The following is a 267,879-nucleotide window of genomic DNA, read 5'->3' as shown; positions in this document are numbered from 1 at the left end:
TCCTATGTGCTGGATTACAGTAGGAGTGCTTTCATGTGAAAGGGGGTGGATTTGTCTTATTATGAACATTTTTTTTCTGTTTCAAAACATTGCTGTGTATTTTAAACTTTTTAATTCTTAGCCTAAAATGACATTAAAACAATGCTTAAATGTGGGATACAGACATACCAGTCAGAAAAGTATTGTCATGTTTTTTGTAATGCCAGAGATTATTTACGCACGCTAGAGAAAATCAAAAATTGCTCTTCGTCGCAATTTTGATGGGTTGTTGTCAGTTACAATCGTTTCCGTTTTCAACTTTAGTACAGGTGTACAAAGTATCTCCCATAAACGTGATCTATGCAAATCGTTCAATTTTGGGATTTAGATACCTGAAATACACTCTGTTTTTCATTCTTCACATTTCACAACAATGTTTAAGGAAATCCTATAATCTGAGGGTGTAATCACAGATGTTATGACCCAATCCTGTTTTATTTCCTTCAGACTCGCACGACAGCGAAATCACAGCTAGTGTGTAGTTTCTTTTCTCAATAGTGTTTCTAAATAATGGAAATTTCCACTGATGGCGTAATGACCCGGTCACATAAATATTAAATAAGACTTATTAAATAAATTATATCCGGTCCCCACTTTTTGGCGTGTAACGTACGAAAAACGCTTTCATGTCGCTGTTTAACAGGTGATTTAGGATCGCAGCTTGCTTTCCCAGCACTGTGGAGTTACAGCTGTAAGTGTACTCTTTCCTAATGATTTTTGTTTTAGGGTAACATTTTACGAACTTTGTGAATGTGAAGCAAAATGTTATGTTTTTTCTAAGCGAAAAGCGTGCACACAAGATGTTGTTACCCAGTACTGTAGACATGCAGATACGATATTTCTTTAATTGAATCTGAACATTTTACATAGATAATGTGTGTGTGTGTGTGTGTGTGTGAGTGTGTGTGTGTTTCTGTGTGTGTGTGTGTTTTATTTCTGACTGTGTAACCATCATTCTTATACTTTGGAAAACTGACTGACCATCTTGGTTGCCCATTTTCTGTTACTGCCTTCTTTTACTATTTTCATCGTAATGAAGAGCAGCCAAGTAATAATTGGAAAAAGGAAAAATATTTTCTGTTGCATTTAAACAATACTCAACAGGGGTATAAGTGTAAAACCCACAATGAAAGAGTTCATAATTACAAAATATCTCCTTACCGCGTAAGTTTTCCGAGCCAACGTAAGTGGTTTATGTTTTAAGGCAAAGCGAAAAGAAGATCGTCGTGTACGGCCGTGATATTCGTGAAATATACAGAGCAGGCCCGTAGCCAGGGGGGTTCGGGGGGTTCGAAAGAACCGCCCTTTTTGCTAGAGAAAGGTCCACTTTGGATAAAATTTGATTTAGGTACATGAAGGTTCTATGGTAAAAGGTCCACTTTTTCAGAAAACGAACCCCCCACTTGAAATTGCTGGCTACGGGCCTGCAGAGTAACATTCTACTTTTTATGAAAGTAAAATTCCACGCAGGTTAGAAACCATGCTTTATTGAACCAACTAAAACTAAGATTTCTACCTGGAACGCATAAGGGTGCTACAAAAAATAAGGAACACGACAAAAATTATAATAAGGACACGAAGGAAACAGGGTGAACGTATACCTGGAGTTTTCTCGGAGAGGGGAATATTTCTTAGGTTAAACTCACTGACCTGTAAATCCATATTTTTTGTGGCCTGAGATGCCATATAAGTCATTTTGTGACCTGACCTGACATCTTTCCAAAACTGGGCCTGCGGTCTCTCCTCATCTTTCGGATCTCGGTAGGGTGGTAGAATAAAGGGAATAAATAATTATAAGCGATATTCTTGGAACACAGGGTTATTCTGCAATTTATATTTTCCAATTCACGCTGTAAAATATCACCTAGTTAGCCTGCTGATCTTGCGGATCAACCAAATGACCGTTAATTTGGTTGCTAAACTACACGTATCTTGCCTACATGTAACCCCCTTCCCTTGGACGTCATACTAGCAGGTTTCCAAATAAAGACAGCTGAAAAATTTGGGAACACGTACGATCAAGGTATGATGGACATTCACAGGTGCAGGAACAGAACAGAACCTCTCAGAAACAATTTAAAGCTAAAGGACCGAATTTGATCTAAGGACCAGAGTGGAGACGTACGTTTGCATAGATGCTGTATTGATAACAAATAAACCTAAAGCCAGTATTAAGGTATTGAAAGGAAATTATCATTACAGATTAAACTATGTCTGTACATTTATTCTGGCCTTGGACCTAAATAGAGAGTTAGGTCCAAGTTCTGGCTAAATGCGTCTTCTTTTTAAGCTCCTACTCACTGAATATGATTTGTCGCACATATCTTCTTGTGACAGGCCCACTTAGGGCAATCTAAAATTGATAAATGTTGGTAAAGTATGACATTAAGATGCACTTAACAAAAACTGCACTAAATTAACTTGACAGATACCCAGAGGATTGGTTCCAGGGCAATTTTTCAAACTTTTGGGGATACTTAGCCTAAAGGTTTAACACCTTTAAATTTACACAACAGTAATGGCTAAGTATTGTGGGCTGATCATAGGTACACGTTATTATGAGGTATGAAACTGTAATCTTTCCTGACATGCTTATCTCTTTTTTTTTTTTTTTTTTTTGAAAAACAATAATGTGTTGTGACTGCCATATATTTTAGCTATCAATTCTGGTCTGTTATGTCGAGATATTTTAATGTGAATGGTGAATATATGTTGTCCATAGTTATTTGAAATAAAGTGAAAGTTTAAATTTGAAGGCTCTCTTTCGTTTATTTCAAAATCTTAATTAAGCCGAATAAAGTGAAAACTGGGCTATGCGAGTAATTATAAAGAGCGTTATCTCACGTTAAATCGCGTTAACAGAATCCTAAACTATTTCTCCTACAAAACAACTATTACTATAGTCTAGTTGCGAAAATATCTCCAACTAAGACATCGAACTCTTTCTGCAGAACTTTTAGTTCCAGGAGCTTGTGTCAGAGGACATGCTTTCCTAAGAACGGGGGACCTAAGACACGCATTCAATAAAGGACACAGAATTCTGACCTCTGATCCCTTCACACTGTGAAGGAGGCGGGTTTCTCTTCCTACATGTGTACATTGTATTTTTGTCAGTGTTTGTTTCCTATAAAATTTTATTCTGTCCTATTTTTAATTTGTCGTTTGCAAAAAAGGGACGTGGTTTATTTCTGATTATTGTATAAACTAAAATCTGAAAAAAGCTTGGCATATATACTAAGAACGAAAAATTATTTTTGACCAAGTTCTATATGCGGTTCGAAACCTAAACCGTATCTGTCTGGACTAGATCTACGTATGCACAGATGCTGAATTAATATAACTTATAAGAAAAATATCATTGCAAGCTCATTTTTTACATTTTAGCAACATACGTCTTCTTTTAAAGCCCCCATTCAGTGAATGTGATTCCTCGGACACACCTTGTGGCAGGTCCACCTGAGGCAATAGAAATAGATAAATATTAGTAAAGCATGACACTTACATACACTTAACACAAAACTGTACTAAAATAAACTTTAAAATGCCCATAAGAGTCGTTCCGAGGGCAAACTTTCAAAATATTTTACGTAATATAATGGTTTAGTATTGTGAGCTGATGATAGGTTACCGTATTGTCTGAAAGATGTGAAAGGATCTGAACATAAAATAATGTTGATAAATGAATGAATCTGAACATAAAAATTGATAATTATCACACCATCCCTTTTTACATCTTCATCAGTGTCCACGGTTGAGTTGCAATTAAAAAAAAACAAGATGCGCTAATGTTCCATTTCCTGCTGTTTTGCTCAATGTATAGATGCAGTCACATTTTTACAAATAATTTAAGGACTGAAAACATTCATTTTGTAGAAAATAGTGAATTGTATTGATATGTTATTTTTTGTCAACGATAATTTAATTAACCGCGTTTTATTAGTACCAACAGCGCGTATTCTGGCGGTACTAATGTTTTTAGTTCCGACCCGTCTCGTACTGTTCCGCTGTTACCGCTTCTCCTCCTAACCCTCAAGGACCTGTGTCCCCATCTCTTGGATTTAGGTCACATATAATCCCATTTTGAACCCTTTGAATACTTATGAATTTGCGTATTTTTTTCAGAGCAGTTGCACCCTGATTAACTGATGAGATGTGGGGAAGAAAAATTGAATGAAGTCAAAGAAAGACATTTGCTGAGTGCTGCTTTGCTGATAGATTCGGAACGTATAATTTTGATCAACAAGCCAACCTGACAAACTGAATAGACGTAGAGATTTTCATTTAATTTAGTATATAGGCCTCACCCCTTTGATTGAACTTCCTGTTTCAGTGTATTCCAAACTCTCTAATGTTTACTTATTCCAAGGATCTGTCTAAATTAAACATTGATTGCACTTTATATATAGATAGATAAATACAATTAATAAATAATTATAAAGGAGTATAGGTGTACTAATATTTACGAAGGGCTATTTCGACAACGGATTAAACATTTATGGATGTTGGTTGTGTATCGAACAGTGAGCTATAATTGAAAAAATACTAATAAGTGATCTGTTATTTTGAGTTACATGTAATATCCATCTTCGTAGCTTTTTCTGTGTTTATTACCTTTGTGAAACGCAATGCTGCAGAGAGTTTTGATTTGCCTTTTTTTTTTTTTTTTTTTTTTTTTTTTTTTTGATATTACACTAATAGTTCACTAGGAAAAGGATCTAATAAACTCAGAATGGAACTTTTTGTAGTCAAGCATTTAAAAAGCTTTATTTAAACACACAGTGGACTTATAAATGTTCTTGAATTAATAAAGGGTAATTTTGCTAAAAATAAAGTTGCATATTTTTTAAACCCATAGCTTGGATTCTTTGCTCTATACATTCAAGATTTCAATTAATAATTACATTCAACTGTAATTGGAATTGGATTATATTTAGAAATAGATTTTGAAAATAAGGCTGAACCTTTTTTTATTCATTGCCTCCTATAACAACCGTGTCCAACATTCACATGACCGAATCTGCAATCTGACGTGTGTGTTTTGCGCAAGGGGGCTATCTTTATAGCCCTATTCCACACCGACTACCCATACACGAATCGCCAGGAACTGATAAAGTTTATAAATCAGCAGGAATCGTGGTATTTTGCTCTTTTTGTGGAAATATGGTCCCTGCTTGGGCTTCATTTCTGGAACGGATGTTTAACATAGAGCAGCTATAGTAAGCTATACTGGCCCTAGAATTGGGGTATGAACATAAAATGGTAATAAATAGAAGACTGGTTAACGAACTCTCAAAAATTGTAAAAACTGACTAAGAATAAATAAGAAACATTGTTAAGAGATTTAAAATGTGTCAATATTAAACTTAGAACCCTTGGATTTACCAGTTCTTGGCGGTTCATGGAATTCGTAGGCGGCGTTGAATAGAGGCATTACACAACTGAGGATTCGTAAAATGTTGAAGGAGGAGAGGGCGATACCCACCAAGGTAAGGGGCGAGGGGTGCATGTGATCACTGTACCCCCCTCGGCACCTCCATTGCCTTGTAACATGTATATCAAGATCATTAGCCTAACGGCGATTGACTTTCCGTATTAAGGATGCAGTGTGCTGAAAAACAAATGGGTAAGACATACCGCCTGTGCTGAGAGTTAACTGGCCGTACATACATGTACCAGGTGGCGAAAGTAGAGAAAACTCGCGTCAACGTGACATGGCACACGACTTAGCCTACACTTAATAACGATATTCACTAAAATGTTTACCAGTACTATGATTATAGTGTTTTTCACCTTATTCGTAGAAATAAACCTATTTCAGCTATCCATCACAACATTTGATTTCCATTTTATATGTACTTCAATAGACCCTTACGACACGTGCCATCCCTTCTTATTCTTCTAAATAAATAAATACTAACTTCTGCATATCCACAGATATGTCCCTGCCATGATCCTGACACAATCACGGTACAGAAAAGTGCACATAATTAGCTAGAGACATACCGGTAAATGTCCTGTGTACAATAAATCTGTCGTCTTAATAGAAGATATACAAAAACCATCGGTTCACCGCATAGTCATCATATATCATCCATGTACTTAACAAATTATCCAATGAAGAAAATTGACTCTTTTAATTCATCCATAGAAACCTGCGACCAGAGTACTCGAAAATAATTTCATCCATAAAAAAGGCGTCAGTAACAACGAAAACAACGAAAACGGAAGCATTCAGTGTTTTGGATGCAAGAATAAAACGCAAATAACTAGGTGATGCCACAACTACTAGTACATAATTTCCTATTCATAGTGCACTCTTCTATCGATGTGCTGATTAATTTAGCCTATTATGACGTCAGCAACGAAAGAGGGAAATCCCGAGGATGAAAATATCCTGGTATTTCCACGACAAATAACGCCAGACGCCATTAGCTTCTGCGGTAAGTTAGGTTAATTATTATCCAAGATAGTTGAATTTAAAACGTTTCTTTCAGTTGAATATTCATGTTTTTTCTAACGCACGAATGCTGTCGTTAGCGTGGAGTTACCGGGGTACATTTAAACGACCATAAAAGGCATAGGTACAGGTACAGATAGTTTCACTTTGGACCTACATTTTATGTATAGGATCGAGGGGTATTTGCCCATTATTTCCCTCTCTGTTATTTCTCTTCTAATGTGTAATACTTTCTCGCACTTCTTTACCTACTTAAATGATTCCGTCCAAGACACGTACCGACTAAAGAAGCCGTTTAGATCGTAGACTAATTGTATTGTTTCCTAGTTTTTTTGTTTTTGTTTTAAATTTATTATTACTTTTTTAGACTACACAAAATGTACGCAGGAGGGGACTCCCCGTAAAATCTTCCCATGGGCATAAGTTATGATCTGCACAATACAAACATAATTAAACACTTCTATATAAGTTCAGTTTTTTACATCGTCAACTGTAGAGCATATCACAAGGTTAACAAGCACTGCAACTCGTCCAAGTCAAGCGAAAACATCCAGTATTTTGAATGCAAGAAAAAAGTAAATAACTGTGTAACGTCACATATCTAAATTAATTTATTGAGATGCAATTAATTTTCTTTAAAAGAAAGTATTTTACCATAACATGCCTTTAGAACTAAAACATTGTATATTTATATCAATTCTCAGTGGCATCGGGGGGTCAAGGGGGCCCTGATTCGTTAAGCACGTACATTACACCCGTGCGGCTTTTTTTCCTTATACCCAGTGATTCGCAATTTTCAGGATTTTTTCTCGCATTATCAGGTAGATATGAAAAAGTTCCCATTAGTGTGAATTAAGATTGGTGATTTTGTTTTGAATTATAAATAGTGATCAATCCCCCCCCCCCCCACCCCACACACACACACACCTACAGACACAAAGGGACTCTTACCGGTAATATCTGATCCTATTTACCTTATGACATGCACCACTACACAGACTAGGTGATCTAACAAACTTTTGGATTTTCATTATCTATAGCTTACTATACAGTGCGTTTGCATATTAATACGAAGTTACACTCGACGGACACAGATTACTGCCATAACGGTTTAACTTCATAAACACGAGTGTGATAGCGCACCCTTCCGTGAATGTGCTAGTTGTGACTATTATAACGTCATCAACGAAACAGGGGAATAACAGGGACTAAAATATCCTGGGATTTCCACAACAAAGAGCGCCAGACGCCATTTGTATCTGCGGTAAGTTAGGTTAATTATTCTCCAGGATTGTTGGGTTGGATGTAAAACATTTCTTTTATTTTAGTATTCATGACTTTTCTTACACACAAATACCGTCGTTAATGTGAGGTTACATTTAAACGACCAAAAAAAGACTAAGATACCTGTACAACAGGTACTTTCACTTTGCACCTACATTGTACGCCTTAGATTGAGGGCTATTTGCCCATCATTATCTCTCTGCCGTTCTTTTCTCATATTTAATACTTTCTATCACTACTGTGCCTCTTTAGATTCTACCATCCAAGAAACTTGCCGACTAAAGAAGCCGTTTCGGTCATATGATAATTGTCTCGTTTTCTAGCTATTTTTGAACTACACAAAATCTGTGCAGGAGGGAGGGGGATTCCCCTTAAAATCTCCCCCTGGAACTACTATGATCAGTAAAATGCAAATATAATTAGGCACATATAAGTACAATATTTACATTTTTACATCACTGTACAACATATCACAAGGTCCAAGAGCTGAAAAGTACTGACACCCTTTCAAGTCAGATAAGTGTTTTGATGTAGTTCTTGATGCGCAGAGAACGAATAACGAGAGTTTGAACTGTACTAATTATTGATCTTTTAAGAGTTGAAACTAAGACTGCGTTCTCAAAAATCCGATCGTACTAGCTGGATCGATGTAACTCTGGTGTGCTTCTTGCTAAATTGCTTTCAGTGCAATCGGGCCAGCTTAATTGTATTATGAGAGACTTTTTTTTAGGTCATCTCGCTTTAAGTGTGTACGCAGAAAAACGGGGGGCATTGTCGTGTAATACTCTATATGTGTTCTTCAGTGAATTAAGTCAACCGCCAGGATGTCTGTAGTGGATCTCTTCGAAGCTGTTCTGGTCAAAGACTTGCAGAGGTTAACGAAGCTACTGAGAGACGGGACCTTGGATATGAACACAATTGACCTGGTGATGAATTCATCTTTCAGTGTCTAATCAAAATGTGAAACTATTTGACGTCCTCTAGCTTAAACATTGTTCAGCCTAAAATATATATTTTCAGGACAAAAATTGTAGGAACGTAGTGTTTATAATCATGCATTAATTTAATTTATCTCTATTTATAAAAATGGTGTACTTATAAATGTTTTTGTATTAAGTAAGAATAATTTTGCTAAGTAAAAGCTGCATATTTTTCAAACCTACAGTTAAGAAGTACACCACTTCACTTTGCTGCAGAGCAAGGTGCCACACAGTGTGTCCAGCTTCTCCTCCAGCACGGGGCGGATCCGAATATACATGATAATTGGGTAAGTAAGTGAGTATGCTTAGGTGTGTGGTCTGTTTAAACATTACTATTAAAACATTATATCAAACTTTTAAAATATTCTCTGTGACATTTACTTTTCTGTCAAATCTTACAATTCCCCATAACAAAAGCAACATGCATTCAACGTCCTTCCTACAATAGATTAATAAGGACTTTAAACATTATATCAAACGTACGAAAATATTCACTGTGACATTTATTTTGCTGCCAAATCTTACAATTTCCTATGACAAAAGCAAATACGAGGGTTGATTGATAAGTAGTAATCCTCGTGTGGAAGGGGTTAAGCAGGGATATCCCTTTTCAGCCCTTCTATTCCCTGACTATTTAATGGGGTGTAGCCGAAGTTTGGTGTCATTTGGTTAGTTTATGTCGACGAGGTAGCACTCTCAAATAAGCAAGGCAAGTGACTTTTGCAAAATGCCCCTGCTCACAAGTCTGTCATTGCCATTGCTGCAATCAACGAGTGTGGCTTTGAACTGATAGAACATCCACCTTATTCGCCTGATCTTGCTCCCTCTGACTATTATCTATTTCCCAAATTGAAAAAGGCCATTTCAGGTACTCACTTTGCGTCAGATGATGACATCATACGTGAAGTGGAGGGGTTTCTGAACGGCCCAGAGAAGGCTTTCTATAAAAGTGGCATAGAGGCTCTCAAAACTCGCTGGCAAAAGTGTATAGATACTCAAGGAGACTATGTTGAAAAATTAAGAAAAATACTTGTAAAATGTGTACGCCTTCTATATGAGACTCACTACTTATCAATCAACCCTCGTATATTCGACGTCCTTTCTACAATTGATATTTACGGACTTAGAATAGCTATTATTATAAGGCTTTATGACCAGTCATAAACATTATTTACAAACAGTGGACTGTGTGAAAATGAAAACGGACAAATTGAAAATAACTTATAATGCACCCAGATTATCACGTTTTTTAAACCCACAGTGGGGACGTAGGACACCACTACACTTGGCTTCAGAGCAAGGTGCCACAGAGTGTGTTCAGCTTCTCCTCCAGCACGGGGCAGATCCCAATATACGTTGCAAAGGGATATCATGGGTGTGTACTTTGTTATAACATTACTATCAATACATTGTATTTTACTTTAAACCACATTCATTGACACATCGCCAAATATTCCGGACTTAAATCAATTAGTAAGGACTAATGATCATACATAAACCCTGTTTACATACAGTAGATTATTTAATTATATAAGAATATAGACTAATTATCATAAAATAAAGACAGATGTTGCATCAAAATTATCATAATTTTTGAATCCACAGGATGCAGATGGACGTACACCACTACACTTGGCTGCAAAGCGAGGTGCCACAGAGTGTGTCCAGCTTCTCCTCCAGCAGGGGGTAGATACCAATATACAGGATGAGGTAAGTGTGCGAGTGGAAATGTGCTTGGGGTGTGTGGTTTGTTTAAACTTTATTATTAAATCATTATATCAAACTTTAAAAAAACACATTCACTGTAACACATACTGTAGTTTGCTTCTGTATCCTATCATATCCCATGACAAAAGCAAAAGACATTCAAAGTCGTTCCTACAATCGATAATAAAGGACTTTGAATAGCTACTATTATAAGGCCTGATGACCACCCATAAATGCTACTTACAAAAAGTGGACTGTGTTAAAATAAAATATGACTAATGAACAAAGTAATTATGCATCAACACAATCACGTTTTTAAAATCCACAGTTAGGACGTACACCACTTCTCTTGGCTGCAGAGCGAGGTGCCACACAGTGTGTCCAGCTTCTCCTACAGCACGGGGCTGATCCCAATATACAGTGCGAAGGGAAGAGTTTTTTCCTTCTGGTATGTACGCTGTTTTAACATTACTGTGAATACATTGTATGTAACTTTAAATCACATTTATTTACACAATTTTGTTGCCAAATCTTTAAATTTCATATCGCAAAATGATCCGGACTAAAATCAATAAGTAAGGTCTAAATGTCATACATTAACCCTATTGATATACAGTAAATTGTTAAATAATATGAGAATATAGACGAATGATCATAAAATAAAGACATATTTTGCATTAAAATTATCATAATTTTTGAATCCACAGAGTGCACGTGGACGTACACCACTACACTTGGCTGCACAGCGAGGTGCCACACAATGTGTCCAGCTTCTCCTCCAACATAAGGCTAATCCCAATAAACAGGATGCGGTAAGTGAGTCCACGTATGCTTGGGTGTGTGCCTTTTTTGAACTTAAGTATTAAAACATTATATCAATTCACTGTGACATTTATTTTGCAGCCAAATCTTACAGTTTCTCATCACAACAGCAACATATACATATACATTCAACGTCCTTCATACAATTGATAATTAGGCCTACTGACTTAATAGAATAGATATTATTATAAGGCCTAATGACCAATCATAATGACCAAACACTATTTACAAACAGTGAACTATGTGAAAATAAAATAATGAAATATGACTAATTAAAATCAACTAATTATACATCAAAATTGTCACGTTTTTAAAACCCACAGATAGGACGTACACCACTACACTTGGCTGCAGAACATGGTGCTACACAGTGTATCCAGCTTCTCCTCCAGCACGGGGCGGATCCCAACGTATCAGATAGGGTTAGTGTGTTAAAAGACGTATGCTTAGGTGTGTGTCGACTGTCATTTATCACACAACTTGGCAATAGATCATTTCTCCATTCTTTAATACTCTTTGTTTGATATCTTTTGCCGTAAGTAAACAAATGTAAAGCGATATAAATGATACTAGCTAAAATACGTGTACTAATGGAAATGCACTGCAGTCCAGACTCATTGTCAGGAAAAGACAAAAGTTGTTTTGTAAACATCACGGAATCAGTTATAGGCCTACCCTTTTCATAATGTTTAAAAGATTGCTCTGTTTAGTTTTTTATCTTGACCTTTACTTAGTTATTTTGATAATAACTTTAAAGTGGTTAACAGTATCTGGGATAGATAGATAGATAGATAGATGAGGGATGGATGAATAGACACTCTAGGGTGAGATCAACTGTTGTATTCTAATTTATAGAAGAAAGCAACCCCGTTCACGCTTGCAAAAGAGAAGGGCCTAACAGCGATTGCAGAATACCTGTGTCGATTTAACAACCCAGGTGTTCAGGTATATCAGAGTTTTCAGCAAACATTTCTACAGCAACCTTAAGTACCCAATATATTAATTCTTCTGTGACTGTATTCATTCTTTTCTGTTATTATTGTTTTTTTTTTCGTTTTACAAGGTCTCGGTATGTCCTTTATACAGTATTTACACAGTAACATGAAGTATCAGTGAAGAATAACACGGTATATCTCTCAAATCCAGATTTTCTGTTTTATAAAAAAATACTATTCACGCTTTCCCATTAAAGATGCGGCGACTTAAGTATAATTTAAATGATCGCATAATGTATTTATTACCCAGGTTATTGTGTAGGTTTGTTATAATATCTTTCCTACTCTTTACTTTCTCTTCATCAGGACCACCTCCTCAAAGTAGCCTTCCTCAGGTTATGTGATCACATCAAATTGGACGATTGCCGCATGTTGGCAAGAGATCACCTTGGTATTGGAGACGTAGAAATAGATGACATTGACATGAACCACCAACGAAACGCTTGGGAGCAACGCTTCCAGATGCTTTCCTTGTGGAGAAGTAAGACATCAGAAGCGTCAGTGAAAATATTGATTGGCTTCTTGAGAGCTGCACAGCTGGTTAAGACGGCAGGTGAGTCAAGCATCAGCAAAACTCACGTGCACATGATTCTTCATGCCAAAATTATTAAAACGGTTACTCAGGGTGTTTCTCTCCCGTCGCCGAAGGGAATAAAACTTGACCCGTCATTTGTTTTGTTTTGTATATTTGGGTCCAGAACATACTTGTCGACTTAAAATAATGATACCCTGTGTTTCTCATGATTAAAAAATCACTAGAAAAGCTCCACCAGTTCTATATTGTCTGAAGTTAGTTTTTTTTTCTCCCTGCAGAGATCATTGAGCAGCACTATGTAGAGGAGCTGTGCAAAGTGTATGGAATGTCAGCGGAAGAATACCAGCGTCTTACTGCCGTAGATCTGCCAGACATCTGCTCATTTGCCCTGGGTGATATGCGTCCGGTGAAGTTGGAGGGTTACGTCTCTGACAACCTGAAGATCTTGTACGTGAAAGCCAGTGGATTTGGAATCCAAAATGGTAAAGAAGACGGGCATGGTGGCAACGGGAAGCTTGAAGCGGTGATGAAATATCGTCACTTTGGAGACGGCATTTTCAAACTCGTCTAATGCACCAAGAATCATGTGATAATGTATAAGTTGTGCTTAATGGCACTGTAAGAACAAAATTGCACTATATAAGCACTAAGCACTATAAGAACTAAGTTTTAATAACAATTGTATTTGGTTAAAGAATTCCCATGATAATAAGTTAATAACGTAAATAAATAATGTATATCAGAGATAATATTCATAACCCTCTACTTCTTGTTTCATATACATTGTGCCTTGGACATAATAAGGTAAATAACGTCCAATATTGTACGTAAAATAATTTGCAACGCTGATCTTACAGGGCCGTAGCCTGAGCAAAATGCCAGGGGGGGCAGTAAGCGGACACGAGGGGGCGAAGCTACCGAGGGGGGAGGGTGTGGTGTGTAAAATTCCAAATTCCAGGGGGGGCAGCTGCCCCCCCTGCCCCCCGGAGGCTACGGCCCTGTCTTAGATATACATATGCAAAATTTTCTGGGAAAACGGTTTCATGACATTAAAATGGATGTTGCACCTTCTTTTAATAAATCACCATCTTGACTTAAGTGATTGTCCTTCAGGAACATCTGTAAAATTCCATTACTTTTTTGCATCTCTCTTTTTTTCCGACTCTCGGCAATGTTTACAATGTTATTTGGGTGTGGGCCTACACTTTAACTGCTATTTCAGACACTATGTTAGTCATATGTGCGATAAATCTACTACTACTACTACTACTACTATTATTATTATTATTATTATTATTATTATTATGCATCCCTGCTTTTATATGTGTGTGTTCAAGTGTATTTAACAATGACTCTGAGCTTGAGATATATTATTTAACTAGGGTACTAAAACTAGTGTAGCTCAGTGACATTGATTTTTCTTTGTGTATGGCGCTTTTCAGTATAAAATGTGCTTCATTTTCAAATTCCTTGAAACATAATCCACAAAGCTTCTTATTCAATATATGACAGAGTATAAGAACTGTATTCTAAATATTTGTATCTAGTTTATACAAAGTGTAGTTTTTTTTTTTTTTTTTTTTTTTTTTTTTTTTTTGAGAGAGAGAGAGAGAGAGAGAGAGAGAGAGAGAGAGAGAGAGAGAGAGAGAGGAAAAGTTACTTATTACTCACAAATAAAGCTGCGAGCCATTTTCATAAAAACTTAAGTTCTACCGAAGAAATTTTGCTGTCCCCTTAATGCCATTAACTTTGACAAACACCCTTTTTTAAAGTATGTTAGACAACGGGTTCTTCAACAAAAAAGCGGTTTTGCTCTACGTGTAATACTTTTTAGTTTGAAAACTTTGGCAAGCATTTAGAAAGGTTCCATTCTTGTACTGTAATTGAGAAAAAAGTTCTCTGTGAAATGGTATATGGTATGCGTTTGTTGTAGCCAAATGATATACTAATGTACTAAGCGCTTCTCCCTTTTGTTTTCATCAATTTTCAGGCACAGATAATGATGTGATTGTCAACATTCCTATTTGTTGTAAACTATAATTTAAGTAATACACATTACATTATTAAAAAATAAATATTGTTAATTGTTTTAATCCTTACCTGTATGATTTTGTCTTAATCAGTACTATTCAACTGTAATAGGGATGGGGTGATGTTAATACGAATAATTTTTTGAAAATTCCACCAGGCGTTTTCGAAGTTATTTTTTGTGCTGTGCTTATCATGAACACGACCAGACCCAATTTTATTTTATTTTATTTATTTATTTGTTTATTTATTTATTGTCAAGGACAATGCTGACACATATGAGGGTTTGGGAAGCTCACCGTTAGGTTCATGATCTACATATAACCAGGCAATGGAGGAACAGGTTTGGGTGGGGGACACCACTCTTTTGTTTCGGAGGTTCATATTGTTATGATATCCACATCAAATGTTAACCAGTAGTATAACCGTGATAATCGTAATATTTCCATTTTATTAAGAAGACTTCAACAGACCCACAATACGAGCCGCCCTTGTTATTTTGCCATAAAATAATGTATTGGTTTATTAATTTGACATAACACGTCAATTGTGACTCCCCAGGGTGGTGAGAGCGACTACCTGTGTAGTGTGCAACAGGGCCAAAAATGACCAGGCTTCTCTGACTTAATGGTAAATAAATAAATGAATAAATAAATAAAGTATATTTATATGTATAACTTCAACCTTCGGGTTGCATTATTCCAATAAAGATTATTATTATTATTATTATTATTATTATTATTATTATTATTATTATTATTATTATTATTATTATTGAACATTTTTATGAATAAAGTCTAAAATAAAGAAAACATTTGAGCAGAACTGGCAAGAGTATCTAAATCTGGTAATCGTGACTCAATTATAACATATATGTAACTAGTAAAATATTAAATAAAGAATATTTACATGTGCACCATATCTTTTACATCAATATAGGCCTACATGGCGATCGCTTCAGCACTTAATTTCTTATCATTTAAAAAAATGATTACACTTTAATTTCATCTTTCAAACCTTTTATTTAAAAAATACCCAAGTTTATGAAAATTATTGGACCTATTTAAAACAAATATGTCAGCGAAAATAAACAACGAAAATAGAAAAATTAAGTGTTTTTGATGCGAAAGAAACGGAAATTTCTTGATGACGTAGTGCACGTATGGGTTAGTTTTTTTTTCACAAAGAAAAGGGGAATTCCCCAAGCTTTCAGATAGCAACATAACCAGGTTTACCTGGTGTAAATCGACACGAACTTCCCATGCTCAGCCCATCGTCTTCAAACTGATCTCTGTGTCTTTTGAAAATTGTCTTATGGGTGCAACTCTTGTTTAGAAACAGGAGTTGTTTCTATTTTGTTTTACGCGTACACTGTATGTTTTGATTGACTGTGCCTGAACGGTCGAAGAGAAAAATGAAGTGTCTTGGTCAAATTCCACCTTTTCAATATTTGTATGTATGTGTTAAGTATGTATGTGTGTGTTTGTGTATGAAGACAGCGACACATCACTGCTCTGTGACAGTCAAGTGCCACAATAATTTAGCATACAGTATGACTCACATCCACATAGGTTCTTCATGGTGCAATTAAATGAAATTCGTAAAAATATTCATAAATCTACACCACATACTACGGTAGGAGAACGGCATCAAAGCGGTTGCCGCGTATTTGATATAAAAATTGGACAATAATTTGGCTTGTAGGCCATATATATTTTTACCAGATAGTCAAGATCACTGCCACATACAGGAATATTTTATAATCTCTCAATCCACTGCACTGCAGGATAAAATGCAGTGTTTATGATATATAAAAATTTTCTTAAGCCGTAATAAATCTGATTCGGAAAAGCTAATACAAGATGAAACATGTTCACCGAACTGTCACCTCTCTTTCTCGGGAAATAGTCCTCTTTGCATAAATTAATAGGACACGATTCCTTAATATTAATTATTGTTATTGTATTTCATTCTTAATCTGTTGACCCATTAATTTATTTATCCCTTTATTGATTCAATAGCTATTCATTTTATTGATCAGTTTGATAATTCAATAATACATATTATTAATTACTTTATTAAATGACCAATTAGCAAGTAACTTAGTGTGTTTCAAAGATAAATTAACTATTCAAAGATTATATTGAACTAGTTTTTATTCTATATACTGAAGATACTAAATTGCTTAATTAATATATCCATTGTTTTCTTTTTATTCAAGTTGATCTTATTTTTATCTGGCTTTTCATTTGAAATATTTTTAGTTCTTTGTTCGGTTCATTTTTTAATTATTAAATAGTTAATTTTAAAGAAATGCTTTTAGGTGGGAAACAAAGATGAAAGAATATAATAGAAATGCCCATTCACGTTTCTGTGGCATTCTTTTAGAAAACCAGTCATTTCTAAGTCTAAAATAAAATAATTTCGGTTTCAATATGAAAAAGAAAGCACATTTTACTTTAAAATATAATAACATGAAATAAACAATATTCCATTTTACTAAAGTTTAATATATATGATAAATATAAAAAACCTGAGTCTACATGTAGCCCTACACTTGGAATTTTAGTACTTAACGAAAGAAACTAATTACATAGAATAAAAAGTAAAAAATCAACAACGGAAATTCATTAATTTTTTCAGAAAAAAAGAGGAACTTCTAAATAATTACAAAGTTGAATGAGATAAAAATCCCAAAGAGGAGAGTCAAAAATTTAGTTCTATTTTAAATTTGTCTTTGTGTTAATGTTCATCTAGAAGGATCTAGATAGTACCGGTTTACAGTACTCATGACCTATATATATTTAAGGGGATTCCCCTAATGTTACATATAAATAGGGTTCGAGGTTAACATCGCAAATTCGCAATCAAACATAGCAACGCGACAAAGAAGGTGAGTACCGTGTTTCTAAGACATTCTGCGCACTTTATTAACTCTAAAGTATTATACATTTAACTGTTTTACGTGAATATAATAAGATTTATCGTAATGTTGTGAACTTCGTAACAAATTGAATCTACTGGTGTGAAATACTCAGTTTGACGTGGTCACCAGAGGATAGGATTAAAAAAGATTTCTTATGAGCAATTGTTCAAATGGTTTGATGGGCTGATTCATTAAATTCACTTTAATGTTGCATCACTGTCCGACATTGATTTTAGACAACCTTGGTCGCCCATTTCTGTCAATATCAGCAGAAAATTTATGTTGTTGCGCAGTATGGGTTTTTTTGTTAAACAGAAATACCCAAGGAAGCCTTGCATAACATTGGTATAATTTACGCAGTGTATGTCTATATATACCAGTACACACAGACTAACCCACAATTTGACTTATTATACAGGTAAACTTCTGAAACTCAAAAATCACACCAAGTCAAGTCAATACACATGTTTATGGAACATCGCGAAACTCGTATCGAAAAGAGTTCTCAGTCGGTCGCCACGCAAGGGTCCAAGGGGCGGGGGAGAAATCATGAGACCCCGACGCCTCCGCCAACGCCCACGGAGCACGTGGAGCCAAGTCCCCTGTCAGCTGGTCTACCGGTGTTTAACAGCGAGGACACGTTAAGTTTACCAAGCTGTTTTAATGTCCCTGTGAGTTCCAACAAAAACTTGGACACAGGGGGTGACATGGAAGTCAGGGACTTCGGGAAACATCGGGAACATTCGATGAGCTTGCCGACAGAGTTGAGTGCTTCTAGTGTCCCGACTGATAACTATGAGGATATCATACAGACTCCAAGTTTCTCAGAACTGCAGGTAAGTAAAATAATGTGGCTGTAGTTAGAAGTTTACTGTCAACAATATCGATCTCCTTTTAAGGAGATTATTTAAAAATACTTTGTTTAGTCCCCTGTAGTACAGGGAATCAAAGGACATGGTAGCCACCCTCTAATATCTGGATCTCTAAATAAAAATAGTGTACAAGTTCAAAGATATGATAATTTTTCAACAGATTCAGACAACAAGCGGACCAGAGTTACAAAATTACTTTATAACATATACTTTAACTTTATATACTATTTTCAAAGCCCCAGATATTAGAGGGGATCTGCTATTAGCCAGGTGTACATTCAGTTGAGCACGTCATCTGAAGTATAGGGTCTGATACGAGATACAGACAACAGGATTTATTTTGACTTTGTAACTGGGAAATGACCTCAGGGTAGGCCCTGTTAAACCTAAACTCCTGTTAAACTCACACCTAAAAAAACTGGAAACATGATCAGAAAGCTGTTCAAATTTAAAGCCCTTAGTATCATGATAAATTTTATTTTTTTAATTTGTTAAAAGTTCACATGGACGGCAAAGTAACACATTGTCGATTCTGCTTCATCGATCCTAGCAATACTTAATGGCAATAACTCTCTTGACAAAGAATTCGGATCAAAATCCTTCAATTGCTCTGGAAAAAATATGTGCAGTTTATCACCTTCAAATGCTGAAATGGGAAATGTGGTGAATGTATGACAATGTTAAGATCAGGATTAAAACGATAAAATATTGATATGATGGATGCCACACATTTATTATATATACCAAATAAACTGACATATATATGACTGTGTTAGTGAAAAGAAGGCAAGCTTAGACCCGCAAATTCATTCATCCCCTAGATACGAGGACACACGCCTAAATTTTGACCCCGTGATTCACTTAATCTCATTGTCACGGAGAGGTATTGCTCCACCATAAGAACTTATATTTAATTTTCCTACTTAGATATGATATTAATGTTTGAATATGTGTCGCAATCACTTAGTAATCCCCCCCCCCCCCCCCCCCCCCCCCGTGCTTTGTTACCCATCAAACAAAAAGCACGTTTTTTGTGCTGAGTCATGCGTCTATTGTTGGCTTTTTTATTTGTAGAGTATACATATTGTATAATAGTGGGGTCAACATATACAGGTCTGTTAATACAATTGAGGCACGTTTGATTCCTGGCTGACTTTTGTGCTTGCGAAATGTACCCCCCTGTGTTTCTTTCCCCTGGGGTGTGTGACACTGAGTCAGACCACTTTCTTATCGTTCACGTGCGACGTGGCTCCTCCCACGGGTTTGAATGTAACCTTTTTTAAACAAAATCAAGGCATCGTGTGATGATTCGTCAAGCCTAATGTGAAATGGTCCATGAGGACTCAGAGCCACGTGTATCGATGAGCAATGTAATTGGGATTGAGATATTATATATAGACAGAGAATGTGAGACGTCACATGATTCGTGAACAGCAAGCAAGTGTGGTCGAACTATCCAATAAAGAATGGTGTGTGTAGAGAGATTAATAATCAGTGCAAATGAACTTATCTGAAGTGATTTTATTTTGATGTGTGAGTGTTGTACAGTACAGTACAGAAGAGTACAGGAAAGTATAAAGTAGTGCTCGGGAGGGAGGGACTGAGGGAAGAGGAAAGGGACATACATAAGTTAACACTGTAAATTGGTGAGGGACGTGGTTTTCAGTTTGTTTTTTTTTTTTTTTTTGGTTGGGGGGGGAGAATTGCATAATATCGTAAATTTTCAGGTACCCCCCCCCCCCCAACACAAATACAAAAAATCACTTATTGCTTTTCTTACCTTAGGTTGTGGTATTTTCAGGTAAAGAACGAAACTCTGATGGAAGAAATCAGACAATTGAAACATCTCCTTGCCGCATCACCAGACGAGAAATTACAAGAAATCCACCGACTTCGCGAAGAATTAAAAAACCTGAAACATAGCTGCCACCATTGCGAACAGGAAAACCATTCTTTAAGTCTAGAAACAGAGACGCTGAGGCAACAGTTGAGGGCGACCGCAGAGCAATGTAAGGCGTTGGTTATTCAGCTAGAGAGAAAGGGAGCAACCGGGGACTCAAAGAAACAAAAGGAAGACGTTGTTGAAAAGGTAAATTGAAGAATAATAATTTGCCTTTTTATTAACTATGGGTTTCCTTCGAGTCAATACACATTCAAAATTAAATTCGTTTACCCTTATGTTACTAGTTTTTTATTTTGAAAATATATATACTTTAGAATATATGTATAGTGTTGCCTTTAATTTAGTTTTCATGGGCACGATCAAGTTTTTAACATTTTCAATTTCCCTTCAGGAAAGACAGCGCTATGAAAGTGAAATTGCCAAACTGCGAAATCAGTTAACTGAGGTAAGTAAAGTTACCAATTGCTTCCCTTTAGATAAGACTCACTTTTATATTTATATCAATACAGCCTATTGGATAAGAGGAAGTTGAAAAATTATTTCTTCCTGACATTTTCCCCGAGAGAAAACGTACTTGGAATATCGACATATTTTGGCTGGAAATTTACAACATAGTCATGATAGCAATTGTTGATGAGGGCAAAGGGGTCGAGTCCATAAGGTTATCTGTTTACCTTATTACATGTACAAAGACCATGCGTACTCACGCAAGGTCGGCGTGAACGGTTTTATCTATTTGGGTCAAAATCTGAATGCTATGATCGAAAGTTCAAGGTCCAGAGTTTGATTAGGCCGAGGACACGCAACCATCATTCACCTGCACGCGTGACTCAAATAGGAGGTGATTTTTCAGTATTTATAGCAAACCATCATAGAGATTTAGCAACAACTTTGTCTGTCCAAAGTTCGTGTTATTTATTTATTTATTTATTTATTTATTTATTTATCACCACGCTATCGTTTTCCAGCTTACTCCTCTCCGTAACATTCCACAATGTAAAACATAGTTGTTGTTCATTTTTTTCTTCTGTCAGGTTGTACAGGCAAATATGAAGTGGCAAGTATATAACTCCCAGAGGGATGCGTTTGTCGTCACACTTCAGAGACAAATATCCAGCTTGAAATGTCAAGTTGACCGATCCAAACAGTCGCCAGTAGGTGAACTTAACGAGGACACGCAAAAAGAAATTGATAAAATACTCATCTCTACGAAAGAGAAAGTGAATGCGATTCAGGAGGAAAAAGAAGCGGTAAGTCGATTAGATATTTTGAGTCATGCTGAAATAAAACAATTTCACCCGCAAATTGTGATTTCCAGATCAACTAGGAAGTTAAAATGAAAGTCCTGATAATTTTGATGATTGGACCTTTTCAAACCTAATACTAATATAAAGCGGAAAAGGGAAATATGTTGACTTAGTTAGGAAGCACAAGAGACAACTAAATTAGACTTCCATATACGTTTTTCAATGTCTGGGGAATATAAGCCAATATGGTGTCACCCATTTCACAGTGCGAGGTTTTTAAACTGACTATAATTCTTGTTTTTTGGTTTAACAGATTTAAACTTCTACATGAACATTCTAAAGACTTCTCTTAGCAGTCCGAACAAACTTTGCTGTAAGAACTTAAAATTTTTCGAAGTAAATTATAAAGCAGCCCTGTTCAAAAGAGCCGATGATGTTGTTCAGATTTGCTGGCGATCGTTTCTTCGTAGAAAGATGCATTATTATCATTATTGTTTATTTATTGATTTATTTGCGTTTATTGCAGCTTGAAGACGAACTACGAAAGTTCAAGCTATTATGTAACCAAAAAGAACAAAGAATCGGAGAACTGGAGGAACAGGTGCGCCACCTATCGAGCAACGCTTCCAGAGCTGAAGATGACATCACAGAGATGCTGAAACAGCAGATCCGGCTTTGTACCGAAGATTTTGAGGCGGAGAGACGAGATCGTGAACTCGCACAGTCAAAGATTTCAGATTTGGAGACGCAGTTGGAATTACTTAAACGCCAGGTAAGGCATAACATTTTACATCGACATTATTGTTTTGTCATTTAGATATTTGTTTTTATTGTCCTTTTGTGATTATGTAAATGGGATGAAGGTAATTCGATGATCGAAAGACGAAAGAAAACGAAAAATTGTAATTTTCCCGTAATAGAAAAGTTTACACTGATGAAAAGACCGCTTATACATGTAATATAAGTAGCATGCCAATCTTTCACACGTGCCTTTTTGACGTCTCCTTGAAGACACTTTTCCCCTTTACAGCTTGACATGTATGAAAATTCAGCAGCAACAGCTATGGCCAACCAACGAGAGGCTGCGCTGATTAACTACAAACAGAAATATTACGGAAACCAGGTTTGTGGTTTTTAAAGTTGTATAACATAATTATTGGGAGGGTTTTCTTACGTAACTTTTAATTAGCAGTAGTAGTACAATGTAGTAGTAGTAGAAGAAGAAATAGTAGTCGAATTGGTAGTAGTTGAAGAAGTAGGCCTAGTAGTAGTATCTGTACATGTAGTAGTAGTCTAAATCCTATTCTGTTTCATTATGAAGGGAAACCATGTCCGTTCTTCCGTTAAATATTTTCATTTGTCAGACGCCTACTAAAGGTGTACAGAGGGCGTTTATACTTAGTGTTAACATTCGTCTCGCTTTGTACATTAAGCAATAAAATCACAAACTAAAGCAGTTTCACTTCCTATTTGCAGACACCGTATGGACTACGTAGCCGAGGGCCAAGTGGGGAAACCTGCTGGGGCCGCACTGTCCCAGACACCGGGGATTTAGAAGAAGATTGTGACGTCATTGATGGTCCAGCGGCCACAGGCAGTGTCTCCCAAAAACTGGACGAAAATCTCAAGCAGCACAAGTTGAACCAATCAGAAGGTCCCGGTATATCACATGGCTGTGACGTCGGCGGTGTTGCTGACGAGAGACTTGATTCTGAAGCAGAGCTCCAACTTGTGATTGAGAGAAGTAAACAAGACGTTGGTGGTTTTGGTTTGAGGACTGAAATGAGTGAAGGGCTTCGATGCCCAACGTGCCACAAGTATTTCGATGCCGCAAGTCATCTAGACCTGCTAGAACACATGGATGAGTGCTCGTCCTGAGAATCCACAACCTCCAAACATTGAACTTAGTTTTCACACACACACACACACGCACACACACACACACACACACACTTATATATATATATATATATATATATATATATAGAGAGAGAGAGAGAGAGAGAGAGAGAGAGAGAGAGAGTTAAGTCTAATATTGAGAATGAACGAGAAAATAGAAAACGAATCATGTTTTTGGAGGTTGCACTGTCATAATTGATAACTGTGTGGCTATTTCCGTCAATGTGAAGTGAAAACATAATCCTTGCGCCAGTCGCGTGCCAAATTAAGTCTGTGATAAAAAAAATTTAATTACAAAGCGCAAATCAAATGCACATTTACACCTGTATATCAAGTCAAAGACAGCAGGATATGTCATTTTAATCACTATTGTATTGTTTTCTGTCCTTTAGTTCCTAACTGTAATGTATTCTAGTCCAGTACATCACTTCAGTGGTGAGTGAGTGAGTGGGAAAACAATGTCAACGACAATGTAACAATGGATTCTCACCACAACAACTGTACAAATTCCATAAGATAATTATTCAATTTATATTCATCTATCGTTCCTATTGACGTGCTATTTCAATGTACTTCTAGTGCAGCTTTTTTATAATCCATATCTTAGAGTAAGTAAGATTTATTTGTTAATTTTATTGTATATATAATTATATTTTTCTACTGGTTTATATTATATTTATGTGTGCTGTGCATATACATGTATGACTTAGTTTTCCATATCTTTACAACTTACATACTGACATTTAAAATGGGATTTTTTTCCAAATCGTTTCTCTTTGATTTTTTCCCACTTTTCCTGCATAGTCATACCTGGACCAGCCCAGTTAGTACTACTAAATTTATCGCCAAACATTAATGTTATTAAGATGTATTTTATGATCTTATTACATGCAACATTTTATAAAATTTTGTCTTCGTTCCAAGAACTTCTGCTGGTCAGGGGATTTCGTACAAGACTTCTGCCTAAAAAAAGACAAATAAAAATGTGCTATTTTTATGATGTTCCTGATAAACCAGTGAATTGTTTTGCTTTCATTTTACCCGCACGAAAATGCAGTAGTATCGAAGTAGCAAAGAAGCATTAACGCAGTGGAGGTGTGGAGCATATTTGCAGTAGAAATGCAGTATACCCTACTGCAATTCTACTTCAAAAATTGCATAGGTTTGTACAGAGGAGGAGCATAAATGCAGTAGATTAGCAGCATGATAGAAGCATGTTTCAAATATGCTAATTAGCTCCCACATCGAAGCAGATTTGAAGCATGTTTGCAGTATGATTGCAGTAGTCTACTGCGCTGGAGTATCTACTTCGTTTTGTGCGGGTAATGCCTACATTCTAAGGGAGCATTAACAACCAATTTGGTCCGCGGACTAACTAGTATGGCGTGCTTTTGAAAGCAAGCCGCATAAGTCTGTAGATCAATTTGTTGTGAATGCTCCTTAAGAAAGCTCCCTGTGCTATCTGTTGGCACAAGTGCCAATCATTGTGTGTGCCTTTCTACGCAGTTCGGTATCTTTCTATAGTTATTACTTCGAGTTTCTTTTGGTTTGCGGTAATATGATGAGCCGCTGAGATAAAACAGTCCCAAAGTATAAAAAAGATATCGAGAGTCAAAGTTTTGTTACTATTTTTAAGGTCTTGTGGAAGTAACTGGCAGGAATTCTATTATACCGGTACGTTTTTCTGCCCAGATCTCTACACTGTATTTAAGGGGATTCCCCTAATATAATGCGGCAAACTATAAATAGGCCGTGTCTAAAATCGCGATTATAACGTGGTAAACAAGGTGTGACGGGGTGCAACGTGATAAACAAGGTGCTTGACCTGTTTCTAAGACATTCTGCGCACTTTATGTCAAACCTTGATCAACAAGGGACCAAACAAGGTCAATCATCATTACAGCACCCTCTGCGCAGATTGTGACTGCTATAGCTAAGTTTTTAATACGTATATCTTAAAACGCAAATGATGGCGTCAAATACAGCTGTATATACCTGAATTGCCTTATAATGTATGTTATATAGCATTATTATTATTATTATTATTATTATTATTATTATTATTATTATTATTATTATTATATTTACTTGAGGTTGTTGGAGAGCCTTTAATGTAAAACATATCTGTGCTCAATAAAATTATTATTATGATCATATAATTAAACAGGTGCTTCTTTACCTTACATAATGTTGCAAACTCAAAGTTACATATGATTCTCTGTATCGTTCGGTACAGGTGTAACATGAAAATCTGACTCCCATGAAAATCTGACTTCCCCCATGAAATTTTGACTCCCCCTCAAAAAACTTTATAAATCATATTTTATTTGAGTATTTATAACTTATATCTTGTAGTATGCATAATGGAGGATACATTTGCACTTTTTGAAAATATTCATAAAAAATGAGAAAATTAAAAATGTGTATTTTTCCACCCAATGACCCTTTGAAAAGGCTATGTGAGTCCAAATCGTACAGGAAGTAAGATTAATACTTGTTAAAAAAGTTATCAATTTTCACCAAAATTTCACCACCAAACTTTCAAATACTAACAAAATATGTCACAATGCAAACCATGTGGAAACAATGGTATGGTGACTCAATATAAAATAGGGCCTTTTCTTCATGGTAGTCCAAATCCCATGGGTATGAATATGAAGATTTTTCATGAATTTTCATTTTTGCACCCAATATTTTACCACCAACTTTCAAATACTTCCAATATATCCTTCATAATGATATTTACGGGAAAGATGTTGAAATGATCACCAAACATCAAATATTAAATAGCCTTTTCAAGGGGGAGTCATTGGGTGGTAAAATATACATTTTTTTAATTTTCTTATTTTATCATTAAATTTTCACCTGCAAACTAACAAAAATTGCCAATGTATCCTCCATTATGCATACTGCAACATAAAAGTCATATACTCAAATAAAATAACATTTATTTTAATAAACTTAGAAGTTTTGTGGGGGGGGGGGAGTCAAAATTTCATAAGGGGATACACATTTTCATTATGAAAATCTGACTGGGGAGTTGCATTTTCATGGTACACAGGGGGATATACCGGTAAACTAATCTTACTTTCTTTTTCTGATACGACTCAAATGATGCCGCCTTTCGAAGACATAAACAAAACTAATCACTTGGTCAACAATAACTGCGTCTTCTTTAAAGAAGATGTCGTTAATTGACCTACTTATCCTTCGTTAATTAACCTATTTATCCCTGCCCCCAGTTAATTCGTACACATCCATCAGACTGACGTATAAGTATACATGTAGTATGTCCTAATGCGAGGCACATAACTGAAGCGCACAGTTATATAAATGAGGTACCGAAAACGCCAGAGGTTTATATACAGAAAGAAAGCAGAAAATATGCGTTCAAATATCATTTGGTATTTCTTTACGTTATGCTATTCGAAACGGTAATTTGACCTCAACTGGATCTGGTGGAATTAATTCAACTCCTCAAAGATCTTGACAAAAAGTGAGAGATTGATTTCATGGTAGTCAATTACACTTTATTACAAAACTATATGTGTGACACAATTACTACAGTGGACAAATGTTTCTTTTAAGATTTTAATATTTAAAGATATCTTGACTTCCAGTTAATAGGTATATCCTTGATAATGACTACGTTAATACTGTATACGAATCTCCAATACGATATTGAAGAATAGAATACTGGTAAACTGGTATCCATTGTTGTCACATGTAAAATTATGACACGTTTATCACAAACGCTTGTACGGAATATACAGTATATAATGTACAATACCTGTTTCAATATGTATATTTATGCAGTGTGGTTTGACGAAAATGTTTTTTTCTTTCGAATATTTTTTTCAGATATTACCTGTTGTCATATATTTATTTCATGGTTTGATAAAAAAAAAGATCACTTATTTTAGTAAGTCTGGCTTATGTATTAAGCTGGGTAAAATGCCTTTAACAGGAATACCAGCACGATGCACTTACGCGTATTTCACGTATTTTACGTACACATTCTCTTTGTTTTTACGGCTTATAAAATCGTTCACTGCGTGAAAGACGACATACATTATATTATCTACACATTTTGAGAGGCCAACGTTGGCAGCATCGCCCGGGCACGAAGCATACACATTACACACACTTCAAGTCTTGCGAAGAATTATAATTATCAAAATAATTTCACAGTGACGTTTAATTTGATTATATATTTGCAACACGATTGACAAACGTTTGCACTCCTTTGATAACTAATTTTCCTCTTCGTTTTATATATTGTAAATATCCCGCTTATGTTTTAAAACAGACCTACAAAATCTTGTTTATAAGATACTCATATTCCTTTACATATATATATATAAAAACATATAATACTGGGTTAAGAGTCACGAATTTTATGACGAATGGTCAGCAAGCTTAAAAAAGTCATAATTCTTAGACAAAAAAAATGCAACCAAACCTCGTCAATAAACAAATATAGTATCTGGTTATAACATTCATGTATCTATTGGGTACTACATGTATGGCTAGGGTGGTAATACTCAAAAGGCACGGAAAACATAGCTAATCAATACCCTCTACCAGGGCCACAGCAGAGAAAATTGTCATGAATTCACCAGGCACATATCGGTTAATATGTAGTGAAAATCAATCTGTGGTCCTGGTAGAGGGTAATCACTCCTTGCTTCCCTGCTATACTAAGACTGGGTTCCCATGCCTAGATCGATCCATCTGGATCGGTCTAAGTCCCTGGGGAGTCTCACTAAATTGCTGTCAACTAACCTGTTTAATTGTCTGTCACGCCTACCGAATTAGCTAGGGGTTAAAGATAATTACCCCCTAACAGCTTAACTAGGCGTGACAGACATTTAAGCCGGTTAAGTTGATAGCAATTTAGTGAGACTCCCCAGGGAGATAGATCGGTCCAAATATCTGTGAGAACGGTCCCTAACTCTTGCTAACTAAGCAGTAATGGTGCTGCACCGCAAACTTTTACATAACTTTTAGGCTGCAATCGCAACATCGGACAAACTAGTCCACGGATCACATACGGTCGGCCCACTTAAATACTAAAATACTTTAATGGCCGCGGGGAATCTATTCAGTGTCTATTAGGAGATAAAACGGCAAGCTTAAAAGTGGGTTGCCATAACTGATTGGCAGACGAGTTAGTCTTCTGATAAGAATGCGGCCATTTGATCACAATTTGGCATAACACTGGACGTTTTGGACATGTTTTATCACACATTTGCTCTTTTGATAGATTAATATACACATGGCCTTCGTGTAGTTAACTTTTACTGTATATAGTAATAATATACACATGTCCTTCGTGTAGTTAACTTTTACTGTATATAGTAATAATATACACAACGCCTTCGTGTAGTTAACTTTTACTGTATATAGTAATAATATACACATGGCCTTCGTGTAGTTAACTTTTACTGTATATAGTAATAATATACACATGGCCTTCGTGTAGTTAACTTTTACTGTATATAGGGCCTACAAATCAGAGGGGCTTGGGGCAGAATGTCATCAACTGCAGCTTTATAATAGGGACATAGTTACAGCAAATTTTAACACGTACTTTGTACATGAACCCTTCCACCAAAATTGATATAATAAATAAAAACGAGCCATTACATTTGGTTTGTCTTGTACTTAAGGCAAATATTGTCCTTTTGGAGGCAATTCTTCACTTTAGTGACTGTCATGTATACTGTGGCTCATAAAGATAAGATGGAGATCTTTAGAATCGACCGCGTCTCAGGACCTTCTCCTGGAAAACATTTGGCACAGAAGGAACTCCCCGGTGAATGGGACTCGGGCATTCAGATAAGGCACATCATACGCTCGAGCCATTTTCAGTCCTACGGCAATTTTGTGTTGCACACATGCACATTACCTGCACATTTTAATTTGCAGAAAATATTTACACGTGTGGGTCTAACTGTACACGTCTCTTGTGTCGAATTCTGGGACCTCCCCGACGCAACATCACCCTACGAAAACCCAGGTTTGTATGCAGAGTCTGTTTGATTGAGCGTTGAGCAGTACGAAGGCGGTGGCGGAGGCGGGGCGTATAGGCCATCACCTCCAGTAGCATCCGTGTAAGAAGGTGGAGGGGCGGAGAAATGCTGTGAAGGCGGAGGGTAGGCGGGGTCTAGCGATGTGACTGGTCCATAAGCTTGTGACGGCGGGGGGTAGGCGGAGTCCATGGATGTGGTTGGTCCATAAGCTTGTGACGGCGGGGGGTAGGCGGGGCCCTGAGAGGCAAATCCGCCATACGGTTGGGTTTGCATTCCCATCTGTCCTGAGGTGGTGGTGTAGTTGACCGTCGAGGCAGTGGTGGTGAGATTGCGTGTGTTATCTACGAAAGACATACGATCACATTTTGAAAAAATTATACAAACGATCAATGGCGTTCTAGTGTATCGTATAATTTACCTGGGCGTTTTTAAATCTAAGAAATACCTGCAGGTGAAGAAATATTTACACAAACAAAAAAAAAAAAAAACAGCAAAATTGGCTCACTGAAATTATTTATGGTGAAAACAACTTGTAAGTAGGGTGGAGGGGCGGATACTCTGGAAGACAGACCCAAAATGGGTTTCTTAATGCCAACAATATTCCCAGAGTACTTTTTATTATACATATTCGATAAGCATCAGTCCCAAACATCCTATTACTCAAAGCCCTCTTTCACATCCCCCGTCTAATCGAACTTTCCCTCTTTCTCTCTCTCTCTTTCTCTTTCTCTCTCTCTCTCTCTCAACAAAACAAACCGTATATGAAAAGAAACTCACGCGGTCTGATCTGGGTTCTTGGGGATGACTTTTTGGATGATGAGCAAACCTTAATCACGATCACTAACAGAACCACGGCACCCAGTGAACCAATAACGATGCCCGCTATGGCACCGTCTGACAAACCCGATGGAACTGAAATAAATGACAATTTTTATTATTTAAAATATAGTGCAAAAGAATAAGATATCTAATTCCTGGAAGTAACATCGTCAAACTTGAGCGTATTTTAAAAGAACACTTCTCTAGAAACATCACAGATTTTCTGCATAAACATGAATGATGCATCTATTGATGAGTTTTAAAAGCTAAGCTTTGTCAGAGGGGGAAAAACTGTCTGGTGAAAAAATACTACAGGAAAAATACACAAATTATTTGCATACTTCAATGACCAGCCACCATGATTTTCTCACAAGACGACAGCATCATGTTTATGTCAAAAGATAACTCCACTGTTTTGAATTCATTCACACAAAGATAAGATATTTTCAATAATTTTACATTTGCCATTGCTTTGATTTACACCAGGCCCGTAGCCAGGGGGTTCGGGGGATTCGAAAGAACTGCCCTTTTGCTGAGAAAAGGTCCACTTTGGGTAAAATTTGATCTAGGTACATGAAGTTTTTATGGGAAAAGGTTCACTTTTTCAGAAAAAGAACCCCCCTTTTGAAATTGCTAGCTACGAGCCTGTACACTGTCGATATCAAACTGCCTTGTCGACCATAAGCCAGTCATTAAGGCCCGATTTTTGTTCTAGAAACCAAGAGACATTTTAAGGCAATCAACAGTAAGGAATTTGAGACTGGCAGATGGTCTGAGAGAACATTCCCAGACCCTATCGTACCAACTTTGGATCGAAGGGGATTCTCGCTTAATTGCAATTAACTTGGGCGGCTCCGATGTCTGTCACGCCTGCTGAAGCTGAGAGTTGTAATTAACTATCCCTTAGCAGCTTCAGTCCCAGACATATAAGCCGTTTGGTCTGAAAGCAATTTAGCGAGAGACCCCGTGGAGATGGACCGATCCTGTTAGATCGAACTAGGGATGGGAACCCAGTCTGAGAGGACAGGAAGCGGAAGTAGGTACACTTACCAACTGACACCTTGAAAGTGAAGCGATGGCTGGAGGAGGAGCTACGGTAAAGCCTCACGGAAAGATACTGCCCCGATGTGTAGAAATACTCAGGGGTCGATCCAACATAATCTGTGTAACTGTACTCCTTCAGCTGAAAACATACAGTGTAGATTAATATAAAATCGACATTGGAATCGGTATGAATATGGCCGTATTCACAACTAAAGTTGATATAATAAGAATTTATTCAGTTTTTCAAGGCCTCCGGCCCATAGTACATAAGTACTAAAGTTGATCTGCAGACTAACAGATCCCTGGATCAAATATGGCCGACCCACTTGAAAGCCTGCGGCGTGATCCCCGCGGGGAATTTATTGGGGATTATGCGGCAAGCTTTCAAGTGGGCCAGCCATATTTGACCCGCGGATCTACTTTTTCTGAATGCGCCCTAAGTATCCCATGAACGTAAATAAATATTTTATAGTATTATACCGCATATCAAAATACGGGTATTGTCAAGAATAAAAACTGCATCTACATGTATTTATCAACGGAATAACATATTCGTACCTCAGCTATGCTGGTAATTGTTAGATAAATATGTACAAATACAGTTAGATAAATATGTAAGTTGATAAATATGTAAGTTTACTTCCTCTGGAATATTAGGCTTTTCACGTGAATTGCATTTCAACAATTGACTCGGGCAATTCAACACTAGAATAAGACTTTTAAAAAATATTAACGTACTAGACTTGAAGACGTATAACGGCTGTCATAAAACTTCAGGGTGCCATAACTATAGAGGCTCAGTTGAGTCACGTTGACCTTCATTGTGGCGGAACTATCTCTGGTTCGAAAATACAAATAGCAGTAAGACGAACTGGAGTAGGACATGCTGCTACCCGACGCAGCAGAGACGATTTCAGTTTGGTCATCGCTCATGTAGATAGTGTCACTGCAATCATCCGTGCTGTCATCCATGTAACGGTAGTTTGCTGAAAAAAATGAACCAATTCGATTTGTTTCATAACAGGCCCGTATAGCCAGGGGGGGGAGGAGCTCGGGGGGGTGGGGGGGGGGGGTAGAAAGAACCCGCCTTTTTTCTGGGCTAAGGTCCACTCTGGGTAAATTTGATTTAGGTCAACAAAAGTTTCATGACAAAAGTCCCAAATATCTGAAAAAGAAATTTGCTGGCTACGGTTCTACATGTACATACTGTTCAATTTTCATTAAACATTTCCATGTTTCTTGAAAACAAGCAAGTTAATAGCTCACAGACACAATCACACGCGTGCGCGCACACACATGCACATTCCGAGGGAGAGAGAGAGAGAGAGAAAGTTTTCAGTCAACCCGTTAAAACCTTACTATTGGAAGACGACGGCGTGGCAGTGGTGGTGACTGGAGTTGACGTGGCGAACACCTGGAAACTGAAACTGATGGACGAACTGTAGCCGTTACTTAGGTACACAGTCAGGGAGGACCCTGTGGCGTAGTATGCACTGCTTGGCGAGCTGTCGTAAGAGCTGAGGCTGGTCTGAAAGTGAAAGTGAGATATAAATGACAATGATATATGTCACCTTTCATGTTTCTTAAAGCTCTGACTAAACAGTTTTAACCACATAAGCAAAGTTTTTCAGTTTATATTTTCCTGTATTAACTTATGCATTTCCTCACTTACCAAACCAATATTTTATGATTTTTCTCTTTGAAAATAAATACATGTTTACAAGTGCTACATATTTTTTTGATATCCTTAAAATAATGTTTGGTAGCGCTCGTCAACAATATGCTATCATTTTTTTGTCTGATCCGAGGCAAAATTCACAATGAAAGCGACACTGAAATTTATAGGATTTACAAACTTATTATTTCATTAAGACTAGGCCGATACGAGCACAAACACACACACTCATACACACACACACACACACACACACATACACACACACAAAGATTATATGTATAATAGAAAAAATCTCACCAGCAAAGTACTAGAGGTGCTGGACCCGTCATAAAAATACAACGTCACGTAGCTGCTGGAGATGGAAAGACTTCCAGAAGCGAAGGAGACCGCCAGGTAGTCTGTGGAGATTGCCGCTCTGAAATACATGGTACACGAGCTGGTGGAGGTCCTGTAGGTGTTGGAAGGGGCCCATGCGTTCACCCACAGGTACTGGCCGCTGTTCACGTACTTAGTCTGGGTACCGCACTGTGTGCTGTCGTCCATTGAGATAGGAACTGGGAATGAAGATTTATAAACCATTATAATAAATGTATCAATGTATCACTCAAAAAAAAATAAATAAATAAAAATAAATAAAAAAATAAGAAGAAGAAGAAGAAGAAGAAGAAATTAAAAGATTTAAATTTAAAGAAATATGAATACAACTTAACCTAGATGGAGATACAAACGAGCAAGATGATTCATCCGTTTAATGATACTAGATGACATTATCAATATTCACCTCATACTGAGCCCACCTGTCCCTTCTTTCCATGGGATAGATTAATTTAAAAAAGTGTTATGTCGACGAAATGCCAAACCTATTATATTTTAACACAATTTTCACCCTTGTCAGAGATGTCTGCTATGCAGAAGTTATTAGAATCATTCCTTCACCTGCGAGTAAGAGGGATGGTAGTCCGCTAGGAACCGTCGTCCGTTCCCCATAATTATTTTGTACAGGTGGCATTCGTCCCATATTCTGACCCCAAAACTACGACTAACCCTGCTCTGTACTTATATATACATACCTAGGGATGTTATATGACCGTGGCGATATGATGATCACTGAAGCCTGTCCATTTAGCCAAGCTTCAGTGAAGATCGAGGGCAACCTCGAGCCGCTACCCAAAAATGTCTCGCTTCACTCGACATTTCTGCGTAGCGTCTCTCGGAAAACCCGGATTTTACCTCGATGTAGTCTAGAATTTCACGACTACATCTTGGTTAAATCAGTCGTGGTCTCTTAAATACTGAAAGCCAAAAGACAGTGTGATCATGTGACCTTCTTGGCATCAAGAGAATAGTGACGTTGCTTGCGTTATATACCTACCAGTAGACATTTAAAATCTCTCACACTTAAAAACTAGCATAAACTAAATTAGCATAAACTTTTCACGTTTAATAATTATTATCTATCATTTTCAATAAGTCATATCATATGGGTATGGTTTGAAAACGGGAATTAGTATACATTTAAGCCACACGTGCATACAGATTATTTGTAAATCTATAACTTTTTAACGAGGGTTGTGTTATTTACGTTTTGTTTTTAAGCTGTTCATTCTTCCTCTTTATCAGATATATCGGTAAAAATCAAATGTATTTCCCCTTTGAACTTGTAATTACATGTAGCACATAAATGCTCTGAAAACCAGCACATGTACATTCCGAAACCGCCTCGTAGTAAAAAATGTCACCAAAACGTAGAATTATTACTCCTGTGAACTTGTAATAAACATCCGTCGATCTTGACTATATTCCGAAACTGCGTCGTTGTCAGAAATATCACCAACAAGTAAATTTCTTTCTCCTTTGCACTTGTGAAAAATTAGTTTGACTTTATTCCGGTCTGATGCTCCTTTTTTATCAGAAATGTCACTAAATAGTAGAGGTTTTGCCTTGGGACCTTTTTTCCGCAGCAGTACCAGCTAGGTGTGGCTCAGCTGACACGCGCATGGTCAGTGTCGACGGTTGAACGTCCACGACAAGTATTTAGCAAAAATTGACTAAATTGGTCAGACATTACGTAAGAATTTGGCGGGAGTTGACCAGCGCACGTGGACGAGTTTATTCCGTATAACATCTCTAGAGCGTGATATAGGGGCACTTTATTCGGTTTTAGGGGTGTTTTAGGATGAAATGACTGTATTTTTTCTCGGTGTGTATGTCAAATAATACACTGTCACCCTCTCGCGATAAATGCCATGAACACCTCTCGCTGACGCTCGAGGTGTTGTGGCATATATCGCTCGGGTGACAGTGTATTATCTCAAACATATATATACTTACGCGACAGAGTCCCCAGGGTGGTTGAAGTACCGGTGTGTCTCCACACGCTGAACTCAAAACTGTAGCCAGTGCTGGAGGAATAGGTCTTGACCAGATAGACACGCAACGTGCTCCCGGTCGTAAAATATGTGGAAGAAGGCGCCGAGTTGGAGTTATCTAACCTTAGCTGGAAAACATAACGTTATAGGTAAGTATTTCAATAATTACGTGTTGCAGACATTAAATTTGTGGCAAATTTCAACAGCAACAAAAACTGAGCATGTTTACAAGGTTCAGTTTTGTCCAACAGAACTCGTGTTATTTTCTCGTTATGAGCGTATGACTTGGAGCTTTATTTTACAATTGATGAAGCAGTTATAACATTTTCAACATGACATGTACTGGTCTTATGTTGGTAATGAACAATAAATATCCCCTTTCTTTCTTCATCAAGAAAACAAATAAACCTTCTTTATGTGTTGAGGATTCCCAACGAAATTATCATTTCTGAATTCACCTCAACGCTAAGTATGACACACTCTACAAACCAGCTGTTAAGGTCCACTAAATGCATGTGATGAAATCACTCATTTACATATTATGTTTATACTTGTAATCAGTCAGCATATTATCATTCACCTTACTTCAGTCTTGAATGAATATTTATCATCCTCTGTATAGGTATACCTGATAAGTAGAACTGATGTAACTTAAAAGTAGAAGCCCTCAATTGTTATCTATTGCATTGCAATTAGTATTTAAATGAGTTTCTGCCACTGTGGCATGCAGATAGATTCTCTGGAGATAATGTGTATAAAGGCTGAATGCTTGGACTTAATAAAGGGACTTTTAGACTTGGAACCGAATATGTGAGTCTGTGGCTATATTCCCTCTCCCAAGCATCAGTGACAAGTAAAATATTAGAAGAACCTGGGTAGGGTGGAACATGGACCCCTACATAATGGCGAGCTCGACCAGGGTCACTGCGGGGGAGGGATATACATGTAGCTATGGATATAGCTATGGATCCAACTTTGAAGATGAGTATGTGTATGAAGATGATGACTGGGATTCTGAAAAGGACTATAACATTAATGGCAGACTGGTGGAATGCCTGTCCAAGCTAGCCGACTTGTTACAAAGACAATATGGCTGTTTGGACCAGCAAAATAATGAAATTTCTGCAGAGTCTGAAATAAAACCAGAGGAAGAAGTTAAAGATAGAAACCAAAGCAAAGTAGATGGACCATCAGAAATGGAGAGGGGAACTGAAGTCGAGACATTGAGTACTGCTAAAGAAGATGAATGTATGCTGGAGTTTGTGATGGAACAAGTTGTAGGTGAAGAAAATGATGGGAATGAACTCAGCAAGGACATTGTGATTGAAAATGATCAAGAGGAAGAAAAAGGAACTGATTTCGAGAAAGGGGAGAAATGTGAAAGGCATGTTGAGAAAGAACAAGAACTAGGTTTGAAAACTGATGATGATGATGATGATGACAACAAATTTATTGGAAGTGAGAGTAAAATGGGTGAACTGAAGTATGATGAGAAACTTGCTGTAGAGGATAATGTTTTAACAGATAATGTGAAGAGTGCTAATGAAGGACTTGATAATGATGACCCACAGTTTGAGGAGAAACATGCTGTAAATAAAAGGGCTGTGACAGATTTTGAAAATTATGCTCATGAAGGACTTACTGACGAACGGATGGGAATGGACTTTTCTAACTTTAAAGATACAGACAGAGACAAACTTACTGAAGTAGAGATGAAACAAAGTGCAGGTGAGGTGGTTAAAGTTGTAGAGAATGAAGACAAACAAGGCTCAGACACAGAAAATGTTTGTGAGAACACAAAAGAATGGACAGGTGTAAAATGGGACTTTAACAGAGACAACAGAAAGGTGCAGAGAAAGTTTATGGCAGAGAAACTAAAATGGACACTTCTTCCACACTGCAAATTAAGATATGATTTTTTTTATTCAGTTAAAGGATAATGCATCAGTTAGAGCTGTACTGTAGGTTCGAAAAATGAGATTTATAGATATTTTACACTTGGCTCAGTATTTGATATTCTTGTTTCAATGTTTTAAGTAAAATTGCACCAAATAATTCATGACTTACATAAATTTTGAAATTAATAACATAAATTGTGTTTACAGATAAAGTTAAATTGAATTATAAAAGAATATGTGACAGCAGGTTTTTTTTATTAAAAAATGGTAAATTTCCAACATGTGGGGAGATTCCCAAGATATGTATTATAGAAGGTAAAAATATAGTTTCATGATATACCTGATACTGAATTGTTTAACTGGTGAGATTTTAAATGTACAGTCCATTAGAAAGCTGTTTGAACAATCTGTATTACAACTGGACATTTATCTCTGTCAAAATATTTTGGCAGCATGAAAATTCAAATTTAATTTCATTTGAATAACGACGTCTTTGTACAGCAATGGATTAGACAATGAACTGAATTTTAAAATTACAATTGTTAGTTAAAGAAATGATATTTGACAATTATATATGGATTTTTTTTTTTTGTAATTGAATCATGACAGATATTTTGCATAAGTGTTTAGCTGTTTAAATTTTATCTTTGAGCATTCTGTGGAATCTTTATTTCAAAAAATTATGTAACCATAATTTTTTTTGTGGGAAAAGAAGGAATATGTTAAGGTCCACTAAATGCATGTGATGAAATCACTCATTTACATATTATGTTTATACTTGTAATCAGTCAGCATATTATCATTCACCTTACTTCAGTCTTGAATGAATATTTATCATCCTCTGTATAGGTATACCTGATAAGTAGAACTGATGTAACTTAAAAGTAGAAGCCCTCAATTGTTATCTATTGCATTGCAATTAGTATTTAAATGAGTTTCTGCCACTGTGGCATGCAGATAGATTCTCTGGAGATAATGTGTATAAAGGCTGAATGCTTGGACTTAATAAAGGGACTTTTAGACTTGGAACCGAATATGTGAGTCTGTGGCTATATTCCCTCTCCCAAGCATCAGTGACAAGTAAAATATTAGAAGAACCTGGGTAGGGTGGAACATGGACCCCTACACAGCTTACATCGTACCTTGGAATGGCAATCGTTAGCTTGAGCCATCATCGTCGGATGCAATACAGGTGAAATCTGTACTCTGTGTACATCTCACGTCCCATTAAGAAAATTAAAAAAAAAAGACTAGAGCAATAAACTTGGCACCCAAACCGATGTTCAACCTCACAATCTGACTCGTCTTTCCACTTACCAACCGGGTGTCCAACGTGGAAGAACCATCGTAAAATGAAAGAGTTATGGAGCTGGTCGCAGAAAAGGAAGAAAAACTAAAAGCCAATTTTCCTGTTGACGGGGAGGCGTAGAAAACCAGAGAGCAGTAGGAAGAGGACATGTAACTGTTGCCGGGGTACCACGCCTTCACTGTGTGACTAGTGGAATATGTGTACTTGTAAGAGTATGAAGAACACGACCCTGTATAGCTGTCCATGTAATACGTGCTGCCTGTGAAGGAAGAAATAGATTGACGTTAATATTCAGTGTGAGTTGAGTAGACGGTAAAATTTTGGTATCTGTTTTCTATGTTGTTATTTATTTAAACTATACGGGTTTTCGATATAATTTTATACATTTCATGACAAGGTTTCTTTCAAACTCTACGGGTTTTTAATGTAATCTTCTATGTAGCATGCCATGGTTTCTTCAAACTCTACGCTTTTTCAATATAATTTTCTATAAAACGTTACATGGTTTCTTTCAGACTCTACGGGTTTTCAATATAATTTTCCGTATAAGATGTCATGGTTTACAACTGGACCAATTATATTTTCAAGCACAGTATGGTATTCCAGTACCAACCTTCCACGGCTATCGCGGACAGCAGCAATAAGGAAAAGGCTCTCCACCAAATTGCAGCCATTGCCTCTTCAACCTGGAGTTAAAAAAATTTGCTTAAATCAAATCCCCTTGATAAAATGTACAGAAAAAACGTGGGATTAAAAACTTAAAAGAGCTTTTAAAACACTGAAAGGTATTTAGTTGGACTGAAAAACACTTCACGCTTACTCTACACACCTAAAAAAGAAAACAGTACATAATTTCGGATTTAAAGCTACTTTTAAACCAATTTCTCTTCATTTCCACGCGTCCTTCTTCCTGGCGTTGCACACCCAAATCATAACTTTCTGATCGCATTATTTTGACATAATCTACATGTAATATTTAACATTCCTCGTTTATTTGACAGTGAGATAATTCACTTTGTAGGAATATTTGCGTACGGTAAGATAATAGTATGGTAGAATAGCTGTTGGTATAAACACTGTGAGCGCTGCAATGATGCCAGCTTATACATGTTTTATGTGTGTATTTGCTCACTGACGTGATGTACGTGTAATAGGCCTATAGCAACACCTGTGATTTCTCATGGATGTAGCAAATACTCTGTCACATTTTCGACCGTCTTAGGTATATCGTATCAGCTTTGCATGTCGTATGCTATACAAATATTGACATATTGACAACAAGCTGGGATATCTAACAGACCCCGAGGACAACTTCTACACCAGGGGGACATCAAGGATTCCTTTCGCATGCTGACCGTGATTTAGACATCCTTAAAATCGTTTTTTAGTGTGTCACTGTCTTTAAAATGTGGCTACCTTTTCAGTAAAACATACCACGTGGTTGAATTAAATTTCAAACCAGCTGTGGTAATCTGAGCCTAAAACTATTGATGTAAAATCACAGTCACTAGACTAGCGTTACACATTACTCATAGATGACATACCTGGTAAAAAGTACCGAGATCGGTCAAGACAGCCTTCCTTGGTCACTTCACAAATTCCGTTTTCCCCTGACTTCACACCTCAAGTCGTAATTTGATGACAGTGTAAACTCTCCACAGTACCAAAAAACCCAAGTATCACCTATTCTACTTCCGCCAGATCCAAAATGTCCGCCGAGTATTGACGCGGTGCTTAGTGACGTGAACAACACCTATTCATCCTCTTAAGCATGAATTGTTTACCTGAATAATACATCGACAATAGCAATGTAAACATACACGTGAACCGACCTACACTATCGATTGGGAAATTTCGCAATAACCCAAAAGTCTTTAGAAAACACAGTCTTTTTATAACTTGTGATATTGTACAATGATAAACTGATAATTTTATGACTAATGGTATGTTGAAAATGAATTTTTTTTCAGTAATTTCAGGATAATTTTGATTATATCGATAGTCCAAACAATCAAAACAAAAGCTTAATATTAATTACATCGTTATCCCAAATGCTGGCCGACTAGCAGCTTCTATCTGTGATTCGAGAAAATGTTTAGGTGCGAATCAAGCATTGTAGTGTGGTATTTTCAGCCATTATTTCGCCCCTATACCTTTAGAATACGAAACAATACAAAGCGCACGTTAATTTTCCATTGTGTAAACTTTTATGATTTGTACAAACATGTACTGCGGCACGTCACACTTAGACAGCTGATATTGTAAATATAGCAGACATCTTGTTGAACACGCACTTTGAGTATGGGATCTAAGAGCAATGGCTGTAAATATATGTATTTTCGGTTATAACCGTAGAAAGGAACAGCTCATGTACAGTATTTAGGATTGGTCGCCTCAGTAAAGAAGTCTTCGGTGTCATAGCGGTTATCAGAAGGTTAAGGGTGATAAATAATTTCTAAAGGGACCGTAGCAATATTCCGAATGTTCAATAGTCCGAAGGTTCATTGGTCCATATGTTCACCTTCGGACAGGCCAATGAACCCTTGATTAAAAAAACGATGAAAATGTTACCATTTTTTGGACCAATGCACCTTCGGACTATCGAGACGCCCACTATCTAAATTCCTGTAAGAATAAATGGGATAAACTTGGAAGCTTATTTTCTCATAAAAAGCGTTATTTTAAAGGTATTACTCTTCTTTTTATGCACTCATTTTTTCAAGGACTGTCCTTTTTTTAATAGTTCGTCACTGAATATTGTATGAATTTTACCTCTAGGACGGCTGCTTGCTAGCGTATGGATCTCCAGTCAACTTGGCCTGACTACGGTAAGTGACATAAGGGGTCATTCAACCACTGGGGGCTAATATTGCTCAGTAGGTGGAGGGTAGGTCTCTCGTCCTAAAACATTTCACAGTGGGGTTGATTTTTTAGAAAAGTTCTCCAGCGGGGGTGGGGGGTAGGGAGGTGTGTGTGTGTGTGTGTGTGTGTGTGTGTGTGTGTGTGTGTGTGTGTGTGTGTGTGTGCGCGCGCGTGTGTGTGTTTGTGTATAGGGGGTAGGGGGAGTCTTCAAAAGTCAATTGATGGAGGGGAGGGGGGCGGCAACTCACTGGATAGCCATGGCATGATATAAAAATCGACTGTCGGGGCGACTAATGTTATCAAATCCTGTCTGTTTGCACAAATGCATGAATATAGGCCTTAATGGATTGCTGATGGTTATTAATGATTAAGTTTGGATTTTCGTTTTGAAACAGGTCTTTTTTACATATTATGTATTAGTGTGGGCCAAAATGTGTGTCCTTTTTAAGACATTAAGTTAGCAAAATAATAACACGCCCTTGATTAGCTAATGGTGTATCTACTGTAGTTTCTAAAACGTTCAAGAAATAATTTTCATTTAGCCCTCACTTTCCCCTAACCAGATACTTTCAGCACCGGCTGCTCCCTACACCCACATCACAGACTTGAACAGTGAACTAAGCATCAAATAAATTTCCTTCTATTCTTCGCGACTTGATAATGATTAAATAAATTTATACGGAATTGGGCGGATTTTAGCTACACGTATATGTTGCCGTCAGGTTTTTTCACTGAGTATATGTGCCGTCTTGTGCATGCTATTGATGAATAGCACAGCAAAAGAAATATGTTTGCAATTCTATACATTAATCTATCTGCAAGATATATAATGTGCCTCCGTTGCAGACACCACCGAACCAACGACCACGCCCACTCCAGAAGAATTCCCACCTATCGCAATAGCAGCAATCGTGGTCGCTGGTATCTTTGGCTTCTTGGTACTGAGTGCGATGGTGCAAGCTGCAAAATGTGCTCTGGATAAACGGTCATCGTCAGCATCTCATGTTTCACCAGGTGGGGTCTCTTTTGGTATTCTGCACGAAATGTTCCAATGTTTTTTTTTTTTTTTATAATTATCGTAGGAACAAATGGGTACTGCCAAATATTAATATACATAAAACTAAATAAACCCATGCAGCGCAGAGGTTTTTCTTCAAATCATATCTTTTTAAATATTATGAAACCATTTCGGAAGTATGGCGGTGTTTTTAATAAAAGTGTTGCTGAGTAATATTAAAAGTGAAGCCCGCTGTAATTATGTACATCTTCATTCTTCCATATTTAATGTCCAGCACATACAAAAAACCAAGAATAATTTTAAATGGCGTTTTTCTTTTCAGAAGCTTATATCAGCAAAAGTGAGACAGCTGCAATGAATGGAGAAAATACTAGTCACTCGTACGAAGTTTCAGCCACGCCGTTTTCAGAACAAATGTCTGAACATCTTGTTTCTCCACCCTCGTCTGAGTTAGGCGTGTCAGTCACGCCGCAAGGCCCCAACTCTCCACCCTCACCACAAGCTGTAGAACAAGAAACGTTCAGAGATTCCGTCTTCACATCCTCTAAACCTATGGAGATGTCCTAGTATCATTCTAGCCTACAGTCTTCACCGTGGCCTATCACAAATGCTGTAGACGGGCGTCTAGGTGTGATAGAAATGGTTGTCATAGGAATGGAAGTCCGAGCTCCCCTATGATAAGTACAGGTTAGGGTTAGTTGGAGTATTGGGGTTAGTATATGGAACGTGTGTCACCTGTACAAAGTTATGGGAAGCGGACTACAGTTCCTAGAGGACTTCATTCCTGTCACACCAGTTCCCCACCGCCGACGTCAGCCAACGAAACGCGTCTTGACGGAACAGCCGGGTTCACGACAGGTAAATCAAACCAGCAAGAAAAATACATCTACTCAGATCTGTCGACTTTACGCCTCATTACGGACTTGCGAGTTGCTGACGACAGTGAACGACGTATCGTTATACAAAACTAGAAAAGAGCGAGAATCCCTGAAAAAAGGGGCTAAATTTCATCCTAGATCTCGGGTGTCAAAGATCGTAATTCTAGTAGCGCATTGTGTTAAATATTCTGCGCATGGCGGTGACTTTGAATATTCTGAGAGATTTTTCCATTATGTCATTATGTCAGTTACTATAGTACCAAGAAATATCTTATCTAATACCTTGCTAATGTAACGTTCCGTTCCGAAAATGGAAAGACTCCAACAAAACCAAAAACACTTTCATGAAAGAACAATTTATTGCAGTAGATTAATGACATATAACTGGTACAAAAATGTCAAAAAATTTAAAATAAATAAACTTCTAGTATCATATAATTCAAGTATTATATTATTTCGTGGATTCCAAAGTGGGTTTATGCCGATGTTATCTGGACTACATGTACAACTGCCAAATTTTGTCATGGATCCTATCTCCCAACAGATGACACAATTTTAACAATCTAAGTTTTCTGTAGTTTAAAAGTAAAATAAAAATTGCAGTGAGCCAGACCCCCCCCCCTCCCCCCCACCCAAAAGGCCACTGAAAACACCCCTCTGTGCATTCATCATCTCTGTTGCTTTTACTAGCATATGAACCCAAGGGTACAGACCCCTGATCAGGTGCATTTCGGTAAAAAGCAAACCTCTCCACCCCTTTCCTTTCCTTTCCAAGGGAAACTGCTTCATTTCATCAGCACCAGCACAAAATTCAAAACTACAGGCTCTGACATAAATGAGCAAAAATGTTCATCAGCTTGGTAATTGGATATTGTCTCTGTCATCATTCAATCAGTCATGTAAACCAGTGATGAGGATAAAATGTGTAAGTATTGTTATGGTTATTTCCTCCCCTACTGCTGTATTGGATTCCTTTCTTTACAAGCCAGCCAAATCTTACAGTTGCCATTACTTAAATACAGAGCCAATGCCGTCAGGCTGATATATTTATAAATCTATATTAAAGATGGATATCATAAGCTCAATATAATTTTACAAGTGTTGTATAAATACTGAATAATGTGTAAATAATTCAGGCGGTCCAAGTCTAGTGCTGTCATTTTAGCTTTTTCTTTTCTTTGTCCCATTCCCTTTTAAGTTCCTTGGCAAATGTAGTCTTAAAGGAGTCAAGTTTAGATCCTGTCTTGGAGGTGGTTTTTGCCAGTTCATCTACCTTGTCCTGAGCTAGAGAAAAAAAACAATCCATTTTTAACATATAATCCTCTTTTCAATGCATAAATCTTATTTTTGCAGTATGTGGTTTTTAAGGCATAAAATTGCATGTTTGACCTTTGAATACTTATTGTGCGCCTTTCAGATATTGTCTTATACATTTAAACTTGAATGACATGTAAAACACACTACAAAAAAAAACACATTTTTAAAATCTAAAGCATAATGGTGTAGAAGATTTAAATGAGAAGTACAGGTTAAAGCAAATGTGATGTCAAACTGGATACCCAACACTCAACTGCTTCCTACAGCGTACTACTATTACTTTCAAGACTAAACTGCATATGAAATTAATTATAAACTGTATGTTTGAGGATGTAGTTGTTTTTTTTCATTTTGTTGGTTTTTTCCTTAAAATTCACGAAAAAGAAATAACGAATCATTTACAGTACTTCACAGCATTAAAATTCATGTGTGACGGACAGTGTAAAAGACAAGCTGAAGGCTTCATAATGAACACCAATAACCAGAACAGTTTATGATAATTTTTCTGTTTTATCATGCTTAAATTTTGGGTTTTATACTGCTTAAATATTCAGGCACTGATACAGAAGAGAACTGGGGTAGGTCTACTAAGATATGTTACAAGTTTTTAATATATTGATAGCGATATAGTAAAACATGATTTACTTACTAAGTTGTTTCCCTCTATGCATGAAATATGCTGTGATTTGTGCTGCCCGCCTGATAATGTATGAATCTGCCAACTTGAAATACAACACAAAGATAAATTGCAATGAAGTGATTTCGAGTATCTTAAAATGTGCTTGTAATGGTTTGATTGTTGTGACGCATCTCTAATGTAGTATTAAATTAATTTAACTGACAAGTTAGTTTCAGTATAAGACAAACTCAAACTGATTTCTGACCAATATTTGATTTAATTTGTTAAGACAACCAACTTATCTTTTAAAAAAAATCAATATCGTTCGGGTTTAGCCATATCTCACCTTCTGTTCCAGATGTGGGTTATTCAGTAGCTGCCTTTATATTAAAAGAAAATTGATATATAAAACTAACCGGGCATAGATAGCGAAACACAGCACAAAAATTTTAACAATATTTTAGTGGAAATGCATTTTCATCTTACGCAATGTGTAATGATAACTACATGTTTCTAAGGCCAAGACACTTTTTAAATCTCGGCAACAACATGGCATTTTCCTTAGTTTCTTAACGGTTTCATTAAAACACTGGCGGGTATTATATACAGACGATTAAACAGCCAATGTTCTTAAGATTTTAAGCAAATGTTTTTTATCAACTTGCCTCAAAATTTGTCTCCAAGGCATATTTTATCAGAAGGCATTAGAGCCACTTCCGACCTTCACATTGCTCTCGCAGCATCGGTGTGGAGTAATTTTCATTTGTATAGATTTCCCGGATGTTGTATATTATTTGCACGGTCGATAAGAATATATAGGCCAAAATCATTATTTGTTGGAAGAGCAAAAAAATTGATTATCTTGGCCGGTGAATAATAGAAACACACTGCTGAACAGGTGGGTAACTATCTGTAGTTAAAGGTAAAGTTTACCGTTACTTAAAGACAGAAAAGTCAGACAGCTTAGCCAGAGGGAAAGGACCTCTTTACATTGCACAAAATTTCATTGAAAATTTATTACTCATTTGATGTTCGCTTTCGCTGTTCATTGTCGAAGAGGCTCAAGCTTTAAATGTATTGAAGAAGCTTGGCCTGATCTAGTTATTTTAAAGTCATTTTTCGGTCGCAATGACTTCAGAAAAATAAGACATCAGGCATGTGTAGTGTTTAATGAAATTGGTTGCCATTTCTAGTTCATCCACAAAATTTCATTAAAAATGAATATGCTTCGTAAAATAATTTAAATGCTTTTGAAGTCTTCAGCCTGCCCCAGGATGTCAGATCTTGTTGCTGTTTGGGAGGTGGCATTGAGTGATGGAGTTCACAAGGTAGAATTTGAACATGGTACGACGACAGGGAAGAGGGTCATATGGCTGGATGGAAAGGTAGAATATACCAGGCCCCAGTTTCACACACACACACACACACACACACACACACATATACATGCATGCATACACACACAACTCGGTATGCTTTTGCACCCCCACATCATAACTCAACACTGGTAAAAATGCAACATTTAAAACCTTATTTTTTATTTTAAAAACTTACTGTAAATACTGTGAAGTTGGAAGAATTGACAGTATTTTTTTTTCAAATTGTCAATTAAAAAGTGATGAAGAGGAGAAAACTCAGAATGTTAAAATCCTTAACTCAGAAAACTATTATTCACCTTCCAATATATTCATTGTTATACATTATGATATTGATATATTTTTCATTTTATAGGAAGTAAAAAGAACTGACTGGATGTTCAAACTTGTGGGATCAGAAACTTTTCAAATTGGCAAGACCAAGTGTAAAATAAACATTGATGCTGTCAGTGGTTTCATGTATGAATACACCATCGAAGTCAACGGAAAAAGCCTACAAAAGTTCTCAGAAAATCAGAGTAAAATCATGAACTGTTGGGTGATGACTTTGGATGATGTCCCAACTAGGATTGTTTTAGGTTAGTAGAATCAGTGTTCGAAATTAACACTGGACCGTCTGCCCAGGGTAGACAACTTTCAGAACGGTCCGAGAAGTTTTCCCACCTGACAGACATTTGGTCCGGCTTCTTTTCAAGATGGCTGGACCTTTGGTCCAGCAACTAATTTTCCTTAGAGGCAAATACTGAGTAGAATATTAAAAAGCCATGACAGGTTTTATATTTATTACATATACAGAGTGGTTCGTAAAAAATGACCTATTTTACTATCTCAATTTTGATATGAAAGTTGGAAATATTTTAATCATTATATCAAAATTGAGATGGAAAATATTGGGGTGGTATTTTTTCCAAGTGTATAGTATTTTTGTGTTATTTTGCTCAGAATATTTTATTGTACTGATATATGTCACTGACTAAAAATTAAAAAAAATGGTATGTTCACTATGTATTTTTTTTTTTCAGAAAAGGATACTTTAGATATATGGGTGAATGGGCAGAAACTGGACACCACTGTGAGTATAGTTTGCTTTTCCTTTCATAACATTCTACAGCAGGGGGGTATATGAAGCACATGGTTATTTTAATTTTTTTCTTTTTTATGATATTATTTCTGAGTTAAATACTTTATAGGTAGAGGGTGATATTACGTCTTCAAAACATGAAAATATTGATATAAAATAGAGCTTATTATGCAACCCATGGTGTATAAGTATCTATATATTGTCACTTAAGTGCGATACATATTATTTTTTTCAAACTACTATAAAGTCTTGCCAAATTAAAATTCAACTGCTAAAAAAACTGAGATTCTGTCTTGGTGAAAGGATGCCGTATGTACATTGATGGATATAGAAGAAACCAAAATAGAATAAAATAAGAACAATGATAGTAAATATTTTATTTCATAGGGGGAATTTACAGATGATGGAACAGAGACACACTTTGCCATTGGGGAGCACAGTTGTTACGTGAAGGCAGTGAGCAGTGGGAAGAAAAGAGAGGGAATAATCCACAGTCTGATAGTAGATGGCCAAGAAATTCCATGGACAAAGGAATAATATTATTGTAGTTAGGTCGGAAGGATGTAGTATTGAGAGTGGACTTCACTACAAAGTCTCTTAAACCAAAAATTTATTACTTAAAGCAATAATAACTCTTCGTTTCGGCCAAAAAATGAATTTTCCTGGAGTAAACAACAATTTTCCCATACTTACCAATGGTTAATGAATCCATTTTTACATTCAAAGTTAGTCCCTGGTTTTTTTCTAAAAAGTTTGGTTTTTTGTTAAAATCTCTTAAGAGATTTTAACAACGTATAGACATCAATGGAGGTCGCGTGGTCTAAAGACAAGTTCAAATATCAGAATAAAAGCTATAACTGCTGTTTTTGTGGTAAAACAGAATATATTATATTTCTATTAGTTATTCACAAGGTTTTTATTGTGAAATATAGGTCTCATACAAAGAGTTATTATGCCTTTAAGGAAAAACAGAGAGGAATATATTTTTGTCATTGTTTTGAGTTAAATATTGAATTTGAATTTGAATTTTCCATGGATGAAGTAACAGTTTAACCATTTGATTTTGGTCAGAAGGATACAGTGTAATGAAGCTTGGTTACCTGGTTAAATTTTATAGAGAGGGCTTAGTGGACTTTGCTTTAAATTGTCTAGTACCCCAGAAAATAACTCGCCAAAAATTTGCTCAGGTAAAGAAAGGGGAGCATATAGTATATATTTTTGCCATTGTTTTGAACCCTTTATTGAATTTGTCTGAATCTTACTTTAGCTGGGTGAATAAATATTTTTAAAAAGATTACATATATAGATGGTAATAGTGTATGCTCAGGCACAATCCACATGGGCATTTTAGATAATAGAGAGTATAAGCATATACATACCTATACTTCATAATGGTATTATGGTGAGAGTACTATCAGTAAGTCAATTTTTGTTGTTGTTGATACAAGTTTGTTACATAAAAAGAGGATGGTGACAGATGTGAAGGTTGTTATATTCAGTAAGTAAACTGAAAAGTGTCATGCAGATGTACTTAGAAAGTAGAATAGCTGTAAAGTGTTTTCATCATAAAGTACTTATTTTCAGTGTATATGTATTAGGAACCCTTGTTATTTTATGCCGAGAAAAAGTATAATATTTTTTGGTGACTTACTTGTTCTTGCACCACTAATTTAGGGAGTTGCGCATGTGTGGCTTGTTAACATTGGTCTGACTTAGTATCAGGCAGTGAAATGGACAGTTCATTCACTGTAGTTGAGAAAATCAAGTATTTTTAATTGGCAATTTCATCCTTTTTCATGCCATTAAAATGTCATTTTACCAGGTATTTTAGTCATTTTCATTAGGGATAAAATGTAGTCTGTGAATATTGAATGAGTAACAGTATCTTTGCTGTGAGATATTGGGATATGGGTCAGTTTTGGAGTATTTCAAAGCTTGGCTCAACCTCTTTTCACAAAGGTACTTTTACATGGTATTAGATAGTCTTGGTAGGGGTCCAACTTAAATTCAGCAGGGTCTTTTTTTGTGCAAAATGTCTCGCTGGACAGTATAAAAATATGCACAGACAGTGTAAAGCTAGTGAGAGAAATATCTGTGAATATTAAGTGAATAACTCCCCGCTATGACCCGTATAAAGAGTAAGGCAATGGAATATTACTGGGCTAGCTGGCTTGATGACAGTAGCAGAGTCAATATATGGTCTGTTTTTGTTCTAACACAAAAGGTGTGAAATGGGTCAATATGTGTGAATCTATCTATTATTTATATTGCTGTATACATGGATATGTATACAGCAATATAAATAATAGATAGATTCATGGATACTTGTCAATATACTTCTATGGAAATGGTGGTAGCCTTGTGTTTAATTAATGTGGTTAAATATAAAAGCAGTGAAGTAGATGATTGACAAGAATAGACAAGCCTTTCTTTTCAAGCAGACCTGCTTTCAATTTTGAATATCTTCTGTTTGGTTAATCCTTATATTATTTTTGGTGTTTTTATTTTATTTGTTTATTTTTAATGTACCAAATCTATACTAATTTGCTGGTTTCATAACCTTGTTATATAAAAATTGTTTTATAATGTTAAGTATGATTAAAAAAGTGTCATTTTTGAGAGATTAAACAACCATTTTTCTACCTTTAAGACATGAGTTAGACTTCATCACGTCTAACTCCTTGATGTGACCTGATAGTAAAATTGGGGAACAAGTTGCAGGCCCTGTTTGTGGTTTAGGTATGAGGACATTTAAAGTGGATTGCCTCTTCCACATTCCTGCTTTACCCATGATCCTTCAAGGACAAAAAAAAAAAAAAAAGGTTGCAGGCTGATTGAAGGGCCAGTTGAAGTTACTGATAGGTAGAAAACCTGTGCAATCTCTTTAGAATGATTTTTTATCCTTGTTAAACAAGATACAACGAAAAATCTATTCCACTTGAAGGGTTAACAACTGTTTGTTTTGGCCAAAAACGAATTTTACTGGGGGAAACATAGATTTTCCCATACTTACCAATGTTAATACATTATTCCTACATTTAAAGTTAGTCATTGTTTTTTTTTTTTTTTTTCTAATTTTTTTTTTCTTTTTGTTATAATATTTTTGTTATAATCTTATGATGGTTCTTTTGTTGATTATCTATTTTTCTATTATGTTTGTATTTTGAATAGCCATTTCAGCTTGCAAGGTTGGGGAGGATACAGCAACTCTGTACACTATGGGGCCAATTTAAAGCATTATTTTTATTAAGTCCCTGATTACATTTCATAATGTCATTAATATCATATGTCCCGTCCAAGTATCAAAGTGATTCAGAAAAAATCATGACGCTCACCATTTAACTAGGTAAAATTATGGTTCACCGAACTCTAGACACAATCATTGTAGTTAAAACATTGTTAATCTCGTGAGTTTTCACAACCTTTTTTTTTTTCTTTTTTTTTTTTTGTGATTTACAAAAAGAATGAAGTTATGTGTAATGGTGGTTAGTTAAGTCAACTTTAGGTCCACAACAATGTTTTTGTTTCAAGACACTATAAACCAAGGATTTGTAGTTCTGTAGTAGCTATTAAAGCCATTATCAAGAAACTTTTGCTATTAATTTTTCTTGTCCTAGTTAGGTTATTGAGGAAGTTTATTTGGACATTGTTTGCTTTTAGTCAGTAGCACAATTTTTGTTATTTAAGTGAATATCTTGACACTCTTGCTTGTACAAATGAAACTTATTTTTAGGCAGATTTAATTTGTGTACATTACTTTGTCATGAGTGTTATATCTATTATGTTTTATGCTATAATACTATAAAGAAAGACTTAAATGCAATAAAATGCCTTGTTGAAAGCATATTTTTTAAATTTTTACTTGATAAAAACAAGATTGATCACAGATCAACAACTTTTTAATATCAAGATCCAAGAACGTGTGTGCCACGGACAAACTAGAAATAAACACATTTTGTTTACAGTGTCCAAATCTAGTTTTGCCAAGTTTTTTCAGCCCGTATTCATCCCAAACTGAGCCTGAGAGTAGCCGAAATTTCACTTTTTTTTAATTTTAAAATTTAAAAATAATTATAGTTTTCTTCTAATTGCGGCTTATTTTGTTTCAAGAATGCATGCACAGCCAATGGATTTTTGACTTCATAAAATCTGAAACGCTTTGTTAGGTATGTGGTCCCTTATCACATGGCTTAATAACATATACTGGTTTAACTTGAAACCTTTCGATTGGCCCTAACATGTAATTATACGCTACTGCAACAATAAGTTTTGCTCACTTTGGCAAATTTGCTTTCAACTGTTTGCGGCGAGCAAAATTTATGCGTTGAACTGGTCACGTCATGTGCAGAGGTTCTGTTTAGGTGAGACTAAAAAATAGCCAGGCTATGAAGAGGTCTTAAGTTTGACTGAGCCTTTGACTGGTCAAACTCATCCAAGTGCTCAGAAATACAAATTACATTTTCAAATTACTGTCCACAGTTCACACTTTAAACATACCAACTCAGGGATGAGACTTTTTAGCTCTCATAAAGTCAGAAAGCTGCCTATATTGGAAAAACTCATTACTAATTTAAGCATCAACATCACCCAAAAAGTTGGAAATCTGCTAACAGACATAAAAATCTCATCCCTAACAAACTGCAGTTCATGTTTTGTGCTAGTTGTTCAAAGGGGTATGCCTTTAGTTCAAACTTGTTTGTTAATTTATTAAGACTTTTAAGTAGTTACTGAAGCATAAACATTTCCAATAATATTAAAGATTTATTTCACTTTCATCAGACACAAAAATTCTAATATTCAACATGATAGGGAAGAAATCAACTGCATTACAAAAACCAATTACATCTTTCTTCTCATTAAGCTTAACCTAATATCTTATGGTCTATCACTTTATACCTTAAAATGTTTTCTACACATTTTCAACAATGTTTTCACTAAATTTCTGTCTTTTCTTCTACACTGTATAAAAAACAATACAAAAGTTCTCTGACGTCTTCTGTAATCACATTACAGGTCAAGATAAAGTTTAACAGGCCCGTAGCCAGCAATTTCAAAAGGGGGGTTCTTTTTCTGAAAAAGTGGACCTTTTCCCATAAAAACTCCATGTACCTAGTACAAATTTTACCCAGAGTGGACCTTTTCCCAGCAAAAGGGGCAGTTCTTTTGAACCCCCCGAACCCCCCCTGGCTACGGGCCTGTTAAATTAAGTATAATTAACATGTACTGTAGGTCAACAATTTATCAATCAACAATGGACATTCCTCTGTAAAAAGATATAATTGTCTTAAAAAACGTCTTTGGTATTAACACTGCTCCCATGGCATCTACCGATAAAATTGAAGCCTGGAGTCTAAAATGTTTGAAAATTTGTTCAGTTACTGGTCACTGTTTCTATTTTGGGCCAGCAGATTCCAAGTTAGACTGGCTGTTTGAATGGTTCACCGGATAAAAAATTTTTGGCACAAACTACTTAAAAAAACTGGGTAGCTTGTGCCATCTTGCGGCCACAAGGGACAAGTATGTGATCGCTGAAACCCAATGTGTGCTCGTTCCTTAGGATCGGTCTAGATGATTTAGGGTAATATGAATTATATATAACATATTTCATTTCTTAGAATGAAATAAAAAGGCTCCTTGCCCATCCCCCTGCCCTATTCAAATACTATATAATATCTAGAAATCAGTCTTTGGTAATATAAAGATTATATTTCAATTCAACTTTAGATAATAGTATAAGATTCTAGTATAAAGCATTAATAAAGCTGCATGATCTGATCTCAGAAGTATTCCTTTGATTTAGAGTCAAGGAATTGTCTCAATAATTAGAGTGCAAAGTACTACTTTCACTGCACTGAAATGGACTTAAGCTTGGTCGCTCTTTGAGGGAATTCTTATAAAGTGGCATCTATATTGTGAAAATGTATGCTGCTTAAATCTGATAAATACATATATAATCTCTGGTTGTCTTGTCCTGTGTTGGAGATTCTTTTTTGACATCTACTGGCAGACGCATGCACTATTTAACTTTTGAAAAAATAATATCTCACTGCATGCTGCTTTCTGAAGTAATTTCTAACAACTGTGCTGCCTTTTACAGTAATTTGTTACATTTGCAACAGTGCTGTCATTTGCAGTAGATCTTAACAATTACAACAATACTGCCATCTACAGTCGATCCTGACAACTACATGTATAGCTGTGCTGCCACTTAGTGATGGAAGAGCCTGACATCTGTGTGGACCAGGGTGATACTGTGATCATTGCAGGCTTCTATTACAATGTTGTCATTCGTGGACCCTGATGGAGATGCTACATACTGCACACCACTCTGAAATGCAAATACAAGAAGTTTAAATATCATATAAAACCTTTACAGTTTCATTAGTGTATAAACTGGGCTGATAATCCAAAGACTTATAAGTGACACTGATGGCCTAGATAATATATACAAAAATATTTTTTAGTAAGCTAAGTGGTCATTGGATTAACTGGCTGTAAATGCTATCAATGTCTTCGTACCTGGTATGCTCTGTCAATATTGTCACGGAATGGAAAGAATGCATCTGAGCTGAGAGCTACACCTTTCAGTTGCCCCAGCCATTCCTTTCTGTCCTCCTCTGTCAGACGTTCTGGTGGGTTCTCAAAGTTGCTCTCCCAAGACATTGTGTCCATATCCTGACGAGAAATGGAAACAAAATGATGGAGAAGTGACAAATATACTTAAGGCATTAAACTTTTCTTTTCAACTTTTGACAAGAACAAACTTATATTAAAGGTTGCACGGAGCTGGAAAAACATACATCTGTCTGCTTACTTTCTCTGGTTAAATATCAAGAGCAAGAGGACATCTAAACATGACTAGCTGCCATTTGACCACTTCTTGCTTCTCTTGATGTAAAAAACTATGTATTTATTCAATAACAGATCACAAATCGGATCCTCTTGAATTCTTTGCAATTCCTTAAAACATTCAAAACAAATACTAAACATTAAAGTCACTACAAAATTTAAAATAATTTTATTCTCACTATTTCAGAAAGATTACAATTTATTCTCAAATCCAGGTCACTTACTTGCCCCACAGTTCCATTCACATAGATATCTATGAGGTTGGACATCTCTGCTCTTTTAACTCCCTTCTTAAACTGCATGCCAAGAATCCGAGGATGATGTCTTAACCACCTTAAAGAAAGATAAAAAATCTTAAGGATCTCAGTTTATTCTTTCCATTGATTTTGATATAGTTGTAGGTTTCACATACTTTAACAGTTGTTCATTTGTGTGTGTGTGTGTGTGTGTGTGTGTGTGTGTGCGTGCAATCTTCATTGTCTAATGACTGAAAATGCTTGAGACCTTATAATTTTTTTATTATTGTACACAAATATCAACATACAAGTAACTGGCTTGTGAAATTTCAACAAAGTGTACTTTAGTTTCTAAGACTTGTGAAAGCCTTTTTATTAATTATAGTTTTGTATTTACAGTAGTTTTCTCGTCCAGAACAGGGCCCTGTATCTCGAAAGCTTCGCTGTGTTGCGCACATGCGTAAGCGTCTCGATTCCATAACTCGCCCCATATAATACATTGTAGCGTCTATTTGATATAGCGATTCGCAATACGCGATGCATTCGAGATACGGGACCCAGATCTACACACTCTCGTACCCACCAGTTGTTAGTTTTGTCCCCCGCCAGTCTTGTACAGTGTATTCTGGACTGTTGGCCTGCCCCTATCCCTACAACCTGGCCATTCTTAGCATAACAGACAGAGTTGGACTGGGCATATTTCAAGGCTATCGTGGCAACTATCAGGTCTCGTAGTCCATCTTCTGGGAGCTAATAATGATAAAAATTTCTTTAAAATTAGTCCCAAAAGCCCAAAATAATTTTTATCAACTGAACATGCAATTGTGTGTAAATGTTTCAGATGGCATGTTTTTATATAAAATGTAAATTATTGAAACTTTCAGTATGGAAAAAATAACATGATGAACACAATAACTTTTACATGCATGCATGTAAACAAAATCCTGACAGCACTTTATTAATCTAATAATTGCAGTGACCTTCTTTTTGTACAAAAAAAAAAAAAAAAAAAAAAGAAAGCAAGAAAGAAAGAAAATTCCATATAACAGAGAATTTTGTTCAGAAAATTAAACTCTTTTATATAAATGCAATATAGTAAAAAAAAAAAAAAAAAAAAAAAGCTATTACTTTGTGTCTGGTTTCACCTTTAAATAAAAATGAAAACTGGTTCTTTACTGATGAAACCAGCTTCAAAGATTATAGTTTTCAAACTAAATGTTTGAACTATCATTGTGAAACAATGAAACATACCTCTTTTTTACTGCTAACTATGTTACTAAATAATTTCTGGTCTATAAAGGCGTCATTTCTCTTCTGCTCCAGTTTTAAACCATAAAGAGTTCTCGTCTCCATGTCTGTGGGTTCATAGGTCTCATCCATCTACAAGGCAAGACCAAACAATTATCCAACTTTTTCACTTCGTTTATTTCTCTTTTTTATTTAGCACCCATCCTTAACATAAATCTCTTATTATTCAAGTTCTACAAATATAAGAATATATAAATCCTATGGCAATATATAAAAAAAAACAACTTATCTTGACAAAGTTAACAGAACTGTAAAAACTCCCAAAAGAAGACATGCTTTTGGATTCTCTTAAAGGTATCATTTCATGTATCATTTTAGAGTATAGTACCATACTGTATGCTGGCTGCATTTATCTATATATTATTAAGACATTTTTTTATTACAGGTAGATACAAACCTCAAGAATACAGTATTTTCCACCTTTCTTTTTTCTAAGTATTTTCAGGGCTTCCTCTTCATATCCAGGGGCTATGATGCCATCAGACACCTGGTGGAGACAAGTTTACATCACAATGTTGATTTTAAATTTATATAATTACCAAGAAATACTTGACATATCATCAGTGTAAAAAAACTAAAAATTTTACAAAGAGCTGATTGTTCCACAAACTGGGGGTAAAAAGTCATTTTTGTTTCACTACCAAAATTTGAATTTAGTTAATTCTGCATTAAAATTCTTACTTCAGATGTACCCAAATGCTATAATTATGCAAGTATAGAAAACTCTCAGAAACCAGTATCACCTCTCTGGACAAAATCTTAGCTGTTGGTACGTCGCACACATCAGACAGCGCCACAAAGTCACCAAATGAGGACATGCGATCTGCACCTCGTGCACGTGCATACGCCGTGGCCAGAGGGGTGAGATCGTCCTTCATGTCGTCCACCATGCAAACCTTGGCTTCTTCTGATGATAGTGGGACACCTACAGCTGCTCCTGAAGATATATACAGATATGTTTAACACAGAGATAAAAGAAGATATCAAATATTATATCAATGATCGCATGAGTATGTTGGAAATGAGTTAATCAGATTGAATTCAACGACAGTCTCTAGCGGAGTTTGATTGATCTACATAGAATGATAGTTTCATTGTAAATGAGCCCACAGAATCTACAAATATATGTATATTTATGTATATGAAGATATGTACACCTTCTGCAAGTATTAACCTCACTGACAAAGGCCCCATTCAGAATACATAGGGGAGACTTACTAGTCTGAGGGTCAAATATGGCGACCCACTACAAAGCTTGCCATCTAATCGGATAATAGACACCGAATAGATATCCCGTGGGGAAGTATACTATATATTCAAGTAGGTTGGCCGTATTTGACCCTCGGACTAGTAAGTCTCCCCTATGTATTCTGAATGAGGCTAAAGAAAAATATCAACAAATGGTCATTCTCTCATTTTGACATAATACTTCACAATCAGAACCATTTCCTTACCTGCTGGGCTGACATGTTTGAAGGAAGTTGCAGCAGGAAGATCAAGGACTTCTTTCAACTCTTTGACCAGCTGCCATGCATTCAAGGCATCACACAGGTTGATGAAACCTGGGGAACCACACACCACTGAAAAAGAGATCATATAATACCTATAACCATGCAAAAAAAAAAAAAAAAAAAAAAAAAAAAAACTGAATTAAAACCTATTACATCTTTTGCTTGTTCTACACCAATGAGATACAACAAACAACCGAATAAAAATAAATTTGCTTTAAAATACAAATTAATGCCTTGGCCAATGCAATGGAGAGTGGGAAAAATTTGTTATAATTCCATCTTATTTAATCAGACTAAGCTTTAACTGGAGTCAACTTTGAATACATTTCATCAACACCATGTGAGAACACAGTAATAAAACATTAAATTTCATTTAAAATCTATCAAATGTTTTGCAGACTTAAGAACATATAATTTTTTTTCAAGTTTATAAATAAGAATGATTAAAATTGAAGCTTGACTACAGCACTGGAATAGCAATTAAAAGAAAAAAATAAAGAAGCCAATATTTCATTTATTTAATGCAACATTTTTTTTAAATGTCATGAATAAAACATCATTAAAATATGTGTTTTCAGCTCTTTTTTAATGAATTTTAATGAATGCTTTTATTTGTCTTAGGTAAATTGCCAACTTAACCCACTCTGTCTGTGGAGCTGTCCAGAAATATATGTCACAGTATGTTTTGAACCATGTTCCACCTGTCTATATTTCACCTACCTTTCATGGGCAGTTTGGGCATGGTTGTGTACAGTTGTGCGGGTTTCTGGTGCGGGTTCATCCCATACCGTAGAGGTAGGTGCGACACGCCTTCACTGAACTGTCGTCTAAAGTAGTCTGATATGGCAGCATCATATTCCGCTGTATGGTTGAAGGCCTAACAAGAAGAGAAAAAATGATGGTTGAGATATGGTAAGCAAACCTATACATGTTCGATTTCTGCTAATTTTGGTCTCAAGAAATTTAAAAAAAATAAAAAATCTACAAACATTAGATGGAACTTGCAATGCTTTATCAAACTAAAGCAAAATAATTCAGGTTATCATGTAAAAAATAAATACAAACACACACAAACAATTATTATTAATTATTACATATAATTTAGAAAAGTCCCACATCCAGTTGTATCTTGGTGCAACCTTTTTATTTCATCCTCACAAGAAATCATCACTGTTTGATAAATTTTTGATTTTTTATTGATCAGGCCAAAATCAAGCAGTTTGTCTAATACAGAAATGGGTCAGAAAAACCCAGAGCCAGGTATAAATCCAGCAAGATCACCTTCACAGCCAGAGCTTTCCTGGTTTCTATCTTTGTATCTTTATCATAGGACGAGGAGATCTCTTCACCAACACTGTCGTAATCCTGAGGATCGCAGACAACTGTCACACGCTCATGGTTCTTCGCAGCCGCTCGTAACAAAGTAACGCCACCTGGAGCACAATTATAGATGTCAGCACAAGGTTCCATTACAAATAAATAAATAAATAAATAAATAAATAAATAAATAAATAAATAAATGTGAAATCATCTCCATTTTGTAATTTGAATAATACTACACAATTGAATTTTAAACAGAAGACTAAATTGGTGAATTAACTTGAAATAAAAACTTCATTTAAATATAAAGTATCTTATGTGTGCTGTTATTCTAGGCAAAATGTTACATAAAAAATAATTAAATTCAATCACTGAGATCATTCAAATAACTGAAGTTATGCCAAAACATTTTGATCTAAACTTACTGAGATAATAACATAATAGACCTTAAGGTTCTGTTGTTTAAAGCTATATGTTTTTGCTTTAAAATGATGAGATATGCTGCCCATTACTAGTTACCTATATCGATATCTTCAATGGCGTCACTCACAGTCACATTCTCAGCAGATACAGTTTTAACAAATGGATACAGATTACAAACAACAACCCTAAAATAATAATAAGAAGAATACATAGTAAAGATTAATTCTTTTTAATTACATTAAACTTAATTATGTTTAACTATTTTTCCAATAGTATTACAATGTGTAAAATGTCAACTATCAGTAAGCACTCTTTGTGCATCAAATAACACAAAGGCACATATGAATTTCAAAGGCGTAAACCATGCTATTTTTTTTCAGTAATCTTAAGTTTAGATAGATTCTTAACTTTACCTTATCAGGGAAATCCCTTGTTTGCCAATGTCATACAAGTCTCCATCTGTAAGCCGGGCTAGAATACCTGGCAAAGCACAACATGCCTTTGAGCAATGATTGAACAAAAGATTTCTGGGGTAGTTATTTTTTTATGTGTACAAGCACTATTATGGATTTATCATGAACTGCATTGCACTAATTTATCTGCCAATTTTCATGGAATAAAGTTTTTGTGACACCTGCCCATGGCAAGAACACTGTCCATACCTCCATGAACAGCAGGATGAAGTGTCTTTACTCTCCCTTCTAACATCTCTGGCGCTTTGGTCACTTCACTGACCTCTCTGAAAATAAACAATATAAAATTATGGAAATTTTGTAAACATTTTGCAAAAGGCAAATGGCCTAAAAAATTATTAGTTCAAAAGATCAATGGTCTGAAAATCAATTGGTTTACAGCAAAGAATTAAAGAGACACTGCCAAAAAAAACAAAAAAAAACATAGTTGGAGCAAAACCAATGCGGTTCTCCATCAGCAAGGCTTCAGAATCCTGAACCTTTGGACTAGCCATCAATACATGCACTATGGGATGTCAGGGACCACTCTGGACAATTCTGTATGTCTTTCTGTCAACCATAACAAATCAACGAGAGAACATGGTGGAAATGATGAAATCATGTCAAGTTTTGATTTCTTCAGACAATTTTATTTTATAATTATTTTAGCAATTTTAATTTGGTTAAAACCAGTAATTACTAACAATCCCACAGCTATAGCATTTAGAAGTGAACAATGGCAAACACAGTACAGTGATAACAAAAAGGACATTAACCAAACATTCCTTAGTATCTTCAATATCTTAAGTAAACTAAACCACTCACTGTATCGGAATGCCGGCATCCCTGATGGCCTTGGCTGTCCCTCCCGACCCTATCAACTTCAACCCAGAGGCATGTAGAACCTTGGCAAAGGGCACCAGACCCTGCTTGTTAGAAACACTTAACAAAGCTGAAAAATAATAATGTTAATGTCATTAAATATCAAAACTGCGACAAATAAATTGAGAACTCTTATGGGATGTTTTTTAAGGGGATAACAACTGTTCATTTTTGGAGAAAAAAAAAATGGATCCAAAAGGTTCCAAAAGTCCAAAGGTTCTCAAAAAGAAAAAAAAAGCGTCAAAAAAGAAAACATATACATACAGTCAAGTTACACAAATACAGATGCATAAAAAAACATCCGTCTTGCTGGCAGACAAACGATATAGATCTACAGGCATATCATGTAACATGTTTCGCACGTACCATACATTGACTTTTAAAAGGCATCACAAAATCTATCATAAAGTACTGCCATAAAGTTGGAGATTTCTTTCAGCATTATGTCAGAGACTATTCTGATTCTCGTAGCTACCCTGTGTTATTTTGAATTGCTTGTAGGCTCTCCAGAGGGTCGTCCTTAATTCCCATTTGATGATTCTTCTGGCAGTAAAATATTAATTAACAACTTGTTCAAGATGTATTAAGGACTTCCCAATGTTAATTGTCTAACTAAAACTCCTTGCACTCATCCGAACAGCTTTATCTTCTAACTTGCAAAATAAACCAAATAAATAAATGATAATAATAAAATGGAAATAAAAAACCGAATTATTTTTTTATTTGGCAAAGCCAATGAGGCTGGAGTTCTGTTTCAATTTTTCAACTTTTTTCAAGTGATAAATTAACTGAACTTAAAACTGATGAGCCCCATGACCAGCCCGCTACGTTCTCTTTCTAAAATTAACACACTAAACAAAACAACATGCCATAGTGGATGTTAACTCAACACTCAGTCATGTAGCTACACGAGGAAATCATATAGGCCATGGCTAAAATATGATAGAATGGAATTCTCTTTGTACTGTGAAGAGTAAACGGGACGATATTTTTTCATCACCTGTCAGTTGCTAACAATGCGATAACACAGTCGCATGTCGAGTCAAATGCACCGAATGACACCTACAAAACTTAGACAAAATCAATAAATGCTAAACACTTTTGAAACGTCACAAACAGCGAAAAACTTACACGGATATATCATTACGGTTTTGTGTTATCTTCTCAAGTTTTTGCATGCGAGATCAATCTTGTACACTTTTCTGAAAGCGTACTTACCGAGTTCACTTGCCGCCATCCTTCACGTGTAGCCGGTGCTTTCAATCGACCTTCACCTGAAATTGATCACTAAAAATAAAGAGGGCAGCACTTCTGTGGTTAATTCCTTTCACGTTTTTCACTTTGTTACTTCTTTCATATTTTTTCAAAACCACTTTATCCGTCTATATTTGTGCATACTTCTCGTGTCGGATATTTCTTCTTTGTAAGAAGCGTGTACTTATTTGTATGTGAAAAAGTCAAGTCAAAAGGCATTCCACGCCAAAAGTGTAAACAAAACCCAACATCCCTTTAAATTGAACTCGCCCACAATCAATAAACAGCAGCAGCTGGTGTTAGAAGCGAGAGGCAGAATACAGAGGTGGGACGATTTTTCTTCTTGTAAAATTTTTGGGTTAAACAAGTGTATTTCGCTTTAATTACTTTGTCGATTTACTGTATGTACGCATTAAGCCCTTGCGGTTTAATATTTTCTCCCGGGGAGGAGAATAAGGTATGTTTCAGAGCGCGAAGATATGCAGAATTCCATGCAGAAACTGGATATAAGCCGGGCGGTTGTTTTCTTGCTACCTCTTGTGCCACTGCCATTACTGGCTCTGGCAAGTGCATTTAGCTGCCAACACAATTTACGATTTATTGATTTAGTCGGCTGGTCATCAAATGCGGTCTTACTGTTTAATACCAGAGCTAGATTAGTTGGAGATGCTTCTGGAATGGAAGTCGTGGCTGTGATATTGATCACGATATTGGGTGTGAAGATATGATTTGTATTTTGAATTTTATCGATGACTAACTTTAAGAAGGAAATGCTTTAAAACACTGCCATATTAATGTTCCTGAGGTAGTTTCTAACAGTGCAGTAGAAAATCAAAATGTGAATCATGTTATAATATTCACTGGAAATGTGCATTTGCTATGATTTACTTGCCTTGTAAATATTTCTCTTGCTATTCATAGTGATGAGAGCAGACATATTTAGTATAATTAGTGATTTGCAAGGCAATTTATACAAAGATACAATGTTTTAACTTATAAGTTCTCACTTCCCCCTCCCCCCCCCTCCGCTGCATGGTGACATTAGAACATAATTAGGCATTGTTTAGATGCATAACACAATGCTTGCATTATTGATTATTGTGCATTTATTTATTTATAATGGAAGCAATCAAATTATGCCACAAATAGCCAAACATGTGTCATTCAATTTATTTTACACATATTTTTGGACATGGAGGTGAGATTTTTTTTGCAGGGGAAACAATGTACAAATGTAGTTGCATTATTTAGCTTTCTAGAGCTTGTATTTGTGTCACAGTGATTTTGATATACATGTTAGATAGCATTGTTGTCCTGTCACGGTTGCTTTTCAGGTTCAGGGTCTGTATAAGCTACTAGTACACTTTGAAAAATTGATAACTTAAATAGACTGGTCATTGCAAAAGAGCTCTAGCCTCACTGAACTCTCCCCCCCCCCCCCCCCCCTCCATGACCAAATAACTTGTCCGAACTGAAGAAAGCAGACTTAAGAAAACCAGAAAAAAAAAGACATATATTTAAATATTGTGACCTTTCAAAGTGTCCCATTAAAGACTGCAGCACTTTAAAAGTATATACGGCTAGATGTGAAAGCTACTGCACTGCCTTCATCACTTAATACCATGAGGTCACAATATTTAACTTCGTTAGAGCATAGTAAAGCACAGCCTGTTAAACAGGACCATAAGCCCCAGAGAGAATGTCACCATCTGTTTTCGTAGTGGTCATCATCTTGTCGTTGGTGTGACAAGGAGAAGGTAGCATCTGCTTGCCCTCTCCCAGCGGACCAACGATTAAGTGGTTAAGATTCCCAGCCCAGAGATATTTAATTTTGCAGTTAATGGATTAAGCTTCAGGGGCAGTATGGTACGTGCCATCGTTGCATTGTGCTTCTTTGCCTGGAGTGAATAGTTGCTTTTTAGACCTATTTAAAAAGAAGGTAGAAACAGGAATTAGCCTATTGAAACTGGGAGTTGGATACAAAGGCCAAAGGAATAAGTGGTATATAGCTGTCAAATCTTTTTTTTTTCCCCGCTGTCAGGTGATTCATTAACTGAAGTCTGACAATGAATTCTACTTCTTAACAAGCTATCTCTGCAAAAGTGTATTGATGTACAGTATATGATAGGATTTTTTCCAGTAATCATTCCATTACAGCCCTTAAGTCAGTCTCTCTCTCTCTCTCTCTCTCTCTCTCTCTCTCTCTCTCATATACATAATTTCTTGTTTCTCTCTCATATACATTTCATAGCAGTAACATGATCATTAATCTTTATCTGCCCTCTAGCCACCATATAATGGATTGTTTTGTGATGGAAAAGACAGCAAATTATTGATTTTCTCTTGGGTGATCAGACAGCATAGAGAAGACTAGATCTTTACACTGCGCAGGAAAGAGGAGATAATTGCACAGAAAGTGCGTCTTGTGCTTGAATTTGAAAAATGCCTGTGACTTGCTCTAGATTGGGAGATGTATTTATGGTTTGAAAAATTAAAAATAATGGAATGTCAAGAAAAAAGCTCTTTATATTATGTAAAATGTATTTCAGAATTGTTAAGCCAATACCATATATACCATATGTTACAATATGTGAGTAATTTGCACTGACCATTGTTCATAGCCAGCCATTTTTTTATAGTTTTAATAATGTACACTTGTACTTCAAATATGCTGCAAAAGGCTGCTAAAATCACACAACTTTTTATCTCTGCCTTATACATAAATTAAATGTGAACAAGCCTTGCCATCTACCCAGTTCCAGATTCCTAAGATCTAGATCACCCAGATCAAGTTAGATGGTGTATGCTTGTTTTAGCACTAGGATAGAAGTTTGGTTATTTAGACAAGATATATTCTGGTTATCAGCCAACAGATAGCTTTGACTAGAATTACTGGAATGGACTATTGTTCCTCACCATATCCGCTCTGTGTTTTAGCTATACCCATTATAAATGCCATATAAAGATATAGATTAATTGATTGTGGTAATTGCTGTATTTTAATTTGATGTTTGGGTGGGGTTCAGAATGGTAAAGCAGTGGGCCTTTTTTTTTTTTTTTTTGGAATGTCGATTATAGTCCTTTGCTTGTAGATAAAATTGATGTGTTTTTAATAAGGATAATCTTTTCTTAATTCATTTTTAATATATAGAAGAGTACAGGAAGTTTCTATGAGTATTCCTTAATAAGAAAGTACCATGGCTCTGAATAAAGTATTGATAAATATAATTAAAACGAGTAATATGAGTTTTGACGTTTGCTTGGAAATTTATTGCCAAAATATGGTATATATCAGTCCACAAAAAAAAGTGTGATAAGCTCCTTGAGTTGGGGTCTTGTTCATAATTTAGAATTCATGTGGTCTCAGTTTAAAGGAAAAGTGGATTGATAGAGTTCCTTTCTGAGGGAAATGTCATGCCAGGTTAAAAAAGTTCTTGGTGCTTCTGTAGGGATTTGAATTAGAAATTAGATTTTTTTTTTTTTTTGGGGGGGGGGGGGAGGAGAAATAAAGACAAAAATTAAAGAGCACTTAGAGAATGCAGGCCTCGACAAAAAAGTGCAAGATTAAATAGGATTAGGAAAATATTTAATTCAAATTGTAATTACTTCTTCCCCTCCTATATAATCATATTGTATCCATCTTGAAGTTTTCTGGACTTGCGTGTCTGTCAGTATTAACCTTCAAAGTATACTTTCTACATCAATCACTGCTTTTTGTTTTTCGTTTTTTTTAAATAAAAGAGAGTATGATCCAAGTTTTCCTATCTCTTCAGAAATTAAAAATGAAGGTGTCTTTTGTGCATTTTAGTCCTCATAGCTCTGCTTAATTCCCTATGTTTAAATTGACCTTTGCAGAAAAGATTGAACACAAATTATGATATTGATGTTTGTCAAATGACAGTTTAAATTATGATGATGATTACTATCTGTGTTGTTTTAGACTTAGCGTTTGCAATTATTATGAAATCAAGAATTCAGAATCTTTTTGGTTTACTTTTCAACTTTATTTGGCTCTCTGAAAAGAAGCAGAGATGACTAGCTGAAGAGCAAATTATGCATTGCTCATCTACTTGGACAGTCTGCCTTAAAACTTACTCCAGGAAATATTGGGAATGTATGAGTCATCATATTGAGAAACTCTTGCTCATGAATGCCAGTTCCACATTGGTATCTTTGAAGTCGTGAGCTTAGGAGGGTAAAGGTGTAATAATCACCAAATGGCTAAGATTCTAAAAGAACTTTGGTACTGGCTGAAGCATAGAAAATAATAATTGCATTCTTCCTCTTGATGAAGCTAATTAAAATTCAGTAATGAACTGATGTTATTTTATTTCCATAATATGTTGATTATTCTTCACCATTTATTTGGTAAAAATCAAATATTCATCATTTACAAAAAGGACTTCTTTTAAGATGTGATTCATAAGGCCCTTTTCACATGGAGTGGTACAGTTATGGAGATGGGGGGGGGGTACTCCCTTTCACATGCCCTGTATACCATTCAACTTAATTTATTAATTAAGTGGTTAACTTTCAGTGTGTTGGAGGGTTCCATTCGGCGACTGTCATGACATAGGCTGTTTAACTGTCAATTTCTCTAACTGGAACAGTTCAGAAAACGTGCCACTTGGTTTTGAAAATGCCCATACTAAAAAGTGTCCTGGGTTGTGCTAGACAGTATATCAAAAGACCAAGGTGAACAAATACTGATAATAGTGAAATGTTTTTAATTGTTTCATGAAAGTATAATAATGGGGAAAACTAAAAGCATCTACTAGTAGACATCCTCTTTCTCACCTTTAAGGCATGACCTAGTATCGACCCATCATCAAAAGGTCTTCAGTTGGTCTTCTGGAACTGACATCAATGAGTTAGCCATGTGACCAGGTCTTTCAGGCCCATAGCCAGCAATTTCAAAATGGGGGTTCTTTTTCTGGAAAAATGGACCTTTTCCCATAAAAACATAATATACCTAGTTCAACTTTTACCCAGAGTGGACCTTTTCTCAGCAAAAGGGGCGGTTCTTTCGAACCCCCCGAACCCCCTCTGGCTACGGGTCTGTCTTTGATGAATGGTTGAAAACATCACTGCCCCATAGGTTAAAACTATTTTTTATGACCAGCATTCCAGTAGGCATATAATGTAAAGTAGGTAAAATAAATATAGACAGAATTAAAGAGCTGAACATCCGATATTATAGCTACTTAGTCATTTCATGCTTACCGAGTTCCTGTATCCTGAAGAGCCATTTAACAGTGCATTCCATCTGTAACATGTTCCTAAATACTTTAAAAAAAGAGACAGGAAATTAAAAATTGTACGTACCAGTACTTCTATTATTGATGGGAATAGAAATGGGAAAACATGAAATCTTCTAGAGAACTTCTAAGAAAAGATGTATGGAGATGGAAAATAATGTTGAGTTTCCCTTTTCTCAGACCATAAAATCTGGCTTTTTTCTTTGTGAACAAGTTCAGCGAACCTTCACAGATTCTGATGGCTTCGAGCCAAGTTCAAGTCTTATGGTTCCAAATTGATTTTTTATCAAAAACTTCAAACACGGACTCAAACATATTTATCAAGAAGGTAGCAATCTCAAATAAACCCAGGTTAGCCTTTGCAAATCTCCCAAAGCGTAGACAAATATTTTCATTGCTTTTTATCAGCGTTTAGATGTGAAAAGTGTGATAGACGCGTGTTTTAAGTAGTTGGATCATGGTGATGGATGTTTGATAGTGGTAATGAACTCATTCAAAAGAAGGTCTGTTTTGAATCAGTAAGGACTAGGGTAAAGGAGCTGAAAAGGCTTTTCACATCCTGAGGTATATGACTGTGAGTAATACAGATAGAATCTGCTGTAAATGAATAAATGATAAATGATGAAATAATAAATCATAATATTTTTTATTCCATTTGCCAGAGTTAATTATGAATCTGAAAGCGTTTGGCAAAAAAATTGCTCGCCATTGACATGTATATCTGAAATCTTACGTAAAAGGTAACAGACATTCTGATCTAATACAGTAGAAAGATGGAAGTTTTAGCATTAAGTGTCCAGGATTAGGAGCTTATTGAGAGAAGTAACTGCTGTGTTGCTTGCTTGCTCCTACTAATTATTTCCAGCTTCAAAACATTTTTCTGGAGGCAAGTATCTTATCATGGCATGATGAGCATGGAGGCTCTTTCTCTGTGTTATGATATAACCTGCTCAGTTTTACCACAGGCATGTAAGGCGAAAACATTTACTAGTGTGCACTCTTTCGTGGTTGGTTTACGTTTTCTTTAGAAGCTAATGATGATTACTAGTATACAGTCAGAGAAAAATGCTTGTCTTTGACTATTTTGGGCCAGTTTATCACTGTTTTAACTCAGAATTTAGTTCAATGTGAGTCGGAAACAAACAACCCAGTATAAACAGATGCATAAAATCTGTCTCTTTTTGTGTTTTCTGCTTTTCATCATATTTTTTCTGTTGCATTTGAATGAATAGTTCTCAGCTACTTGAGGAAAATTGTGCTTGCTCGCCATGAATAATTTTGCTCAAGTAGCTAAGAATGGGGTGAGCAGAAGGCAGTTCAGTAGAAACACAGTAAACATGACTCTGTCCACAGATCTACAGCAATAACCAAGGTGCCTTCTGGTGCTTTCAGATTGAGATGTTTGTCTTTGTAATGTACCTGTGTCTAACATCAACACAGCACTGAATACCCCAGTGTTAAGAAGATGGAATGTGTGTACATTCAGCCACAGGTTGTGATGTGGAGAGCAAACACGTTTTTCCTACTTGTCTAGCTGCTAATACCAAGCTCTCCTGTCCCTGTATGCATTCACATCAGCTCAGCTTTAAACCAGAAGGTGGCCCAATGAAACTATCAGTCTACACAGAATGATCCAACTCTGCAGGGATCTCGCTGAATGTAATCAGGTTATCAGATTAACTTCCCTGGTGTTGAGTAGAGAACAGAAAAGCTGGTGACTATACAAGTACGTGGAAGAGGCATGTTAATCTGATTGCATTCAGCGAGAGTCCATGCAGAGTTGGAGCAATCTATGACCCCATTCCCAGAGATTAGTTCGATCTACTTTAGATCGACCTAACTCCCTGGGGGTTCACGCTAAATAGCTGTCAGCCGAGCGGGCACAAAAGTTAATTACCCCCTTACAGCTTGTAGTAGGAGGGACGGACATTTAAGCCGGATTATCTGACAGTAATCTAGTGAGACTCCCCACGGGGATAGATCGATCTAAATGTCTGGGAATACGCCCTATGTATGCAGACAGATAGTAACAATGGAAATGAGCCAATAAAAGCATCATCTTAAAACGCTCCATAGATTTACTAAATTGCAGTGCCTTGCTCCAGCATCGAAAGCATAACAAAAGTGACCTGTTTTAGTGCTACTGGTAAACCTGAAGGTGATTTTGGGTCATAAATGTGGTGGTCGCCATTTTGCCATAGGTATGATCTGGGAAGCCCAAGATTGACATTTTAACCAGACATATTTCATTAACATCAATACAGCCCAGCAGGTTGGAATTTACCTTGATTTGTCAAACAGATCAGCTGCTAATATATCTAATGCAAATTTTATTGCAAGTTGATTGTAAACATTCTTGCCCTATGGAGCAATTGCGGAAAACACTATTCATGTATTGGGCTCTTGAGGTGCATTGAGTAAATATAACTTTTAATAGCTATAAGAATGAACCTCAAGGTGTAGAGAAAAAATATGTAATTGCCATTTTGTCTACCAGTATCTCTTATATACGTGTACTGTATATTTATAGGATATTGAAGGTCTAGACATATTCACGGAAACTTCTACCGGTAAAGTTCACTGTTGTCCTGCAGCAATGTTTTCCTACATATTGTGTCCATAGATATAAATCTCAGTCCATCTCAGTAACTGATCAATTACTAGGGTACATTTCTCACCAGAAAACCCTACATTTAGTAGTCCCCATGATATAGTATAGAACCAACATATTTACTGGTAGGCAGTTCTAACTTCCCCTTTAGATTGAACTCTGCTGTATAAGCCCTAAATAATATCATCTATTTGCATAAAACAGGAAATTAAATATATATGACGCACATTGTAAGCTCTCTCCAGAATGATGGAAATCGGCTCTCTTTTTTACTTGACATGATACGTGAAAGTCTGAAGTCTAGGTCAGCTAAATGAGAGCTTATGGGTCAGCGTAACCTGCAGTAATTAAGGTGCGGGCTTATATTTTTTACTGGGGATGAATTATTATGCAGTAAATTTGCCTTGTATGTGAAAATGAATATCGGATTTTGTTTGTCATTTTGTAGAATAAAATGACATGATTAAGATAAGATTCCTAAATGACACAATTTTTTCATTAAATGTGTTCACTAGTATTCGTGATATGTGGGAAAATAAATTTAATTGAATTCATTATATCTTGCAGGCTTTCTGGCCAAACAAGACTATATACAGTGGCAAGATTATTTGAACCTTCAAGTGTCTGTCGGTAAGTTAATGTTATACTGACTTTACCTGTACTGTAGGACTTAACCTTGAGAAGCACAGGGAGCACAAAAATTCTGCAACATCAACACGCTTTTTGGTGTTCAGTGATTAATTTATGCAGTGAATTTTTTGACTGGTAAAAAATATAATTCTCTATTTATTCTTTAAAGCTTTGGTCACTGACTGGGCAAAATTAAATTTGCCCTTAATCTTTTAAGTTAAATGTCTGCTACAGTGAGCTAGAAATGAATGGGATATTATAGGCCACGCTTTAAGCTGAGACTGCAGCACAGGTGTGCTGATTGTTGACAGGTACTTATATCTGGGGCACCCCGCTATTGTAACAGTTTGTAAGGTTAAGCCTTGGTTATAATTAGGGGGTATTGAAGTATGAAGGACCATTACGTAATGAAGTGTGCCGTATGCATACCTGTGTAGACTAAACATATACCTATACCTAACTGTTCATAGACCTGCTCCTGTAAAGGACAATGTCAAAGAAAACGAGGTGATAACTTAATTTGCAAGACTGACTGATGGTAAAATTTTCGACACATTTTGCCAAAGGTTGGAATAAGGAGTCACATAGCTTTGACAAATCAGTTGACGCACAGAATGTAACCCTTGGGATTTGCCATAAGTTGAATTCCAAGAAAATTGTACAAATGGCTTCTATTTTAAGGTTACCGTATTGTTTGGCACATCAGGTGACAATGGTGGTTACTAGTAGGGATTGGAAGTTACAGAGAAGGATATAGAGAGAGCATTCGGAGTTTACTGTCATATTTCCCATAACTCCGGATAAAATATACCTGCCTTTAAGTTATTCGAGATTATGCAACTTTTTAATCATTCTGATGAAAAGTGATTGCAAGAGTTTTATATTATTTAAATATATACTAATAGATATATTTTATTTATTTCTACAGGTTCAGCCAAGGTCATTTGTGACTTGTCAATACTGCTCTTAGTGGTGAACTGAAGAGGTTGACCCTCCCATACAGCAGGTACTGTTAAAAACTGGGAAGAATGAATCTCAAGGGTGATCTTGAGTAGTCGAGATTTAACCATGGGGAAATACATAGGGCAGAAGATGCTGTGTGTGTGTGTGTGTGCGTGCATGCGTGTGTGTGTGAGTGTGTATGTGTGTTTATGTTTTAATATGGATGTGGATTGTAAAATAGTTGTCATGGGTAAGGGTAGATAGAGAAATAAACCTTGCTCTATAATGTTCAACATATCAAGATTTCATTTTCATTGCAACATATTTAGTCTTTTGTTGAAAACGGGAGCAATCTTAAATTTCATTAGTTTTTTCTCACATAAAATTTGAGACACATAACCAATTTTACTCTTGCTGTAACTCATGAAAGTGACACGTATGATACCTAGTGACATTTCATAGGCCAGATTTACAGAACAGACAAAAGTTGCCATTGATTTCACGCCTACGGATCTCTGACTCACGAATTGTTGAAGAGCTAATGTATTTGTCATTGATTTTTTCCATCCATATTTTCACAGACATTGGGGATACAAAGTGTGCATTCTAGTGGGTGTATGTTGCTATAAGGGTGAGTCAGTTTTTATTTTAGGCTCAAATATAGATAAGGATGCATTAGACGTCCCATAGACTTTATCGACTGAGACTGCAAGCTTTCAGGAAATACTTATTGTGGCATTATACTTTAATTAATTGCAATCAACATAGTAATGTGCCTTTTCCCAATGCAGGGTAAGCTGTGAGGATTGTGTTTGACACTTTTCTTCCTGTAAACCTGTTGTTTTCATAGCTAAAATCACATATCATGTGTTGTACGTGCCAGTTTTCAATACAGAAAGTGTCAGAGTTTATCTGTGGATGATTTCAACATAAACAATTGCAGCTGGGTAGTTTTCTTGATAGAATTTGCTTTCTTCCTTTGATGCTATATTACTTGAGCTTATTATGTGGTATGTAAGAGGAGTTTTGATTTTGATTCAACTCATTGACAAGTAGTTCAGACGTGTCTGAAAAAATGTAAATAAATCTGCTAAGAAACCATTAAAATTGCCAAACAGACAAAACAAGGATTTCTATTTGTCAGAGATATGGACTTGCCCAGCCATTAGATGGAGGGGGGGGGGGGGGGGGGGGGAAAGAACAACCCTTCTGGCCAAATAAGGTCCCCTCTGAATCAGAATTATATGTACAAGGTTTTATCAAGTTGGAAAACAAACTCCCCTTGGAAATTACTGGCTGCAGGACTGCTTTTGTTAAATACAATGAAATACGTTAAAAAAAAAACTTATTCATTGCATTAAATTCAGGCTCTCTTCTTTTAAGGTTATGCTAGAAATATTTACTAAAGGGAGGACAAATGAGAGTTTCCACCGTGGTCAGGTCAACCGTGGCCAGGTTATGCCAAAGACCATTTCTTTTGCTAGTCTCTTTGCTACAGGGTGATTCAGGGTGATTGAAAATGGTACGGCAAACGATTACGTGACCGATTACTTGATCTCCATTCCTTTGAAACAGTATGTCACGCTGGATTGTTTGATATACGACTTCATGTTAGAAAAATGTCAAGGAAATGAATTCTCCATACATCACGATGTTTCCAATGGGTTTTTAATTTGTTGCCATTTTGGGTGATAGCATCTATGAAGTAACTACGTGAGAAAGTGACGGTTGTTTTCATAAATGTGCATCAATAACCCCAAGAAGAAAACATCATCAGTTACTGTATCTCATCTCCTGTGAGTCAGAATTTTTTTTTTTTCAAGTTTCCTTTTGTGACAGATGGGGCACGTGGAGTATTGATTTCCTTATGTCTGGACAGGATGGCTGCCACGGTGTTAGGTAATATGTTGAGACAGACGTAAATGCCAGGAGAAAGAGACGAAAAAAAAAGTTACCTTGACTCATGTTATCTTATGAAATTTTGATCAGTATCTTTTTGCTGGCATTTTTTGAATGTAGAAAGTGAAAATGCTTGACAGTGGTTGCCAATTTTTTATTGGTTACGTGGAAAATCCAATTTTCAGTGACTGTTAAAGAGTAAGAGGGCATTTCCAGAGATTTAGATCCATCTTACTAGATCGACATAACTCCCTAGGGGTTCACACTAAATTGCAGTCAGCCGACCGCGCACGGAAGTTAATTACCCCCTTACAGCTTGTAGTAGGCGGGACAGACATTTAAGCCGGATTATCTGACAGTAATCTAGTGAGACTCCCCACAGGGATAGATCGATCTAAAATCTATGGGAATGCGCCCTAATGTTACAAGTTACAAGATGACAGTAATTTAGATTATATCTGGCTAATGGAAAATTAAGATAAATGATGCCGCATTGACTTCTTCTTGCCAGTGGAATAACATATTTCATGTTGGCTGAGAAAAATGATATGTATTTGTTAGTAATTTTTCTTTTGGACAACAGTCCACATGGGCTGTTCTTGAATTCTATCAGTACAAGAGATATATGTTGTCATATCATTACCTGCTTTTCTGTATTCTCCAGGAGGAGGTGTGTTAAGTGGAATTAGTACTAGTACACAGTATCTAGTATGATAGAGTTGTTGATAATGCACCCTCAATGTTGGGTGTGAACTCACCCCTAGACAACATGTCTGGACAAAGTATCTGTGAGTTAAGTCATTTGAAACTTGGAGTGATTTTACAAGATCACCTGCAGCTAAGTAAGACATTTTCAAGGTTCGCCTAACTCCACTTCACCAAGGATGCTTCTTTCAGGTACTTAAGTCAGATCGATGAGACAGTTTCTGAAACAAGATAGGGCATAAATTGTTTTTATTTTTTCCAAGAGGCAGAAGAAAGGCAGGGGGGAAATATCAAAAAGACAAGGGATGTTGAATTGGAAAATATATTAGACATAATGATTCCAACTATGTGCACTGGGATTTTCAGTTGGGACTGTAACAGAATGCATTTTATATGAATTTCCAGAACATGCAATTTGAAAAGAGACCTGCATCATCTCCTTGACAGTGCAAAATGTCAGAGAGAAAATGCTGTATTGTTTAGTTACTGTGCCATGGTAACAGGGATGTCTATCATGTTTAGAGCAAATGATTTGACTAATTTCACCAGGATTTTCACTAATAACTATGTCATTATCACTTACAACTTTGTCATTATGTTATTATCAAGAATAAGTTTCCTCAGAAAAGTATCCATCCAGAGCTGAACTGATTAAGCTTTTTTGTCTGATAAAAACAAGATATCTAAGATGCAAACATCCCAGACAAAAATGATATGGAAAAAAATAACTTGGCAACTGGTTCACTTTCAATGGCCACATGAGTCTGTCTGCAAATTATTGATCATTAAAAGATGTGATTATATTTTTCCTTCTCTACATTGATCATTCTGTCAAGATTTTAGCAGTTCAATATATTATACCCAATATTATGATGATGATTAATGACAAATAAGAAGTCACATATCTTGTACTTTATCAGAATGGTTTTTGACTTTCTGAGTAGACCATTTCAAGACACTCGGTATGCTTTATGGCAAGAGTCAGCAAATTCCCAATTCTTTCCAGAACCATTCTTTGTGCGTGTGGTTGTACTGGTACCTGCTATTTCTGTGTCTTTATATATACTTGTAGCATTCTTTACATCAATGAATTGAAGGGATTGCCATTGCCTTGCAGGAAAATGCTTATGGACCCAGAGGGTTCTTATGTAATTGAGAAATGTCATGTTATTTGGCCATCATTAAAATTGTGCATGTTTGGATGTGAATAATAGATGTTCTCGGGAGATGTGGTGGCACTGGAGTGCATTGGAACATCGGTTCAAAACCTTGCTTGGTACAAAAATCTAAAGACTTACGTATCTTGGCAAGATGTGTACAGTACCAGCTTATAGGCTTGCACTGTTAAAAGTTTGTGGATATTTTTTTTTCTGACATATTTGCCTAGTTAAAAGAGATGTCTAGGTGATTAAGGTTTTCCAGAATATCATCAGTTTGCAGGAATGAGTTTTGGCTAAAACAGACCTACTAGTTGTTATTTGGCTGAGATTGTGTCTTTTTATTGTGAACAAAAATGTTTGTGTGGCATTAGCTTTTTAAAGTTTTTTTTACAAATTACTCTTTTTCAAAGTTAATTACTGTAAGTTAAAGTAAAATAAATTCTTTGTTTTAGCCTACACTTATGATTAGCTATTTTTTAAAACTCTGAATAAAGGCTCCTGGTATGTACACCCAAGCTTCAGTCCAGATATCTGAGTAGACAGGAAGATAACATGAATACTGCCCAGATCTGTTCTGTTACAGAGTATTCACATGGCACAACGTGCATGCTGCATTTACTTTGCTTCTTCATTATAGGTTGACAAAGTTAATGATGAAAAAAAACAGAGACAAAGCAGAAAAAATAATTGTATGATGGTTGATTTAATATATATAGATCAATTGTGTTTACAGCAATACATTTTGACACAATGCTGTTTTGGGGATTCTACATAATAGATAACTACCGTGTTTTGACAAATTCCATTTCAAATTGGTAATAGCGTGAAAAATCATCTGAAAAATTTAACCCAACTGCAAATCATATATCAAGGTAACTGTTACTTCAATTCAGAGAATTTTTTTAATCAGCAGTTTCATTGACAAGTGATTTATGACACTGCCTGCATGGAAATTGCAAAATTAGGGCAGTCGCAGTTACATGATGCTCACAGAAACGTAGGTTTCCTGGCAATTTATCAGGGATTTTTCAGGATACATTTTCACAGCGCTGGCTAAAATTCAAAGCATTAGATAAGGTTTTGACAATAAATCATTTTATAATTTGTATATAAACTTAAAGTACTAGTATTTTTTCCTAGCAGAAATGTAGAAGTATTCCCTATGTAGGTCTCCAGTGAGTTCCTTGCTCATTAACTGACCGATAACTCTCGTGTGCACACACCAGGGCATGGCATGTGGGCTTGATATTGCCAGAACTTAAGTAAAAATAAGTAGAAAATCATGCATGTGGCGTTTTCTCTCCGAGACTTAATCCGTTATGCATGCTATTCAGCCATACCACAGAGAAGCAACCAGACAGATAAAAATCAATACTTGTATTGATTCGTTCTACTGTTCCCACACATTGTTGGTTTTTGGAACACTTCTTTTGGGCCCCAGACAGGTATATTTGTGTTTTTTACTCAGACTTGCACATGGTAAGAGTATTACTATACTTATGATGGTGATAAAAACTAGCTGTACAGATTACGTAAGATGTGCTACTAATGTATGGGTTAACATGAAGTGGTCTTTGGTATGCTTGTTCAGGGCCTCGGCAGAACAGAGAGATTGTCTGTGATGGTACTGATAACCAAGTCCTGTTTTATTTGGGTGCTAAACAGCTTTGGGATATTATAGGGTATTGAAATTGGTGATTTTGAAAAATGGTGACAGCCTCTCCAAGAGCTTTTTTTTGCCATTACCCACATCCTTGCATCTTCAGTGATATGATGTTGATGACGTAATGCTATGGCAGAAAAAACATATTCTTGGAACTAGCTCATGGGATTTCCATAATTTTCTCTTTTTTCTAGATCTTCAAATTTCTTTTACAAATAGCCTTTAGTAGAAGCTTTGTGTCAAAGGATTTGAACTAATTTTCCATTTGCTGTCTCATATCCCACAAATTGCTTTGTAAACCACCACTTTGATGTTGAATATCCACATGTGTGGCCAAGATGAACAAGGAGACGGACCTTGATGTGGATGATTGTGATAAAAAAGTGCGTTAGTTGAGCAGATAGAAGGTTTTCTGAGTTCTTTGAATTTACTAGGGTCACTCACTCTAGCTCAACTATCTAAGATCTAAGATAGCTGAGCTAGGGTGATTGACCTAAGAGAATTCCAAAAACTGAGAAAAGTTTGTCTAGTACTGTTGATATAATTCTGAATAGAAAATATTTCAAATTCAATAAAAGGTTTATAATTATGAAATTCGCCTTATTCTGAACTGATGTGAAAGTGAATCTTTAAAGTCACTATAAGTCACAAAACATTTATGGACAGGTAAGCATTTGCTCCATGAGCTCTCATTTTGTTGTTGACAGTGTTCGAATCCTATTGATCATTGCCTTATAAATATGACCTCTCCTGAGAAGGTTTTATTGGAATTTATTCAAAATTAATTTAGATTTATTAATGATACACAAGAGATATTATTTGAAATCATTGTTTTTATTATTATTGAGAATGAGCCCCAACAGAGAAAAGTAACTTTTGCTTATTCATGAAAGTAAGCAGATAACATTGAGATGATAGCAAAAGAGAGAGAAAGAGAGGGGGGGTAGGGGGTAGCATTGAAACAAGAACAAGAACGCAAGTCGAACTTGTCAGTGTACTACACGATACCTGGTAGTAACACAATATTTTTGTCAGGTAACGGTAATGTGAATATTGCATAACACGCCCCGGGTGAATTGCGAGTATCAGACAGTTCTGTGGAATTAATAATATTCTTATTGATTTTTCTACCAGAGGGAGTTGCGAGAGATCACTTATGGACTACAAATGAAGCATGAAGCACGCCATTTTGCATGCTTCTCAACTTCATTGTCTGGTATGTGGGTAGTCGGGAATTGAAAATCAAATTAAGTCAGGGGCTGTTTCATTGTTTATTAGGGTGCTTTTTAAAAAATAAGTATAATAATTGTGAGAGAACAGTTTCATTAGCTCTGTATGTATCAATTTAAATTATTGTTTTTCTTTTTATCAAGAGCTTAAAAAATATGTGGGTATTACCTCCAATTTTTCTGTGACTGTCAGTCACCATCATCAGGGAGTAAATGACTAGGGTCAATGATCTAGGTCAATTACCCCCAATAATTGTGTCTGATATATTTTGTCAAAAGTACAGCTAATATGAAGGTAATAATATTGAACATTTTCTGCATCCAGATTGATTTTATATCAATACAATTATGCATGCGGGAGTTGGTTTGACCTTACTAGGCAATCTATGAAATTGTATCCTTAAAGTTCCTGTTTGTGTGTGTTTTAAATTGTTTTATAATTCATGTCCTCAAAATTACAGTGCACATATAGTTTCTCCAAGATATTTTTGTCTGTGAGTTAGGGGTTGTCTGAACTATTCTTCACATATATAAATATGTATGTATCATTGCACAAAGGCTTTTGACATTTCTATCTGTCTGTATGAAGGCAAAATTGTATTCATTTTTGGTGACCTAAGGCGTAATTACTGGCAGCGTGAGCCAGTTACTATAAGTTACTATAAGTAACTGGCTTGCGCTGCCCTGGGGGGGGGGGGGGGGGGGGGGGCAGGGCAAGAAGGGCTCAGTGGAGCTCCAGTATATATGTATCTGACCTAAAAATTAGAATTCGATCCAGTGGCAGCCCATAATGGAACATGAAGAAAGCGAACAATATGAAAAACAAAGCAATTGCAGGATTGATTTTCCATTGATTAGGAATTCCTTTTTGTAGCCTGCAGACATAATTGGACTTTCGATGAACAGCAGAAGGGTTTAAGTCTTCTAGGAGTGATGTATTCCAAATCTCTCAAGAGATAAGTTGGAGAGATAGAAGTCTTGGATAAAAGGGATAGATAAAAGTATTGGATAAAAACGAAAGATTGAAGTCTTGGATAAAAAGGAAGTCTTGTTGTTTACCTCAACATATTTCAGAAAATAATCAGAGTTGCTCCCTTTTAATCAATGACATATTTTTATGAAAAGTGCTTCATTTGAATTTTGGCATTATTATTATTATTATTATTTTGTAATATTGCTTTTATTGACCTCATGATCAGAGACAGAAAGATTCAGTCATATCAGGTTGTCAAGCTTTCCCAGAAACGCTGTAAAAAAGTGTGGTTTTAGTCATTTATTTGTTAGCAGGCTTTCTTCCAAGTCTTGGTAAATCCCTTGAAGGGATTAAAGAAAGATGACATATCAGCTGAAATCATGCCTTCAGTAACATTATCATAACTTATGTGCCTTCACTATGCCGCCATCGATTCTGTCTTGCAGATCAATACTCCTGTCCTCCTTGATAATATATTGGCTCAATACAGAGTAAGAAAGGAGAGAGAGGAAAATAAGGGACTGAGGACAAAGCTGGTGGCCATTTTGTTATAAAAAACACTCTCGTTTTTTCTCTGGAACTCAGTATTAGTTACTAGCTGTGATATCTGTGATATTAAACCAAATGTTAAAGCTTTGTATATATGACTGTTGAATACATTGATTATGCACTGGAAGCAGACATGGGAGTTAGAGGGCTAGCAATACTGAAAGGTGAGGTTTTATTCAGTGAATATAGTGAGATATCTGAAACATTTTATATTAAGAAAGTAGATCACAAGTAGAGGTTTGCTTTCATTCTGACAAGCAGATATTTGTTGTAGCCAAATAGCCAAAAAATGAGGCAAAAATGAAAAAAATTTGGAACAGACAGTGATAGATATTTTTATTTATTTATTTTTTTTTTTTTCAATTTTAAATTTTTGAATTGTTTTGATTTGATATTTTTAGCATTTTGGGAAAATTGGAACTATGCCACCAAAAGTCTAGTATGGAAGTGTGCATGATGTACTAGTACATATGATAGCATGCTGGTAGTGAATTAAGTCACATTTTATACAGCTGATAGCTTGTTTGCCGTTTTGTATCTACATCATCAAGCCAGAGTTGAAAATCTGTTCAATAATTGTTGACTTAGTTGGCTTTTCATTGTCTTTTATTTGGTGATGATTTTTTCTAAAAAGACTAAATGTCTGTGTCCCATACCTGATCCATGACCAGTGCCTGCGCCATCCCCTCCCCGAAACACCCCCCTCAACCCCCCCCCTCAATCCCACCCTGCCCCATGCAATGAAAGATATCCCAACGTCCAGTACTCACTTAATGTCAAGCATGCGATCAAGACCCTTTGATGAAGGGCCAAATTGTTGTGCCTTAGAAGAAAAAAAAAATAAATAAATGTTTACTCTCTTTAGAAACTTTTTTCTTTGTTGTCATTTGTCAAATATGGTTCATAATAACTGTGACATTAATGCCTTATGTTCCATTCCAGGTCTATCAGAGGAGCTCTGAATTGAAGAGACACACACAGCCAGAGGTGCCCAGGCAAAGGTAGAGCTGCCATACCTGACATTCCACTTCCTCTACTCTATACTGTATACTAGATACCAGAGGAACTCTCCAGTTGGGCTGCAAAAATATAGACCCACTGACATTGGACAGGTAAGTAGGATTTGACTGTTCACTGTCACCTGTAACAGTGAGGTCTGTTAATGTGCAAAAATTACATGATTTTATAATCATGAAAAGTGTATTTCGGCATAGCATTTATGGTACTCTTACTGCATAGAATAGAACTGTAGAGAAGCCTGTTTTTAATTTTGTTGCTACTTCTCAAGAATGTTTTAATTTTAAGAAATTTATATGAAGTAAAAAATACAGTTTCTGTAAAACTCACAATTTCCTCACGTTTAAAAGAGAAATTGCCATACTAGTACAGATTTTTTTTCTGGTTGCCTGCCATTCATATTAGCATTGTTTCTTCTGATGGTAGTTTATCTGTGTAATTTATTGATGCTGAAGTTTAAACTTTTAACTTTCCACACAAAATTGAAGCCTTGAATTTACCTTCACTTCACCATGGAGTGTGGTAAAAAATATATAGTCAGATTTTCTCCATTTAATACAAATATCTTTTATAGCTGGATTTGTAGATGTGACATGGAAGTGTATTTTTATGCTTATAAACATACTTCTTTATTTCAGAAAACTACCCAGGGTGGTTGTTATGAGGCCCTGAAAAGACTAGAAACAGATTTTTTCACAGAAGTAATTATCCTTCAGAGCAAAGCAGATTACAGTGAGAAAGCCGTTGTCACTTCATTTGCAGAGAAGCCGGATTCAAAATGGCGGACACTGCAGTAGATGATGCGCCAGCAGAAGCAGTTCAGCAGAATAATCTTCAAGGTATGGTGAAGAAGCAGTGTCCTTATTTTAATTTTCTTTGAAACGTATGTTGATTCATATTGGCAATGATGACAGCAATGTTAAGATCATAAGTTTATCTCTGGTTATATATAACTTACACAGCTACAAACCACATGGTCAATACATATTTTAGAATAAAATGTCCTGTTGCTGGTGAAAAAAATGAGGCTCAATAAAGGTGATAATTGGACCTTTTTTATTTTTTAAAGAACATGAAATATATCTGCTTTTCTTAATATGCATCTTTTGGTTTCAGATGGATAAATACAGTTGTATATATAATAGATATATATCTTTCAGAACAGATTGGTCAGTAAACATCAGTATTTGCATGAAATAAAGATATCTCATGTCCTGGAAACATTTCGGATAAAAAAAATTTCAATTTCAACTGAAAGTGTGACCTGTGCTTCAACTTGACTTGCTAGCACAAAATATTCCCAAATGATATACTTTTAATTTTATCATTATAGATGAAGATATTGAGTAGTAAAAAGGCTTGTTGATAATTCTTGAGTGATAGGAGAGACTAGACCGTTATGCAATACTTTTCGGACCCATTCAAGAATTTGTTCTATCCCAGCAAACATCAGACAACTTAATTGATTTTTCCTGGAAAAGTGGGCAAATTCATTGTAATTATTGGACATTCCAATACACCAACAACATTCTGGCAGAAGTGTTTCAGGTTTCGATTTTTCTCATGGCGGCTTACATAAGAGAACATCAGACTAATTTAAGATAAACAGAATCCAAAATAGACCTTTAAAACTGGTGGACTTACATTCTGGAGACACTTGTATTCTGACTGTAAACATTAACAATTTGAAATCCAGAATACATCACCAGATGTGAAGACTATTACATCAGGGTTTTTCTTATAAATGTCTTGCCACAGTGGGACCTGTTTGTGGGAAAGATAGAATTACGGACATTTAAGACATTTCTGAATTCATTATGTTGTCTGCTGACGTAATTGAGGGTGAGAATTTACTCTTCCACATCCGTCTGATACATTTTATCGAACTGTTTGTCTAAATCATTACAGGTGGCATGGCTGGGGCATTGATTGCTTGCCAAATGCTTTGATATTTAAGACCCCAAAAAAATTCATGTGTTATTTTAGGAAAGAAAGAAAAATATGTCATGAGGAATTATTTATCATGGAGTATTTACATAGGCAGTGGTTTTCTGTGAATGGTATATGCAGTATACTGATGGTATGGGCCATTTGGTATTTTTATTCAGATCATTTATGATATATCGATTGCCCTTACAGCTAGAGACTGAATTGAAGACTGTTGAATTAATGGACTTTCCCTATGTTACATCACTACCATGGAGAAGAATTCCATTCACTTAAAATGATAATAGTTCTTTGAACGTTATGCTGCTGAATCTTCTCGAAACAAAGAGAATTTGGAAAACATGATTTATAGTCCCTGAAGATGGTGATATTTCAAAATGCTCTGAAAGGGTTTCGCCAAATGATCCCGTGCACATACGTTGCTGTGTGATATGAGGCTAAAGCTTGTTTTGACAGAACAGTATGGCATATAGGTGCCCAGATAATAATTGCTTATAAATGGACCTTTTGGAGAGATTGAAACGAGTTATACTTTTTACTGTACATTTTTCTACCATAACCAAATGAAATTTTCACAAATATGTGCAGATACTATGTCCGAAAACTTTCGAAATCTTTCAAGTTTACTAATCTGCTGTCAATTTGTATTCTTTCCAGAAAACACGGGTTTTAATGGAGTGAATGGTGTCCATGGAAATGATGAGCAGGTCTCTCCCGTAGGGGGCGCCCCATCTGACCTCCATGTCTCAAAATCCCCCCAATATGACTCTTTTGTTGATAGACCCACAACCCAAGGTCACAACATTGATGACCTTTTGACCTTTGACCCAGGCACAGCATCTAGGCCGAGTGAGGACCATGCCATTGTGATGAATCCCTTGAATCAATTTGGTTTTGGCCAAGAACCCCTGGTCCCCCTTCAAGCAGAGCCTGGGATCCCCATATCTCCCCCTGCAGTAAGTTCTCCTGAGCATCTCCAAAATAATAACCCTTTCTTGAATGACAGAATTGACCAGGAAGAGGGTAGCCCAACCCCGGGGGATTCCCAGGGGTCACCTGACGGAGCCCCTGAACAGTATGAGAATGACTTCCTTCCTAGTGACACCCCTTCTGGCCAGGAAGACTCTGCGTCCCAACCAGACGGTGCAGAAAGCCCCATGGAATCTGGCACTGATCTTATGACTGGGAGCTTTGTTGGGGACGCTCTTCCCTCAGAGGAGGAGCGTCACGCAGACACCTCATCTCCCTTTGTCACAGAGCACTGGGCTAATGAGAATGTGTCCCCCTCCCCTGATCAGCCACCATGCTCTGGTGCCAGTCTGGTCAGAGAAAACAACAATCCATTCCTTAACCCCTATGACCCAGCTGTGGAAGACAGCAGGCCAGAGACGGAGGGAGAGGAGGGCCTGTACAACAGAAATAGCCCCCCTCTAACTCCAGAGGCTGAGGAATCTTTGACGCCCACCGAGGAACATGCTCCCAAACCTGATTTATTGGGTGATTTGTCCATTCCTCAAGCATCCCCTGCCCCTGATGATAAGGCCTCTGATGTGGATCAGTATGAAGAGCAGTTAGATCTCAATGAGAGCAGCTCACAGGAAGTTGTAGGCTCTCGACAGGAAGTGTACTCTCCAACCCAACCTGATGTTGCCCAAGAGGCATACTGTCCTGCTCAACCCGATCTGACAGAATTTGAAAAGCATGCTCATCGTGAGCCCGACTTTGACACTGAGATGAAGTATGAAAATGAGGAATCTGAAAAACAAGCCTCTAATTTAGATTTGGAAGCTGAGGGAGTTTATGGTGAGGAGGAGGAGGAGGAGTTAAGTAGACAGCCATGTGCTGGTAGGGCAGAGGAGCAGGTTGGCTTTGATAATGGTGAACAGTATGGCCCTGAACATGATTTACCCACCCAACCAGTCAGCCCTGAACAGGAATCTACAGGTGCCCCTGCCGATGTTGATGTTGAATCCCATGAAAGTCAAGAAGTTGACCTAATTCCTGAGGGTCCCCCTTCTCCAACTCCCCAGCCCCCAGTGGTTCCAGAGAGGGGAGAGGATGAATATTCTCCCACCCAAGAACCCCTTGCCCCAGAACAATTTCATGATGACCGTGAACACGAAGGTGATCATGATCTTCATGAAGAGGAAGATGTTGTGACTCCAGATGAGGATGTGGTATCTCCCACCCCCCAGAGTCCAAATCTTCCCGAGAGCGAATCCCAGGAATTTGTGCAGCTTGAGAAGCTGGTTCAGTCTGATCAAATGCCTGGTAATGAGAGCTTGAGTCATATTTCTGGCGAACATAGAGAAAAGTCTGCTCAATTAGAAGAAAAAGAAATGGCTTCTCCTCTTGAGCCGGAGGCCCCTGAATCTTACCCTTCAGAATCTGAACTCCCAGAATCTGAAGTACCAGAAACAGGTCCCCAAGAGTCTACCCCTGAGGAAATGGTGCCCCCAGAACCTGAGCCCACAGAGGTGAAGGATCCAGAGGCTGAAGCTGTTGTCTGTGATAGTAAAAAGTCTACTGGTCAGTTGGACCAAAGTCCAGCCTCCGATGAGGCCAAACCTGACATGGATGACCAGTACAGTACGGCTGTCCAGTGGGGGAGCGAGGCCCCCTCCACTATGGAGGAGAGCTTTAGCAATGACCAGGTCATTAAGCCCCCGGTGCCCAAAACTGTCACTACAGATGAAGCACCAAAACAAAAACCAAAGCCAACAAAGAGCAGTACCAAGCCAATACAGAAGGTCCCACCCACCACAACTAAGCCAATACAGAAAGTTCCCCCTACATCTAAAACTTCTAAGCCACCCCCTGCATCTGCCCCACCCACCAAATCTGCCGCCCCCAGGAAAGCCCCCACCCCCCGTGCCCCAGGGAGAGATAGGCCTGCTGCACCTGGTGCCAAGGTGCCACTGAGAAAGAAAAAAGGTGCCAAATGTGCTTTGATTTTTGCATCTGTCATATTGTCTCTCAATTTTATACAAGTCTTGATCCTGCATTATCCTGCTGTTGCATCAGTGTTGATCCTGCATTGTCCCAGTGTTGTAATGTATTAGTGAATGATGCATTTTGCCCATGAATGGTGGCGTTTTCTGTTCATTGTGTAAAAACTCTACAGTTCTGCACCATGTCTTTTGAAAATGGATAGCTGATACATCTAGATTTATTCCGGCCATTAGCTTAACATGTTACAATGTACCAAGTGTTCTAGAGGTATCAGTGAAGGCATCTATTATTGTAAAACTGTTTCCTACTCACCCTACTATTCAGGGTGCTTACAGCTTGAGAGTTCATATTACGGGTAGCAGTGCTTGTCACCATTCATGTTAACAATAGTCTGGCTTTTGCAATATTTCTGACTGCCAATTGCTAAGTGGCTGAAATACTTCTGGCTTTTGCTGACTGCTTCATTTTGTTGCAGCACTGAAATTCATGCATAAAGTATAATCTTTCTGCAATGCTTTGTTTTTTGCTCAAGTTAATTTTGCTTTCCAAGACTTGGGGTTTTGTAAAGCAAGTAATTATTTTGAATGAATCTTTGTAAAATTTCATGTGATTTATTAGATTTTATGAACAACAAGTAAAGTAAATTACATGTTCGAAAAGAAATTTACTGGCAAATAAAATGAATATTTAGTCATGTTGGACTTAATGAGTCTAAAACAAACACACAAGTTCAAATCGTCATGAAAAAATTACTTTCAACACACCAATAGCAAGATTGGAAACAGAAAAATTGCACTTTTCAGATTCTATTTACACTGGTGTAAAACCCACAATATCTTGTTTATTAATGCATGTTTTTATTTATCCTTAGGCAACAATTGTTAATTTCTCACAGTTCCTTTGCCTAGCTCCTCTGAGAGTGGCAGCTTTCGCCATACGGAAGTTATATTATGTTCCATGCATGTTTATGTTGCTTGTTTATTGTCATAATGTTGTGTCCATGTAAATGTTATGTGTCCGTCACATGGTTGTTTGTTTTTAACAAAATACTCAGCTACTGCATGTTGTACAGTGAATTGTAGATTAGAAAAGTGATATGTCATTTCATACTGTCATTTGGTACATTGTTCCACTTAAATAGCACTGTTTTTAGGTTTTATGATGATTTATTTATTTGATTGTTTGTTTCTTGTAATGCTTAGAAATGTCAATTCTCTGCAACGTGTACCACATTAGTAATGTGCATGCCATTTAAACTGGAACTGGTATGGTTTAGGACTGCTATTGATTGGTGCTAACTTCAAGGGCATGTCTGTATTTTTATTATTTTAGAAGCCCCCCCCCCCTTGCCAATTATGAATTGAATGTTGATGAAAAAAGCCTAAGAAAGAGTTTGTGAAAAAAAAAACATAATTGGTATCATTTAACCTTAAATGAAAGCATGCTGGTATGATTAGAAATGGCCACAGGCTAAAGACAAGATAGGCTTTTTTTAGGGGTGGAGAGGATATATTTGTTATCTTTGAAAGCTAGATAGATCGGCTAATATAGCTGAGTTTACAAATGAATGCAATGGGCACCAAAGCTCATAATTTCAGTTCAGTCTTCTTCAGATAATATCCTTTTTCTCGTTATTTCACAAAGATATCTTAAGGAAGAGAAATGCACTAGATTTACCCACACAGGTCTTCTGATAAAGTCTTGTGGAGAGCTGGTGCCATTTAAAGGTCAAAGCCTGTGGTCAGTTCTTTGGTTTTGTTCTCTATCAGTTCATACACTGGCTAACAATGAGTCCAGACCATGGTAGGTTCCAACAGAAGTGAAAGTTATGTTGGGTTTTGCCATCTCAAATGTAGACTGAATGTTTTCAGTTCAACTAAAGTTCAAACATTTTAATTAGGTAGAATTTCTGGTGGCTGTAGGATTTCTATGTTTGATAATTTGTGGTCTAGCAAAAAAGTATTGAAAACATTCAGTCATGTTTGTTTTGAATCTGAGTGAGGAAGGAAATACTTGAGTGCTTTGGGTATTAAGATTATTAAATTAGTTGGTTTACATCTTTATTTGAATGCCATTCATGATTCACAGGGGACCTTTTTTGGATATTGTCTAGCAGTGGGCGTTATCAGTTTTTTAACTATTGAAACAAAACATTACAGATGGGACGTCTTCAGACAGTGGGGTAGAAGATGACAAGTCTGGAGCTAAGAAGGTAAGCCCCTAGAGAGGTGATATGGTCATATAGTCATTTTCAAACTCTGTCATGATTTTGTTGAGGTTTTTGATAGATTTAAGATAGATGATACAGACCAATTAAAAAAACAGTTTCAATTCTAACCTGTAAAAATAAATATATGTTCTGAGTAATGGAAATAGTCCAGAATAAGGAATAAATTGCATCAAATTCGCTATGATTTTTTTTAAATTTCTGATATTGTGGTAAAAGTTGTACCTGTTTTGACAGACAACCCCAGCAAGAGGTGCACCTTCAGCTACTGCCAGTCGACTGGAGGCAAAGAAAACCTCAACACCAGGTGGCGCCACCCCTGAACGTCCCAAAACGGCTACAAAATCTCCAAGACCAGCTGCACCCAAGACAACCCCGGCTGCAACTAAGACATCACGGCCAGAAACGGCCAAGACAGCTACTACCCCTGCCACCAAACCAGCAAGACCCACGTCGGCACGTCTGAATACTTCACCACGAACTCCTAGCTCTACGTCACCGAGAAAGACACCCTCGCCCAGAAAGGAAGGGGCTGAGATCTCTCCCAGAACTGGTAGGAGCCTTGTGTAATGGTTGGAAAAATTGTACATTAGATTTTTTTAGATCTTTCTTACAGACTTCTCTGTGTGTCAAGAGACCAAGGTTAGCCTAAACCTTGAGGGCTTGTTTGGTCTAATCCTCCCCTCTTGACATTATCACATGTACATTATGTAGATATTGTAAAAGTTTAATGTTTATTTTTAGTATGATAAGCAGGTATATCAGCATTATTACTTTTTCTTTGTCTTAAAGGCAATGTAAATATCTTAGTATGTGAATGACAGTCATGTTAAAATTTTAGCAAGTGCAAGACCGACAAGTGCAAGGCCAGGAAGTGGTGTCAGTCCCGCACTGAAGAATGTCAAGTCAAAGATTGGTTCCATGGACAATGCCAAGCACACCCCTGGAGGAGGACAGGTAACAGTTGACACAAGTAAAGATTGTTGTGGTCAGATGAGCACCAGCCCAGCAGCAGACCACCTGAGTGAATAGATTGGTGTCTTGAAGAGGTGGCCTGATAAACAACGGAGTGTGTCTGGCCGCAGGAACTCATGGCAGAAATGGGACATTGATTTAAAGATTTTGCTTCAAAGTTGCAAAAAATTATTATAATTATTATGCTAAAAATATTGCATTGCATAGTGGTGGTGGTGGTGTTCTATAGATAAATTGACCAACCACATGTTACATGGTTATGTTGTTGTTTATTTAGGTCAAGGTGACCAGTCAGAAGATAGATGTCAGCAATGTTCAGAGCAAGTGTGGATCGAAAGACAACATAAAACATAAAGCAGCAGGAGGGGATAAAAAGGTAGGAAACTGCCAAAAAGAAAGGAAGTGAAATTACTAAATGTTCTTTGGGGATCTCAGTAATTTTTGTTATTACTTAAAGATCAACACTCTACTTAAGTACCTTTCTTGTAGTTTGTGCTAAAAAAAACAAATTTTTGTGAAGTCGTTTTCTTCACTTGCCTGAAGCTAAGTATGGGTTACAATTTTTATTTTATAATTGACTAGTATGCATTAGTAGCTTTCCACTTACAATTTTGTTTGTGATACTTTAAATTGTTGCTTTAAAAGTTTTGAAGAGTGAATTTTCTGTCAAAAAAGTAAATTTCCATGAGTGTCTGAAAATGATAAATCATTGAAAAGTAAAAGATAAAAAGGAAAGAAAGGTGTATCAGAAATTTATTAAAAGTAATAATCAGGTGCCCAAAAGTATAATGTTTGATATGAGGATAGTTATTTTGCCAACAAACTAAACATATAATCAATGGAAGGCTGACTAAGTTGAAGTTCATATACCCCTACGTGTTAGGATAATTCTCAGTGAGTGAGATCTAGGTAATAAAAAAAACTATAGTGATAGCAATGGGCAGACAGAAGTGACACCTAGTGGCAAGCAAGTTTATCTTCCCCATTGAGCTGTTATTGTTAAGGATACTTTGCTCTCTGTATGATGATAAGGATTGGATCTACTCCTCTGACTCTGCTGTGCAGGAAATTAAAAAATGTGGATTGAAGCTTGGGATATTATTCTAGACACCTACACCATGAATTTTCTCATCACAATGTTCTCAAGAAGATTACATGTATTTCATCCTTCTGCCAAGAATTTAAGAAGGATACTGATTTGTTTGATTGCCTTTATTGAAATGAGATGTCGTCAGTTCCAATCAAAGATGTGGTTCAGTTCTGTATTTGAATTACCTGTTTGATTGCATTAATGTGAATGGTATGATTGCTTTAATTTTGCAGTAATGTTTGAAAACTGACATGTGCTATTTGAAGCCCAGGCTTGTCTTGTTTTGTGCTCCCCCTATTTGCATGCTGGGCTCACGCTTTCATAATGATTTCTATGAGTTGCTGAAAAAATTCTTTATACCTGTTATAAGTAATGATAAAAAGATTTGTTGAACTGTCCACAATTTCCCCAAAAAATTACTTTGTGCTTTTGCTATTAGGTTAATACCTTGTTGATATTTTAAACTGTAAGAAGAAAGATAAATGATGTTGTGTGAACCCAGCATTGCATGTGCATTGCATTTTGTGCCATTTTATTTAGCTTGCTTTGTATGTTGATTTTCAGATTGAAAGCAAAAAACTTGAATGGAAAGTAGAAAGCAAAGTAGGATCGCTGGACAACGCAAAACATAAGCCTGGAGGCGGGACCAAAAAGGTAGTTGTGGGTACTTTTGGAATTTCACCTGGGGGTGGAAATGAAGGGACAATACTTTTTTTAGTCTCATCTCTGATCTTGAGTAAAATATATTGATCGCATCTGAAAGACAATTAATTTTCCATTTCTTAAATTTCTATTTTCATAATAACAAAAGGTTAAATTGACTATGCTTTCCTGTATATAGCTACTAGTATATGGTTCATGAAATACTAATAGATTTCCATCTAGCTTCTAACAAAGATCTTTATTGGCTGAGCTATCCTTTTAATTGAGTTTCAAAAGTAACAAGGGTTTTGGTTGGTTCTTTTGTTGAACCAGATTGAAGACAGGAAAATAGAATGGAAGGCAGAATCCAAAGTGGGCTCACTAGAAAATGCTAAGCACAAAGCAGGCGGTGGTGATAAAAAGGTAAGGATTTATTGGGACTCCCACTAGAATGTGGACGGGAAACAGAAATAAAATATTGAATGGAAGATTCTGTCTAGTGGTGATGTCATGCATACCATTGAGCAGGTAAAGCATTTGGTCATTGACCTGCTCAGAATAGAATAACACCTCAAATATAAGTTTTTTTTCAATGCTCAAACATTTTTTTTTTTTTTTTTGGGGGGGGGGGGGGGGGAGTTAATAACCTGTGCATTGAGCTGGTGACATAAGAATGCATGTGTCCTGCTTTTTATATCTTCCCTGGTTTATTTCGCAGCCTTTTTCTTAGCATCCTCTTACCATGTATTATCCATTCTCTACCCATAATGCTATTTGTAAAAAATGAAAAATATCGAGACACAGTAAATTGAAGGTCTATGTTTTAACATACTGTATATTGTTTTTTGAGTGGAACATGCCAATAAGCAAAAATTTTACTTGGATATTGTAAGGGGGTTTGAAGATATAGCCTATGATAAATTGCAAGCTATTATTTTGATGTAATATTTTAGGAAGTAAATAATATTTTCAAAGATTTCACAATTTCTTTGCCGTTGCAGAGGTTTTTTTTATACATGTTCTAGTCAATAATCAATGTGATATGTTAACGTTTCAAACATAAGTTTATCAGGGTCATAAGTCTGGGAGGCAGGATGAAAGGTATTTGATTGTTTTAAATTAAATTTTAAAAAAGAAAACAAGAATCATACTTTAGCTATTTTTAATAGGAAAGTATTTTTTTTCTTCTGTTGATAAATAAAAATAACAGATTCACTGTGAGAAGTTAGAGTGGAATGCAGGTTCCAAAGTTGGCTCCTTAGAAAATAACCGTCATGTACCTGGAGGTGGAAAAGTCAAGGTAATTTTTATTTTACTTTGTAGTTCCTTGCACTGTCACTACCATTGCAAGATGTGGTTCTGCATTTAGCAAAGTGTTCAAATGTCATAACTGGACCTGCTTTTGGTCCATGTAATGTGGGGAAAAACACTGCATTTTCTAGTTAGATTCTAGGGTAGATAGTTACTTCTTCACTTTTGTCAGCTTGATAATTAACACTCTTAGTAAATGTGAACGCTTTTTATTTGAACTGGGTGCTTTATATGTGCAACATTCTGGCATGTTTAGGTGTTCAGTTATTTTTGCAAACTCTTACAAAAATTGCGATCTTATTTTTTACACCTATATGACATAATTTATGACATGTGACAATTTTGTTAACCATTTATTTGTTGTTTTTGAGGCTGATGGTTTTCATTTTAAAACTTGTCTACACTTGATACACAAATTATCTGAAACTGTGACAGTGCTATCATTTTACTATTTTAAAAATGTTTCAGCGTAAACCTCTTTATTTTACTTACTTCACAAATTAAGTCTGCGGGCATTTATTAAGGGGGAGGGGCATTTTATATTGTCTGTCCTAGTTAAATTATCACAATTTGAGCAAGGATGTGTCCTTAGTTAAATGTCAGAACTTAACATGTATTAATAGTTTGGTTAGCTCACTCATTACTTTTTGAAAAACAATTCATTAACAAAAGTTGGAAAAAAATGTCACAGAATTTGAGCAATTACAGCACCTGTTTGTTCATGTTTCTTTCTTTCTTTCTCTTTCAACCTTTCATCTGTACTGACATTCTGCATAATCTGACATTTTCTTTGTGCTGTGTGGATATGTGAATGGTTTAAGTCTAGATTCAGAGTAAACAAACAAGCAACCACCATATACAGAATTGACTAAACATTTTTACCTTCTTGCAATACTATCTTTGACTACTGTGATCAGATTGTTAAAAGATAGTCTGCAGCATTTGTTATGTATGAAATAAATTAAGATGCATGGTAAAAGGCATTTATGGGAAACCAGGTGAAAATCTAGGTAGGTTTAATGTAGTATAAGTGATTTTTTTTTCAGTGATAAGTGGTAAAACCGACGGAAGCTGTTTTGTCTTCTATATTGACATACTATTTTATGGCTTATATTCTTGAACTTTTATATTACAGTAAATGAGAAAATATTTGTTCATTTTTAAAAAATGAATGTCAAATAAATTTTTTAGTTTCAGTAATGCATGTCACATGTAATGTCACCCCTCAGTTTTGATTGAAATGACATGCATCCTCGTTAGTCTGTATTAACCAAATTGCACAACAGAGATGTGTTATACACTGTCTTGTTCATGAAAATTGTTTAGTTTTTTTAACAATTTTTGAGGGAAATTGATCCTTTCTGATCCTTATGATATAAGATGATATGATGATTTCCTAAAAGAAATAGTCTGTTATTGCCTATAATTGAGTAAAAGCTTTAACTAGCCTTGTGCACCTTGTTTAATTTATCTTTTTTTTTTTTTTTTAATTTTTTTTATCAAAAACATTCATGGTCAAGTAACAAAATGCAAAGAGAAAATGAAGATTTTTCTAAAACTTGAATATCAAAGGACCAGAAAGCATCAGTTGTTTTCAGATTGCTCGCTCCCAGCTTAATCCCTTTGTTTCCTCCCTGCTGTTCAGATACATGATGAAAAGCTTGAATGGCGTGCAGATTCCCGCATTGGCTCGCTTGATAATGCACAACACACACCCTCTGGGGGCGATGTCAAAATACACAACGAGAAACTAGATTTCAAAGAGCGAGCTCACTCCAGGGTCGGCTCCCTTGAAAATGCCAGTCACAAAGCAGGAGGTGGCGAGAAGAAAATCTTCAATGAGAAAGTCCAAGTCAATGCTCAGTCTCGTATTGGCTCTCTTGAAAATACCACTCACACACCTGGTGGCGGGAAAGTCAAAATTCACGATGAGAAATTGGGTTTTAAAGAGAGGGCTCACTCCCGCATAGGGTCCTTAGAGAAAGCTGATCACAAACCTGGAGGGGGGAAAGTCAAAATCCATGATGAAAAACTTGAATTTAAGGATCATGCCCAGTCTAAAGTTGGATCTCTGGAAAATGCCCATCACACAGCAGGGGGTGGGCATGTCCAGATTCACCATGAGAAAGTAGATTTCAGCGAAAGAGCTCATTCTCGTATTGGCTCTCTTGAAAACTCTACTCATACTCCATCTGGAGGTGACAAAAAGATCTTCAGCGAGAAGTTGGAGTTCAGTGAGCATGCCCAGTCCAAAGTTGGTTCCTTGGAGAATGCCGAGCATGTGGCTGGCGGAGGCACTGTTCAAGTAAATATGTAGCTCTAGTGTAGCTTACAGCTTGCAGTGTGAACTTAGACTGACTCAGAGTTTGCAGTGATGTGTCTAGCAGACACCTTGTCTCTCTTACAGTGTACAGCATCTGCTATATTTCTAATGGCTGTGAATTATGCTGAATCTGACCAGTGTCTAATATAGTAGCCATGTACTTAGTTTTTATCTTAACGTGCACTTACTCTACTGTGATACCCTCCAACTTCTAAGTGATATGTGCAGTATTCTTAATTAGCTGTATTATCTAACTCTGAGTTGATAGAAAGGTTTGAGAGTGCAGTTGTTATTCTCACTGTCACCATCTATCCCATCTTTGATGTGTCATAAAGTGATCCTTGGTCAACAGATGTCTCAATTTGTAAAGATCTGCAGTGATTCTCTCTAAAACAGTTCTTCAGATTCTTCACCTGAACGTTATCTCTGTTATTTCAGTTTGTGGTTTACACATTGTTAGTCATTCTTTTCATTATGGCTGGACTTCCAACTAAGCAAAGTGTCCAATTCCATTTCCTAACTGCCCTAATTTCCAAATTGAAACTCTTTATTTTTTGTTTGTTTGTTTATTAACTGTTTTGTGACCAGGGTTGCAATTCTCAAAATGTTCATATCTGTTGTTAAGTATTAATCAATACTGGGATGACTTTTGAAACCCTTGATGATTATCATGGTAAAAATAAAAGAGAGTACAAGAATTCATAAGAACAGACTACCCTGGGACAATTTGAATGTGCACTTTACCTTTGAATGTGTAGGCAGTTATTAGCTACGTGAGAACTAATATTCTGTAGAACTAGTGGTTTGATAGAATATTAGTGATCAACTAACAAAATTATATTTTTGTTGTTGTGGATTTTATTTAATTTATATCTGAATTATAATTGAGAAAATTTTGAAGGATCAAAAGTAGCCTCACCTTCCATGGTTTGAGAAATCATATTGTCACAACCATTGCGTTAGTAAAATCTCACCTGTCGCATTCAGCTCCTTGTATGTGATATCACAGTAAATACAGAGAAGTGACTTAATATTGTCTGTGGGCATGTTCTGTAATTAAATTACAATTCTAATTAACAACTTTGATTTTTTATTCCTCCATGAGCTTGTCGTTTAAAATGTTTTTATTTGAATGTTCCTCAACATGCATGTGTATGTGCACTTTGCATGTTGTCTTCTGTCAATCATGACATCTTGAATTTTTGACATTCATATAACATGGTTTGCCCGTCAAATGAACTGTGAGACCTTTAGTCACAGTGGTCATCACATCTACTTACTGTGGCTGTTTTTAATGAGGTTTTTTAATGTGTTTTCTAGATTGAGAGCAGGAAGTTGGATTTTAAAGATAAAGCCCATTCAAAAGTTGGATCCAAAGATAATATAACCCACAAAGCTGGAGGAGGGGACAAAAAGGTAGGGATTGTAGCTTAATTGTTGCCAAATGGCCTGGGACTTCCTATATATAGAGGTTGAGCACATTAAGCACAGATGATCCGCAGACTTATTGATTGGCTGACTAAATATGGCCGACCCCACTTAAAAAACAATGCTGCTAATTCCTTGATGGTCTCCCTGACTCTACACAGGTTGTTGCTGCAGGGGCCTAGCAATTAAAACCTCGAAGCTGAGATTTAATCTGTTTAAAACCAGTGACTTCCTTGGGCAAAGAGGCAGTATGTAATGATCTAGTGAATTTACAGATGTGTTAATCTAAGACAGTTGTGTCTCTCGATGATAAGAGGTGCATTTGATGTACAATATTTTTGTTGTCTTGAATACATGTATGTTCTAATACAAGAAGTTAAACATTTTTTATATCAGTAGTAAAAATACTTGGAAAAGAAAAGTGAAAACCTAGTTATACTAATTCTAAATCTTTGCATAAATGTGTCAGGGCATCTCATGTGTCATATTATTAACTAATTGCTAATTTTTTTTTTTTTAGATTGAATCTCATAAACTAGACTTCAAAGAGAAAGCCCACGCAAAGGTTGGTTCCTTGGACACTCCACCCAAGTCTCCAAAATCAACTGAAGGAGGCAGCAGTGTTGGTGACATCCAAGATGTGCAAGAAATACAGGTATGCAATAATTTTATTTATTTATTTATTTATTTATTTATTTATTTATTTATTTATTTATTTATAATTATTTTTTATTTATTTATTATTATTATTATTTTTTTTTTTTGGCTGAAATTGCCCACAAATTTTCCATAAATGTTTGGTATAATTATTGCGTGTGGGGATGGAACTTAAATAAAATACAATTATGCTATATCCATGAAAGCCTTACTGGGTTATGAATGGCTTTGCAAACTGGTATGAACAATTTATTAAAACATTGCTGTTAATATAGAACAGTAATGACATTTGATATATTAGATGTTGCATTTATTAGTATCCCAGTATCATAAAACTTCATTCCAGAGGTGGGAAGTGGAGAGATTTTATCTATTGATTTATTTTATTTGAATATTTCACCCTGGTTATTAATGCTAAGTGACAGGAAAGCCAAACCCAAACCTGCTATGTTCTTGTATAGTGGGAAATTGGTAAAGTTTAAAATATGCTTTAGGCTTTTTAATGTTGCAGAATCATATTTTGTTTCTTAATATCCTACAGAGCTACTTATCTTTCCTTATTCAGACCTTTAAAATGCCAAAGCCCAGTAACCAAAAGTACCTGCAGCGATATTTCCTTCTGAAATGTCAAGAAGTCTGTGGCAGTCTAAATACAGTATCTAACCACACGTTTAGAACTAAATTATTTTGTAAAGATTCTTTAAAACAATGTCATTTGATCCAAATACAGGGATGGCTCGACCGATCAATTTTGAGTAGGATAATTAAATTTCCCATTAAAGCCCTGATGGGATATCTTGAAAACATGAATTGTTTCTAAAAACCAACTTCCCAGAAATTTTATAGATGATGTATTTTTATCAACTCTTTTGGAAATTGTTTAGAATTGTTTCAAATCTTTAATAGTAATTTATTTCATGTGGGATGCATAGTTCATACTTTATAAGAGTATGCCCTCTTTGTTTGAAATTAATATTAATAGTATACAGTTGTTTATGGTGAGGCTGTTGAAAAAGCAATCTAAATCACGGTATAAATTTCTTGCTCGCATTTACACTAAAAACAACAACAGGTGTGGGTGCAAAACACACTTACACACCTTAACCTAATATATTGCATTTATTACACTTTCTGCGACCATGTTAATGCACAATTAAATCAATACCTTAAAAAGCAGAATAACATATTACGATAAAGATCCCATAAGTCTCTATCTTTTGTGTCACTTTGGCTCTACTTTTAAGGAAATCACTGACCCGCGTGGTCGTGGCATTGATTTAGTCTGCAGATCATCTCAGAGTTGGTCCCTCCATTCACACCTAATCGACTCCATAATGCACCATTGTAGATTTACAGCCAATTCACAATGACCAAGTGTGTTCACTAATTGTATTGTATTTACCAAGAAAAGACTCCCTTTTCCTGTAGATTTTATTGTATTGACTCGATAATGCTGCCTTTTCACTTTTATTTATTTTCATTGCTTAATGTTGAAACATTCCACTGCGTGTATTGGGACCAGTATGTGTTGATATGTGTATAAAAGATGTCCATACTGTTAAAACATGGCAGGTTATTCTACTGGTGGGAGAGGGTGTGCAAGAAGTCCTTACTTATTCAAATTTATTTTCTGCCTGAGCATTAAATTTTATCTGAATTTAAAAAAAGGGGGTTTTGGAGCTGCATTAATCTTCATAAAATGCTGCACAATCCTCTCCAAAGCAGTCACTTGTCTGGGTAAAAGATTATCTACTTCTCCCTTCCTCCTTACCTCCCCCCCTGCCCCAAATATTGATTTTCAAAGGGGCCAGAGGAAGATGACCTTGAGAGTAGGAACCACACAGTCTAATTAGTAACAGTATCAAACCTGTCCGCTCTGTTTGTTGTAACTATTGACTTTGGGGACTGCACCGATTCTTTGGAGCATTAGACTTTTCTACACCGGTAGATAGAAACGTGTACCTACAGAGGAAAAAACGTGATGGCACTGACTTGAAGTGGATTATGTCCATTAAGTGAGAAGGAGGGATAGGAGATGTAGAAAAGAGATATTGGATATAAGTGAGAAGGAGGGATAGGAGATGTAGAAAAGAGATATTGGATCGTTTCCATCTATACACATCGAGTCGGAGCTAGTTGTAATAATATGAAACCAGACAATGGCTGATACTGTTTAAATGTTGTGACATGATCAGTCAAAAACAGTGTGTAAAGGAACATCACAGTTTTGAGCTATATCGTAATTTTTTCAAAGAGTAATGAAAGAAACATATAGGATACCTTGGTAATTCCACGCAAGGGTCATCTATTGCGAAGAAAGAAAGCTGAAGACCTTTTGACTAATAAGCATTCAAACTGTAGAGCAAATTACCTTTTCCTTACGGTATAAAGCCAAATATTTGCTCGAAAGAAATTATTTGTTTGCTAAAAGTTGCCATACATTGTTTCAATATTGACTTCATTTTTTGCCGTAGCAAACAATTGGCATAGTGTTTTCCCTGTGCACATGTATCAACTTATACAAACATAACTATAAATGTAGCAGGGGAAAAAAAACTGGGATTTCAAAAAAAAAGTCTATCAGACTATTGACTGCAGGGAAATTACTTGTTACATATTACAACGAAGACTTTGTATTGTGAGGAAAATAACATTCGGGTAATTCAATTAAATTATTGATGACGTTATTATCTGGATCGAAAACCTTCCTGAATCATCCAGTCATTCATGGAGTGGGAGAAGAGAATGTAAGGGATATGAACTATTTCAAAAAACAATCCTATTTCTGCTGAACTTTCGTTGCTATGGTGATCACTTAACATAATTAACAGGTGGAAAACAAGGAAGCGAGGGACATCTCTTTTGTGCTTAAGGACTTCATAAGTGTAACAACCGTTACGGAGTTGTCTGTGTACAACTGTTATCACCAAGTGAGCAGTAGCTGATCTTGATTGAAAAAGACAACATTCTTAGACTGAAGAAATGACACAAATGGACAACATCAGTTGAAGGAAATTCCAACTCAATTTGGTAAGCAAATTTTCACCCTTTTTTTTTTAAACTATTATGTCTTGTTTTGAGTATTGTGTTTTCATCCATTGTTATTTCTTTTACTATTTTATTCTCATGTATAGGACTTTGGGACACTTATAATTACTATGCAAACATATTTGAGGTCTATTAGCACTTCCCAACTGTAAAACCTACAGACCTCCCATAACTGTATTTTTACGACCAATGTTCCATAACTTTGCACAGTCCACATGAACAAAATGGCCACTTTTTCCACAATGTTTATCTGGTCATCAATTCACATCCCTCAGCCACCATGGTTACAATATTTCCCCTTCCTCTATCCAACTTAAACATTTAGCATTTATATATTTGCCAAACTTAAATGTTTCAAATGCTGACATGTCCTCAAATATTTGAGAACAAAAGAAGATTGATTTTTTAATGTGTCCCAGGCAAAATGGTCAATTGTTCAAATATACTGACCTTTCCATTTTTGAAAAAAAAGGTAGTTAGAAGTGTTTATCTGGTGGTATAGCAAAGTTAATGTCAATCTTGATTTTAAAACCTTGATTAAATTTTCATAAAATAAGAGTGGATTTTTCATTGCAAACATTCAGTATTATATCAGTATCATCACTCTAGTTCAAGCCATGGAAAAAATCATTTCCATCTTTCTCTACCTTTTACCATTTGCAGTTACTATTTAATAATAACTAATGGCCCAACAATTTCTATTAATTTTTTCGCATTCCTGATTATTCACATATTAAATAGACATATATTGTATTTGATGTGGCATTGTCGCCAGGAATCTCAGTAATGGATCACACAATCAGCATTGCTCGCATATTATCGATTATTGTTTTGACACAGAAAATTTTAATTCTCTTGCATCGTTTCGTGCATTTCCCCTCATAATGGTGTCAATTTAGCCATTTCCTTGAGTATACTTAATAGAGAAAGGACTCCATGCAAATGCTACTTGTAGGCAGATATATGTAAAGCAGAAAGAAACAAGCCATTAAAATCACCTAGTTGATAAATATTTCTTACATTTAAAAGGCACTTTGGCATTATATCACCTATAATAAGAAACATTTTGTTTTTAATGAAGTACATGGAAACATTTTATTTATATTTGCATCATTTACATTTAATTTAACATTTTCATATGAGTTGTGAAATTGGTAATCTGAAAGAAGTGCACTCTTATTTGGTCATACTAGTAGGTCCTTTTTTTTTCACAGACCCATGTAGAATTTGTCTCCAGTAAAGGAACAGTTACTGTGAATTCTCTGATTTAATATTTTTAAGTTGTTTAAAAGGCATCATTTTCTGACATAAATATATTTTCTGAGATACCAATAGTTAATGCCTTATTTGTGTAGCATAATGAGACTATTTTAAATATTGACTAATTTTTTAAAATTATTTTCAGAAAGAGTTCCCCCCTATGGATGCTGATAAGCAACTTAACTTCAAGGTGGATGTAGATTGAAACAGAAAACCAGTTAGCACAGTGTTACATGAAAACAATTAGGAACCATTGTTTTCTATTACAATAAATTAAGTCGAAGACTGGAATTTAAAAAAAATTGGCTGCACTGAAGAAACCTGGAAGTTTACTAAGGCAGGAGCAGAGACATTAACTCAGTGGAAATTTCTCTCAAGACAGTTTGAAAGAGCAGCTTTGTCTTGGTACCTAAACAGGGACGTTTATCTCCAACAGCTGTGTGCTGTTTACTGTAAATGTTCTGTCTACGTAAGATTACATTAGTTGACTGATAGCATATTAGTCTCACTTGTCCCAATTATAGGGTAATCTTATATATTACTCCACAGGAGAAGATGATAATTTAGACCTTGGTTTTTTATGGTACATTTACAGGTAGAAGATTATAGTGAAAGATGCATTAATTCTATATACCTGGAAATAATCGTACTATCTTTATTAATGATAAATAGCAATGAAGTACCCATGAATTACTGCAACAATTTATATAAGGATACTGCAGGATGCTGCTAGTAGATTATGTAGGATTTTCATAAGGATAGATTGCTTGGTAACTGCAGGGGGGATTTGAAGATACATTTTAATGAAAGTCATTTTGTAGTTTATTTGGATGTGCCAGTTAATCAATAATGGGGGATGGGAAAATCAATGAGACTTATGAAAAGGCATTTATCACTAACGCACCTGCTATAAGACAGTAATGGAGAGATTTGTGCAAAGAGTGCATATTTAGTTATACTGTTCTCCCTCCCCCCCCCCCCCAAAAAAAAAAAAAAGTCAATAACAGTGAGGGAAAACAAATAACTGTTGCTTTATTGAAAAGATGAGACCAAATATTGTAGCAGTGTTCAAGATTGAAATATGAACATTTCTTGAACACTACAGAAGAAACGTGAACATTCCAAGTCATTTAACTTACAACTAAGAGATCTCACTATTTAGATAAACCCTGCACTTAAAATACCAGGGGAAATTAATCTGCAGTGTGAAGAAGGGACACCAAAGCATTAAATTGACATTTAGACCAAAGTTGCACAGAACACAGTACAAATTCCCTCATCATATTGACATTTACCAGCGGATGAGAGGTATCCTTGTGTACGTGCTTCTGACTTATCAAGCACAAGAGGATTATCTTATTTGACTCGAAAGGATTTAAGCTATAACCTTTCACATGCTACTGACCTGACGTCTGGTTAATTATCGAATTAAGATCAGTTGGATTATCACCAAGTTATCACACGTAAATAGTGCAGGCAGAGATTAAGGGTGTGAATATACAGTTGTATTGAAACATTGTGGACAGCAAGACATGAGGAGCATGACATGGAAATTCATACCTGCTTAAAAGAATGTCATTCATGTTTATGAACCTTTTGAGGAATGTGTTTAGGGAACAAATAATGGAACACAGAGGAGACAGCATGTCATAACCCATGGTACTCTCACCATTTCAGTTAGCATATTACTTTTTCTTTTTCATTTGCACAAGAGGACACAAAACATGTTAATTTAATAACAAAAATGTTTCATTTAAACAGGTAGAGCATTTGATTTTTGGATGTGAAAAGGAATACCATGAATTCTGTAAGAACTATGAGTAACTAGAACAAAAGTGAAGTTTTGAAATGGATTTGGATCCCTAATGTTTTGGAAATATTCTGTGTACGCAAAGGACAACCCAGAGTTGGTGAGGCGTGAAAACATGAGTCAAAAGACAGCAAAAAATGAAAACCATTCCACCAATGGCAGTGGAGATGATACATCGTCTCTCTCTGGTTACAGATACATGGTGTATAGGACCCCTCTGAGGTGGGAAGCAGAGGCAAAAGTGCGTTCCTTGGACAATATAAACCACAAAGCCGGCGGTGGTAATGTCAGTATAATTCACCACAATACCAAGTGGAATAAAACTGCCAAAGTTGGTTCATTGGATAACTATCACCATCAGCCAGGCGGAGGTAATGTTGCCATAGAAACCAATAGTACTGATTGGAAGTCAAATGCCAAAGTTGGTTCTCTGGAAAAATTGAACCATAAACCAGGTGGCGGCAACTTCAAAATTAAGAGTGAAAAGCCATCATGGCAGTCAGGCTCCAAAGTGGGGTCCCTGGACAACTACCACCATGAACCAGGGGGTGGGAATGTACAGATAGAAGAGAGAACTCTAAGATGGAGAAATGAAGCAAAGGTTGGGTCCTTGGACAATGTAGACCATGTTCCTGGAGGGGGCCAGGTTAAAATACAAAGTAGAAAACTAAAGTGGCAAACGGAATCAAAAATTGGCTCATTGGACAATATATCCCATTCACCAAGGGGAGGAGACATTAAGATTGAGGACAAAAAACTTAACTGGACGTCAAAATCAAAAATTGGTTCTTTAGAAAATGTAGATCATACCCCTCGAGGAGGGGACAAAAAAATAGAGAGCAAGAAATTAAAATGGAATGCAGGTTCAAAAATTGGTTCATTAGACAATGCATCCCACTCTCCAGGTGGAGGGAATGTTAGAATTGAAGTCAGAAGTTTATATTCTGGAAGAGCAAAATCAAAAGTTGGTTCCCTTGAAAATGCAAGTCATATACCTGGAGGGGGTAATATAAAAGTTGAGACTAAAAAAATAAAGTGGTCTCAAGAATCAAAAGTTGGCTCTTTAGACAATCTTCACCATATTCCTGCTGGTGGTATGACAAAAATTCAAGATCGAAGGCTTTTCTGGAGGGGCAAGTCTAAAATTGGATCTTTGGATAATATCAGCCATTCTCCTGGTGGGGGTAACGCTAAAATTGAGAACCAGAAGCTTGAGTGGAACACTCAGGCAAAAATTGGTTCTCTTGATAATGTGTCTCATATTCCAGGTGGGGGAACTTTTGTTATCTCTGATTCTATTCCAAAGTGGAGAATTGTTTCAAAAGTTGGGTCCCTGGATAATGTGGGCCACATCCCTGGAGGTGGTGACAAGAAAATAGAGAACAGAAAACTGCAGTGGAAAAAGGAATCAAAAATAGGGTCCCTTGATAAAATCTCCCATGTACCTGGGGGTGGAAATGTTCAGATCCAGGACCATAGTTTAAATTGGAGGTATAAGTCCAAGATAGGCTCTCTAGATAACGCTAGTCATGTACCTGGTGGGGGAAAGAAGAAAATTCCTAGGAAAAAAGTCAAATGGACAGCCAAGAGTAAGATTGCATCACTTGAGAATGTGTCTTATGTCCCTGGTGGGGGAAATGTTTCCCGTGTTCTTAATACGAATAAGCTTTATTGGGATGGTGTTCCTCGAACTGAGAGTCCTCCAAATACCCGTTTAAAATTCCCACCAATTGAGTCCCCATCTCAAAGTAAACATAAACACAATGGGAAGACCACATCATCTCTTGAAAAAGTTTACATTCAGTCTAATAGAGGTAATGGAAAACTGCCCCAGTTAAAACTCAACTGGAAGGCGACATCAAAGGTGACAAACAAGAAAGGTGGGGATAAAGAGGGAAACCAAAATGTTAACTTTCAAAGTAAAGCTGAGGTTAGTTCTTTTCAGGCTTTGGGTGACTTGTATCAAATGGCTTATTAAGATGGTACTTGGTACAGGGAGTCTTCTTTGGTAAAGTTTTTTTTTTTATTTCCCCCGAAGGATTAGCCCTATTTAGACCGTTATTTGCAAGGTATGTTTGTGTATTGAATGGGAGGGGCAGGATAGGATAGGACAGTCTGCTAATCAAAGATGTTTCAGATCAGAAAATGGATTGTGTTTGCTTATTAATTAGAGTTACTTACATAATAATGTAACTTAAGTTGTATGATGAAGTGTCATATGCTCTGTTCTCACAACTTTTAGATCGATCTATCACCGCGGGGAGTCTCACTAGATTACTGTCAGATAATCCCCCTTAAGTGTCCGTCCCCTCCTACTACAAGCTTTAAGGGGTAATTAACTTTCGTGTCCGCCCGGCTGACAGCTATTTAGCGTGAACCCCCAGGGAGTTAGGTCGATCCAATGTAGGTCGATCTAATCTATGAGAATGGGGTGATAGTGTTCTAGTCATGTTCAGACTGTGGGGTACTCACTGATTAATGTGACCAGCATTTTGTACCATGATTCATGTGAAGAAATTTTTGATACAATCAGGTTCTCTCTGTTCTGCAAAATATTTATTTGCTCAATTCTGATTATGCCAAATGTGTGATACGACTGTGTGTCTTAATGCATTGTGATTTTTAAATATTTTGGAATAAAGTTGGTATATTTTTATATATGTATTATTTGCTTGTCTTGTAAAAATAGTGTATCCCATTGCTTACATTGATTTTCAGAAACATGAATTTTCTGCTTGTCAGTATAAAGTTGAGCATGGTTTGTTGTTGACTCGTAATCTTGAACATTCATTTTCTGTTCCATTTTGTTGGATAAATCATTTTTTTATTCTATAATTAAAAGAAGTATTTCTTTATTTTATAATTAAAAGAAGTATCACAAATGTGCTTGTGAATGGTTTACATATAGATATTAATGAAAACATTTTGGGAAAAATTATTTTTGCCTTTCCACAGACAAAATGGCAGTATTCGAACTTTTCTAATGACGTCATGAATTCCGCCTCAGTTGAAGTCTGATTTAATAATCTTTCAAAAGGACCTCGTTAGAGAATTTTTAATCCCAGTGTTATTATTGTTGGAATACCAGTGGGAATGAAAACACTTGTATCAGGATGTTATCAATGGTATCAAATACTGACCAACTAAAATGGTAAAAATGCATGTAAAGTGTTTCCACCTATGGGAAGTGATGTGTTGATCCCTCATCTAATTATTTATATTAAAACAAAGCATTGAAAAAAATCTCCTGACTAGAATTTTTGCTATTGAAAATACAGTTTTCCATTATTTTCAATGAACTGTATTATATCTTTTTAAACAAAAAAATATAAAAAGGACTTGTGTATCTTATAGTTATGAATATATAATAAATTCCTTTTTACCACCAAAACGGCAGTTTTTGCAGTTATTGTGAAGTCTTTGCTCAGCATTGGACCACTTGGATCTTCATAGTTTGCAACCCTCCATAATAATCTTTTAAGAGATTATTATTATGAATTAATAAATTAGTATGTAGTAACAGATTCAGTAACCATTGAAAAGTGTGGGGAATTTGTCTTCTACCCCAGCAAAGTCCATTTTATGACACTTTTCCTGCCAAATTGAAGAGTTGTCATTTTCCTCTCCATGTTTAAATCTCTTTTTATTTATACTATTTTCCAGTCGCCTGGAGAGGAAACTGCTGTGTGAGAAGACTACAGCGCCATCTACTAACAGAAAATATTATCAAGACAATCGAGCTGACTTCTGTCATTTGAAATTCTGATTTCTGAGCCAGAGTGAGGACTTGTCCATCAGGAATGTCATTTGAGGAAGAAGTTTTTATTTATTTGCTTATGTAGAGAAAAAAGCAACAATCGCCAAGCAGCTATTCAGCCAGTCAACTTACTGATGATATTGCATATTTGAAGTTTATCATTATGTCAGTGCCACCTGTGGTTTGTATTTTTCTGAATTTTCTCAAATGGTAAAAATTATTCCATATCATGGATTTCTTAAGTGGTGTGCAGAGCCTCACATTGCGTTAGATGAGTAGCAACACAATGTGGCAATTTTTATCTCAACCAGAAGCAAATGCATTGCTACCTTATCAAATGGAGCAGAAGTAATAGTATAAAGTGTTGCATGTGTAAAATATTGTTATGATACATGCTTTTTATCTCATTTGCTGTATTATTGTGATGAATGGGCATAGAATTACATATATATTGAGGTCATATTTGAGTTGTATAGATACTTTGTTCAGTAAAAGGCTAAAATTTAAAAAAAAATGGCAGATGGTCTAATAATTTGAAAGTTTGTAGTGATTGCATTAAAGGTGGCTGAAAGACTTCAGCTGAATCTATAGCCAAGCAACACAAATATTTGTTAACACAGCAGAGATAGGTCAGGAAAAAGGAGTGATATGACGTGAAGTAAAGTAAATGTTTTCTTTGCATATGATCCAACAGTGCATATCATTTTGTCGTTGATGAAACTCAATATTTTATTGATGTGCTTTATTACATGTACATGTGTTATGAAGTGAGTGAAACGCATTTTGCCTTCCTTTACCCTTTGATTAGGCAAATAACATTCACTATGTGTATTACATGCATTGTTTACAACTTAAGAATACTGTTGCAAGCAGAAGTGTAATAATTTCTCAAAGTAGGAAATGTAATCATTTTGAGCATTTTGATCATAGTATAGATATAAAATTTGTATATTGTGTTGGTGTGGTGACTGCATGATGAAGACTTCACTTGTTTGATTGTAATGCATTTGTTTTGTAAACAGTGGATTCAGTACATGTTAGACAGCAGGCTTTACATTGTATTATCACAAATTATGATACATTTCCTATTGTTAAGATACAATGTATTTATAAATATGATACATTTGATATTGTTAGGATACAATGTATTTGTATTGTATGGTCACTGGAGCTGTAATTTTGGTTGGAATGATACATTGTTAATGGTATTGTAATAACAATGTTACAATGTATTTTATATTGTACACCCACAGTGGCTGTAATGTGAAGATAATGCACTTGTGTGATAACAGTGAAGCTATCGTGAGGAAGGAAGTTGGAGAAATGTTGCTAAAAGCATTGCTGTAGTTTTGATGTAGTTATGATTGACACGTCTTATATTATATAAATGTAATAGATTTGCATTTTGCTCCAGTTTTTGTATTTAAATCTTTATCCACTTACAAATGTATGATGGCTGTTTTAAAAAAAGAATATTGTCTAGATGGAGGGCAGTTCAACAGGCAAACATACAAAGGGTATATTTGTTCAAGAAAAGAATAAATCTGATAAATTCTGTCAAATGTGTACTGTGTTAGCAAAGAGGGACCTGCCCGAAAAAGAGAATGTATTGCATCATTATGATTGATAAGGATTGTACTGTGAAGAAAATTGCCATTTGGTGTCTTATTGTCAAGCTATGGGAATTGAGAAAGATATTACAGAATGTGATTCTATGCGCCATGCTTTATGATATTGATATCTTGTTTTATATGATACTGATGATATTGGTGATGACGATGCCAAATATGATTTTTGTTTGTTTTTATTATGTTCTTCTGTAACCTAAGAACTAGTATAGTCTTTCAGTTTCAAAGTCTGTTAATCTCAAACTAGCTCTTTGCTAGTATCCATGACAATGATATTTTCAATTGTTTTATGAACTGAGATTTGTTTTTGCCAGCGTAGCATTTATTTTTCAACGGGTGGACATCGAACTTATTTTGAAGAGGGTAACAGTGGATATTCAAGCTTATATACAAATCATAACTGTCATCTTATACAACTTTTATAAAACTGGTATATTATATTTCTTTCATTTTTGATGTATGAATCAACATTTTAACATTTTAATATTTTTTAAACATTGGAGCCAAAGCATTGAATTTCAATATTTTTGAAGTTTCAAGTGTCATTCACAGTTTGGGGTCAGATATTTATGAATAGAATGAAAGTTAAAGGTTGCATATGCAGGGTAAAAGACAAAACTGAAAAAAAGTAAAATTATACAACTTGGCAGTCTGTTGTAGATTTTAATGGCACTTTAAATTTTTTTATTAAATGTTTTATTTTAACTTAAAGTTTACAGAGTCAAGTGTAGTGACCATTGTGGTAGATTTTTGCCACTTTAAGCCAAACTTAAAGTATACTCTGTATCAAGTGAGTGGGAATGTATGGTCTTTTTACTGATATTATTATGTATTTCACTTTACTCTCCATCTTCACTTCAGATTTGGTACATTTAATTGCCCTTTTGTTTTCTCTATAAGCCAAAGAAAAACAGAAGAGTATTTATCTTCTAGTCAGAATTAGTGCAGTTATAATACCTTTCTTAGCGTTACTTAGTTTTATCGCAATTTTTTCTAGAATGGGTCAAGATTAAATTGAAAGTGTTCTTGTTGAGGATTAGTGATGTCCAATAGAGTTATTTATTATAGAAGTTGAAATGTACGTAACTTGCTACAAGTTGATCATGACTGAAGAAAAAGGATCGTTTTTGAACGTTAAGAAGGGATTCGTTCGATAGGTATCTGATTATGTTGATAGAGGCACGAAATTACCCGAAGTTTGCCGAATGATTAAAGACCGTGCATACGTGGATTTTGTGTGCTTTCGTTTGTTTACAGTGGAATTTTCAAGGTGTACATTTAAGTTTGCTCTTCACTGTTATGTATTATACAATAAAATGAATGGTCTTTAAAGCGTGTTGTGTGCATCATTTTTGTCGTTGTTATCATGAAATTTTAAATGTCTTTTATGATACAGTAAGGCTTCGTTCACATGCAATGTCTATTTTCTATTTTCTATTTTCGGTATGTCTTATGATCACGGTCTGTGCACTGAATATCCCGCCGCGTAATTACTGGCAGCGCGAGCCAGTTACTTATAGTAACTTATAGGAACTGGCTCGCGCTGCCAGTAATTACGCCGCGGGATATTCAGTGCACAGACCGTGATCATAAGACATACCGAAAATAGAAAATAGACATTGCATGTGAACGAAGCCTAAGGCTGCAGTCATTACTATACCATTAACTAGCTGCCACACATATAATGTAATTTTTTACTTTAGAATCATGATGTGCTAGGATATTGCATTGTTAGGACCGGAGCAGCAAGAGAATGCTATCTGCTGGACCTACGTATCGACAGACGCTCCCATTTTAAAATAATTCGGTGTATGTTTAAAACTAACAGGTCAAATCTATCGCAAACTGAATTTGGATTTTTTTCTGGAAAAGGCACCCAGAGCTTCAAAGATAACTTGACACTAACTTTTTCACTATAGTCAAGTAACTTGACACGATGAAGATGGGCTATAGTGAAGAGGTTAGTGTCAAGTAATCGCTGAAGCTCAGCGTGGGAAAAGGGGGGTTTATAGGAAAAAGATGAACACCTCATTTTGCAGGGCATTAATTTTGTGAAAATTTAATGCTGGAATTATAATTTATCCTTATAATTTATTTCTCAATCTCTGATTAAACTATTTCCTCTTTTACGTTTATTCAACTGCTTTATCACCATACAGTTTATCATGCAGATAAAACGATGTGCATGGATTAAGTACCTCTCTGTCCTAAAAATCTCGACAAAATCCCTGCGTAATGCCCCGCATAATATGCTACTGCAGCAGACCAACAGAGTTCATTAATAAAATGATTAATTAATCAATGGATCGCCATTAATCATCAACTAATCGCTTGTTACTTGGTCACCTGCCGACAGTTTCTGAAAATTTCACATTTAATTTGCAACACCCAATTAATTGATTTTCAGCTGAATGATTTTCAATAGTGAGCTACTTTAGTCTATCCTGAAAAACGTAGTTATACCCCAACACATTTAAAGGGATAATAACTCTTTGTATGAGATCTATATTTCACAATAAAAACGTTGTGAACAACTCATAGAAATATAATATATATTCTGTTTTACCACAAAAACGGCAGTTATAGCTATTATTCTGATATCTGAGCTTGTCTTCAGACCACATGACCTCCATAGATGGCTATACTCTGTTATAATCTCTTAAGAGATTATAACAAAAAACAAACTTTTTAGAAAAAAAACAGGGCCTAACTTTGAATGTAAAAATGGATTCATTACCCATTGGTAAGCTTGGGAAAATTGTTGTTTACTACAGGAAAATTCATTTTTTGGCCAAAACAAAGAGTTATTATCCCTTTTAGTACGCAATAGTTTACATCATTATATGGTGCCCTGGTTATCATTTTGAAAAGGATGTTTGAGGTTCACCTCTATTTTTTTTTTCTTTTTTACAGTGGACAAATAGGATATGTATTTTAATTGCGTATGACGGTTAATTTCCGCATGCATTCGACATATTAACTGGGGCACATACCAGGTTACTTGAATTGTGCAAATCGACCGCAATCTAGTATTTTTAGGCCTTCGCACTGCTTATAGCGTCCTAGTGCCTGAACGGATACGAAAGCACATTACACACTACAAGGTGCAACGGAGGACCCATAGAGATTGTAAGGACGTGGATATTCAGAGGTATTTAAGCGCCAGGTTGGCGTTCATAGTGTTATGAAGCTTTACCAGCGGTAAGGGCACCGTATGTAGAGCCGAAAACCGAGAGGACTCTAAGACCCCATTCCCAGAGATTAGATCGATCCAAACTAGATCGACCTAACTCCCTGGGGGTTCACGCTAAATAGCTGTCAGCCGAGCGGGCGCGAAAGTTAATTGCCCCCTTACAGCTTGTAGTAGGCGGGCCGGACATTTAAGTAGGATTATCTGACAGTAATCTAGTGAGACTCCCCACGGGGATAGATCGATCTAAAATCTATGGGAATGCGCCCTAATTGTCGTGGTCTATGATACCGTTTTTGCCATTTTCTGACCTGTCCTGCCGTTTGTCCTTAAGCTAATCGGTAGCATTATGCGAAAACTGAGGCAAGCGAATACAGGGTTAAGGCTCTAGGACGTAGGGCAAAAATGAAAGACGTACTTAAATATTTAACGGAATATTAATAAGCTCACATGATTCATATAAATGTGAATGTTTTAACATTAAGAGTTTAGAGTAGCTATCTGCCCAATTGCAGTAAAGAAAACTGTGGTCAAATGATCGACATCCGGCAACTGAATTACCAACGCGTAATTTGACGACACGAACTAATTTTACTCCTTTTGGGATTTTATCGTTTTTCCCTTGAAAGGCGGATGTCCTTAAGTGAATATACATATATATATATGTCGTGCAGTAACCACCAAACAAAACAACAAATGCGGACTCTGATGAGTTGAGAACGATTTTGTCTTGATGTGTTATGAGAATTTGATGAGTTAACAGAGAGAGAAACACACAGGTGAGCTTAACATGGAGGTGGTATTTTTGTACCTCCGCCAAGAAGATTTTGTTTTCACTTCTGCTTTTCTGCGTGTTTGTTATCGCCAAACTCAAACTTTGGAATGATTCTATTACTTTTACGGACTTATTTCTATTTTATTTTTAGATATAAGAGGTAGACAACATTGCTATGATTTCAAGCATAATATTGGTTTTAATAGTCGTGCTTGCACGCCATCATGCAAACAGTGCGGCGCTGAACCAAACCGGTGAGTTTCTCCCTCTTTCTCTCTCTCTCTCTCTCTCTCTCTCTCTCTCAGACATACACGCACGCACGTACACACTTTTCATATCCTTGTCTTTGTGTGGGGGAAAAGAAACCAAAAAAGCCTGTGAAATGGCTACCAACAATGCATTGGCAACTCTTGTCAAAGCTTTTAATTGCGCCACGTGGTCTTTTGGTGCCCGCAATTTTCAGTTTGCTACCTGTGCTTTTCAGGAGATGGTGTTTATTTTTCCCGTAATATGATGATGCGATATACCTTGGAACACGTGCCTGACACACTTGACGAACGGATTGAGATTATGTTTTCGACTCAGACGAAACAAGGAATCCTGATGCAACTTCAGAACAGAGACAATACCAAATATCTCTCCATTGAGATAAACAATTATGGTAAGAATGGAAACATAAAACTAGAAGGGGAGCCTCTATTGTCCCTTAAAATGTACATTTATTAGTTTATCAATGGCTCCCTATATAATGTGATTTCTCAAGCAAAAATGCTATTTAGGTCATGCCTTATGGGAGAAATGGATGAGCCCTGTCTTTACCTTTGGTAATAGTCATAACGACTTAAACGGTATGCCGACAACCGCGTGATAGTAACTAGCTGCATATTATCTCTTCACTTTTAACACTTTTTTCTTTCTTTTTTCTTTTCTTTTTTTAATTTACCGAAATAACACAACAATGAGATATTCATTACAATGGTACGGAGTGAGAACTAGACTAAAGAAACATCACCTTTTTGTTATGATGATTATATCGTAAGACCAGTTGTTTGTTTTGAACGACCAACATTATATAAACATTATATGCTGGCGGCATGCAGGCGGCATAACAGTTGCTTCAAAAGTCTGTTCTCCGACTAAATATTTAGTAATGTATCGCCTGACTTTACTTATCACAGAACACCTATGGGCCTCTAAATCTACACACATGCATGGTTTTCATTCATTAAAAAAGTCTTTAGGTACTGGCCTGCGATGAGAAATCAAAATCTCATTCAAACTAATGTCGCCCGTCGTTTCAGGTGGAGTAAGAGTCTCATTGGGCTTTGGTTGGTTTGAAGAACAAAAGATCTCGCTTAATACAGACCATGGATATGACTATACTGATAACAACGAACACGTAGTTAAAGTTTGGCGAACTGACGATGGAAATGTATTTCATTTGCAGGTAAGACAACAAGGTAATGAGTCCTTCGGGGTAATTGCCCATTTCATAGATGGTTCCCCACCGTAATAATCTCTTAAGCGATTGTAATAAAAACATAGTTTTAAAACAAACAGTTTACTAACTTTGAATCTCGAATTATATGGCACATTTCCAGCTGAAACGAAGTGTTTTATCCCTTAAATGCATTTGTAATGAATTACTTAACACTTACAGGTTGATAAAGAGTCGATGGTATTCTCGTTTGAGTCGCTACCCTCTATCGTGGGTTTAAGAATTAAACCCAAGTACATATTCGTTGGACGTAACTGTAAGTATTTACTGTGATTCATAGGCATTTGTATTATTTCCTTGCCTGAGACTTTGTTTTTTATATAGGTAACACTAATGGGCTTGATTTGGTCTTAAAGTGCAATTTAAGATCACAGATTGTCTTACATGATCTTAAACCATGAGTAAGACCATTTCTGCTCTGACAGCCAATTAAGTTGTCTCCCCTTACACATTCTCCTACTGTGAGCAGAGGTGTCCTCTATTGTGAGGGGAGGTATCCCCCATTGTGAGGGGAGAAAACTGCTTGACCGCTTAAGTAGATGTTAGATCATTTTTGAACTTAAAAGCAGATTCAGACCATTTTAAGACTACTGCTGTAATGATTAAAATCACCAGTGTTCTTAAATTGCACTTAATGACCAAATCCAGCCCACCAGTGTACACTGACAGCGAAAGTATCAGTATGGATTTAATAATTAACTTATACAGAATAGACAATGAATATGAGATTTTCTTATCAAAACATTTCTCTTTCTTTTTTAAGTAATAAATAAAAGTCTAAGTCATGTTTTGGATTCTTTGAAAATTTATTCGGCATTACTGTGAAACAAATTCTTTAGCAAAATTAACTAATAGACTCAAATATATGGCTGATTTTAAGTCATTCTACGATAAATTGCACACATTGTTTAGATCTCTACATTTTTCAAATTTGTAAACTATATTAAGCGACAATTAATATTACAGAAACAATAATTTAATATACTGTATTATGAAATATTGAAATTGATCTGCATTTTATTTTATACTTATACTTACCTTAATACTTGGCTCCCCATCAAAAGATAACCACTGTTGAGCATGAATAATATCAAAGATACATTGTATAATGACGGTCAGTGATCTTTTTTAAAATTCAGTTACCACCAGCCCAGGCAGTGGGTTCGAGGGTTGCATCGGTCACATGCAGTTTAATGACATCTTCCCACTGAGGGAAGCGTTGACAGGTTTAAACCCTGACCGAATAATGTTTTTCTCTGGTTCAAGTAAGTAATAAAACGTCAGCCAATGCTGTATAACGAGGAACCTTTCGAGTTATACGGAATTGTAATCCTCACATACACTGCATAGTCGTATGCTGTATTAAAGTGTAATATATTTGATTTTTTTTAAAAATAACATTCAAAGAACCGACAGTCACTATTTCTGTAAACACTATTACCTTTTGTGAATAAAACGTAAAAGTAACAATGGTTTTAAATTAAAGATATATGATTACATTGATCTGTTAATGCAATCAAGTACATGCAATGCTTTACATCAAAAAACAAGTTGATTGCCATTCATTTTAGGCTCTTCAGAGAATATTGAAATATGTGGAACGGAACCGGAACCCGTACCCAGTTCAGAACCAGAGTCCAGACCAGAACCCGTACCCAGTTCAGAACCAGAGTCCAGACCAGAACCCGTACCCAGTTCAGAACCAGAGTCCAGACCAGAACCCGTACCCAGTTCAGAACCAGAGTCCAGACCAGAACCCGTACCCAGTTCAGAACCAGAGTCCAGACCAGAACCCGTACCCAGTTCAGAACCAGAGTCCAGGCCAGAACCCGTACCCAGTTCAGAACCAGAGTCCAGACCAGAACCCGTACCCAGTTCAGAACCAGAGTCCAGACCAGAACCCGTACCCAGTTCAGAACCAGAGTCCAGACCAGAACCCGTACCCAGTTCAGAACCAGAGTCCAGACCAGAACCCGTACCCAGTTCAGAACCAGAGCCCAGGCCAGAACCCGTACCCAGTTCAGAACCAGAGCCCAGGCCAGAACCCGTACCCAGTTCAGAACCAGAGCCCAGGCCAGAACCCGTACCCAGTTCAGAACCAGAGCCCAGGCCAGAACCCGTACCCAGTTCAGAACCAGAGTCCAGACCAGAACCCGTACCCAGTTCAGAACCAGAGCCCAGGCCAGAACCCGTACCCAGTTCAGAACCAGAGCCCGGACCAGAACCCGTACCCAGTTCAGAACCAAAACAAAGCACTGCACTCTACTTTACAGCCCCGACTCCACTGCTTACTACAAATATCCAGTCCATCAAAAAAGAACAAACCCCAGACGACTTTTTCACTCGACTGTTAGCATGGCTCTTCTCTCTTTTGAGACGACGGGGTTGATATAATGGCGTTTTTGTAAAGCTTTACTTACATTTTGGAATATGGTCTAGTTTTAACTTGTAAAAAAAGTCAATACAAAATAATCTAAAACAAGCTTATCTTGTACCCATCATACACACCAGAAAAGACCAGAATTAATTATTTGATCGTTTTTATGAACTCGGAATAAACCTTTATTCGGGTGGTTACTGTTATCATTTTAAAGAAGTAGCTACATCACCCGGTATATACTTTTATAAAAGCAATATTAGTCAGAAAGAAAGAGTAAAGAAAACATTTAATCAAAATATGTGCACATTCCATACCATCTCGTCCTAGAATTTGGCACAATTTCGAAGTTTTTTAGGAAATGTCAGGTAGTGTGATAGTGAATCCACGTACAATGTACAGGCGAATTTCTTAGCACAAAATATCATGAATTGTACATGTAGCACAGGAAATAAAAGAGATATATTGAAACAATTATCATGTATGTTCAGTAAAAAGAATTATTGTGTCTGTAGTCATTTATGTCAGAGGAAATTTTAATATGTATACTGTAATTCAGTTCATAGTGCCGTCTTGTAGTGCTACAACCGTTCTTCCATACGTGATATTACCAGACGTAACATTCAACCATATGGTGATTGATACCCCTTTGAAATGTGACATGTAGTTCTCAGGATAAGGACCCTTGTCTCAAGTATTGAATTGTTTTGAAAATATGTTTATAAATAGTCTTCCCTCGGCATACATCTAAGGACCTGCTATTGCGTATTGTGTACCGCTGTTTTGTTGGTAATACTGCCACCGGCATAACTTCAATTTGATTGGCACCGAGAGCAATTATGGAAATGCTACGTCAGGTAAGTAACAGTTAATATAGCAAAGAAAAGAGGATCCTACCTCAGTTTGTTCAACTCCACACGTATGATAATGAAGACAATTCTGATCTTCTGTCTCGTTTTACTGAACATACAAGTCTTAGTTCAGGCTGGTAAACCGAAGACTGCAGATGACTATATGAACATGTGTGTTACCTTGCCAGTAGAAGGGGCCAGCAAGACAGTTCCATCACCTGAACCAGATTTGGAGGTGCGAGTTTGTGTACATTTATGTATGTATGTATGTATGTATAGTATGTTTATTTATGCGCGCATGGGTGTGTGTGTGTGTGTGAGAGAGAGAGAGAGAGAGAGAAAGAGTATATAGGAATGAGAAAATAAGTCAAAACGCGTACGCGTATGTGTTTTTGTGATAAAGAGAGAGATGTTTTGCTGACATTCGTTTAGTGGAATAGATAACGTGCATGGTGACGTGCAATAGTGACAATACGGTGCATGTAGATCTATAAATATAAGATGGTCATCTATTTATAAGAAATCCACAAGAGACTGAGAATAGTAGAAAATTATTTTTTGTAGGCGTGCCATACCTGTTGCTAAGGTGAACATTGAAAAATTCCTAAAATAGCTTTTAACACGTTTGTTATGTATCTTCGATTCTCTAGAGGACATTGATATTGTTTTATTTTTAATTAAAATTAACATTTCTCTGCCTAATGTCAGTCTCCTTCAGACTGGCTTAAATGTTAGGAGACCTTCATCTAAAACTGACTAGTTATTTGTATGTGAGATTAAATGTCACAGAGGTACAGCATGTGCTCTGTAAGCGGTTAATGGTTATTTTTAAACATAACGACAGGACCCTAGTCACCACTTCAGCAGTAAACTAGACAAAAGCCTCCAAAGTAGTGTGAAAGTAACGCTCTGTCATTAAATGCAGCAGTATTTTATGTCATTCACACATGCTTCATCAGCACAGGAGAGATCTGTGATGACATTTATATAAAATTCACTCTAAATTACTATAAATTTAAGTTAAGCAATTTCCGTATTTTAATGTAGATGAACCAAAGAGTGGAGATGGTAATATCCGCCGTACATACGAGGTGGCCGAGCCAAATTATATTACCCACTACGATTGTACACTGTTTTTAATGTGAATGATTCATAATTGTTATAGCAAAATCTCACATGATCATAAAAAATGTATTGGATGCTAATTCCCTCCTACATTGTCAATATTCCAGAAACACGGCTTAATAATAAATGACATGCACAATCTATGCACCCCTTCTGTGAATTATAATTGATACATGCGCAACACGGGCACACATATCTAGTGGAATCCTCCGAATTTCCTGACGAATGTTTGCTTTCACAGTCTCTGTTGTTTGTTGTTTGTGGTTGCAGACATTTTTAAAAAATCACAAATGAAGTAATCTGTGGGAAAAATATGTATGATGTATGCTGGTCAGGTATTGCTCTTTTGATGAAAAATAAGGTTTTATCCATGCAAATATCGCTGGGGAAACGAAATATGTGAGGGAATGCGGGAAAAATAAATACTAAAACGGCAGTATACAATAAAAACGAGGAACATATTTGGTCCAACCTGTTATCTATCGCACAAATATTCCAGAACTGTAACTTATGAAACACAGTGGATATGAAGGGCTGGTAATGTTACGCAAAATACATACACTGAAAGACTCACACGTTTGCCAATTTTATTGAAAAGACTAACGGTAAAAAAGGCTTGCCAGTAGAATAATTGATCAAAGACTAAAGCAGCAATGCTGGTGCTTTGAACTGTTTTATAACATCAGTTCCAGACCTGATCGTCCTTGGTAATCATCCTTTGTTCAAACATCATAGACTACATCATCAAAAGGCTTTCCTCCGTTAGTAACTTACCGAAGCTGACTGACTGAGTTGAGTTAGAAGTCCCACAGGCAGCTAGGTTCTCATGTGGGCATTGAGACCAGCTTGGGATTTGCAGAAAAGCTGACATCTGTTGCATTAGAAATTTCTGGATCTAGCTGCTGAATGTCGACGGTCACGTGCACGTTGATATTCATGCTGGTGTTGGTCTTCAATGCTGACAAGGTCTTTTAAGACATTGCTCTCTGGAGAGCCTCTTCCTCCCAGGTATCTTGCGGGGTACCTGTCCTCTCCATGTGCTGCTTTATGACATCCTTGCAACGTAGAGTCTGTCCAGCATGGCTCCTTTTACCTTGGTTTAGTTCAGAGAAGAGTACAGCTTTTGGCAGCCTGTCATTAGCCATCCGACGGACATGCACTGCCCAAAGAGGCGGTGACACGGTTATAAGGGTTTCAGCATTGACTGTGTGGGCACGTCGTAGAACTTCAACGTCAGGAACATGGTCTTGCCACTCCACTTGAATTTGAGGATGGCGCATCAGGTCAGAGCCTCTATGTGTCTGCGGTAAAGGGCGATGCATTCAGTGGAATAGAGGAGGCAAGGAATGCCTACTGCTGTGTAAACTTTCACTTTAGTATCCGTGGTGATGTCATGGCAAGTCCAGAGTCTCCTTTGTAGTGCACTCAAAGCTTTTGTAGCAGACTGGATCCTCCTTTCTACTTCCAGATCTGCTGATACTAGATAACTCATATTACTTAACTGCAACTGATCTTGCCAAGTCGAGGTGAATACATGAAGTCCATTTCATCCTAAGTGTTCTTTTTTTCTTTTTTTCTATAGTGTCCCAGTTTCCGAGAAAAGTCTTGCAACACCAACGTAACTGCAGATTTCCTGGAGACCCATATGTGGGAGTCAGTGATAAATTTCGACCACTGTCCAGGGAAACCACGCCTGTCACCGGAGTGTGCGAGACTAATGCACCAAGAAATGTGCTTCTATGCCTGTTCCCCAAATCTCGGTCCGTGGATTGTCAAGGCAGTACGTACATGTAATGATGTCTGCTGGACCGTCTGTGTTTCCCTGCTCTCTCTCTCTCTCTCTCTCTCTGTCTCTGTATGTGTGTGTGTGGGGGGGGGGGGGGGGGAGTGAGTTCGTATGCGGGATGCAAAGAATAGGTATTTTGCAATTAGCCGAGTTGAGTAACACATATGTTTGAGCTGACATGCATTTATCCGTATAAAAAGAATTCCTGTCATTTATTATGCAGTTGCTAAGGTGAATTTTGTGCATATAAAGGATGGGGGAACATGATAGAAGTATCGAAGAGAGATGTCATGAGTAAGATACCTAAAAAAGCAATCTGTCTGTCATACTCTCTCTCTGTAAGTGTATGTCGCTCGTTTTTCGTCTTTCACGCTTATTTCGTAACAGCATGCACATCCGGATTTCGACCGCCTTGATCAGGCACCGCTTTGTGCCAGCCAGTGTGAAGAATGGTGGAATGCCTGCAAAGAGGAATACACTTGTCACAGGAACTGGATCACTGACATGGACTGGAGCGGTGAGTGGCGCCATCTTTACAGTTATAGGGATTGGTGAAAATGGCGACAACTTGATGAAAATTTTGGTTCTGAGTAGATCATTTCTATTTATTCTCCTGTTTTGATACATTCTTTTAGCAAACTTTTTCTTCCTATGTTCTTAATTGAGCGCCAGTTAGGTAACAATAGCTACATGCTATTCCAATGGAATTTATTTGGTATTCTGCAATGGTCACTAGTTACAGCTTACAGGTACACTAGTCTGTGTTCAGTTTGTACTATTTTCGTATCACCTGAATTAATATGATTGAAGATACTTCACTCATGCTTAGAGTCTATATTACTTTTAGATTAATTCTTTAAATAACCAAGCATAAATAAAATCATTATGACAGACTGTTGTAATTTTTAATGACCTAGCCCATTTTAGATTCAGATGGCACTTTTGTAAACTATGTATATCCTTTCAACGTATATTCTACTGCATTTAAACAAAATAATAAAGTGACGTTTGCTACAAAAACAGCGATCCCAGCACATCAATTAACTTAAGTGAGGCACTATCCTTCAGGTAGCCACATGCGCCAGAAATCATGTTAAACAATATTGAATTGTGTGGATTTTTTCTAGAAACTAACAGCTGCAAAGAGGGCTCGGTGTGTAGGAAATACAAAAAGATCTACAGCTCCGCCGCCGACTTTTGCACCACCATATGGCACAAAGCCTACAAGGTGGTCCCAGACTCAGAACCCTGCTTGGTATTCACCTTCGACACCTCGAAACCAAATCCAAATATGGCTGTGGCTCAAGCTGCTGCCGAGGAAAAGACGACCACATAAATCGCTTTGTGGCAAAAATTTCAGTTGAGTCTAATCGTGCAATTGTATGATCTTGCGTAATGAAATAAAACTCACTCTTCAAAATGGGGTGTTTTTACTTTGTTACCACGTTTTTTTTAACATGCTAAACATGATAGTAGAATATTACATAATACCACGAGCAAAACCAAGTTCTCTGACTTTTCGGTTCACTTAACCTTTCTTAATTTGAAGCGGTTTTTATCTTCTACGACATGAATGTTTTCGCCAATGAGAACCCTACTAAAAACTCAACATGCAAATATGGGAAGCAAATTTTGGGATGCATGGTCTGATCTCTTAGTGACCCCGCTTAAACCAAGTCTAGGCAATGTCCTAAATTATGTCAATAATGAATTGCACTCTTCATATCTATATCTAGGGGTGCATTCCCAGAGATTTAGTTCGACCTAACTCCCTGGGGCTCACGCTAAACTGCAGTCAGCCGAGCGCGCACCATAGTTAATTACCCCCTTACAGCTTTTAGTAGGCGGGACAGACGCTTAAGCCGGCTAAGCTGACAGTAATCTAGTGAAACTCCCCACAGGGATAGATCGATCTAAAATCTATGGGAATGGGGTCTAGACCATGCATTTATCACCCAGGGAATTGAAATATATTCCTCTTCAAACCATGAACTTCAAAATCTGAAGATAAACAAAGCCAGATCACGGACCAGAACCGTATTAAGTGCAGAACCACACAAATGGGTTTTTCAATGTAAATATATTATATATATTTGATGTGTCAGTTTGATCAGCCTCGGATAAGAATATTGGATCAATGTAATAGGTCTATAGAAACTAACTTTTAATAAATAATTATTAAAGTGGATGGTATTCTTATTGATGCTAATTTACGTGGATTCATAGAGGGGAATGGAGCAATTCAGCCTCAAGGAAAAAAATATTTTAAAATTCTCAAAACCAGACTTCACGTCTAATATATGAAACCAATAAATAATATTATTCGTGCAATATGTATATTATAAAATGTTTAAGCGCATTTTATTGACTATCCATAACAAAATAACAAATTCCCTTGAAAGGCCTCCCTTATCATTCATTTGGCAACCTACCATTTATTATTTTGTACCGTTTTTTACGTTTTCGTTGCAATACCTGCATCATAAAGTTGACAGCACGTGACACTAAATGCTGCATCCGATGTAGATGTAAATCAATCTACTGTATGAATTGTGAATAAAAGCAGGTCATCAAATAACGTTGCCATTAAGGCAGACTTACTTTAGCGTGGATATGTATCTGCCTAATTTGAGTCCAGGACGGTCCAATAACAGACAAATGTCGTTAACAGGTCTTCATTCCGCCTGTAATTTGACGGTAGGAACTGATTTTATTCCTTCGCAATGGTTTCGGGATTTTTATCGTTTTCTTTCCTTAAAAGACGGATGTCCTTGAGTCGAAGTGAATATATATGTCCTGTACTTAACACCTCAGGAACATGAACGCGGGCGCCGATGAATTGATTTTGACTTGATGTGTTAACAGAAAGAGACGCGCAGATGAGGTTAACAAGTTGGTATTTTTACCTCCGCCGGGGTGTTATCTTTTCACCTCTGTTTGTCTGTTTGTTTGACACCAGCCTAACTAAAAAACCAATGGGTGGATTTTGAAGAAAAATTCAGAATAGGTCAGAAATATTAAAGGAGTTTATCGCTTTTATGAGTTACTTCCACCCACTGATTTTCAATTGAGTTCATATCTGGGGAGAAACCATTCATTTTTACATTTAAAACACTAAAAACATGCTAATAAAAGTTGGCACAAATGTGATTTAAAACCACTGTGTTCTTCAACTGCGTATATATACATATATTTCAAGCTTTTAAAGACGCTTTGCCTTAACCTACCTGCACTCCTCGTAAGTAATATATCCTTGCATATTATGTTTATATATATGGGACGAAAATCACTTTTTAAAAAAGAGTATTTCGCGCAGTACCGCTGTAACGGAAATGGTAGTCCGCCGGGATCCGCTGGGATCCGCTGGGATCCGTAGTCCGTTCCCCAATACTTTGTAATGGTGACATTCGTCCCATATACTAACCCCAATACTGCGATTAACCTTAACCTGTACTTATCATATGGGAGTCCGGACGTCCATCCCTATTGCTACCATTCCTGTAACACCGCCCTTCTTGCTGATAAAAACGAGACCTATTTCAGTCCAGCGTGCTAACAGGTTAAATTTTTGTATGTTAAAATATATGAAAACTTTACCTCACTCGTGAACTGATGATACTTTCCGCGTTGCTTGCAGTCTTAATTTTCAGAAAAAAAATTGATCACGATGTTCTTGTAGCGTATAATATCCAGTGGAAGTTGCACAAAAATCCTTTAAGCCTACCTCATATGTTATGGTTAGGGATTATGTGATTGGCTATTGCTCGTCTCTGTTAAATCACGTGGTTTTAACACATTTAGGGTTCTTTTGTTATCAGTTCTCTTTTGATAAGGACCAATGATATTGCTTGAAATTGTCACGCCCAACCCGTTCGTTTCCATCCACATAGTCCATTGCGTTGAATGGCACCAACTGCAAAGAACGCTAAGCTGCGTCAGACAAGTTACCATTAATTTAGCAAAGAAAAGAGGATTTCACATCTAATTTTCAACTCCACACGTATGATAATGAAGACAATTCTGATCTTAAGTCTTGTATTATTGAACATACAAGTCTTAGTTGAGGCTGATGAGCCGAAGACTGCAGATGACTATATGAACATGTGTATTACCTTGCCAGTAGAAGGGGCCAGCAAGACGAAAGCGTCACCTGAGCCAGATTTGGAGGCGAGTGTTTGTTTATGTGTATATGGAATGTATGTTTATGCCTACATGTGTGTGTGTGCGTGTGTGTGTGTGTGTGTGTGTGTGTGTGTGTGTGTTTGTGTGAGAAAGAGAGAATGAAAAAATAGTCAAAACGCTTACATGTGTTTGTGTGACTAAAAGAGGGAGAGAGAGGTTTTGCTGACATTTGTTTCGTTGAATACATTATGTGTATGGTGTGTAATAGTGACAATAATTATGGTACATGGATATCTATAAATATAAGAAGGTCAATTATTGGTAAGAAAACCACAAAGGATTGAGAATAGAAGAAAAGTATTTCTCGTAGGCAGGTGAACATTGACAATGTGCGCGCTTCCCAATTTTAATGAAAAGACTGACAGGTAAAAAAGGCCTGTCAGTAGAATAATTGATCAAAGACTAAAGCAGCAATGCTGGTGCTTTGAACTGTTTTCCCGTTCATCCCCGTTCATCTTATGTAATCATCCTTTGTTCATCAGACATCAGCATCAAAAGGCTCTCCTCCGTAACCGAAGATGACTGACTGAGTTGAGCTAGAGGCCTATCTATGGCAGGTTCTCATGTGGGCTTTGAGACTAGCTAGGGATTTGCAGAAATGCTTACATCTGTTGCATTGGAAATTGCTCTAACTAGTTGCTGAATATCAACCGTCGTGTGCAGATTGATATTCTTCCTGGGGCTGGTTTTCAGTGACTGACAAGGTCGTTTTAAGGCAGGCATGCCAACGCTCTCTCTGGACAGCCTCTGCCCCCAGGTATCTTGCAGGAACGCATCCCTGCTTCACACCATGATTGACAGCAAATGCCTCTATGTTTTCACAACGGCTGAAGACTTGTGCCTTCATTCTATCATGGAATTGTTTTCAGGTGTTAACAAGCTTGTCAGGGCATCCTTGGGTTTCCAGGACCTTCCACAAGGTCTCTCGGTAAACAGTCTCAAATGTTTTAAGAAGGCAACAAAAACTATGTACAGTGGTTGGTGCTGTTCTGCTGCCTGGTCATGGAGTTGTCGTAGAGTGAAGATCATAATGGAATCCACATTGAGACTCTGGAGGTTTTTTCTTCTGCGATAATTTTCAATCTGTTCAGCACAATCTTAGCAAAAACTTGGCAAAGATATTCCTAAATGTTTACCAAATTCTTCTCGGTCACCCTTTCTCCTTTAGATGGTGATGATAAAAGCATTTCAAAAATCTTGGGACACAGCTACAAAGAACAGGCATTTGTTGAATAACTCTCAAATAGCTTCATGTAACTTTACTCAACTATTTTTCAGAATTTCTGAAGGGATACCACCGAGACCAAGTGCTTTATCACTTGCCAAGTACTTCAGAGCATTCTGCAGTTCCTCCCCTCTTCTAGGCACCGCCCATAGACATTAATGTTACATAAATAAAAATGATATAGACAGTACATATGTCAGATATGATCTCATTCATTATCGATTAAAATTCCAAGATCAGACGTCTCTGTTTTCACACAAGATTTTTCAAACAGAAACAAAACTATGGGCGGCCAAAAGGGCAAAAATTCATGTCGTCGATTCAGTTATGTTTCGTCGATTCACTGCCTTCCCATCGATTCAGTTTCAAGTTTAAACGATCCTGTCATAAATTCAACATCTACTTTCGTCAATTCAATTGTCAAACATTTCTCATCTATGGTGTATTAAAACCAATGCTGTCACTATTTTCGTCGATCGTGTAACTAATCTCGTCGATCGTCAAACTGTTTTCGTCGATCGTGTAACTATTCTCGTCGATCGTCTAATCTCGTCGATCGTGTAACTATTCTCATCGATCGTCTCATCGATCGATCGCCAGAGGGCGCTGCGGTAGCAACACGTGCTTCTGTCTGTCAATCACGCGGTAATTTTTAACTCGGCCAGCCATGGTCAGAGTTAAGCACAACTAGAAAATAATGTCCCTACAACCGAATATCTTTTAATTATTAACAACTAAAATTGAAATTGTTGAGAAAATGTTCTTATTTCACTAGCAATCATTTTGTTGTCTGCCATTTTGATAGTCATGTGATAGGCCAATGTGCTACCGCAGCGCCCTCTGGCGATCGATCGATGAGACGATCGATGAGAATAGACGATCGATGAGAATAGTTACACGATCGACGAGATTAGACGATCGATGAGAATAGTTACACGGTCGACGAGATTAGTTGGACGATCGACGAGATTAGACGATCGACGAGAATAGTTACACGATCGACGAAAATAGTGACAGCATTGGTTTTAATACACCGTAGATGAGAAATGTTTGACAGTTGAATTGACGAAAGTAGATGTTGAATTTATGACAGGATCGTTTAAACTTGAAACTGAATCGATGGGAAGGCAGTGAATCGACGAAACATAACTGAATCGACGACAGGATTTTTTGCCCTTTTGGCCGCCCATACAAAACAAAAAATGGCAAAAGAGTGACGGAATTTTCACTTACAGTTTTAAAAGGCTACTAAGAAAGCATCCAAATTATTAATGGTTATTTTAAACACATTTTAAGTGACAAAGGGTCTGATTTAAAGCACACGTACCACTTCATGTTAAGCAATAATGTTGCAAATGTTTTGACGTCTCAATGAAAAATTAATAATTGATCTTGACCTATATGTACGATCTCTGGAACCCTAAATAGCATAAGTATCTACTTGTACAGTTTCTGCTCTTTAGGAATCTCAAGTGGCGTTTACTTCTTTATAACAAGCAATACGTTTAGGTAACACATATTACTTAAATGTATTTGATCTTGCCAATTCGCGGCAATTACATAAGGTTCATTTCAACTTAAGTGTTTTTTTTTTTTTTTACAGTGCCCGAGTTTCAGAGAAAAGTCTTGCTGCAACACGAACGTAACTGCAGATTTCCTGAAGACCCATGTGTGGGAGTCAGTGATAAATTTCGACCACTGTCCAGGAAAACCACGCCTGTCACCGGACTGTGCGAGACTAATGCACCAGGAAATGTGCTTCTATGCCTGTTCCCCAAATCTCGGCCCGTGGATTGTCAAGGCAGTACGTACATGTAATGATGTCTGTTGGACCGTCTGTGTTTCCCTGCTCTCTCTCTCTCTCTCTTTTTGTACGTGTGTGTGTGTGTGTGGGGGGGTGTGAATGTGTATGCCGGGATGCAAAGAATAGGTACTTTGCAATTAGCCGAGTTGATTAATACCTATGTTTGAGATGACATGCGTTTCTCGTATAAAAAGAAGTCATGAGTAAGGTACCTAAAAGCAATTTCTCTCTGTATGTGTGTGTCTCGCTCGTTTTTCGTCTTTCGCACTTATTTCATTACAGTATGCACATCCGGATTTGGACCACCTTAATCATGCACCACTTTGTGCCAGCCAGTGTGAAGAATGGTGGAATGCTTGCAAAGAAGAATACACCTGTCATAGGGACTGGATCACGGACATGGTCTGGGGCAGTGAGTGTCCTCATCTTTATACGGGGAGGGATTGGTAAAAATGACAAAAACGTGATGAAAAAATTGGTTCTGAAATATGATTGCTAAGAGTCCATATTGGTTTTCTTTTAGATTAATTATTAAGATAATCATGAATAAATAATGTCATATGGCAGACTTAAACTGTTGTGATTTTTTAAATGACCTAGCCCACTTTAGATTCAGATGGCACTTTTGTAAATTATGTGTATGTCCTGCCAAGGTTTATTCTACTACATTTTAATAAAGTAATAAAACCATATTCGTTACAAAAACAGCTATCCTAGCAGAACAATTATCTAAAGTGAGTCATTGCCCTTCAGGTAGTCACATGCACCAGAAACATAATCATGCTGAATAATACTAATTGTGTGGACTTTTTTTCTAGAACTTCACAGCTGCAAGAAGGGCGCGGTGTGTAAGAAATACAAAGAGTTCTACAGCTCTGCCGCCGACTTTTGCAGCACCATATGGCACGGCGACTATAAGGTAGTCCCAGCCTCGGAACCTTGCTTAGTATTCACATTTGACACCTCGAAATCAAATCCAAATACAGCCGTGGCTCAGGCTGCTGCCGAAAAAAAGGCTACCGAATAAAACGACGTTGTGGCTAAATCTTGAATTGAGTCGAATTGTGCACTAGTAAAATCTCCCTGCATAATTATAATAAATGCACTATGCAGAAAAAGCGTGTTTTTATCTTCGTTAACATGCTTTACATGACAAACAAATGATAGAATATAACTTAATGTCCCGAGCAAAACCAAATTTTCCAACTTTTGAGTTCAGTTAATCTTGCTAAATATGAAGCTATTTTTGTCCTTTATGACATGAATGTTTTCGCCATTGAGAACACAACTGAAAACTGCAATGTCTGGAAGCAAACGTAGGGATGTAAACTTTGGTTTTCTATTCTTTGATTTTAATGGGAAGGAAACAAAAATACATATGAAATAATATGTGTTCAGTTCAAGCTGTATTATGTTTTATGATGATATGTCCAGACCATGCAGTGGCGGGTCATATATCTTCATGGTTATGTACAAATACCGCCAATGAAATACGACTCGTTATTCTCAGTTTGAGGCTTCTCAAGTATTAATTTTTTTGAAAATTATACGTTTCAAAACAGTCTTCTATCTAAAGACATACATCTGACGGCCTACTATTACGTATTGTGCACCGTTGTTTAGATGGTAATATTGTCACCGGTATGCCTGTAACTTCAATTTGATTGGCTCTTTTGATAAGGACCAATTATATTGCTTGAAATCGTCACACATAGTTCAATGCGTTGAATAACACCGACAACAATGAACGCTATGCTACGTCAGAAAAGTTACCGTTAATATAGCAAAGAGAAGAGGCTCTAGTCTCAGTCTGTTAAACTCTACACGTATGATAATGAAGACAATTCTGATCTTCAGTCTCGTGTTATTTAGCACACAAGTCTTAGTTCAGGCTGGTGAACCGATGACCGCAGATGACTATATGAGCATGTGCATTACCTTGCCAATAGAAGGGGCCAGTAAGACAGTTGCATCACCCGAGCCAGATTTGGAGGTGAGAGCTTGTTTATGTATGTATGTATATTTATGCGTGCATGTGTCTGTGTGTGTGAGAGAGAGAGGGTGAGAAAAAAGTCAAACGTATATGTATTTGTTGACTAAAAAAGGGGAGAGGGAGGTTCGCTGACATTTGTTTCGTTGAATACATTATGTGCATGGTGTATAATAGTGACAATATGTATATCTTTTAATATAAGATGGTCAATTATTAATAACAAAACCACAAGAGATTGAGAAACGTAGAAAAATATGTTTTAAGGACGCCGTACCTGTTGGTACAATGTATAAGGTGAACTTTGGTAAATTCCTAAAATAGCTTTCAACTCGTTTACTATTTATCTTCGATTCTCTAGAGATCATTGAATTTGTTTTATTTTTAATCATAATTAACATTTCTTTGCCTGATGTTGGTCTCCTTCAGACTGCCGTAATCGACTAGTTAAATTTCATAGAGGTACAGTATGTGAGTTGTAAGCAGTCAATGGATAATATTTACCCATAATGACAAGACGTTAGTCACCACTTAAGCAGTGAACTAGATAAACTCCTCCGAAGCACTGTCAATGTAACGCAGCTGTCATTAAATGCAGCAGTATTTTAAGTCATTCCCACATGCCCCATTAGCACAGGAAAGATCTCTGATTCCATTTATGTAAGATTCACTATAAAGTACTACAAAGTTAAGCAATTTACGTATTCAAATGTAGAAAAACCAGATATTGGGGATGTTTATGCCCTCCACAAGGGCGGAACCAGGATCATTTGAATGGGGGTCCGCGGATGCAAAGCCGACCCCCCCCCCCCCCCCCCCCCCCCACACACACACACACACACACACTTGACGTGGGGTTAGGGCCCCAATGAAGTGCCCCGAAAATGTTTGGTATTTTAGAAGACGGACGGTGCCATTTGATACGGTTTAGAAATATTATTCAGCTAGTCTAATTCTAGTCTAATTTTAATTTCAAGAGGGGACCAGAAATCGAAGAGGGGTTCAGGACCCCATGACCCCTTCTCTAAATTCGCGACTGCGCCGTACATACGAGGTGACGGGGCCAAATAATGCCACAAATGTCGTTGGGGAAACTGTAGCGAAATATTTGTGGGGTTGCGGGAAATAAATAGTAAAACGAAAGCATACAATAAACACGAGCATCATTTTAGGCCAACCTTTAATCTGTGGTATAAATATTGCAGACATTTAACTTATGAAATACAGTGAATATGAAAGACCTGTAAACCTATGAAAAATAAATACGCTGGATGACTTTAAATCTTGCCAATTTTAATGAAAAGACTAACAGGTAAAAAAGCCCTGTCAGTATAATAATGATCAAAAACTAAAGCAGCAATGCTGGTACGGTGAATTGTTTTATAACACCAGCTCCAGACATTTATAATCATCCTTTGTTCAAACACCATAGATATAAATGTTATGTGAATGTAACATAAATGAAAATGAACGAGCCACTATATATGTGTTGAAGCAATTTGTGTTTAATGATGGAGTTGCATTATCACACTATAATATTAATAAAATGGATGAAATGTTTTGAACTTTACACTCTTTTCTTTATATGTGTAAATAAACATATATTCCTTGTTTGGATTGTCCTGGGGGTTGCCCGGGGGATATTGTCTGAGGAAAATTGTCATGATGCCATAAATGTCAGACATGTTTTCTTTGAAGGACAATTTAAACTGTGATGCCAAACGTCCAAGTTTTCACACAAGATCTTCCAAACAGACACAAAGCAAAAAATGTAAAAAAAAGAGTGAAGAAAATTTAACTTACAGTTATAATAAGCCAATAAGAAAATATCCAAATTATTAAGGATTTTTTAAAATACATTTGAGGGACAACATGTGCAATATAAAAGACACATAAAAATCACGAACAATTTTATGTTAAGCAATAATGTTGCAAATGTTTTGATTTTTCAATGAAAAATTAATAATTGATCTTAAACTATATGCAAAATCTCTGAAACATCTAATAACATACGAAGCTGCTATTACAGTATCTGCTAATTAGGAATCAATTAGCGTTACATCTTTATGACAAGCTATGCTTTTAGTTAACAGTGTAACAGATCTTGCCAAGTCGCAGTGAATACATGAAGTTCATTTCAACGTCTGTGTTTTTTTTTCTACAGTGTCCAAGTTTCCGAGAGAAGTCTTGCTGCAACACGAACGCAACTGCAGACTTCCTGGAGAACCATGTGTGGGAGTTAATGGTAAATTTTGTCCACTGTCCAGAGAAACCGCGTCTTTCCCCAGAGTGCGAGAGACTAACTCACCAAGAAATATGTTTCTATGCCTGTTCACCAAACCTTGGCCCGTGGATTGTAAAAGCAGTACGTACATCTAATGCTGTCTGTGTTTCCCTGCTCTATCTCTCTCTCTCTTTCTGGAATGCGTTTCTCCAAATAAAAATAATTCGCGTCATTTTGTATACAGTTGCTAAGGTAAATATTGCGTATATAAAGGATGGGGAATCATGGTAGAAGTAATGAAGAGAAGAGACCCCATGAGTAAGACCCCATTCCCATAGATTTTAGATCGATCTATCCCTGTGGGGAGTCTCACTAGATTACTGTCAGCTTAGCCGGCTTAAGCGTCTGTCCCGCCTACTAAAAGCTGTAAAGGGGTAATTAACTATGGTGCTCGCTCGGCTGACTGCAATTTAGCGTGAACCCCCAGGGAGTTAGGTCGATCTAAATCTAAATCTCTGGATCGATCTAAATCTCTGGGAACGCGCCCTAAGAAACCTGAAAAGCAACCTCTCTCTGTCTATCACTCGTGTTTTTTATCTGTCACGCTGATATCATTTCAGTATGAACATCCGGATTTCGATCACCTTGATCAGGCGCCAATTTGTGCCAGCCAATGTGAAGAATGGTGGGATGCCTGCAAAGAAGAATACACTTGCCATAGGAACTGGATCACTGACATGGACTGGGGCGGTGAGGGTGAGTGACTTTATCAGATTATAGGGACAGGGATTGGTGAATATGTCAATACTTTTGGTTGATTTAAACAAGTGTGACATTCAGACGACCTTATCCCCTATAGATGCAGATGCAGTCTTTGTAAATTATGTATATTTCATCCAAACGGATAATCTACTACATTTTAATAAAATAATAAAGTGAAATTTACTTCAAAAACAACTAGCACAACAATAATTTAAAGTGAGTCACTGTCCTTCAGGTAGCCACATGCACCAGAAACATAATCATGCTAAATAGTATTGAATTGTGTGACTTTTTCTAGAAATTAACAGCTGCAAGGAGGGCTCGGTGTGTAAAAAGTACAAGGAGTTTTACAGCTCCGCTGCCGACTTTTGCAACACCATATGGCACAATGCCTACAAGGTGGTCCCAGACTCCGAACCCTGCATGGTGTTCACCTTCGACACCTCGAAACCAAACCCAAATACAGCCGTGGCTCAAGCTGCTGCCGAGGAAAAGGCGACCAAATAAAATAGCGCTTTGACTTAAATTTGATTTGAGTCTAACTGTGCGCTTGTAAAATCTCCCTGCATAATAATAATAATAAAACGCAGTATGCAGAATGGCTTGTTTTAATCTTCCTTACCATGCTTTTTACATGATAAACATGATAATAATATCCCGAGTAAAACCAAGTTCTCTTAACGTTTGAGCGCTGGCGGTGCCCATGATTTTAGTCCCGACCCGTTTTGTCCACCGGCTACGCCGTATCCGCCGCCATTTCACCGTTACCGCTTCACCACCTAGACTGCAAGGGCCTGTATACCTATCTCTTGGCCAGTCTAGTTGTGGCGCTCATTGCAATGCTCCCATGTCCAAAATTTGCAAATTTAAATGCTGAATATCTCCCAAACAAAAGGAGTTATGGGAAATTTTTCTACAGCTGGCTGACCAAAATGTCACATGTGGAAATTTCAAATATGCCCCTAGATTTGAGCTTTGACCTTTATTTCAAGGGCAAACAGGCCACAATGGGAATTTTGTTAAAAAAAAAATACACACACACACACACACACACACACACATATGTATATATATATATGTGCCGATTTTCACAAACTACACAGATCTTACTTATAACATAATGGACAGTGAGTCATCTTTCTTCTTCATGAATTTGGGGTCAATCGATGCGTTTCCACGGGAAAAGCAACCATTAGATGCCGAAACTAAAAACTCTCTCTAATTCTGAAACCGTAAATGCTAAGGACCTCTCGTTTCTTGTATTTTGAAGAGCTTGTCAAGTGCAACACTTGAAGTGGTATCCGTATTTTTTTGTTGTTTTCCATATGGTTTACGAGTTGCACTATATCAAAGGGTATAACATTGCAATATTCAGTGGTGAAAATAAAATGTAAAATAACTCCAAAAATGGCAGAGATACGCCCATAGTTACTATTGAACATGAATAGGAAGTCATATAATGGCAATCTAATTGTGACCTTGCAATTACCTTTCACCTACTTTTCAAAATACACTAAACTTTGCAAATTTTCTGACGCTTAAGCATCCAAAACCGGCAGAGACACGCCCGTAGTTACTATTGAACTTGAACAGTGAGTCATATACTGGCAATCTAACTGTGACCTTGAATTTGACCTTTGACCTTTCACCATGAACTGAACTTTGCAAGTTTTCTGTCCCATATATTTTCAAAATAGGCACAGATATATCCTTAGAAACTACTGAACTTGAATAGGAACTCCTATATTGAAGTCTTCCTGTGACCTTGAAATTGACATTTGTGCGCCTGAAGTGATCTTAATGTGCAATTTAAGACCGGAACTGGATGACGTGGTCTTAAGGATTACGTAAGCATTCTTAATGTGATCTTTCTCAATTAGCACTTACATGACGAGGGGCCACGCTCTGCTACTCACACAATGGTCCCCTAGTGCTACTTTTCGTCATGAACCGCACTTTACAAATTTGGACTAAACCTTTTACTTCCCCCATGATTCAGTTATTGATTGTTATTTTCAACAAAAAAACTGTTTACTGCATTTTGTAGAGTTTTGTTTTCTATACGAATATGCTTACTCCAGCTGGTGGTACTATATCCTGAAGAGGTATATATTGCCTATCTGATCTCCTAGTTATGTTTGATTTTTATGAGCTCCAAATACACCTTTATAAGGGTGGTAACTGCAATAATTTTTAAGAGTTAACATACAGTATTCACTGTATAAAAACAATTTTAGTCGTTAGAAAGAGTAACCATCAATTATATGTGTATATATCCCATTGCGTCCTAGAATTCGGCTCAATTTGAAAAAGTTGAGGAACTATAGCAGAGATCAACAGGTAATTAGTCAGCAAAAGATACTGTACATGCATACAAATCCAGAGTTACAATAATCTGATATAAGGCTAATGCCTACTTAAGGTTGAACTTTGTGATGGTGATTCCATATATTAAGTCCAAAAATCGTTGCACAATAATAGATAAATCGTAGCACAATTATGTTTAAAGAGAAAAAACTAATGTTTATTATGAAAGTTCAATAAACAGTATTATCGTTTCTTTAATCATTAATATAATAGGACAGTTTAAATATGTACATTGCAATTTACTTCATAGTTCCTTCTATCTTGTGATGGTATGTCCTTCCATACATACTATTACCAGATGTGACAGTGGTAATTTATGGTGGATAATACACCTTTGAAATATGACAAGTCGTTCTCTTTATTAGGTCTCTCGTCTCACGTATTGAATATGTTTGTAAAAAAGTCTTCTCTCGGCACACTCCTGACGGCGTATTATTACGTATAGTGCACCTTTGATTTGTTAGCTATGTTGTCACCGGCATACCTACAATTTGATTGGCCCAGCCAGCAATGATGTAAATGGTACGTCAGACAAGTTACCGTCAATATAGCAAAGAAAAAAGGGTTCCACGTCAGTTTGTTCAACTCCACACGTATGATAATGAAGAAAATTCTGATTTTCAGCCTTGTATTACTGAACGTACAAGTCTTAGTTCAGGCTGGTGAACCGAAGACTGCAGATGACTATATGAACATGTGCATTACCTTGCCAATAGAAGGGGCCAGCAAGACAGTTGCATCACCCGAGCCAGATTTGGAGGTGAGAGTTGGTTTATGTATGTATGTATAGTATGCATGTTTATGTATGTTTCTGTGCGCATGTGTGTGCGTGTGTGTGTTTCTGTGTGTGTGTGTGTGTGTGTGTGTGTGAGAGAGAGAAAGAGAGAGAATGAAAAAAATGGTCAAAAAGGGTACATGTGTTTGTGTGACTAAAAGAGAGGAAGAGAGAGAGAGAGGTTTTGCTGACATTCGTTTCGTTGAATACATCGTGTGTATGGTGTGTAATAGTGACAATAATGGAACATGTAGATCTATAAATAGAAGATGGTCAAGTATTGGTAAGAAACCACAAGAGACTGAGGATAGAAGCATGTCATACTTGTTGCTAGGGTGAACATTGAAAAATTCTTAGAATATCTTTTAACTTGTTTGTTATTTGTCTTCGATTTTCTGGAGAACATTAAATTTCTTAGCCTTATGACGGTCTCCTTCAGACAGGCTTAACTGTTAGAAGACCATCTAGAACTGAATTGTTTTGTGAGATTTAATTTCATAGAGGTACAGCATGTGAGCTGTTAGCAGTCAATGGATAATATTTACCCATAACGACAGGACCTTAGTCACCACTTTAGCAGTAAACTAAACAAACTCCTCCAAAGCACTGTCAATGTAATGCTGCTGTCATTAAATGCAGCAATATTTTATGTCATTCCCACGTTTCGTTATCACAGGACAGATCTGTGATGACATTTATTTAAATTTCACTTCAAAGTACCATAAAGTTAAACATTTTACGTATTTTAATGTACGTGTAATGAATCAAATAACGAGGTGGCCGGGCCAAATTATGTTACCCATTGTGATTGATTGTTGTTAAGGTGAATGAGTCAATTAATAATTTTGTTGCAAAATCTCACAGAAGTTTTCATTGGATGCTTATAACCTCCTACAATGTCACTATTCCAGAAACATGGTTAATATGTAAATGGTATGCACAATCCGTACACCCCTTCTCAGAATTATAACTGATACGCGTACCTTGAAGTTTGTGACACACATAACTGGTAGAGTTCTCCGAAAAAAATCATTTTAAAAACGACAAGTATATGATTAGAACGAGCAACATATTTAGTCCAAACTGTTGTACAATAACTTCAGAATTCTTATGTATGATATGCATTTGAAAGTCTGTAACCGAAAAGTGAAAAAAAATACATACATTACAGGACTCATTTAAATGAACAGCCAAATTTAATAAATAAACATTGCATTTGAAAAGCTGATGGCCTAAAAGTAAAAAACATACATTAGAGGACTGATGAAAATGAACAGTTACGTTTGTCAATTTCAATGAAAAGATTTACAGTTATAAAAAAACGTCATATTTGATTCTTTTTAAAATAATTTATCAGAGACTAAAGCAGCTATGCTGGTACAGTGAAGTGTTTTATAACATCAGTTCCAGGCATTGGTAATCTTCCTTTGTTGAAATGTTGACAAAAACAGTATGATTTAAAGCACCTGTAAAACACTCATTAATGTTGAACAATAATGTCACAAAACAATACATCTGATTATTCTTCTCCTTTTTGATATCTCAATAACATTTAATAATTTACCTGAATTTATATGTACAATTGTTCAATCCTCTCATAACATTTGAAGCTCAAAAGGAATCAAGTGGCGTTTACTTCTTTATGGCAAGCAAGATGATGGACTTACACGTATTACTTGAACATAAAGTGTAAATGATCTTGTCAAGTCGCGGTGAATACAAGTTTATTTCATATAAGTTAGAAGTTATATATATAAGTTTATTTCAACATAAGTGTTGTTTTTTTTTAGTGTCCAAGTTTCCGAGAGAGGTCCTGCTGCAACACGAACACAACTGCAGATTTTCTGGAGAACCATGTGTGGCAATCAATAATAGATTACGTCCACTGTCCAGAGAAACCGCGTCTGTCACCGGAATGTGCGAGACTAATGCACCTAGAATTATGCTTCTATTCCTGTTCACCAAACCTTGGCCCATGGATTCTCCAGTCAGTACGTATATGTCATGATTTCTGTTGGATCGTCTATGTTTCAGTCCTCTGTTGCTCTCTCTCTCTCTCTCTCTGTATGTGTGTGTTGGGGGGATGCAAAGAATATGTATGTTGCCTTTAGCCGTGTTGATAAACACCCTTTTTTAAATGAAAATACTGTGGAGCTAACATCCATTTTTCCGAATAAAAAGAAATTCCGTCATTTTGTATGCAGTTGCAAAGGTGAATGTTGTGCATACAGTTGGAAGGATTGGGAAACATACATCATGTATGAAGTGAAAATTGAGAAGAGAAGTCATGAGCAAGGTACCTGAAACCATCTCTCTATGTCACCCTTTGTCTCTCAAACTTAACCATTCCCTTACAGTATGGGAATCCGGATTTCGAGATCCTTGATCAGGTACCACTTTGTGCCAGCCAGTGTGAAGAATGGTGGAATGCCTGCAAAGAGGAATACACTTGTCATAGGAACTGGGTCACTGATATGGACTGGAACGGTGAGTGCCGCCTTCTGATTATAGTGATTGGTGAAAATGTCGACAACTTGATGAAAATTTTGGTTGATTTAAATTGATGTGATTTTTAATCAACCTAGGCCCCTATAGATGCAGATGACACCTTTAAAAATTGTTTATTTTATTCAATCGTAAATTCTGCTACATTTTAATGAAAAAAAAACATCAGCACATCAATTATCTTAAGTGAGTCATTGACCATCAAGTAACCACATGCGCCAGAAATATAATCAAGGTAAATAATATTGAATTGTGTGACTTTTTCTAGAAATCAACAGCTGCAAGGAGGGCTCGGTGTGTAAAAAGTACAAAGAGTTTTACAGCTCTGCGGCCGACTTTTGCAGCACCATATGGCACGATGCCTACAAGGTAGTCCCAGACTCAGAACCCTGCATGGTGTTCACATTCGATACCTCGAAACCCAACCCAAATACAGCCGTGGCTCAAGCTGCTGCCGAGGAAAAGGCGACTGCATAAAATCACTTTGTGGCTTAAGTTTGAATTTAGTCGAATTGTGCACTTGTTGATTCTCCCTGCATATTCAGATAAAAAATCTGCAAAACAGGGCGTTTTTACTTCGTTACCATGCTTTTTACATGATATATAACATAATATACCGAGCAAATCCAAGTTCTCTAACTTTTGAGTTCAGTTAATCTTGCTAACTATAAGGCTTTTTTATCCGCTACAACAATAATTTTTTTTTTTGGACAATGAGGACCCTACTGAAAACTCAACATACAATATTGGAAGCAGATGCTAGGGTGCAATCGTCTGGTATTTGGCAATATCCGCCGTCAAAAATATGCACCGAAAAATAATATTTGAACAGTCTGGATATTATGAAATTTGTTTTACAAACAAATGTGTATTTTATTTTTTGATATAAGAGGCAGACAGCATTAAGAGCTGTCCAGACCCAGTTCAGAACCAGAGCCCAGACCAGAACCCGTACCCAGTTCAGAACTAGAGCTGAGACCAGAATCCGTACCCAGTTCAGAACCAGAACCCAGACCAGAAACCCTACTCAGTTCAGAACCAGAGCCCAGACCAGAAACCCTACCCAGTTCAGAACCAGAGCCCAGACTAGAAACCCTACCCAGTTCAGAACCAGAGCCCAGACCAGAGCCCAGGCCAGAACCTGCGCTAAGCTAAAAGTCAAAACAAATCACTACATTCTACTTTACAGCGCCCACTCCACTGCTTGCCAAAAATACCCAGCCTTCTAACAAACCCCAAAAGACTTTTCCGCTCGACTGTTAGCATGGTTCCTCTCCCTGTTGAGATGATGGGATTGAGATAATGGCGTTTTACTTACATTTTGGGGTATGGTCTAGTTAAAAGTCCATACAAAATAAACTAAAGCAAGCTACACTTGTGCCTGTTACACGAACCAGGAGATAGCATAATTAATAATTTGCTTAATTTTTTATGAAACCTCAATAAAGCTATATTCGGTTCCTATACATATATATACAAAAGCAATGTCAGCCGGAAAAAAATTAAAGAAACACTTATATGTAATTATTTCAAACCATCGCGGCTAAGGATTTGGCGCAAAATTTGAAAAGACGATGATTTTTAGCAAATACTGACAGGTATTAGTCTGCAAAAGATGGGGCACAATAATCTGAATAGGTCGGTACCTTGTAAAGCTTTGACTTTTGATAGTAAATTCGCGTATAATGTTAAGTTCAAATCGTAGCACAGTGATGTATAAATCGTAACACGATAGCGTATAAACAGAAATATGAAAACAATTGTTTGTTATTCAAGTTCAATAAACATAATTATCGTTTATCAAACATTAATTTTATGTGAAAGTATTAATATATACATTGTTATTCAGTTCTTATTGCCTTCTGTGTTGTGATGATATATCCTTCCATACATAATACGTGACAGTGGTAATTCACCTTTATGGTGACTAATACACCTTTGAAATATGACATGTCAATAATTCTCAGTATTGAGCCTCTCGTCTCACGTATTGAATTGTATTGAAAATATATATTTGTAAACGTCTTCTCTCAGCATAAGTCTGACCGTCTACTATTACCTATTGTGCACCGTTGTTTTGATGGTAATACTGTCACCGGTACAACTTCAATTTGATTGGCCCTGGCAGCAATGATCCAAATGCTACGTCAGACAAGTTACCATCAATATAGCAATGGAAAGAGGACTCTGCATTTGTTCAACTGCACACGTATGATAATGAAGTCAATTCTGGTCTCCAGTCTCGTATTATTGAACATACAAGTCTTAGTCCAGGCTGGTGAACCGAAGACTGCAGATGACTACATGAACATGTGTGTTACCTTGCCAGTAGAAGGGGCCAGCAAGACAGTTCCATCACCCGAGCCAGATTTGGAGGTGTGAGTTTGTTGTATGCATCTGTATGTAGTAAGTTTATGTGCGCGCGCGCGCGTGTGTGTGTGTGTGTGTGTGTCTGTGTGTGTGTGTGTGTGAGAGAGAGAGAGAGAGAGAGAGATAGAGAGGGTAAAATAAATAGTCAATTCGCGTACATGTGTTTGTGTGACAAAAAGTGAGGGAGAGGGAGGTTTTGCTGACATTCGTTTTAGATCTATAAATATAAGATTGTCAAGTATAAGAAAGAAAACCACAAGAGACTGAGAATAGTAGAAAAGTATTTCTTGTAGGCATGCCATACCTGATGTTAAGGTGAACACTGATAAATTCCTAGAATAGCTTTTAACTTGTATGTTGTGTATTCGATTCTCTGGGGAACATTAAATTTTATTTAATTTAATTTCTTAGCCTTATGTCGGTCTCTTTCAGACTGTCTTAACTGTTAGAAGACCATCTAGAATTGAATGGTTATTTGTATGTGAGATTAAATTTCATAGAGGTACAGCATGTGAGCTGTAAGCAGTCAATGGATAATATTTACCCAGAACAACAGGACAATAGTCATCACCTTAAGATAGATAAACTCCCCCAAAGCACTGTCAATATAACGCTGCTGTCATTAAATGCAGCAGTATTTTATATCATCCCCACATGTTTCGTTATTACAGGAGAGATCTGGGATATTTATTAAAATTCACTATAAAGTACCATAAAGTTAAGCATTTTACCTATTTTTATGTAGGTGATCCAAATTACGAGGTGGCCGGGCAAAATTATGTTTCCCATTCTGATTGATTGTACACAATGAATGAATGATTCAATAATTTTTCTGCAAAAATCATAGAACAATGACATTTTTCTATTGGATAGAAAATAACCTCCTACAATGTCACTATTCCAAAAACACGATTAATTAATAAATGATATGTACAATCCGTACACCCCTTCTCTAAATTATAAATTAATACGTGTACTTTGAAGGTTGTGAAAACAAGTGTACACGTACTTAGTGGAATTCTCAGAATACCCTGACGAATGTTTGCTTGCACAGCTTCTATTGCTTATTGATTGTGGTTGCAGATTTTTTTCAGAAATCCAAAATTAAGTATGTGGGGAAATCAGGGGAGTGTGCTGTACAAGAATTGGGATTTTGATGACAGATAAACCCATGTCCATGCAGGGGATTTTTTTTCTATTGAGGGAAAATATCCCTATTTTGAGTGTTTGCAGAAAAAATACTTAAACGACAGTAAATGATTAGCAACATTTTTGGCCAACCTGTTATATATTGTACAATCATTTCAGAACTGTCATGTACGAAATACACTGCATTTGAAAGGCTGGTAGCCTAAAAATGAAAAACACATACCTTCGTGGACTGATAAAAATGAACAGCCACGTTTGCTAATTTTAAAGAAAAGACTGACAGGTCAAAAAAGCATATGTTGTGCTTTGTAAAATAATTGTTCAACGACTAAAGCAGCTATGCTGGTGCAGTGATCTCTTTTATAACATCATTTCCAGGAAATGGTAATCATCCTTTGTTCAAACGTAGACATAAACGTAACTTGAATATGAGGTAAACCTCTATGAATATCTAATATGTTTTCATTCAAGTACGAATGAAGCTGTGACGCCAGACGCCCCTGTTTTCACAGATCTACCAAACAGACACAATGTAAAATGTAAAAAGAGGAAGGAATTTTTTTTTCGATAAGCTGATGAGATAGTATTCGAATCATAAAGGGTTATTTTTATTTTATCTAAGTTAAGAGGTGTAAGATTTTGAACGTCTGTAAAGCACTCCTTAATGTTAAACAATGATGTTGCAAAATAATAAATCCAACGTTTCTCTTGTTTTTGATATCTCAGTGAAATTTAACAATGTACCTTAACTTATGTGTACAATCGTTCAATACTCTCATAACATAAGATTAAGAAGCCACAGCTTCTGCTCAAAAGGACTCAAATGGCTTCTTTATGACACGCAAGATGTTGGGCATATCCGTATTACTTAAACATAAAGTGCAAATGATATTTTCAAATTGCGTCGAATGCATCACGTTTATTTCAACCTAAATGTTTTTATTTTTCTAGTGTCCAAGTTTCCGAGAAAAGTCTTGCTGCAACGTAAACGCAACTGCAGATTTCCTGGAGACCCATGTGTGGGATTCAATGGTAGATTACATCCATTGTCCAGATAAACCGCGTCTTTCCCCAGAGTGTGAGAGACTAACGCACCAAGAAATGTGCTTTTATGCCTGTTCCCCAAATCTCGGCCCGTGGATTGTCAAGGCAGTACGTACATTAAATGTTGTCTGTTGGGTCGGCTGTGTTTCCCTGTTCTCTCTCTCTCTCTCTCTCTCTCTCTCTCTCTCTCTCTCTCTCTGTGTGTGTGTGTGTGCGTGTGCGTGTGTGGATGCGTGGGGATGCAAAGAATATGTATGTTGCCTTTATTCGTGTTAATAAACCCCCTTTTTAAAATGAAAATACTGTGGAGGTAACCTTCGTTTTTCCGAATAAAAAGAAATTCCGTCATTTTGTATGCATTTGCATAGGTGAATGTTGTGCATACAGTTGAAAGGATTGGGAAACATACATCACGTATGAAGTGAAAATTAAGAAGAGAAGTCATGAGCAAGATACCTGAAACCATCTCTCTATGTCATTCTTTGTCTCTCAAACTTAACCATTCCTTTACAGTATGGAAATCCGGATTTTGAGCTCCTCGATCAGGCACCAATTTGTGCCAGCCAGTGTGAAGAATGGTGGGATGCCTGCAAAGAGGAATACACTTGTCACAGGAACTGGGTCACTGATATGGACTGGAACGGTGAGTGTCGCCATCTGATTATAGTGATTGGTGAAAATATCGACAACTTGATGAAAATTTTGGTTGATATAAATTGATGTGATTTTTTAAACAACCTAGGCCCCTACACTAGATGCAGATGAATAAAAATTGAATAAAAATTGTTTATTTTATTCAAATTTAAATTCTACTACATTTTAATGAAATGAAGTCATCAGCACATCAATTATCTAAAGTGAGTCATTGACCATCAAGTAACCACATGCACCAGAAATATAATCATGCTAAATGATATTGAATTGTGTCGTTTTTTTCTAGAAATTAACAGCTGCAAGGAGGGCTCGGTGTGTAAAAAATACAAAGAGTTTTACAGCTCCGCCGCCGACTTTTGCAACACCATATGGCACGATGCCTACAAGGTGGTCCCAGACTCGGAACCCTGCTTGGTATTCACCTTCGACACCTCGAAACCAAATCCAAATACAGCCGTGGCTCAAGCTGCTGCCGAGGAAAAGGCGACTGCATAAAATCGCTTTGTTGCTAAACTTTGAATTTAGTCGAATTTTGCGCTTGTAGATTCTCCTTGCATAATCAGATAAAAGTCTGCAAAATAGGATGTTTTTACTTTGTTACCGTGCTTTTTACATGATAACAGAATATAACATAATATACCGAGCAAAACCAAGTTCTCTAACTTTTGAGTTCAGTTAATCTTGCTAACTATAAAGCTATTTTTATCCACTAGAACAAGATTTTTTTGGCCAATGAGGACCCTACTGAAAACGAAACATGCAATATCTGGAAGCAAATTCTAAGGTGCAATCGCCTGGTAATTTGCAATACCTGCCGTCTAAAATATGAAAACGAAAAATAAAATTTGAACAGTCTGTACATTATGAAATATTTTAATCCCATTTTATTGACTATGCATCCCAAAATAACAAATGTCTTTGTAAGGCTTCAATTATCATTCATTTGGCAGCCTACCATTCAATAATTTTGTACCGTTGTTTACGTTTTTGTTGCAATACCTGCATCATAACGCTGACAGCACGTGACAATAAATGCTGCGCCAGTTCTAGATGTAAATCAATTTTACTCTATGAAGTGTGAATAAAAGCAGGTCATTACATAAACGTTGCCACTGAGGCAGACCTACTTTGGCGTAGATATGTATCTGTCTAATTTGAGTGACTAGACGGTCCAATAACATGCAAATGTCGTTAACTGGTCTTCATTCCACAAGTAATTTGAGGTCTTGAACTGATTTTATTCCTTTGCAATGGTGTTATCTTTTCAACTTCGTTTTTCTGCTTGTTTGAGGCCAGCCTAATGTTATTTAAATTAGAAAAGTAAAGTAATTTAAAGATATATCAAATTTACCTTACATGAAATGTTCTTGCGATTTTCCGATTGGTTTTACAAACAAATGTATATAAGAGGCAGACAGCATGGCTATGATTTCGAACAAAAAATTGGTTTTTATCGTCGTGCCTGTAAACCATCATGCAGATATTGAGGCGCTGATACAAACTAGTGAGTCTCTCCAACCTTCTCTACCCTCTGTACCTAGCTCAGAAACAGAGCCGGACCCAATGCCGTGCCCAGTTCAGAGCCAGAACCCAGAACTGAACCCGTATCGACTTCAGAACCGGCAACGGGACCAGAACCCGTACCCATTTCAGAACCAGAGTCCGGACCAGAACCCGTACCCAATTCAGAACCAGAGCCCAGACCAGAACCCCTACGCAATTCAGAACCAGAGCCCAGATCCGAACCCGTACCCAATTCAGAACCAGTGGTGGTTCCTGTAATACGAGGTAGCACATAGTATATACAAAAGCAAAGTCAGCCGGAAAAAAGCTTAAAGAATACACTTATATGTTTTTATTCCATACCATTGCGTCTAGGATTTGGCGCAAAATGTGAAAAGACTGTGATTTTTAGCAAATACCGACAGGAATTAGTCTGCAAAAGATGGGGCACAATAATCTGAATAGGTCGGTACCCTGTTAAGCTTGAACATTGTGAAAGTAAATTCACATATAATGTTAAGTTCAAATCGTAGCACAATAATGTATAAATCGTAACACGATGCTGTTTAAACAGAAATATTAAAACAATTCTTTGTTATTCAAGTTCAACAAAAAGAATTGTTGTTTCTGTAATCTTTAATTTTGTGTGAAAGTATTAATATATACATTGCTATTCAATTCCTAATGCCTTCTGTCTTGTGATGATGTATCCTTCCATAAAAAATACGTGACAGTGGTAATTCTCCTTTATGGTGACTTATACACCTTTGAAATATGACATGTCAATAATTCTCAGTATTAGGCATCTCGTCTCTCGTATTAAATTGTTTCGAAAATATATTTGTAAACGTCCTGTCTCAGCATACGTCTGACCGTCTACTATGACGTATTGTGCACCATTTTGTTGGTAATACTGTCACCGGCACAACTACAGTTTGATTGGCCCTGGCAGCAATGATCCAAATGCTACGTCAGACAAGTTACCATCAATATAGCAATGAAAATAGGACTCCGCATCATTTTGTTCAACTCCACACGTATGATAATGAAAACAATTCTGATCTTCAGTCTCGTTTTACTGAACATACAAGTCTTAGTTCAGGCTGGTGAACCGAAGACTGCAGATGACTATATGAACATGTGTATTACCTTGCCAATAGAAGGAGCCAGCAAGACAACTGCATCACCCGAGCCAGATTTGGAGGTACGAGATTGCATGTATGTATGTATGTATGTATGTATGTATGTATGTATGTATGTATATTTATGTATGTTTTTGTGCGCGTGTGTGTATGTGTGTGTGTGTGTGAGAGAGAGAGAGAGAGAGAGAGAGAGAGAGAGAGAATTAAAAAAGTCAAAATGCGTACATGTGTTTGTGTGACTAAAAGAGAGGAAGAGAGAGAAAGGTTTTGCTGACATTTGTTTCGTTGAATGCATCTTGTGACGGTGTGTTATAGTGACAATTATGGCACATGTAGATCTATAAATATAAGATGGTCAAGTATCGTTAAAAAAACCACAAGCTTGAAAATAGTACAAAAGTATTTCTTGTAGGCATGCCGTACCTGTTGCTAATGTGAACGTTGATAATTTCCTATAGTAGCTTTTAACTTGTTTGTGTCTTCGATTCTCTGGAGAACATAAAAATTGTTTAATTAAATTTCTTAGCCTTATATCGGTCTACTTCAGACTGGCTTAACTGTTAGAAGACCATCTAAAATTGAATCGTTATTTGTATGTGAGATTTAATTTCATAGAGATACATGTATGTGAGTTGTAAGCAGTCAATAGACAATATTTGCCCATAACGGCAGGCCCTTGGTCACCACTTTAGCAGTGAACTAGATAAACTCCTTCTATGCACTGTCAATGTAAAGCTGCTGTCATTAAATGCAGCAATATTTTATGTCATTCCACCAAAAAATATTTAAACTGCAATATATATGATTAGAACGAGCAACATTTTGGCCCACCTGTTATCTGTTGTGCATTGAAAGTCGGGTACCTTAAAGTGAAAAAATACATTACAGGACTGATTAAAATGAACAGCCAAGTTTACCCATTTAAATGAAAAGACTGACAGTTGAAAAAAGCACGTCATATTTTATGCTTTTTTAAATAATTGTTCAGAGACTAAAGCAGCTATGCTGGTACAGTGAACTGTTTTATAACATCAGTTCCAGACATTGGTAATTATCCTTTGTTCAGACGTAGACAAAAATGGTACAGGAATATGAGAGAAACCTCTATAAATATCTTACATGTTGTTATTCAAGGGTGATTAAAACAGTGACGCCAGACACCCCTGTTTTCACACAAGATCAGCAAAATAGAGAGCGAAAAATGTTTAAAAAAAGGAATGAACTTTGTGCTTACAGTTTCCAAAAAACTGATTAGATAGTATTCAATTTATTGAGGGTTATTTTAATCACATTCTATGTTACAAAGTGTATGATTTAAAGCACCTGTTAAGCTCTCCTTAAGTCGCAAGTTTCTCCTGTTTTTGATATCTCTATAGAATTTAACAACGTGCCTTATCTTAAATGTACAATTGTTCAAACCTATCATAACATAAGAAGCCACAGTTTCTGCTCAAAAGGAATAAGGTGGCGTATACTTCGATATGACAAGCAATATGTTGGACTTACTCGTATTACTGAAATGTAAAGTGTAAATGACCTTGCCAAACTGCGTCGAATGCATGGCGTTTATTTCAACCTAAGTGTTGTTTTTTTCTAGTGTCCAAGTTTCCGAGAAAGGTCCTGTTGCAACACGAACGCAACTGCAGATTTTCTGGAGAACCATGTGTGGAATTCAATGTTTAATTACGTCCACTGTCCAGAGAAACCGCGTCTGTCACCGGAATGTGCGAGACTAATGCACCAAGATATATGCTTCTATGCCTGTTCTCCCAACCTTGGTCCTTGGATTGTCAAGGCAGTATGTACAATTACTGATGTCTGTTGGATCGTCTGTGTGTCCCTGCTCTCTCTCTCTTTCTGTTTGTATGCGTCGGGATGTAAAGAAGAGATAAGTTGCATTTAGGCGCGTTGCTAAATATACTTTTTTGAAATAAAAATACTGTGTATCTGACATGCGCTCCGAACAAAAAAATCGTGTATTTATGTTTGCAGTTGCAAAGGGGAATATTGTGTTTGTATTTTAAGGATGGGTAAACATCATGTATAAAGTGAAAATTAAGTGGAAAAGTCATGAGCAAGATCCCTGAAGGCATCTCTCTCTCTCTCTCTCTCTCTCTCTCTCTCTCTCTACAGTCATATATAAAAGTGGAGCCAAGAAATCTTTCAGCCTTATTTAGAGTGAAACCATGATTTTCCTTGAGTTTATATATATATATATATATATATATATATATATATATATATATATATATATATATATATATATATATATATATATCAAGAGAAGTTATGAGCAAGCTACCTGAAATACATATTTCTGTCTCCCAAATTTAACCATTCCATTACAGTATGAACAACCGGATTTCGAGCTCCTTGATCAGGTACCACTTTGTGCCAGCCTGTGTGAAGAATGGTGGAATGCCTGCAAAGAGGAATACACTTGTCATAGGGACTGGATCACTGACATGGACTGGGGTGGTGAGTGATGCCATCTGATTCATGCTGATCTCCTAAAATAAGTCAATAGGAAAAATGTCGAATTTTGGTTGATTTATACAGATGTGCTTTTTAAACGGCTGGCCTGTATAGATACAGATGGCGCCTTTGTAAATTATGACTTTTTCCTGACATCGTATATTCTACTACATTTTAAAGAAATAATAAAGTGAAGCTTGCAACAAAAAAGCGATGCCAGAAAAATTGTCTTAATGAGTCACTGCCCAGCAGGTAGACACATACACCAGAAATATAACCATGCTTAATAATATTAAATTGTGTTTATCTCTAGAAATTAACAGCTGCAAGGAGGGCTCGGTGTGTAAAAAGTACAAAGAGTTTTACAGCTCCGCCGCCGACTTTTGCACCACCGTATGGCACGATGTCTACAAGGTGGTCCCAGACTCTGAACCCTGCATGGTGTTCACATTCGATCCCTCCAAACCAAACCCAAATACAGCCGTGGCTCAAGCGGCTGCCGAGGAAAAGGCTGCCGCATAAAACCGCTTTGTGGCTAAAATTTGAATTGAATGTAATTGTGCGCTTGTAGAATCTCCTTGCATAATCAGATAAAACCCACTCTGCAAAATGTTTTTTTTACTCCATTACCATGCTTTTTACATGATGAACATAATAACAGAATATGACATAATATCCTAAACAAAACCAAGTTCTCTTACTATTGAGTTCAGTTAATCTTGCTAAATATGAAGCTATTTTTATCCTATACGGCATGAACCCTACCAAAAACTTAACAAGCAATACTGGAAGCAAATGTTGTTATGCAATGGTCTCATTTCTTTGACATTGCCGACACTGACCGTCACCCCGCTTAGATCAAGGTGAGGTTATGTCCTCCATTCTTCATATCATTATATATTGGTCCTATATCTAGGTCATAATGATGTATATGGCTGTATTTATCGCCAGTGAATTAAAAAATATTATTCTTCAAAGCCCGAATCAGAACCCTTACACAGACCAAAGACAGAACCCAGACCCACTTTAGAACCAAAACAACTAAAATCAAATAAAATGTTCGTTAATTCTACCCTCTAAAGTATGTTGACTCTGTGTATATTTTCAGCCATGTCGTTCTCAGGATTAAGCCTCTCGTCTCACGTATTGGATTATTTTGAAAATATGTTTGTAAAAAGTCTTCTCTCGGCATACGTCTAACGGCCTACTATTGCGTATTGTGCACTGTTGTTTTGTTAGTAATGTTGTCACCGGCATGACTTCAATTTGATTGGCCCTGACAGCAATGATCCAAATGCTACGTCAGACAAGGTACTGTCAATATAAAAGATAAGAGGGTTAAGAGGATCACACATCATTTTGTTCAACTCCACACGTATGATAATGAAGACAATTCTGATCTTCAGTCTTGTATTATTAAACATACAAGTCTTAGTTCAGGCTGGTAAACCGAAGACTGCAGATGACTATATGAACATGTGTGTTACCTTGCCAATGGAAGGGGCTAGCAAGACAGCTCCATCACCCGAGCCAGATTTGGAGGTGCGTGCGAGCTTGTGTATGTATGTATGTATGTATGTATAATAATTTTATTTTTTGCACGCATGGGTGTGTGTGTGAGACAGAGAGAAAATAAGAATGAGAAAGTAAGTGAAAATGCGTACACAAATATGATTGTGTGATAACGAGAGAGAGAGGTTTTGCTGACATTCGTTTCGTTGAATACATAATGTGCATGGTGACGTGTAAAATTTAGTGACAATATGGTGCATGTAGATTTAGTAATATAAGATGGTCGAGTACTGGAAATAACACCACGAAATTAAGCATAGGAGAAAGATGACTCTTTAAGACACGCCATACATCTTGCTATCAACTGAACATTGATAAATTCTTAAAATAACTCGATTGTTATGTGCACTTGGTCTTCTAGAGGACATTGGGTTGGTTTTATTGTAATTTCTTTACCTAATGTCGGTTGACATCTCCTTCAGACTGGCTTATCTGTTAGAAGACCTTCATCTTAAACTGACTAGTCATTTGCGAGGTTAAATTTTATAGAGGTACATTATCTGTGCTGTAAACAATCAATGGATATCTTTACCCATAACGACATGACCATAGTTTCGACTTCAGCAGTGAGCTAGACAAACGTACGCCTCCAAATTACGGTGTTTCGTTAACTGCAGCAGTTTATTATGTCATTCTCACATACTTATACTTGAGATCTGTGATGACATTTATTTAAAATTCACTATAAGTGCTCTAAAGAATCCAATGAATTTCCTGACGAATGTTTGCTTTGACAGTCTCTATTCTTTGTTGATTGTGGTTGCAGCTTTTTTTTAAAAGAAATTTGTGTGGAAAAATAGGACAGTATGCTGGTCAAGTACTGCCATTAGTATGAGAAATAAGGCTATTTCCATGCAAGAAAAAGCTCGGGAAACGTTAGCGAAATATTTGACGGGTTGGGGGAAATAAATAGCAAAACGACAGCATAAAAAATAAAACGAGCAACATTTTGGTTCAGCCTGCAATCTATCATACAAATATTCCAGAACTGTAACCTATGAAATACAGGAATAACGCAAAAAAAATAAAAATAAAAAAAATAAAAATAAAAAATAAAAAAACATTAGAGGACTGATAAAAATTAACAGACAGGTTTGCCAATTTTAATGAAAAGACTGACAGTTCAAAATAGGCTTGTCACTTAAATCAAAGATCAAAGACTTAAGCAATGCTGGTACAGTAAACTGTTTTTATGACGCCATTTCCAGACGTTGGTAATCATCCTTTGTTCAAACACCATAGATATAAATGTTACATAAATGTAACATAAATGAAAATGAACTAGTCACCATATATGTCAAATCTGAGTCATTTCGTTTAAAGATGGAGTTGCATTATCAAACTTAAAACTTTAGAAATGTAGGTGAAATGTTTTGAACTTTACACTCTTTACTGTGTGTGTGTGGGGGGGGGGGGGAACTGTTATGATACCATAAATGTCAGACATGTTCTCATTCAAGGACGATTAAAACTGTGACGTCAGACGCCCTTGTTTTCACACAAGATCTGCCAAACGGAAGCAAAAAAGTTTCAAGATTTTTTTTAAGATTTAAAAAAAATTGTGATCGGAGAAACTCATGGTTGGGGTTCACACATGTCTCATGTTTATTTATTTATTTATCTATTTGTAATTGTCTATGAATGATCTGCATAATTGAGTACTCTGTTAACTAAAAACACGCTTAATACATGTATATGTAAGCTAATATGAAAGTATCCAAATTATTAAGGGTTATTTTAAATACATTTAAAGAGACAAAGTGTGCGATTAAAAACACACGTAAAACGCACTAAGCACTTTATGTTAAAGGGATAATAACTCTTCGTATGAAATCTGTATTTCACAATAAAAACATTGTAAATAACTCATAGAAATATAATATATTCTGTTTTACGACGAAAACGGCAGTTATAGCTATTATTATGATATCTGAGCTGGTCTTCAAATCACGTGACCTCCATTGATGGCTATACTCTGTTATAATCTCTTAAGAGATTTTAACAAAAAACCAAATTTTTTAGAAAAAACCAGGGACTAAATTTGAATGTAAAAATGGATTCATTAACCATTGGTAAGTATGGGAAAATTGTTGTTTTCTCCAGGAAAATTCATTTTTTTTGGCCAAAACGAAGAGTTATTATCCCTTTAAGCAATAATGTTGCAAATGTTTTGTTATCTTAATAAAGATTTTATTCTATGTGAACCTACTAGACAGGTACTGTCAATATAAAAGATAAGAGGGTTAAGAGGATCACACATCATTTTGTTCAACTCCACACGTATGATAATGAAGACAATTCTGATCTTCAGTCTTGTATTATTAAACATACAAGTCTTAGTTCAGGCTGGTAAACCGAAGACTGCAGATGACTATATGAACATGTGTGTTACCTTGCCAATGGAAGGGGCTAGCAAGACAGCTCCATCACCCGAGCCAGATTTGGAGGTGCGTGCGAGCTTGTGTATGTATGTATGTATGTATGTATAATAATTTTATTTTTTGCACGCATGGGTGTGTGTGTGAGACAGAGAGAAAATAAGAATGAGAAAGTAAGTGAAAATGCGTACACAAATATGATTGTGTGATAACGAGAGAGAGAGGTTTTGCTGACATTCGTTTCGTTGAATACATAATGTGCATGGTGACGTGTAAAATTTAGTGACAATATGGTGCATGTAGATTTAGAAATATAAGATGGTCGAGTACTGGAAATAACACCACGAAATTAAGCATAGGAGAAAGATGACTCTTTAAGACACGCCATACATCTTGCTATCAACTGAACATTGATAAATTCTTAAAATAACTCGATTGTTATGTGCACTTGGTCTTCTAGAGGACATTGGGTTGGTTTTATTGTAATTGTTTACCTAATGTCGGTTGACATCTCCTTCAGACTGGCTTATCTGTTAGAAGACCTTCATCTTAAACTGACTAGTCATTTGCGAGGTTAAATTTTATAGAGGTACATTATCTGTGCTGTAAACAATCAATGGATATCTTTACCCATAACGACATGACCATAGTTTCGACTTCAGCAGTGAGCTAGACAAACGTACGCCTCCAAATTACGGTGTTTCGTTAACTGCAGCAGTTTATTATGTCATTCTCACATACTTATACTTGAGATCTGTGATGACATTTATTTAAAATTCACTATAAGTGCTCTAAAGAATCCAATGAATTTCCTGACGAATGTTTGCTTTGACAGTCTCTATTCTTTGTTGATTGTGGTTGCAGCTTTTTTTTAAAAGAAATTTGTGTGGAAAAATAGGACAGTATGCTGGTCAAGTACTGCCATTAGTATGAGAAATAAGGCTATTTCCATGCAAGAAAAAGCTCGGGAAACGTTAGCGAAATATTTGACGGGTTGGGGGAAATAAATAGCAAAACGACAGCATAAAAAATAAAACGAGCAACATTTTGGTTCAGCCTGCAATCTATCATACAAATATTCCAGAACTGTAACCTATGAAATACAGGAATAACGCAAAAAAAATAAAAATAAAAAAAATAAAAATAAAAAATAAAAAAACATTAGAGGACTGATAAAAATTAACAGACAGGTTTGCCAATTTTAATGAAAAGACTGACAGTTCAAAATAGGCTTGTCACTTAAATCAAAGATCAAAGACTTAAGCAATGCTGGTACAGTAAACTGTTTTTATGACGCCATTTCCAGACGTTGGTAATCATCCTTTGTTCAAACACCATAGATATAAATGTTACATAAATGTAACATAAATGAAAATGAACTAGTCACCATATATGTCAAATCTGAGTCATTTCGTTTAAAGATGGAGTTGCATTATCAAACTTAAAACTTTAGAAATGTAGGTGAAATGTTTTGAACTTTACACTCTTTACTGTGTGTGTGTGGGGGGGGGGGGGGGGAACTGTTATGATACCATAAATGTCAGACATGTTCTCATTCAAGGACGATTAAAACTGTGACGTCAGACGCCCTTGTTTTCACACAAGATCTGCCAAACGGAAGCAAAAAAGTTTCAAGATTTTTTTTAAGATTTAAAAAAAATTGTGATCGGAGAAACTCATGGTTGGGGTTCACACATGTCTCATGTTTATTTATTTATTTATCTATTTGTAATTGTCTATGAATGCTCTGCATAATTGAGTACTCTGTTAACTAAAAACACGCTTAATACATGTATATGTAAGCTAATATGAAAGTATCCAAATTATTAAGGGTTATTTTAAATACATTTAAAGAGACAAAGTGTGCGATTAAAAACACACGTAAAACGCACTAAGCACTTTATGTTAAAGGGATAATAACTCTTCGTATGAAATCTGTATTTCACAATAAAAACATTGTAAATAACTCATAGAAATATAATATATTCTGTTTTACGACGAAAACGGCAGTTATAGCTATTATTATGATATCTGAGCTGGTCTTCAAATCACGTGACCTCCATTGATGGCTATACTCTGTTATAATCTCTTAAGAGATTTTAACAAAAAACCAAATTTTTTAGAAAAAACCAGGGACTAAATTTGAATGTAAAAATGGATTCATTAACCATTGGTAAGTATGGGAAAATTGTTGTTTTCTCCAGGAAAATTCATTTTTTTTGGCCAAAACGAAGAGTTATTATCCCTTTAAGCAATAATGTTGCAAATGTTTTGTTATCTTAATAAAGATTTTATTCTATGTGAACCTACTAGCACAGTTTTTGCACATAAGGACTGAAGTGCCGTTTATTTCTTTATGACAAGCAATACTTTTAGGTAATATATATTATACTTAAGTGTAACTGATTTTGCTGAGTCGCGGCAATTACATTATGTTCATTTCAACCTAAGTGTTTATTTTTCTATAGTGTCCCAGTTTCCGAGAAAAATCTTGCTGCAACACGAACGTAACTGCAGATTTCCTGGAGAACCACGTGTGGGGAACAGTGGTAAATTACGTCCACTGTCCAGAGAAACCGCGTCTCTCCCCAAAGTGCGAGAGACTAACGCACCAAGAAATGTGCTTCTATGCCTGCTCACCAAATCTCGGCCCGTGGATTGCCAAGGCAGTACGTACATTTAATGTTGTCTGTTAGGTCATCTGTGTTTCCCTGCTCTCTCTCTCTCTCTCTCTCTCTCTCTCTCTCTCTCTGTGTGTGTGTGTGTGTGTGTGTGTGTGTGTGTGTGTGTGTGCGTATGCAAAGAAAATGTATTTTGCAATAGCCGGGTTGACTAATATCCTATGTTTATCCACGCTTTTCTCTGAATAAAAGGAATTGGTGTCATTTTGTATGCAGTTGCTAAAGTGAATATTGTGCATACAAAAGATGGGGAATCATGATAGAAGTAATCAGAAGAAAAGTCACGAGTAAGATACCTAAAAGCAATCTCTCCCTCCCTCTCTCCCTGTCGTTTTTTACCTCTCACTTTTATTTCATTACAGTATAAATATCCGGATATCGACCACCTTGATCAGGCACCAATTTGTGCCAGCCAATGTAAAAAATGGTGGAATGCCTGTAAAGAGGAATACACTTGTCATGGACATGGACTGGAACGTTCAAGGTGAGTGACGTCATCTGATTATAGGTACAGGGATTTGATTTAAACTGATGCGATTTTAGACGACCTTAGCCCCTAAAGATGCGGACGTAATATATTTCATCCAAACAGATGTTCTACTACATGTACATTTAATGAAATGATAAAGTGAAATTTATCCCACCACATCAGTTATCTAAAGTGAATCACTGTCCTTCAGATAGCCACATGCACTATAAACATAATCACGGTAAATAATATTGAATTATATTCTAGAGATAAACAGCTGCAAGGAGGGCTCGGTGTGTAGGAAATACAAAGAGCTCTACAGCTCTGCGGCCGACTTTTGCAACACCATATGGCACGGTGCCTACAAGGTGGTGCCAGACGCGGAACCCTGCATGGTGTTCGCCTTCGACACATCGAAACCAAACCCAAATACAGCCGTAGCTCAAGCTGCTGCCGAGGAAAAGGCGACTGCATGAAACCGCATTGTGGCTAAAGTTAGAATTTAGATGAATTGTGCGCTTGTAGATTCTCTGCATAATCAGATAAAGCTCTACAAAATAGGGTGTTATTACTTCGTTACTTTGCTTTTTACATGATAAACATGACAATAGAATATAACATAATACCACGAGCAAACCCAAGTTCTCTAACTCTTGAGTTCAGCTTATCTTGCTAAATATGAAGCTTTTTTTATCTGCTACGACAAAAAAAATTTTTTTTGGCCAATGATGACCCTATTGAAAACTCAACATGCAATATCTGGAAGCAAATACTGGGGTGCAATCGTCTGGTATTTGGCAATATCGGCCGTCTAAAAAATGAAACGGAAAAATAATATTTGAACAATCTGTATATTATGAAAAATGTATTTATTGACTTTGTATAACAAAATAACAAATGCCTTTCTAAGGCTTCCCTTGTCATTCATTTGGCAGCCTACCATTCATTATTTTGGACCGTTGTTTACGTTTTCGTTGCAATACCTGCATCATTAAGCTGACAGCATGTGAAACTAAATGCTGCATCAGACCTAGATATAAAGCAATCTACCCTATGACCGGGTTCTCATACTTAGATTTATCCATCTGGATCGGCCTAACTCCCTGAGGGGTTCACGCTTAATTGCTATCAGCCCAAGAGGCTTAAATGTCTGTCATGCCTACCGAATCAGCTAGGGTAAAGACAGCTTTACTAGGCATGACAGACATTTAAGCCGGTTAATTTGAGCGCAATTTAGCGAGACTTCCCAGGGAGATAGATCGATCCAAAATCTGTGGGAATGGTCACTATGAATTGTGAATAAAAGTAGGTAATAACATAAATGTTAACATTAAGGCAGACCCATTTTGGCGTAGATAATTTGAGTGACTAGATAGTCCAATAACAGGCAAATGTTGTTAACAGGTCTTCATTCCGCCAATAATTTGACCTCAGGAACTGGTTTTATTCATTCGCAATGATCTTTTAACCTCTGTTTGTCTGTTTGTTTGACACCAGCCTAACTCAAAAACTAATGGATGGGTTTTGATGAAAATTTTCAGAAATAGATCAGAAATATTAAAGCCGTGTATCACTTTTATGTTAGCTTAGTAATTAGAAAGGTAAAGTACTTTACGGATATATAAATTTACCTTGCATAAAATGCTCTTTGGAATTTTACGATTGCTATCCGTACCGCCAGTACTGGTCTTCGTGCGAAATAACCGGCTTGCAGTAATCTCTTGTTCACGAGGGACCTTGAAACGGGCGTTTGAAAGACATTCTGCTACTCTTTTCTGAGGACACTGGTTGTCTTTGTACGACCAGCACGGTGCACTCTAAGAACAATGCGATCCTGTCTGCTTGTTGTGATACTCGGACGCCCTGGTCGTGGTCTTGGAGGAGGCGGCCCTGCTGTAGCATTTCTTTGGAGGACTTTACTAACGGTTCCCAGTTGAAAAGATGAAGAATTTTTAGCAAAGACCGACCGGTTTTAGTCTGCAAAAGTTGAGGTACAATAACCTGAATAGGTCGGTACCTTGGTAAGTTGGGATATTGTGATAGTTAATTCATGTATAATGTAAAGGTCAAATAGTGAATATACAGACTTGACATTTAATATGGAATATTTCAGTTTTAAAGGTATACCTAGGTAAAAATGCGTTTTTCAACAAATTCAGATCTCATATAAACATCTGACTGGAGAAGTGTGAAGTCAGGTGTGTCGCTGCCAATTAACTGACTACCAAGTCTGTTGCTCTGTTGCCTTGTGTAATATGCAGTGATTTATTTGGGCAGTGCTCCTTTGGGCTGGTCAAAGCTTGGCTTTGGCGAAGCATGGTTCTGTCAAAAAAGTATCCATATATCGGCAACTACTGCATAGAAGAATTTGAAATTTTGTATGCAAGCGGTCGGTTTTGCAGTGCGTAAAATGAGTTAAGCAGTGTTTTATAAAATTGTTAAGCTGTGCCAGAATGGCGCGAAAAGCACAGACATTGCCAGACAGATTATTGTGTCAAAGGGAATGGTCTATACAGTTTTATAGAGTAATGCCCAGACTGATGTACCTACACAGAGACCACGCCCAATGCATTGACGTCTTACCACCAGGGTACAGGACTCACTGTCCTTCAGGATATGCTGCTGCAATTAAACCAAAACAACCCAGTCCGTTTTGAGTAAGGGACAAATTGTCACCAAAACGCGTTTTTCAAGGCTCTTAGCGAACACCAAATTGGTTTCAGCAGGTTAAGATACCAGATGACCTCTGAGAAAGCCACTGTAAACAGCAAAGCAGCGTAGTATGTTTCTCTAATGAATTGGGGACCATGACCGTTTCTGGGTAGAACACTGAAACCGCGTGGCTTTCTTTATTGAGGTCAAACTTCACCTGTACTGCTAAACTGTTCAAAACAGAGTTTACAGACATCCCGAAGAGGCCTACGACGAAACGTGTGTCACTTCTTAAGTGACCAGGGTCATTGACAGTGTCAGTATTTGGATCGGATACCACATTGGTGCCAAAACACCAATGGTAGTCATCGATGAAAACCTGAACCAGATCAAATAAAGGAATAATCTGGGAACCACTTGACTATCATTTGATAGGGGACGCCTTAGGAACAATTTTAGGTTGCACGATGAGATTGCCGGTTCACACAGAGCACTTTAATAGCAAAAAACTTACAGAACCAAGGGAATGAGTAGCTACCTTGGTCATCAAAATCGCCCTAATTGAACCACATAGACAATTTGTCGGTAGGTCATTACTCGCCGTATCAACGGCCTGTATGTCCTACAACAAAACTGAGACAAATTGGACAAGTTTTAACCGTTGCCTGGAATTTTATGTCAGATTAAACTCTAAAAACCTATCATAAGGAATACCTTGCGGTTTGAAAACCTCTGGTAGCAGCAAGATGAGGTCAGGCGTAACAGCGACTGTTGCTGTGACTAGACACTGACATGGGGGGCCTTTGCGGGACGTGTAACTCTTTTAAAGACAATAATTAGGAAAATATGGGGATCCAAAATATCGCTTTCAATGGTTTTCGTATGACTTAAAATAGGCAATGTATTTTGTATGCTTCACTGGCGAATTCAGTTAATGAACTGATGTCACACTGACATCGAATAGATTATCAAAAGTTATTAAAACACGATTTTAATCCTTATTTTCATTTATCAGTAAACAAAATAGGAAAAAAACTGATGAATTATGATTTGGAAAAAATATTCCATATTAAATGTCAAGTCTGTATATAAAATACAGACTTGACATTTAATATGGAATATTTTTTTCGAAATAATTTTTTATCGGATTTTTCCTATTTTGCTGACTGATAAATGAAAATAAGGATTAAAATCGTGTTTTAATAACTTTAAATTATCTCTTTGATGTCATTGTGACATCAGTTCATTAATGGAATTCGCCAGAGAAGCAAACAAAAAGACATTGCCTATTCTATGTCATACGACTCCCATTAAAAGAGAGATTTTGGATCTCCATATTTTCCAAATTATCGTCTGTAAAAGGGTAATACGCTCCACAAAAGACCCTCATGTCAGTTGCTAGTCACAGTAATGGTCGTTGTTACGCCTGGCCTCTTCGTGGCTATTGCCAGGGCTCTCAAGGGCAAGGCATTTCTTGGGGGTAGGTTTTTAGAGTTCATTCTGGATTAGCATTCCAGGCATCGGTCTAAAATTGTCCAACCTGGTCCAGTTTTGTTGTAGGACATGTAGGCAGTTGATTGGTGAGTAATGGTCTACCGAAATATTGTCTATGTGGTTCAAATGTGGCGATTTTGATGACCAGGGTAGCTGCTCATTCCCTTGGTTCTGTAAGTTATCTGCTATTAAAAGTGCTCTGTGTGAACCTGCAACCTCATCGTGCAACCTTGAATTGTTCCTAAGGTGCCCCCTATCAAATGATAGTCAAGTGGTTTCGAGATTATTCCTTTATTTAATCTGGTTCAGGTTTTTGTCAAGGACTACCGTTGGTGTTTTGGCACCAATATGGAATCTACTCCAAATACTGACGCTGTCAATCACCCTTGTCACTTAAGACCTGGCATATGCTTCGTCGTAGGCCTCCTCTGGATATCTGTAAACTCTGTTTTGACTAATTGGGCGGTACAGGTGAAATCTGACCTCAATAAAGAAAGCCACGCAGTTTCAGTGTTCTACCTAGAATCGTTCATGGCCCCCAATTCATTAGAGAAACAGACGACGATGTTTTGCTGTATACAGTGGGTACCTCGGAGGTCATTTGGTGTTCTTACCTGCTAAAACCAGTTTGGTGTTCGCTAAGGACTTTGAAAAACGCATTTTAGTGGCAATTTACCCCTCGTTCTGAACGGACTAAGTGTTTTTGTTTAGTTGCACCAGCGTATCCCGAAAGACAGTGGGTCCTGTACCCTGTAGGTAAAATTTTGATACATTGGGGGTGACCTCTGTGTAGGTACATCAGTCTGGGCATTACTCTATAAAACTGTGGGGACCGTTCCGTTTGGCGCTATGATCTGTCTGGTTATGTCTGTCTTTTTCGCGCCATTCTGCCTTAGATTAACAAATTTGTAATGCACTACTTGACTCATCTTACGCACTGCAAAACTGACCGCTTGCATGCAAAATTTCAAATTCTTCTATGCAGTAGTTGCCGAAATATGGATACTTTTTTGACAGAACCAAGCTTTGCCTAAGCCAAGCTTTGATCAGCCCAAAGGAACACTACCCAATTAAATCACTGCAAATTACATACTGTAGCAGCGCAACAGGCATGAAAGTCAGTTAATTGGTAGTAACACACCTGACTGCACACTTTTACATTCACAAATCTTATATGAGATCGGAGTTTTTTGAAAAAAGAACGTATTTTTATCTAGGTATACCTTCGAAACTAAAATATTCCATATTAAATGTCAAGTCTGTATATGTCATGCACTTAACACCACAGGAAAATAAATGCGGGCGCTGATAAATTGATTTTAACCTGGTGTGTTAACAGAAAGAGACGCACAGGTAAGCGTAACAAGGTTTTATTACCTCAGCCGGGGTGTTATCTTTTCACCTCCGTTTGTCTGCTTGTTGGACACCAGCCTAACTCCAAAATCAATGGATGGATTTTGATGAAAATTTCAGAATAGGTCAGAAATATTTAAGCCGTTTATCACTTTTATGAGTTTCGTTCGACCACAGATTTTCAATTGGGTTCATATCTGGGGAGGGCCTGGGCAGTTGCTGAACCTATTGGTTTTGAAAACAAACAGTGATTCTGTGAGCTCGATGTGGGGATGGGTAGTCGTCTTGGTAGAAAAAGTTGTTCCTGAAGATGACTCTTACAAATGTAAGCATAGTTTGCTGTAGAATATCTATGTAGGAATCCTGGTTGAGGTTGTCTTCTAGTAAAACCAACTGGTTCTGGGCACTGGTATGAAACGCCTCTCCAAACAGAGACGTTAAAACCCCTGCTTGCACCCTAGGTAGTGCACAATCAGCTGTGTTGCTCTTGTACACATTGGCGGACAACGATTTGAACGTCAACTCCAAAAAATCCATATCTGGCCTCATCACTGAAAACGACTTGATTAAACTGGTTTGGCCGCAAATGCGCTGGGTCACCAGCCCATTTCAGACGTTGCTTTATATGGCCTGCTGTGAACAGTGCTTTCCGTACTGGTCACCGTGCAAAATAACCGACTTGCAGTAATCTCTTGTTCACGAGGGGCCTTGGAACGGGCGTTTGAATGACATTTTGCCACTCTTTTTTGAGGGCACTGGTTGTCTTTGTACGACCAGCACGGCGCACTCTAAGGAGAAGGCGATCCTGCCCTCGTGTTGTGATACGTGGAAACCCTGGTCAAGTTCTAAGGTACCTGTCCAGTTTCAGAGCGATACCTTTGTTGCTTCTCAAAATACACTCCAAAGATTGACCAAACACGTGTTTATATACAAGAGCAGAAATTGCCTATAAGACCACCCCTCACAATTATGACCACAGAACAACTGCATGCATCAGTGCATGCATCAGTAGTTTCGAGAGCTGTGTGGTAATAAGGTAACTCACCTTTTGTAGAAAATGTACTCGCCCAAAAATAATATTCCATATTTAACGGATAACTGTTCATTTTGGGTAAAAAAAATAATTTTCCTGGGGTAAACAAAAATATCCCCATACTTACCAATGGTTAATTAATCCTGTTTTTTCTAATATATATATATATATTTTTTTTTGTTTTTGTTTTTTTTTTTTGTTATAATCTCTTAAGAGATTATTACAGAGTATAACCAACTATGGAGGTCACGTGGTCCGATGACAAGCTCTAATATAAGAACAATAGCTATAACTGCCGTTTTTGTTAAAACATAATATATATTATATTTCTTTGAGTCATTTACAATGTTTTTATTGTGAAATATAGATCTTAAACGAAGAATTATAATCCCTTTAAGTATTTACCCTGTATATGTGCATATTCCATACCATCGAGTACAAGGATTTGTCACAACATTTGAAAATATGAAGATGTTTTAGCAAAGAACGGCCGGTATTAGTCTGCAAAAGATGAGGTACAATGATCTTAATAGGTCAGTACCTGGTTAAGCTGGGACGTTGTGGTAGTAAATCCAAGTATAATGTAAAGGTCAAATCCTAGCATCAAGGGTAATATATATAAAATATGTGTCATGCACTTAACACCATAGGAACATAATGCGGGCGATGATGAATTGATTTTGACTTGATGCGTTTATGGAAAGAGACGCACAGTTGAGCTTAACAAGATGGTATTTTTACCTCCGCCGATGTGTTATCTTTTCTCCTCCGTTTCTCTGCTTGTTTGACACCAGCCTCACTGGTGAATTGGTCAGAAATATTAAAGCCGATTCTAACTTATATGTTAGCTTAGTAATTAGAAAGGTACAGTAAGAATTTACATATATATCAAATTTACCTTGCATAAAATGCTCTCTGGAATTTTCCGATTTGTTTTACAAATAAATATGGTTTTTATTTTCAGATATAAGAGGAAGACATGGCTATGATTTTGAACAAAAAATTGGTTTTTATCGTCGTGCTTGTAAACCATCATGCAGATATTGAGGCGCTGACACAAACTAATGAGTCTCTTCAGCCTTCTCTACCATCTGTACTTAGTTCAAAACCAGGGCCGGGACCCAATGCCGTAACCAGTTCAGAACCAAAACCCAGAACAGAACCCGTATCGACTACAGAACCAGCAACGGGACCAGAACCCAGACCAAGTTCATTCCACAGCCCAGATCAGAACCCGTACCCAGTTCAGAACCAGAACCCACACCAGTACCTGTACCATGTTCTCTACCAGAACCCACATCAGTACCCGTATCCATTTCATATCCAAAACCCACACAAGAACCTGTACCCGGTTCCGAACTAGAGCCCAAACCAAAACCCGTACACAGTTCAGAACTAGAGCCCAAAACCAAAAACCGTACCCAGTTCAGAACTAGAGCCCAAAACCAAAAACCGTACCCAGTTCAGAACCAGAGCCCAGACCAGAACCTGTATCCAGTTCAAAACCAGATCATAGACCAGAACATGTATCCAGTTCAGAACCAGATCATGGACCAGAACCTGCATCCAGTTCAGAACCAGATCATGGACCAGAACCCGTACCCAGTTGAGAACCAGAGCCCATACAAGAACCTGTACCCAGTTCAGAACCAGAGCCCAGACCAGAACCCTACCCAGCTCATTACCAGAGCCCAGACCAGAACCCGTATCCAGTTCAGAACCAGAGCCCAGACCAGAACCCGTACCCAGTTTGGAACCAGAGCCCGAACCAGAACCCTTACCCAGTTCAGAGCCCAGACCAGAACCCGTGCCCAGTTCAGAACCAGAACCCAGATAGAACCCGTATCCAGTTCAGAACTAGATCATGGACCAGAACCCGTAACCAGTTCTGATCCAGAACTCAGACCAGAACCCGTGCCACGCTCGAAGCCAACACAACGTACCAAGTTCTACTTTACAGCTCCCACCCTACTGTTTACCACAAATACACAGTCCATCAAAAAAGAACAAACCCCAAACGACTTTTCCACTCGACTGTTAGCATAGCTCCTCCCACTGTTGAGATGATGGGGTTGAGGTAATGTCATTTCTGTAAAGCTTCACTAAGATTTTGGAATATGGTCTATATAAAAGTCAATACAATAAAACTGAAACAAGCTATACTTGTACCTGTTACACAAACCATTTGATACCGGAATTGATTATGTTTAATTTTTTTTTTTTTTTCAAAACTTTATCAAGGTGTTTACTGTAAAAAAAATTAATAAGTTAACATACAGTATATAAAAAATGTTAGTCGGCAGAAAGAGTTACAAATACACTTTTATTTGTATATTTTATGCCATTGCGTCCTAGAATTGAGGAATTATAGCAGGGACTGGGAGGTATGAGTCTGCAAAAGATACAGTACATGCAGATCTAGAATCTAATAATATGTTTGTAATGGTCTTCTCTCGGCGATCTGACGGTCCTCAATTACGCTTTGTGCACCGTTATTTTGATGGTAATACTGTCACCGACATAACTTCAATTTGATTGGCTATGACAGCAATGATCCAAATGCTACGTCAGACAAGTTATCGTCAATATGCAATTGAAAGAGGGCTCCACGTCATTTTGTTCAACTCCACACGTATGATAATGAAGACAATTCTGATCTTCAGTATTGTATTATTGAACATACAAGTCTTAGTTGAGGCTGGTGAACCGAAGACTGCAGATGACTATATGAACATGTGTATTAGCTTGCCAGTAGAAGGGGCCAGCAAGACAACTGCATCACCCGAGCCAGATTTAGAGGTGCGGGTGTGCTTTTGTGTGTGTGTGTGTGTGTGTGTGTGTGTGTGAGAGAGAGAGAGAGAGAATGAAAAATAGTCAAAACGCATAAATGGTTTGTGTGCCTAAAAGAGAGGGAGAGAGAAAGGTTTTGCTAACATTCGTTTTATTGTATACACCATGTGTATGGTGTATAATAGAGACAAAATTGTACATGTAGATCTATAAATATAAGATGGTCAAGTATTGGTAAGAAAACCTGAGATTAATAGAAAGGTATTTCTTGTTAACATTGATAAATTCCTAGAATAGCTTTTAACTTGTTTGTTATGTGTCTTCGATTTAATTTCTTTGCCTAATGTCGGTCTCCTTCAGACTGGCTTAACTGGATATTGAGGGGAAATGTCCCTCTTTGGGGAAACCCTAGGGAAACCTTACAGCGTTTGCAGAAAATAAATACTTAAACGACAGTATATAATTAGAACAAGCAACATTTTTGGTCCAACCTGATATCTATTGTACAATTATTTCAGTACTTTTATGTATGATATACATAATGGTAGCCTAAAAGTGAAAAAACATACATAAGAGGACTGATAAAAATAAACAGCCACGTTTGCCAATTTTAATGAAAAGACTGACAGGTCAAAAAAGCATTTCATATGTTGTGCTTTTTAAAATAATTGTTGAACGACTAAAACAGCTGTGCTGGTGCAATGAACTGTTTTATTACATCAGTCCCAAGGATTGGTAATCATCCTTTGTTAAAACGTAAACAAAAACGTTACTTGAGGTAAACCTCTATAAATATCTAATGTTGTCATTCAAGGACGAATAAAGCTGTTACAGATCTGCCAAACAGACACAATGTAAAATGTAAAAAGAGGAATTTTTTGATAACCTGATGAGATAGTATTCAAAACATAAAGGGTTATTTTAATCACTTTAAAGTTAAGAGGTGTACGATTTAAAACGCATGTAAAGCATTCCTTAATGTTGAACAATACTGTTTTTGATATCTCAATGAAATTTAACAATGTACCTCTCAAAACATAAGATTAAGAAGCCACAGCTTCTGCTCAAAAGGACTCAAATGGCGTTTACTTCTTTATGACAAGCAAGATGTTGCACTTATTCGTATTACTAAAACATAAAGTGTAAAGGATATTTCCAAATCGCGTCGAATGCATCACGTTTATTTCAACCTAAGTATTTTTTCTTTTCTAGTGTCCAAGTTTCCGAGAAAGGTCCTGTTGCAACACGAACGCAACTGCAGATTTTCTGGAGAACCATGTGTGGAATTCAATGGTAGATTACCTCCACTGTCCAGATAAACCGCGTCTTTCCCCAGAGTGTGAGAGACTAACGCACCAAGATATATGCTTCTATTCCTGTTCTCCCAACCTTGGCCCATGGATTGTCAAGGTAGTACGTACATGTAATGATGTCTATTGGGCCATCTGTGTTACCCTGCTCTCTCCCTCTCTCTCTCTCTCTCTCTCTCTCTCTCTCTGCACGTGTGTATGTGTGTGTGTTTGTATGCGCAGAGATGTAAAGAAGTGATGACATGCATTATGTATTTAGTCGCGTTGTTAAAATATACTTTTTTGAAATTAAAATACTGTGTATTTGACATTAATAATAAAGTTATATATATATATATATCAAGAGATACTGTGTGGAAGATACCTAACCCCCTCCCTCTCTCACAAACTTATCCATTTCATTACAGGATGAACATCCGTATTTCGACCTTATTGTTCAGGCACCACTTTGTGCCAGCCAGTGTGAAGAATGGTGGAATGCCTGTAAAGAGGAATACACTTGTCATAGGGACTGGATCACTGACATGGACTGGAACGGTGAGTGATGCCATCTGATTCAAGCTGATCTCCTAAAATAAGTCAGACAGGGATTGGTGAAAATCGATGCAGATGTATGTGTATTTCCCGCCGACGTATATTCTACTGCATTTATATTAAATAATTAAGTGACATCCCTTGGTAAAATATTAGTCCTTCGGCAAACTCTCTCGCAAATTTTCTGCAAACTTATTACAAATTTGCTGCTAATTTGCCGCGAATTTGCATCAAATTTGCTTCAAATTTGCAAGAAAATGAAGACCATCTTGTAAACTTACAAAGTTGTTCTTGCTAATTATAACCGCTAATTTTCTGCGAAACTGCTAGAAGACAACGACTTTCCTACAAACCTGCTGCAAACTTGGGTTTTTTTTTCTTTTTTGCAAATTTACTGCAAATCATCAACATACGATTCAAACCCCTGCAAACCGGTTGCCGAAACTTTAAGTTTGCTACAATATCGCTGCATCAATTATCTAAAGTGTGTCACTAATCATAACGTAGCCACGTGCACAAGACATATACTTATGCTCAATAAATTTAAATTGTGTTTTTCCCTAGAAATTAACAGCTGCAAGGAGGGCTCGGTGTGTAAAAAGTACAAAGAGTTTTACAGCTCCGCTGCTGACTTCTGCACCGCCATGTGGCACGATGCCTATAAGGTGGTTCCAGACTCTGAACCCTGCTTGGCATTCACCTTCGACCCCTCGAAACCAAATCCAAATACAGCCGTGGCTCAAGCTGCTGCCGAGAAAAAGGCGACCGCATAAAACTGCTTTGTGGCTAAACTTTGAATTTAGTCGAATTGTGCGCTTGTAGAATCACCCTGATATTCAGATAAAGCCCACTCTGCAAAATTAGGTGTTTTTACTTCCTTATCATGCTTTTTAACATGGTAAATGTGACAAAAGAATATGATATAATATACAACAAAACAATTTTTAATTTTTAATTCAGTTACTGTAGTCTTGCTGAATATCCAACTATTTTTATCCTCCACAACTGCAACTATTTATGCTTTTCGCCAATCAGAACCCTACTGTAAACTCCACATGCAATACCTGGAAGCAAATGTTGGAATGCAATCGTCTTATCTTTGGTATTTCTTCCATAGTGCCACTGATCGTGACACCATTTAGATCAAATTGATCGAGTTTATGTCCCAAATTATGGCTAAACTAAATTACTTTGACAAAATTTCTTTGTACCAATACATAATGGTCCTATACCTAGGTGATAGCGACGTAAATGACTGTATTTATCACAAGGGAGTTGAAAAATATCCTTTTTCAAACTATGAATTTCAAATTCTGAAGATTAACAAAGCCAGATCACGGACCAGAACCGGTACCCAGTTCAGGACCAGAGCCCAGACCAGAACCCGTATCCAGTTCAGAACCAGAGCCCAGAAAAGAACCAGTACCCAGTTTAGAACCAGAGACCAGACTAGATCCCCTACCCATTTTGGTACCAGAACCCAGAACAGAACCAGTTCGGGTACACAACCCGGATCAAAAGCCAGAGTCAAATCAGATGCAGAGCTAGGACCAGAGCCCAGCTGAGATCCAGAACATAGCACTGCATCCTCCTTTACAGCCCCGACCCAACTGCTGTCCACGAATTCACAGTCTCCCAAGAGAGAACGAATTCAAAACGATAAATTCACTGAACTGTTAGCATGGCTCTTTTCCTTTTCACACATCTGCACTTAGAATAAATTGGAGCCATTTGACTCTCTAGTCAGAGTCCAGCACCCCTTGACCCTCATGGAGTTAATTTGACTCCTATATAAGGGTCAAATTACCCCACTACCAGAGTCTTTAGACTTTCTTATCAGGTTCAATCACCCGCTGGCTCTCATGAAGTCCTTTAATCAGAGTCAAATCACCGGGGGCCAGTGTCTGGCTGACCCCTTTCGCAGGAAAGTAAGCCTCGTTCCAGTACTTGTGATGGCAGTGAGCAGACGGCGCGGAGAACAATTTTCATCATGTTTGTCAGTATAAACATTACTTTATTAGTCATAGTTGGTTTTATGCATGACCAAGTGGCTTTCTGTGTGTTTCTACATGCAGAACTCGTGCACTTATTACTGACCCGGGCTTTCAGTTGCCCACACCCTTTATGTGATATCATGGTAAAAAGGTCAGCAGGTTTTGTTTCCAGGTTGTAGGTTTGATCTATGTGTCACTGGGGAGGTATGCTAACTCATTGATATATATATATATATATATATATATATATATAGAGAGAGAGAGAGAGAGAGAGAGAGAGAGAGAGAGAGAGAGATGAAAGAAGCTTTAATTTGTCCAGGTAAATGTTCTGAAAATAATATAATATCTTATACCAGTTAACACACCAGTAAACGCCAGAATTAATTACGCGACTTAGTTTTATGAACATATATAACTAATCATATTTCAGGTAGTTACTTTTTATTTTAAAAAGGAAACAATGTTTATGTTAGTAATGTTAGTCAAAAAAGGGCTACAGGATACAGAAAATACGTATCTGCATAAGATGCAGGAAAATATAAAGGCAATTGTTTAACAATATGCATGACTTTGGTTTACTGTACTTTGATTTTAATGGGTAGGAAACAAAATACGTATGAAATAATGTGTTCATTTCAACCTGTATGCTGTTTTGTGGTGATTTTTTCTAGACAATGCAGTCATATATCTTCATGATTATGTACAAATACCGCCAATGAAATATGACTCGTCATTCTCAGTATGAGGCTTCTCAAGTATATTTGATTGTTTTGAAAATTATACGTTTCAAAACAGTCTTCTATCTAAAGACATACATCTGACGGCCTACTATTACGTATTGTGCACCGTTGTTTAGATGGTAATATTGTCACCGGTATAAGTTCAATTTGATTGGCTCTGACAGCAATGATTCAAATTCTACGTCAGACAAGTTAGAGTCAATATAGCAATGGAAAGAGGACTCCTCATCATTTTGTTCAACTCCACACGTATGATAATGAAGACAATTCTGATCTTCAGTCTCGTTTTACTGAACATCCAAATCTTAGTTCGGGCTGGTGAACCGAAGACTGCAGATGACTATATGAACATGTGTATTACCTTGCCAATAGTAGGGGCCAGCAAGACAACTGCATCACCCGAGCCAGATTTAGAGGTGCGAGATTGTATGTATATATATGTGTGTATGTATGTATGTATATTTATGAATGTTTTTGTGCGCATGTTGTGTGTGTGTGTGAGAGAAAGAGAAAGAGAGAGAGAATGAATGAAAAATATAGTCAAAACGCATAAATGGTTTGTGTGACTAAAAGAGAGGAAGAGAGAGAGAGGTTTTGCTGACATTTGTTTCGTTGAATACATCATGTGTATGGTGTGTAATTGTGACAATTATGGCACATGTAGATCTATAAATATAAGATAGTCAAGTATTGTTAAGATTGACACAAGCTTGACAATAGTAGAAAAGTATTTCTTGTAGCCATGCCATACCTGTTGCTAAGGTGAACATTGTTAAATTCCTAGAATAGCTTTTAACTTCTTTGTTACGTGTCTTCGATTCTCTGGAGAACATTAAATTGTTTTAATTGAATTTCTTAGCCTTATATCGCTCTCCTTCAGACTGGCTTAACTGTTAGAAGACCATCTAATATTGAATTTTTATTTGTCTGTGAGATTTAATTTCATAGAGACACAGTATATGAGTTGTAAGCAGTCAATCAGTCAATGGATAATATTTGTCCATAACGACAGGACCTTAGTCACCACTTTAGCAGTAAACTAGATAAACTCCTACAATGCACTGTCAATGTAAAGCTGCTGTCATTAAATGCAGCAATATTTTATGTCATTCCCCCCAAAAATATTTAAACACCAATATATATGATTAGAACGAGCAACATTTTGGCCTACCTGTTATCTCTTGTGCATTGAAGGTCTGGAACCTTAAAGTGAAAAAAAATTACATGACTGATTAAAATGAACAGCCACGTTTGCCAATTTTAGTGAAAAGACTAACAGTTGAAAAAAGCAGGTCATATTTTATGTTTTTTTTTAAATAATTGATCAGAGACTAATGCAGCTATGCTGGTACAGTGAACTGTTTTATAACACCAGTTCCAGACATTGGTAATTATCCTTTGTTCAGACATAGACAAAAATGAAAGAAACCTCTATAAATAACTTACATGTTGTTATTCAAGGATAATTAAAACAGGGACGCCAGACACCCCTGTTTTCACGCAAGATCCACAAAATAGAGAGCGAAAAATGTAAAAAAAAAAAAAAAGGAATGAACTTTTTGCTTACAGTTACGATAAACTGATGAGCTAGTATTCATTTTATTGCGGGTTATTTTAATCACGTTCTATGTTACAAAGTGTATGATTTAAAGCACCTGTTAAACTCTCCTTTATGTTGAACAATGATGTAGGAAAATAATAAATCGCACGTTTCTCCTGTTTTTGATATCTCGATAGAATTTAACAATGTGCCTTAACTTAAATGTACAATTGTTCAAACCTATCATAACATAAGAAGCCACAGTTTCTGCTCAAAAGGAATAAGGTGGCGTATACTTCTTTATGACAAGCAAAATGTTGGACTGACTCGTATTACTGAAACGTAAAGTGTAAATGACCTTGTCAAATCGCGTCGAATGCATGGCGTTTATTTCAACCTAAGTGTTGTTTTTTCTAGTGTCCGAGTTTCCGAGAAAGGTCCTGTTGCAACACGAACGCAACTGCAGATTTTCTGGAGAACCATGTGTGGGATTCAATGATAGATTACGTCCACTGTCCAGACAAACCGCGTCTGTCACCGGAATGTGCGAGACTCATGTACCAAGATATATGCTTCTATTCCTGTTCTCCCAACCTTGGTCCGTGGATTATCAAGGCAGTACGTACAAATTATATGTGGCCTTATGTCCCACACGGGACATAGAGGAATGATGACGTACAATTATCTGATGTCTGTTGGATCGTCTGTGTGTATCTGTTCTCTCTCTCTCTCTCTCTCTCTCTCTCTCTCTGTGTGTGTGTGTGTGTGTGTGTGTGTGTGTGTGTGTTTGTTTGTATGCGTGGGGATGTAAAGAAGTGATAAGTTGCATTTAGCCGCGTTGTTAAAGCAATAATAACTCTTCGTTTCGGCCAAAAAATGAATTTTCCTGGAGTAAACAACAATTTTCCCATACTTACCAATGGTTATTGAATCCATTTTTACATTCAAAGTTAGTCCCTGGTTTTTTTCTAAAAAGTTTGGTTTTTTGTTAAAATCTCTTAAGAGATTTTAACAAAGTATAGACATCAATGGAGGTCACGTGGTCTAAAGACAAGTTCAAATATCAGAATAAAAGCTATAGCTGCTGTTTTTGTTGTAAAACAGAATATATTATATTTCTGTGAGTTATTCACAAGGTTTTTATTGTGAAATATAGGTCTCATACAAAGAGTTATTATGCCTTTAAATATACTTTTTTGAAATAAAAAATACTGTGTATCTGACATGCGCTCCGAACCAAAAATAAATCGCGTTATTTTGTTTGCAGTTGCAAAGGGGAATATTGTGTTTGTATTTTAAGGATGGGAAAACATATATCATGTATAAAGTGAAAATTAAGTGGAAAAGTCATGAGCAAGATCACTGAAGCCATCTCTCTCTCTCTGTCCCTCTACAGTCATATATACAAGCATAACCAAGAAATCTGTTAACGTGTCTTTAGCCTAATTTAGAGTGAAACCATGATGCTAAGTCATTTTTCCAAATGCACCCATATTTCATGGGAATTTTCGAAAGGAAAAAAAGAAAAAAAGAAACGCAACATTTTAATGTATATATGAAGAGAGGTTATGAGCAAGCTAACTGAAATATCTTTCTCTCTCTCCCAAACTTAACCATTTCATTACAGTATGAATATCCGGATTTCGACCACCTTGATCAGGTACCGCTTTGTGCCAGCCTGTGTGAAGAATGGTGGGATGCCTGCAAAGAGGAATACACTTGTCATAGGAACTGGATCACTGACATGGACTGGGGCGGTGAGTGATGCCATTTGATTCACCCTAAACTCCTAAAATAAGTCACATAGGAAAAATGTCGAATTTTGTTTAATTTATATAGATGTGCTTTTTAAACGGCGTAGGCCTGTATGGACACAGATGGCGCCATTGTAAATAATGAATATCTCCCAACAACGTATATTCTTCTACATTTTAATGAAATAATAAAGTGGCGTTTGCTACAAAAACAGCGATGTCTATAGTGAGGCACTGACCATCAGGTAGACACAAGCACCAGAAACATTATCATGCTAAAATTAAATTGTGTTTTTTTCCCTAGAAATTAACAGCTGCAAAGAGGGCTCGGTGTGTAAAAAGTACAAAGAATTTTACAGCTCCGCCGCCGACTTTTGCACCGCCATATGGCACGATGCCTACAAGGTGGTCCCAGACTCCGAACCCTGCATGGTGTTCACATTCGATCCCTCCAAACCAAACCCAAATACAGCTGTGGCTCAAGCTGCTGCCGAAGAAAAGGCTGCCGCATAAAACCGCTTTGTGACTAAATTTTGAATTGAGTCGAATTGTGCGCTTGCAGAATCAATTATAATCAGATAAAACACTGCAAAATAGGATGTTTTTACTTCGTTGACATGCATGATAAACGATATATATATATATATATATATATATATATATATATATATATATATATATATATATATTACACTGGTCAAAAAGGTTGTCCCACCTTCAGTATCATGTGCTTTTATTTATAAAAGATCACACCGCAGGTGAAGATTGTTATAAAAAGCGATTTTCATTCCAGATACCATAACTTTCGTGATTAGTGATACAGAAAATACAAAATGGCGGTGAAGATATCAATATTTAATACCAAGGGTTACGTAAGCGGGAGTATAATTCCAAGCAACGTATGCACAAATGTACTGCTACAGTGCGAATAAAGAAGTTGATGATTGGTTTACAGTATCATCTAGGTGTCATTCTATACTGGACTCTATATTGAATGGGTAAATTTAGAAGAATTGGCTACATATTGGAGGGGCCTGTTAAGAAGAACCCGGATGTTTACCGATTACGGCAGTACCATATGTGACAGCGAGGATTCAAAGTGGAAGATTCTTCATGGTGTTCAGTTTTGATCCCTCGAAGCTTAACCCATAATGGCAATATTCAGATATATAAACAAAAAATGAAAGTAACACCTTTTTTTGCAATTTTCTGCCGAAAGTACGTGTTCAAGTCTACGGCACATTAGTTACTTACAACAGAAGCAGAATTCTGGGTGGGCCTATAATACATGAAAAATACGTCCCACCTACCGCAACCACACACTGTTTTATCAGTGTATTTCATCTACGGGCTCATTCCCAATGAACCTATCGATCTGGTGTTGAATAAAATAGTAAAAAACTGGTGATTATACAAGTTCATAAAAAAAGAAAATGCGTTATAGTCTGTTAATTCGATTGCATTCGGTGGAGTTTGATCGATCTAAGTAGAAGGGTGGTGTCCTTGGGGATGATGTCTAAAATCAACTGTGACTACACAAAGGTGGAGAGAAAATAATCTACAGGGAATTCGGCGCAATCGACGCCATATTTCTTGCAAACATCCAACAACTTTCTCTTTGCATCGCTTACAGATTCCCCCTTTACACCTATTTGGCAAAATATCTTCTCGTAGGCTGGATCTGCCTCAGGTACAGTTTCCCTTTGATGGTATTATATTTCTCCACGGCTGTGAGCCTCGGCAAGGACCTCTGGCGTGGCAGTCCCCGACCGGGACAGTGCCTTGGCGTGGGCTGCTGATGTACATGTTACCCACATGAGCTGGCAACGAGGTTCCATGGGCTGGACGTTCGGCTGAATCCCACACACGATCAGGTAATTTAAGAAGAGAATGTCCGTTTCATAGACGATACGAAGGAAGTCCCTATTTGCCAATCCAGTCATGCGTCCATTTATCTCAATAAGTTTAGGGCCCGTAAGAGTCATTTTTAACTCCACGTTAAATACGCCGTCGGTGAGTCCAACCGCCCTAACACATTGGAATGTTGCTGTCACAAGCTGTCTCTGTTTCTCAGCTGGTAAACAGGAAGGCGTGCACGCTGCCATCGAAAGTAAATTTGGAACGCGTGTTGGACCACCGTCGGAGATCAATGCCGCTAATATCTTCCCTTGAAACATGATGATATCGACGTTATGTTTCGATCCCAGCGCATATTCGGCCAAGTGCATGTCGTTCCCGTGCCGCGTCCCAAAAATTGTGTCGTCTGTGGTTTTAAGGATTTTCTGGATGTTGTCATAGCGTGCCAAGCATTCTGCCTCATCTTTGACTAGAATAACTCCAGCACAGCCCGATCCGTACTCCAGTTTCAAAACGGCTGGGTAATGGATGGTGTTGGACGATCCCACAACATCATCGGATCGGACGACTTCGTGCGTTTTGACTGCGAACAGTGATGGGTCGGGCGACAGAGAGATGTTTGCCGAAGATTCTTTCAGGGATTTTTGGGTGAGGCTTTTCTTCTTAACCTTCCTTGCAACATCGGGAGTAATTCCGATCAGGTGCAGTGATGTGCATACCAGTGACATTAAAGGGATATGACCTTCTTCGACAGTCATACATCCGTCTATGGACAGATTTTGCTTACGCAGTATTTGGATAATTTTGTCTGCATTGATGTCATCTTGGCTGTGATCATTAATATCGCATTGAATAAACTTGTGAACGCTTTTAACCGCACTGTGATTTGGATCGGGATCAACTAAAATCATCTGCAAAACGAAACAAACTGACAGATTTAAAGGTATGTAAACTTTAGCACATTTGTATGCTTTGTGAAGAGCTAGACGGGAATTGGACAGAACTGTACAAAACAAATATACAATATCAGTATTATAACTTATAACTTGATTTCGGTCTCGTATTTTTTTTTCTTTTTTTTTTTTTTTTTTTTTTTTTTGTATGTTCACAACATTATACAAAATGTTACAGAGATGTTTTTTCAGGAAATGTCACAAACGACAGAAAAAATTAATTTTCAGATTTTTGGGATGGAACAGATTGGCATTGTGTACAGTTACCTTCACACCGTATTGCTCAGCGGCTTCCCAAGCATGCTTTTTGCGCATCCCGACGCCACCTCCAATTAAAAGAATCCGTTTTCCTTGAAGAAGGAACCGCTGACTACGGTTGACCATGGTTGCCACTAGGGGGCGTAAACTCTTTCCAAGATTGCAGGGATGTTGAAAATCGTAGATCTGCGTGTTTGCAATGGTTTTTCCACAATTATTAATGCTAATAGCTACAGCATCGTAGTCTCCACCCTTTTGCTGGGTTAGGACAAAATTGACACCTAAACAGAAAACGGGCTGTGGTTAACAGATATGCAATGGTGCAGGAATATATAAACATTTTATTAGACGTCGCTCTACCTATGCACGTTATATAGAATTAAAACGTTAACCTCGTTCTCACTATTAGCATATGCGTTTGATCCTTCTCTTGGTGCAAGTACTTTAAAACAGCTTTGTCGACAATTCACACATTTTATGGCGCCATTGATTCATAACTACTACTCTCATTCATAATAACGCTCTAATATCACAAAGTTTCGATTGTAGGCAGCATAAACACGTGTATTGGAATTAATGTTAAACCCTTTGTGTACCTATTACATTTGGTCTCGGTAATAATTTGCTTGGTTCATCCCAGTTCTGGCCTTCCTCGTGGCTCACCAAAGTTTCCATTATGGCCTCCGCCTTCCGCTTGATGACCTGGTGTATCTAAATGTTATATAAAGAATGTCTTAGAAATGGAAATTAAGTGGATCGCTTTACAATAATCGGTATCTAGCTATCCAATACACAAGGATCTTATTAAGTACCCTGTGCCCTTTTCACAATCAGCTGTATATAAACAGACGTTACTGAACACTATGAGAGTTCATTAAATTAAAGTGTAGACAAGTACAATAAATGTAAACGGGATTCGCGTGTTCAGCATGGCCAATTTACCAACTCTAGTTTAAAAAACAGGCAGCCAAATTGTGAAAGCGAGTAAAAGTCCTTGTGACTTATTGCATGTCAACCTCTACCGGTAAAGATTTATATCAAATCAGCGTATAGATCTTAAAGAAATAAATAAAGTTAATCGGAGTATTGAAGTTAGTATAGAAATAATTAAGAGGTTGTCAAAAACAATATCTAGGAGAGTCAATCAAATTGAGATAACCAAGAAAGAGATCAAGTGTTAGTGAATACTGTGAAAGATAGACAAATATTATTGGCCATTTACGGGTACCTTTTCAATATCTAATCTGTTTTGTAACCCCCACTGAATTAGGAAGCTCTCCAGTGACACAGGCAAGGTATTGTTGCTATGGAGAGTGATGTCAGCGTCACCTACACCGCAGACGATGTCTGACACAAGCTGATTTCCGTCAGGAGTGCAGCAGATGACAGCCCGAATAGCACAGCACAGTGGCTTAGTCTTGATGCCAACTAGAATATATTGTACGTGCAGAAAACGGCAACATGTTATTAACCAAGTTCAAGAAATTTTAAACATATTTGTAAGATCGTTTTCGCCTGCTAATTTCAAGATTTAAAGAAAAATTACGTCTCGATTAAAATCTTTAAATGAAAATAGTTCTTTAAAAAATTATCCGGGATTTCCACACCAAATTGAATTCTCTGCGATCAAAAGGTATTTAAAATTGTAATAAAAAGAACATTAATGAAAAATAAACGATTTTCATTCTTAAACTTCAAATAACCAACCTGCACGTTCTTCGTGGTCACGAGAAGGAACAGGTAATGGGTTGAGGGTCCCACAGAATGCCTCCACAATGATGTTCTCGCCCTCTACCAGGGCGACCAATGCCCGACACACGGCTGTGTAGTTGTCCTGTACGTCATTGGTGGTGTGGTAGGACACTTTTAGTGATGTGTGCCTAGGTGGTTTGACCACAACCTACAAGAAGAAACAGACCCTGTAAAAAGAAATGCATCAGTATGGCAAAAAACATATAGCCGAGAATATTCTTTGTTTAGGAATTTCAGTTTGGCTTATTTTGTAATATTTCCTTTTCCCAATTGTCTCACAAAGAAAGACAGGCAGACAGACAGATATGTACCTTTTTAATTCCTTTCTTTGCCAAAGAACCAATGAACAGATCTAGCGTTTTTCTGATTGCCTCATTTTCATCTTCTTTACTCCTAAGAGAGACAACATAAATATCGTGCTTTCCGGGGCTATAGGGAAGGGTCGGTTTGTATTGAAACACCAGCGTCTGTGGATAGCCGACACCCGCGTCTGCCACGATGGTGCGCATGAGAAGACGGTCTTCTAATCGTCGCTCGGAAACTTCTGAAACTCCCTTTGGGCATTCCACGTACTTTTCTTCAATTTCCTGGATTTCAATATTGGGCTTAAAACTTCCAGACAAGCCACCGCCTGGAATTTTTTTCATTAATATTATCTATATGACAATTGAATGAATTACGGGTATGTCATAGAAATCGTGAAGAATGTTTTGATTTATTTATAAATACATTGATTGAGGAATTTTCTAGTCCATTCATGCGTATATAACTATCGGTGCCAATTGGATAATGAAATGAAATAAAATTGAAACATCATGATATTACTGGTATATGTATTACCTGTATGTGTGCGGATGTTCATCCAGTAAGTGATACGGCGAGGTGGGGTGAAGGTGTCCAAAAATGTCCTACCACAAGAGTCAAATGTGACAGCCGTGTATACTCGTAAGGTTTGCAGATCTCCTTCATTGGCGGATTCTTTCTGAAGCCATGTTAAAGAGGGTACCAGTAACATACCACCAGGACACTGCTTCCCACCCTCTAAACACAGGTTCAGACAGGTGAGAGGATTCCCCCAGTACCACCATCGTGATTTCTTCAACCGTGAGATTAGGACGCGGATTCTGAATACAAATCATATGAAATAAATTGGTAGGTATCTCAATTTTGCACTTACATAGGAGTGGCAGCAAAATAGGTGCATGTACTCGCTGGATTCGCTCTCAATTTTCGGAGGTAAAATGAACAAATGCACCAGGGCACACAACACATTGGAATTGCCTGTGCCTGAAGACGACGTGTCTGACAAATGAATTTAACAGTATGGTAGGGTAAGTTTCAACTTTTTTATATCTCCTGAGGAACAGCTGATTCAAGAGATAAAATGGGCGAAAAAGTTCATTTCTGATGAGAAATTTGAGCTATGACCATTCTTTACGTCGGCAATTTTACTATTTTGGAAACGCATACAAGCATGTGTACTACATATAGATTAGTATATGTAACTATATGCATGTATATACCTGTATTGAATAGAGTTGGGGTTTTTGATAGTGTTTTATATGACGGCAAATGATGCTAAACATACATGTAAAAGTAATTTTTTACAACAGCCATCTATGTTGGTAAAATGACGATTTTTCAAAATGGCAGGCAAAACGCCCTAATAAGACATTTAAAGGACCCATAGTTTGTAATATGCATTTTGTTATGTTTTTAGAATTGTTCTTACAGGTATGTTACCAATCATGGCATGCAGGACCTTGTACGTGGCATTTCAATCATTTATAGAATTGATTTATTGTTGTTGTTTTTTTACATCTGTCTGTCCATCTACACGAATAATGTGTACAAATAATAATATCTCCTTTTATAGCTTTACCCGAGTTCTGTCCTCAGTTTTCGGCAAGTTGAAGTGACTCAGTCCTTTCTGCAACTGTTGCCAAAACTGACTTGTCATGATATTTTCGGGCACGTCACACTGGTCCATCTTTTTCTATTTTCCAACTGATTTCTTGCAAAAAGAAAAAAAACACCTCTAAAAATAATTGCAATCCAAGATTAAGAAAAAAGCGCTTTGCTCCGCTAACCACACACACTTAGAGCCAAGATATATTTTACACTTTGCTTGATTTACATGTGTCATACTTGATATAGGTGATGTTTTTGAAACATCATTGAAATGGTTTATTTTTTCATCCCTTGCATGTAAAGCTGCTTATTTTACGTCCTAGCCGGAGGCAAGGAACCTAAAAACCGTGCTTCCAAAACGTAGTTGGGACCTAGGCTTAACGAACAAAGTCGAGAACACACCGAAAATGCATCGCACGTGCGTCACCCCGACGCCTGGTGTATAAAAGGCTTGCTCATGACGCACGCTCGTGTCTTTACAATGAACGTCGACTTTGTTACGTGTACAACAATTTTCAAAGTTTTCAAATTTTTGCTCGATTTATTTTCTAATATGCCTTTAAAAGGCAAGAGAAAGAAGCTTACATAGTAGAAAAAAGGGAAAAGGAAGAAATAAGAAGAGGAGAACAGGATGCAAAACTGAAGTACGCCGTCAGTACGTCACCACAAACGCGTGAGGGAAGTGTAAAGCAAAACTGATGGAAAATAGCACTACCTTCGCCGTGCGTTGCATTCCCTTCGTAATTGCTGAGTGTGTTCCACGTACACAGGAAGCAAGACAAACTCAAGAAATGATTACAACTTCCACGGCCATCGCTCCTTGCAATTAGCGTCCCTGCTTAAAAGGACATCTCATGTAACTTTTGCTACTCGCAAGGCAGACTTTCCTCTACCTCAACGAACTCCACGCCCCCCGCAATACCCAAAAACCGCAGGGGACATACGATCATGAAAGTCGTGCACGTGCGTCCGGTTGTGACCGAGGCTTTAGTTAGTATTTTTAAATTGTATTATAATTCCCCTGGTAGTTCCGTTTTGAACAGACTTCTCGCGGTTGTATTGCTATAGAAACAGTCGCCCAAGTAAATGTACCTTTTTGTTTGATATTTTCTATAAAATAAAAAATATATACAGGTATATTGATATTTTTGCGCAACGAAGCGCACTCACCTTATTTTACTCCAAAGGATTTCAGCTCAGTTAACGTTTCTCACCGCTCTATTGTGCGCACGTAATTTATACTTTGTGAAGAAATAACGAATAAGTGTCGACATTGTAATCGCGTGCTTATAGGAATTGTTGAGTCATATATAACTGAGTCTTCATCGCGCTATCTTCCCCAAGGGAAACAAGTGAATTTGCTTGACTCAAAGAGGCCTCGACGACTTGACCTGTCAGTGGGTAAATAGGACTGACAGGAAGATTGATCGTCGTACACGCTGGAGATGTGGTATGAGGTGGTAGGCGTAAAACAGGGATGCCAAGGAATGACAACAAAAATAATGTCAACGCATCTCGAATTTGAGTCATGTTGTATGTACCAGCTTGCGTGAGGGTCGGGGTTAACTTGGTTGATAGTTCGAAAACCTTTTGCAGTTTAAAAAGTTCATCCTGTGCTTTTGATGTTATGTTGTGGCGTCTTTTTGCTGAAATTAAATAAACGAACACGCAGTTTTGATAAAAGAAAATAAACATGTATTGATCGGTCAGTGTAACTTCGTAAGTACTCGACTCAACCGTCGTAAAATCTAATTCTAATATCAGAGCGGCCGGTGTGACAGGAATGGTAGTCCACTAGGAACCGTAACTTTCCCCGTCAGTGTGTGCAGCTGACATTTGTCCAATATTCTAACCCAAATTTGCGACTAACCCCAACCTGAATTTATCATACGGGACCCCAGACTTCTCACTAAGGTCTGCCATTCCTTCCACACGGAGTTGCAAAGAGCACACATTGTGTTAACATTCTCTACCGTTTTGAAATGAGCAAATACGTGGGATGCTAATATGTGAAAAGAACCATGCATCTGAAAAAAAGCCCCTTCTTGAATCTCTGTATCCGCCATAATATATTCTTCTGCAATAAACTTGTTTTGTGTACAATTTATTCGACTTTCCAATTTTTGTAAGGTGAAGACGTGTCTGACAAATTAAAACTAAATCAATGCATATAAAGCTTGTCTTCCCACATATTTAGACACATCAAGAACCAGTTAAATTGCAGGCTATGCACACTTAAAGGAAAACAATAGCACGCATATTGGTACAGGCACTGTGACCGAACCGAGTAAGACCATACACTTTCATGTTTCTCTACGACTCTGCCGTGTGTGTCATTTGCAGGCTTTTTTAACACCATCTGTCTCTCAGTGTGGTTCGTGCCCTGGGCCTAAAGATTAAGGTCAAAGGACACTACCATTGTCGTTTTATTTAAATTGCTTGGATTGTTTAAATGCCTGCAAATAGGAGTGCACTTGTCCCAGGAACCGGTTTACTGATATGAACTGGGCAATCGAGGGTGAGCGACATCATTGGTGGCGGGTCCTTCTTTTCATCTTCTTTACTCCTAAGAGAGACAACATAAATATCGTGCTTTCCGGGGCTATAAGGAAGGGTCGGTTTGTATTGAAACACCAGCGTCTGTGGAAAGGCAACACCCGCGACTGCCACGATGGTGCGCATTAGAACGCGGTCATCTAATCGTCGCTCCGAACCTTCTGAAACTCCCGGATTTCAATATTGGACTCAAAACTGTCAGGGGGTATAATATGTCCTGGAATTTTTTTCATTATTATAAATATAATCTTTGTGGCAGCTGAATAAATTACATGTATGTGATAGAAATCTGGATGAATAATGTTTTGGTTAATATTATTTATAAATATATTAATTGATAAAGCATACTGTCCATTTAAACGTAGATTAATAGCTACCAATTCAATAATGAAATTAAATGGAATATAATTACACCGTGACATTACATGGATTACCAGTATATGCGAGGAGGTTCATCCAGTAAGTGATACGGCGAGGTGGGGTGAAGATGTCCAAAAATGTTCGACCACAAGAGTCAAATGTGACAATCTTGTGTACTCGTAAGGTTTGCAGATCTCCATTGGTTGGTTCTTTCTGAAGCCATGTTAAAGAGGGTATCAGCAACGTACCACCAGGACACTGCTTCCCACCCTCTAAACACAGGTTCAGACAGGTGAGAGGTTCCCCCAGTACCACCATCGTGGTGTCTTCAGTCGTAGACTTTGGTCGCGGATTCTGTAAAATCACATAAGATACTGTTTTTTTTTTTTTTTTTTTTTTTTGAAATCATTCTTTAGCCCATCTTCACTGGAGTGGCGCCTTTAGAGATACCCGTTGTGTACGCTCTTATATTTTGGAAGTTAATGTGTAGATTTCAAAAGTACACATTAACAGGAATTCACCAATTGTGCCTGTGCATGAAGCCGAGTGACTAAAAATGAACTTAACAATTGTCTAACACAGTTTAGGCATCTGGTATCTTTATTGAGCCCCTTAAGCAGAATTCAAGAAGATTGGGTAAAAGAAGACGTGTGGTTTATTGTAAGTGTCATTTTTAGTCATTTATAAAAACGACTAAGCGAAGTGTTCAATTACGTCTGGTCATCTATCTACACAAATAATGGGTAGAAATAAAAATATTTCATTTCATAACTTTACCCGAGTTCTGTCCTCAGTTTCTGGCAGGTTGAAGTGACTCAGTCCTTTCTGCAATTGTTGCCAAAACTAACTTGTCTTGATATCTTCAGGCACATGACACCGGTCCATCTTTTTCTATTCCCCTACTGATTATCTTTCAAAGAAAAACAAAACACTTATCAAAATTGATTTAATTCCAATATGGCACAGGTCTTACAGTAATCACATTATATAATCCAAGGACGCTTTTAAAGGGGTTCGATTAATTAAAAACCTGTATTTCACATGCAAAGCAAAAGCATTGAGGTAATATACCACTACTCAAACTGTTAATCCTGCTACGAATATTTATGGTTAATCTTGTTATGAATGTTCACGCGTATTCTGCTTGTTCAGAAGGTCGCATGAAATGCTAAAGCTGTGCAAAAATACAGTATAGTTATTTCATAGGTGTTTGTAAAAACTTGTGAACACAATTTCTGATTTTATGCTGGTTCAACGATTTTGTGTTTTTTCCGGATGTCGGTTAGAAACATGGAGTCCATACAAAAAAACTAGACATCCGTCAATTAAACCTTTTTGTAAATTGAATTTATACATGTGTTATTTTCAGTGTTTTCTGTTCTTTTCGGAGAAAACACATAAATAATAATGTCACGATAGGTCTGATTTTTCGTCCTTTTTCGTTTCGTGACCTGCGCCAGAGTTTATTTTCAGCATACAGACTAAGAAAAAAGGGTTGTTAATTAATTTATATCAAAATTCCTTATTATGGGCTCATGGTGACTCTATAAAAGAGAGATGGATGAAGGGATGTGTGAATGGAGTCAATTGTTACCCTCCTGTGGGGTCTGGAGTCAACTTGACTCCAATTGGGAGTTATTTTAGGCATCATGCTGGACTCCAAGTGTGGAGACTCCGATTTTATTCTCAGTGAACCTCATAACCCACAATGCGCGTTTTGGTAATAAATGATATAATTTTACCTAGACCTACATTTGAAATTAAATATTCCGTAATAAATAAGTCTGTATTTTCAGCTACAGTTCTGGTGCAATCAAATGAGAAAATTATGTTAGACCTGGGAGGATATGTTTTCATTTCCTTTAAGGAAATGATTTTTTTTTCAAAGACTGAAATAAAATAATGTGCATTGTAGATTCCTGTATGTATGCACTTGTGTCAAATCTTTCCATTCCCCAATGACTGTTCGTTAAATATAATATGCATAATACAACTACCATACCAGTATATCGAAAAAAGTATGTATTGAATAACACAATACTACAAGTTTTCATATTACAAGTATGACGTATTAACCCGTCAAACAAGTTTTAAGCTTAATGAACTGTTGGCTTTTGCCATGTTAAACAGGTGTGCTTTTTGTTACGATTTTTCGCTTTGTTCGCACATTCGAGATAAACAATCATGGCGTCAACACTGACTAAAATCCTCTGCTTCGCCTTCCTGAATCTGGGGCTGGTGGTAAAAGCAGACACACGACTGTCAGCAGACGATTACTTGAACATGTGTATTAGCGTGCCAAACGAGTATAGCAAGTCAAGGCCTTCGCCTGAACCTGATCTGGAGGTAAAAAGCACACACACAAAAAATAGAGAAAGCCTTGGGTAACCACAGTATTGAAGGCTGTCACCTCTCAATTGAATGCTTATCAGTGTATTTCGTATAACTGCATATATTTGATTGGTTTCAAATGCGTATAATCTAGAATGTAGATGCTTTGGATGATGTAACTATATTTATATAGTTTTTTTTCTTTTTTCTTTACATTTCCCAACCACTGGTGGACCAAAAGAACACAGTTACCTAGCTCTGATATATGGCGGTATAACGAAAATTGCCCAGTTAATCCCAGCAAGCACGTGACGTTCAGATCACGTTCTAATGTGGTAGGAACAAGTTAGACACTTGATCCGAACGTGACGTGTTTGCTGGAATGTACCTGTAAGAAATTTTACCTAAGTAGACCTTCAAAACTTCCATCAATGTAACATTTACACTAGGGTAAAAAAGGTCCAATGTACCGTACCTGAGTTCAACGCCAATGCAAAGCTTTGTAATGCGTGCATGCTGTTCGTCCTCTGGACAGTTATGGTATCTTCATGCAAGCTCACTATCTGAGTTTATTTGACTCTAAGGACGATTGCAGCAGATCTGAAAAAAAACTGAGCGAGACTAAATCTTAAGGCGTTGTCGGACCACTGACCAGTTTTCCACTGTAAGATGGGGCTACAGGAGAGTCATTACTCGGCAGGGGCACGGCAAGCATAATGTGCATATTTCAAACCGGTCTATTAATGGCTAAGCATAATGAAATATTAGGCTCTTGCTCATTCACTTATTGACAATATATTTTGCTAATAGGGTCAACACCCTTAACCTCTTATTAAACAGTGAAAGGCGGCTATGCAACTTTGATGTATAGGACATAAGAATGGAAAATCGTTTTGTGTTGTCTTTCGATTAGTCATTTACACTTTTACCTTTATTTGCAGCGGGGAAACAAGAAAATGCCCAAAAAATCTCCATATCCACCATTCCAGTGAATGTCCAGTTTTGTTAATATTGTATCCCCATATTGTTTCAGTGCATTCGTTACCGAGACAGAGCCTGCTGCAGGCCAAATATGACCACAAGTTTCCTTGAGGACCACCAGTGGATGAACATGACGGATTATGGTCACTGTCCACAGAAACCGCGTCTGTCACCGGAGTGTGAAAGATTGAACCACGACGAAGTCTGCTTCTTTGCTTGTTCGCCAGACTCCGGCCCTTGGATTGTGATAGGGGTAGGTCAAATACAAGTACACAGACACACAAAAGCTGTGTATTTCTATCTACATGATCCATATATCCATTAGACCATTTTTTTCTATTTTCACATACGCACAGGTGCTCTCTCCCTCTCTCTCTCCCTCTCTCTCTCTCTCTCTCTCTGACACACAGACGAACACACATGCACGCATCCATTTGTCTGCCCACATCACTTATTACTAGATTATCTAATAAAAATGACCATTTCAGACCGAAAGCCCGTTTAATCACCGTTTGAAGCATCTCCCATTGTGCGCCAGCCAGTGTGACAAATGGTGGAACGCTTGCAAGGAGGAATACACGTGTCACAGAAACTGGTTAACCGACCCTGCCTGGGACGCTAACGGTGAGTGACGTCATTTCCAAACCAACACGCTACGCTGAAGCCCAGTGGCAGCATCACGGCATGTGTATGTAGTCACGTGGTGCCAACTTGACACGTACGCTTTGTAATAGGTAGAAAGCACATCACTGTATCATCAGCAAAGACCGATCTGGTTGAAATTGTAAATATAAATAGACCATTTATAGTCCAGGCTGAAGACCAAATATAAATTTGCCTCGTGCTTCTATTTCGGCACAAAAACACTTTATACTTTACACTATATACTTCTTTACTATTTATACATGTAATATGATATTGATGCCATCTGATAAAACCGAATTGGTAACCAACTACCAAATGTTTGTGATTTCTGTTAAATTGGCTTTCCCACATGCTGCAAATTCCAGACCTTTTGACGATTAAGATATTAACAGTGAAGCTGTGTGCAACGTTTGCAACTATAGATGATTTCACAAGACGGCCGCCAAATCCAACAGAAAAATATAACAGAAATAGAAAAATATTTTTTTGCGGTACATTTTCTTGAAATATTGATTTTTTCAATTATCGGCCAGAACTTTAAACTTGAAAATGGCAGATGTTAAAATGTTTAAATATCCGTGAATTAACTTGTCATAATAATCGAGGCAATCGTTATTTTCACTAGATGAACTCCAATCTGCGGCGCCATTTAAAATTTCTACACTACCTGTAGCGGTGGGTCATGTCACTACATGAGCTTCTCTTTACAAGACAGACATTTTGATAGGATTTCATTTACCATAGGCAGTTGTTAAAGTTCCGTTTCATAAATAAAAAAAAATGACACTCATCAGGCAGATAAAAAACTATTTTCACCAAAAATTACTATGAATGTAAAGGTACACTCTTACTAAAATTGTTTGACTCTATTATGAGTAAGATCCAAATGAAGACTGTAAAATCAGAACTGGTACAATTTAGGCCTCTCTTTTATGCATTGTATGTAAAGCTGTCAAACCAGCTATTATTCTTGTATTGTGTAAAACAGTTGTCCAATCCCCCTAGCCTATTAAAAAACAAACCTTGTCTTCAAAAATATTTTTTTCATGATACTTCATTTTAGGTGTGAACATTTGCCCAAAGGACGCGGTGTGTAAGAAATACACTGAGATGTACACGTCAGCTGCTGATTTCTGCAACACCATATGGGATGGCGGATATCACGTGGTACCGGACACCGAACCCTGCATGGAGTTTAGTTTCGATCCAGCAAAACCAAATCCGAATATCCCCGTGGCTCGAGCCGCTGCCCAGAAAAAGGTCGCTGTGTCTGGGGCGACCGGATTGAAAATGTATCCCCCGTCAGGGGTATTTGTTCTCTTTACGCTGTTCTTGTTTTGCACCGCCTCTATACTGTTTTAGTTGTACCGTGCACTGAGAATAAAATCAGAGTCCAAGTGACTCCAAATTTGGAGTCCAGCAAGTGGTGCCTAAAATAACTCCCAATTGGAGTCAAGTTGACTCCGATGGAGAAATGCCATCCCAGACCCCACAGGAAGGTCACAATTGACTCCATTCACACATCCCTTCATCCCTTGATTTATCTCTACAAAAGAGTCACCACGACCCCATAGTACGGAATTATTGACTCCTTGGCACATCATGAACAAAAACATCAACAGCAAGTATCGTTTATTTCAGACTGCTGTGTCCCCAGACGGGCTCGAACCCACTTCCTCCCGCTCCAGAGGCGGCCACCTTAACCACTAGGCCATGCAGTCACATATGGTAGTGTAGGAGCAATAACAAACAATGTGTAAATCTGGTAATGAGTGAGCGTACTTCTTCACTGACATCCATTGGTGGGTCAAACCTACAACCTGGAAACAAAACCTGCTGACCTGTATACCAACGTATCACACATAAAGGGTGTGGGCAACTGAAAGCCCGGGCCAGTAATAATTAAGTGCACGAGTTCTGCATGCAGAAACACACAGAAAACCACTTGTTCATGCATAAAACCAACTATGGCCAATAAAGCAATGTTTATACTGACATAGGATGATGAAAACTGTTCTCTCCACGCCGTGTGCTCACTGCCATCACAAGTAATGAAACAAAGCTTACTGTCCAGCGAGCGAAAAGAGTCTTTGAAAAGGGTCAGCCAGACACTGGCCCCCGATAATTGGACGCTGCTTTTAGAGTCAGATTGACTCCATGAGAGCCAGGGAGTGATTGACTCTGATAAGAGAGTCTAAAGCTCTGGTAGTGGGGCAATTTGACCCTTATATAGGAGTTAAATTAACTCCATGAGGGTCAAGGGGTGCTGGACTCTGACTAGAGAGTCAAATGGCTCCAATTTTATTCTCAGTGTGTATCTACCGGTATTATATACCATTTTTGGATTGAAAAGCCTTTTCCGCTTTAATATTCATTTTATGAGCTTCTGAATGACATATATATTAAATCAATTAACCAGGAAATTAAACTTTTGTAATTTAAAAACGTACATGTGGAGGTTTGGAAGAGGACAATGTGTTTATTGTTTCATTTCGTTTTCACGGAATATTTGATAAGGAATATCATCTCTGCCACACAGACTTCTAATATTGTAGCCGATAGCTCTAATTGCATTGAGTAACGCATCTAATGTGACTCGATAGTGCATATTTCAGTGTTCCTTTTGTTGATCTATATCCGACTGTTTCATGTCAGTGGACGTTTATTTTGAAGGTTTCGCTTTATACATTGTGCTTTAGCATTTTTATTTTATTTATTTTATTTTATTTATTTATTTTTTTTTTCCGGTCAATAAAAAACGTATTCGTATAACGCATGTAATATCAGTATATTACATCATTAATTGCAAGATATTCGGACATACACGATGATTTTATCGCCTTATTTCTCCTGCACTCAAATCTGTAGCGTTGGTGTATTTTTAGCGTAAGAATTAAATCACCTACAATATTAACGTGGACGTCCGCGGGGGGGGGGGGGGGGGGGGGGGGGTCAATAGGGTCACATTGGAATTTTGGAACTGCATTTTTTTTGCGGGTACCCAGCCAATCATTATCTCCCCCTTCAATGACTTACACCCCCCCCCCCCCTGGAAAATTTTCTGCAGGCGCCAATGAATATTAATACTGACATATTCACGTCATTGACTTATGTTTTAGTATCCGACACTAAGCCTTGCATGGAGTTAAGATTCGACCCAGCAAAACCAAATCCAAATATCCCCGTTGCTCGAGAGCTGCCGAGAAACAGGCTGCTGTGTCTGAGGATTCCGGATTAAAGATGAATCAGACGTCAATGGTTTTAGTTTGATATGCGCTATTCTTATGATGCATCAGTTCTGCATTGTTTGAGCTGTAAAGTGTGGATGCACAGTACTGCATATCTCGAGATTTAGAGTTCATGGATGACATAGTATTTGTTCAGCGAGAAACAAGGATGATGATCGTCCAGTTGGTTCGCAATTCATTGTGCAGTAATCTCTGGTGATATTGGTAAAATATGGAGGTCTGGATTTAAAATCTGGACTTAAAATCTGCCAAAAATAAACTGACAAAAGAAAAAATTACAAAGAAGTAGGTTTATTTAGTCTTAATGTGGTTCTTACGGTCAAGAACAAAAATCTAGAAAAATCGAGTCAGTATACTGTATACAGCGGGCATTTTAGACGAAAAATATCTTGCGGACGACACCAGTTGTTCACATAAGGCAGTCGTACAGGTATTATTACTGTTGGTTCTTTTACCTAATAACGAGTTAGAATGATAAACAATTTTAATGCCACCCGAATACAATGATGTGCCATAAAGAATTTTAATTTAAAAAAAATCACAATTTGTTAACTTTCGCAACCTGTTACGTAGCTGCCACCGAGCAGGATGACGTCATCTTGTCATCTATTCTCTAATGCGCTGAAATTTCCAGTCAGTTAAATGTCACTGACAATCCTGATTACACATTTTTCTAATCTCTTATTTCAGATGAAATACACATTTGTTGATAAGTAATATATTTCTACCTAGACATACCTTTGAAACTTTTATCTGTATTTTCAACTACAGTGCTGGTACAAACAAATTAGAAAAATAAGTTAGACCTGGGATGATATGTTTCCATTTCCTCTAAGGAAATTATCATTTTTTGAAAGACTAAAAAAAGGATGTACATTGTATGTATGTGTATGCACGTGTGTCAAATTTTTCAACTCCCCAATTACTGTTCGCTATATACAATATGCATAATACAACCACCATACCAGTATATCGAAAAAGGTATGTATTGAATAACACAATACTAGAAGTTTCATATTACACGTATGACGTATTAACCTGTCAAACAAGTTTTAAAGGGTTAATAACTCTTCGTATGAGGTCTATATTACACAATAAAAACATTGTGAACAACTCATAGAAATATAATATATTTGATGTACAAGAAAAACGGCAGTTATAGCTATTATTCTGATATGTGAGCATGTCTTCAGACCACATGACCTCCATTGATGGCTATATATACTCTGTTATAATCTCTTAAGAGATTTTAACAAAAAAAAAATTTTTTAGAAAAAAACCAGGGACTAACTTTGAATGTAAAAATGGATTCATTAACCATTGGTAAGTATGGAAAAATTGTTGTTTACTCCAGGAAAATTCATTTTTTGGCCAAAACGAAGAGTTATTATCCCTTTAAGCTTTATTAACTGTTGGCTTTTGTCACGTTAAACAGGTGTGTTTATTTGTTACGATTTGTTTACTTTGTTTGCACATTCGAGGTCAACCACCATGGCGGTAACACTGACTAAAGTCCTCTGCTTCGCCTTCCTGAATCTGGGGATGGTGGTTAAAGCAGACATACGCATGTCAGCAGACGATTACTTGAACATGTGTATTAGCGTACCAAACGAGTATAGCAAGTCAAGGCCGTCGCCTGAACCGGGTCTGGAGGTAAAACACAGAGAGAGAGAGAGAGAGAGAGAGAGTAGAGAGAGAGAGAATGTTATTTATTAGGCCCTGGGCAACCACATTCACCTCTCATTTGAATGGTTATCAGTGCATTTTGTATAATAACATATCTTTGATTCGCTTTAATTGCGTATTTATATTTTTGACATTTCCCAACCTTTGGTGGACCAGGGGGCACAGTTTTCCCCGTCCATGATGTATAGCGGCAAATCGATAACTTCTCAGATATATGTACACGCAAATGTTTGATCGGTGCCCCAATTACAAACAACGCAAACCGCCAAAACGGTTAACAATGCTATAACAACACTTACGGCACAAAGGTAAAAAAGCACAATACACTGTACCTGAGTTCATTGTAAACACAAAGCTATGTAGTATTTGCATACTGTACTTCCACCGGATAGTCATGGTATAGGCCTATTGTATTCATGCCAAAACGGATCATATGAGTTTTTTTTTTAATCCTTAGCGCGATCTCAGCAGAACTGATAAATCTGAGCGAGACTAAATCTTAAGGACCATGCCCAGAACCTATCGTACTAACTGTGGATCGATCTATCTCCAAGGAGATTTTTGCGAAATTGCAAGCAACTTAAGCGACTTAAATGCCTACTGAAGCTGCTAGGGGGTAATTAATTATCGTTTAGCAGCTTCAGTAGGCGTGTCAGACATCTAAGCTGCTTAAGCCGAAAGCAATTAAGCGAGAAACCCTTCACAGATGGATTGATCCTGTTCGATCGATCCAGGTATGGGAAAACAGTCTAAGACGCTGTCGGACCACTGACAGTTGATCTACTGTTAGATGAGGCTACAGGAGGGTCATTTTTCGCTATTTTTTTCGGTAACTTTGCGGACAAGCATTAATGTGCATAATTCAAACCGGTTTTTTACTGGCTAAACAAAATGAAAAAAATAGGCTATTGTTCATTCGCTTGTGGATAATATATTTTCCCAATAGGGACAACACCCTCAAACCCTTTATTAAACAGTGTAAGGCGGTGGGGAATTGACGTATCGGGCATAGGGATGGAAAAAAGGGAAACAAGAAAAAGCACAAAAAATTCCATATCCACCATTGCAATAAATGTCCGGTTTAGTTAAAAGGATAACAACTGTTTATTATGGCCAAAAAATGAATTTTCCTGGGGTAAACAGTAATTTTTCCATACTTGCCAATGGTTAAGGAATCCATTTTAAATTTAGTCCCTTTTTTTTTCTAAAAAATTTGGTATAATTTGCAATGGTCTCTTAAGAGATTATTAAGAAGTATAGTCATCAATGGAAGTCACATGGTCTGATTGCAAACACAGATTTAAGAATGATTGCTATAACTGCCGTTTTTGTGGTAAAATAGAATATATATATTTCTATGAATTGTTTACAATGTATTTGTTGTGCATGTATTTATATTGCATCTGCATATTGTTGCAGTGCACTCGTTACCGAGACAGTTCCTGCTGCAGGCCAAATATGACCACGAGTTTCCTAGAAGACCATCAGTGGATGAACATGACAGATTATGGTCACTGTCCACAGAAACCGCGTCTGTCACCGGAGTGTGAAAGATTGAACCATGATGAAGTGTGCTTCTATGCATGTTCACCCCACTCCGGGCCATGGATTGTGATAGGGGTAGGTCAAGCACGCGCGCACACACTCACACACACACACACACACACACACACACTGTATATTGCTATCTACATGATCAATCTATCTATCTTGTCTATTTCAATATTCAGGCACACACACATACAAACAGGTATTCTCCCTCTTTCTCTCTTTCTCTTCCTCTCTCTGACACAGACGAGCACACATGCTCACATCCATTTGTCTACCCCCATCACTTATTGCTAGATTTTTTTTTTTAATATCCATTTCAGAACGGATACCCGTATAGTCACCGTTTGAAGAATCTCCCATTGTGTGCCAGCCAGTGTGACAAATGGTGGAACGCTTGCAAGGAGGAATACACGTGTCACAGAAACTGGTTAACCGACCCTGCCTGGGACGCTAATGGTGAGCGACGTCTTTTCCAAACCAACACGCTACGTTGGGGTCCCGTGGCTTAATTTCCACGCTGTTGCGACGTTAAAACATGGCAGCAACGCGGTTTATGTATGTAGCCACGTGGCGCCAACGTGACGCATGTTTACTCTTTGTAAGAGGTAGAGAACACATCACTGATATTATCAGCATAAGACAAAAAACTAGTTGAATGTAAATTGTAAAAATGAATAGACCATTTATACTTCAGGCTGAAGACGAAATATTACTTAACATTTGTTGTAATGATATTGATGCAATTTGATAAAACCAAAATGGCAACCAACTACCAAATGATAATGCTTCCTAGTAAATTGGCTTAAAATTGGGTTTAATTATTCCTTTCGCACACGCTGTAAAGCTCGTTACATTTACAGTTCTTTTGCCGCTTAAGATATCAACATCGAAGCTTTTTTTTTTTTTTCAATTCTCAGGCAGAACTTTTAACATGAAAATGGTAGATGTTAAAATGTTCGAATACGCGTGAATTAACTTATGATTATCAAGGCAAATCTAAACTTGTACGATTAAGCCCTCCCCTTTATAACGCTGTCTTACACGTTATTTTCGTATTGTGTAAAATGGTGGCCCAAGTTACCCTAGCCTATTCAAATAACAAACCTTGTCTTCAAAAATATTTTATTTCATGATGTTGCTTTTCAGGTATGAACATTTGCCCAAAGGACGCGGTGTGTAGGAAATACACTGAGATGTACACGTCAGCTGCTGATTTCTGCAACACCATATGGGATGGCGGATATCACGTGGTACCAGACACCGAACCCTGCATGGAGTTTAGTTTCGATCCAGCAAAACCAAATCCGAACATCCCTGTGTCTCGAGCCGCTGCCGAGAAAAAGGCAGCTGTGTCTGGGACTTCCGGACTCAAGATGTATCTCCCGTCAGGGCTTTTTGTTCTCTTTACGCTGTTCTTACTGTACACTGCCCCTCCACTGTTTTAGTTGTACAGTGTGTCTACCTGTATTATATAGCATTTTTGGATTTAAAAGTCTTTTTCGCTTTAATCTTTATTTTATGAGTTTTTGAATGACATATTTCATCAATGAACATTGAAATTAAACTTTTGTAGTTGAAAAGCGTATATCTGCAGGTTAATTTTACCATGACAACAACCAATGGTCGAAAGGGAACAATTTGCTCATTGTTTCATTTCTGTTTTCACAGAATATTTGATAACGAAAATCACCTCTGTCACTCGGACTTTTACGATTGTAGCTGAGAGTAACGCATCTAACGTGGCCCAAAAGTTCATATTTCCATGTTCCTTTTGTTGATCTATTTCCGACTGTTTCATGTCAGTGGACGTTTATTTTGAAGGTTTCACTCAATATTTTGTGATTTAACATTTTATGCATGTCAGTGTTTGGATATGTAAGCTAATCTTAATAGGACTTTTTTATTTGAATTTGTAAAATCATTAAAAGAAAACATAGTCGTATAACGCAAACGCATTTAATGCTGGTATATTACATCTTTAATTGCAAGATATTCGTACATACCTGTATACCATAATTTTATCGCCTTATTTCTCCTGCACTCAAATTTGTGTGTTTTTAGCGTAAAAATTAAATCACCTTTCAATAATGACATTATCATGTGCCGTTGAGTTATGTTTTGGCATCCGACACCGAGCCTTGCATGGAGTTTAGTTTCGATCCATCAAAACCAAATCCGAACATCCCCGCAGCTCGAGTGCTGCCAAGGAAAGAACCGATGTGTCTGAGGCTTCCGGGTTGAAGATGGATCACAAGTCAATGATTTCAGTTTTATATGCGCTTTTCTAAAGTTGCGCCATTTCTACACTGTTTGAGCTATAAGGCGTTGATGCACAGTACAGCATATTTCGAAATTAAAAAAAAATCACACTTAGTTTTTATTTTTAAGAGTTTCTGAATGACATATTTGTTCATTCAGCGAGAAACAAGGATGATGATCGTCCTAATTGTTCGCAATTTATTGTGCGGTGATCTCTGGTGATATTGTTACAATATCACCAGAGATCACCGCACAATATCACCAGAGATCTCTGGTGATATTGTTACAATATGGCCGTAAAATCTGTGTTTAAGTCTTAAATGTCGTGATTGAAACCATGGGGCCTGTCAAAATTAAACTGACAAAAGAAAAAATACAAAAAAAATATTAGGATTACTTAGTCTTTATATGGTCCCTATGGTCATAAAAATTCTAGGAAAATCGAAGCAGTAGAGCGGGCATTTTAGACGAAAAATATCATGCAGACGACACCAGTTGTCTATCGAGGACAGTTGTAGACGTATTATTACTGTTGGTTCTTTTATCAGAAACACGTTACAATGATATACAATTTTAACGATATGATATTTCCATCTGGATGCAAAAGTATATCAGGTGCAGCGATCATCAGGAAACGAAAAATGAAGTAAAATTGCTTATATTAAAATTAGTTCAAAACCTACGGAAACTAATTCTAATCAGAGGTGAATCAAGAAACAATAGCTCACGATTGTGAGAAAGAGAATTCTTGTAAAAGACATGTCTTGCAAATAAAGTACATCAAGACGGGAGTGTGATTTTTAATAAATCACGAAGGGCTACCACTGATAGATACATGTACATGTAGCTATATATATGCACTACATGCACTTTAGATGCGGCATACAGGGTGCTTAATATATTCATGTAGGTAAACCTGTTTTTCTACATTTTTCAAACAATTTTCAGTCCTTCTCTATCCCTACATTAACCTCTCCCATGTATTATGCAACAGGGCATTTAGCATAATGGTTACCAGAATAGCAAACAGTGTCACCCTTGTACATAAAAATACATCATTAAAAAAAGACAGCCTTGATTTGTACAGCTTAAGGATCCCACAAAGCTATCATGGCGTTTTCCCTAGACATCTGCATCTACCTGGCTGTGCTGACGTGGGGAGTTGTGATGCAAGAGGACAAGCCCAGAACGGCGGAGTATTACTTGAACAGATGTATTTTCTTGCCAACAAAATTCAGCAAGACAAGACCATCACCAGAACCAGAGCTCGAGGTGAGAGAGAGAGAGAGGTAGGGAGAGAGAGAGAGAGAGAGAGGTTGCAAAAAACGTGATTTTATATGTCTGTGGTGAGTTAATTACGATGAAGATGCTAGGTTAGAGTGATAAAACCTGTTACACCGGTAGTAGTGTATCCAAGATTTTAACAATGAAGAATCGGTACCCTTACACTTATGTGTATGTTTAGCAGTGGAAAACTAGGGAGTATGATAGGGCTGGAAAATATTTTGATTTTGTGTCTCATTTTGTCACCTGTTTCGCCGGTTAAGCCATTTACAACCGGACGCACGAATTTCAGGATCGTACGTCCCCTTCGATTTTTGGGTGTTGCGGAGGCCGTGGAGGTCGTAGAGGTAGAGGAAAGTCTGCCATGCGAGTCGCAAGGGCCACATGAGATGTCCTTTCAAGCAGGGACTATAATTTCAAGGAACAATGGCCGTGGAAATTGTACTCATTTCTTGATTTTGTCTTGCTTCCTTTGTACGTGTCACACACTCACCACGCACGAAGGGAGTGCAACGCTCGGCGAAAGTAGTGCCCTTTTGCGCCAGTTTTGCTTCACACTTGCCTCACACGTTTGTGGTGACGTACTGACGGCGTACGTCAGTTTTGCTTCCTGTTCTCCTCTTCGTTCTTCTTCCTTCTCCCTTTTTTTCTACTATGTAAGCTTCTTTCTCTTGCCTTTTGGAGGCATATTAGAAACTAAATTGAGCAAAAATTTGAAAATTTTGAAAATTGTTGTATACGTTACACAGTCGACGTGCATTGTAAAGACACGAGCGTGCGTCGTGAACAAGCCTTTTATACACCAGGCGTGGGGGTGACGCACGTGCGACGCATTCCCGGTGTGCCCTCGACTTTGTTCGTTAGTTGTGAAGGCGTGCGCCTTACTTAGCACGCAAAGGGCACTTGACCTTTCATAGCTTGCGACGTGCGTCTTGCACAACGCGCGTCTCTCTTGCTAACTCCGTGCGAGGGGAGCAAGTTACGCTTGCGGCCTCGCTGTTCGCAGGCTATTCGTAGAATCTTTTGGACATGTTCAACATCCTCCGTACGTGCTTACGGGCTGTCTGCGAACTCGAAATTTCTTAAAAAGGACTTGCGTGGGAAGTGAGATTCTGCGAAAAATTTGGACGCAAACAGCCCGTAAGAGCCCGTACGGCCGGTTGTGACCGAGGCTTTATGTTGCTATTTAGGGTAGGGGTAAAGAACATGGTTTCACGCTGTGCTGCTCACCCCCAGACGCTCAGTGTTATACTAATACATATATATTTTAATTAAATTATTTAAAAATACAGCATCTCCAGGAATGGGGAAACTTCCTGTCCGACAGGTCATGATCACTCGAGCATACACCCTAGCCTTCCACCTGGAAGATTTTTAATATAGCAAGTCCTCTGGATAGCCAAGGTTAATGTTTATATAAGTGCGTACCTTCCCTGTAATGTTTCAGTGCATTCGTTACCGAGACGGAGCCTGCTGCAGGCCAAATATGACCACAAGTTTCCTAGAGGACCACCAGTGGATGAACATGACGAATTATGCCCAATGTCCACAGAAACCGCGTCTGTCACCGGAGTGTGAAAATTTGACCCATGACGAAATCTGCTTCTTTGCTTGCTCGCCAAACTTGGGTCCATGGATTGTGAGAGGGGTATGTCAAACATTCCTTTCTCTCTCTCTCTCTCTCTCTCTCTCTCTCTCTCTCTCTCTCTCACACACACACACACACACACACACACACACACATAAAACTGGCGGTGAACTGATAATGACCATTCATTCATCTGGTCTGCCCATTTGATATTATATCAATATCGACCATGACCGATGTCAATATGTTGCTTTGCCGACCTCAGAAAAGTGATATCGACCGAGGCGCATTATATAATACCAGATCAATAATACTTAATATTTTTCAATAAACATTTTAGAAAGAATACCCGTATAGTGACCGTTATAATCAACTGCCTCTGTGCGCCAGCCAATGTGACAAATGGTGGAACGCTTGCAAGGAGGAATACACGTGCCACAAAAACTGGTTCACTGACCCTGCCTGGGACGCTAATGGTAAGTGACGTCATATCCCAGCCAACACCCCACCTGGCATCCACGGTAATGTGACGTAATAATTAGACAGCAATCTTATATATGTATATATAGCTAGTGTTAAGTTGAAGAACCAGTATAAAAGATAAAATTCTGGTTGGATGTTTGCAAAAAAAGAGGAGAAAGAAAATAAGTTTAAGGCTAGGAGCGATAAACAAAGGCAAAATACCACATGGAAAATCCTTTCACATGCTAAACGCACATGCTTAAGTTTCTCTAAAACAAACCCAGTTTTTTTAAATAAGTGAAAATGTGATCCAAATTAATTTTTATTTACAAAGCAGATAGCAATATTACGGTTGCAACGTTTGTGTTTAAAATTGATTTATTTCATGATATTTCTTTTTCAGGTATGAACATTTGCCCAAAGGACGCGGTGTGTAGGAAATACACTGAGATGTACACGTCAGCTGCTGATTTCTGCAACACCATATGGGATGGCGGATATCACGTGGTACCGGACACCGAGCCTTGCATGCAGTTTAGTTTCGATTCAACAAAGCCAAATCCAAATATCCCCGTGGCTCGAGCCGCTGCCGAGAAGAAAGCAGCTGTGTCTGGGGCTTCCCGATTGAAAACGTATCCCCCGTCAGGGCTTTTTATTCTTTATACGGTGTTCTTAATTTGCATCTTATCCCACCCGAACCCAATATAAAGGTGCAAACGAGGTCACAGGAACAGTTTACAAACTATATTTGATTATTTTAGAGTCCCACATTAAGAAGTTTGCAGTTTCACACACCAGGGACCATGAATAATAATAAAAAAATTCATCGTTGTACCCCCAACAGGAACATGTTACTGTCACAAACGCAAAACGTCCAGCTGTGGAAAGTTTTACTCGCTTTTAAAATTCAATCATCACTTATTGTGTTCTTAAATTAATATCCTACATGAACAAGTATAATGTTGTAAAAATATGATAATATTCTGTATAGAGCAGCTAATTTTTGAGAGACTTCAGCCTTCCGGTTACTGAATATAAAAAAGAGGGGGAAATACACACTACCGTTAGTCAAATAAGCATTAAATGAACTATTTGCCATTCGTGATCCAAATTATGTATCGGAAATGTCAAACTGTCATGGACTCGCAGTATCTTTTTCAGTCAACAACAGAAAACCCTGTTTCCTATTGCCTATAGGAAGATGAAATTTTCTGACAATTTTTTTCTGGAGAACATACGTCACTGTAGCCATGACGCAAAGCCCCTTGAGTTACAGTTTAAATATTTATTTTAAAATATCCTTACGTCATGTATAATGTAACAAGACTGAATCACTACAAAATATTTCGAAACACGATATAAAGTTAGAATTATAACCTATTTTTTCCTTTTAAAACGATTTACAGTCTTTGTCGACCCCCACATTAACCTGTCATGTGCATGATGCACCAGGGCATGTAGAATAATGGTCACCAGAATAGCATCAGTGTCACACATAAAAATATAATATTGAAAACACCCCCAGAAGACCACTTGCGGTTTAATTTGTACAGTTTAAGGGTATCATTAAGCCAACATGGCGTTTTCCCTAGTCATCTACCTGCACCTGGTCATACTGACGTGGGGAGTTACGATGCAAGAAGACAAGCCCAGAACGGCAGACTATTACTTGAACAGATGCATTTTCTTGCCAACTAAATTCAGCAAGACAAGACCATCACCAGAACCGGAGCTCGAGGTACGACAGAGAGAGAGAGAGAGAGAGAGAGAGAGAGAGGACGGGGAGGAAGGAAAGGAGGGAACGGTTGGAAGTTGTAAAAAATACGTTATTTTAATGTGTGGCCATGAAAATACTGGGTGAAAATGATTATCCGACGTTTGAAGGGTGGATTATCAGATTAAATATATAAAGTAACATATACTATTATGTTTAGTTCTCCTTCCTCTCCTTCAAAGACCGTCGCAGAGCGTTTGGCGGGTTTCTTTTCGGCTGCCATTGTCGCCCAAACCTCGCCCATTTTCTGTATATTGGAGGCAACAGCCTCCATAGTGCCCTTAAGGGCATCAATCGCTGAGAAAATGTTTCTCGATTCAGAGGGGGTAATACCCACCCCTGGCCCCAGTAGGGCGTCTTCTTCTTGAGAAGAAATATTGAAGGTTTCCATCAAAAAATGAAAAAACTGCGTAGGAAGAATTGTTATGCGTCCGTCTGGAAGTCCAGTTGGTTGCGCACTGAAGTCCGATACGCCTGCGCTATCTCATGTGGTTCCGTAATGAACTTGACAGTGATGAAGTAGAATTAACAGTCAGTATTGCTGATATAGGTTATACTATACAATATACGAAATCTAGATCGAGCTGGCAATACTGAAAGCTAGAACCTAGGGTAACTGAACGAGGCTATGTATGTAATGGCATTGTCGGACAAATAGAATACTTCAGAATACTTCCTAAAACACCCTAAGCATTATGATTCTTTTTCTTTGTACATGTGCATATAAATTCCTGATGGTATAGTGGATCAAGATTTTGACAATGACGAATCGGCATTCTTGCCCACCCCCTGGCATCCAATTTTATACATATATATCATGAACATCACCTCCATACACAGGGCAACTGCCTGTCCGACAGATCTAGAGGACACACACACACACACACACAAACACACACACACACACACACACACATATATAAACACGGCAGGTCCTCTGGACTGGCAATGTCAATGTTTATATATGAACATACTGTACCTATATTATTCCAGTGCATTCGTTACCGAGACGGAGCCTGTTGCAAGCCAAATATGACCACAAGTTTCCTAGAGGACCACCAATGGATGAACATGACGGATTATGGCCACTGTCCACAGAAACCGCGTCTGTCACCGGAGTGTGAAAGATTGACCCATGACGAAATGTGCTTCTTTGCTTGTTCACCAAACTCTGGTCCATGGATTGTGAGAGGGGTAGGTCACATATTCTACTCTCTGCCCTCTCTCTATCACACACACACACACACACACACACACAAAACTGATGGTGAACTGATAATGACCATTCATTCATCTGGTCTGCACTATGATAGTATACAACTATTGAATTTGGCCCGAGGTCAGTATATTGTTTTAGGCCGAACTCAGAAAAGCGTTATCGACCGAGGTGAATTATAATGCTAGATAAATAACATTAGATTATTTTTTGATAATAATTTTAGAAAGAATACCCGTATAGTGACCGTTATAATCAACTGCCTGTGTGTGCAAGCCAGTGTGACAAATGGTGGAACGCTTGCAAGGAGGAATACACGTGTCACAGAAACTGGTTCACAGACCCTGCCTGGGACGCTAATGGTGAGTGACGTCACGTTGTTGTGACGTTGTAACTTAAGAACAATGCGCTACATATAGCTATGGGTTTAATTTGGGGAACATACCCAGAGTAGATGATAAAGAACTGGCGTGACAAGAATAGTAGTTCACTAGGAACCATAGTCCGTTCCCTTTTACTTTGTACAGATGACATTCGTCCGTTATACTAACTCCAACACTCCGACTAACCTTAACCTGTACTATTCATATGGGAGCCTGGACTTCCATACCTAGAACTACCATTTCTGTTGGATGTTTGCAAAAAGAAGGGGAAGAAAAAGAAGTTCAAGGTTAGGGACGAAAAATAAATACCATATGGAAAAACCGGAATCATTTCTTATTCTTACACATGCCAAACGCACGTGCTTATAGTCTTTTTTTTTATCAAACCTGACTTATAAAATTATGTGATGCTGTGATCCAAATCATCCTTTCCAAAGCAGATTGCAGCTTCTGTGCTTGCAACTTTTTTTCAGTAAAATGTATTATATTTCATGTTAATTCTTTTCAGGTATGAACATTTGCCCAAAGGACGCGGTGTGTAGGAAATATACTGAGGTGTACACGTCAGCTGTTGATTTCTGCAACACCATTTGGGATGGCGGATATCACGTGGTACCGGACACAGAACCCTGCATGGAGTTTAGTTTCGATCCAGCAAAACCAAATCCGAACATCCCCGTCGCTCGAGCCGCTGCCGAGAAAAAGGCCGCTGTGAATGAAGCTTCCGGACTGAAAATGTATCCCGCGTCAGGGCTTTTTGCTCTATATGCTATTTTCTTACTTAGCATCGTCTCTACGCTTTTTTACATGTAGCTTCAAATATACACATCTATGGCGTATGACAATATCAGAGAAATAACACAAACATCATTTTTATGAGTTTTAATTGAGTATTTGATCAATTAACAAGATTGTCTAGAAGTTATAAATTGCATCTAAAAGCATACATCTGCAGATCCATTTAAAAATCTTTTGATAGAAGTGAATATTTGTTCATTATTTAAAAAGGGTATAACAAGATCGTATCTATCACTCAGACTACTCCACATGTACATGTAACTGATCGAGCGCTTTTATATATAGACTAAATATTGCATCTAAAGAGACACAGTAACTTGTTCATGTTTGTATGCTATTGTTTTCAGTTTTCAACTGATTTATTTTAAAAGTAGTTCTTTTTTAGTTTTTCATACTTAACACTGTAGTTAATCGTTTGAAGTACATCATTTTTTAAATATACGAGTTTTCAAAATTTTGTAAATTGCCTGTGCATCAGAAAAGTTTACCTATTGCATACACACAAACACGTAATATCAAATACATATTTGGTTGCAAGATATACGAATAAAAATTATATGCTATTGTTTTCAGTTTTCGACTGATTTATTTTAATAGTATAGTTTCTTTCTAGTTTTTCATACTTTACACTGTAGTTAAGCGTTTGAACACGAATACACACGTAATATCCAATACATATTTGGTTGCAAGATATATATGAATAAAAATTCTCCTGCATTAAATTATTTCACATCAGTGAATACTTTAAATATTTTAAGAGATTTCCGAAAAAAAGTCTATCATACTGTAGAGTGATTGTTTATCCTAGAGGGGTCTACTCACTTGTAATATCGAGTAACGGCGCTCTGTTTGCTAAGGCGCACTTTGTAGATGATTAGTCTGTGAATATATCCCAAGGAGGATCCATGCGTAGACCACTGAACATCGGAGATTTTAAAGTTCGATCTATTACGAAATATATTATTTGCCAGCTGTGCCTGTCAAAGTCATTGCACAGGTCATTGAATGGGTTGGCAGGATCTCGAACTAACAGGCTGCAAGAGAAACGTAGTACATACATGTACATATATTTGTAAAACTAATATTTTAATTCAAACTTTGTAATTTGATAGTTTTTCACAAAATGTATACATTAGCATTTACTGTAAAATGATGGGTTTTGAAAAAAGTATGTGCTGTTGTGTATGGGAAGTTGCAATACGTACTGATTAGTGGAAGTAAGCGGATATCTGCTGGGGTCGTAATGCTTTGACCATTCCACGCGGTAGTGGCTGGGTTTAGTCATCAGTAGCCACATCACGGCCTTTAATCCTTGTATTTTGTCAATGGACGAGGGTCTCCCCACCATTTCCCAAACATTAATACACAGGAGCTCCAGGAGGTAAGAGGACGGCAGCCAAACTTTGAAATAGGCGTAATCCTACATGTAACAGAAAAACAAATGAAGCGTTGCATTCATCAGGCGGGGTGGGAATTAAAAAACGGCTTATATATGTATATATTCAGTCATCATAAATGTCTTAAAATAAAATATATAATAAAAAGAAAAAGAACAGCAACTTTTTTTGCCCCGACCGGTATCTTTCTTTCTTCAGGGGGTTTTGTTTATTTGTTACTAGCTAGGTGATGTCATAAAGGCTAAAATGTGACGTCTGTAACAATGGGTGTTTAATTGTTACTTTTACCAATGCTTTTATCTATTCAAGGTAGGTTTATACTTATTAATGAATAGATTTTCTTTCATTTCCCTTTCTGTTTGGGTTGTTTCCCTAGTGAATTTATAAAATGGGAATACCGTAAAGTCCTTGTTTTTGTTCATAGAGCATTCCCTAATGTGCCCACTCACAGACGTGCACTGATATTTAGGTTGTCTTATTTGTTGTCTGTGAACGGTCATTCTATGTCGGAGTGTGTCTCCAGTTTGTCCTATATAGTTCTCATCGCATCCACTGCAAGTTAATACATAAATTAAATTTGAGCTAGTGCAGGTGAATGGGTGTTTAATTCTAAATGTAAGTCCATTTTTAAATGTTAGATGGCTCCCCTCTTTAATTAGTGGACAGGTGCCACACCTGGGTACCTCACATTTCTGTACTCGTATTGTTGAGGTTTCCACATTTGTCCTGGAATTGTTTTCAAATTTTGCTTTTGTTAAAATTTGCTTTAGTGATGGACTTTGTCTCTTACTCTTTATAATCTGCATTTCGGTTAGTATCTCATTCATTTTGTCATCTTGTTTTACCAAAGGTAAGTTTCCAGTTATGACATTGTGTACTTCCGGATTTTTTGGATTTTTTGTTGATATTTACGGTTTGGCTTCCTTTTTAATTTTGTCTTTGGTGGTCCTCAGGTCGTTCTTCGGTATCTGTTTTGCCATTTTAATCCCAGTTTGTATCAGTTGTCTTGGGTATTGTCTCCTTAATAGGAATCCTTCCAGCTCTTTGAGCCTTTGTTTTTCCTTTTACACTCATTCCCATTTTATAAATTCACTAGGGAAACAACCCAAACAGAAAGGGAAATGAAAGAAAATCTATTCATTAATAAGTATAAACCTACATTGAATAGATAAAAGCATTGGTAAAAGTAACAATTGAACACCCATTGTTACAGACGTCACATTTTAGCCTTTATGACATCACCTAGTAACAAATAAACAAAACCCCCTGAAGAAAGAAAGAAACCGGTTGGGGCAAAAAAAGTTGCTGTTATGTTTTCTTTTTATTATATATAATATTACTCGTACAGGAAAAATCGTTTTTACTTTTAATATATATATATATATATATATATATATATATATATATATATATATATATATATTTTTTTTTTTTTTTTTTTTTTTTTTTTATATCAAAGTAACACTATAGTACGGACCGACATAAAGTGGAAAAGTTTCTAGGGATCTCTGAAATAAGAGTTGCCATGTAAGACCAGTTTTACCCAGCAAGTTGTGCAAAAATGATAGTTACAAGGGTAGTAGTAGTCTATTAGGTGTCCCTCAATAACGTTTCAAACCACTGCGAGTGTAATCAATGTGCACAGATTGTGCTCTAAAAAGTGTAAAATAATAAATATTAAAGACAGCTAACACAACTACAATGTAAATGTGCCAATTTTTCGTAAGTCGTCAGAAAAAAACAACTCTTTCACCTGTCGGGACAATCTATACATTATAACCTTGACGTTTGTGAAGGGTCTGGCTTTGCACTGTACTCACTACTTCACCCCTAGCTTCCCTGTCATAGTAACGGTCAAAGTCACAGGGGAGTAGGCGTCAATATGACTGCTTCTATTGACTGTCAAACTCACCACATTGATAGGAAAAATGTACCAGTTCATGTGTTACAACTATGGCATAATGGCAAGGATTATGAAGTTAGTGGACCCCAAAGTATAATAACTTTGGAACATTTGGGTCATTTAATACTCCAAATATTTTACACTCGCCAAATAGAATAGCATTCCTAAGCGTATTTTCCTGACAAACTTCATGGACTATAGACTAAGAAAATGTTTTGGGACAGCTGTTGAAGTACATGAAAAAAGGAATTCAAAAAAATCTCAACCCTCCCTGTATTCCACAGCTCTACGGTAGATAAACTACCTCTACTTTATACTCTGTCAGTTCTCACCTGAAAACATTCCTTTCTCCAGTATTTGACAAAACGAATCAGGTCCTTTACCGTCGGTAGTTGTTGTTTTACGAACTCTACTTGAACCTGTACCAGTGCAGCTGAGCAGTACTCACGATCGCATGGAGAAGCTGCTTTCATTGCAGCATACACTTCATGTTTGTCATCATCAGCTGGGTTAGAAAACATCGCAGGTTTAGATTTGTGATAAAATACATGTCAGTTTTTGATTTATGTAAAAAAGGCTACTTCGGTGGCATAATAGAAATCCAGATACATATAAAGTTGAGCAACCTGCCAGGAAGAGAACAGAATGCAGTTTCAAATTTGTGAAAATAAAAACAAAGACAATATTAAGCCTTCAAATGTAAAGACGTGGCCTGGACTTGATATAATCTTGTTTCAATGAACTAAGTGTCACCATTCATTCAGTAGTGATGTAATGATAATTCGCCAAAAAACATCCCAACCTCAACCTACCACTCCTCAGGGATGGGCAGGCCGGGGGGGGGGGGGCTGACCAAATACCACACCAGAGGGGGTGATAGGTTGTCACACCTATCACAACCTCATTCCCTGATGAAGTCTGACTGCAAGCAGACGAAATATTGGCTGGTAAGACCAGACAAGTATAAGTAGCTATAGACAAAAGAATCTTCACAAATTTATTACAATAACATAGCTAATGAAACTGTTCTACACTATGCTGACAAACCTTTACTCAAAATATCTATGGCAGGTAGCAAATCAACGTCACAGGTAAAAGAGCCCCTCTTGTATCGAAGTTTCACGGCATGCATCGTCTCGCCAACAACCTGGAACTCGGATGGAGGGTTCCTATTTCGGAGGCAATGCTTTATCTTGTCAATTGTTTCCTGCAACCAGTCACCGCTCATGGCTCGTATGGACGATCGAAGATTTCCGACATAATTGATGAAAACCACGCAGTCAATGTCGGACTTATCTCTCAATGCCGTCCCTTTCCCCAGCGATCCTCCCTGTAGTAGAACTTGACTTTTAATGCTAATTTTAATGAGTTAAAACTTATATATATTCTATCCATTTATTCTACAAATTAGACCTACTTGATAAAATATTGTGTATTACCCACCGTTTAGTACTTTCCAGTCCCTATTTCTTCAATTACGCATTTGTATATGTAGTGCACGTTATTTTTTATTTCCGTTTGTTAACTATAGATTCCATGAGTACGTCACTTTAAGACCTTTAGGATTTAAGACTGCATGACTTCATTATACAAGTAATTAACTCTATTCGCCCCCCCCCCTCTCTCCCTCTCCATAAAAAAGAGAGAACTGGTAAAACAGCCTTGAAATTAATATGTACCTTTATCACTGAACGAACATCCACGGGCATTTTTGTTTCTAGATCCCGGACCAATCTATCGACGGCCACGCCGCAGGCACGGGAGAAATCTTCATCTGGTTGCAAGTTTCTCGAAATAAAACCGTTAACCTCAGATTCACTCTGAGCCCTTAAAAATTCGCTTTGAAATCCCTGTGCCATTTTTGTTGTGTCTAGGTGTGTGCTGACCTTGTATCAATAGAATATAGCCTTGAATTGCGTCAATGAGGGCAGGGTCCGACTGACTGATACATTTTTAGTATTACATTATGACATTGCACATACCGCGCGTAAAATGTTGGGTATTTACCCCCAGAACTTCTGTTTTCTAGTTGGTAAGTGACGCAATTTTAAAGTAACGATATGAAATTTTCTTCTGATTTAAGATTTGAAAAAATGTTTTGAAATGTATTACTCTTATTAGACCGTCACGATCCGTCAACTCCCATTTGTACTTTATATATACTGTAGACGCATTGTTAACTGAGGATGAATTACAGTGTAATATTGCAGCTGTTCATGTTGAAATAATACATATACTGCATATACCATTGAAAGTGTGTTGATTCAATTATATTTGAATCTAGATCACAATAGATAAGATTTTAGTAATAGTATTCTTTACTTTCGCTTTCGAATACTGGCAGACTCGTTGAGTACGAGGCTAAGGTCATATGTTAATGCATAGTGACACGGTTCATGAAATCTGATGCCAACCAGTATTCGTGCTAAAAAAGGACATATGTTAGGTGATTCCGACAAGTGTCACGACTATAGTACATATAATACAGATACATTGTGAGTGTGACTTTTATTATATTGCTCTATGTTAATTCCCGGCTACAATGTAATACGTAATTTCTATTACTACTTGTATTATAGTGAAATCCCTCAAATGAAAAAGTTATTGGCGTCAGAGGTGACCGTGAAAATGGGAGGCCAAAAACTACAGGGTGGTACCCTGCCTTTTGAATAATAGATAAAAACAAAATAATCATTCTCTAAATGACATCTATTAGTAGTTCTCACTATCGACAACCGCCGCCTTAAAGACATATGACTGCCATTACTAATTACTTCTGAAATAATATATTGTCCAACGGCATTTTGATTCTGTGGAAAAGAAACCAGACACCAACAGATTTGAAGCGTGTCATTTATTTGCTTGCATATAGCAAGTTTTCATTATTTTAGAGACCAATGGACAAACTATCAAATAGCCCTTTATCAAAAGTCGTATTGTGCTATAGTGTTGTAGTATACTGATTTTGTAACGTAACCAAGCATGACATCAGTATGATCAACCATCAAAACAAGAAATATTTTGTTTACATTACAGAATAAGAGCATTCCCTTTAAAAAGAAAATAAAATATGTTTATTATTCATTAATTTTAATTTCAGCGTTCACAAACAGCTAGGTCTGGCCTACTGGGTCGGTCTGTGGGAGGAACTTCAGCCTCAGTTGACCTCTACCTCCTGTAACACCAATTTCTTCGCAGCTTCAAGGGCCACGGCATCATTCGGGTTGGGTTTCGAGGTGTTGAAGGTGAACACAATGCAGGGTTCCGAGTCTGGCACCACCTTGTAGGCGCCATTCCAAATAGTGTTGCAAAAGTCGGTGGATGAATTGTAAACGTCCGTGTATTTCCTACATACCGAGCCCTCTTTGCAAGTGTTCATACCTAGGAATATTTTTTTATATTTTCAAATTATGAAGATAAGAATTTCAAAAGAATGCAATAAAATTAAATATATATAGATGACACCGTACAGTGGCACATATCCCCAGGTATAATACATGTAGAAATGCACCTGATTCTGCGGCAACAGTGAACGTTTTTAAAGCTCACAATATTTTTTACAAAATGCGCTGACCTTCCGTGAAGCGTTGTTTCTAAATAAAGAAATAAAGACACTATAAACTGGAATGGCACTCTAGCAAATACTATAGTCAAAGAATAACAGCAACAGGTTAATGGCAATTTCACATGTGTATGAATATTTAACTTTATTAAATACAATAAAATAAAAAGAATCCGACAAATGAATCAGAAAAACGTATTTAGGGAGGCATTAACGAAATTAACTTTTCAGACTACTTTATATGGCCAACCATCATGTAGATCTAAATTGCTACCGGTGCTACATGCATACTCCCACCCAAACACCCTTTAACCGGATGACGTCACTCACCCTCGGGGCTCCAGTCCATGTCAGCCAGCCAGTTCCTGTGACAAGTGTATTCCTCTTTACAGGCGTCCCACCACTTGTTACATTGACTGGCACATAGAGGCACGTTATAGTAGACATCGAAATACTGGAAAAATGATAAAATATTTGTTGATATAAGAAAGAGACAGTCAGTGAAGAGAGAGAGAGAGTCAGTAAAAAGGCAGTTCATCAAAGGTTAGTACATACGAGATATCTGTCGATCCATGGTCCCACGTTTGGTGAACAGGCATAGAAGCACATCTGTTCAAATGTTAGTCTCTCACACTCCGGGGAAAGACGTGGTTTCTGAGGACAGTGCAAGTAAGTGACCATCTCATTCCAAATATGGTTCTCCAGGAAATTTGCAACTGCATTCACATTGCAGCAGGATCTTTTTCGGAAACTTGGGCACTGAAACAGAGGTTAAAGTACATGGTATAGTGCCCTTTATCGATCAATGATCCTACACCTTGTCAATGTGAGCTGGTCAGTATATATACAAGGAAAAATTAACAAATTAAAGAAGAAAGTGTGCATGTACTCTGTATATACATGGGCACCTGCTTCGTCTCATACACTGCATAGCACATGCAAAATCAGCAAAAAAATGGCCTCTATCTTGCATATGCCATGGACATTTTTGGGGACTGTAAACTGTAGCGCAGTACGTAGACTGCATATCTCAAATGATTTCCAAATCCTTTATTTAATGCGTTTGAAATATTAAATGATTCCTTGCTTTTAAAAATGATGTTTGTCACCATGGCTGTGACACTCACATCCACCACCAATTAAATCGTAAAAAAACAGAAAAATAAAAACTAAGAACCATAGGTATTAGAAAAACAAAGTGAATGAAAATAGCTGATGGGGGAGGGGGGGCTATTGCGCAATTCAATCTACGTTTGCTGGCTCGTAAATGAAGTGAAACGACCTTCTCTACACACACCACAAGAAACATCGTATTAACCAAACGTGACTCTGTGTGTGTGTGTGTGTGTATGTGAGTGTGTGCGTGTGTGTTTTTCTTTGAGCCTGTGATTATGTATGTGTCTGTGTGTGTGTGTGGGGGGGGGGAAGTTTCGCACTATTTCAACCCTTAAAAAGTTTCTGAATCGCCTCCTTCTAATAACACAAACAGCGGTGGAAATATAACTGCTTTCTCCCTGTTCCAGCTATAGCAGTCACAGAACAGTAGAGAATACTGATCACGGACTAATGCAGTTTGGTTCCCTTTTTATTGCTGTTTTGTTTATTGAAGTTTGTTTTGTGCTGGATGGAATAAAACAAATTGTATAATTACATATATTTTTGTCTTTGTTTGTTTTACACCGTGTGGTTGACAAACATCGAATGTTTGTGTATGCGGGAAGCTTTCTATCGCCTTTTATTGCCAACTTGCTTACCTGCATCTTTGCAAACAGAATAATTACGTAATTTTACTTTTCTAGATTAATGTCACCCGACTGTTACGCACAAAAGAATAGAATAAAATATGACGATATCATTGCAGTCTAAAAAACTTTCTAATTCCACGCGCAGACAGGCTGTAGTAAATACTGAACAAAATACTTAAATGCGACCTTGTGTCTTTTTTACTATCGTTAGTTCATTCATTGGTTGTACAATCAATTAACTTTTGTTACAAAATCCTTTTAGGAGTTTTGCACATTGCATTAAGGGTAACACTTTCTTTTCCTAGAAGGGTATATTTTACGCTTTAAATCCTCTTCATACAAATTTAAGGCCTAATTTCTAAACACGTCTTTCTGATGACAAGGCATGCACAGTGTAACACTGTACGCTTGGGCTTCCTATCGTGTTATATTGTTACATGAAAAAAAAACCTATGCAATTTTATTTTAAATGCTCCCATATTATTAATATCCCACTGTCATGCACAAAGTACAGGCATTTGTGTCGTCTCTCACAAAGAAATCTTGCCAAATGTTGTATTTCACGACATCGATTTAATTCTTATTCTTCTGTGTTTCACACATGATTAAACTATATTGATATTTGTCACTCCAACCTCCAACATTATGTTATATTTACCCAGGAAAGACCGAAATCATAAAACTCTCTTTCTCTCTTTCTGCGTCTCTCTCACCTCTAGATCAGGTTCGGCGGACGGTGTCGTCTTACTGGCCCCTTCAACTGGCAAGGTTACGCACTTGTTTAAGTAATAGTCTAAATCACCAGTCTCGTCTTGCGGTGCCACGACTCCAATGTTCAATAGCACGAGACAGAAAATCAGAATTGTTGCCATGATTGCTTACGTGCTGAACAAATACCTGGTAATTATACTTTGGGGTGTATTTATATAAGCGGTGATGTCACATATGAATCATACGTGGCAATATTAAGTAACAGGCTGGAAACTAATGACTAAGCCAAAGGAAAGGGCACAGCGGAACTTGGTGACATAATTACCCGACAAGCTTAAATCAAACACCAGTGTCTCGAGTGTTTTTATACTACAGTCTATTATTATCTAATCGTTATAATTTAGTAGATCAAAAGTAGCAAAGTTTGCTGTTGTCTTTTTTCATATAATATATACATGTAGAAGTACAGGATAAAATGACATTCAGTAAATGACATATATATATCAGAAATATATGACAGTAATACTTCAGTGGGATTAAGAAAAGAGACAATTAAACCGGTCTGTACAAAAACTTAAAAAATACATATGAAGTCATTTTTGCCACAAAAGCCGAACAAATACCAGTATATAGTTTCAAATACATGTAGTATAACTTAGAGAAATTCCATAAGACATTGTTTAATGTTTCCCAAAAAATGGCAGGAAAATTGAAGAAAACCCCTAATTTGGGTACTGCCTCTATAGTGACCATTCAAGGAAAACCACGTCACTTACTTTTTTCACTCTAAGAGAAAAGTTGCCGGGGACTAAAATGCAGCTTTAGCTGGAAATTCTGTTTTATTGGATAATTTTTTTGGAAATTATACATGTAGCTTTTTTGTGAAATTTTACTTTTTTGCATATTGTCATTTTCAAGCTGTGACTGAACTTCCATTGGTTTGAAGACCTTTGCAAGTCATGTTTTCTTAATATAAATGATACTTTTATTTCATTATTAAAATTTTGAAGGTAATTTTGCTGTTAAGCATTATTTCATATTGCATCAAAATTGAATGTAACCCTACTTTGGGCACCGCCGTTACAATGACCATTAAAGAAAAAACATGTTACTTACTCTTCTTAAACTTACAGGAAAGAAACATAGGACTAAAATGCTGTCTGCGTTGCAAAAACGGTGCATTTGGCTTTTTTTCAGTTGTACATTTTTGGGAAATTTTTATCTTTCACATATTGGCATTTTCAATATGGGACTTAGAACTCCCATGGACATGAAACCCAATGGTAATCAAATTTTCTTAATGTCAGGTGTTTTTAAGTGCTTGTCCACGAGAAAACCAGCCCGGGGTGGCAAGATGGGGATCGGTGGATTTCAACCAAATTTGTTGTATGGATCCACATTGGGAAGTTATCCATGAGTTAGAAAGGAATCCCCAAAATATTTTGTCTAAAGACAGTGATGGCTCATGGCTTATGTAGTCTCTTTGAGACTCAATTTTCACCTCGGTAAAATAGTGCTATATTTTGTGTAAATAGAATAAATGTAGTGAAAACTAAAAATACTAAAACTTACAAACATCAAAAGCAATCAAGCAATCAATTGTTATATGTAGAATTCAGGTTTGATCCTGCATAGACAAGCCAGGCTTAATTATAACACTCCCTCCCCCAATGTCCGAATTCGGCACTACCATCTTTAGTTGCATATATCTCCATCTTCACATGATTTCAGCTACAAAATTGCATGAATATACTAGGCGGACATTGACCATTCAAAATCAAATTTAGAAAGTTCTTGCTGTGAAGTAACAGGTATTATTTTCACAGTTAATCATTGTGTTATTTCGCATCAAAATTGACAAAAAATAATTTGAAATACTATCAGAAAATATCTCTGGATCCGCTCCTGTTATTGACCATGTTACCTGTTGTGCATGATTTAAATCCAGTCTTGATTGACTGCACTATAATAAGCATTATTTATCATTGCATCAAAATTGACAAAATGACCTATTTTCTGCATTTTTTTATGTCTATAAATTTAACAGCTTTTCTGCCTTGTTTCTTTCAATTTCAACACTACTCTGCACTTCATTACATTATTTTGCATACTACGTGAACAAGCAAAGGGATACTGGGTCGGTCTGTGGGAGGATCTCCGGCCTCAGTTGACCTTGCCATTGGCCTCCTGTGAAACCAATTTCTTCGCAGCTTCAAGGGCCACGGCTGTATTCGGGTTGGGTTTCGAGGTGTCGAAGGTGAACACCATGCAGGGTTCCGAGTCTGGCACCACCTTGTAGGCGCCATTGAAAACAGTGCTGCAGAAGTCGGTGGATGAATTATAAAACTCTGTGTACTTCCTACACACCGAGCCCTCTTTGCAGGTGTTCAACCCTGGAATTGTTTTTTAGATTTTCCAATTATGAAGTTAAGAATTTCAAAACATAGCAATAAAATTGAGTACATGTAGATGACACCGTATCATATAAGTAGAATTACACCCGATTATACACACAAAAAAATAACACGAAATATTAATAAAATAACGGTTTAATATTTTTTTTAATTATAAAATAAAGACGTTAAAAATTGGAATGGCACTTTAGCATATATAACAATTTTAGGATAACGACAAAACACCACGACGATTTCACATTTCTGTATTTAGTTCAATGCACTTAATAAAAATATTACAAATGAAGCAAAATGTTGTGAGGGAGTGTTAACAAAATGAATTTTTCTAGATCGAAGTATCAAAAAACGGCCAGTCATATGCCCAAGTAGCAGTAAATTGTTACCGATGCTACCCCACCTTTTTCCGGATGACGTCACTCACCGTTCCAGTCCATGTCAGTAATCCAGTTCCTGTGACAAGTATATTCCTCTTTACAGGCGTCCCACCACTTGTTACACTGACTGGCACAAAGAGGCGCATTATCGAGGGCATCAAAATGCTGAAAAAATTATAAAATATTTGTTGATGGGGCTAGAGAGAGAGAGAGAGTCAGTAAAGGGACAGTTCAACAAAGGTTAATACATACGAGATATCTATAGATCCATGGTCCCAGATTTGGTGAGCAGGCATAGAAGCAAGACTGCTCAAAGGTTAGTCTCTCACACTCCGGGGAAAGGCGTGGTTTCTGAGGACAGTGCATGTAAGTGATCATCTCATTCCACACATGGTTCTCCAAGATATTTGCAACTGCATTCACATAACAGCAGGATCTTTTTCGGAAACTTGGGCACTAAAACAGAGGTTAAAGGACATGGTTAATTCCCCTGTACTGGCCAATGATAGCTGCACATTGTTCATGTGTACTGGTCGGAGTATATCAGGACTTTGTATCTAAATAAAAGGCTGCATCTGATACTCCGTTCTACTCTTTACATCAAAGTATTTTTCTTATTCCTATTTCTTATTTTTTTGAAATCCAAGTGTTGAAATTTATTGAAATAATTCAATGTCAGCAAAAAAAAGGACCCCATCTTGAATTGGTTACCATCTTGGAAATTTCTGATGACTGTAAAGTATAGTGCAGTACTAGTTCTTAGACTGTACATTTGAAATTATTAAAAATTATTAAAAGCTACACTTGCATTTACAATATTTAAGTTTTTTGGTCTCGGAAACGATGTGTCACCATGACAACGACTCTAACAGTCGTACCTACAACAGATTAATGGCAAACAAGCAGAAAATAAAAGCTGAGGACTTAAGCTATCAGCAATCATAGTAAATGAAAATCGCCGAGAGGGGGGCTGTTGCGCAATTCAATCTGATTTACGTGTTAATAAATAAGGTAAAACGACCTGCCCCCCCCCCTATATCCAACAAACCCAACGCATGAACCAAAGGTGCGTGTTTGAGAGTGTGAATATGTGTGTCTGATTGTGTTTATGATTGTGTTTGTGTGTGTTTGTATGTGTTTGAGTGTTTGGTTGCAGTTTGATTCCCTTTTGATAACTATGTTTGGTTTCCTGCAGTTTAAGTGGAGGCTGACTAGACATAGCATTAAACTAACATTAGTTTTGTGCTGGATGGAATAAAAACAAACTGTATAATTACATATGTTTTGCCTGTGTTTTTATGTGTTTATTTTACACCCTATGGTTGATAGATGGCAAATGTTTGTCTATGCTTTTTATCGGCTTTTATAGTCAACGTGCTTACCTGCATCTTTGCAAACAGAATGATTATGAAATTCTACTATTCGATATTAATGCGACGCGACTGTTACGCAAAAAAAGAACGAAATGAAATATGAAGTTTTGCTTGCAGTCGTAGACGGGTCAGGTCCATTATCCAGTCCAGAGGATACTGTAGAAAAGATTTTCTGTGACCTTTTTAGTTCGTTCATTGTTTGGACAATAGGCAAAATTTTGTGGAAAAAATCCTTTTAAAGTTGAATAAAAACTATTGGTAAATGACATATTTTCTGTATCATTATTAGCATTGCATTGAGGGTGACCCTTTCTTTTGACTCTTTAAACCTCTTCAAACAAATTCAAAGCCTACGTTTCCAAAGACATGGGCAAAGGCATGTACAGCGAAGCATCGTATATACTATGGTTTCCTTTCGCGTTATGTGTGAAAACGTATGCAGTTAAATTTTAAATGCTTCCATATTATCAAACTAATGTTATAACTAATGTACATAATTCAAACAGCCTGCAGTGGTGCCATCTCTCACAGAAAAAAACTTGCTACTTACATATGATAAAACTAAATCAAACCGGTGAATTTCACTCCAGCAATATGCTATATTTACAAAGGAAAACAAACTATATATATATATATCGTTCATTTTAGTCTCCCTCTCTCTCTCTCTCTCTCTCTCTCTCTCTCTCACACACACACACACACACATACACACACACACTCACCTCCAGTCCGGGTTCGGGGGACGGTCTCGTCTTACTGGCCCCTTCAACTGGCAAGGTTACGCACTTGTTCAAGTAATAGCCTAGACTGTTAGTTTTGTTTTGATGTACCGCGACTCCAATTTTCAGGCATACGAGACAGAGAATCAGAATTGTTGCCATGATCGCTTACGTGTTGAACAAATAGCTGAATCATAGTTTGGGGTGTATTATTATAAGCGGTGATGTCACATGTGAATCATACGTGACAATATCAAGTAACAGGATGTAAATTAATGGCGGGGGCATGCGGAATCTGGTGACATTAACACCGAGTTTCAATCAAACACAAAGACTGTTTTCACCCTAAAGTTATTAATAATCTTCTTTACATATGTACTGGAAGAAGAAGCACAAGATATGCTGATGTTTTTCTTTTCCGGTGAAATCATGAACATAATATAACTCTGGCTGGTTTAGAGGCATTTAATTAATGACATCTATCGTTCTGAATGTCACTGTGACAGTTATACTTAGGTAGGATTAGGAATTGAAACAAACGACTCGACAACTGCAAAAAAAGAAATTCAACTGCTTGATATATTTTATCTGTTGCTGACAAACACAATGCACAATGCAGTCATATACCGTGTATCATGTTCGGTACATGGAGTTCATTATGCAAGAATGCGGAATAAATTTGTAACAAACGAGCAATCTGTGTTCCCAGATTGATATTGTTGCCGACATCAGTCAGTCTCATCTAACGTTATGTCGCTATCGTTAGTTAATGAATATTTAAATAGTACTGGTAAAGGTTATAAAACTTTTTTGCTCTTGACGAACACACGACCAGGTGATTCTCTTCAGTTTGCAATTAAGTAGCTATATGGAACTTTTTAATATTTTTTCTTTCGAATAACACATAACACTTTGTTGTTTATCTATATCAATATGGATGTTACTAGTAAATATTCTTCACATTTACGCTGTGAAATAAGACAAGTTATATACATAGAACTGATTGATAAAGCCACGCCCCTTTATACAACATTGGTCAAAAAGGTTGTCCCAACCTTATTTCCATGTACTTTTATTAACAAATGATCACCTCACAGCTGTCAATTGTTAGAAATAGTGCTTTTTATTCTAGATACCTTGTCTAACATGATAAATAGTCCAAAAAATACAAAACAGATATGAAAATATGCACATTTTATACCATTTAGTCAAATTTATAACAGGTACCCCCTCAAATCCTATGTTTCACTGTGATTTCTACAGACGTAAAGAAAGGTCTATCAAATTGAAAAGAGGCCATCAAATGTCACCAAATTTACATACAATTAGCATTAGGGTATACTTGTTAAAGGTCACGTGCCTAATAGCGTGTGCGGCTACCGCGTACTGCAATTATCTCCTGTAGACGGCGCGACAAGCCTTCAACACGGGTAACAATTCTGTTTTGTGGGATATTGCCCCATTTTTCTTTAACAGCTTGGGGGAGTTGGTCCACGTTTTTATGGGATTGGTTCTCTTCTGCATTGCACACTCCAATTAATGCCACAGTTGATTAGTAAGGTTAATATCAGGGCTCAAAGATGGTGGTTCCATCCTTAGAGCATTTCTACAACAAATCACTTGCCAGGCGAGAGGTGTGAGCAGGTGTGCTGTCATGATGGAGCCTGGAGTTAACCCAAAGTCAGTTCTTGAAGATGGGGTGAGATATCAGCTGAAAATGATACGTTCATTGATCCCACAGGCACCTGAACCTGGCCATCCATCACTGAACGGAAGTCGGTTTTGATGCATAATCAAGTTATTTCTTGTATCCCATCAATGGTCAAATGATGGCCCATAGATATGTTGAAAAATGCCTCTTGGAAGGGTGTGTGCAGGATAATATCGCCTGAGGTGTTAGATCAGTCCGTATTCGGAGAACATTCTAAGCCATGGTATTAGTACATTATTCCTTTAGGAACAAAACGTAACTGGGACATTTTACTATGACATTCTTAACAGATAGCTCACTCCATTTAGGTGACTTCAGGGATGCTACCGGCTTCATTGTGACAACGCACTTACTCACAGTTCTCGTCTGGCAAGCGATTTGTTGCAGAAACGCAGGGCTCTGAGGGAGGGACAACCGTCTTTGAGCCCTAATATTAATCCTACTGAGCACCTGTGGCATTAATTGGAATGTGCATTGCAGAGGAGAACCAATTCCCAAATAATCTGGACTAATTCCGCCACTCTCTTTAGGATGAATAAGACAATATCCCACAAAACAGAAGTATAACCCTTGTTGAAGACTTGTCGCGCCGCCTACAGGAGATAATTGCAGTAGGCGATAGACACTCACGCTATTAGGCACGTGACCTTTAACGGGCATACCCTTATGCTAATTGTGTGTAAATTTGGAGACATTTGATGGCATCTTTTTAAATTAATAGACCTTTCTTTTCATCTGTGGAAATCACAGTGAAACATTGGATTTGAGGGGGTACCTGTTATAAATTTGACTAAATGGTATAAAATATGCATATTTTCGCCACTATTATTTATTTTCTGAACCATTTATCATGTTAGAAATGGTATCTGGAATAAAAAACACCGTTTATAACAATACATATCTGTGAGGTGATCATTTGTAAATAGAAGTACATAGAAATGGGGGTGGGACAACATTTTTGACCAATGTTGTATAGGTATTTGCATGCACAAAATGATTTTTTGGATAACTTGGTATTGTTTTAGGCAATCCCGTTATCACCTGGACGTCATATGCTGCTGTTAAAATTTAAGTTGCCAAATATTGTGTAAGCTATTATGAAACAATTAAACTAAACTAAATCCACGATACTTAGGTCTGTATTTATAGGGCTTTTTTGCATTGTCGTTGTCTTCATATACGTCTCTCACTATCATTATTTTTGTCTCTCTGTATGAAATTATATTTCAGAGTTTGGTATTAATAATCATTATAAAAGTATCTTTCTTTTTACTTTAAGTTTCACCACTACAGTGCACTACATCACACTATTTTGCATTGTGCGTAAACAAGTTAAGGTTCGACTTCAATTTTTTGTTGTTGATAACTTGTAATGACGGCAGCAACAGCGGGAATGTCCATTGGGTTGCACTTGATGGTTCAAATAAAACCTGACGGCAAAGAGCAGAGTAAGAATAGAGCAGTAAATTGCGACATATTTTTGTATGCACAAGAATTTCCAGTGCATGCCTGTAATCTATAATTGCTACAGATAACATATTGTCGAAGGCTTTTTTATTTTATGAAGAAGAAACCCGAACCAGCGGATCTGAAGCGCATCATTTATTTACTTCTTGAAAGCAAATTTGCTTTATTTCAGAGACCAAGATCAGAGACAGAGATCTATCAAATAGCCCTTCATCAACAGTCGTCCAGTTAAGTGTGTGTTTTGCAACCAATCATGAAATCAGTATGATCAACCATTAAAACAAGAACTATTTTGTTTACATTACAGAATTAGAGCATTCCCTTGAAAGAAAGTAAAATCATCTGGTCATTTTCATCTATTTGAATTTGAGCGTTCACAAAACATCTAGGCCTGGTCATCCTTGTGGGTTTGGGGAATGAATTTTAGCCCCAGTGGACCCCTGTCTTCTATGACACCAATTTCGTCGCTGCTTCAAGGGCCACGACTGTATTTGGATTGGGTTTCGAGGTGTCAAAAGTGAACACCATGCAGGGTTCCGAGTCTGGCACCACCTTGTAGCCGCCATTGGAAAAAGTGCTGCAGAATTCGGTGGATGAATTGTAAAACTCTGTGTATTTTCTACATACCGAGCCCTCTTTGCAGGTGTTCAACCCTAGGATATATTTTGTTGAGATTTTCAGGTTATGAAAATTCAAGTAATAAAGTTGAGTAAATGACACATCATCACATAAACCGTATATATCTATTTAAGCCTGATTCTGCAGAGAACATGTTCATGTACACCAAAATTTAAAATTCAAAGCATTGAAAAAGGTAGATGGTTTCACTTCCAAAATATGACAATATGGAAGAATATTCTCTGGCAAATACAATTAATTAAGGAGTAAAACAACAAATAAAAGACAATTCCAAATTGGCATAAAGGATAAAAAATTGATGTTATTTAATGCACTGAAATTAAAAAATCTAACAAATGAAACAGAAAAAGTATTTAGGGAAAAGTTGACAAAATTAAATTTTCAGATCGAATTTGCCAATTTATGGCTAACCATCAAGTAAAACTAAATTGCTACCATGGAGTGCTACATGCATACTCCCACCCAACCACTCTTTCTACAGATGATGTCACTCACCTTCTACGCTCCAGTCCATTTCCGCGATCCAGTTCCTGTGACAAGTGTATTCCTCTTTACAGGCGTCCCACCACTTTTTACACTGACTGGCGCATAGAGGCAAGTTATCAATGACATCATAATGCTAAAAAAAATGTTAAAATTGTTGATATGAGAAAGAGAGAGAGAGAGAGAGAGCGGAGAGAGAGAGTGGAGAGAGAGAGGTTAATACATACGAGAAATCTATCCATCCAAGGCCCCAGGTTAGGTGAGCAGGCATAGAAACAAGACTGTTCAAATGTTAGTCTCTCACACTCTGGGGAAAGACGTGGTTTCTGAGGGCAGTGCACGTAATTGATTATCCCATTCCAAACATGATTCTCCAGGAGATTTGCAACTGCATTCACATTACAACAGGATCTTTTTCGGAAACTTGGGCACTGAAACAGAGGTTAAAAGATATAGTATAGTGTCCTTTATCGGTCAATGATGCCTGTACGTACCTTGTCGATGTGGTCTGGTCATATTATGTACACGGAAAACTAGAAGTAAAAGAAGAAAGAGCCGTTGAATATAATCTGTATATGCATGGCCACCTGCGTAATCTCATACACTGCATAGCACATGTGGTCATTATTATATTTCAAACGAACAAATTAATACACTTATCCTCCTTGTCAAAAACTGGGTAAAATCACTGTTTTTTTCTGATAGCTTAGGTTATAAGTTTTTTTTAATATCCGTGTGGAATATGGAAGTTGGTGTTATGCACAAGATTTAAATGAAGTATCTACTTTATATTTCTCCCTGCAGTACACCAAAAGTAACAACGAATATATTTTACTAGAATGTGGTATACAAGGTATTTCTAGCTGGAACACCAGTATGTAAAAGTTTTCTAGCAACCATCTTGGATTTCAGGACTTTGCATCTAAGTAAAAGGATGCATCAGTAATATACTCTGTAGGAAGAACGTAAAGACCTCGTTCCACTCTTTTACAGCAAAGCACTTCCCATATTCCCATTTCTTGATAAATCAATTGTAATTCAAGTGATGAAATTTATTGGAATCACTCAAATTCAGCAAAAGATGGAATACAACTTGAATATGCCACCATCTTGGAATTTTTTAATAACTGAAAAGTGTGACTGTATGACTGTAAAGAATAAATATAGAATATATTGGTCTCAGAAGTTGTGTGGTACCATGCAACGACCCTCACACACACTCACACACACACATACACAGTCACACACACTCACACACACACATACACAGTCACACACACTCACACACACACACACTCACACACACATACACAGTCACACACACACATACACAGTCACACACACACACACACACACACACTCACACACACACATACACACATACACACTCACACACACACACATACACAGTCACACACACACTCACACACACACACACATACACAGTCACACACACACTCACACACACACATACACAGTCACACACACACACTCACACACACACACATACACAGTCACACACACACTCACACACACACACATACACAGTCACACACACACACTCACACACACACACATACACAGTCACACACACACTCACACACACACACATACACAGTCACACACACACACTCACACACACACACATACACAGTCACACACACACTCACACACACACACATACACAGTCACACACACACACACACACACACACACACACCACCACCACCACCAGTTTATTGGCAAACAAGCTGAAAATGAAAGATGAGGATTTCAGCCATCAGGAAAACAGTGAATGAAATCGCTGAGGGTGGGGGGCTGTTGCGCAATTCAAGTAGCTGTCTAGACGTAGCATTAATCTGTAATTTGTTTTGTGCTGGATGTAGTAAGAATATATTGTATAATTTTATTTGTTTTTATATGTGTTTTTCTCTCTATATGTGTCTATTTTTGTTTTACGCCGTATGTTTTACACAAGACACATGTTTGTGAATACGGGCTGTTTTTATCGGCTACGGCTCTTTATGGATATAGGAATATAATTGTCAACGTGCTCACCTGTGTCTTTTCAAACAGAATGATTATGCAAATTTGCTTTTCGCAATTTATGTGACGCGACTGTTGAATTGAAACGAATGAAGTGAAATATGAAGAAATAATTTCAATCCTTCAATTGAAGTCTAAAGACTTTTTGACTCCACGCACAGACGCTTCAAGTACATCATCCAATCCAGAGGGTACTGTAGAAAATAATTATCTGTGACCTTTTTACAAACGTGGGCTCATTCGTTAATTGTACAATCAATTAAGTGTTGTTAGATACATAATTCGAGCAGCATGTAGTATTTCACACATTAAACTAAATTAAACCGGTAATTTTCACTCCAACAATATGCAATATTTACCCTGGAAAGCTACCTTATTTGGTGATAGAACATGTATATAGAAATCATAAATTTCTCTCTCTTTCTCACACACACATGCACACACACACACACACACACACACAAACACACACACACACTCACCTCCAGTCCGGGTTCGGCGGACGGTCTCGTCTTACTGGCCCCTTCAACTGGCAAGGTTACGCACTTGTTCAAGTAATAGCCCAGACTGTTAGTTTTGTTTTGAGGTACCGCGACTCCAATGGTCAAACATACGAGACAGAAAATAAGAATTGTTGCCATGATCGCTTACGTTTTCAACAGAATCCTGGTAATCATAGTTTGGGGTGTATTTATATAAGCGATGATGTCACACGTGAATCATACGTGGCAATATTAAGTAACAGACTGGAAACTAATGGCAGGACAGAAGGCAGTAGGCACAGCGGAACTTGATAACATTAATGAGAAGTCTCAATAGAACACCAGTTTTTTAACTGTTTTATCTTATACTTTATAACAATATATTTTAACATCTTCTACTTCACTTATTAAATGGATCAAAAGTCACAAAATTTGCTGGCTCTGTTGTCATGTTGAACTCATAAACATAATAATGAACTGCCTGATATAGTGACATTTAATCAGCGACATCTATCTATCTGCATCCCCCGCTGCATCAGATGTGCCATGTTATATGTGTAGATAATGCAGACACAAAAAGAGAATATAACAGAGTATAGCCGTCGATGAAGGTCACGTGGTCTGAAGACCAGCTCAGATATCAGAATAATAGCTATCACTGCCGTTTTTGTGGTAAAACAGAATATATTATATTTCTGTGAGTTACTCACAATGTTTTATTGTGAAATATAAATACCGTACGAAGAGTCATTATCCCTTTAATGGATCCAGTTCTACATTCAATGTTAGTATCTTTTAAAAAAAGTGTCTTGTTTGTAATAAGGTTGACAAAATTGATGTCATATGACTGCTAACCGGTCTCTAAATTTTGACAGTGATTCGATTAACTCACAGGAACTAGCTCTTGGTTAGGTTTTTACTGCGCATTTTTCACAAAAGGGCGGGAAGCGTTAACTTAATTTGTGATCTTCTGCTGTTTTAAGTGAGTGTCCAGATTACTTTTCTTGTCGATATCAGTGAGTTTCATCTAATGCAATGTTGCTATCGTTGATTACATGTAATGACGGAAGCAACACCTGGAATGTCCGATTTTTGCACTAGATGGTGCAAATTTAACCAAATAAATCGGCAAAAAATAACAGTAAGAACAGAGCAGTAAAAGGCGTCATATTTTTGTATGTAAATTAATTTCCAGTGCATGCTTGTAATCACTAATTGCTACAGATAATATATTTTCAAAGGCTTTTTCATTTTAAGGAGAAGAAACCAGACACCAACAGATATGAAGCGTGTCATTTATTTACTTGTTTAAAGCAAAAATTCATGATTTTAGAGACTAAGATCATGGACAAACTATCAAGTAGCCCTTTATCAAAAGTCGTCGTGTTATAGTTTTGTAGCACAGTGAATTTTAATGTGTGTGTTTTGCAACCAATCATGGCATCAATATGATCAACCATCAAAACAATATATGGTTTGTATACATTACAGAATTAGGACATTCGCTTCAATAAGAAAGTAACATCTGGTTATTATTCATCAATTTGAATTTGAGCGTTTACATACAGCTAGGCCAAGCCTACTGGGTCGATCTAGAGGATCTTCGGCCCTACTTGACTTTGACCTCCTGTGTAACCAATTTCTTGGCAGCTTCATGGGCCACGGCTGTATTTGGGTTGGGTTTCGAGATGTCAAAAGTGAACACCATGCAGGGTTCTGTGTCTGGCACCACCTTGTACCCGAAATTCCAAACAGTGTTGCAGAAGTCGGTGGATGAATTGTAAACCTCCGTGTATTTCCTACACACCGAGCCCTCTTTGCAAGTGTTCAACCCTAGGAATGTTTTATTGACATTTACAAGTGATGGAAATTCAAGTAATAAGGTTGCATGAGTAAATGACACCGCATCACATTTACCGTATATATCGACTCAAGCCTGATTCCGCCGCAGCACAGAACATGTTCATGCACACCAAAATTATAAATTCAGATTATTGGAAAACGTAGATGTTTTGACTTCTAATTGAATGTTGTTTTATGAAATGAAGACAATATTAACTGGAACAATATGCTCTGGCAAATTCAATTAATTAAGGAGTAAAAAAAATTAATTACAAGTTTTAACTTGTCCTTAAAAGGACAATTCTAAATTTGCATAAATGATAAAAAATTTATTTTATTTTATTTTATGCACTGAAATTAAAAATCTAACAAATGAAACAGAAAAGCGTATTCGGGGGAAAAGTTAACAAAACGAAATGTTCAGAACGAGTTGTCCAATATATGGCCAATCATCAAGTAAAACTACACTGCTACCAGTGCTACCTGCATACTTCCACCCAAACACACTTTAACCGGATGACGTCACTCACCCTCAAGGCTCCAGTCCATGTCAGCCAGCCAGTTCCTGTGACAAGTGTATTCCTCTTTGCAAGCTTCCCACCACTTGTTACACTGACTGGCGCATAGAGGCAAGTTATCAAGGACATCGAAATACTGAAAAAAGATCAAATATTTGTTGATCAGAGAGAGAGAGTCGATGGAACGAGTGAGAGAGTGAAGAGAGTCAGTAAAAGGACAGTTCATCACAGGTTAATACATACGAGAAATCTATCCATCCAAGGACCCAGGTTTGGTGAGCAGGCATAGAAGCAAGACACTTCAAATGTTAGTCTCTCACACTCCGGGGAAAGGCGTGGTTTCTGAGGACAGTGCATGTAAGAGACTATTCCATTCCACACATGGTTCTCCAGGAGATTTGCAACTGCATTCACATTACAACAGGACCTATTACGAAAATGTGGGCACTGAAACAGAGGTTAAAAGACATGGAATAGTACCTGCACCGTGTCAATATGAGTTGGTCAGTATGAAAACAAAAGAACTAACAATAAATGAGGGTCGAACGGGTGCATGTATTCTGTATATGTATGGCTACTTGCTTTATCCCATAGACTGCATAGCACATGTGGTCATTATTACAGTTCAAACAAACATATATACATCCTCCTTGTCAAAAACTGGAGAAATACAAAAATATTGTAACATAGCCTATGGGCCACTGTCGACCCCTGTCTAAATTCAGATGTTGAAATTAATTGAATTCACTCAATATCAGCAAAAATGCACTCCACCTTGAATGGGCTGCAGTCTTGGAATTTTTGATGACTGTAAAGTATAGCGCAGTTTTTAGAATGCACATCTGAAAGTATTTGGTTAAATTGAAATATTAAGGAATTTGTTGGTCTCAGAAATGATGTGTGTCAGCATGGCAAAGTCCATCACACACACACACACACACACCACCACCACCACCACCACCCTCAGTTTATTGGCAAACAAGCAGAAAATGAAAGATCAAAGATGAAAAATGACAGATATCAGAAAACTGAGGGGGCTGTTGCGCAATTCAATCTTATTTGCGTGTTAATACATAAAACGATAAAACGACGTATTACCCCCTTTACACAACCAACAAACACAGCGTATGGGCCAAAGGTGTGTGTGTGTGTGTGTGTGTGTGTGTGTGTGCAAGAGAGACCTAGGGTGTACATGTAATTGGGTTTCGTTGGTAGTCGTAGTGAGGGAAGTTTCACATTAGTTCAACATTTGAAAAGTTTCTGAATCGGTTCCCTCTACTAACACAAAGAACGTTGAGATGTAAATAGATACTTTTTCCCTGTTCAATCTATAGCGGACACAGGAGAGCAGGGTAAGCTGATCACGGACGACTGCAGTATGATTCCATTTTAAGTAATATGTTTGGTTTCCTGCAATTTAAGCGGTGGCTGTCTAGATGTAGCATTAAACTACCATTTAGTTTGTGCTGAATGGAATAAATACAAATTGTATACATATGTTGTTTGTCAATGGTTGTTGACACGCATCGAATGTTTGTGTATGAGGGCTACTTTTTATTGGCTTTTATTGACAACGTGCTTTGCAAACAGAAATATTATGTTATTTTACTGTTCGTGATAAATGTGACGCGACTGTTACGGAAAAAAAATGAAATGAAACATGAAGATATAATTGCAGTCTTCAAAAAAGTTTTTGATTCCACGCGCAGACGGGTCAGGTCCATCACCCAATCCAGGGAATACTGTTGAAAATAATTAACTGTGACCTTTTTACTATCGTGAGCTCATTCTTTAATTGTGCAATCAGTTAAATTTTGTTTAAAATCCTTTAAGTTGCATATTGAATAAAAATTATTGGTTAATGGCATTCATTGCTAGAAAAGTATATTTTACGCTTTAAACCCTCTTCATACAAATTCAAGGCCTTCATTTTTTCAGACATCTTTCTTGAAGACGTGAACAGTGTAGCAGTGTGTATGCTTGCTTTCCTATCGAGTTATATTGTCACATGAAAAAAACGTATACAATTGGACTTTAAATGCTTCCATATTATCAAACTAATGTTATTATTAATGCACATAATACGAACAACACGCAGTGTTTCACACAATTAGACAAAATTGAACCGGTAATTTTCACTCCAACAATATGCAATGTTTACCCTGGAAAGCTACCTTATTTGGTGGTAGAACATGTATATAGATAGAAATCATAAATCTCTCTCTCTCTCTCTCTCTCTCTCTCACCTCCAGTCCGGGTTCGGGGGACGGTCTCGTCTTACTGGCCCCATCAACTGGCAAGGTTACGCACTTGTTCAAGTAATAGCCCAGACTGTTAGTTTTGTTTTGAGGTGCCGCAACTCCAATGTTCAATAGCGCGAGGCAGTAAATAAGGATTATTGCCATGATTGCTTACGCGTTGAGCAAATAGCTGGTAATTATATTTTATATTGTATTTATATAAGCGATGATGTCACATGTGATTCACACGTGGCAATATCAAGTTACAGGCTGGAAACTACTGGCTGAACCAAAGGGATGGGCACAGCGGTACTTGGGGACATAATTAACCGACACGCTTTTATCAAACACCAGTTTCTCGAGAATTTTTATAATACTGTCTATTATCATCTAATCGTTATATTTAGTGGATTAAAAGTCGCAAAATTTGCTGTTGTTTTGTTGAGCTTATACATATAATATATACATGTACAAGTGCAGGAAAAAGTGACATTTAGTTAATGACATCTATACATCAGAAATTTGACTGACAGTAATACTTCATTGGGATTAAGAAAAGAGCCCATTGTACCGGTTTGTACAAGAACTTTAGCGCCCATTGTCATACAGTAGTTCATCTGCACCTTCGTTTTAAGTGTGCCATATTATATGCAGCGGACAAAGTTGGTTTGGGAGCACATTCTTACAAATACAATACACAATGAAATCATTTTATATAGTTTGTTAAAAATATGATGATACTTTTTTTTAATATTATGGCATAAATGTTTAAAGTAAAAGCATTCAGATCGATTAAAACATTTAGTAAAGGAATGTTTATTTTATTGAAGGTTTGGCAAAGAATGTTATAAATGTTCCATTTACAAAAATTTTAAGAAAATTTGTTCATTTTCCCAAGGGTATATTGCATGGTCATTTAATTAGAGAAAAGTGGATTTTCTTCAAATAAAAACCCTGTGGGCAAATTATGTTGTTTTAACGTTGAAACAACGTTGAACCATAACATTGAAAAGACATTGAATAAACGTTGGATTTGAAAGTTGTGTCAACCTCAGATAACAACATTGTATCAACGTCAGAAAACAATGTTATATCAACCCCACCCAGCAGGAAATTTGCCTGAATTTGTTTAGCAGCAGGACATGTTTGATGGCTATATATATGTGTAGGGTATAAATGTATGGCCTTTAAGTTAAAACTTCCAAGGTAAAGATATATGTGTATATATATATATATATATATATATATATATATATATATAAAAGGTCACAGTCACCTCAACCTGTCTATCTATAACAGGTTACCAAGAACTGTTAACTCCTTCACATTTACAGCAACTTATTCATCCTAGTGTTAGCTGACCTTTCAAGCAATTTAGTTTATTGGAATGTTTTACTGCACAACAAGTTAAGAAAATTCACTTGTTAACTAAAGACACAAAACAACTGTCACTTTTACTTTAAAACCATTTTGTTATTATTTTGATAAATTTAGTTACAGTATTGATAAACAAAGTATCACGTTTTCAATAATTAATATTTTAAATTACAATCCATAACTGCAAGGTTGTTTCATTGACCAAAATACAACGTTGAGTCAACGTGGCTGGATCAACGTTTATATTACGTTGAATTTAGGTAGATCAACGGCAATTCAACGTATCAACCTGTTTTCAACGTTGATCCAACGCAACTATGCCTGCTGGGAATATTGAACTCAGTATTTTTTGTACTGAGTGTACATCTTAATCAGCGTGGAACAGCAATAAAATGACTTTTGCTAGGACTTAATACATTTTAAAAAATGTATAAGCTGGACGTTTTAAGTATTATGCTAATTAAACAAATTATGGAATAATATCTTGTTGTTTCATACAATACCAAAAACAATAATTCATACACAATTGTCTTTTTATTGGGTTAAGTTTGTTGTTTTTAGCTGATCTGGAGAACTTCGCCTTCAAGGTGCTGGTTACTAAATACATTGGTCTGTAAATATTTTTTAGTTTAGCCATTGGGTGGCAAACTATTCACAGTTTTCTTTGTACGTTTCAAATATTATTTAAAAAAATGCGGATTAAAAAAAAAAAACTTGTACAAAATATTAGGTGGCAGAATTTTTACTAAAATCGGTACAAAACTCAGATAACTAAGAAAACAAAAAACAAACTGAAAGTTTTTATAAAACATTCCTTTACTATATTTTTTCATCTGTGTAAATCCTTTTTCATTCAATATATATACAGTAGTCTTCAAACAATAAGGATTATCAGATGTCTTTTTTAAACTGAATTCCATTTACCATTTACGAGGCTGAGGGCATATGTTAATGCATAGTGACACGGTTCATGAAATCTGATGCCAACCAATATTCGCGCTAAAAAAGGACATATGTTAGGTGATTCCGACAAGTGTAATGGCTATAGTAAATAAGTACATGTACATTTTGAGTACGGCTTGCATTGTTCTAAGTGTATTAACAGTAGACAATTAAGTTTTACATTTACATGCCCGGATCCCGACTACAGTGTGATACGTAATTTTTATTAACACTTGTATCATAGTGAAATCTCCCTAATGAAAAAGCCCTTGGCGCCAGAGGTGAATGTGAAAAATGGGAAGTCAAAAACTATAGGGAAGTACCTTGCCTGCTGAATAATAGATAATAACTATTCTCTTGATGACGTATATTGGTAGTTCTCACTATCGACAACCGCCGCCTTAAAGATATATGACTGTCATTACTAATTGCTACAATATAATTATATTGTCAAACGGCATTTTGATTTTATGGAAAAGAAACCAGACATCAACGGATTTGAAGTGTGTCATTTATTTGCTTGTATATAGCAAGGTTTCATTGTTTTAGAGACAAACTATCAAAGTCGTATTGTGCTACAGTGTTGTATTAAAGTGATCTTGTAAGGTAACCAAACATGACATCAGTGTGATCAACCATCAAAGCAAGAGATATTTTGTTTACATTGCAGAGTTACAGCATTCCCTTGAAAAATAAAGTAAAATCTGGTTATTAATCATCAATTTTAATTTGAGCGTTCACAAACAGCTGGGTCTGGCCTACTGGGTCGAACTGTTGGAGAAACTTTAGCCTCAGTTGACTTCTACCTCCTGTGAAAGCAATTTCTTCGCAGCTTCAAGGGCCACAGCATCATTCGGGTTGGGTTTCGAGGTGTTGAAGGTGAACACCATGCAGGGTTCCGAGTCTGGCACCACCTTGTAGGCGCCATTCCAAATAGTGTTGCAGAAGTCGGTGGATGAATTGTAAAACTCTGTGTATTTTCTACACACCGAGCCCTCTTTGCAAGTGTTCATACCTAGGAATATTTTTTGTTGAGATTTTCATGTAATGAAATTTAGAATTTCAAAAAATTACAATAAAATTAAGTTACTGACACCGTATTTTATATGACTTACGCCTGATTCCGCCTCAGCAGTGAATATTTTCATATACAATTAACATTAAATCTCACAATTTTAAAAATATGTTCCGACTTAATATTAAATGTTGTTTTTAAGGATATTGTATAACCTGTTATTATCATCCAGATACTATCTATCTTTGTGCTTATATACAATAAAAAACATTGAAAAGAAAAATATCAGCATTTATATTTTTCATTGCAATTTATAAGCATAGGCAATTAAAGCTTTAAATGTCTATTTACACCTTTTTCCACCTTGCACAAGATTTTATCATTGGCAGAGTAGACCACGATTATACGACTACAATCCCGTGCCGTCATTTTGGTTAAAATATCTTTGTTAGGGAGATATGAGACCCTAATTTCATATTTTTATTAAACAAAGGCATAATTGTGCTTTATTAACTAAGATTTAAAAAATCGTTGAATGGTTTTTGGAGTACTAGCTAGTACCATTGAATGGCCGTTGAAACCGTGATCGTGGGTGTTCAGGTAAAATAACAATTTGATTTTTCAGTTTTTATCCTCAAAACGCAATTCTGACGTCACCCGTAAGACGACACATGTGTAAATATTAATAAATTTAGTCACTTACTACTGAAGACTTATCTATTACCCGAAATAATGTATGTAAGGCATTAGATAAGGAGTTTTTGGAAAAGGGTGACAATATCCTTAAAATGAAATAAAGACATTAAATACCGGAAAGACAAACACAATAAATTAAGGGGAACGACAACAGGCTAAAGGCAATTTCATATTTGTATAAATATGGCATTATATTTAATGCACTTACCAGTAAAAAATGATTGCTTTTCAGACCGAATTTTCATATATATCACCAATCATCAAGTAGTTTTAAATCGTTTCTCCCGCTACCCCTCGCCCCCTTTTTTTCTCTCTAGATGACACCACTCACCTTCAACGCTCCAGTCCATGTCAGCCAGCCAGTTCCTGTGACAAGTGTATTCCTCTTTACAGGCGTCCCACCACTTGTTACACTGACTGGCACATAGAGGCACGTTATCGAGGATTTCGAAATACTGAAACAATGATAAAATATATGTTGATCACAGAGAAAGAGAGAGAAAGAGAGAGAGAGAGAGTTTAAGCTGGGTCAGTTTATCAAAGGTTAATACATACAAGATAGCTATAGATCCATGGTCCCAGGTTTGGTGAGCAGGCATAGAAACAAGACTGCTCAAATGTAAGTCTCTCACACTCCGGGGAAAGGCGTGGTTTCTGAGGACAGTGCATGTAATTGACTATCCCATTCCAAACATGGTTCTCCAGGAGATTTGCAACTGCATTCACATTGCAGCAGGATCTTTTTCGGAAATATGGGCACTGAAACAGAGGTTAAAAGATATGGTATAGTGCCCTTTACTGGTCAATGATACCTGTATGTACCTTGTCAATATGAGCTGACCAGTATATAAACGAAATAAACAAACAATAAATGAAGAAAAAACGAGTGCGTGTACTCTGTATATACAGTCCCATACACTGCTTAGCACATGAGGTCCTTATTACAATCCAAACGAACATAAATGCATTTTCCTCCTTGTTAAAAACTGGAGAAATACACAAATATTGTAACATAGCCTATGGGCCACCGTAGACCCTTCCCCCGTCCATTCACTATGTTTTTCTGATAGCTTTGGTCCCGAACTTTGTTTTGTGTCCGTGTAAAATATGGAAGTTCGTTTTACGTACAAGACTTAAATGAAGTATCTATTTTCTTCCTGTAGTGCATCAAAAGTAACAAAGAATATATGTTATGTTGAATGTAGCATACAGAGTATTTCTAGCTGGGACACCATGGGACATATGTAAAAGTTTTGTAGCAACCATCTTGGATTTCAGGACGTTGCATCTAAATAAAAGGCTCTATCTCAAACAAACTCTGTGGATTGAACGAAACGACCCCGTTCTACTCTGTTACATAAAATCATTTCACATATTCCCATTTCTTAATAAATTCAATTGATGAAATTTATTGAAATCACTCAATATCAGCAAAAAATGGACTCCGTCTTGAATGTGCTGCCATCTTGGGATTTCTGATGCCTTTTAAGTATAGTGCAGTTCTTAGAATGCACGTCTGAAATTATTTTGAACTCCATTTGGTTAATGCATTTGAAATAATTAAGAATCTGTTGGTCTCAGAAATGATGTGTGTCACCATGGCAAAGGCCGCCACACACACACACACACACACACACACACACACACCACCAGTTTATTGACAAACAAGCAGAAAGTGAAAGATGAGGACCTCAGGAAAACAGGAAAAAAGTGAACGAAAATCGCTGAGGGGCCTGTTGCGCAACATTATCTAATTTGCGTGTTAATAATTAAGATAAAATGATTTATACACATCAAACAACGTATGGACCAAATGTGTGTGTGTGTTTGTGTGTGTGTGTGTGTGTGTGTGTGTGAAACAGAGAGAGGGTGTACATGTACGTGGATGTTGGTGGCAGTCGTAGTGAGGGAAGTTTGCACTTCTTCAATATTTTAAAAGCTTCTGAATAGATGTCCTCTACTAACACCAAAAACGTCGAAATGTAATTAATTACTTTCTCCGTGCTCAATCTATAGCGGCCACAGAGGAGCAGGGTAAGCTGATCACGGACGACTGCAGTTTGATTCCCTTTTAAGTAATATGTTTGGTCTCCTGCAATTTAAGCGGCGGCTGTCTAGACGTAGCATTAAACTACCATTTATTTTGTGCTGGATGGAATAAAAACAAAGTGTATAATTACATATGTTTTTGTCTATGTTTGTCTATGTTTGTTTTACACCGTATGGTTGACACGTATCGAATGTTTTGTGTATGCGGGAAGCTTTTTATCGCCTTTTATTGCCAACTTGCTTACCTGCATCTTTGCAAACAGAATAATTATCTCATTTTACTTTTCGAGATCAATGTGACGTGACTGTTACGCAAAAAAAAGAATGAAATGAAATATGACGATATGATTGCAGTTTTAAAAAAACTTTCTGATTCCACGCGCAGACAGACTGTAGTAAATACTGTAGAAAATACTAAATGTGACCTTGTGTCTTTTTTTACTATCGTTCATTCATTAGTTGTACAATCAATTAAATTTTGTTTTAAAAAACCTTTTAGTAGTTTTGCGCATTACATTAAGGGTGACAATTTATTTTCCTAGAGGAGCACATTTCACGCTTTAAACCTTCTTAAGCAAAGAATTCTTGCTAAATGTTGTGTTTTCATGACATCGATTTTAGTTCTTATTCTTCTGTGTTTCACACATGATTTAACTATATTGAGCCGGTAATTTTCACTCTAACCTCCAACAATATGCTATATTTACCCAGGAAAGCTAACTTATTTGGTGGTCGAACATGTATATAGATAGAAATCATAAAACTCTCTCTCTCTCTCTCTCTCTCTCTCTCTCTCTCTCACCTCTAGATCAGGTTCGGCGGACGGTGTCGTCTTACTGGCCCCTTCAACTGGCAAGGTAACGCACTTGTTCAAGTAATAGTCTAAATCACCAGTTTCGTTTTGTGGTGCCACGACTCCAATGTTCAATAGCACGAGACAGAAAATCAAAATTATTGCCATGATCGCTTATGTGTTACCTGGTAATTATATTTTGGGGTGTATTTATATAAGCGGTGATGTCACATGTAAATCATACGTGGCAATATCAAGTAACAGGGTAGAAACTACTGGCTGAGCCAGAGGGAAAGGACACAGCGGAACTTGGTGACATTACAGGTATCAAACACCAGTTTTTCGAGTGTTTTTATATTACAACCTATTATCATCTCGTCTTTACAATTTTAGCGGATCAAAAGTCGCAAAATTTTCTGTTGTCTTGTCGAGCTTATACACATGATATATACACGCAGAGTTGCATTATAAAATGACATTCCGCGTTAATGACATCTATACATCACAAATATGACTGTGACAGTAATACTTCAGTGGGATTAAGAAAAGAGACCATTGAACAGGTTTGTACAAAAAGTTTAACGCCCACTGGTATACGGTAATTCATCTGTATTCCCTTCGCTTTAAGTGTGCCGTCTTATATGCAGCTGACAAAGTTGGTTTGGGAGCACATTCTTACAAATGCACAATGAAATCATTTGATGTGGTTTGTAAAAAATCTGATAATGATACTTTTTAAGATTATGGCATAAATTTTTAAAGAAAAAGCATTCAGATCGATTAAAACATTTAGTAAAGGAATGTTAATTTTTATTCAGGATGTACATGTGGCAAAGAAAGCCATTAATGTCCCATTTACATAAATTTCAGAAAATGTATCCATTTTCCCACGGGTATAATGCATGGTCAATTAATTAGAGAAAAGTGGATTTTCTTCAAATAAAAGAAATTTTAACTCAGTATATTTTTTTACCAATTGTACATCTAAATCAGTGTGGAACAGCAATAAAATGACTTTTGTAAGGACTTAATACATTTTGAAAAATGTATCAGTTGGACTTCAAACACAATTGTTGTTTTACTGGGTTCAGTTTAACGTTTTAAGGCGCCTGGTAACTAAAAATATTGGCCTGTAAATATTATTAAGTTTACCTATTGAGTGGCTGACAATTCACACTTTTCTTTGTACGTTTCATATAATATTATTATTATTAAGAAAAATCAGAAATGTCCTAAAACGCTTTTGCAAAATATTAGTTTGCAGGATTTTTTACCAAAATCGGTACAAAACTGAGATAACTAAGGAAACACAACGTTAATAAAACATTCCTTTACTATATATTTTAATCAGTGTAAATCCTTTTTTCATTACATGTGTGTACAATAATCTTTAAAAAAATAAGCATTATCACATGTATTTTAACTGAATTCCTTTTACCAGACCTGTAAGTTTCATATGATGTACCTTGATCCATAACATTCATAGTTTATAATTACACATGTCATACAAACAAACTGGCAGCTACATGTAGCCTGTAAATTTCTTGGCCAATAAATATGCTCATTGTGCTGTTAATAATGCAAAGACCCAATACTCCAGTTAGTAATTGGAATGTATTGGCACCTAGCCTCTCTCTCTCTCTCTCTGTCTCTCTCTTACACACACACACACACACATACTTGTCTATGTGTACCAACCGAGGACATCAGCACAACACCATACAACCGAGGACATCTTATTCCTTGGTTAAATCAAAATAAAAACATTCAATTTAGGGTAAAATCTATTCGAGTATGAATGTTATAAATTAATTTTTTATAAAAACTAATTTTTTGCTGACAAGAATTTTACATTCTAACCGAGGACACACACGGACACACACACGGACAGACACTACACATTACAACCGAGGACATGCATGCATCTACATGTAATAATGATTGTACTTTTAATGCAAAGCAAATTTTATATAGCGTTACTTTGCAGCAATTCACATTTTTATGAAATTCTTTCATATTTAAGGTAAATTCCAAAATAACACCAGAGGTGATGATTAAATGAACAGTTATACAATATTTAATGCTGGGCTTTGCCACTTTTTTAGAATTGAAGATTATGAGATAAAACATCAATTAATTCAGGAAAAGAAAGGATACTGATGAAATAAAATAAAAGACCAAAGAAATTCGTTTTCAAACATTTTATTTTCATAATGCTTATTTTCTATTTAGCACTCTTTTATTATCATGAATTTTGTATTTTGATAACACAAAGTGTCGTCCATTGGATACAGACTTGAACAGTACACAATCTTACAATTGAGGACATCATGCCAGCAGCACCCAAAATTGTGATTTCTTCCAATTTGATGCAATATTATATAATGCTTAACAGCATAATGATCATCAATTTTTTATAATAAAATATTAGTATCATGAATATTCAGAAAATGTGACTAGCAAAGGTTTTCAGGTTCATGGAACTCCAAAGTCATACTTTGAAAATGCTAAATGTATACAAGAGAGCACTGTACTGAAATGGGTTTCTTTCCATTTTTAACTTTTTTACATAAAATAATACATTTACTGCCATTTCACATGATCAACTAAGAAAATTGTTGAGATGGCAAAAATATCAATATAACAAGTTTAAATGTCCAATTTCCTCCATTCCGAACATTGTGAATGATTGAATCTGACAAACTACAATGATACGTGTTCATTTCCATTTTGGCACTTTTTTTACACAATACAAGATAACAGGTTTACCACCATTTTTATATAATCAACTAGCAATATTGTCAAGATGCAGAAATTGTCAAACAACCCATTTTACATATCTAGTAAATTCAATAATGAGACTGTTTACATGCCTGACAATCAAATCTGAGGAAAACCACTTATATACAAATAAAAGCTGAAGTCCCTCAAAACTCAACCAATCAATCTTATTTTTAAATGTGATTTGTATATAGATAACATTGATCACTCTTGTGAGTTTAATGACAACAGGCCTATCGGTTCTCCCTGAAATGTGCTTACAGTGTTACTAATATGCTTTTACTAATAATCATCAGTTCTGTGAGTTTCATGAAAACAGGCTTTAAGTTATTGGTTCTCCCTGAAATGTGCTTACAGTGTTACATATATGCTAAAAAAAAAAAAAAAAAAAAAAAAAAAAAAAAAAAAAACAGCATAACATTTGAAAGAAAAGGGCCTGGTCTTGCTGATTTTCAATCTTGACCATTCTTTTACTAATAATCATCAGTTCTGTGAGTTTCATGAAAACAGGCTTATTGGTTCTCCTTGAAATATGTTAACAGTGTTGCATGTACACTGAAAAAAGGAGAAAAAATGCAAAACTTTTGAAAATAATCACCCCATTTCCTCCATTTTGTGACACTGTATTACACAGTACATGATAACATGTTTACCGTCATATTTATATAATCAACTAGCAATGTTGTAAAGATGCAGAAAATTTCAGAGAAACACTAACATATTTACATATCTAGTTAATTCAATAACGAAACTGTCAACATGCCTGACAATCAAATCTGAGGAAAACCACTTATATACAAATAAAAGCTGAAGTCCCTCAGAACTCAACCAATCTATCTTATTTTTAAATTTGATTTGTATATATATAACATTGATCACTCTTGTGAGTTTAATGACAACAGGCCTATCGGTTCTCCCAGAAATGTGCTTACAGTGTTACTTACATGTATATGCTGAAAAAAAAAAACAGCATAACATTTGAAAAAAAAGGGCCTGGTCATGCTGATTTTCAATTTTGACCATTCTTTTACTCATAATAATCAGTTCTGTGAGTTTCATGAAAACAGGCTTTAAGTTATTGGTTCTTCCTGAAATGTGCTTACAGTGTTACTTATATGCTTAAAAAAACAGCATAACATTTGAAAGAAAAGGGCCTGGTCATGCTGATTTTCAATGTTGACCATTCTTTTACTAATAATCATCAGTTTTGTGAGTTTCATGAAAACAGGCTTATTGGTTCTCCTTGAAATGTGCTTACAGTGTTACATATATGCTGAAAAAAAACCAGCATAACATTTGAAAGAAAAGGGCCTGGTCATGCTGATTTTCAATCTTGATCATTCTTTTTAATTTACTAATAATCATCAGTTCTCTGAGTTTCATGAAAACAGGCCTATTGGTTCTCCTTGAAGTGTGTTTACAGTGTTGCATGTACACTGAAAAAAGGAGAAAAAAAATGCAAAACTTTTGAAAATAATCACCCCATTTCCTCCATTTTGAGACACTGTATTACACAGTACATGATAACATGTTTACCGTCATATTTATTTAATCAACTAGCAATGTTGTAAAGATGCAGAAAATTTCAGACAAACACTAACATATTTACATATCTAGTTAGTTCAATAACGAAACTGTCAACATGCCTGACAATCAAATCTGAGGAAAACCACTTATATACAAATAAAAGCTGAAGTCCCTCAAAACTCAACCAATCAATCTTATTTTTAAACTTGATTTGTATATAGATAACATTGATTACTCCTGTGAGTTTCATGAAAACAGGCTTATTGGTTCTCCCTGAAATGTGCTTACAGTGTTACTTATATGCTGAAAAAAAAAAAAAACAGCATAACATTTGAAAGAAAAGGGCCTGGCCATGCTGATTTTCAATCTTGACCATTCTTTTACTTATAATCATCAGTTCTGTGAGTTTTATGAAAAGCCTACTCTGAAGTATCGAATAAAAGTACTGATGGAATAAAAGTACTGGGTGGAAAAAATCTCAAAATTTGATAAAAGTACTGATGGAATAAAAGTACTGGGTGGAAAAAATCTCGAAATTTAATAAAAGTACTGGATGGAATAAAAATACTGGGTGGAAAAAACCTTTACACCGGTCCCCCCCCCCCCCCCAAAAAAAAAAAATGAAATAAATAAATAAAAGTAAAGAAGAAGAAGAGAAAGAAACAAGGCAGCAAAGCTGTCAAATGTACAGACAAAAACCAGAAAATAAAAACGCAGGAAATAGGATACTGTCAACTCTGATGAACTAATGTATTATGCTAACTGTAAATGCATAGCCAAAATCAAATTCTTATTCTGCATAACATTGGATTAGGATGAAAGTAAAATGTGTATCAAGCATTAGACTAAGTTCCCATACCTAGATCAATCTAACAGGATCAATCCAACTCCAAGGGGTTTCTCACTAAATTGCTTTCAGTTTGAGAGTCTTAGGATTCTGGCATGCCAGTTTCAGTAGGCGTGACAGACAACTAAGCCACTTACATTGATTGCAATTTAGCGAGAATTCCCATGGAGATAGATCGATCCACAGTTAGCGTGATAGGGTCTGGAAATAGTCCCTAAGGTGTCAGGCTGATAAGAGTTAAACTTTGGAAATGCCAGAATGAGGTACAGTGAAAATTAAACACAAAAAAAATTGCTTAAACTCATTAAAAAAAAAAAATATATATATATATATATATATATATATATATATATATATATATATATCATTAATTTTTTTTTTTTTTTTGCTGTATGTCAATCCTAAGAATCATTCTTGTAACTTAACAAAATACAGAAAATGTTACAAAGTAAGAGTACAGGGCTCCTGGCAGATGGGAGTGATAAGTCACGACTTCAAAATGCCAGTATAGCACTCTATAAACCTGCATTGCCTCCAAAACAGAAAACAATCACACTGGTTTTCAAACACAAGCTGCACTTCTGTCTTATGAAACTTTTCAGTAAGTTTCAGTATCGTAAGTAACATGGTTTTCCCTTAACCGCTATCCTGGCAGCAGTGTCCAAAATAGGGTTTTCTTCAACTTTCATGCAATAAACCATAATACTTAACAGCATAATGACCATCAAATTTTTTATAAAAAAATAAAAGTATCATGAATATTCAGAAAATGTGATTTGGGAAGGTCTTCAAGGCCATGGAAGTTCAGAGTCACACTTTCAAAATGCCAAAATGTAAACAAGAGATAACTGTACTGAAATGATTTTCTTTCCATTTTCAACACCTTTTTTAAAACAAAATGATCAATAAACTGTCATTTTTAAATGTTCAACTAGGAAAATTGTTGACATAGGAAAACTATCAATAGAACAATTTTCAATGTCCAATTTGCTCCATTTGCAGATGCTGAACATAGTGAATGATTAAATCTGACAAACTGCAATGATGAGTTCCTTTCCATTTATGATACTTTATTACACAATGCACAATATTATAACAGGTTTACCGTCATTTTTATATAATCAACAATATTGTTAAGAAGCAGAAAATGTCAAAACAATACTTTTACATATCTTATTAGTTCCATAATGAGACTGTTAACATGCCTAAGAATTAAATCTGAAGAAATAACAATTATATACAAAAATACAGAAAATGCACAGCACTTCTGGTGGATGGGAGTAAAAAATCACATCTTGAAGATGCTAGTGTTTGAAAAATAATTTTAAAAAAATTTAAAAAAAAAACGTAAAAAATTCCAATAAAGGTGCTATTCAAACTTTTAATCTAGCTGTATTAACTTGATATTAATAACCCCACCAAGTTTGAGAAAAATAAAGCACTGTTATTCATCTATAGCATGTTGGCATAACACATTCTTTTTGTTGTAAATTTATTTGCAATGTTTAACACCATTTATCTGCAAAATTATCACCAAATCCTAATTTTGTGACACAGTTAAGAGAGCTAAACCTATGGGACTTTACAGGGAAATCTCAAGGAGTGTTTTATGTAATCTCATTTAATGGCCAATTGAAAATTAATGAGTAGGCAAGTGACTTTATAGACCTTAATTTAATTAGTGATCACCCAAGGGACAATTTTATAGACTGCCATCCATACAGTACCATCATATAGCACAAAGGTGTTGCATACATGCTGAAAAAAGTGAAAAACAGCATAACTTCCCTAAAAATGACCCAATCACGCTGATTTTCAAACTTGACCTGCGTATTATGAATATTCATCAGTTCTGTAAGTTTGAAACCAAAAGGTAAAATGGTTTTCCACTTATCGTGTTATCGGTGCTGCATATATGCTGAAAAAAGTGAAAAAAACAGCATAAATTCGATCATGCTGATTTTCGAACTTGACCTGCGTATTACGAATATTCATCAGTTCTGTAAGTTTCAAGCCAAAAGAAAAAACAGTTTTCCACTTATCGTGTTATCGGTAAAAGTGCACGGCAACGGCGACGACGGCGACAGCGACGGCGACGACAGACGCAGATGACGGCTATATGTACAGACACATCTGTGTCTGTACATAAAAAGCTAGCTATTGATCATTGTAAAAAAAAAAATCACCAGGTAAAATTCACTCAGTATTAAAATTTATCTTAAAAACGGGATGAGTTAAATTTCATAATTGTCAGGGGCCGAAGACCCAGATATATCGCACCTAAGCCGCCTCCGAGAGCCATACGGTTCATACTAGTAAATTTATTCTCAGATATAAGGTTCGTTTTGCATACCTGTAAACTCCTAAGGGTTTATCTTACATAGAAATGTGATTTAACATCGTTTAAATCATAAATCGGCATGAAATAATTGACGTTTGAAAACAGACACAACTTCTTTGCTGCACTTGAAATGACCTCCTTAGCTATAAATATGATCCTATCACCTTGCCACATTGCATCATTCGATCGATATACATGAGTAGTTGTCACTGCTGAAGGGAAAGCACGTCTATTTATAGAAACTGAAATCAGGTGACGCATGTACTGTTGTGTTCAGAGAGCGACTTCCGCTTGACCTACTTTCCAGTGCTGTTTGTGGAACAGTAGGTAATGAGTTGAGATCTCGATTTTCTTCTCATTATACTTCAATTTAAGAAAATAAAAAGCGTGACTTGTACATGTGTAATTTCCCACCGGTACAATAGGTATTTAATAAACATACCGGGTGGAAGATTTTTGAAAAATTAATAAGCGTAGGCTACTGGGTGAAAATGGAGCGTACCGGCGGGAAGAAATTTGGAAAATTAATTAACGTACCGGTACGTTTTTTGATACTTCAGAGTAGGAGAGCTTAATTTGATAAAAAAGACCTTTAGTTTAAAAATATGAACTTACTGAATATATAGACATCTGAGATATAACATTAGTTTCAGTTTAGTCTGCCCTTTACAGCACAACCGAGGACGCGGAATTTGGTCCGCCCTTTACAGCACAACCGAGGACGCGTGTGTATAGCCCGATTTCAGACAAAAAGTTGGACAGTATTTCTGATACACTCGTGGCGGGAACTTGGCCCGCGCTATACAGCATAACCGAGGACTGGCTCAGAATAGCGTCAAATTTCACCACCTAACTTGAAATGGGCCCCTTTATGCATTCCACTGCTTATGTCAACCGAGGACGTCCTCGGTTGGAGGTGTGTCCTCGGTTAGTGGGTTTCGGGCGGGTGTGTGTCCTCGGTTAGAATGCGTGCACAAGAGCACGCATACACACACACACACACACACAGGACACACACACACACACACACAGCGGATACACACACACACATACATACACACACACACACACACACTCACACACACACACAGCGGACACACACACACACGCATACACACACACACAGGACACACACAACGGATACACACACATATATGTATATCAACAAAAACTGCCAACTAGAATACTCCACATGTAGTGTTCTAATCTAACGTGGCCTTTTAACTTACAACGGTATGTATGTCTGATTCGATCAGTTTTTGACTGTTTATGTCACAGTGTATTAGTCGTTTGATTCTAAAAACCCGTGTTTTTCAATGTTGTTAATTGTGATAAGTTTATGAATGTATATATTCTCCATGAATATATTAGCCACGAAGATTGCTTTCGTTTTCGTAGAATTTGTAAAAATGCCTGCATATAAAAAATGCACATAACGCATATATTATATTATATTATATTATATTATATTATATTATATCTTTGATTGCAAGATGAACGTACATGCATCGCGATTATGGTGCCTTATTTCTTCTGAATTCAATATTGTTGTCTACTCTGTTGTTTCCCAGTAACCAAATATATATTTCCTTGCCCAAGGTGGATGCATGTGCAGTCCATAGCACAATAGATTTCTTAAAGTTTTGTTCTTCACGTAACCTATTGCACCCCAGCTGGACTCATTGAAACCACCGCACAGGTCATTGAATGGGTTGGCAGGATCTCGAACCAGCAGCTGCCGGCTGCAAGAGAAATGTGGTTCTTATGAAATATATTCGTAGCACAAATATTTCGTGTCTTCTTATTCTATAGATTTTACAGATATTTCCATTCAAGAATAAAATGTAATATGAGGTTTTCTGGGGAAAAAGTGGAATTCAATACATACTCAATAGTGGGATGAAGTGGGTAACTGCTGATCTTATAATTTTTCGACCACTCCACGCAAAGGTAAAGGGGTTTAGTCAGTAGCCACATCACAGCCTTTAACCCTTGTCTTTTGTCAATTGACGAGGGTCTCCCCGTCCTTTCCCAAACCTTGATACAAAGAAGCTCCAGGAGATAGGAGGACGGCAGCCTAATATTGGTGCTTTCCTGACAAATAAAATGAGGCGTTGTGTTCATTGCAATGGGAGGATATGGCATGTCCCGGCTCCTTATATATATATATATTCATACATCATAATCATGAAAACAGACATTAGTCTTCTATTTAAAAGTGACATATGTCTGTACACACCGACCGGATAAATCTGCAATGCAGGTTGGCTTAATTTAGTAAGGCTAGATTTACCCCGCACAAAAGTGCAATGCTGATTGTTGTCAGGGCAGTAGACTGACATAACTGTTTAGGGGCATCTTTTTAAAATCATGATAGGGAAAAGCAATACAAATAATATCCCCGACCTTCCCCGGATCCCAAAGCCCCGATAACATTGCCCACCTTACTCTTTACTGTGACAGTTCTCACCTGAAAGCATTCCTTTCTCCAGTATTTGACAAAACGAATCAGGTCCTTTACCGTCGTTTCTTGATGTTTTACGAAATCTACTTGTAGCTGTACCAATGGAGCTGAGTAATACTCACGCTGGGATGGAGAGGCTGCTTCCATTGCATCATACACTTCTTGCAGCGAACCTGGTAAAGAGTACATATCATCTTTTGATTTGTGAAAAAACAAACACAAAGAAAGCATGCGGTCTACAGCAGATATAAATACAAAACTCCCGCATCTGTCTTTGCACCAAATACTTTTGTGTACCTTGAATAGAAAATAATAAAGCTTTTTGAAAAAAAAACAAAGACAAGCCTTGATGTTTAAAGCTGTTCAAAGCTGTGGTCGGATATGATTTTGTTTTAATGGACCATAAGTGGTGATGAGATGATTGTAATAATAATTCCTCAAAACCTAGGCTGGGTATTCTGACAAACCTTTACTCAAAATATCTATGGCAGGTAGCAGATCAACGTCACAGGTAAAAGAGCCCCTCTTGTATCGAAGTTTCACGGCATGCCTCGTCTTGCCAACAACCTCGAACTCGGGTAGAGGGTTCCGATTTCCGAGGCAATGCCTTATCTTGTCAATGGTTTCCTGCAACCAGTGACCGCTCATGGCTAGTATGGGCGATCGAAGATCTCCGACATAATTAATAAAAACCACGCAGTCTATGTCAGACTTATCTCTCAGCGCCGTGCCTTTCCCCAGCGATCCTCCCTTGAAGAAAATATTGTAATACTCATTAACTTATAAATCTATCATTTATTTATTGTCTTTATAATTTCTTCGACAAAGTGCATGTAGTAAGCCTATTTGATACATGGTGAATTAACTACCGTTTTGGTACTTACAATACCCAAAGTTTTTTTTAGAAGTATGAAACGTTACTTTCTATTTTGGTTTGTTGACGTTTATTGTACCACCAGTCTAGGCGCTGGCGGTACACATGGTTTTAGTCCCAATAAAATTATAACAATAAAACAATACAAATGTCGTTGATAAGCCTTATCCATACCACTAATGTCTTATCACGGCAATGTTTATCAGACACCGCCCCTTTACATTGAATTGTATTTGTCCTATATGAGAGAAAGAGAAACAACGATGACTTGATTCATTAAACAAGTTTATGTGATCTTAATTAATCAAAACCAATCCCACACCTAAAGTAGCCGTCTCTCTCTCTCTCTCTCTCTCTCTCTCTCTCTCTCTCTAAAAAAAGAGAGAGCTGGTAAAACAAACCTGGAATAAATATGTACCTTTATCACTGAACGAACATCAATGGGCATTTCTGTTTGCAGATACCGAACCAATCTGTCGACGGCCACGCCGCAGGCACGGGAAAAGTCTTCATCTGGTTGCAAGTAATCCAAAATGAACTTGTCAACTTCAGACTCACTCTGAGCCGTTGAAAATATATCTGGCTTTGTCTGTGCCATTTTTGATAAGTCTACGCGTACGCACGTTGACCCCTGTATCAACAAGGGTTTCCTTTAAGTCTCGTAGTGTGCCATCAGGCTCTGATTGATTGACAACTTAATAAAGCATTGCAGACACCCGCCCTTAAAAGTTGGGTATATGTTCCAGAACATGTCTTTCCCAGATGATATGTGAAACACAATATTAATGCTATAATATGAATGCCTCTTTTGATTAAGGATTTGAAAATTTTTATTGAAATATATTGCTCTAATAAGACCCCCAATAAATAACAAAGGATATTTAAAAAATGTAATTGAGCGGTCATTACCTAAATAAATAGCGAATCGGATCACGGTTGAAATAATCGCTGCCAAATAACAGGTCTCTAAAAATCCTGCCATCCATTTGGATTTTGACAGTGATCCAAATAAGTCACCTGGTTATGTTCTTACGGCGCATTACCCACACAAAAGAGGGAAGCATAAACTTATTTTGTGATCTTCTGCTGTTTTAAATGTGTTCCTAGATTGCTGTTGTTGTCGACATCAGTACGTCTCATCTAACGCAATGTCGATATCGTTAGTTTATGAATATTTGAGTAGTATTGGTCGCCAAAAGTTATAAAACTTGTATAGGGCACGACCAGGCCATGCTCCTCAGTTCGTAATTAAGTAGATATATGGAACTTTTTGTATTATTTTTTATATTGCTCCTGAATAACAAATAACACTATTTGTTTATTTATATCAATGTGGATGATACTAGTAAATAGTCATCACATTTAGGCTGTGAAATAAGAACTGATTGATAAAGTCACGATTCTTTATATCGGTAGTTGCATGTACAAGATGATTCTTTTAGATAATTTTGATATTGTTTTAGACAATCCCGTTTTCTCCTGGACGTCCTATGCTGCTGTTAAAACTTAATTTGCCAAATAATTTCAGTGTTTTGCTATTAATTATTCCATTATAGGAAATAAATCTCTTTCTTTTTATTTTTAGTTTCACCACTATAATGCACTACATTACATTATTTTGCAGAGTGCGTGAACAAGTAAAGGTTCAACTTAGATGCAGGATTTTGTTGTTGATTACATTCAATAACCGCAGCAACAGCTGGAATGTCCACTGAGTTGCACATGATGATATGGTTCAAACAAAAGCTGATGGCAAAAAAAGCAGAGTAAGAATATAGCAGTAAATGGCGCCATATTTTTATATGCACAGGAATATCCTGTGCCTGCCTGTAATCGCTAATTGCCACAGAATATATATATTGTCAAACGGCATTTTGATTTCATGGAGAAGAAATCAGACACCAACAGACTCGAAGCCAGCCATGTTTTTATTTAATATATATTATTATATCAAATGTTCATTATTTCAGAGCGCAATGGGGACGATCTCTTTAAACGCCCCTGATTTGAAGTCAATGTGTTGTCTTTATAATATGCTGATTTTGTTATGTGGGTGTTTTGCAACGCTAAGCAAACACGTCATCAGTATGATCAACAATCATGATATATTTTGTTCACATTACAGGGCAAGATCATTCACTACAATTAGAAAGTAAGGTTATTTACTAGTTATTTTTAGTCAGTTTGGATTTGAGAGTTCTAGGAATAACGATTCACACCACCATTGCAGCCTTTTTCTTCGCAGCTTCACGGGCCACTGCTGTATTTGGGTTTGGTTTCGAGGTGTCGAAGGTGAACACCATGCAGGGTTCCGAGTCTGGGACCACCTTGTAGGCGCCATTGAAAACAGTGTTGCAGAAGTCGATGGAGGAATTGTAAACCTCCGTGTATTTCCTACACACCGAGCCTTCTTTGCAGGTGTTCAACCCTGGAATTTTTTTATATTTTCAAATTTAGAAGTTAAGAATGTCAAAATAAAGCAATAAAATTAAATATATGTAGATGACACCGTACAGTGGTGCATATACCTAGGTAGCATATATGTAGAAATGCACCTGATTCTGCGGCAGCAGTGAACATTTTAAAAGCTCACATTATTTTTAAAAAATGCTCTGACCTTCCGTTAAACGTTATATCCAAATACAGGAATAAAGACATTATAAACTGGAATGGCACTCTAGCAAATACTATAGTCAAAGAATAACAGCAACAGGTTAAAGTCAATTTCACATGTGTATAAATGTTTAATTTTATTTAATGCAATCAAATAAAAATAATCAAACAAATGAAACAGAAAAACATATTTAGGGAGGCATTAACGAAATTAAGTTTTCAGACTACTTTCTCCAAGATATGGCCAATCATCAAGTAGATCTAAATTGCTACCGGTGCTACTTGTATACTCCCACACAACCACCTTTTCTCCAGATGACGTCACTCACCCTCGACGCTCCAGTCCATGTCAGCCAGCCAGTTCCTGTGACAAGTGTATTCCTCTTTGCAAGCGTCCCACCACTTGTTACACTGACTGGCACACAGAGGCAAGTTATATAAGACATCGAAATGCTGGAAAAAATGATAAAAATATTTGTTGATATGAGAGAGAGAGAGTCAATGGAGAGAGAGAGAGAGAGAGAGAGAGAGAGAGAGAGAAGGCAGTTCATCAAAGGTTAGTACATACTAGATATCTATCGATCCATGGTCCCAGGTTTGGTGAACAGGCATAGAAGCAAATCTGTTCAAATGTTAGTCTCTCACACTCCGGAGAAAGGCGCGGTTTCTGAGGACATTGGGCGTAATTGGCTATCTCATTCCAAACATGGTTTTCCAGGAAATTTGCAACTGCATTCACATTGCAGCAGGATCTTTTTCGGAAACTTGGGCACTAAAACAGAGGTTAAAGGAAATGTTTTAGTCCCCTTTACTGGTTAATGACACATGCACCTTGTCAATGTATGCTGGTCAGTGTATATACACGGAAAAACTAACTATAAAGAAGAAAGAACGGTTGAAGATTCATTTACTAATTTTTTCTGATAACTTAGATCCTAAGCTTTTATTTTATGTCTGTGTGAAATACGGAAGTTGGTTTTATGCACAAGACTTAAATGAAGAATCTACTGTAAATTTCACCCTGTAGTACATCAAAAGTAACTAAGAATATATTTTATGATCAACCATCTTGGATTTCAGAACTTTGCATCTAAATAAAAGGCTGTGTCTGAAACAAAATCCGTAGGTAGAACGAGAAGACCCCGTTCTACTCTACTTTGATGTGTGTTTATGTGTGTGCGTGTTTGTTTGAACGTTTGTTTATGTTTGTTTGTGTTTGTGCGTGCGTGTGTTTGTAAGTGTGTGTGTGTGTGTGTGTGTGTGTGTGTGTGTTGTTAGTAGTCGTAGTGAGGGATATTTTGGCTCTAGTTCAACTTTTAATAAGTTTTTGAAATGTAAATAGGCATTTTCTCCCCGTTCAATCTATAGTGGCAACACAGGTACACGGTAAACTGATCAAGGACGATTGCAGTTTTTTACCTTTTTATTGATATGTTTGGTTTCCCGCAATTTAAATGGTGACTGGCTAGACAGAGGATTAAACTACCATTTGTTTTGTGCTGGATGGAATAAAAACAAATTATATACATATATGCTTTTTATCGGCTTTTATTGCCAACGTGCTTACCTGCATCTTTGCAGACAGAATGAGTATGTAAATTTACTTTTCGTGATTAATGTGACGCGACTGTTACGGAAAAAAGGAATGAAATGAAATATGAATGTATTTCAGAATATAATTGCAGTCTTCAATTGAAGTCTAAAAAAGTTTTTAATTCCACGCGCAGACGGGTCAGGCCCATCACCCAATCCAGGGAATACTGTAGAAAATAATTAACTGTGACCTTTTTACTATCATGAGTTCATGCATTAATTGTACAATCAATTAAATTGAATAAAAATTATTGGTTAATGGCAGACATGAACATTCTTAATCACTTGACGCATTGTATTAAGGGTGATACTTTTTCTCTCTTTCTAGAGGGGTATATTTTACGGTTTAAACCCTCTTCATACAAGTCCTAAGTTTCTTTAGACGTCTTTCTGAAGACAAGGCATACACAGTGTAGTACTGTGTATGTTTGGGTTTCCTATTTTGTTATATTGTGACATGAAAAAACGTATGCAATTGAATTTTTAATGCTTCCGTATTATCAAACTAATGTTATTATAAATGTACATAATTCGAACAGCATGCAGTGTTTCACACATGATTAAACTAAATTGAACCGGTAATTTTCACTCCAACAATATGCAATATTTACCCTGGAAAGGTACCTTATAGATAGAAATCATAAATCTCTCTCTCTCTCTCTCTCTCTCTCACCTCCAGTCCGGGTTCGGCGGACGGTCTCGTCTTACTGGCCCCTTCAACTGGCAAGGTTACGCACTTGTTCAAGTAATAGTCTAAATCACCAGTTTCGTTTTGCGGTGCCACGACTCCAATGTTCAATAGCACGAGACAGAAAATCAGTATTATTGCCATAATCGCTTATGTGTTACTTGGTAATCATAGTTTGGGCTGTATTTATATAAGCGGTGATGTCACACGTGAATCATACGTGGCAATATCAAGTAACAGACTGGAAACTAATGGCAGGGCAGAAGGCAGTGGGCACAGCGGAACTTGGTGACATTAACGACAAGTCTCACTTAAACATCAGTTTTTTCCACTGTAACAATATCTTCTTTACATATTAAGTGGATCAAAAGTCACAAAATGCCCTGGATCTGTTTTCATGTTGAACTCATAAACATAAGATAGAACTGCGTGATATACTTAGTGACATTTAATTAGCGACATCTATCTTTCTGTTACATCAGTGATACATATACTTGAGTGGAATTGGGAAAGAGAAAAACGAACGGGTGAGTACAAAAAACTAAGCGTCCATTGAACAGTAGTTTATCTGCATCCCCCGCTGCATCAGATGTGCCATTTTATCCGCGTCTGTATCCTCAACTGGTAAAGTTGGTTTTGGATTAGGGGCTATATATTTATGCTTCAAAAATGCAATGCCCATTCCGTGCCACAAACACTGCTGTATATATTTCTAACAATATTACATGCTTATACATAGAATCCACTTTAACATTTTAAGCACAATGCGTGTAAATTTAGAAATTTTAATTCGAAATTTGAAATTTCAGCACATGTCTAAGCGAAATCACAGTTATATGGGATGTGTATTGAGAATCGTGTCAGCATGCCTATACAAAAAATCCACTTTTGTATATAAAGCATATAAGGAGTGTAAATTTAGAACAGTTAAGTCAAATTTTAAAATTTCAGTAAATTTTATGTTGGTATACATTTATGCTATTAGTGTAATTGAGCACTACAGCAGCAAAAATTAAAGATAATGACACACGAAACCACAATGCTTTGTGACTTGGTTTTATAGCACGTCTTTTAAGAATAGTGTCAGCATATCAAGAAGGGGTCCAAACAGGGCTAATAACTAATAACGGGACTATCACCACATGAGTTCCAACTGGGCTTGGCATTGGGTTTCTAAAAGAACTTGCCAACGAGGTCGGTTGGTGGGAGAAACGTCAGCCCTAGTAAACTTTTATCTCATGTGAAACCAATGTGGAACCCAAAATCAACTCCAAGGCCAATTGCGCCCCATACGACCTGTTTAAAAAACTGAGGGTCCGTGTAACAGAAAGTCCGCCCTCCATTTAATTATAATAGTTTGGATTATAACCTGACCTAAATGGTCCAAACTCAATGGATGGGAGGACACTCTATCATGGGGGATTGATCTCTGTCACGTCACACCGGCTACCACCCACCTGCGCCAAAGCTGCGTGTGCTGTCATACAGAACATTATACACTGTTTTGCTGTCTAGCCTCTTTTCTCTCGTGGAACTGTAGTTACCTTCAACTTTTTACATGGGTTAAACGCGTTACCATTATGCGATAATCGGTCAATAACTAACCATAGGTAATGATGGTTGCTTTATTAGGTCATATATTTACTGAACGAATATCTAGGCACCTTGACGCAATATGCGTTTTTTTCCCAAAAAAAACAGTGTTTAATACTTATGTGTAAATCATAGGTGATATAATTAGCATAAGAGAGAGGTACAATAAACTGATACTGGAAATAGAATTCACAAACACCAATAGTAAAAAATGTACACATTTCAGCGTCAGTGATAAAAAAGATTCACATCTGAGTACAAGTTACTACAGTACAAGGTTTAATGTCGGTTGTTGCAAGTGTTTATCCTTTCCTACTGTAACGCGCTTCAATGCAGTGATTGTAATAATCGTGTAATCAAGAATTCAACTTTTGAAAGTCTACATATAACCTTCAACCCAAGGACAACTCATTAACGTGCATTGATTTCAATTGCGTAAAATAACCGATGGACAGACTCAAAAGCAGTATGAAGTACAACGACGAGTTAATAAAATACAACAAACACTAGCGCTAAATCCTTTAAAAACTCTGCAGCACGTTTTCAATTATAAGAAAGAATTTATGCGCCATTATGTTTTCTATTGTAACGGCAGTGGTACAACCCGGGTTCTTTATAAGCATACAGTTGTCAGATAGTTCTTAGGATCGCGATACGAGTGGGCAAAACTGTACAAATCACTCCCCAACAAGGTAAAGTCAGAGCACAAGATAATGAATTTTGTGATTCTAGAAGGAGACATTTGGAGATAGACTACAATTATCAGCCTGGCTATGACAAAGTACAACACAAACTGGCAAAAGTCTCCTCTGTCCTGACCACTTATATAAAACCCTCGCAATCAATTTTGCTCATCACTGCCATTAGCTCAGTAGTTAAAATGAGTATTCTTCGAACAGTTAATATGGAAATAAGTAACTTATTTAAATATGTCACTGAAAACTATTCCAACGCTCTTCTATATCAATATCAATGTCTTTCACTCCACATTACCAATGTCATTTGTGTTGCGGAAGTGAAACGCTTTCTCTTCAGCTCGTACAACATAATAAACTACCGCCGTAAAGTGATCACTGTGCCTTGAAAGACTGATTCCCCATCCTTATCACCAAGTAATCAACAAAACCAACCAGGGGAACATGGCATAATGCGGTGCAACTAAGACTCCTAACAATACATTCTCTCCCGGCAGATGTACGACGTCGTCTCAACTAACACATTATTATCCCTCACAGTTCATCGCTTCACTGGTGCCTCTACGACAATCCAGTCACCGCTGACTGATGTTTCCAGAACAATCCGGTAAGTGTTGACTTGTGTATCCTCAACAATCCGGCAAGTGTTGACTGGTGTCCCTACAACAATCCGGTAAGTGTTGACTGGTGTCTTTACAACAATCCAGCCAAAGCGATCGCTGCCTGGTGTCTCTAAAACAATCCGGTAACAGGTGACTGTCGTCTTTACAGCAATCCGGTTTCAGGAGTTTGGTGCCACTACAACAATCCGGTTACTGGTAAATGGTGCCTCTATATCGATCCGGTTTCTCATATCTTTTTATCTTATTCATTGGGTCAAAACCAATAACAATTTAAAGGTCGCCTTGGCCACGGAGGTTAGTACGCGTTCTTTCAGGTCGGCGCTTTCACTCCGGTGGTGGATATTGCAGTCGACCTGCTGGACGTGCTGGCCTCGTTGGCGTTTTGGGGGTTGGCCAGTACGTCTGTCGGTCCTTCCTGTCGCATGTTGTACTCAGCCAGAACGTAGCACATTATAGCGAAGGTGAGGAGACTCATGATAATGTACAGTTTCACAGAGGCACACGCCACGGCGCCCAGGCCGAACGCCATCGCGGCGCCAAAACCCTGCAACAGTCGAAAGTTCGCAAAGGCCACTTCGTGTTCGTTGGGACAACTTATGGCAATAAGAGCTGTAAAGGAAAAATAAATAACGTTACTATTCATATGTAAGAGTTTTATCGTCAAATTCTCATTCCTATGTTGCTTTCACCCTGACTAGCAGTTTATTTTTGCTTTAAAAATCTAGAATATATTTGAAAAGAACAACAAGTATTACTTTGGTCGAAACACTAAATAATAAAAAAAACTCTTTCGGTTGTTTAATACTTTAATAGGCGGTATCTATAAGATATTCTATATTTCTATATACTACTGCTGATATTGTGAATGCGATAGCTGGGTATGGGAAGCAATCTAAGGCAGTCTCATATGACAAGTCGCGTGCCTGAACAAGCAGTGGGATATATTATGACCGTTCTCAAATAATCTGTTGAAATTACGCGGTGTAACTTGGGTGTAATGTCAGGACTGTAAGCGCACCTTAATGGTATAAGCCTAGTATTTACTTACTATTGCATTGCGTCTGCCACACCGCATCACAAACCCCCCAAAACGCAGCCACAATGAAGAACACTGCCACTTCCTCTTCGCTGGGCATCCACATAATCAGCAGAACCATCAGAGCGATATGGACAATGCCCCCGACTCCGATGATGACCTCTCGCTGGATCTTCTTCGCCAACATGGCGACGAATATTGAGCTCCCGCAGTTGGCTACACCCAGTGTAATCATACAGTAGCCGATGTATTTGGAGCCCAATTTGCAAGCGATAAATGACTAGAAGAGAACGGTAAAAAGCATTCACCAAAAAGAATATCAAAGTGAGATTTTCCAAACATCCTTTGGTAGAAAAGTTTGCACAGAAATCCCTATGGGGATTCTTTTAAATTATAAGCAAAATAGACCTAAATACTAACGATCCTCTTTATTGCAGGATTTTTGACAATTTTTCAAATTCACCAGTGTTTGCGCACTGATCGATTTGGACGAACTGGCGCAGAACATGTTTTACGACCTGAACATCCAAATACACGTCTCCTTTCCAAACTGCTTAATTCCATAACGGTTTCAGTTTCAGTGAATTCTTAATCTTAGGTGTACCTACCTTTGTAAAATCGGCGTAAACGAACCCTTGTTCGAAGCCGTTAAAAATGAGCAACGGTATCAGAAGACGGAAGGTTTTATGGTGAAACATGTGGGTAAAACTCTGTCGGACCACCTGCAAGTACAGTTTGATACGTTTACTACAAACTGAGAAAGAAAGAAAGAAAGAGAAAGAAAGAAAGAAAGAAAGAAAGAAAGAGATCCTATTGATATGAGAGTAAGAGACTGACACCACGGAGCATCCAGAGCTCCTTCTTCCAGCGCTTCAAATAAAATCCTTGAGATGTTTTCCCACCCCCTTACCTTCCCCAAGTAAGACACGATACATTTCCGGGTGCATAACGAAAGTTTTTGGGGTAAAAACTCGCCGGTCAGAAATTTGATCCTCTTTTCCTCGTTCTGATTATCTTAGATGCACCAGTGGATTATATTTCGCCCGTCTCTCTTCAACTGTCAGAATTGTGAAGTCTTTAATTTATATCCTTAGACTTTTCCGTAAGTGGCTTGTCATATTATCGAGATCAATACTGACATGCTTTAATAAAGTGACGCATTCCATTTATCTTTTATATCATTTCCCATTGGAAACGTTGCTGTAAATATACCCAACAGTTCTATAGTAGAACCACCTGGCACTCATTGAATACTGGTTAATATGCGTGTTATACATTGTATATATGTAAACCATATTGCAGAGAGAAAAAAGGGGGATGAAATATACACGTAAGACAAATATAAATCTATTGCGTAATCAAAGGATCTACAAATACACTAAAAGGGCGTTATGTTAGTGGGGTCTGATGTTTTTAAAATCAAATGAGAGTGTTACCGACCTCTTTCAAGCTTTCCTGGTGCTCCATCCTTGCACTGATCTTACTAAGAAATAACACAACGAGTGTCAACCCCACAAACGTCAATGACGCAAATATCACCATCAGCGTGACAATCGTACTTTGTGCCCATTGCACCTCTGAAAAAGACAGAGAATAGATATCATTTAAAGCTCCAAAATGCGGTTGTAGTAACGCACGCATATTTACAGTGCGCGCGTTTGAGTCTTTCTCAAGTAAAGTCACGTGAATTCACGCCTGCTACTTGCTTTATGTATTTGAACTAGACTGATACGATATTATGCACATGGTACACAATAAGTATTGTCTTTTTTAACACATCGTTCTTTTGAAATAGAAAAGACAATATGTGTTAAGTTTTACAAATACAATAAAAATAACGAAAAGATTTTGTTCAAGATAAGGTAGTCAGTACCTCACCAATTTACGGTTTAATGCTTAAGGCTTAATGCTCTTACACTATTGCAATAGCCCTTAATATGGTGTCTTCTTCAGCAAATCGTTTAAAAAAAATAGATAATTAAATCTCTGCAAGGGCAGGAAGGCTGGCAGGACAATATGCTTACTTTTCTGTAGAAGTTGTAATAAGTGACCTTAAATAGTGAAAAAAATATCATATAAAATATATATGCTTTTTTATTAAAACAGTGTGAGCGTGTATCTTTATTGATTTTACATAATATTCTATATTGCTTATATGTGAAATCAAATAATTTTATGTATGTGGATCCTTATTTACTTATTTATATTTCACAGCGAATTTACTGTGTATACAATTTTTTTTTTTTTTTTTAGTTGCGGTAACGGACATAAAATCAAAGTTGTGATAAAAATGATTTATGTAAATAAATATAACATCGAGAAGCAGGCAGAAAACACTATGCTGAAAAACAGCCTTTTCCAGTAGATAAGCCTGATGGAAATGAATGTCCATGAATTGCATTGCTTCGCCTCTCGACTACGAAAGAATACAAGTTAAAGATGGCTAACTATGGGTTGAGTTGATAAATACTTCATCAGTACGGCGTAATTAAGCAGTCTGTTTGAGAGGGGAAACTATTTTTCTGACAGAATTTCCTAAAATTTCCGTTTTAAGTGCTTCGACTGATTATGCAGAGGGCCCATCAAGTTGTCCGGAAGAAAAGGCGTCCTGAAAGAGTGATGATTCAGCACGTAGCCATATCAAGGTACCGCTTAGTGGCAAGCTATAGGGAATACACGCAGATCAATAACGGAGCTCTTATATGAATACAATTATGTCTTCAACCTTAAAAACTCATATGCAATGTCTCCAGAATATGTTCCTCTGGAATTGCTCTGCCTGGAACTGAAAGCGGTCCTTGATAATTCATATAAACCGACGCTCGCCTGCTCCTCCACACCAATCCCCCCTGGCCCTTAAATGCCCATCCTCCACTCCATTTCACTACGTGCAAAACACGGTATTAATATGACAATAAATCAGTTACAAATGAACTGAAGCTTATTCGCATGTGGTCTTATACAGTAGCTCCGTTATCATGACCGAGATGAATATCTCTGAGTAGAAACCCATCTCCAATGGGTGAAACGCAAACGAGGAAATTTACAAGGACACACTGGCCTCTTTCATACTGAACGAAATAGCCTAACTTGTGATTAATTTTATCTATCATCTACTAAATCTTTGTATTGCATGTTGTTATGTGATTTGAGGATGCCGCCTACTCCATGTGGCGGCGATCTTGATACTGCATACTTTAAGAGAGAATGGACATTCAAATATATACCACAACAGTTGCCAAGCTTAAGTGAGACAAATTAACTGTATGTGTGTTATTGGCCGGTGTAACGAAATTGATACCCTATGAGGGTCCGCGTAAATGAAAGTCCGCCCTCAATATAGTTATAATGGTTAGGGTTAGTCTGACCTAAGGGGTCAAAATCTAGGGCGACGCTTAACTGTGCAAAGGAATGGGAAGCGGACTCTGTTTCATGGGGGACTCTGTCACGTTACACCGGGAACAGATTTGTAGTGAAAAATGGAGCAAAAAAATCCAACGCTTAAACCGCGAAACGATATCTAAGTAAGGTCTTCTACTTCGCATTTTCCGATCTGCGCATATTTGGCGCATGAGTAATTCTGACGGTAACATTTGAGAATTAAAATTAATAGCGCAGTATAATCTGCAATTCAATCTACTATTAAAGCTTTATTTTATTATTATCTAAGTACAGGGTAGATATCAACTGTACATTACGTTTTGCAAATTGCTCTAAGAACAATAAACATGTACAGTTCTACTGGCCAATGTGCAGCTTTAACTAGTCAGTCCAGAAAGTGACAAGAACCGCAGACAAGTGTCAATTTCCATCTATGTTTGTAGGAGGCAGAATTAATATATGGTAAATAAACTAAACCATGTCGTATAAAATATAGTGCCAAATGTTAAATTTCCCAAATTATATGTCGATAAATATTTACCGTTATGGACTATAAAGTCGACATTTCTCTTACTGGACCCCAAAATAACCAATAGCAGACACATAATAATAATGATAATTTTATCCATTTTAATATCTTATACTGCTATCTAATAAGAATGACGTCAACCTCGTGCGATGAAAATGTACGCATGCGGCCACCACGAAAATAAGGACAACATTGACGTAATTTTGACTGCAATATTTGCCTAACTGGCAATTCATTCATCAGTTTTTTCCACACATCTAACTGGTTGCTGTGGCTTTCTGGCGGGAAATGAAAAAGCTCTACAAAAAAAAAAGCTAAAAAAGAAAATCTCTGCTCTTTGTCTGTCTGCCTGTCTGTCTAAGGATGGAGTTTGATATGGTTAACCTAGATATGTACTCTGTTCATAAAGCTTTGTGTCTGTGACAGAGCTTCACTTGGAACTGATAACCACCAATTCTGTTAAAACTACTGCATCGAAGGAATGGAATTATTAGTAGTAGTAGTAGTAGTAGTAGTAGTAGTATCAATGTTTTTTGTTTTTTGTGAGGTCTCTACAGAACGATATTATATATGTCAACACACATGTATGATAATTTGTTCCACACAAAGTCTTAGCCTGCTTTTTGACAGGATGGATCAATACGAAGCTGGTATACTAAGATGGAATTATCTTCGGTCTGGAATTTCAACACCTCATTTGCTTTTTGTGAAACAGGCTGAACTGATTCAACTGTTTGAACTACTACTGACTATCCGTTTAATATGGACAAGATGAGATCGAAAGCCCCGGTGCTTTTTATATGGACCTTTCTTGTCGATCTTGTTCCCACGTGTGTATGTCTTCATTCCTGTTGTGTTTTTGCTTCATATCACCCCTGCTTATTATAATCTTTCGGTCCACCATATTTTCTGGAGTTCACGAGACCATCACCAACGGAATTTCCAACTAACCATATACACTATTTTCTCAGGTACAAGTCACTAACCCGCTCCCCCTCCTGCAACCACTGTTACCAAAATGGCATTTCTTTTTTCAATCACATATCTTGAAAGTCAAGGAGGTGCTAACATCAGATATAATTTTATTAAATCTGACATCGCAGCTGACACCAGTGGTTACATTTAGGTTTGAAATTCCTGTTAATGGAGTCCTTACACGTGAGAAAGGCTTAGCCCTTGATCCAAGATTTTCACCCCACTCCAGCCACTTAATTTTGTTTTCGCGTATTCGAACTCCTCACAAATAGCTTTGGCAAATAGTATATAGTCATTTCTGTTAGCATACAAGGAGTAAACGGAGTCAAGAACTGGGTTGCGCTGCATTAACTTGAGGCCTCGTTTTTGTGAACCCACATGAGGTTAGAAATCTAAAGGATATGTTCAAGACTGCTGTCTCGCAGGGGAACATATATGATATAGAACAAAGGCTGCTAAGGCAAATACTCATAAAAAATGTGAGAAGCTCCATACGCGTCGCCTATCGACCCAATTTGAACATTTCAATCACCTTTATAAAGATAGGCCCAATAAAATATGCCCGAGATATTTTTTTCGAGTTAATGATATTGGGGTCGTCTGGTGGAACGTATTTGATTAATTTCCGTTCGTGGGTAGACCTCGCTCTGCGAAACAGAGAGTAAACATATCCAAATTATCTCCTTTACAATCTAATAAGAATAATGTGCTTCAGAGAAGCCCCCACGTGCTGTCTTCAGAAAGATGAACTCCCTATACGGGCACTGTTTTACACTTTATGGTACTCAGTTGGCATAGGCAGTTGGGTCATTCCATAAAATGAGGACGTTTGTGTTGTGTCAGTTTCGAATTCATTTTGTGTAATATTTGCTCTTTTATATCACTGCACAAATACTGTGGGTTTCTTTCCATATCGGCCGGTACCCCCAAAACAGTGAAAATAATGTGGCAAGTCCGAATTAGGCACATGTTACACAAAATGTGCGTCAACGACCAAAAGGGTTTACATTTTTGTGGAACGTCCCAAGTGTTGGGAGCTTATAGGAAAAGGGCGCTTGACTCCCAAGACAAACAACACATTGATTCTATTGATAATTCTGACATTTTGCATCTTTTACAAACAGTACACTTCAAATTATATGTGCACCGAGTAACTCCATATCTTGGCTTTCTTCGTCCCTAATGGTCCCATGAAACACAGCACAGGTGCTGAACTTACTTATGCCCCGATTTTAGTACTTAGAAAGGTTCGCCAAATTATCAATGGATTCAACGAATTTCCGGTTTTGGAGTTTAAGCCTCTTGTTTGGTGATCCAGTCCCTGGTTCATCCATGTTCTCTCTCTCTCTCTCTCTCTCTCTCTCTCTCTCACACACACACACACACACACACACACACACAAACACACACGCACATGCACACACACACTTTGCGACTCTCCTTCTCCCGCACACCACACACTCTTTCCTAAAACAAAAATGAGAATACAAAAGGCACCCTGTAATTCACATTTAACAAATAACTCAAGTGTTGTTTCATGTAAAACAAAGTATCTTGTCATTAAGGTTCTACGAAGTCTTAATTTTATACTGAGAGAGATCTGCTTAGCGAGGTCATTTTAACCAGAAACCATTGTCACCTAGCTGTTTCAAGGAATATCCATTAGCTAAATTTCCCAGGAAAACAAGGTAATCCTAAATTTCCAAGTAGAAACAATTTACCGATAATTTCAATTTGTTTATTCTCTTCGAACTATACTGCCCCAAGTGACAGGAAAAGTTAGATAAAACAGTTCGCAGATCAGTCGGCTGGACTTGAAACAACGATGTTGTACTGATAACAAACTTTGTACCACGTCTTATCAGAATTCTCAGCATACATTTTGAGTTACTTGCTAGACTACCTTGGTTTAGATTTTTTGGACGTTTACGCCAGGTGTTGCTTGACGTGATATTAGTGAGTCCATTCCCGTTTCATATACTATGACTGCATTCTGTGAAGTTGTAATTTGAGTGTTTTTAGTATCAATCAGCCAAGGCACTGGTGTCGTTATTACGTTCACGCCAGACAGACGCAGACTAATTGCAGTTAATTTCCCAATATTTCTGTGAAAATCCAATTATGCGTTCGATGCTCGACATTACGTAAGAGTCTATGTTAGTAAAGAAAGCATATCACAAAAAAAGGTAAGGTTACAAGGTACTTTGCGCATACCATGAAATTAAGTTGACGGCCACATGTTGGTGCATTGGAATACGCCAAACGTTGGCTACTTGTTTATTGTGGGTTGTTCAATATGAACAAATGCTCCCCCCCCCCTCCCCAATAAAAAACGGCCATTAAAAAGTGTGATGAACTTAATCGTTATATCATTAGGTACATATTAATTAATGATAAATACTATGACTACTGATTACTATTTCTGTTACGATGGTGATTCATTTTTAATATTTATCTCTCCATATATATTACTTTATTTCCTTTTAAATCTTCTAGCTTCTTGCAGAAATGGGTATTTTAGTAAATTGTTTGATTTTAGTGACAAATGGATCATTTTGTTTTAGTAATGTTAAGAGCAGTTACCTCAGTTATAAGTTTATAGTATAACACTTACTCAGATAAAAGACACCATTACATGTCGATAATGACAGGCAACCGCCCTCATATCTAGACTAGGCTTTAATTTGTAACTTACATTTAAAATGTCAACGACATCTTTTACGTTTTGGACTTAAAAGTTAGCAGTCATGGATAATCACTGATTACCCATTGCGCATGCCCAAGTTGGGCCCCAAATGTTCAATTCATGGGCTAGCTAAGCTTTCATTGGCTGAAATTCTACCATGAGTTCCACTAGGGCCCCCTATAGGATATTTTAACAGTGATTTTAAAACTATCAATATGCCAGCCCAGTAGGGAGAGCTAAACAGACTGGCAAAGGTGTGATCAATGAAACCCGGCTTGGGCCTATCGGTAAAGCGTATAGGTAACTTATTGACTCCATATTGGTACCATATTGGTAATATATATATGGAATCCATATTGGTACCGTATTGGTAACAAATTGAATCCATATTGGTACCGTATTGGTAACAAACTGAATCCATATTGGTACCGTACTGGTAACAAACTGAATCCATATTGGTGCCGTATTGGTAACAAATTGAATCCATATTGGTACCGTATTGGTAACAAATTGAATCCATATTGGTACCATATTGGTAACAAATTGAATCTATATTGGTACCGTATTGGTAACAAATTGAATCCATATTGGTACCGTATTCGTAATATTATTGGTTCCACTTAGGTGTACTGACAGAGTTAGAACATGGGACTTACCTGATCTGGCTGCATTCCAGATAGCGCTGGCGACGTTATCACATGTGTCAAATATTCCACAGTGTTCATCAATATAGCTACCAGTTTCAGTTCCATTTCCCCCTGTCGGCGTCTCTTTGCTATGCAACAACAAAGAACTCACTAAATTTCCCCATATGTGGGTGGTCTGAAAGCACCCTAGGAATATCCCGTTGAATCTGTATATCTCCTGGTCTGATATCTCCTGCAAAGAGTTGGCATAGTCCACGGCCAGTTTGGAAATGTAGGTCACTTGTCCGCTCCATGCCATGTTTTGGCCGAAGCCCAGAAGGATGGAGGTGGGAATAAGAGTGGCAAAGTGTGGAAATATGTTAGCAATTGCCCATATTAAGTGGCATACGATACCCAGAGCGATGGCCCACTTGGCCGCTATTTTGTTGATCACCATGGGAGTAAACAGACAAGTTAACACCATGCCTCCGTGCACGCAAGCCATGGTTATGGTGCCAAGGCTGCCGACAGAGTTCAGGCTGGATTCCAAGTTTTGAATGGCCCGAAACGCAGAGAACACAAAAATGAACGACAGGCAAATCACAATGAGGTTCCGTTTGTATACCCAATTCGATCTGAACAAATATGTCTCATCCATGTCCTCGCTTGAACTCTGCACCCCTTCCTCCTCCCCTCTCTCCCCGACATTTCTTCGGGTAATTGTCACGTGTTCGTCGATCACTTTTTGGAAGGCTTCCAGGACACTTTGGTCTATCTCTGACGTAAGAGGAGGGGGAGGAGAATGGGGCGGGCTTGACAGGTGATTGACAGGTGGGGTGACCTCAATGCGAATGTCCGTGCTCCCAAATATCCTGTGTGACGTGTTTTTATTCTTAAGGCTCGAAGGCTTTTTATGGTTCGGTTTAGGGGCTGGAGCCTGGGGTATTGACGACACGCGGGTCGGGGGAGGTGGAGGTGGGGGAGGGGGCAAGGGAGTCTCCTCAAAAAATGCCCCTTCATTTTTGGGACTGTTCGGGCTGAGCATTTGTGGAGTAGCATTCCTCGTTTCCGGCATGGCGTCCAATTCAATATCTGAATTTGAATTGCGTGTAGCTCGCCTGTAACTGTTTTTTCGTTTCTGCTGCTTGTACGTACTGGCGCCGTCGAACAAGTCTGCTCCAATCTCTGAGGAGGTTGAGATGGAGTCTCCTTCATTCCTTCCTATGCGGTCCCGTAGACTTCTCCGACGCTGCGTTGCAATGAGGTAGCTTGGGCGACGCGGTCGATAAACGTTGAAATCAAAACTGATTCCGCCTAAATCCCACGGCGACAAAGACATGATGTATTCTTAGATAGTGCCTTTAATATATCTTCATAATATCTTAAGCTTCAATTCACACAAAGGCATGATCAGTTCTAGAAGTAGACATAAAACATTCTGAAATGCTCTGTCAAATACATCTTCTGGCATCCCACGCTTCGATTCTTCCGCTCTGAGAGAACATTTATATCAGCACATCGACTAGACCGTTATTGTATTCCCATATCGTAACGTTTAGAGATGCGTACAAAAACCTCGTGGGGAAGACGCTATATAATGTCGATGGTGCTCTAGCCAATCACGTGACCCATATTGTTGTTGAAATCAGAATAGTTCTAACCATAATAAAGGCAAACAGCGTTTAGCAATCACACAACGTACATTTTTATACATACAGCAGTACAGGTGTAAAACGATGTTACCTTCACGTGATCTGCAATACCGAACTATAGTCTCAAACACGTATATATGATTTCGGCAAATGACGAGGCTGTTTTCCTTTTCCTGTAACGTAGGGTGGACTTTTTGGCCTTCAGAGTTCTTAAACATTGGTCCTATGCTGCGCCAACAGATATTCCAACAGCTTTTTCTTACTGAGGATGAATGCACTTTTGAGTTACATTTCAGTTCCAAGTTGATCTGTGCATTGATGAAATGGTGGCCTTTTTTTTCCACAAAATGCTCATCACACAATCGGTTAAATACACTTAACAAGATCCACAAAAAAAATCTCCCAACATTCAAACCGAAATGATAAAATCCATGCAGGCGTACGTATTTTCAATCACGATCTCCAAATTTTCCGCTCTGTGCATTGCACATTTCTTTTAACCAAGACATTCCGTCACTTCGAGTGCATTCCAATAATCAGTCATAACCCTGTATTGATACAGTTCACCTCGGCACCAAGTTACATGTCATACCCGACCGTAGTTAATCCAATATTCCACCATAACATGAAATTGGCGTTATCTTCTAGCCGTGATGACGTCTGTTCCTACAAAATAGAACGATAATATTACCAGAACGCTGTCAAGGATGCCAAGCCTTTGGTTCTAAATCCCTTTAGGTTAATTGTACCTTATGCTAAGTACAATACAATGAACTGAAATGAATAACACAAATGTCTTAATACAAACGAGTGATAAGCGTTAGGAAGCATGCTTTTTGCAAACTTGTACCTGTTAGATGTAGATTACCATACCGAATAATATGCACAACGTTTCACGCACTTCTGTTTTGCGCCTGGCTTTGCTGAAATGTTCATATATTGCCAAAACAGCATTGCTCTTCAGGCCCTTTCACTTTCATATTCTACTTAATTTCGCACACCTGTCACAACAAAATTCGTGTATAAATTTGAGCTGAGGTGCACATGGCAAATATATGTGTGTGTGTGTGTGTGTGTGTGTGTGTGTGTGTGCGCGCAGTACATAAAATGTCTTAGATCACTCTTGCATGACCATATCTTATATTGCGTTATTTATACACTGCCCAAACCAATCTTACCACAACATACAGCCAAGCAAGAACACAAGAACACTGCAGAAATAACGCAACATGCCGCTCCTTTTGGTCACAAAATTGCTTGCTTGTAGTTATGTTGTGCATTTATCATATAATTTTCCGTTTCAAAGATTTTGTTTAGTTTAAAATCTTTGAAACGAAAGTTCTAAATCAATATCTCTAAATTTACATTCAGAAACTGGGTTTTCTACGTTTGCACCAAGATATCCTTTAGAGAAGAAAGGTGGTTTATATAGGTACGAAGAGCTTTTTGAAAATTCCCTGTCGGACAGAAAATAGGTTAATGTCTCCCAGAGGAGCCATTATTCGTATTTAGCACAATATGTATTAATAATGCTTTGATTAACAAAAAAGAAAAAACGCAAGTCTAAGTCTGAGATGCCTCCCAGTCCTATATCACAACAATAAATAAAAAATCTATTTATCTATCTATCTATATTTTAATAGCTAAAAACAAACAAAACCAAAGCGGCAGATGGTAATACTTTAAAAATATTCCTTTCCCCCCATATGTTACAATACTCATTGTCCGGGTATAGCTGCCCATCATATAGTAATACGGAGTTTTCGGTTAGTCTCTTTTCTCATCGGGACAATAAATGTAATAAAGTCTTTTTGTACATTTTTAGTTGTAGACACATATATAAAAGATATATTCATGCATTATGTAAGAAACCATATGTGTATTGGACGATTTTATTGGTTGAAAGATCTTTTTATCCCATAAATACTGTATTTATAGTCTTTATTTGACACATTGTTTTTGAACTGCTGCCTCTGTAATATCATTATTTTGTTCCTTAATTGAATTGGTTACATTTATACAAACTAGATTGTCATACATATCTCAATTTTCTTAATTCATGTTAACAACTGTCAATATTTCATTAAATCATCCTTGAGTACATATCTCACAGATGTGCAAAATAAGGTGCACTCACAATTAATACATTTACACTCACGTGGAACCACACACACGCAAGCGCTCTCGCGCCAAAACACAAACACACAGTCACAAACGTGCACTGCACGCGCGTCCCAGTATGTTCTAAAGAATCCACTGACCCTTATTCTTAAGAACGGCAGTTCCTTGTACTATACCAGCCCCGAATCGATCGACACATAAACAGATGTGACTTTAAAGCTCGCATCCATGGCTTACGCATGTTATGATAATATACTTACTCTGAGGCATCAAACGTTCTCACCATTAAACCTGCGAAAAATACAGTTGAGCATAAAACTCTTACACTGATATACAGCATGTGTATTATAAAGGCATTTTGATGCCGTGACATAATAAAGGAAAGCCTTGGCGTCAGGATAGCTTCAACAGAGCCTATACATTATGCATGTCTCGGTTGTATAGAATCGACTATATTTTAATAGAAAATTACCTGAATGGGGGTTTATAGTACATACATGATTAATTCACGTGTATAAATTGTTGTACGATATTTTTGGCGCTGATGAAAATAGGGCATAGTCACAGACAATCTACGTGAGTCTTGAAACGCTTTTCGGATGTGATGTATTTCGAAAAAAAAAAACATTATCATGGGCTGCATGATCCAAATGTCCAATTCCTCTATAATAAGATGGCGTAAGAGTGGCCTTACCTTAGTCCTGGTCAAAGATTCCACTACATCAGACCAGCCATTTGGTCGCTTTCCTGCTTCGTCTCGGCCATATATTGGTCCTGTTAAATCATAATATCACCTCCTTCGAGAATAAAGAAAGGCATTTTAACGGCGTCCAAAGATACAGTAGGCTTCAGAAATGGATACTTTACTGATCATTAAACCCGTCGATAATGTGGTCGGCTCTTGGAGGAAAAAAACAACCTTGCACCTCTTAATTTTCTGTGCCTCGATCACCGAAGATACTTGCCGGCATTGGGTAACATGTAATGTTTTTCTCAGTTTGATTTTTCGTGAAAAAACAGCGCAGACCAATCAACCCAAAATATACCTGAGATTCTAAATCGTGTACCGGCTTCTCTCAGTTCCTGGGTGCCGCTATCGAGAACACGTCAACAATTTCTCTTTCATCACGTGTCGAAAATCTGTTGTCAGAAGCAAGAGATCAAGAAGTCGTGTGCACCAGACCGGATGTGAACGGATTTCAAACTGAGACTGGCCACATTGGTTCCGATCGGCAGAATTTTCAGTACCGTGGGTGTACATGCCACACAATAAGTATTGTATGCATTCTATATCATATGGTAAGTCTTCGTTCTATCTATAGTAGAGGTAACAGTAGACGAAAAGCGATATGATGATAATGCTAGGACGGGTAGGCGAGCCCTGAGCATAAATGAATTAATGACCCGCTCCGCCGTTCCCGTATTGATCCGTTGTAAAGCGGCCGCAAAGTGCCTTCCTCGACAAAGAATCAATAGAATGACTGGAAAGAGTCAATTACATTTGACTAATTGATTCTAATAAAGAATTTGTCAGTTAGTTGCGAACTGCATGTGTTACAGTGAGTGAGTGAGCGGGACTGTGTAATTTATGGCCCAGTGGTTGCTGAGCTGTGGTTTAGATGGTCAGATTTTGTTCACTGATACTGGGGCTTAAACGTATTTGAAGACGGTTGCTTTAATCATTGGGTACACGGAGATTACCTTTTTTCGCACATTGAAGTCCCATTGTTTTACGCACTTGTCTTATTTTTGTACTGAGAAATAACGTGTCCAGATTTATATGGCCAGATTTTCGTCTATCCGATGTGACTGAGTACAATTTGTCCGATTCAAACGCATCTCTAATGTACATAATGATGATGACAAATGTAATTACAGTCAAGCAATAATCAG

General features: G+C 37.1%; 30 protein-coding genes and 1 pseudogene across 54 annotated transcripts; 20 read left to right on the top strand and 11 right to left on the bottom strand.

Moving 5' to 3' along the window:
* The first annotated feature begins 8,562 nt into the window (after positions 1 to 8,562).
* Positions 8,563 to 15,577, top strand: LOC106153216 (uncharacterized). 2 transcript variants are annotated; one of them, XR_015335548.1, is made up of 11 exons: positions 8,563 to 8,706; positions 8,946 to 9,047; positions 10,022 to 10,135; positions 10,366 to 10,470; positions 10,796 to 10,915; positions 11,175 to 11,279; positions 11,613 to 11,711; positions 12,145 to 12,234; positions 12,591 to 12,837; positions 13,098 to 13,623; positions 15,110 to 15,577. XR_015335548.1 is itself a non-coding variant. In XM_087018238.1 (10 exons), the coding sequence occupies exons 1-10, from the start codon at positions 8,605 to 8,607 to the stop codon at positions 13,388 to 13,390; spliced, it is 1,377 nt and encodes a 458-aa protein (XP_086874364.1). In that variant the 5' UTR covers positions 8,563 to 8,604; the 3' UTR covers positions 13,391 to 15,097. The 2 variants fall into 2 exon arrangements, 1 of the variants encoding a protein (XP_086874364.1); XM_087018238.1 differs by lacking the exon at positions 15,110 to 15,577 and having other exon boundaries at positions 13,098 to 15,097.
* Positions 15,578 to 18,153: 2,576 nt separating this feature from the next.
* On the top strand, positions 18,154 to 24,710 carry LOC106167773 (uncharacterized). Its single transcript, XM_087016883.1, has 7 exons — positions 18,154 to 18,609; positions 20,447 to 20,734; positions 20,940 to 20,993; positions 21,583 to 21,798; positions 22,322 to 22,567; positions 22,826 to 22,918; positions 23,272 to 24,710. Exons 1-7 carry the CDS (start codon positions 18,238 to 18,240, stop codon positions 23,671 to 23,673), a joined length of 1,671 nt encoding a protein of 556 aa, XP_086873009.1. The 5' UTR covers positions 18,154 to 18,237; the 3' UTR covers positions 23,674 to 24,710.
* Positions 24,711 to 27,198: 2,488 nt separating this feature from the next.
* Positions 27,199 to 40,551, bottom strand: LOC106167618 (uncharacterized). Of its 3 annotated transcripts, XR_015335399.1 has the most exons (11): positions 40,391 to 40,551; positions 39,460 to 39,532; positions 38,855 to 39,105; positions 35,602 to 35,767; positions 33,568 to 33,824; positions 32,952 to 33,120; positions 32,331 to 32,578; positions 31,599 to 31,731; positions 30,507 to 30,641; positions 29,170 to 30,070; positions 27,199 to 28,977 (listed from the first exon to the last, which is right to left on the bottom strand). XR_015335399.1 is itself a non-coding variant. In XM_087016880.1 (10 exons), the coding sequence occupies exons 2-10, from the start codon at positions 39,518 to 39,520 to the stop codon at positions 29,703 to 29,705; spliced, it is 1,788 nt and encodes a 595-aa protein (XP_086873006.1). In that variant the 5' UTR covers positions 39,521 to 39,532; positions 40,391 to 40,551; the 3' UTR covers positions 27,199 to 29,702. The 3 variants fall into 3 exon arrangements, 2 of the variants coding, with proteins under 2 accessions (XP_086873006.1, XP_086873008.1); XM_087016880.1 differs by having other exon boundaries at positions 27,199 to 30,070; XM_087016882.1 differs by lacking the exon at positions 40,391 to 40,551 and adding an exon at positions 39,676 to 39,696 and having other exon boundaries at positions 27,199 to 30,070.
* LOC106160102 (uncharacterized) lies at positions 35,624 to 43,836 on the top strand. Of its 4 annotated transcripts, none has more exons than XM_087016886.1 (4): positions 35,624 to 35,788; positions 41,625 to 41,674; positions 42,555 to 42,722; positions 43,049 to 43,836. In XM_087016886.1, the coding sequence occupies exons 2-4, from the start codon at positions 41,644 to 41,646 to the stop codon at positions 43,291 to 43,293; spliced, it is 444 nt and encodes a 147-aa protein (XP_086873012.1). In that variant the 5' UTR covers positions 35,624 to 35,788; positions 41,625 to 41,643; the 3' UTR covers positions 43,294 to 43,836. The 4 variants fall into 4 exon arrangements, with proteins under 4 accessions (XP_086873012.1, XP_086873011.1, XP_086873010.1 ...); XM_087016885.1 differs by lacking the exon at positions 35,624 to 35,788 and adding an exon at positions 40,697 to 41,169; XM_087016884.1 differs by lacking the exon at positions 35,624 to 35,788 and adding an exon at positions 40,697 to 41,280.
* Positions 43,837 to 43,944: 108 nt separating this feature from the next.
* On the bottom strand, positions 43,945 to 46,299 carry LOC106167657 (protein NCBP2AS2 homolog). Its single transcript, XM_087016879.1, has 4 exons — positions 46,202 to 46,299; positions 45,887 to 45,916; positions 45,571 to 45,643; positions 43,945 to 44,888 (listed from the first exon to the last, which is right to left on the bottom strand). The coding sequence occupies exons 1-4, from the start codon at positions 46,226 to 46,228 to the stop codon at positions 44,761 to 44,763; spliced, it is 258 nt and encodes an 85-aa protein (XP_086873005.1). The 5' UTR covers positions 46,229 to 46,299; the 3' UTR covers positions 43,945 to 44,760.
* Positions 46,292 to 49,350, top strand: LOC106160103 (fas apoptotic inhibitory molecule 1). 2 transcript variants are annotated; one of them, XM_013536617.2, is made up of 5 exons: positions 46,292 to 46,438; positions 46,797 to 46,925; positions 47,272 to 47,494; positions 47,939 to 47,988; positions 48,385 to 49,350. In XM_013536617.2, exons 2-5 carry the CDS (start codon positions 46,815 to 46,817, stop codon positions 48,532 to 48,534), a joined length of 534 nt encoding a protein of 177 aa, XP_013392071.1. In that variant the 5' UTR covers positions 46,292 to 46,438; positions 46,797 to 46,814; the 3' UTR covers positions 48,535 to 49,350. The 2 variants fall into 2 exon arrangements, with proteins under 2 accessions (XP_013392071.1, XP_013392072.1); XM_013536618.2 differs by having other exon boundaries at positions 46,312 to 46,438; positions 46,804 to 46,925.
* A 3,911-nt stretch (positions 49,351 to 53,261) lies between these two features.
* LOC106167672 (bifunctional purine biosynthesis protein ATIC-like) lies at positions 53,262 to 62,377 on the bottom strand. Of its 2 annotated transcripts, none has more exons than XM_013546513.3 (15): positions 62,197 to 62,377; positions 60,922 to 61,048; positions 60,307 to 60,383; positions 60,058 to 60,124; positions 59,741 to 59,829; positions 59,183 to 59,334; positions 58,622 to 58,778; positions 57,845 to 57,970; positions 57,134 to 57,327; positions 56,788 to 56,877; positions 56,334 to 56,462; positions 55,666 to 55,832; positions 55,071 to 55,179; positions 54,517 to 54,672; positions 53,262 to 54,325 (listed from the first exon to the last, which is right to left on the bottom strand). In XM_013546513.3, the coding sequence occupies exons 1-15, from the start codon at positions 62,213 to 62,215 to the stop codon at positions 54,206 to 54,208; spliced, it is 1,779 nt and encodes a 592-aa protein (XP_013401967.2). In that variant the 5' UTR covers positions 62,216 to 62,377; the 3' UTR covers positions 53,262 to 54,205. The 2 variants fall into 2 exon arrangements, with proteins under 2 accessions (XP_013401967.2, XP_086872759.1); XM_087016633.1 differs by having other exon boundaries at positions 62,110 to 62,238.
* Positions 62,378 to 62,489: 112 nt separating this feature from the next.
* On the top strand, positions 62,490 to 109,255 carry LOC106167690 (uncharacterized). 14 transcript variants are annotated; one of them, XM_087016621.1, is made up of 18 exons: positions 62,490 to 62,557; positions 70,669 to 70,731; positions 71,660 to 71,737; positions 72,255 to 72,304; positions 80,794 to 80,963; positions 81,507 to 81,707; positions 83,473 to 85,749; positions 87,927 to 87,979; positions 88,232 to 88,547; positions 88,836 to 88,951; positions 89,247 to 89,345; positions 90,624 to 90,713; positions 91,035 to 91,124; positions 91,912 to 92,001; positions 93,658 to 94,317; positions 95,656 to 95,751; positions 96,284 to 96,418; positions 106,202 to 109,255. In XM_087016621.1, exons 6-18 carry the CDS (start codon positions 81,647 to 81,649, stop codon positions 106,226 to 106,228), a joined length of 4,110 nt encoding a protein of 1,369 aa, XP_086872747.1. In that variant the 5' UTR covers positions 62,490 to 62,557; positions 70,669 to 70,731; positions 71,660 to 71,737; positions 72,255 to 72,304; positions 80,794 to 80,963; positions 81,507 to 81,646; the 3' UTR covers positions 106,229 to 109,255. The 14 variants fall into 14 exon arrangements, with proteins under 14 accessions (XP_086872747.1, XP_086872746.1, XP_086872754.1 ...); XM_087016620.1 differs by lacking the exon at positions 72,255 to 72,304; XM_087016626.1 differs by lacking the exons at positions 62,490 to 62,557; positions 70,669 to 70,731 and adding an exon at positions 71,268 to 71,412.
* On the top strand, positions 96,532 to 105,194 carry LOC106167730 (uncharacterized). 2 transcript variants are annotated; one of them, XM_013546599.2, is made up of 2 exons: positions 96,532 to 99,450; positions 100,878 to 105,194. In XM_013546599.2, exon 2 carries the CDS (start codon positions 102,594 to 102,596, stop codon positions 104,514 to 104,516), a length of 1,923 nt encoding a protein of 640 aa, XP_013402053.2. In that variant the 5' UTR covers positions 96,532 to 99,450; positions 100,878 to 102,593; the 3' UTR covers positions 104,517 to 105,194. The 2 variants fall into 2 exon arrangements, with proteins under 2 accessions (XP_013402053.2, XP_013402045.2); XM_013546591.2 differs by having other exon boundaries at positions 100,874 to 105,194.
* A 1,655-nt stretch (positions 109,256 to 110,910) lies between the features above and the next one.
* On the top strand, positions 110,911 to 116,237 carry LOC106167639 (uncharacterized). Of its 2 annotated transcripts, none has more exons than XM_013546488.2 (7): positions 110,911 to 111,074; positions 112,040 to 112,142; positions 112,373 to 112,549; positions 113,190 to 113,335; positions 113,549 to 113,642; positions 114,526 to 114,651; positions 114,958 to 116,237. In XM_013546488.2, exons 2-7 carry the CDS (start codon positions 112,064 to 112,066, stop codon positions 115,773 to 115,775), a joined length of 1,440 nt encoding a protein of 479 aa, XP_013401942.2. In that variant the 5' UTR covers positions 110,911 to 111,074; positions 112,040 to 112,063; the 3' UTR covers positions 115,776 to 116,237. The 2 variants fall into 2 exon arrangements, with proteins under 2 accessions (XP_013401942.2, XP_013401934.2); XM_013546480.2 differs by lacking the exon at positions 110,911 to 111,074 and adding an exon at positions 111,713 to 111,892.
* A 165-nt stretch (positions 116,238 to 116,402) lies between these two features.
* LOC106172494 (folate receptor gamma) lies at positions 116,403 to 127,917 on the top strand. Of its 2 annotated transcripts, XM_087017941.1 has the most exons (5): positions 116,403 to 116,849; positions 119,322 to 119,519; positions 126,536 to 126,736; positions 127,019 to 127,148; positions 127,555 to 127,917. In XM_087017941.1, the coding sequence occupies exons 1-5, from the start codon at positions 116,685 to 116,687 to the stop codon at positions 127,761 to 127,763; spliced, it is 903 nt and encodes a 300-aa protein (XP_086874067.1). In that variant the 5' UTR covers positions 116,403 to 116,684; the 3' UTR covers positions 127,764 to 127,917. The 2 variants fall into 2 exon arrangements, with proteins under 2 accessions (XP_086874067.1, XP_086874070.1); XM_087017944.1 differs by lacking the exons at positions 126,536 to 126,736; positions 127,019 to 127,148; positions 127,555 to 127,917 and adding exons at positions 119,913 to 120,042; positions 120,653 to 120,949.
* A 598-nt stretch (positions 127,918 to 128,515) lies between these two features.
* Positions 128,516 to 132,311, top strand: LOC106172479 (folate receptor alpha-like). Its single transcript, XM_087018385.1, has 4 exons — positions 128,516 to 128,729; positions 130,891 to 131,091; positions 131,571 to 131,706; positions 132,011 to 132,311. The coding sequence occupies exons 1-4, from the start codon at positions 128,565 to 128,567 to the stop codon at positions 132,217 to 132,219; spliced, it is 711 nt and encodes a 236-aa protein (XP_086874511.1). The 5' UTR covers positions 128,516 to 128,564; the 3' UTR covers positions 132,220 to 132,311.
* Positions 132,312 to 134,680: 2,369 nt separating this feature from the next.
* Positions 134,681 to 137,964, top strand: LOC147760605 (folate receptor gamma-like). The gene is made up of 4 exons (XM_087017063.1): positions 134,681 to 134,839; positions 136,645 to 136,845; positions 137,212 to 137,341; positions 137,628 to 137,964. The coding sequence occupies exons 1-4, from the start codon at positions 134,681 to 134,683 to the stop codon at positions 137,834 to 137,836; spliced, it is 699 nt and encodes a 232-aa protein (XP_086873189.1). The 3' UTR covers positions 137,837 to 137,964.
* A 1,612-nt stretch (positions 137,965 to 139,576) lies between these two features.
* On the top strand, positions 139,577 to 143,071 carry LOC147760604 (folate receptor beta-like). Its single transcript, XM_087017062.1, has 5 exons — positions 139,577 to 139,737; positions 141,350 to 141,410; positions 141,830 to 141,910; positions 142,436 to 142,565; positions 142,863 to 143,071. The coding sequence occupies exons 1-5, from the start codon at positions 139,577 to 139,579 to the stop codon at positions 143,069 to 143,071; spliced, it is 642 nt and encodes a 213-aa protein (XP_086873188.1).
* Positions 143,072 to 145,005: 1,934 nt separating this feature from the next.
* Positions 145,006 to 148,287, top strand: LOC147760603 (folate receptor alpha-like). Its single transcript, XM_087016487.1, has 4 exons — positions 145,006 to 145,283; positions 146,819 to 147,019; positions 147,570 to 147,699; positions 148,010 to 148,287. Exons 1-4 carry the CDS (start codon positions 145,077 to 145,079, stop codon positions 148,216 to 148,218), a joined length of 747 nt encoding a protein of 248 aa, XP_086872613.1. The 5' UTR covers positions 145,006 to 145,076; the 3' UTR covers positions 148,219 to 148,287.
* Positions 148,288 to 154,790: 6,503 nt separating this feature from the next.
* LOC106172492 (folate receptor beta) lies at positions 154,791 to 155,370 on the top strand. Its single transcript, XM_087018554.1, has 2 exons — positions 154,791 to 154,811; positions 155,064 to 155,370. The coding sequence occupies exons 1-2, from the start codon at positions 154,793 to 154,795 to the stop codon at positions 155,270 to 155,272; spliced, it is 228 nt and encodes a 75-aa protein (XP_086874680.1). The 5' UTR covers positions 154,791 to 154,792; the 3' UTR covers positions 155,273 to 155,370.
* Positions 155,371 to 162,380: 7,010 nt separating this feature from the next.
* On the top strand, positions 162,381 to 163,366 carry LOC106172481 (uncharacterized; annotated as a pseudogene).
* A 1,710-nt stretch (positions 163,367 to 165,076) lies between these two features.
* LOC147760602 (sperm-egg fusion protein Juno-like) lies at positions 165,077 to 166,796 on the top strand. The gene is made up of 3 exons (XM_087018501.1): positions 165,077 to 165,528; positions 165,836 to 165,965; positions 166,527 to 166,796. The coding sequence occupies exons 1-3, from the start codon at positions 165,409 to 165,411 to the stop codon at positions 166,733 to 166,735; spliced, it is 459 nt and encodes a 152-aa protein (XP_086874627.1). The 5' UTR covers positions 165,077 to 165,408; the 3' UTR covers positions 166,736 to 166,796.
* A 3,831-nt stretch (positions 166,797 to 170,627) lies between these two features.
* Positions 170,628 to 172,574, top strand: LOC106172485 (sperm-egg fusion protein Juno-like). Its single transcript, XM_087016451.1, has 3 exons — positions 170,628 to 170,854; positions 171,864 to 171,993; positions 172,295 to 172,574. Exons 1-3 carry the CDS (start codon positions 170,732 to 170,734, stop codon positions 172,501 to 172,503), a joined length of 462 nt encoding a protein of 153 aa, XP_086872577.1. The 5' UTR covers positions 170,628 to 170,731; the 3' UTR covers positions 172,504 to 172,574.
* Positions 172,575 to 172,858: 284 nt separating this feature from the next.
* On the bottom strand, positions 172,859 to 178,895 carry LOC106172486 (carnosine synthase 1). The gene is given in 8 exon segments (XM_013553219.2): positions 172,859 to 174,758; positions 175,068 to 175,339; positions 175,655 to 175,769; positions 176,287 to 176,486; positions 176,766 to 176,958; positions 177,122 to 177,441; positions 177,651 to 177,934; positions 178,693 to 178,895. Coding segments are annotated over 7 exon segments (2,511 nt in total). The 5' UTR covers positions 177,826 to 177,934; positions 178,693 to 178,895; the 3' UTR covers positions 172,859 to 173,522.
* Positions 178,896 to 181,299: 2,404 nt separating this feature from the next.
* On the bottom strand, positions 181,300 to 181,983 carry LOC147760601 (carnosine synthase 1-like). Its single transcript, XM_087018560.1, has 2 exons — positions 181,712 to 181,983; positions 181,300 to 181,494 (listed from the first exon to the last, which is right to left on the bottom strand). Exons 1-2 carry the CDS (start codon positions 181,953 to 181,955, stop codon positions 181,418 to 181,420), a joined length of 321 nt encoding a protein of 106 aa, XP_086874686.1. The 5' UTR covers positions 181,956 to 181,983; the 3' UTR covers positions 181,300 to 181,417.
* Positions 181,984 to 185,005: 3,022 nt separating this feature from the next.
* LOC106154473 (folate receptor alpha-like) lies at positions 185,006 to 188,294 on the top strand. The gene is made up of 3 exons (XM_013528826.2): positions 185,006 to 185,202; positions 185,438 to 185,573; positions 186,658 to 188,294. Exons 1-3 carry the CDS (start codon positions 185,041 to 185,043, stop codon positions 186,954 to 186,956), a joined length of 597 nt encoding a protein of 198 aa, XP_013384280.2. The 5' UTR covers positions 185,006 to 185,040; the 3' UTR covers positions 186,957 to 188,294.
* A 2,006-nt stretch (positions 188,295 to 190,300) lies between these two features.
* On the top strand, positions 190,301 to 194,182 carry LOC106172493 (riboflavin-binding protein). Its single transcript, XM_013553229.2, has 4 exons — positions 190,301 to 190,495; positions 191,948 to 192,148; positions 192,400 to 192,535; positions 193,226 to 194,182. The coding sequence occupies exons 1-4, from the start codon at positions 190,334 to 190,336 to the stop codon at positions 193,522 to 193,524; spliced, it is 798 nt and encodes a 265-aa protein (XP_013408683.2). The 5' UTR covers positions 190,301 to 190,333; the 3' UTR covers positions 193,525 to 194,182.
* Positions 194,183 to 195,383: 1,201 nt separating this feature from the next.
* Positions 195,384 to 198,486, top strand: LOC106154997 (folate receptor gamma-like). Its single transcript, XM_087018414.1, has 4 exons — positions 195,384 to 195,610; positions 197,070 to 197,270; positions 197,551 to 197,686; positions 198,076 to 198,486. Exons 1-4 carry the CDS (start codon positions 195,449 to 195,451, stop codon positions 198,378 to 198,380), a joined length of 804 nt encoding a protein of 267 aa, XP_086874540.1. The 5' UTR covers positions 195,384 to 195,448; the 3' UTR covers positions 198,381 to 198,486.
* An 804-nt stretch (positions 198,487 to 199,290) lies between these two features.
* LOC106172489 (folate receptor alpha-like) lies at positions 199,291 to 202,437 on the top strand. The gene is made up of 4 exons (XM_087018496.1): positions 199,291 to 199,410; positions 200,440 to 200,640; positions 200,889 to 201,024; positions 201,554 to 202,437. The coding sequence occupies exons 1-4, from the start codon at positions 199,306 to 199,308 to the stop codon at positions 201,856 to 201,858; spliced, it is 747 nt and encodes a 248-aa protein (XP_086874622.1). The 5' UTR covers positions 199,291 to 199,305; the 3' UTR covers positions 201,859 to 202,437.
* Positions 201,913 to 207,117, bottom strand: LOC106172491 (2'-5'-oligoadenylate synthase 1-like). Its single transcript, XM_087018495.1, has 5 exons — positions 206,823 to 207,117; positions 206,191 to 206,473; positions 205,476 to 205,648; positions 203,049 to 203,263; positions 201,913 to 202,877 (listed from the first exon to the last, which is right to left on the bottom strand). The coding sequence occupies exons 1-5, from the start codon at positions 207,000 to 207,002 to the stop codon at positions 202,718 to 202,720; spliced, it is 1,011 nt and encodes a 336-aa protein (XP_086874621.1). The 5' UTR covers positions 207,003 to 207,117; the 3' UTR covers positions 201,913 to 202,717.
* Positions 207,118 to 207,632: 515 nt separating this feature from the next.
* LOC147760600 (folate receptor alpha-like) lies at positions 207,633 to 211,697 on the bottom strand. The gene is made up of 4 exons (XM_087018538.1): positions 211,164 to 211,697; positions 209,261 to 209,464; positions 209,036 to 209,159; positions 207,633 to 208,524 (listed from the first exon to the last, which is right to left on the bottom strand). The coding sequence occupies exons 1-4, from the start codon at positions 211,320 to 211,322 to the stop codon at positions 208,301 to 208,303; spliced, it is 711 nt and encodes a 236-aa protein (XP_086874664.1). The 5' UTR covers positions 211,323 to 211,697; the 3' UTR covers positions 207,633 to 208,300.
* A 204-nt stretch (positions 211,698 to 211,901) lies between these two features.
* LOC106172490 (folate receptor alpha) lies at positions 211,902 to 216,242 on the bottom strand. The gene is made up of 4 exons (XM_013553225.3): positions 216,045 to 216,242; positions 214,202 to 214,405; positions 213,997 to 214,114; positions 211,902 to 213,554 (listed from the first exon to the last, which is right to left on the bottom strand). The coding sequence occupies exons 1-4, from the start codon at positions 216,201 to 216,203 to the stop codon at positions 213,325 to 213,327; spliced, it is 711 nt and encodes a 236-aa protein (XP_013408679.2). The 5' UTR covers positions 216,204 to 216,242; the 3' UTR covers positions 211,902 to 213,324.
* A 3,097-nt stretch (positions 216,243 to 219,339) lies between these two features.
* On the bottom strand, positions 219,340 to 227,634 carry LOC147760599 (folate receptor gamma-like). Its single transcript, XM_087018244.1, has 6 exons — positions 227,476 to 227,634; positions 225,473 to 225,676; positions 225,242 to 225,365; positions 224,494 to 224,702; positions 220,354 to 220,477; positions 219,340 to 219,872 (listed from the first exon to the last, which is right to left on the bottom strand). Exons 1-6 carry the CDS (start codon positions 227,632 to 227,634, stop codon positions 219,667 to 219,669), a joined length of 1,026 nt encoding a protein of 341 aa, XP_086874370.1. The 3' UTR covers positions 219,340 to 219,666.
* Positions 227,635 to 229,650: 2,016 nt separating this feature from the next.
* LOC106159596 (2'-5'-oligoadenylate synthase 1-like) lies at positions 229,651 to 245,773 on the bottom strand. Its single transcript, XM_087017055.1, has 7 exons — positions 245,594 to 245,773; positions 244,769 to 245,051; positions 244,308 to 244,474; positions 243,726 to 243,931; positions 243,432 to 243,579; positions 231,831 to 231,954; positions 229,651 to 230,803 (listed from the first exon to the last, which is right to left on the bottom strand). Exons 1-7 carry the CDS (start codon positions 245,771 to 245,773, stop codon positions 230,580 to 230,582), a joined length of 1,332 nt encoding a protein of 443 aa, XP_086873181.1. The 3' UTR covers positions 229,651 to 230,579.
* A 5,936-nt stretch (positions 245,774 to 251,709) lies between these two features.
* On the bottom strand, positions 251,710 to 267,384 carry LOC147760598 (N-acetylglucosamine transporter UNC93A-like). Its single transcript, XM_087018417.1, has 6 exons — positions 266,681 to 267,384; positions 262,244 to 264,531; positions 255,457 to 255,593; positions 254,625 to 254,738; positions 254,029 to 254,296; positions 251,710 to 253,589 (listed from the first exon to the last, which is right to left on the bottom strand). Exons 2-6 carry the CDS (start codon positions 263,550 to 263,552, stop codon positions 253,291 to 253,293), a joined length of 2,127 nt encoding a protein of 708 aa, XP_086874543.1. The 5' UTR covers positions 263,553 to 264,531; positions 266,681 to 267,384; the 3' UTR covers positions 251,710 to 253,290.
* Between the last annotated feature and the right edge of the window lie 495 nt (positions 267,385 to 267,879).

Source organism: Lingula anatina, chromosome 7, assembly GCF_051362555.1.
Source record: "Lingula anatina isolate TDL-2025a chromosome 7, LinAna3.0, whole genome shotgun sequence".
Lineage (NCBI taxonomy): Eukaryota > Metazoa > Brachiopoda > Lingulata > Lingulida > Lingulidae > Lingula > Lingula anatina.
The sequence above is the reverse complement of the archived record's forward strand: the minus strand, read 5'-3'. Positions and strand labels throughout refer to the sequence as shown.

What these genes read in the sequence shown, in the direction of transcription:
- LOC106153216 (XM_087018238.1), top strand. Translation starts at nt 8,605, where the DNA reads ATGTCTGTAGTGGATCTCTTCGAAGCTGTTCTGGTCAAAGACTTGCAG. An exon ending in ATACCAATATACAGGATGAG is followed by an intron (nt 10,471 to 10,795) that starts GTAAGTGTGCGA and finishes TAAAATCCACAG; the next exon opens with TTAGGACGTACACCACTTCT. An exon ending in ATCCCAATAAACAGGATGCG is followed by an intron (nt 11,280 to 11,612) that starts GTAAGTGAGTCC and finishes TAAAACCCACAG; the next exon opens with ATAGGACGTACACCACTACA.
- LOC106167773 (XM_087016883.1), top strand. Translation starts at nt 18,238, where the DNA reads ATGTTTATGGAACATCGCGAAACTCGTATCGAAAAGAGTTCTCAGTCG. An exon ending in TGCGAAATCAGTTAACTGAG is followed by an intron (nt 20,994 to 21,582) that starts GTAAGTAAAGTT and finishes TTCTTCTGTCAG; the next exon opens with GTTGTACAGGCAAATATGAA. An exon ending in TGGAATTACTTAAACGCCAG is followed by an intron (nt 22,568 to 22,825) that starts GTAAGGCATAAC and finishes TCCCCTTTACAG; the next exon opens with CTTGACATGTATGAAAATTC.
- LOC106167618 (XM_087016880.1), bottom strand. Translation starts at nt 39,520, where the DNA reads ATGGCTGCAATTTGGTGGAGAGCCTTTTCCTTATTGCTGCTGTCCGCG. An exon ending in CACGCCGTCGTCTTCCAATA is followed by an intron (nt 32,579 to 32,951) that starts GTAAGGTTTTAA and finishes CATTTTTTTCAG; the next exon opens with CAAACTACCGTTACATGGAT. An exon ending in AAGAACCCAGATCAGACCGC is followed by an intron (nt 30,071 to 30,506) that starts GTGAGTTTCTTT and finishes TGTCTTTCGTAG; the next exon opens with ATAACACACGCAATCTCACC.
- LOC106160102 (XM_087016886.1), top strand. Translation starts at nt 41,644, where the DNA reads ATGGATCTCCAGTCAACTTGGCCTGACTACG. An exon ending in GTCAACTTGGCCTGACTACG is followed by an intron (nt 41,675 to 42,554) that starts GTAAGTGACATA and finishes CCTCCGTTGCAG; the next exon opens with ACACCACCGAACCAACGACC. An exon ending in AGCATCTCATGTTTCACCAG is followed by an intron (nt 42,723 to 43,048) that starts GTGGGGTCTCTT and finishes TTTTCTTTTCAG; the next exon opens with AAGCTTATATCAGCAAAAGT.
- LOC106167657 (XM_087016879.1), bottom strand. Translation starts at nt 46,228, where the DNA reads ATGCCTTGGAGACAAATTTTGAGGCAA. An exon ending in GGAGACAAATTTTGAGGCAA is followed by an intron (nt 45,917 to 46,201) that starts GTTGATAAAAAA and finishes ATATAAAGGCAG; the next exon opens with CTACTGAATAACCCACATCT. An exon ending in ACCCACATCTGGAACAGAAG is followed by an intron (nt 45,644 to 45,886) that starts GTGAGATATGGC and finishes TTGTATTTCAAG; the next exon opens with TTGGCAGATTCATACATTAT.
- LOC106160103 (XM_013536617.2), top strand. Translation starts at nt 46,815, where the DNA reads ATGTCAGATCTTGTTGCTGTTTGGGAGGTGGCATTGAGTGATGGAGTT. An exon ending in CCCAACTAGGATTGTTTTAG is followed by an intron (nt 47,495 to 47,938) that starts GTTAGTAGAATC and finishes TTTTTTTTTCAG; the next exon opens with AAAAGGATACTTTAGATATA. An exon ending in GGCAGAAACTGGACACCACT is followed by an intron (nt 47,989 to 48,384) that starts GTGAGTATAGTT and finishes TTTATTTCATAG; the next exon opens with GGGGAATTTACAGATGATGG.
- LOC106167672 (XM_013546513.3), bottom strand. An exon ending in GATGCCGGCATTCCGATACA is followed by an intron (nt 60,384 to 60,921) that starts GTGAGTGGTTTA and finishes GTTTATTTTCAG; the next exon opens with AGAGGTCAGTGAAGTGACCA. An exon ending in CAAGGGATTTCCCTGATAAG is followed by an intron (nt 59,830 to 60,057) that starts GTAAAGTTAAGA and finishes TTATTATTTTAG; the next exon opens with GGTTGTTGTTTGTAATCTGT.
- LOC106167690 (XM_087016620.1), top strand. Translation starts at nt 81,647, where the DNA reads ATGGCGGACACTGCAGTAGATGATGCGCCAGCAGAAGCAGTTCAGCAG. An exon ending in CTGGAGGCGGGACCAAAAAG is followed by an intron (nt 90,714 to 91,034) that starts GTAGTTGTGGGT and finishes TTGTTGAACCAG; the next exon opens with ATTGAAGACAGGAAAATAGA. An exon ending in CTGGAGGTGGAAAAGTCAAG is followed by an intron (nt 92,002 to 93,657) that starts GTAATTTTTATT and finishes CCTGCTGTTCAG; the next exon opens with ATACATGATGAAAAGCTTGA.
- LOC106167730 (XM_013546599.2), top strand. Translation starts at nt 102,594, where the DNA reads ATGTTTTGGAAATATTCTGTGTACGCAAAGGACAACCCAGAGTTGGTG.
- LOC106167639 (XM_013546488.2), top strand. Translation starts at nt 112,064, where the DNA reads ATGATTTCAAGCATAATATTGGTTTTAATAGTCGTGCTTGCACGCCAT. An exon ending in CATTGAGATAAACAATTATG is followed by an intron (nt 112,550 to 113,189) that starts GTAAGAATGGAA and finishes CCGTCGTTTCAG; the next exon opens with GTGGAGTAAGAGTCTCATTG. An exon ending in GAAATGTATTTCATTTGCAG is followed by an intron (nt 113,336 to 113,548) that starts GTAAGACAACAA and finishes TAACACTTACAG; the next exon opens with GTTGATAAAGAGTCGATGGT.
- LOC106172494 (XM_087017941.1), top strand. Translation starts at nt 116,685, where the DNA reads ATGATAATGAAGACAATTCTGATCTTCTGTCTCGTTTTACTGAACATA. An exon ending in CACCTGAACCAGATTTGGAG is followed by an intron (nt 116,850 to 119,321) that starts GTGCGAGTTTGT and finishes TTTTTTCTATAG; the next exon opens with TGTCCCAGTTTCCGAGAAAA. An exon ending in GTCCGTGGATTGTCAAGGCA is followed by an intron (nt 119,520 to 126,535) that starts GTACGTACATGT and finishes TTTTTTTTACAG; the next exon opens with TGCCCGAGTTTCAGAGAAAA.
- LOC106172479 (XM_087018385.1), top strand. Translation starts at nt 128,565, where the DNA reads ATGATAATGAAGACAATTCTGATCTTCAGTCTCGTGTTATTTAGCACA. An exon ending in CACCCGAGCCAGATTTGGAG is followed by an intron (nt 128,730 to 130,890) that starts GTGAGAGCTTGT and finishes TTTTTTCTACAG; the next exon opens with TGTCCAAGTTTCCGAGAGAA. An exon ending in CATGGACTGGGGCGGTGAGG is followed by an intron (nt 131,707 to 132,010) that starts GTGAGTGACTTT and finishes GACTTTTTCTAG; the next exon opens with AAATTAACAGCTGCAAGGAG.
- LOC147760605 (XM_087017063.1), top strand. Translation starts at nt 134,681, where the DNA reads ATGAAGAAAATTCTGATTTTCAGCCTTGTATTACTGAACGTACAAGTC. An exon ending in GCCCATGGATTCTCCAGTCA is followed by an intron (nt 136,846 to 137,211) that starts GTACGTATATGT and finishes ATTCCCTTACAG; the next exon opens with TATGGGAATCCGGATTTCGA. An exon ending in CACTGATATGGACTGGAACG is followed by an intron (nt 137,342 to 137,627) that starts GTGAGTGCCGCC and finishes GACTTTTTCTAG; the next exon opens with AAATCAACAGCTGCAAGGAG.
- LOC147760604 (XM_087017062.1), top strand. Translation starts at nt 139,577, where the DNA reads ATGAAGTCAATTCTGGTCTCCAGTCTCGTATTATTGAACATACAAGTC. An exon ending in CCCGAGCCAGATTTGGAGGT is followed by an intron (nt 139,738 to 141,349) that starts GTGAGTTTGTTG and finishes TTTTCATTCAAG; the next exon opens with TACGAATGAAGCTGTGACGC. An exon ending in ATCTACCAAACAGACACAAT is followed by an intron (nt 141,411 to 141,829) that starts GTAAAATGTAAA and finishes TTATTTTTCTAG; the next exon opens with TGTCCAAGTTTCCGAGAAAA.
- LOC147760603 (XM_087016487.1), top strand. Translation starts at nt 145,077, where the DNA reads ATGAAAATAGGACTCCGCATCATTTTGTTCAACTCCACACGTATGATA. An exon ending in CACCCGAGCCAGATTTGGAG is followed by an intron (nt 145,284 to 146,818) that starts GTACGAGATTGC and finishes GTTTTTTTCTAG; the next exon opens with TGTCCAAGTTTCCGAGAAAG. An exon ending in GTCCTTGGATTGTCAAGGCA is followed by an intron (nt 147,020 to 147,569) that starts GTATGTACAATT and finishes ATTCCATTACAG; the next exon opens with TATGAACAACCGGATTTCGA.
- LOC147760602 (XM_087018501.1), top strand. Translation starts at nt 165,409, where the DNA reads ATGGTAGATTACCTCCACTGTCCAGATAAACCGCGTCTTTCCCCAGAG. An exon ending in TTGGCCCATGGATTGTCAAG is followed by an intron (nt 165,529 to 165,835) that starts GTAGTACGTACA and finishes ATTTCATTACAG; the next exon opens with GATGAACATCCGTATTTCGA. An exon ending in CACTGACATGGACTGGAACG is followed by an intron (nt 165,966 to 166,526) that starts GTGAGTGATGCC and finishes GTTTTTCCCTAG; the next exon opens with AAATTAACAGCTGCAAGGAG.
- LOC106172485 (XM_087016451.1), top strand. Translation starts at nt 170,732, where the DNA reads ATGATAGATTACGTCCACTGTCCAGACAAACCGCGTCTGTCACCGGAA. An exon ending in GTCCGTGGATTATCAAGGCA is followed by an intron (nt 170,855 to 171,863) that starts GTACGTACAAAT and finishes ATTTCATTACAG; the next exon opens with TATGAATATCCGGATTTCGA. An exon ending in CACTGACATGGACTGGGGCG is followed by an intron (nt 171,994 to 172,294) that starts GTGAGTGATGCC and finishes TTTTTTCCCTAG; the next exon opens with AAATTAACAGCTGCAAAGAG.
- LOC147760601 (XM_087018560.1), bottom strand. Translation starts at nt 181,955, where the DNA reads ATGGTGGTACTGGGGGAACCTCTCACCTGTCTGAACCTGTGTTTAGAG. An exon ending in GAACCTCCTCGCATATACTG is followed by an intron (nt 181,495 to 181,711) that starts GTAATCCATGTA and finishes AAAAAATTCCAG; the next exon opens with GACATATTATACCCCCTGAC.
- LOC106154473 (XM_013528826.2), top strand. Translation starts at nt 185,041, where the DNA reads ATGACCACAAGTTTCCTTGAGGACCACCAGTGGATGAACATGACGGAT. An exon ending in GCCCTTGGATTGTGATAGGG is followed by an intron (nt 185,203 to 185,437) that starts GTAGGTCAAATA and finishes TGACCATTTCAG; the next exon opens with ACCGAAAGCCCGTTTAATCA. An exon ending in CCCTGCCTGGGACGCTAACG is followed by an intron (nt 185,574 to 186,657) that starts GTGAGTGACGTC and finishes ACTTCATTTTAG; the next exon opens with GTGTGAACATTTGCCCAAAG.
- LOC106172493 (XM_013553229.2), top strand. Translation starts at nt 190,334, where the DNA reads ATGGCGGTAACACTGACTAAAGTCCTCTGCTTCGCCTTCCTGAATCTG. An exon ending in GGCCATGGATTGTGATAGGG is followed by an intron (nt 192,149 to 192,399) that starts GTAGGTCAAGCA and finishes TATCCATTTCAG; the next exon opens with AACGGATACCCGTATAGTCA. An exon ending in CCCTGCCTGGGACGCTAATG is followed by an intron (nt 192,536 to 193,225) that starts GTGAGCGACGTC and finishes GTTGCTTTTCAG; the next exon opens with GTATGAACATTTGCCCAAAG.
- LOC106154997 (XM_087018414.1), top strand. Translation starts at nt 195,449, where the DNA reads ATGGCGTTTTCCCTAGACATCTGCATCTACCTGGCTGTGCTGACGTGG. An exon ending in CACCAGAACCAGAGCTCGAG is followed by an intron (nt 195,611 to 197,069) that starts GTGAGAGAGAGA and finishes GTAATGTTTCAG; the next exon opens with TGCATTCGTTACCGAGACGG. An exon ending in CCCTGCCTGGGACGCTAATG is followed by an intron (nt 197,687 to 198,075) that starts GTAAGTGACGTC and finishes TTTCTTTTTCAG; the next exon opens with GTATGAACATTTGCCCAAAG.
- LOC106172489 (XM_087018496.1), top strand. Translation starts at nt 199,306, where the DNA reads ATGCAAGAAGACAAGCCCAGAACGGCAGACTATTACTTGAACAGATGC. An exon ending in CACCAGAACCGGAGCTCGAG is followed by an intron (nt 199,411 to 200,439) that starts GTACGACAGAGA and finishes ATATTATTCCAG; the next exon opens with TGCATTCGTTACCGAGACGG. An exon ending in GTCCATGGATTGTGAGAGGG is followed by an intron (nt 200,641 to 200,888) that starts GTAGGTCACATA and finishes TAATAATTTTAG; the next exon opens with AAAGAATACCCGTATAGTGA.
- LOC106172491 (XM_087018495.1), bottom strand. Translation starts at nt 207,002, where the DNA reads ATGGCACAGGGATTTCAAAGCGAATTTTTAAGGGCTCAGAGTGAATCT. An exon ending in GGAGAAAGGAATGTTTTCAG is followed by an intron (nt 203,264 to 205,475) that starts GTGAGAACTGAC and finishes TGTTACATGTAG; the next exon opens with GATTACGCCTATTTCAAAGT. An exon ending in CCGCTTACTTCCACTAATCA is followed by an intron (nt 202,878 to 203,048) that starts GTACGTATTGCA and finishes TTTCTCTTGCAG; the next exon opens with CCTGTTAGTTCGAGATCCTG.
- LOC147760600 (XM_087018538.1), bottom strand. Translation starts at nt 211,322, where the DNA reads ATGGCAACAATTCTGATTTTCTGTCTCGTGCTATTGAACATTGGAGTC. An exon ending in CCGCCGAACCTGATCTAGAG is followed by an intron (nt 209,465 to 211,163) that starts GTGAGAGAGACG and finishes CCTCTGTTTCAG; the next exon opens with TGCCCAAGTTTCCGAAAAAG. An exon ending in CATGGACTGGAGCCCCGAGG is followed by an intron (nt 208,525 to 209,035) that starts GTGAGTGACGTC and finishes AAATATTCCTAG; the next exon opens with GTATGAACACTTGCAAAGAG.
- LOC106172490 (XM_013553225.3), bottom strand. Translation starts at nt 216,203, where the DNA reads ATGGCAACAATTCTGATTCTCTGTCTCGTATGCCTGAAAATTGGAGTC. An exon ending in CCCCCGAACCCGGACTGGAG is followed by an intron (nt 214,406 to 216,044) that starts GTGAGTGTGTGT and finishes CCTCTGTTTTAG; the next exon opens with TGCCCAAGTTTCCGAAAAAG. An exon ending in TACTGACATGGACTGGAACG is followed by an intron (nt 213,555 to 213,996) that starts GTGAGTGACGTC and finishes AAACAATTCCAG; the next exon opens with GGTTGAACACCTGCAAAGAG.
- LOC147760599 (XM_087018244.1), bottom strand. Translation starts at nt 227,634, where the DNA reads ATGGCAATAATCCTTATTTACTGCCTCGCGCTATTGAACATTGGAGTT. An exon ending in CCCCCGAACCCGGACTGGAG is followed by an intron (nt 225,677 to 227,475) that starts GTGAGAGAGAGA and finishes CCTCTGTTTCAG; the next exon opens with TGCCCACATTTTCGTAATAG. An exon ending in AATGGACTGGAGCGTAGAAG is followed by an intron (nt 219,873 to 220,353) that starts GTGAGTGACATC and finishes AATATATCCTAG; the next exon opens with GGTTGAACACCTGCAAAGAG.
- LOC106159596 (XM_087017055.1), bottom strand. Translation starts at nt 245,773, where the DNA reads ATGGCACAGACAAAGCCAGATATATTTTCAACGGCTCAGAGTGAGTCT. An exon ending in ATGTTCGTTCAGTGATAAAG is followed by an intron (nt 245,052 to 245,593) that starts GTACATATTTAT and finishes ATTTTCTTCAAG; the next exon opens with GGAGGATCGCTGGGGAAAGG. An exon ending in TGCACATGCATCCACCTTGG is followed by an intron (nt 231,955 to 243,431) that starts GCAAGGAAATAT and finishes TCATTGTTTCAG; the next exon opens with TATTTCGAAATCCTCGATAA.
- LOC147760598 (XM_087018417.1), bottom strand. Translation starts at nt 263,552, where the DNA reads ATGTCTTTGTCGCCGTGGGATTTAGGCGGAATCAGTTTTGATTTCAAC. An exon ending in ACCAGGAAAGCTTGAAAGAG is followed by an intron (nt 254,739 to 255,456) that starts GTCGGTAACACT and finishes CTGTACTTGCAG; the next exon opens with GTGGTCCGACAGAGTTTTAC. An exon ending in GTGGCAGACGCAATGCAATA is followed by an intron (nt 253,590 to 254,028) that starts GTAAGTAAATAC and finishes TTTCCTTTACAG; the next exon opens with CTCTTATTGCCATAAGTTGT.